General features: G+C 39.5%; 3 protein-coding genes across 5 annotated transcripts; all 3 read left to right on the plus strand.

Annotated features, from left to right (window-relative positions):
* The first annotated feature begins 22,627 nt into the window (after positions 1–22,627).
* Positions 22,628–57,176, plus strand: LVRN (laeverin). 2 transcript variants are annotated; one of them, XR_008842504.1, is made up of 21 exons: positions 22,628–23,214; positions 28,463–28,605; positions 29,798–29,937; positions 32,037–32,163; positions 34,322–34,476; positions 35,838–35,951; positions 38,011–38,151; positions 38,812–38,877; positions 39,011–39,076; positions 40,095–40,264; positions 41,767–41,843; positions 43,641–43,780; positions 45,949–46,004; positions 47,253–47,406; positions 48,279–48,373; positions 49,049–49,156; positions 52,830–53,000; positions 54,496–54,636; positions 55,718–55,793; positions 56,193–56,318; positions 56,485–56,572. XR_008842504.1 is itself a non-coding variant. In XM_056513043.1 (20 exons), exons 1-20 carry the CDS (start codon positions 22,628–22,630, stop codon positions 56,629–56,631), a joined length of 2,874 nt encoding a protein of 957 aa, XP_056369018.1. In that variant the 3' UTR covers positions 56,632–57,176. The 2 variants fall into 2 exon arrangements, 1 of the variants encoding a protein (XP_056369018.1); XM_056513043.1 differs by lacking the exon at positions 56,193–56,318 and having other exon boundaries at positions 56,485–57,176.
* Positions 57,177–57,947: 771 nt separating this feature from the next.
* Positions 57,948–66,705, plus strand: ARL14EPL (ADP ribosylation factor like GTPase 14 effector protein like). The gene is made up of 4 exons (XM_056513044.1): positions 57,948–58,090; positions 64,393–64,512; positions 65,889–66,028; positions 66,383–66,705. Exons 1-4 carry the CDS (start codon positions 58,040–58,042, stop codon positions 66,603–66,605), a joined length of 534 nt encoding a protein of 177 aa, XP_056369019.1. The 5' UTR covers positions 57,948–58,039; the 3' UTR covers positions 66,606–66,705.
* Positions 66,706–78,047: 11,342 nt separating this feature from the next.
* On the plus strand, positions 78,048–178,502 carry COMMD10 (COMM domain containing 10). Of its 2 annotated transcripts, XM_056513045.1 has the most exons (7): positions 78,048–78,270; positions 78,424–78,514; positions 81,000–81,110; positions 82,861–83,016; positions 100,543–100,653; positions 177,254–177,313; positions 177,944–178,502. In XM_056513045.1, exons 1-7 carry the CDS (start codon positions 78,239–78,241, stop codon positions 177,980–177,982), a joined length of 600 nt encoding a protein of 199 aa, XP_056369020.1. In that variant the 5' UTR covers positions 78,048–78,238; the 3' UTR covers positions 177,983–178,502. The 2 variants fall into 2 exon arrangements, with proteins under 2 accessions (XP_056369020.1, XP_056369021.1); XM_056513046.1 differs by lacking the exons at positions 177,254–177,313; positions 177,944–178,502 and adding an exon at positions 102,130–103,853 and having other exon boundaries at positions 78,169–78,270.
* Positions 178,503–239,898: the final 61,396 nt, after the last annotated feature.

Genomic DNA, 239,898 nt, shown 5'->3' on the forward strand with positions numbered 1-239,898 from the left:
GTGAACACATAAAAATTGTGGTTTTTTCATTTGTGCATTGTTTTAGTATAAACTTAGAGTTAAATGGTACTGCATGCCACTTTCTGGTTATGGAATTTGTTGGGTCGAGGGACTGGAAGAGGGAATAATGTGAATCGAGGTAGGGCTCTAGGAGTTTGCCATGGAGGAAAGTAGGATCTGATATATACTGGAAATTCATTAACGTGACATTTCAAAGTTGTGTAGGAGTTGTCTCTAAGTGAGAGGGACAAGGCTTAAGGAGAAGATGAGATAGGTAGGTAGATAGTTACACAAATAAAAATACAGTAATTTATTATTTTACTACTTTTCAGAACTCCTTTTGTGACTGTGAAAGGTACTTTGTCCAAGATGCATAAATTGGAGCCTTACTTACATGGCAGTTTTATCAAGATGACTCTGCAGTGTACACAGTGACCAAGGAATAAGCACAACTGTCAAAATTAAACTTAATTTATCATTTCTCTGCAGTTTAAAACAAAAAACATTCTGCCACCAAAAACACAAATAAGTGCACAACATTTCTCTTTTAGGTAGCCACTCTTCTCCTTCCTCTTTTTATTGAACAGAATCAGACGAAAATAAAGCAGCCATGAAATTGGAGTTCTGGCTGTCTAAGATGCACTTCCAATCTGAAAAATCACATGCTCCTAATTAAGGAGTAATAGGATACCAAAAAAATAAATCTATGGGGGGTTGTGAAGACCAATATACTTAAATCCCTGGATTCTGTGTTTTGAAGTTTGGGTTGTGTTTGAATATATTCTTGTCTTCCCATTTGAGTATGAGAATAATCTTGAAAAGTAGATTTTTAAATGTCTTTGAGTTTGAGGTGGTCTGAGCAGGTATGAGTGGGATGTTGTCAGGTCTATTAATGTAGTAGAACACTTGCTGGGCTCTGCCACACTCAAGCAGTCATACTACTTGTCACAACCAGCAGCAAGCCTGTGGTACTTCCTTATGTAGAGCTTTGTGGCGACAGCATAAACATCCTCATAAATGAGATTGGTTATTGTGACCCAAACTGTTCCAGCTGTGATGATTAACTAGTGCTGCTAAGAAAGCAGCTGTGCTTGGGGAAAGGAAGAAGGACAAGTAGACTGTTTTTTGAAGAGGTTGTAGAACTTCAGGCACAAAACTACCCTATTAACCAGCACTCTGTTGTGACTTACTGGTGTAATTAGAAACACACCATGTTTATTTGTATCCCTAAAACTAATCAGTTAAACTTGCTCTTCCTCTAGGAATATTGAGATCCATCTCATGTTTCAGTGGATCACAAACAGAGTCTAGAATTTTTGTGCACAACATCATTGTTTATTTAGAAATGTCACAATTCTCTACCACATAGCAATTCCCAAATGCAATCACTTGTAAATCAATACAGAGCAGCTGTTTATCTGGAGAGAGAGGCATCAATTCAGCAGATGATGAATTTTGCAAAATTAAGAGTTTTGTAGGAGGTGCTTGGTTCTGACCACAGCTGTTAAGAGTGAATCTGAGCTGGCTGGAGTTTCTAATGACAGTTTTCACTGCATGCAATTTTTGCTTAAAACCAAACCATCTACCAAAGCAGCACTGGTGCATGGACAGCTAAAGCGCTGAAGTGAAACAGTAGTTCCAAATTATGAAAATGTTATTGTCTACTCTGAACTTCTCATTTCCAATTTCTTTGCAGGAAATCTTGGAGAATCTTGGGTTTCTCCCTAAATGGTGCAGGAATAATTTTCAAAGTCAGAAGACTTTCCAAGCACTCCTCCCGACTCCTTTTAAACCATAGTTGTCTTAAGATACCATCTTCCTTACTAGTTAGACTTGAAAAGTACCTGCCAAGTCCTATTCACTAAAGATGAATTACATTATTTATTTGTATCAGACATTTCCCTAGTGAAACACAAGTGGGGGAATTAAGGTAAAATGCAGCATCATGAAGACCTAGATTGTGAGGTTAGTGGAGTTTAGCAAGACAGGATGTTTCAAAGGTAGCCACTGTGAACCAGACTTGTGTAAAAAAGTTATATATAATAAACAGCTTTTAACAATTGGATCCTAATGATATGAAGGTTTGCTTCAGGCCTATAGGTTTTTTTTTTCCTCCTTTGTATGTCAGCATTTAGAAAACAAAGGTTTTTTTTACAAGGTTTGACTGTTCAGAATTGTTCCCAGTTTTTGTGGTTGAGACTGATTATGTTGACTGTGAGTACAATCCCTGTTATATAAATATGTGATTTTGAAATGCAATATATTACAGTGCTTGCTTTTGTGTAATATGACTACATAAAAACAGTTTGTTCCCCCAAGATCCAAACAAACAAAATATGTTCTGTATTTACTTCATGGGTTCAACCACAAGAAATTTGACCTTATTTGCATCGTTTTTTTCTGTTTGAAAACATGCAATATCCAACACATTCATCTACCTTGTATCAAGACCACTATAAAAGATGATTTTTTTTCTCAGTATTTGACATCTCAAACTAATAGAAGATGGAAATTTTTTTTTCTATCTGATGCAATAGAAAAAAATCTAATACTTTCAGAAGGTAAGAAAATTCTTTGTTTCAGGTAGCAGTTAATGTTATACGGAGGAATATGCCCATGTTTACAGTTACCAGTATTTGTTTATATGAAACATTATATCTTTATATAACTATTCATAGACCTCCCATTTAATTTGAGTTATGAAGGTTGTAGGGAGAGGTTAGAAGCCAGGCTTATACCAACTGGAGGGTTTTTTTTCCTTAATCTTAAGCACCAGGAAACAGGACCAGGAAATCCAGAGCTCTGACCATAGAGATTGTGTTTTTCAAAATGTCATGTTAGCTCTAACAGAGTTGAACTTTTCATTTGGGTCTCCACTCAGAATTAGTGGAAACAATCAGTGTGTATAGCTGCACACCAGGAAAGAAATCAATAAACCTACAATTTACATTTTTGAGACCAAGCAGTACTGATCAAACCAGCTTCCTTGATGCCCTTGCACCTCTGTGCATAGAGCTGTGACAGGAACAATGGAAGCTGAAGCTAAATCTTGCTTTGAGAACAGAGTAGCTTTATTTAACTGAGAATTTTTTAGTGTGACTAAGGGGTTAAACAAGTTTCATAAAGGGTCTTGAAAGTAGGAAGGGAGGCTGAACCCTTGTGATCAAATTTGCCGGTGTTGCTCCATGCATTTTTGTACTCCCTTGTATTCTTTTGGGACATCTGTAATTCTGGAAGCCTCTTTGATATTACAGTTTGCACAAACTCCTCTAAAGAGTGCAAAAATTAGCAAGGACCAGCAAAAAGTGATCTAAACAAGTCTGTCTCTCCAGGGTCAACCTCAATGACAAGGTCAGCATCATTTTGAAACCACATACCATATCAAACCACAAAATCCTAACATTCCCAAATGGTTCACAATATGGCTGTGTGTGCAAAGACAAAAAGGTCCATTAGGCTATATTTAAAAGGCATTTGACCACTTAACTACTACTGTCCTAAGCCAAAGTTCATGAAATTACTTTGGACCTCTGCATATAGTCTTCTATCTTCTAGTTAGAAATCTGTTTGCAAACAGAAAAGTTCTTAGAGAAGCAATCTAAATTAAAGTTCTTTCTTTACACAGTTAAAAATCCCTGCCTGTAATCTGCCCAGCAGATTATGATAAATGAACTAATGATAGGCTCTGCCTTAAGATAAGGAATTGCAGCTCTCTATCTACCAGTTAAAAAAAAAAAACAGTCAAACAATATTTGAAACAATGAAAGCAGATTGGAGTGTTTTTCTACCAGCTGGATTTCATGGTCTAGCTTCTTCTCCAGTGGATTTGGAGAACTAGGCTTCTGAGAATCTATCCACCCAAGCAACACAATGCATCAGAAGATAATCACTAGGGATGCTGAGAAAAGAAACTAGGATTAAATGCTTTAGAATAGCACAACAATCAGTGTCTGGGTAGATATGTCTTCCTGAGATATAGTGAAGTCCAGTTAACCTTGTTAACCACTCAGTGGAAAGGTGCTGATACCTGTGACACCAAAACAGGTGATTCCTGAAGGTTCTGCCTACTCTGAAGCTCCTACTGTCCTGGAGCTTTTTAGGGTTCACTTAACATCCTGACTTGGGGTTTGGTCCCTTGCCAAGCTGACTGACAGTTGTGAAGGCAAAACAAAACTCCAAACAGACATGGTTGGAGTGCCATATGAGTACATTATATTTTGAGAAGGATAAAGGTGTAATAAAATTTCTGGCCCTAAATTAATATGAGTAAATCTAAAACAAATTATTCCAATTGAAAAAGGAATGCAGACCAGGTGCATGATATTCTCAGTTTTCCTGTTAAATAGAAGTAAGTGAATGTCTGCGAAAGGGAGAATAAACTCTCTGGGGTTTTTTAGGAGAAGGGAAGGCAGCTACATGTTGCAATGTAGGGACTTCTTTCAGCTGAAGACTTCCACATTTGAGTTTTTAAAATGATTTTTTTTCCTACTTTCCATACAGCAGGACATGTATATCGTTTCCTGGAACTGTAATATCACCCATTTTTATCCAAACAGCTTTAGCCAAATATTACTTTCAAGCAGCAATATCCCAAGACAATTTAATTTCAGTAAAAAGAGAACCTGTATTGAAATGCAGTTCCTAAAAGATCAGAAAATTGCTATTAGAATAGCAGCATTCCATGTCCTTGCTGAGACATGGGAAATAAGCCTGAATGAAAGACAAGCTATTCCATGAGTAGCAGAACTAGGGAAGCCTGATTTCCTCCAAAGCCATGAGCTCTGTCACCCAACACCAAGGCAGTTTCCCTTCCTGTATCCCAGGAGATGTGGATCTCAGTAACTTGAGATCCTGCCGTGCTCGCAGTGTTTGCAGTTCACCACTTGCCTCTGTGTTCTCGTCTCTTTTCCCAGCCCCTGTGTTTCTGAGGTGAGGGGACAAACACTGGGTGCAGTTGAGAGCAAGCTGATGAGCCACGCGGTGCCAGGTGCCCAGGGATGGCCAAGGCACATGGGGTGGATGGCCTGCCATGCCTTGCCAAAGGGAATGGCATGATGTAGCAGCTCCCTCAGCAACCATGCTGCCCTTCTTCGTCTTTCTCTGTAGGTACAGAACACCTGGGTAGTTAAAAGTCTTTGTGATGTCTGGTTTTGTCACACAGACAAATGGATCAACAGATTCAGAGGTGAGAAGGAGAAACTGAGAAAGATTTCTTCCTTAGATACATTGATAATATTTGTGTAAATGCCATTTAGCATTGGTGGGCATAGCTTTAGTTGTTTGAGACATCTGGATGGCATGTAATGATTGTGGGATGGAAACTCAGATATATAAATAAACAATTAGTAATCTACTACAGCTGGGTAATTTAGTGGGTATGAAGTTTAGCATAAAAACCAAAAGGCTACTCTCTCATGTGGTAGAGCTGGAGGGTTCATTTATTAATTATGAAATGAACACAGTATCTGCTTTTATTTCCTAGTCCTAATTATGTGATGTATAAAGAACGAAAGTTGAGCTCTACAGATTCTCTTCTTGAAGTTTTTGCTCTGTTTAATAGGGCCACTAGATCTATCTCATTTCCCAAAAGACATATTATTTAGAATTGGATAAGTGTATTTAGGTTTGGGAAATTTTATTTGTTTTCTTCACACAGCCATTCCAACTGTGTTCTAACAAATAAACACAGATATAAGAAGTAATTAAAAAACATTTTTAATACATTGTATTTATGGGAGTTATGATGTCACAAGCACATTACGTATTATTAACATGATACCGTCTGCTGCTCATGGAAAAGAGTGCTTTAACCCTTACATGAATACTAATCCATCTTCTTTTATTAATTTATTTCCTTCCATTATATGTAATTTTTCTTTCACTATGGATTCTCACATAAGCCAGTGGTTTATTTTAAGTCCTTTCCAATATTTCTTACTAGGATTTATAACTTGACTCATTATATATTATATAATCCACATCACTGTCAGTGCTGTAACTTGATTACTCTTCAGAGGTCTTTTCATGTTGATCACATTGGGATAGCTTTCTTTACATGGCTACGGCAATTATATTAAAGTCTCAAGAACTAAGATTGTATGCTTTGGAAAGTGGCTGTTTTAACTGGATCTGAAAGTATAAGCTACTCATACAAGTAAATGCCATGTAGTGGAAACATAAAAATAACTAACTTGAAAGATTCAAAATTATATGTGCTTTTCTTGCAGCTCACAAAATAACTTTTACTAATTAGTTACTGATACAGCTGTTACAAATAAAATACGTTTCTGATTCATTTGCTTCCTTTTTTTGTATGACACAGTTGCTTAATAGACAGCCCCTTGCTTTCAAAGATATTAAAATTTCTGGAGAATTAAATACCTGTCTGCCTGTTTATTGTAAAGAGAATTAAGCATATATCTGTTTCAACTGAGATGCTTGATTCACTCTCTGAATGCTGACAGCAAAGTTTACTACTTTGTACAGGTGAAAAATTCTAATGTTTTTTCCTATTCCTCAGCTCCCCTGTATTACTCTCTTTCTACTTGTATGGAATACAAAAGGTCCCTTTGTCTTTAACAAATGAATGTACCTTCAATTGTGTGATGTATGTCCATTGTGCCTTTTCAGTAGCCTGTAGTTTCAGTAGACTCTAGCTGCTGCTTCTACTCACCATTTCCCAGAATTTCTAGCAGCCTTTAGTTATTGTTCCTACTCATTATTACCTTGCCTTACCTGCCTGGGGAAGGGCTCTGTGTCACAGAATGCTCTTCAGAGCTAGATAGACTTTATCAAATACGACATCACTCCTTTATAAAGCCTTGCGCTAGGTCTTGTCATTTGTGCGTGATGGATTGCAGGCTGCTCATCAATCTGAGACTCTGTGCTGACTGCTTGTGCCAAAGTGTGTCCTGCCTCCTTTCTCCTGGAAGTCTTGGGAGGACTCAGCCTTAGCAATCCTTAAAAAGTACAAGGCTAAGAGAGAGAAGTCACAAGACAAAGCGGAAGTGAAAAGGAGTTCCTGAGATGAGTTGCAGAGACAGATGCAGTGTAGAAAGTGTGAAAGTGTAATTCAAGACAACAACCTTGTGTTGCTTATCGGTTTTTTATAGGACCTGGAGTATGCCAATACATCCTCAAACAGTATCTGCTTTTCCCTGACCTCTGAGCATAGAAAAGCGTTGCTGGCCAGTGAAAATGGCAGCCCTACAATTGTATAGCTTAGCTGTGTTTTGATAGATTTGGCTTTATTGGTTATTGAATAACAAAAGAACGTAAATCTTGGTCTGTGCTTTTTCCCCAAGGCTTTCTATTACCATGATTCCTTATCTGCAAAGCCAAGATCATGGTCCTGCCCTCACTTGTCAAACCCAGATAAATTAACCACAGGATCACTGAACCCAAAGAGAGCTCATGTCTTTCCTGATATTAGAGCTGAATGAACCTGATGTAGTACATCAGTATTTTTACTGGACCAGTTTTCAGGTGTTTTCTAAATCTTCATCTGCCCTGTGGTGCTCATTGTAAGCAACAATTTAATATGTAGAGAGCCAGAGGACATGTCTTTTTGGATGCTCCTAGGCAGTATATACTATATAATCTTTCTGAGAGGTTTGGGCGTGCAGCCAGTTTAATTAAAGGCAATAAAGACTAGGGTAAAGGTTTCTCTGTTTAACAGCCTAACATGACAAATGCTAAAGTGGTAAAATGCTAAAATGAATAGGTCTGGGACCAAGTGTCTCCAAACATGTGGTAAAGTCAGCATTGTGCCTCCGCCAACTACGCTGTTTTTCTTGCCATGTGCTGGCAAGGAGTCTGTAGCTCTTGCAGTATATCCTGTCTCTTCATCAAAAACAAAAGCTTGTATAGCCTGTACATTGTGCAGAAGCCTTCCCAACCATTCCATAAATCCTTTACATTTTTTTCACATACAGATGGTTCACATTTTCCATTCTCTGTTGTATCTGCATTGGATAAAGTTTTTTATTTTGCGGTGACTTATTGAAAAATAAGCACCCATCCATCATACCATTATACTACCTTTCTTCGTTTGAGAAGGAGTCTAAGGAGAACTGTTCCAAGTTTATTACCAAATCTTAGGACTTTTTAAACCACTTTGACATGAAGTACTCATTGGAGGCTGTGTAAGAGTTAAGAATCAATAATTTATGTGAGATTCCTTTTGTACTTTCTAGCCAAAAACTTGAGAGCTGGAGGATAGTATTTTTTCTTGATTTTTCTGGGCTCAGGAGAAATTGTAATATTGATGTGGTTCAGAAAAAGATGATTTGGTACCCTTCCCATTTGCTCCTCCAAAAGTCCTTTCTTTGTTTTCATGCTGTAACAAGATGATTGCCTTCTTCAGCCAGTGCTGCCAAGAAGAGGGTGTAGCCCCCATAAAAGTCATTAGTTCATTAATTCAGCAGTCTAAACACAAAGTTTAGAAGGCAGTCATATCACTTGCAGTAATTTGGCTTTATCCCAGTATTCATGATAAGAAACAGTTTTGTTATGCTAACCCAGAGTTTGGTCTGGCTTGCCAGCCCTTGAAGATCTTGATTTTAACTGGAAAGAGTACCATACTAGATTGTCACTTAGAAAATGATACTGCACAGGCATTGACAATCTTTACATGGAATTTAGAGAAGCAAAATAATTTATTAAATATTAATAGCAAGGGGGCAGTTATCACCTCATCATTGCTTCTCTTTTTCCACTCTCCGTATTTCTTCTTCAGGAGCCTGGGGGAGGTTTATGTTCTTTTCCTGTGCACTCACAGGCTCAGTGCAGGAGGGGGTGAACAGCTGCATGAAGACAGGAATAAATAGTCAAGACTGAAGGAGGACAGGAAGTTTTAAAACCAGTTCTGTCACTAGAGATGTGTAAGATGAAATTGCACCTTCTGCAGAGCTGAAGGTTTTCTAACATACCAGAACTCTCACAGAGACATTCTGTGTATGTGTGTATATATCACATGCCCAGAAAGTGCAGAGCTGGCTGCAGCAAAAAATCCAACTGGTGAAAAGTTCCAGCATTTCTACAGATTTTTCTTTTCAATCTAGTTGAAGAGTCTTTGCTGAGTTCTAAATGCTTCCCTTCAAATTTAGAACTATTTAGATTTTTTTGTGCCTTTTTTTTGGTAGTATATATATTTTAAGTTACCGTTTTATTATATATCTGTCAATAATGGTTTTTTTTATTACTACTGTTAACATTTCAGTAATAAGTATATTAAGCTTTATTCTGTAAATGAATTACAGAAGATAGTAAGTTGTAGTCATTATTTAATTGTTCACTGTTTCCTAATGGAAGTTAAAAATGATAATATGACTATAAAGTTAAGATGTGAACAATTTAAAACACATTTCAAAATTTAAACATGGAAATTATACAGTCTGATACTTTTGAAGTGTTTTGCTTCACATTAACTCAAAAGTATCCCTTTAATATTTCTCACCAAAATAATGTTTCGTGCTTTTTGCTCAAGATACACACATATTCTACCTCTTGGCATGTAGCAAGATTTGCTTGGGTAGGTGTGTTAGCTAACAGCTATGAACTTCTCTGTCTTCAGTGGGCAAGAGTAAAGCTAAGGATGCAGCCTTGAGCACACGACCTCAGTTGTGAGAGACTTCTGAAGAATAAGTAAAGAAATAATAGAATTTTAAAAAAAGTCAGAGGAAAAGAAAAAACTGTGATAGCAGCATGCTGGATGAAAACCCCTAGTATTATTTTGCTACTTGCCATTTCTTCTGCTGGTCATCTGGTGCTTATCTGTTTTTCTGGACCTCAGCAAGATGTGCACTTGCACAGCTTTTATTCATTTCACTCGATGATTCCAGTAAATTTTATGGTCAAGATCTGATTCCCAGGGCTATTAGAGGGACTGGTCCTGGCTACTTACTTAGTTTACTTACCCATTTTCTGATGCTGCAGTAATTTTGTTGTGGTAATCAACTTTACACAGAAGAGGTTAGATACTTTTGGAAACAACCATAAAAACTTTTTAGGTTAACTAGAGAGAAGTATGTTTACACTAAGCATTCAGTGTAAAAGTTGTAACATTTGACCTCTAATAATTTCTCTTTTGGTGTTGAGGCAACAGTCTTTTTACAAACATAAAAACATGTAATGCAAATAAGGGAACAATCATTCAGAATTTCCTCTCTTTTTTTTTCCACCCCTCCTGTTGGAACTCTATTGTTCCAGTTCTCTGATTATTTGGATCATTCCTGGAATTGCTTTTAATTTAAAAATTCCAGAAATGTTGTTGTGCAGCTTGTCTTCATCTTTTTTATGTAATTGCAAATGAAATCATTGCTGAGAGAATTTACAATATAGAACAACAGGATCTCTAACCGTCCTAACCAGCTGTGTGTGTTTGCATTCAGTGTTTCTCTTTTTGAATAAAAAAGCGTGTACATAAGTTGTGGCATTTTATGAAGGTATCCTGAGATCTGTTTCAGTGTTAGACAGCAGAAAAGTAATAATGTGCATATACTTAGAGCAGCATGATGCCAAACTTTTTAGAAGGGGTTATAAGAAATTTATGCTCTTCTAATTGGCAATAGATGTGACATTCCTCAATTAGAGATACATAGACACCTTCCTTTTACCTTTAACTTATTTGCTTTTACATGCCTTCATCCCACAGTTCTTTCCAGTTCCAAGTCTGTCATTCAGTTCCTATCATATGGCTTCTTTCCCCTCCTGCTAATTTCAGGAAAGCTGCTTTTTTTGGCACAGCAGTCATGGCAGTGCCAGGTGTTGGTGTGGCAAACTGCTACACTGGCCATGCCCTCAGATTTCTGCATGAGGCATTCATGCCTGCCAGGTTAGATGGTAGATGAGGCAATTGGCTCATTTTGGTGTCTGTGACCCATTTTCTTCAGACTGCTGGTGAGTATCATTATTTCACAGCTGCTGGATAGATATGTGGATGATGAAAAATTTAAGTTCCTCTACAGTACTGGATATATAAGCAACATTCTAATGAGAGTTCAGACAAGGAAAACTGATGGCTGCAGAAGTGGAAGATGCCTCTCCTAGGAGTACTTTTAGCTTGGCCCTCCCTTCCCTAAGCAGTGGTTCATTGTCTCATTGAGCCATGAGCTGCTGGGGTAGTGGGGAACCTGCCTGAACTGACCCTCTCTGGTGGTACTAAGGGATACAGCATGGCAACAGAGATACCAATAAACAAAGCTGTTAGGCAAAAGTTAGCTTGTTTGCAGTTTTATGAGGACAGTCATGATGTAAAATAAAGTTACCATTCCCCATGGTAAAGTCTTTAGCTCTTGCCTACTATGATCACATCACTTTGTTTTAGGGTTGACACAATGAATCTGGGAAGAGTACTGAGATAATTCTTGGGATGCACTCCAAATGTCATTATTTCTGCTACATACCCACAGCAAGGAATCATTAAGATATTTGAAGCAATCCCTGATTCTATTTTATGATACAATAAAATATGTTTATGCAACTGAAGTGTCTATTATGTGAAAGAAGGAAAAGAATTATTAACTAGTGTAACAAAAGTGGTGTACTGCCAGGGCTTTGGCTCACTTGCACTTTTTATAAATACAACTGTGTCAACTAAACTTTGAAAATACTGTCAGTTTGAGACATAAAATCCACAAAAATGGCTGCATGCAGTAGTTCTGGTTTTGAGATGGAGTCCTAAATAGCTGCATTCAGTTCAAAAAAGTTTGTTTGGGATATTCCCCTTAATATTCTTTTGAAAAACTGCTACTTGTTGTAGAAGATTGTCTAGCAATGGGATTAACTCCATGATATACTGAATGTGATCAGGGGGAAGTAAAGAAACTGAGAATGGAGTAAGCCATTATGGTAATTGTAGCTTGGTGTGCATTACCATTCAAACAGTAATTATTTAAGGGAAGTTGATTACCAAGTGAAAAGAAGACATGTATCAGGAGAAGCAGCTACTGAAGAGGTAATGGAAGGGGTAGTGCTTTCTCTTTGGAAGGTGAATTGTCCACTGTGCTCTACATTGCTTTTCACAGTTGGCAATGCCTTCCTGGCCAGAGAAGTAGTGGTTAAATACTCTACACGCATATAACACCAAATAATTGCATTGCTGTCTATATAATTTCTGGACTAGTCAGCGCCCACTCTCTCTTTTATGACAGCATTGGCCAGGGATTGTGACCCAGAGACTTGCAGAAAGACATGAGATGAGATGAGATCTGTATTTTCCCTTTGTGTTTCCTGAATCTAAATGCAGGCAAGATGATAGGATTCAGTATTTGAGATTTCCATGTATTTTGAAATTAAATTGGGCAGATTGTTGTAAAGATTTGGGTTCTAAAGTACTCTTGCTTGTATCCAGCTTTAAAAAACTGCTCACAAGTGTCTCTTTGTTCAATACAGGTGAGGTGTCTTGGCCTTCACATTCACAATACTTAGGGGAACTCTTTGCTGAATATGTTTCAATGTAATCTATGCAATATAGAGGTGTCCCAATTACAATGTTGTGTATCGTGGGATGTCTTTACTTTGAAATGAGTTATCTCTGGACTAAGGCGCAGAACAGGCAAAAAGGGAATAAGTGAAATGTGTGTAATGTTACTCTGGAAACAGTGGTTTCCAAAAATTTGCTGCAGTAGAAGGCCAGCACTGGTGTCATTTTTGACAGCCCTGGAATTATTTTCTTGTCTTTCACAACTCATGCCAAAATCATTTTGTGTTTTAGTACTTTCACTTTTCTTGTTGCTCTTTCCTCTGCATTTTGAAGTGTCTTGATTTATGGAAGAATATCCTGCTAAGGCTCAGGGTAGTTATAAACTACCTTGAGATGAGTAGTTGTTGCTAATGTGTACTATCTATGCTGAGCTTCATCTTTGTCTATCATCCACAGCAGGAAAAATCTTTCCTGTGAAGTATCTGTTTATAACCTCTAAGGTGCCATCATCTTAAGCAGAGTATGGAACAGTAGTCAACTGAAGAGGAAAGAGAACACTTTGTTCTGTTACAGAAAGGAGCACTTCAGGGTTCACATTTTATTGGCACATGCATTATTTTGTGCACATGGTGAGGGAAGAAATCATGCAATGAGGGACAAAGGGAATATTAAAGGAGTCAACAGACTGAGGTGCTTGAAAAGGGTAATCAAAACCAGGAGGATTTGTTACTTCAGAAAAGGAAGAACTACAAAGAATAGACTGTTCATCCTGGACATCATTTGACATGTGCATGAAATGGGTGTGGGTTTGCTAATAAAAGCTGAGCTTGCTTGACAATTTTCCAATAGCTTCCCACGAATTCCCAGAACAAAAGTTATTTAAAACTTCTCATTTGTAAATGAGCCCATGACAATCCTGGTATAGCTATGCTGGACATCTGCTTGGGCTTTGAGGTTTATCTCTCCTGAAGTGTCAACTTCAGGGAGTGAGACATAGATCTTGTGGGGTTCAGTTCTAAATTCTGGTTAAAATTGCAGCTGGGATCCTACATCCTTCATTCTGGCCAGATGTGACCCCAGGTAAGAAAATTAAGACCCATTCGTAATGCAAGGGACAGGAACTGAAAATGTGTGCATGTCCTGTGATCTGTGATGGGTGCAGTGGTCCTTCCAGTGCCAGGGGGACTGATGTGAGGACAGAGGGTGCACAATGGCTGTGAGTGAGATTCGGTGATATGCTGGTATTAAAGATGACTCTGAGTCAGTATGATACCAGCGCAGTACAGGAATTATAGTGAGCCAAAGAGTTCCTTCAACATGTGAGTGATACCAGTTTGGGACCACTGTGAGGTAAGAGTCTTAGGGACTAAAGTTCTCTGAAAAGGCATCAAGAGTTTTTCTCTCCAAGTTAGTAAGTGTATTATAAATTTACCAGAAGTCACCAGCTAACACTTCAACAAATAATTCTGGTATGTGAAGTCCAGTCACCACAGCAGATCATCCTAAAGGCTTGCCAGGTGGTGAGAAGGGAAGAATCCTGGGGTCCCTCTTCTTTTGAGTGGCTAGCCCTACAAAACCACACTCTTTTGCAATGTCAGCATTCAGCTTCTAATGGCCTGAAGCTTTGAATTCTTTGCCAGGAAGTCCTTGCTTTTCCCATGGTATTTGTTTTGGTTTATCTGCCTGCTAGGCTCTCTTCTTCCCTCACCTCACAACTAGGTTTGCTAATTTCAGTGAAGAATGTGGCTAGCAGCCCATTTCTGTACTTTGTCCATGTCATTCTTTCTGTTTCCAGAACAAACTAATGACATATGTTGTATGAACCCGAACTTTCTCAGGTTGAACTTTTCTTAGTTTTCAGACATTTCTCAGTTTGTGGATTGGGATTTTTTGGCATGGGGACTGTGTTCCTGTCCCCCCCTCCAGACATGAAGAGTGGGATGTTCCTTTTTTTGACATATCCCTCTGTCCCTCATAGAGATTTGGTAATTTCATAGTTTAGATTGATCATAATGGCACAAGTTCCTCATCTTGACTTTATAATAAAGTTAACATTCCTGCAGCTTGGCTTCAATGATTCAGAAATTAACCCCTTTAATGAACTGTACACCTGCCAGGTGTAGCCTGCTGCCTTCTATGCCCTGTGCCCTCCTCCCATTTCTCATCACCTTGCCATCAGCTTGGAGTCTTCTCACTGATCTTCATGTCACTACTGCCATCTTCCTCAGAAGTGCATCCTGACTGTGCTCTCCTGAGACTTTTCCCATATAATCTCAAAAGCCACCACAGCACGCTTAGGAGTTGGTGGCATGGGTCAGCCTGCAGTCCCACACGTCTCTACCAAAAGAAAGATCAGAAATACTTCCTAACTCTGTTATTGTTACTGAGCCGTTCTCAAAGGCATCTACTGGATCATTAGACCTGAAAGAAAATCCTGCTTTTGTAGCTCAGCTTTTCCAACATAGACAAATACACAGAAGCCTTGTATTTGGTTTCTTCTTTGTTTGGTTTTTGGAGTTTTGGTTTGGGTTGTTTCATTGGTTTATTTGTTTGTTTGTTTAATATAAAGAGATATCCAAAGGCTCACCAGCATCTTTTATTCTATTGTGATCTTTTCTGTATCAAAGACAGGGTCTAGTATCTAGCAGCATTATTATCATACATACATTAATTTTAGATGAAAAATGTATTCCTATCCTATTGTGAGTGGGAGTGTTCTATTTCTGTGTGTTATATTATGTCACATTCTTTGTAGAAAACTGATTTGTACAAGAGCTCAGGGCACATTCCCTCCTCTGGTCCATCCATGCAAAAGATTTATGAACTGAATTCTGTAATTTATTTATTTATTTTGAGCCTCTTCCATGATACATGTTTTCTTGAGATAGGTCACATGTCACCAAGTGTAGAGATTTGCCAGAAATACTGAAACTCTTTGCCAGCCAATCACACAGGCTTCTGGAGACTTTTTTTTTTTTTATTGTCTCATTAGATCATTTGGAGCATTTGGAGATCAGATGAGATCAGATTTAGGGTTTGTCAGAGCAAACCTAGCAGGTAGAAATTAAGAACTGCAATGGGATTGCAAGCTGCACTGCGACAAGAATTCTTGTGCTCTGAGATGCTAAAAGAACATAGTAAGGGTTAAACTGGAGACCTGCTTTATTCCCTTTATAAATCAGGCTCAAACCTTAGTACATTTCCGCCAAAAGCCTGACAGAAAGAGGCCTTGGAAAACAGGCTCTCTAGGGTCTGTAGGGATATACAGAGCTCTGGCCAATTTGATCACCAGTTGGGATGTAGCCACATTCTTCAGTGAAGCACAGGTTTGTTGGACCAATAAAGCAGGGAGTGTTTTGTGAACTTCTTCAAGAAGTCTGTCTTTCAAAATATGATACCTGAAATCTGGGGATAAGGATGATGTGTAAGCTTTATATCTGTTGGAGTGGTGGGTGTTCAAGCCTCTGTCAGCATGGGAATTCCCACCAATAATCTTCAGGTCTGACAGGTTTAGTGAAGATTTTTATGGGGAGAAAAAAAGTGTGGGGGAATAACTGTAGCAATTTCTCAGTAATTTTTGAAAATCTAATACATCTCAAAATGTGGCAAACAGTTTCTAATCTTAGAGGACAGATTTCAAACAATATTTGGGAATGTGAAGTCTATCTACTTTTTTTGTTTGTTTTTTTGATGACTGTGAGCCAGCAGAGCTTGCTTTAGATGTGCAATAGTAAGGCTGTTCAAAGTTAACTCCCAGTACAGAAAAATCAAGCATGTTCTTAGGAAAATGGGCTAAGAAAGATTAAGTTGACATTTACAGATATGGTGACCCTAAAGAAGGAAAGCAGTCAGTACAGAGGACACAGTCCCCAAAGTATGTGCCTTTCCAGGGAGTTAACTTTGGATTAGCTGTGATGCTCTGGACCTCTCTGTTCTGTGGCTGGAGTGCACAGTGTGCCTCAGGAGAGACACTTCAAAGGTCCTGACAATGGCTGAGCACGTGTTCTGGACAGCTGGACTGGCTGGCACCAGCCTGGTGCAGATGAAAGAGGTGATTTCCAACAAGAACAGCCATGGCTTTCTCTTCTGTTATCCCCCTGTCCTAACAGGAAAGCAAGCTGGATACCCTAAGGTTCTGCTTATTTCCCTTCCAGCTCCCTCTGCAGCTCTAGGGCTGAGGTAAGCTTTGTGAAGCATTTCCTGTACTTGGCTGTTGCAGTCTTAGGCTTGCATACCATCCAAGAGCCCTCCTTGCAGCAAAAGCAGATGAAATGAGAGGAGACACATGGGTCCTTGATCCAAATCCACTGGTCCAACTCCATGGGTGAGAAAAAGTTTTGAGTATCCCAATACATAATTTTTTCAAAGTTTTACTTGATATTCCTCCTAGAGAGCTGATAAATTTCAGAATGACAAGCACTCAGGGGATAAGTACTACATTCCTGGTTGATTTCAGCTAAGCTCCCAGAAAAATAATGGGCATCTAAAAGCTTGTAAAACATACAATAAAAAGAGACAACGATTTAAAAATTACACCATTCATCATATTAAGCAATATCAATCTACTAACCACTTCCATGCAGCCTGACAGGATGCAAGCCTGAAAATGTTGGCATATTTGGAGAAAAGCTGTTACCTCTGCAAGTTGTTTTTAAGCACAGTAATAATCAGAAAACATTAAATTTCACAAGACAAGAGGTTAAATGGTGTCTGGAACAAAGTTTCATGAATACACTCATCCTTATTTTATTAAATCTGCAACAATTTTCTTTCAAAACTTCATTCCAGAGTGCATTGTTCCAAAGGGTATTTTTCTTACTAAGCAGACTGATGAAAATGTCATGTTTCTTTGCCATACAGCCCCAGTTGCAAGACTTAGTTTATCAAATGCCTGCCAAAACTTCAAGGCCAACTGATACTATCAGCAGCTATTTAAAAAAACCCCAAAAACTTATAAAAATGCAGCCTCCTTAATTGTCATCTTCTGCTCATATTCTGGATAGTGGTTTTCATGTCAGTGGTGCATACTTCTTTGTTGCTTTCCATACTGTTCTGTGGATCTCTTCATGTTTCCTAGAAATACTTTCCTGACCCTCCCTGAGGAGGAGATGCTTTTCCTACGTATCCTACCTTTAAACAGGGCTGCAGATCCTGCTGGCTTCTTTGAGCACCCTCAGCTCTTTGGAGGGAGTCTTCAGCACCATGACTCTGCTCACAGATTCATCATTATTCTATTTCACCCACACAATTTAGGGACTACTCTGTTGTCCTTCACAAGCAGAAGTACCCAAAGAAATAGCTTTGTTTTGCTCCAATGGTTGTTCTTTCTCCAGTGGTGAGACCTGTTGCTCCTACCCAGCATTTGCTGTGCAGATCCAAACCATCCCAGTAGTACACAGACATACAGAGACAGTCAGCAAGGCCCTGGTAAACAGCTCACAGCTGGTCCATCAAATGAGAATGGAATTTACAAATTTTTGCACGGTTTCATTGTCTGCAAGACAGAGGATTATTGGTGGCCTGTCAGTCTGAAACACCAAGGAACATATTTTAATCAAACCATGGGTTAAAAAAACCCTCCAGTTGTAGATTGTACATCATTACCAATGAATAAAAGCATTTCAAGCGAGCTTCCTTGCATACAACTATTTAATTAGAGGTATAGTTTGTGGTTATATGATGTATTAGGTGTGTAACTTGCTCATATGGTGGTCATTGCACAATGACATCTCACTCAAGATCATTAGCCTGAATTTTCAATTCCATGCTTTTTGATGACATTGCAATGCTTTGTCAAATGTGACCCTTTGAAATTTGAAATCTTCTCCACATTGCCCTTCTGTATTGCACTGTACTGGCCAGTTAAGGCAATCTTGTCAACACAAATGCAGATCTATGTTCAGTTGCTGCTGTGACAACTTCTAAACTTTATATCCACTCACAGTACCAGGACTGTACAATATGTCTTGAGGGCAGACACAGTGGAACAGAGTCTGGTGATGAGTCTGGTTTCTACTTGTTTGGGTTGCTTTTTTGTTTGCTTTGTGTTTTCGTTGACTTGTTTAGGTTTGTTGGGGTTTTTTTTCTTATTAGGGGAAGAAGCGTCATTCTTTCAAGTTTAGTTCTGTTACTTGGTAGCAATTATCATGTGTGTTGAGTTTGACATTGAAGATACATACTCCATAAAGAATAAAGTGTTATAAAGTTTATAAAGTGTTCATCCTGAGTCCATAGGAAAGCTGAGAACTTTTTAAACGTGTCCAGACAGAAGGTCCTCACCTGCTTATGCTTTGTTCATGTGTATAAAACTTTCTTGCAGCTATGCTAACTGTGCATGGTCACCTGTAGCTCACACCTTCTACTTTGGGTGTTTGTGAAACTTCCTGAAGTATCCACTCATTTGGACCTTCAGAGCAGTGGTAAAAGTGCAGCTTTTTCATGACAGCTTCAGCATCTTCCATGGCGTAGTTCCTGCCGCAGATGCTCCCAGGCATGACAACATTTTTGGCTGTGATACATTATTGTTAACAAAGGACAATAAATGATGAAGAGCAAATTACACTTTGTGAAATGAGCAGACCAAGTTTTTAAAAAAGGGAGGAGAGGGGGATTGCACTGTGCACATGGATTCCTCATGCCTAGAAGTTCTGATCTTGTAAATACAGAAGAAATCAGGCACTTCCCCAAAACCTGAAGGAGAAACATGATCAAATCTATTAAAAACAAAGTTTCAGGAGTGCTGATGACCCTCAACTGAATGCTGGAATTGCCATATAAGCCATCACTCATTCTCAAATTAGAATTAACAAATCACATTCTTATGTGATTGAGGGGATTATCTTTCAGCATAAAAATTATTTCACATTGCTTAAACATGTGATTATCCTTTTTCTTGGCATTCAATAGATATGATTTATGATGACATTACAGTATTTTTTATTAAAGCAATACTATTAACCTTAAAATCTTGAAAATCTTTAGGGGAGGGTCACAGTAACATTTTGCTACTTGAAATACATAAAATTTCCTGGCCAGCTGCCATAGGAACAGCTGCTTACCTTACTGCACCTTAATAGACAGCACATGCTATCAGATATGGCCTTTCTCTGTTGTTCAAAATTTTGGAGACACCAATGGTACTTTGAACAGCTGGTGAGCATGGCACAGACCCCATCACCTGAAACACAATAGTTAAGTTAGTCAGATGCTTTGGTCTTCTTCAAAGCAACAGAACTGTCTGACTTCTATTATAGCAGGTGATTTGTTTCTGCCTTCAGATATGTATTAAAAGCTTCTTCTGACTTAAACATAAGCCTCCTGTTTCTGTCCAAGGTCAGGAAATGATCTGTGCTGTGGCCTGAATAAAAAAACTCTGCCTCCCTTGCCAGGTCAGAGTGCCTGGGTCAGAGTGTCTAGGACCTCCTGTATCTTCAGCTCCAGGAGCATGTCATTCAGATGGCTTAACTTTGCAAAGTTCAGCAAAAGGGATAAACTGTAATATTTCCACCAGAAGGTCTTGTATTTTCCCACTTCTAGCATTCCCTGGTATGTATGTTCCCACCAGGAGGGAAATGTCCAGTTGTGGCCTTCACACATCAGTCACTTTGTGAGATTATAAATTGTTTGAGGGGAAAAGGTAGTTAAACAACACTTTTAAAAGCATTTATTCTAAATCATAGCTATTGTGGGTTTATTATGTGTTAATGGAGGAAAGTAGCATGTTTTAATTCTCCACTGAAAACGAGAAAATGAATGGTGTTTCACAGACATGAATGGTAAACTTGGAAACGTATCCCTGCACTGTTAATAGGGGCTACCTTCCCATGGAGTCTGCACTACTTATCACTGAGAAGTTCTGCTTCTTTTCACAGATGTGGAATTAAATGCCTCAGGTTTAATTTTGCCTGTGCATTGTTTTGAGGAGTCGAGTGGATTAGAATGGCTTTACTGAACAGTGTTGAGGATGAATTTAAAAAAATTTGGAAAACAGGACATGTAAATCCTCCTTAATTTTCTACAAAACCTGTGCTTCTCTTCCCATTATATCCTTCTCTACAGTGCTGTCTTTTCTATTCTGATCTTTCTGGGAGCACATTCTTCTTACCTAGTCTACCTAGTGTGTCAGTGCTTCTTCTATGGGATGGACCATAGAAGTCTTTGGACTGGCACAACAAACTGTTTCCCAAGCTTACAATGTTAACAAGAAGGAAAAGATATTTTCCTAAACACTTGAATACATTTTGAATACATTTTCTGTGAAATATTTAAGTGACATGCAGTAGGTCAGGTCATACTCTTTGGAGGGCAGTTAGTTCAGGGCTGCAGGTCTGGCAACCTCCAAGGGATGGCTGGAGATTATTGTAAAGTCTTAATAGGAGAGGAATATGATGGATGTTGCAAAACATGCTAGGAGAAAAGAGAGAGGCTGCTGATGTTGCAAGACAAAAAGCAGAGTTGTGTGAGGCATGTGCAAGGATGGCGGGTTGAGTGGAAAGAGTGCGAAGACTGGAACCAGGGAAACAAAAAGTCACAGGCTGTGGGTGGGGAGCACTGGGGTAAATGAAAAGCAAATGAGAAAAGAAGCATGGAAACAGAAACATACAAGTCAAGCTGTATGAAAAAAGAAAAGGAAGGTGGGTGAGCTAGCACCAGAAGATAACGTGTTGTGAACCTAATGGGCAGCAGCAGCAAAGGCATTGGGACAGGCAGCAGGTGAGGCAGGGAGAGTGGGAGAGATGCAACCTGTGGAGCAGGCTGTCAGAGGGTATTCCCTCTGACATCGGCCATTCCACCTGCCCATCCCTCAAGCAACAGGAAAACAGATCATGGTCTTCTGCTGGAACATGGAATTTTCACAGTGCAGTGGCTCAGAGCTGTTACCTAGACCTGGACCAGCCCACCCAGCTGTACCCCAGCAGGAAGAAAGCAATACCTGTATTCTGTACCGGACAACAGGAAAAGTTATTTCTCTCTAATTAACAGCTAAATTAGAAGAAGATACATCCTTTAGAGTGAGGTCATTGAGGTGACCTTGCTTTAACTCTGGTGACCAAACAGTGCCTCAATTTTGCAAACAAAGATGTTTGGTGGGGAAAGTGGCTCTTGTGCAGACTACAAGTCCCAGGAAATTATCTTGGGTTCAAGACAATGCTGGTGGTGTGTGTTGGTTGGAAGTAAATTAAAGGGGAAAAAAGGGGGGGAGAAAAATGGAAGGGGGAAACTGTACTTGTAATCCTATTTACAAAGTGTCTGAGGCAATGGCACCCAAGAGCCACTGTTCCTGTCTTCTGCTCCTGTTAATGCACGGCTCATCATGATTTTAAAAAGGAGCTGCAACAGAGAAAAAACACCAGGAAATTTTACAAGGTTTCATTTTTCAATCTTACTGGCAATCCAGCCCCAACTGGCAAACCCTTTAAGTACGTGTTTAAATGGGAACACGGGATTAATCCTATTGCTTGTAAGGAGGTTAACTATGTATGGACAGCACAGTGATGTTTATAGCCTCAGCTGAACTGCGCAGGAAATGAGACTCTAAACTATTTATTAGAAGCTCACTTTGATCGCGCCTTTATGAACCAAAGATTTTTCAGACTCAACCATCTAACACGTAGATTTCCCTGGAGAACAGATAACCACAGCACTCGCGCTCCTCAAATGGTGATCCTGGCATTATCTCGTATTTTCTCCTGCAGTCATAGGAATATTTGACCGGTTTGGGATTGTTTTTTGTTTTGTTTTGGGTTTTGTTTGTTTGTTTGTTTGTTTGTTTGTTTGTTTGTTTTTCTGGCCGGTACCTGGGGCCATCACCGGCCCGACGGTCGCCTCCGGTTCCAGAGCTTTCCGCAGCCCCGAGCTGCCGCCCTGCGCTGAGACGCGGCGGGACCACCGGGGGCCGTTCCGTCTGCCCGGGCAGCGCCGCTATCCCTCATTCCCGGGGGCTCCTCGGCATCCCGCATCTCCCGCCCTACGGCCACCCGCACGGACATAAGGAGCGGCCGCTCGGCCCCGCCGCGGCTGCCGAGGCGGACGGGACGGGGCAGCCGGCAGCTTCCCCCGGCTGAGGCTCCGCTCCGCCTCTGCCCGCTGCCCCTGCCGGGCAGGCTTTCCCGGGACGGGGGGAACCCGCCCGGCCCGCCCTCGCCGTCTCGCTCGCCCGCCCCGTAAGCAGCGCGGCGCGGCCGTCGGGCGCAGAGCGGCGGGATGCGGCCCCGCGGCGGGGGGCTCTACGTGGGGCGGCGGGCGGCGGCCGCGGGGGCCGCGCTGCTGCTGGCGCTGCTGGCCGCGCTCCTGGCGCTCGCCGCTCTCTACGGGCGCTGCCGGCAGGAGCCGCCGCCGCCCTCGCCCCGCGCCCCCGGCCCCGCCGCGCCCCCGCCGCCCGCGGCCGCCGCCGGCTCCGTGCGCCGCCTGCCCCGCCACCTCCTGCCGCTCCACTACGACCTGGAGCTGTGGCCGCGGGTGCGGCCGGGCCAGGCGGGGCCCTTCGCCTTCAGCGGGCAGGTGAACATCACGGTGCGCTGCCTGCGGGACACGGGCGCGGCGGTGCTGCACAGCTCCGGGCTAAGGAGCCGCGGCGCCGCCGCCGTGGCGGGGCCGCTGTCCGAGCCCGGCGCCGCCGTGCAGGTGGCGGGGCTGCGGCACGACGAGGCGGGCGAGGTGGCGGTGCTGCAGCTCCGCGGGCGGCTCCGCGCCGGGCGCCGCTACGTGCTGCAGCTGGGCTTCCAGGGCCGGCTGGAGGAGCGCCTCGACGGGCTCTTCCTCACCCGCTACACCGACCGCGGGCAGAGCAGGTAGGCGGCGGGACCCGAGCCCGGGAGGGGAGGCTGCTCCGCGCGGCGAGAGCTCCTCCAGGGACCGCGTCCCGAGGGAGCGAACTCCGGGCTGTGCTCTCGGCCAGGCTGCCCGGGATCCCCGGCGGGAGGTGGCTTCACCTGCAGCACCGCTGGGCGACTCCAGCTCTCAGTGCCTTTGGCTGCAGCGAGGGGGGCAGGCAGTGCCAGGGACACGGAGCCCGTCTCAGAATCTTCAGCCCGGCCCCAGCGTGTCCGCTGACAGCTCCCCACCGCCTCAACCTGCGAGCTGGGGAGCGCGTCTTTGTCAGGAACTTATTAAGTAGTAAATAATCTAAAATATTTTCAAATAATTTCAAAATAATATTTTCCTTTTCCTTTTCCTTTTCCTCTTCCCTTTCCTTTTCCTATTCCTATTCCTATTCCTATTCCTATTCCTATTCCTATTCCTATTCCTATTCCTATTCCTATTCCTATTCCTATTCCTATTCCTTTTCTTTTTTTCCTTTTATTTTTTCCTTTTCCTATTTTTTCTGGATGTGAAACTTGCTAAAGAGAAGTGAAATTTAAGATTAGAATTTAAGTACTTCCACGGGAAGATAAGTTTCTCAAAATAAGAGTTTGAAGAAAAGGCAGATGAATTGCTTGCTTTGAAGTTATCTCTTTTTTAATAATAAAAGATACGTGCTTTTCTGAGCAAAGACTGAGTCAAAAGGAAACCTGGAATTAAAATTCGAATATTGGCTTTTTTCTATCAATGAGCCCACTAAAATAAATTCTGTCTCAGCTGTTCATAGGCTTCCTGTTTGAGCAGGTAAAATGCAGTCACAAGATCCAGACAACCAAGCCTCTGCAGAGTAGTAGCACAAATGAAATCACAAAACATCACAAAATGAAGTTAATAGTTTTTATTGAAATAGGGGAGGACTGTGTGGCTCTTCTCAACACGTATACTGGTCCTTTTGTGTTTTTCTTTGTTTGGTTGGTTTTTTGGGTTTTTTGTGGTTTTGGGGTTTTTGTTTTTTGGGGTTTTTTGTTTCTTTTTTGCTTGGTTGGTTGGTTTTGAGGTTTTTTTGGGGTTTTTTGGGGGGTTTTTTTGTTTGTTTTTTTTGTTTGTTTGTTTTTTGTTTTGTTTTGTTTTGTTTTTTGTTTTTTGTTTTTTGTTTTTTGTTTTTTGTTTTGTTTTGTTTTGTTTTTTTTAAAGAAAAATATGTTAATTTGGTAAGCCTTAGAGAAAAGTGCAGTATGACAAAAAGTATTTTAGGGAGCACATTCCGTTTTTCTTGAATTGCTATTTCTTCATTCACTGATGGCTGTTCACAGGATTATTTGTGCAATTTAAGGTAAGAAAAATCTAGAATTTTTGTATTTGCGTAGTTCTATAAAAATTCAAATTAGAAAGTAACAAGTATTTAATTCTGTGTCAGTGTGCTTTCTGACATGGTATTAGTTCAATTAAGTCCTATCTAAGTGACACCTAAAGATTTTTACTTTTTAAGTATTTTTCATGTATGTGTAGTTTTTTAGACCATTTATACGTCGTTATACAGATACTGGTATTTTTCCTACCCTTTCTCTTACATTTTAGAGGAATAAGCTAACCTTCTAAAACATTCCTGATATTCTGTTTAGTCTTATTTTCAAGAAGAGGACCTACAAGAAGAACATTTTTTTTTGCAATCAGAATCTGAGAAGACATAACAAGAAGTAGAGCAAAAAAGCCCTGGACCAACCCCAATGGGACAGTACCAGGGGAAAAATTACCTAACAATTGCTCTTCTAATTGGACAATGTTTGTTAGATATGATAATTTGTTAAACTTGTAAAAATCCTGTAGAAATCCATTACAGCCCGTAACTGTGGAGGCACCTGGAAGCTTCCAATACAGAACTGCTTTTGTATCTTACCACTTTAATACTGTTACAATGGCTTTTGTCTTTTCATATAAGGCAACATAAGAAACACTGAATTAGATGATAGTTTTTTTGATTCAGACTGTATAAAATTCAGAGTTCGTGGCATTTTTCTGGGAAAAAAAAAAAGTTGTCATCAGCTTTGCTGTAACAATAGAAAATAAGAAAAAAGTTTTTAAATCATTCAAATAATGTGTATAACTAAAGTTTTAGTTGTTTAGAGGGTTTATGACAAATGTTCTTTTTCATTCTTAGCTCATCACAAAGCACTAATGAAATATGAGATTGCACTCTGGTTAAAAAGATGACAGTGGTATTTAGACAACGGAATAAATCAAAGAAAATCCACTGAGTGCAGATTTATGTAGTGTTTTCTTATTTGTTCCTGAACACATAACTGATATTAGTGAATGATTTTGCATATTTCTTCTGCTTTGAAAAAGGTTTTCTCTGAATCAAGGGTATGCAATAGTATGTTGTTATTTTTACTTCACTAAGATTTAGGCCATTCCTTTGCCAGCCATTTCCTAACCTGATGGGTTCCAATAACACTGAAAGGGTTTTGCATTCTTTTTTTTGAAGGAGATACATTTTGAATGATTTGTGAGGTCTGTCAAGGTATTAATGATGGAAAAAGTTGCATTCTAGTGGATTGCATAGATGAGGAGTAATATACAAACTTTCAGTGTCCTTCATCTGTCAGTACAAAGTCAGTTACTGTTCTGCAAGGAAACTTCCACCTCCAGCAGACTGCCCTGTAATTTTTCTGAAGTGGCTCATGTGAGTCTTCAGCAGACCCTTGGGTCAGAGTCCTGCAGAGGTTTTCAGCACCTGAGCTGGAAACACCTGACTGAAACCAGCAGCTGTGGTAGACAGTGTGACATCTGTCTATGGTCGTGCAGTCCTGTATTTTTTGCATGCACTAGAAACCTTAGTGGGTCTTGTGATTTCTGCTTGAGGAGCCCCTGGAGACCTCTCATTTCAGAAGGGTCTGAGCAAGGCAAGCTTTGAGAAGTGAAGTCCCTGCAATGTTTGTTCCATGTGAATTTTCTTTTCTGGTTTCTTGGTCAGCTAACCCCACTGCAGTTGCGCTGGGTGGGAAAGCAGTTCAGAGAGACAGCTGTTTTCAGAAGTCTTAACCTTACCTCTGTGGAAAAAGAATAAACAAAAGCTCCAGCTTCACTGAATATTCAACACAGAAATTTTTTTGTTGTCAGCTTGACCATTGATGACTGTATGAGTCTTTACTGTTGCTGACAATTCCTACTACCCATCTGATCATGTCTTACACATAAAAGAAAACACTGAAAAATGGGAGTGCTTGTTATGGATAAAGGATAGCCCATGTCTGCAGTGCTTGCAGGGGCAAAGGAAGGGAAAAGGGAGTAAGCTCACACTTCTCTAGCTTTAAGTGTCTCAAGGGTTTCTTCTTGAAATGGGGAATCAGTATTCTGCATGTAGCTGTGCTAGTCCATACCAGTACCTGGGTAGGCAGGAAGATACAAAAACCAGTTTTACTCTTCTTCTCTACCACTACTGGCTCAAAGATACACACTGCAGGGGTTTTGTTGTCCATCATTCTGCACAGAGATCTTCTTGTACTGCCATGAATGAGCTCATGTAGGCTACTTCAGGGTTAGAGGATCTGTTCTATGAAGAGCAGAGTTTATGCATGTCACTGTTCATGTCAATATTTCAAAATCCTTTTGGAATTTTGCTTGGAAGCCACTCTGCACATAAAATACCTGACTGGATCGAGATGAATAGGCATTCCAAAATGTAACTGAACACAGTATTTGCACTGATTTTTATTAGTTTCTTCTGCACCAATTACTAGAATGTAGTGCAGATCTAAGTTCTTGCACACTGGAGGTACAGATACTGATGGCTCCTGATGGCTCCTGGCTTCTTTGGGATGCCTCAGTGCTAAGAATGAGCATTTCTGACCCTGATGTGGGGAACAGCTCAAGTACAGCAGAAAAATATTTGCCCTGTTGTAGGGAGGTCACAGAAGCAGGAGATGATGCTGTTCTTGTGTGCCCAGCTGCTGGTACTGCTTGGCTGGCAGGTGTGGAGCTTTGAAGACCATTGTGTGTGTATTTTTTCTAATTCTTGATACAGATGCCCTCATGTGAACAGCTCAGATGTACAGATTGTTGAGAGTTCTGCCACAAGACGTTGATTTATCTTTTGCTTCCAGCAAGCGTATGTTGGAGGAGAAGAGTTAGTGATCACTCCAACAGTACATTTAAGGTTTTAACATTTAACAATTAATAAGTATTAAGTACAAATAGATATTTTAGTATTTAGTAAGTACAGATGGATTAGAAGTCAATGCTCTACACTTAGGGTTATGATGGAATACAAAGATTATTGAGTAAGTTCCCGATAAAAAAAAATCTTAAATGTTGCATGTAGGTAAAATTGTCACCAGCTCATCCATGTCTGGTGCCAGGTAAAGGGTCTCAAAACTTCAAGGGCTACCTTGAGAGGTGTACCTCCTTGAGGGGAGATCACTGCCCTGCTGCCAGGTGCTGTGGAGGCAGAGCTCAACAGACTGATAGCTACAGATATTATGGTGTAAAATGATTGATTTGTAGTCAGTTTTTCTGCTATTAATGCAGTTCCTGCCATTTACCAGTCCAGTCTCCAGTCTTGGTTTGCTGCTGAATTCTCAGTGACAGCCTCACACAGCAGGATTAACCTTGATTGGACCTGCTTGCTGAGCATCTGAGTGGCACAAGGCTCACTTGGTGGAGCAGGAGGAGTGCATCCATCACAGTGTGCCACAGAGATCTGCCTCACGGGAGGTGCAGCTCCTTGGCATAAAAAATCCTTTTGAATATTATTCTGGGCTTGCCAGTGCAGTGGGACAGCACTGGTGCTGTATGCTCAGGGGTTGTGCAAGTGCATGCATATGCAGTTAGTTAACAGTTATCACGATGTTTTATTAAAATGTATGATTAATTAATAGGAGTGCATGCATTAGGGTGAAGAGCAGGTGTGAAGAGACACGGTCTGCTGTGTGCAAAACTTCAATCGACTCTGTTTCAGCAAACAAAATATAAATGCCCAAATATTTAATCTGGAAAAGGTGAGGGAAAAACCCAGATGCAATTTGAAAAGGCTGCTTTTCTCTACAAACGTACAAATTGAACTGGCTGTTGGGTATGGGGATTTAGTCATGACTTTAAATAATAGCCAAATCTTTTCCAAATCTGCATATCTACATGCTTCACTTGCTGCTTTTTCTAATTTGTTGTCTCTGTGTGTTATATATGTATTTTGGTCAGCTGTAGCATGCTGGATTAATCTTATTTGCATTTTTAATGCAGCATGCTCATTGCCTCCCAAATGGAACCAACATATGCCAGGAGAGTTTACCCATGTTTTGATGAACCTGCCATGAAGGCCACATTTAATATCAGAATTATCCATGACCCAAGCTATGTGGCTCTTTCCAACATGCCTGCTATTGGTAGGTAAACAACAAGCTGATGTATGCTTTTTTTCTCCCCCTACATTACTTTTAAAAAGGGGTGCCATCCATCTGAGAAGTTTATGACATCCAAAAAAGTGTTCTGTTGTCCATTTGCTAATGTCTTCAAAAGACACAGAAACCGTGTGCCTGTGAACTTAAAAATTTGAGCACTGTTATTCATAATTAATGTCTCTGATGGTAACCATTCTGTCAAGTTATTTTATCCATTGTGGTGTGCTCTCCTCTGCCTGCTGGAGGCTGCACAGTATTTGATTTCTGGTATTTGCTGCTTAGTTAGTGTGTCTGTCTTACTGTGTGATAATATTTTAAAGCAAAATGGCAGCCCCAAGAATGCAAAGCCTGTATTTGTGACATCAAGGGATTACTTTAATTCTCAATAGATGCTAAGATATTTACACACATAAACAATTTTTTTTCCCGGCAGAGACATTCTAGCCTCCTCTGTATGTGCAGAATAAGAACAGAAGGACTATAGGGCATCTCTGGAGATGCTGCTTCTGTCCCTTGCTGGGATCTCATGTGGGATGTCTGTGGGATACAAGATCCCAAACAAATTTTCTAAATTAGTATTCCTAGGAAAATCCATTGGGTCTCTTGCCTCCTTCTTTTTTTGCAGTTCAATACCATGAATCTTTATTTTTCAACTAAATAATTTTCAGATATAAAAGTAATTTGCATGGAAATGGAGTCACTTAGGAATTTGGTATGAGAATCACTGGAAGCATTTTCTACCCCAAAGAATCTTGCCTATATCTTCCTTACTTAGAGGGAAGGTATCTGATTAAGTATTTAATAATTTTTAGGCAGACTTGACCAATATTTTGATCATAACAGGTTGTATGTTTTAGATAGGTATCATGGGATAAATTGTCCTCAGCTTGCCCACAACTTAAAATTGATGGAGTTTGATATCCTTCCAAGACTCCAGTTAAGAAGCCCAAGAATGGATTTTGGCTGTTTGCATGGCAGGTCACGACTCTGAATTTGTGTCAGTAGAAACAAATCTGGCTGCTTTCCTTCTACCAGAAACATATGAGTTAGTGCAGGAATACACCATATTGAAGAAAGGGGTAAAAAAAAAACCCAAAAAGCCTATGCAGAAAACACAAAATTGCTTGTTTATTAGGGAAGAACTTTGGTTTGAATATTTCTTTGACTTTTTTTCTAGATGTATCTGAAGTGAAGGATGAAAATGGAAGCCTGTGGACAGTTACCACATTTAACACCTCGTTGAAAATGTCAACTTACTTGACTGCTTTTGTGATTTGTGATTTCGGTTATGTCAGCAGAACTGAGCGGGGAAATGAGGTAAATATGAGGCTGCTGAGCACATCACAGGAATTCACAACAAAAGTTGGCCCTCTGGTGCATCATGTGATTTGAAGATATCACAGACATTAACTGTGCTAAATACCATTCCCAAACTATTTGTTACGTTGCAAAACTGCAAACATTTGTCCCATAGATATTTCTGCAGAAATCTTTCCTTTGGGACAATTAGTTTATTGTCTTGTCCTGTTAATTTCATACAACTGCACAAGTAGGTATGGCCTATGTATGTTAATATCTAGGAGCAGCTACTCTGCAGAAAGTACTGGTTGTAATTCACAATCTTCTTACTTTCTTAAGTGTCTTAGTTGGAAAACACACCCATTCCCACTGTGACAAACCACTGATGTTCAGTGGTTCACTGATGATGCCTTGTTCCTCAAGGTCCTTGGAGGAGCCGCATGGGGACATCAGTAGGGGTAACACTGTGCTCCAAACATTTTGTATACTAGTATATTAACTTTCTGTTCTACTGTCTGCACAGTTTTTAGCCTCCAAAAGTGACTGTTTTAGATTTGGAGTTTCTTCATCTGTGAGTGTTCAGTTTTGCTCTTAGACTCAAGTAGCCAAGGCTTGTTGAGAGAATAATAAAAAAAATATACTGCATGGGCAGCAGTTGCTTCAGTTTCTTTGCCTTTGCTCAAAGTCAACAGGGAAAAGATGTATCAAGTTTTCCCAAAATAAATAGTAAGGTCAAGCGTACAGCTATTAAAGATAGAATTTACTTTATTTCCTTATTAAATGAGAGCACTTTATGGTTAGTTCACTCTCACCGTACTGGGGAAAGGTGGGACAGTGTAAGTGGACAGTGCAGAGATTGTCTCAAAAGAAGAGTGTTGGATCTTTTTTAAAGGGAAGATTGGATTTGGTGTGTCAGACCTGCCATCTCCCCTGCTGACTTGTTGGATCCTTACAGCTATGGCTGTGGTGGCTTTTTCCTGGGCCTAGTTCTTGGGCTGACAGGACTCAGCAGAGCAGAGTATTCAAATGAGCTGTTTTTCAGAGGGAAAAGGCACCACCTGTGTTTGTGAGGTTGAGTGGAGAGCATAGTTCACCCCTTGGTTTTGGACAGAGATGTCAGTTTATGCCTCCACAGTATTTTGTGTGAGCATGCTATTGTGCCTGTTTTGATGTTTCTGGTAATCTGAAACACTCAAAGCTCATACTAGGATTAGGATTTTAAGATGCTAGTTGTGTTTAGATTTTACAAAATGAAGTGATCAGGTCTTTGAATCTCTTCTGAAGCCTTGGCTGAAAAGAGGGCCTCTGATGATTGAATATGCTTAAGTAGTTTTTTTTCTTTTCATTATGAATTAGGTAGTGATGGTTCCCAATTCTGCACTTAGGGTTGGCTCTGCAGCTCCTTGTGAAACCATGCATTGCATTTAGATGCAAGAAATGTGAAGGTTTTTAGCTGCTGGACACCTGGCAGGGGGTCTCTTGTTCAGAGATGGAGATATAAACCTTTTCTCAGGCTACTCCATCACTTCTGGGCAAGCAGCTGCTCTTTTCAGAATCAGGCACAGGAGAGGAAAGGTTTCTTGCTGCTATGGTCTTCATTACTCAGAGGCATGGTTGTCACCTGCTCAAATTTCACCTGCTCTCTCCAGCAAAGGGGAGGCCAGTGGTCTGGGAGAAAGTTCAGGAGGAGAAATGTGAGTGTTGAGACTGCAAAAGCTCTCTGGACATCTATTTCTTTCTCTTCAGGCGGGCTAAATGCAAGCTTACCACTCAGACACATTCACTGAATACCTTGGTTTAAGATGTGTAATTCAGAATAGTTTTACAGCATTTTTCACTTAAGAAAATAAAAGCTATGACTTCATTTGTTCCTGCAATGTATAGTTGTATTCAAATCCTTATCCTTTTAAGGTACTGAAGCTCTCCTAGATTTTAGCAGGATCAGGATCTGTGCTGCATTTTGTTAGGTCCAGTAAAACTTCAGCTGGATTTTTTCTAATTAAAAGCTTCATTGCATGGTCTGGTGTGGACAGACAGCATTTTTCCAACAATGAAAAGAAGCAAAGAAAATGAAATGTGAAGGTTGTTTAAAACAACTCTTCTTTGTTTTATTGCAGATACGTATTTGGGCTCGGAAGGAGGCAATTAAAAATGGGTATGTTGACTATGCTTTAAATATCACAGGCCAAATATTTTCATTTCTGGAAGACATACTGAATGTCAGCTACCCTCTGCCAAAGACAGGTGAGATGGCTTGCTTTCTGAAATGGGTCAGAAATGGCTGCTGGTGGTGTAATGTTCACAGAAACTATGGGTTTTTTCCTCAGGATTCTTCTTTTACAGCTTACCACATTCATGGAATAAAATCCCTAAACTTTAAATCACTGAGTTCTCCTTTCTGTCTTGTGGCTTTTATTAACCTCAATTCAACACTCTTACCTTTGCATTCCACTCATTCTTTTAAAGCCTATTTTCCTAATAAAAGGGGCAGGTGGGACAACAAAGTGGAGAGAAAGGAGTAGTTCAGTCACTTGGCTTTCTTTGGGGTCATAGACCTCAACATGCAAGGATGTTCCTCCTGTGTCCTCCTAGTGAATCCATGCTGCCTGTATGTAGCCTGTGTCCCCTCAAAGCATTCCTTGCTTTTTTTGGTGTCTTCTTGTCTTGCCTTGGGTGTATGTTCCTGCACATTCCTCCCCAGAAAAACAGGGAGGACTGCCCTACAGGAAAACATTGTTTCTACTTCAAATGGACATTGGATAAGTAGGTTCAGTCAAGCTTCAGTCAAGAAAAATTATGACACCATGTAGTTTTTTTGCTACTTGTTCTTGGATTCCCAGGGGTTTCAGCATTAGTTTTATGGGAAAATGGGTAGAATACTGAGAAAACAGAAAGCAGTTCTTATCTAAAATTAATTTTGGAGCTGCCAATGATTTTAACAGATTGCAGGATTGAGGGAAAAGAATTTCCCTCTTTTCTTGACTGTACAGTTTGTTGATTTGTCAAGTCTGTAATTTGGCACTTGAAATAAATAAAAAAATGTTAATCTGTGTAAATTTATTATCTCCCAGTATATTTCTAATAACTTGCAGAATGACTCACTGCACTTCTTTTGGAAAATGCAATATATGCATTCTTCACTCTTTAAATTTTCTTGTTTTAGTAATCTTACAAGCTAGTGAAGGGATGTAGATTATTCTCTTTCATGCTTGTATTCTTCTGTTTAGCAGCAGTGTTGATGCATTCATTCATTAACAGAAAACTATTACAGAAGCAGAGGAACTTCCTAACAGGAAGTTGTAGACTTCTGCTATGTAGGATTTCAGTTTCAGAGAAGGCTTTAATACCATTGCAATCCCCACTGTAATGCAGAACACACTGGATTTCCCACTGTCTTTCTTTGAAGTTTCACTTAAAAAATAGTAAAATTAGACCAATCAAGAGTGCCTCCTTGTAAATGCAAGAGATTTCTATTGCAAACTCAAAATTTGAAATGAAGAATAAACACATTTAAACCCGGGGTCTTTAAGGGTTTGTCTACACCTGATTTTAATGCAGTTGTAAGTGAAGTTTCTTGCCTTGAGGCTGGGTAAGGGCTGCCTCACCAAAAGTAGAATTCCTTTGTTGTAAGATGGAGACAATAATCCCAGTTGAGATGCAGCCTACCTGTGATGGGATTCAGCACCATGCTTGCATTAATTGCCTTGCTTTTGGACTGCAGCTTTCTTGTGGTCAGCTGCTCCTAAATGTTCTGCATACCTTTTTTTTTTTTCCAAATTTTTATCTTTGCTGCTGAGTTTAAAAAGTGTATCTTTCCTTGAGACCCTGATGTTTTTTCTGGGTCACATGTTTGGACTGGAAAACTAATTCCTGTGCATAATGCAGAAGGGGCAGCACAGAGATTACAGTCTTACTGTGTAAATAAAGAGATGATCTTTCTAAGGCACCTCTCAAACAAGAGTGGAAAAGATACCTCTACTCATGCAGCTGAAAGAGCAAGACTTCTCTTTTATCAGTAGCTGGGCTGAAGAGAAAGGTAATTATTATCTTACCCAAACACAGGAGAAGCTCACCGAGGAAGATTTCTGACAGCCAGCAGTGAATATATTCTCTTCTAACCTCCATTTGCATTCAGAACATTTGTATGTATAAGATACAGTACAGATCTGGGCTTTGTGGGAATTAATTATGTGGCTTCCTGAAAGAATGGCATCACAGGTAGAAAACATGACAAGAAGAAATTTCAGTGATCATTTGCAAGTGTTGCTGTATACCACAAAGGAGCACTGCAATGTGGCATCCTACAGAGGGGTGCTGAGCCAATGTGAGCATTAAAATCATCTGAGCATTTTATTATGAAAATGTTTAAGATAACTTTTTGTGTCTGTTTGAATCAATTTAGATCTGGTCGCCCTGCCTGATTTTGGAGCAGGTGGCATGGAAAACTGGGGGCTAATGATTTTCCAAGAAGCATCATTGATGAACCTCCCAAGTGATGAATTCACAAGCAGGAAGGCAATTATTGCCTTAATTGTGTCACATGAACTAGGACACCAGGCATGTGGTAAAAAATTCTGTACATGTATTTGCCTATGAGATTGTTCCCTCACGGTTGCTAATGATGCAGTTACTGCTTAGTATAAGCAAAATAATCATGTAACAGTAGAGGCTGGGAGAACTAGAGCACTGGAAGCCTATTTGATCATATGTTCTGCTGATAAAGCAATGCTAAAAGTAGGTTCTGTCAGCTTACAGACTGCATACTGATTGCACAGAACTCATTGATACAAAACTCTTTATGGGATACTTTTTTTTTCTTACACAGTACTTGAGTTTCATGAAAGAAGATACTCTAGGGATGCAGGGATGACAGTACTCTCTATACAATAAACTTAGTACTTTGTTAGGACAGTCATTCTGAGTCCATCAGGATTCCTTCGTGGTGGCAGTGCATGTACATACTGCAAAAGGTACTTGTTTTTCTGTAAGACACAGCCCACAGTACAATAGAACAAAACTAACGTGAACATACTTTGCACTGTAACTGGATCTTTCCCCAGCTTCCATAGAGATTTCCAAATTTTTTCTTACATAATTTGGAATGATAATACAGTTGCACTTCCTTATTGACAATGTTTAATTTCCTGTTGCCTGCCAGAGCAATAGCTATTTGCACTTAAAATTAGTAAATTTAGTAAAATTAGCAAAAAAGCTTAACATGGCTAGGGCACTTTTATGCCTTTCTGACAAGGTCTGTAACTTCACAGACCTTCAGCCAAGCAGAGTGTTTTTACTGCAGGCCAATGAAATAAATGTCAGTGGCTAAAATCGATTTAAAAATAGACTTGTAGTTCTGGTTTTTAAGAATTAGCAAATAAAATATAAATCCAGAAATTATCAGTATTTTGTTAATTAAATGCCAGATATGAGTACACAGCAGCTGTTTTGGAAGTTTTGTACTTGCCATGAGGGGGGTTTGCAGGTTTTGGAAGTGGTTATTTTACCAGTTGTGTGTATCATTCCTCTGACAATCTCATTTTGTTAAGAGCATGGAAAGATGATTTTTTAAAAATTGCTTGATAAATGCCCTACTTTTAAGCCTGATATGATATTTTAGAAATTTAACTTATATTGAGAAGTGTTTAAAATTAAATATTCTATAAAAATGACATAATACGCTGAGTTGGACACTCATGGTATGAAATCTTAGATGAAGCAATTTAAAAAATTACTGCTCTGACTTTTGCCAAAGTACTTATTTCTATACTGAATTTTCACTATCTGAAGGAACATTCAGCATTTTACTCAATTTACATGTAGATGTTAAATAGTTACTTCAGCCTGTGTATTTCACCTGCAAAAAACCATGAAAACAGCACTCCTAGGAGATTTTGAGATATTTTTTCTTCCAATTTAAGTGGTTTGGAAATCTGGTTACAATGAACTGGTGGAATGATCTGTGGCTTAACGAGGGCCTGGCATCTTACTTTGAATACCTGGGAGCTACCTTTGTGGAACCCAAGCTTTCTCTGGTAAGTATCAACACTTACTAGCAAAGTTCCATCATGTGCAAAGGAAAGGAAGGTGCAGGAGGTGGAAGTTAATTAAGCAGTGCTGTAATCTTCACTCCTGGGAAAAAGACCAGTAGGTCTTGATCCTTTCCTTGCAGCCTCCGTCTGGGAGAGCATCTGGAGGATATGTGATCATATCCAGCTTTCTACAGCTGGTGCAAGGAGTGGATGCTTTGCCCTAGATCTGCCACATAGCAAACCCAGATTTCTCTCCTGGGTCCTGTTGTAGATGATGGTTTTCCTCCTCACCTGCTGAGCTCTTTTCTAATTATCCCAGTCCTCAGGTATCTTTACCAGACAGAGATTAGGATGGATCATTTTAAGTCTGCTTACCCCACTGGGTCCCTGGATATCTGGCTGTAAATAAGACAAATATCATGCACATAGCTAATCCAACATCAGGGTAAAATTCCTTCCCATTTTGCCCAAATGAGAATAAGCATAAATCCCACACCATATCAGAAGACTCCATCCATTGTTAAACTCAGAGACAGACGGATAGGGCCTGTTAATTGCAGCCATGAGATGGAGTGCACTTGCCTGTGCAATCTTAAATATCTGTCTGTGGTGCCATCAGCTTCTGGAGGAAGGAAGGGCCTTAAGTCTGGGCATTGCTTTTTATTTGGCTGAGTTGGAACACCATTTGTCAATTTCCTTTTCACTTTTACCAAGGCTCTTAATTGCATGTTTGAATGGAAACTATAAAGGCATGCCAAACAAATTCTGTCAGGAGGATTTCTAGGTCATGGGATAGGCTTACCTTCATCTTCAAACTTCAACAATAGCTCACTTTATTCTCTAAAATGCAGCATCTTAATACCATTGAAAAGTGTAAAGGCCTCCAAATTTTAAATTGGAAATAAATCATTGAGTTCTTTTAAATTTAAAAATCTCATTTAGAAACTTGCCTTTCTAAAAACCAACAGTTGTCATTTGTGTCCATAAAGTAAATTTTAATACTGGGCAATAATTCTGTTTGATACATTGCAGCTAGGTAATGTGCCTTGGGAATGCAGAATTAATAACACAGGTGTAAGAATATAGGTCTTTCTTGCACAGTTTTGTGGGTCATAAATGTTCACAGAGTCACAGAATGGCTGTGAAGGTTAGAAGCCACATGTGGAGTTCATCTTGTCCAGCCTCCCTGCACCAGCAGGACCACACAGAGCCAATTGCCCAAGACTGTGCCCAGACAGCTTTTGAATGTCTCCAAGGACATGGGCTCCATAACCTCTTGGGGCAACCTGGAGAAATGCTCAGTCGCCTTCACAGTGAGAAAGGTTTTCCTGGTGTTCAGAGAGAACCTCCTGTGTCTCAGTGTTGCCTCTGGTCCTGTCACTGGGTACCACTGGAAAAGCCTGCCTCTGCCCTCTGCTCAGCTTTCCTGCAGCTGCACACACTGATGAGATCCCTCTGAGCCCTCTCTTCCCAGGCTGAGCAGTTCCAGCTCTCTTAGCCTATTCTTACAGGAGAGGTGCTCCAGTCCCTTCTCTGAGCTCATGGCAGGTGACGTTTATTCAGGAGACACTTTCTGAGGAGCTATTTTCCTTCCATATTTCTCTCTGGGTGACAGCAGAAGTGCCACATAGCTAAACCCTTGTACCCTCAGCAGCTTAGGTTTTGGGTTATTGCTCAGGGCTGCAGCAGAAAAATGGGGAAATTAGGAGAAAAATGCTGCCATATTCATGACAGAAGTAAATGAAATACAGGATTTCGGTTTTCAGTATTTGTTCATTTACTGTTTAATATAGTTGATTTTTTTTTGCTTGAGGATTATACTGTAATTGACTGTCAGAACCAAGTCCACAGTTTTCTGAAGATGTAATATTTTCACTGGTCACTGATGCTGCATGTAGAAAATGTTAGTACCAGGTCCCTTGTATGTAATGAGAAAGTTAGGGAGTGGGAGAGTTTGCTTATAGACAAATTATTCATAATAGTGCTAATTCCATATTCCTCATTCTCTCCAGAGGACTAGTATCCTCTGTTCAGCTCACTTAGATTTATCTTCTCCTTGCAGGATAAAATCTTTTATGCTCATGTTGTACAACCTGTCTTAAGGGAAGACAGTGAAATAGCTCGATCACTGTCGGAGAGTGAAGAAAAGATCAAAGGATCATTTTCTTTAATGTCTCTGTTTGACAACATCACATACAGCAAGGTAAAAAAATAGAAAATTCTTCCCATTTCTTACAGATTCTAAGCTAATGGTTCAAGATAAATTTGGGTGGAACTGTTGAATGAAACTGTTTCATCATTCAAAATGTGTTTCTGCTGCACACACAAATTTATTGAGTGTTGCAAATCTACTTGGCTATGAAGGAAGTGGTTAAAAAACATGAAATATGAAGTGTGGGTGTAAGTGACAACTATAGCTGGTCTATAGCTGCACAGGTATTTGGCTGGACAGACACCAACTCCACCAGCGTGGTTCGTTAGTGGTTCGTTGGACACTAGTAGTAAACATGTCCCCAGGTATGAAATGATAGGCTGAATTCAAGCTCAAACAAAAGGCACCCCAGCCAATCCCTTGGAAACATGGAAGCACCCATATCATTGGAGCTGGGCAGAGATAAGAGCCCAACCAATCACATCTGTCAGAGTGGGAAATTCGGAGCCCCCATAAAAGGGGGTGTAAAAGCCCTCAATATCAATAAACTGGCTGCTGCTGCCTGAACTCAGTGATTACATGTCACATTCCTGTCTCCAACATCAGCAACAGGTCTAGACCAACTAGCATCTCTGGAACATTTGAAAAATATTGCAACAGTAATTGCAATAGCAATTCATTTTTTCTCAGACTTTTTCTTTTGTACTCCAGGGGGCTTCTATAACCTGGATGCTTTCTGTTTTCCTGACTGAAAAGTTGTTTGTCAGAGCACTTACTGTAAGTTTGAAAAAACAACCCCCTTTATCTTCATTTATAAGCTTGAAAATGTCAGTTGTACAAATGGCTTGCCTTCCTAATGGTTTTCATTGAACCTCCATGAATTCTGATGCTTCTCTTTGTTTCCTCACAGTCGTATCTGAAAGAATTTTCCTTCTCAAATGCTAATCAAGATGATCTCTGGACCCACATCCAGATGGTACTCATTTTATGTCTCTAATATACTTTCTCTGATGTTTGGTACAGTCCAAATTTAAGGTGTAAAGTATTTCATTGGAATGTGGCCATCTGTAGTGCAGTCTTTCTACTACATAAAATTTGCTTTGCTGGTTCTTTCAGCTAATGTCTTCTCAAGAGGTTATTTGGCTGCTTTGCTGCACATAAGATCAGTGGGACTGAGTACAAGGAGTAAAGAGATGAGACAGGAAATCAGGACCAGGCAAAGTTTTGGGTTTCATGGTAATTACATAAGCCTACATGAAATTGCATAGCCTATTGTTCTGGAGCTTAGGTTTTGCTGGATGAGTGTGTGTGATGCCTTGGGCTTGATTAAAGATGCTGGTGTGTCATAGATCCAGCAAAGTCTATACCCAGGGCAGTAGCTCAACATTTCACCCTTCAATGGTTTTGGCAGAGATCTGACTAAGAAAACAGATGCTTATATTAGGTTATTTTTATAAAAACCCACCTTCCTGGTTGTGTTGCAGACTCTGTCTTAAGGATGGGAAGATACGCAAGGTTACCACATGTTTTAAGCCAATAAAGACTGTACCAATTCACACTAGCTGGGACTCCAGCTTAATCTCTTTTTCAATTTGTCTTCACTAATTCAGTTTGTTTATTATGTCACTTAAAAATGTTTGTGTTCCATCAGTTTTATTTGAATGAGATTAACTAATCGAGTCTGTCACAGCCATAGAGATGTGTAAATATATTAACACTAAAAAGGGAAAGGTTAGCAGCAGGTTGTAGAATGAAAAATATCATCTCAGTATTTCATAATTCCTGAAAAAGGCTTATGCCTGTCTTATGTCTTTGTTAGAATGTCAAAAAGGTTCCTTGAACTTTGCTACATTAATTTTTTTATGAGTCAAAGACCAGTAAGCTGCTAAGCTTTATTTTCTCTGTTACATTAGAAACACTCCCATAGATCCACTGAGGCAATATCAGTAAGCACCTGTCATCTTAAGTATTTCTAATTTCTCTTTCTCTTTCAGGTCGTAGATGCACAGGATGAAGTTCAGTTGCCAGCACCTGTAAAGCAAATAATGGATTCCTGGACTTGCCAAAATGGGTTTCCAGTCTTAACATTAAATCTGACCACTGGAACAATCAGACAGGAACAATTTTTTAATAAAAACAATAGAAAGAGTACTGATTCTTACAAGTAGGTTTAGCTTGTGCTTTTATTGTATGTTTTTTACATTTTATTTTATATATATATATACACACACATATATTTTATATTTTCTTGTATGTTTTATTAATGTTTTTTACAGGAAATGCTTGTTACAATATGTTTTGACCGTCTGATTTTTTAACTTGTGTTTTTTTCTTGTGATGAGCAGTCAAGTAAAATCTGTTTGACATTTTGCTGGAGTTTGCAACAGTTCTGCAAATTCTGCTTGTTTTGCCAAAAAGTTGCTTTCCTCTGGAATAGTGGCTTTTCCAGCCACATAATAATAAAGACAGATGTAGGTGATGAGTGTGTTGCAGGGAGGATTTTTGCCTGGAATTTTTTTTTCCTCATCCCTTAGGTGTACAGACTGGGGCCTGGATGAACCATGCTTAGCTTCTTTCCATTGCACATATTCTCAGTGTCTGCTGCCTGACAAGGATAAAAGGGATGCATTTAAATACTTAAATAAATGATCCCTTTCTCAGAGCAGAACAGTTTAAAGTTCTTGTCAGTGAGCATTGCTAAGTGCCTGGGGCTTTTGAAAACTTATTTAAATATCTGAAAATTATGATAGAAATAGCTGCCTTTTGTCACCCACTGTGGAAACTCCTGGCTAGGGTGTGAACATTTATGAAGGAGCAGTTGATATGAGTTTTGGGGTGCATGGGTGGAGCCCATGAGATGAGTTGTCATGTGAGGAAAAAGTGTAAAGGAGAGCAAAATGCAAAGCAGTTTTTTCTTAGCAATTATAAGGATTTATAATATAAAAATCCAAGTAATACAAACGGACAAAAGACATTTTGGCAAGACCCACAGGGTCTTGGTCCTGATCTCCAGGAACTGAAAAGTGTTAATTCATTCAATATTCTTGGTTAGCTCAGATAAGGAATTCCACATCACAAGTGTGAAGTCCTTTACAGTCAGCAAGCACAAATTACCATGTGGATATAAGAAAGCCCAGGACCTGTATCACAGAATTTTTCAACCATTTGAAGCTTTCATCTCTTTTACCGGAAAAGAGTTTTACATGTCCTCAGAAAAGAAATTACAGTTGTTGGAAAGACATTTCTATTGCTTTCCTGGGACTTTTTTTTCAGTAAATTTGCTTCTGAAAAGTAGCTTTAATGTCTCCAGAAAAAGGGTGAAGTGTAATAAGTGAGGAGAATAAAATTACTGCCTGGAGGAGGAAAGACAGCACAGAAAGACAATGGTGTTGAAATATCTAGTACTGAACAATAACCTTAATATGGAGGCCTTTATAAAGCCATGCTAAAACTCCTCCTTACTAAATGTGACTTTACATTTTAGAGAATGTAAATGCTGATCCAGTGGAAGTACCATTACCTGATGAGGTTGCATGCATCAGGGAGGACAGAAGGTAGATGGATACATACTCTTGTAAGATGGAACTAATCTGCACTGTGGTTTAGCAGCAACTAAGAGGGATATTTAAATATAAGACTTCTAATCATATCCTTTTATTTGTTAAGTAACACCTGGATTATTCCTATTTCTTGGATGAGAAATGGATCATCACAACCCTTAACCTGGCTAGATACAAGCAGCAGTAAGTAATGTATTTGTTTGCACATTCTAAAACCAAATGTATGGAACACTCCAAAATCTTTTAAAGAGAGAAGATATATTTGAATTGAATATGGAGATAAAGCTTTAATACAGAAATATCTCTCTTTATCCATTGTAATGATTTTATGTTACAATAGCAGTAGATTTTCACTTAGGTCAATATAATGTTCTTTTTGATGTGGCATCAAACTTCAGTGTTAGCTTGAGTTTTTGATAATATGGTGCAACACATATTATGAGTAGAGAAATTTCCACAGAAATTTTCATTTTATATTTTTTTACACAAATCTCAACCTTTAGATCCTCATGCTTCTGTAATATTCTTCCCCCAAGAGATCTTATTGATGTTAATACCAGCTTTTGAGTATAGACAGGATCTCAGCTGTGAAATACCAGAAAATTATCAGCTCAAGTAGTAGACAGAAGACTGAAAAGAATTAACACTGGCTGTGGGAAGTCCCAAATATTGTAACACATTAATGTCTGTAACAACAGAAAATCAATATTTTCACCAGCATTTAATTTAATTTGTTTATGCAAATTACATTTTAAAATTATCAAAATAATAGGATTTTAAAAGTCTTATAATAGAAAGTGATTATATGGGTAACTCCAACCAAATAAAAAATTCAGTTCTTTCTCAACTCAGTGCTTTCCAATAGCTTTGGGGGTTTTTTGAGAAAAGAAATATGATCATTAAAATGGGGTAATTATTTTGCTTTGGCAAGTCAGCCATGCATCAGGTTTTAGATGAGTCAAAAGAAGATGCACAGGCTAATGCTAATGAAGTAGAATGCTTAAGGGCAAATCTTCAATATGCTGTGTTTATTGCAGCTCTCCACCCTCTGCAGGGGTTAAAAGTTACTTCCTTTCTTTCTTTTCAAGATAGCTTGAGTGATCATTAATTCGACTATATATAGACAGAAAAAAATGCATGTATATTGCATTGCAAGGATGAATCTTGCAGTACTTGCTCTGTCTAAACACTGGAGTCTCAGTCCTCTGTTCAGAGTAAAGCTACACTGATGGGTGTAGAACAGTCACTGGTATTGACTTACTGTCTTAACAGAGTCTGCCTTCTCAAATCAGGACATGAAAAGAGAATACTCTTCTGATGAAGCAGCCTAGAGCCTCCAAGGCTGCACTGGCCCCTTCAATGCACAGTAGGCTCTCAGGAGCAGTCAATCAGGCAAGAACATATGAATAAGTGAGGGCTGCAGAAGGAAACTGTTAGGGAGTGATGTAACTCAGAAGGACTGTGGACTGTCATCTTTAAAATAAGCATTTTCAATTACTTGTCTCTTGGTTAAACTTACCAGTTTTCTTTTTTCTTGATCTGCATTTATCTGAATACTGGTAGGTGGTCAGTTCTTCTGTGATGTGCTGAGCACTGTGTTTTGGAGCTGGGAGCAGCAGGTGTACTGTGGGTCCGTGTCCTACAACAGCTGGGAGGGTATCACTCCTCATCCTGAGAGTTTACTCTTGGGTAAACTTTCTGAACTCCCATACCTTTGAGCTAAAGGACTGGAGCAAAGTGGGTTTTCAGCTACCCCTTAGAATCTCAAGGTGCTCAGTACCTGAGGAATCATTGGCTTGTTGAAGGCATTCTGCTGTGCCGAGCAGAGATCTCAAGTCCAATGAGCTTTTGGGGAATTTTTTTGAGTCCAGCCTCAAACTTGTGTCTCATATCTCAGAGGAACACCAAGTCCATTGTTCGTAACTGCAAAAGAAGCAATGCATGGAAAACAAAATTATGCACTCTAATGTCACTTTACAGGAATGTTTCCTGAAATGCAAGTGTCAGAATCAGAATATGACTGGATCTTGCTAAATGTAAATTTAAGTGGATACTACAGAGTGAACTATGACCAATTAAACTTGAAGAGATTAGCACGCTTGCTTGAAAATGATCCAAAGGTAAGATCATGTTTGTTTTCTCAAGCTTATGAGCAGACTCTTTCCATATATTTTTTCATGCAGTTTTTATCTGAAATCACATTGATGGAAACCTGGAATAATGATAAACTCACCATTTCACCACTAAAGTCACTGGCTTTTTGTAGTGATGATGACAGGCCTAAAGTGTTTCACATAAGCATGAAAAAGATTTTTGCATTACATTTTGTCTTCAAGTTTGTGTTAATAGCTTGTGGTTCTTCTGCTCTCCTTACATCTGTTTCAATGAATTTTCAGTATGAATGTGGGACTGAGCTTTAGCTGGTATAAAGTAACCATGAAGAAGGAAAATTACTGGAGTTATTTCTATGTTTTGTCAAACCACAATGTTTCTGCCTGTGGAATTAAAAAAAAAACCAAATAACCTGATGTTTTTAGGTGGGTTTTTCAGTTGATTGGTTGGTTGGATGGTTGGGGTTTTGTGGATTTTTTGGTATTTTTTTTAAATTTGTTTGTTTTGGATTTTTGTGGACAATTTTCCTAGAAGTTCTGATCAGTTCTATTTGAGCTCTTTCAGTTCTCTGTAGACACTGACTTAGAATAGATTTCATCCCACCTTTGACTTGCCATGGCCTGAACTGAAGGTGAAAGTGGTGCAGAACAAATGTGACTCTATATGGGGTTGCATGGTTTCAGTGTTGCCTAATCCCACAGTGAGCCAGAGGCTGAAGCAGTAGAGTCAGCTCAGTGGTTGTGGTAGCAAAAGTGAGAAAATTTAACCTTTCCATCTAGTAGTAATCAGTATGATCTCCCTCTAGAAAGTCTGGACACAAAGCTGATCAGAGCACATTAAACCTTCCTACAGCACAGTGGCTTTGCTTCTTGTAGGCTTCTTCCTTTCACAGCAAATCTGCATCATCAGGACATTGGGCGTGTCCTGACTTGGGGCCCTTTTTTGGCACCATGCAGTGTTGCAAAAACGTAACTATGGGCTGGACAGGGGTTGTAGGGATGGTCTATTAACTACAGATTTGGCTACACTAAAACAGGTTTAAGAGTAGTGTGGGTTATTAAAGACAACAAAGTAGTTATTTTGGATTGATGGTGACGAGTGCATTAACTACAGAGCAGTTTTGAGTAGTACAAACAATAGGGCCGCAATCACAAGCCTAATATCTTGAGTGAGAATATTTGGCATGGCCAAGGACACAAGCCTTACCATTAGGCATCCCTTCTGGAAAGGGTGAGGAGGGCAGACACATCAATCTGTGCCCACAATTTTGTGTTGAATTCTCACAATCCCCAGTCATATACAAAATCAGGGTTCATTCTACGCCTTATTAACCACAATTGTGCAAAGTGGCGTGGGTGGCACTGTGGTCAAACTGCCTGTCCTTTGTGGTAATGCTTCCTGGTAGGAAGTGCTCATGGTAGCAGTTGTGCAAAACCATCTGTTCCTTGTGGTCATGCTGTGTGTAACATTTCTTGGTATCAGGAGGCAGAACAAGAATATGCGGCTTCCACCCAGCTTCACATTCCTCCCCGGAGGGAGTCAGCCCAAACCACCGACCCCTGTGGGCTTTCAGCTTTTTGCCTTTCTGCCCTGCTTTATGCTTCCAGCTGTCAGGGAGAATGTTTGCTGGGGCAGTAACCAAACTGCAGGGGCGTGGAACAGGGAGGGGACAAGGAGGACAGCAGTCTTGCCACAAGAACATGAGCTGTAGGCAGAGGTACCCCCATGGCTGTGCCTCGGTCATTTATTTCACGGTAGTGCCAGACACTCTGCATTGAGTACAGATTCTGTATTTAAACCTTAAAAGGAAAAAATGTACCAAAATTTTGTAACCAGGATATTTTTAGGAAAGGTGGCATTACCGTGCTATAATTTTAATTACAGCATGAGAATAAGAGGGGTCTTGAAATTCTCTGGTTAATGTACTGTAGTTACATGTTTATATACAACATAATATATAATTATATTATGTAGCTCTTTGTGTATATATATAAAAAAATCTCTTAAAACACATAAATAATTTCAGTTTACAATTCAGGATCCATTTTGCAATGTTTTGTAGGCTGTTTTGGTATAGAAAACCTGTTAGGATCTTTCTGAAACATCGAAAAGCTTTTTGTAAACTCTTAATTACTCTTAATGAAATAAACTAACACTACATGAATGCTTTCTGCAGGCTATTCCCGCTGTCAGCAGGTTCCAACTGATAGATGATGTTTTTGCATTGACAGAGTAAGTATGTTTCCAATATGTTACAGAAATTGATTAAAAAACATGATTGCACTCAAGATTTCTACTTCTGCTTCCTTCATTCCTACCCATGTGTGCCTCATAAGAACTATTGCTCTGACAAAATGGTAGGGGTGTTATTTAATTCCTTCTTTTGTCAGTGCTGAGTGATTTACTTCAGAATTTTCTTTTGTTTCCATGGAAATTATTTTAAATAGTGGCACTGCCATGAGTTCTTTAGGGATTAATCTGCATTTGTTTTAATGGAAAAAAAATAGTCCTAATGTCCAAACCTCTTTAATTTCTCTTGATGAGTCACGATTTGGTTGTTCAGTTCTGTGGTGCTAGAGAAGCCAGCAGTGCTGTAGGGAGCTGAGAAGCATTACGTGTGTCTGTGCCTCACATGCACCAGGGGTACCAAAAGCACCAGACACCTATGATGAGGACGTCCCTGTGATGAGGGATCTCAGGGGCGAGCTGGCCCAAGCACACTGCCCTGCTTCAGGGCCTGTGGGAGTACCTCTGAGAGGAAGAAGTAAAAATTACTATTTTGTCTCCCATAAAAATGTCCTTTCTCATAAGAGAGCTCAAAACTAGCTAAGAAGAAATGTAACTGTGAAGTTCAGAGCTGTGCTGCTATGCAAGTACAGCAAAATGTTTTTTTCTGGAGGAAAGGGGCTTGAATTGGAATTTTGTTGTGAAAAAATGAATTCTGTGCTTATTCCACACTGAGGGATGGAAATGGCATGCTGAAGTTGCCAATTCCACAAACAGTGTGCACGTGAAATAAATTGTTTGTTTTTTACAATATTCCAGAAAAGAACATGTAATGAAAATAAGTTGTTTCACAATAAAAAAAAATGTTGTATTATAACTAAAACCATGCTTTTCTTCTTAATTTTGTTCCAGTGGGACAGACACATGGTGTCAATGTGTTTGTACCATATCCTGCAGCCACCAGCAGACACAGTGTGCATGCTGCCATGCTTACTGCCATGACTGGCCTATTGCTTTGATAGTGGCACAGTGCTCCTAAATTAGTGTTTTGAGAGTTCAGCTGCTAAAATCACCATTCATTTATATTTCTTTTATTTTTTCCAGGGCTTTTTCTAGGTTACTTGCCACATAGTATCCTGATGTTTTATTGCCTATTTCATAAATAAACAGATTTATGTGGGGTAGGCAATTAATGTGAATAATTATGCTAAAATATGTGGGGTTTTTTGTTTTGCTTTGTTGTTTTTTACATAGATTTGGATATGTTCCAATTGAAACAGCACTTGAGCTAACGAAATACCTTGCCAGAGAAGATGAACTCTTCATATGGAATATGGTATTGTTAAATCTAATACCTGATAATTTGGAAAGTACACTGAAGAACCATGAAGTATATCCACTTTTAAAGGTATGACCATTTTATTAGTTACCAAAGATATTAGGCTGTGCAAATACATTAGTCTAAAAGTAATGCTTTTTAAATTTAAAGGAATGTAGTGGTGACTATGATGAGTCAGAATGCTTGTGAGTCCTTTTGCATGACTTTTATCAAGTTGTTGTTTTGTTTTAAATAGGAGGAGGTACTTAATTATACATATTAGTCAATAATAAGTCTCATTGAATCTTGAGTTGATTCTTATTGAAAAGCAGAAATACATTCACAGTCTTTATATTAAGCTTCATCCTTGGTTTTTTGAAACTGCAAATCTGGAAAATAGAACTATCACTCAGTAGTAAGTGAAAAGACCAACACTGCTATGTATAAAAAGCATATAGTATATTTGTGCTTCATACTGCTTTCCATTAACCTTCATTGAGTGAAAGAAGGAATTGTGTTTACACACTTAATGAAATTATTCTTTCCCATATTTGACTTACCTGAAATAGTACTGGCACATTTATTTCCTTGACTTCTATTTGAAGATTTCTGCTTGAAGTACAATCCCACAGTTTTAGTTCTCTTAAGTTCTAAAAAATAAAGGCATGTTAAAATAAGTGAGAAGAGTAAAGTATTTCCTATTGGAAAGGGCTTTTCTTGTTTCTTTGAGAATTTGTTGTCTTCCATAATAAGTTCAGAGGTTCTAGTGATGTGAAATGGTATTGTGCCTGTTTGAATTGGAGTACAGGTATATTGCATTTTAGACCAAATTTATATTTATTTAATGCCCTGTGTTTTCAAGACATTAATAGTGGTAAACTTTCAGGATAATTCTGAGTAAATAAGGAAAATAAAAACTTGTATCTAAATGAAAGTAATTTTTCTTTCCCTTCTTTTAAAAGAAATACCTTTTAAAGAGAATGTTGCCAATATACAATTATTATGCAGGTTTTATCCGTCAAAATGTTGATGCTTTGGAAGATGATTATTTTGCTCAGTAAGTATTCTGCTTTTCTTAAGACTTTTTTTCTGGTGTAATTGGATCTGATACATTGCAGTTCGCTCATGTAAATTTAAATACAAGATACAGGAAAAATTCTCTACCTAGTGTGAATCAACTGAATTGTTTTTTTACTGTCCTGTGTGTATTCTTTATGATGACACCTCCAGTGAAACTGCACTGTCAGGACAGGAGCATAAGGGATGATAGTTTAAGGATCTTAGTGGTAGCTCTTGTTCGTTAAAGAACAGGCCCAACAGGCTGCTGCTAGATAAAGAAAGACTGACAGCAATGAACTTATGATTTTTGGACAAATTACTAAAACTTTAAAATAGTTCATTTTGCAAGGCCACTGCAGCCACAGTCTTAAATATCAGAGTGATTTGGACTAGACACAACCAGTATCTTAAAACTTCAGAGAGACATATAAACCACACAAAAAACTTACTGAAAATATAGTACATTGGTTGCCCTCACTAATACCCACTAATATTAATGTCTGGAGACCATTACTGTTTGTTTAATTATTTTATTAAAACTCAATTGTTTGTAGTGGAAGTTCTTGTGGGTTAATGGCATCATGTTCTGAAACTGTGGTGGTTAGGCACAGTTCAAATACTCCAAATGTGTTATGCATATGGTTTATTCTGACTGTTTTAACTTCTCTTCAAGAATGTATTTGGAAAAACTCATGGCAACAGCGTGCTGGCTGGGCCTCCAAGACTGTTTGGACCTGTCATCTGAACTGTTTGCTAAGTGGAGGGACAACCCTGAGTACAAGTAAGAGCGGTGATCTGCTTGTAGAGGTGTGCATGTCTAAGGGAGGTAGAAAGTTAAAAGGCTGCTACAAGGGAGAGTCAGAATGAGAAATGCCTCTGTGCACTGCTCTTATTTCTTGACAGAATTTAAGACAACTCTGTCTGCCCAACCTCCTCCTCTTCCCCAAATCCCAGCTTTATGATGATTTCACAATTGCTGCTTTTTACATAGACTTTAGAGGCTGAAGGATACAGATTTTGCCATGAAGACCAAAACCTGGTTAGCCATGTAGCAGGTGAACCTCCATTAGAGCTAATATCCCATATAGCCCAGCCCCTTTGCTGTCGTACAGCCTTGAGGTTGTCATGTACACCAACTCAGTTTTTAAGCTTTTCTTAACAATACTGAGTGATGTTTGTGTGATACAGGCATCTGCCCACAGTGTGCCCATCAAGGTGCCTTGCATGTTCTGTGTTCACATAAAGAGGTGTTGGGAACAGCTGTCATTCCTTATGCTGGTACTGGAGACCAGTGCTCAGGGGTCCGGTCTGTGAGAATGGACTCTGGACTCCCCCAGGAAGAGGCTTTCTGTACTCAAGTATTTAATCATTAAAAAAAAATAAAAAATTACCATGTATTGAAATTCTTACTCTTTTTTTCCTCCCTCTTTCTTTTGATGTCTTTCTATGCAATAATCAAATAGTGTTGGCACTGGTGAGTGAATATTTAAAGTTTATTTTTATTTGTTGTAGTTGTGATAAATATTTTGTTTTTATTTGATGTATGTTAATACATGTAGTTGGCTAAGGAAACTGAACTTGCACTAGTATATTTGAGTTTTCTAAAATAGCTTCATAGTGATCATCCTCATAAAAGCCAAACTTAGTTTTGTAGTTAGACTGAAAAATTTAAATAGCCTACATACACACATTTTGTTGCATTCTAGAAAGAATATTCTTGCAATTCCACACTAAAAGCAATAATGCTGTGCTGAACTGTCAGTCTGTTTTCAAAATAGTCATCTTTCCGTACTACTAACATTTGAATACCTTGTTTAACTTGAATAGCTGAAAAGTCAGTGAAATATGTTAGCTGATTTTGTTTAGAATTTGATGAAGAATATTAATTTTGCTGTCCTTCTTGGCACTGAGAAAAGTTCAAATGGATTTTACTGGGCTATATGTGTAAAAAAAAATGAAATTCTGGATTTGTTTAAGTGAGAAAATAATTATGTTTTAAGGAGAAAACTCCCTAGAAGATAGGACACTTCTTGGGTTTCAAGTGACAGATCACTGTTCCCATGCAGTTAACAAAGAAACTTTACATGTGCTGGGTAGGAAAGAAAACAGGCACAACACACTTTTGACCTATATTTCACAGCCAAATCCCTTTAGATGCTCTTATGTTCTCCATGCTGAGAGCAAATTCATAACAGCACACTGCAGCTGTTTTGCCACAGGTAGAGCCCAGAAGGATTCTCACATCTGTGGAACGAAGTAATGCATTTCTGTTTCAGATTTGGTGATCAACTTTCAGCTGACCATTTCCAAACTGTTCCTGGCAGAACACAACTGGACTTGATACAGTGTATTTTTATCTGTTTCATGGAAATAACTAGAGCTGTAATCCCCAGCCAATTTCTCAGTTTTACTATTTTTTCATTATTAGGAGTGTAGTGAAGCTTGCTAAATTAATGTATTCTCTTAGGTGCTGTTGCTGCCTTGCTTTTTGAAAGAAGGAAAATAGCTTAGCGGGAGGGGCAGCATTTCTGCCCGTTTTACTTTTTTACTAAAAGTTCACATATGCTGCTGCTACCCCCAAAAGTTAAGAAATGACCATATCATTTCTGGATTGGTTCCAAAAGAACAACATAAAACAACCTGCCGTGGTTTCCAGCAGTTTTTTGCATCTTCCTCGAGATGCAGAAATGAGGGATCCTGGCAGGCCAGTAAGGTCAGATCACACAGCTACTCCCAGGAAAAACTTCAAGATGAATAAGTCACACCCCTCACTTAATATAACTTCAAGCTCCGAAGTCCTTCTGGGAACTACACAACATAAACCACATCATGGCCACCACAGATGTTACAAGCCAGCAAACTACAGCCTCAGAGTAGGCTGCCCATCCAGCCTGCTTCAAATGTTGTACATCAGAGCCAAATGACACACAGAACTTGTCTGTTCACACACAACAACTTTACACTTATTAATGAATATTGTCTTGGAACTACTGGAACAGCTTCAGTAGCAAAATAAATGGCTGTACTTTGAGCAAAATAGCTTTACCCTGTTATCACCTCACTATGACCTCTTACTGCAACATTATGAAAAGATTATTAAATAAACCCTGTAACTCAGATGTGTCAGAGAGGGATTCCTCACAGGACAATACTTTTGCCTGACATAACTACTCTACATGCCATTCTTGATGGCAAATCCCTTATGTCCCAGCAAATATCTAGATAAATGAATCCAAATTATTTTTAAAAGTAAATATAAAACATGCTCATGCTTTCTGTTAGTATGACAGTGAAATCCCCCACCTGCAACAGAATTACCAAAATCCCTGCATCTTGCCTTTTCACTAACTGGTGTCTGTCATGTAAAACACCTCTGACTCTCTCCCTCTTTCCTACTAGTCCTTTGTCTCCAGTATTTGTAACTTCCTTTTCTCTACCTTGTACTCTTAATGATTGTTGTCATATAGCTTTCCTCCTGAATGAATAACTCTGTTGACATCATCCTCATTTTCTCTAGGATAGTCTGCTGAAACTCAGGAATTTTTCTCAAATTGCATTTAAATTTGAATTTGCTGTTCCCAGTTTTGGGCCTGAAGAATAGCTTTTCTGACCAGAGACTTATCTGTTTTTCCAAGGGTATCCCCTGATCACATGGAGGATAATTTTTACACCTCTACTTAAAATCTTGGCTAAATGTAATAATAAGCAGACTAACAGTATGACATAGGGAAGTCAAATGTTTTGCTTGCAGCAAAGGACCCATTCTTCTGTAGGGAATTAGCTCAAAATACCATTAGATCAAACTAATCTGTTTTCAGATAGACTACATAGTAGAATACTGCTATCACTGGAAAGTGTTTACAATGTCATAATGTCAGGGACACATCATTGCTACACGAGAAATTTCCTGTTCAGCCTTTGCATATGGAGCATTATATTAGTAATGCTTACATTTAGTTTCTGTTATGAAATTCATTGCCATGTTGAGGACTCTTCTCTGGGGTGGGAGTAATAGGAGGCTGCCAATTGCATGGAAAAATGTCCCTTCTGTTTCCTTCTGTGCTGCCAGTGGCTTTTCCTACTGGATGCATCCACTGAAAAAACTTAGAAAAGGCTTGTCTGGGATGATGCATACATGCATTAGTACACTCTCATGGTGTGATCCGTGTCCTAGGTTGTGGTGGGGAACAGTGGCATTGACACTGTATGTACACAAAATAGTCTGGTCCAACTGCTCAAAAAATATTGGGGCTTTTGGTTTCCTTTAAACTGCATGCTTTTTAACTGCTTAAATCATGACTAAAGCAACCAGATTTCCTATCATTATTTACACTACTATTTTCTATTTGCATTTCTGTGTATCTTTTAACTGTAAATAAACATCAGTTATGCATTAACAACAGGGTTTACCTCTACAACAGTGCAGTACCTTTAAATTGTATTTTGCCTTGCAGAATTCCCTTTTTAGTTAGAAGAACAGTTTGCTGCTATGGTGTTGCAGTGGGAACTGATAAAGAATGGAATTTTGCCTGGGAAATGTACAACCATACTGACTCCATTGAGGAAGATGAAGACATTCTGCTCTATGCCTTGAGCTGTACCAAAGAGCCATGGTTACTTCACAGGTGACCTTGATCAAAGTGTATCTTTGTGTATGCAGAACTAAAGAACAGGAACAAAAATACTTTATTGTGCAAAGCTGGTGAAGGTTTGCCTCCACAGAAGTATGTCTTGTCAATCACTGGTAAAATTAAATAGAGTTTTGTTAGGGAGCAAGTATGAAAAATGGGACAAACACAAATAAACAATCCTTCTGCAAATACAACATGTGGGTCATCAAGTCTTAAGTCCCAACTCCATGTGAGCCAACCAAAAACTTAAGACATGTATCAAAGTCTTGTCCAAATGTTTTCAGAACACAGTTTGGAACACTGTGTTTATTTTCTTTTACTGGAATTTGTATCTTTGTCAGTAAAAATATGTTGAATTCTCTAATGGATCATGTTTGTATCACCTAAAGCATTTGTTAAAGGACGGAACTTTAGAAATGATGATCTAAAGAATTTTCATTCAAACATTCTCATAAACTCCATGGGTCTAAAGGTGTGGAAATAGCATTTTAGTCCTTCCAGCCACCTGCTCTAGTGTGGTGGTAATTTGGGAAGACAGAAAAATATGACTGAGAATAAGACAAGACGTTGCAAAGAGACACACAACCAGCTATACTAATTTCCCTCGTAAACTATGATCCTTCATTGCCTTTTTCTTGGAACCACCACCATTCCATGGTAAATCAGGGAGTTGTGATGAGCTTCTTCCTCCATGTACTTTAGTAGCTGATAAGCCAATCTGTTTTTTGCAATGCCACTCAGGGAGGGTTTGGGGTGAAGAATGTTAAGATGTGCTTTTCCTGGCCCTCACAATTCTTTGTTCATTATGTTAAGCATAGTGGTGGTATGCAGAGGGGAGAAACCCAGCTCAACTACTCTACCCATAAAGCAGCTGCCTGCAAGATCCTATGGGAAAATATCTCTTAAAGGGTTCATTTGGAAGTAGGAGAATGCAAGGTAAAACTTTGAGACAACAAAGAAAATAATTACTTTTCAAGATGTTCAGGCATTCACTGCCACTGACATCATTACAAGACACTTTCTGAAATACTTCTGAAATCCTGCATTAGTCCTCATGAAGATCTTCTTACTGAGTCTTGTCATAGGGGATCCTATAAACAGGTTCTTTTTGTATAAAAGTGTCTCACTGCTGGCATAGTCTGTAGGCTCCATCTGAGTCACAGTGAAGTGAATTGTCTGAAGGAGAGGAGCAGTCTGTCCTTCCACAAGCTAGTCTGGTAGGAACAGTTGTCTTTCTGATACAAAAATAAGAAACATATCCATGTCCATTTGATATTTTACACACTCGCTTTACTAAGAAGTGAAGAGTCAGTGTGAAAGAACAAATGTTAGGGACAAAATCTAAGCTGAATACACAGAGTGACACATGCTGATATTTGTTGAGATAGGAATTTTTGTGAACTGGATTATATTTCCAGATTGCAATATTTTATATTTTTGTTGTACAACAGCAACTGACAAGTTTATTTCTTTCCTGCTTTTCTAACAGATACTTGCAATATGGACTCAGTGACACATTATTTTCTTCCAATTGTACTTCAGTCATCATCTCACATGTAGTGACTAAGGATACTGGGCACCGTATAGCCTGGGAATTTGTTACGGAAAATTGGCCACTTTTAAGTCAAGGGTAAGCAACAAGTTTTGGCTTCCTTTGGTTTCTGTGGCTCTTTGGCTTCTTCCTCTATCTTTTATGTTTGAGCTGTAAAATTCAGGTGCAGATTTGGGTTAGGGTTATGTACTTTCAGAGATAGCTATTGTAATGATTGATTCAGTTAAGTATGCAGAGCAAAGTTTTCAGAGGATTTAATTCTGATCAGGGTTCAATGCCAAAGAATGGCTCATCAAACACAGAAGACTTTAAAAATTAGTCTGTTCATGACTGTTTCTGTGCTTTTAAGTACCCCGGGAATTCTGACTCTAGAGGGAGTTTATCCATAGGATTTTACAAGTGGGTGTAAATGCTGTAAACTGTGAGTGTAGCACAGGAAGTATTTTGATGTCTTTTTGAAGACTCCCTCTTTCCTTGGCAATTTTGAAAAGCAGCAGGGCTGTGACAGAGTACATTCCAGCTGCTTTTGATGGCAGAGGAGACCACTGTGATCCATTGGTGGCAGCAAAACCAAAATCAGGCATTTAGAAGCATTCCAATATGTAAATTATTGTTAACACTACAAAAGGCAAATTGTAGCACATTTGTGTCATATCAGCTTGTTCCCTTACAGAGCTTTTCTGTGTTCTAAATTGATGAGAAATTAGCTGGAAAAATGCTCCATTCTTTTCAAACTAAAACATAGTGCAAGTGTTTATTTATATGCCACCCTCAGGATATCCAGGATAACAGGATAACAGGAACACCAGCTTGTTAGACACATTACTAGTTAGCCTTTTTAGCTCAGTTTGGCTGCATGGGCTCACAGAGATTATCTGTTTCATGCAAAGAATTCACATTACCAAAGTACAAAATAACAGATCTTACTGGGAAATGAAGATGGAGGGTAATTATTGTATTTCATGTGGCTCAAATGACTGAATTGAATATTAATGGTAATTTTTTAAAAGAGGGAAAACGCCATAGTTGCAAACTTCAGCTTAGTTGGCATTTGCAGCATAGTAAGTAATCACTAAATAGTGCAAGTATTTTCAAATGAGATGAAATTTAGTATATTTGCTAATGTGCTATTTGAAGGAATTTTATCTCAATTTTACAGATATGGGCATGAATTATTGCATGATGTACTAAAAGTCATGGGAAGATTTGTCAAAACAGATGTACAGATCCAAGAGGTAAACCAGAGAAGCATTTAGTCTAAACTTCATTGCCAGTTTGTAAATACAAGTTTTTGTTCTTTAAAGAAATTATTGACCAAAATGTTGATGTCTTCTAAATCTTCACGTTTGGAGCACAGTCCCCACAAATTCTTTCACAACTGTCTCATTTTCTTCTATAAAATCTGTCTGTAGAGGCAATCTCTGCCTTGATATCTACTGAAAATGTACTAACATTTGGCCTGCTGGCCTGTTAGGTTGTCATACTGACATCTGTTTAATTTCTCATATTCTCATAATTTCTCATATTGCTTTCTCATCACTGCTTCCCCCAAATATTTATTTACTATTCTTCAGTCCTCTCTTGTCTTTTGCCTATTAGACTGATGAGAAAGATTTCTTGTTCTGTGATTGTAGAACAGGCAGCACACGAGGATTCTTCTACCCAGCTAGTCCTAGACAGTGTGGTACCACCAGTACCAGTGAAGTTGGCTGCATTTGAAAGGATTTTAGAGGAACAGCAAAAGGGCACATTCTTGATATGTAAGGAGCTTTCCCACATTAGTGTAAATCAGTAACCTTGCCCCACCCCATCTTTAGTCTCTGTCATCTGCCCTTTTCTGTGCACCTCTGTCTAAAGCATCTGTCAGGCACACAGTTGCTTGCTGCAAGTGATGTGTGAACTATGCTCATGTGTTTATTTCTTCAGCTGCAGGTTTTCTATAATGCCACTTTGGAAGAGGATGAGAGAGAGGCCATTACTACGCTACTGGAATCTGCAAAACTTGAAAATATTGAAAGGAGAAAACTACTAATCAAAGTTGCCAGCTGGTTAGAGAAAAATGTAGATGACTGACTTGGAAAACAATTTCCAGTATATCACATGTGATTCGCTGTCATACTGGTATTCACTGTAAGCTGTAATTAAAGGTAAAGCATATTTTTATGAGTCCTGTGGTTGTCTTCTGAAATTCTGGATAAAATAATTCACAAAGAAATTAGGATTTAGGAAAAGAAGTTATAAACTTATTTGCGTCTTATATCTAAAATAATTTCCTCCTGAATGAGGTCTTAGGAGCATTTTTAGCATTGCTAAAAATAATCTAACATATAAATACAGTCTTGAATCGTTTGGGGGTTTTCTTCTGAATATCCAAATGAAAGATGTGCTGCATGTTTGTGGCAAAACCACATTAGGAAATTGAAAAAGTTTGCACTTTGTTTCATTTGTAGAGTGATCTGTACCCAGTCCAGCAGGGTGCTTAGTTTCACAGCCACATTAATAGTTTGCTGATGTAGGAGCCGCCTGACCTGGCCCAAGCTCCTGCTTCGTTCCAGAGATATTCCACCTCCCATACTTGCCCCCACTGGTCTACTCACCCTCTAGGTGAGGTGCGAGCACTTTAAATTCCTGAGTTTCTCCCAGATCATTCCCTGGATCCTTTTCCCCGTCTCTTGCTGGCCGGTTCCTTGACCTAGTGGGAATTGCTACCGGAGCAGTCTGCTCACCTTGTGCTGCCGTGTCAGTCCCAGTTTGGGAGAGCCACTTGTAACATCGGGGAACTACGGTGAAAGAACAGAAAGTACAATGGGCATTGATACCTCAGGCCTTACGGAGCAGAAACCGTGGGAGAGACAGACACAAGATAAGCGCTCCCCGGGCAAGAGGTGACCAAGAAACACGTAGTGAAACTTTGTGATAAGGTTATATGAAGTCGTGAAGCATGTGTAACCAGTGGGAAACTGTTACCAAAATCAGAACCCCATATAAGCGCCATACAAGTAAAACCTTATAAAAGCCCCTGTATACTCAATAAATTTGGTTTCTGATCACAGCTCGGAATGCCCCTGTCTCTTCACCACCAATGGGGAACTCAGCGACACGGACCCCCTGATGCATCCAAAGGAGATCCCTTTACTGTAGAAATCACATCGTTTTTATAACTTTAAACTCCACCTGACATAACTGACACCAAGCCGAGGCCTAACAGAATTTAACAGAAGGAGGGCACCCAGTGGCTGACACAGCTGCCGTGCTGCTCTCCACGCGGCCTTCCCCCAATCAGCTTCGTGCTCCTTCGCTGTCCGCCTGCTCCGCCAGCCAATCAGCTTCGTGCTCCTTCGCTGTCCGCCTGCTCCGCCAGCCAATCAGCTTCGTGCTCATTCGCGGCGTGCCCGCTCCTCCAGCCAATCACAGTCTCGCTCCCGGCTGTCCCTCAGCTGACTCTCCCCTCATTCAGCTCGCAGCTCGTCGTGTCGGTTGGATGGACGAGAGTTTGCTAGAGAAGACAGAAGCCTCCCTCGGAATGGAGAATGTAAACCCCCTCCCTCTAACTATTATGATTTTGAAATTACGGGGCTCTCAGGCAAGGATATGGGGATACGTATAACAAGGCAAACAAAAACTATGGAATTAATAACAAGCAGAACCAGGAACATAGTAACAGTCTTCTCGGCTGCGGGCACTTTCCTCTTTGGTACAGTTACTGTCGCAGCCGGCAGGAAGGAGTAGGAAATCCCAGGGCGGATGGTGGTAGCTGCAGAAGGTCCCGGGCAGGAGGAGGGTGCGGGTACCGCGCGGAGAATCCCAGGGCAATAGCGGACAACCAGCGGTGCTGGGCCAGCCATGGCCTGGCTCTGAGCAGGACGGGGAGAGGCCAAGTTCAGGACTCCCGGGGCACACGAGCAGATGGTGATAGGCCCCTCAGGTGCCGGTGATTTCTCCCCACAGTGAGCGGCAGCCTGGCTGTCCTCCTCCGATGGCAAGGAGCGAGAGAAAAAAGATCCGCAGCTGCTCCAGTGCCGTCCGGTGTGTCTGTCCCTCCGAGAGAAAAACTCCCAAAAAACCAGGGGAGTTTCCCCTACCCCCTTCTTACGTACTTAGCCATTCAGTGCTTCTTGTAGCAAGTCAATAGGAAAAATTCGACGGGCAACAAGAAAGCGGGACCCCCAGCAGCCAACTTCCCAGCCTCACCGCGGTAACAATTGTAACCCCGCGCCCTCCCCGGGGGCCGCTCCCGCGAGGTGCGAGCGATGCCGGCGGGCGGGTGTGGGCGCAGCTGGGAGGGAGCGGGGGCAGGCCTGGGTCACCCTGCCGTGGGGCTCAGCGAGGCGGCAATGTGCCCCCAGTGCCGAGGCGATACGGTCACACCTCTGCCTTGGGCACAGGAGGCGTGGGTCGGTTTGCCTGTGGGAGACGTGGCCATGAGGGGTCTGTGCGCAGCTGCAGAGCTAGGCTCATCGCCTAGGAGGATTTGCGGCCTTCTCTGGACAAGGGGAGTTGGCTCTCCCCTTGTGCCTCACACAAGCCTTGCACGTTCTCTTCTGGCCAACTCGGCCACTAAAATAATTTCCTGGACTGTCGTGAGATTCCCTCCTGTCTGTTCCACCCCTTCCAGCCCACTCCATCCTTCCCAATGACTGTTGCCAATTTGAACGCGTAGAAAGAGGCAGAAAGACTTGATAAACCTGGTTGTTTGAAAAAAAAAAAAAAAATGAGAGGAGAAAGAAGAGGAGGGGAAAGTTAATTATAAAATAGGAGGAACAGCACTCTGGCAAAATTTTAATTAGTGAAATCACAGAGATCGAAAGGACTGTTTGCAATAGGACAAGAACATCACAGATTAATTATTTACACTCAGAAATTTGGTGTTTTTTTCTCTTCAGCTGCCCCATTTGTCTTGCTATAGGTGCTACTGAGCATAGTGCAGGCAGAGTGTGTTGTGGTGTTGGAGGAGCAATCAGCCTGACCAGGAAGCTCAAGAGAAATGTAACACATGCGTTTTCCTGCACCTCCTTCCACGCAGGAAGGGACATTTGTATTGTCAATCTACCCAGGTGTATTTGCAGTCCTGTGCTCATGGTGGGGAAGACTTGTCCCCGTAGAAACCCCTAGGAGTTTAATCTCTGAAATCAATCTCTCTCAATGTCACCTAAGATTTTAATCCTCCTATGTTTACATCCTTGTAGCCTGACACCCACCCAGTGTAAGTTTTTCTGACCAGATTGCAGGCTGTGTGTTATCACATATGCCATGGTAAACAAATACAACCAATGCAGAAGCAATTCAGAAAGAGTTCAGCTATACAAGTATAATTATGAAAGTGGAAAGAGATATTAAGCATAAGATGGTTTAATTACAATTTTTATACCAATAGAGTTAATTTCTGTTTTCTTCATCAAGTAGAGTATAGAGAAAGAAGAACCTTGAAAAAGATATGAGACTAAAATAGGTTGTAGGTTTTTTTGGTTTTGGCTTGTTGTTACATAAATACCCAGGAGACTGTGATTATTTTTTTCCCTTGAGTGGTTTCTAGTTTATTTTTCACAACAAAACCCCCAAAACTGCTCTGGGAGAAAAAAATGAAGATATATGTAGCAGCATTTGCATCACCCAGCTAAGGTCTGCTGCTTGAATGGTGTATCAGCTTTTGGGTTTAAAAAATATTTGGAGAGAAAGAAAAAGATGGTAAATAAAAAATCTACTTGCCTCTGTCTAGGTTATAAAAAACCTTAGTGGATGGGTGGATACAGCATATTAAGATAAAAAGACATGCTGAGCTATTTGTCTAAGCCACAAAAGGAGAATTTATAAGACTTGACAGTTTCAGATGCTTGTTAGGATTTATCTGTGTTCTAGAGAAGAATAATGAAGGCCATTAGTAATTATAGCATGTTGAAAATTGGCATCTGGAAGCGTCAGGAGAAGGCTGAGTTGTCTGCACTAGTGCAACAAATAAACTTGAAAGGCAGCAAGCTGAAACATGAGGTTGCACTTCAGTAACTAGGGAGCATTTTTTTTTTTTTGACTTCTGGAAACAGTTAATAGAATCAAAAACATTTTGCCTGAAATATTTCTTTACTACTTCTATGTCCTAAAAATACATAGCTTTTTAATTTTTTTTAAATAAAAAAAATGCAGTATTTATTACAGGATATTCTTCTTTACTTACCTTTATTAAAAAAAAAAAAAAAAAGCTCTAAGAAATAGATTTGCTCAGTTTTTCACTGATGCAAATGAGAAATTAGAACTGTTAGAACTCTCATCCCAGTTTATCCAATTTCTTTATTTCTACTCTTTGTGCTAAGTACCTTATAAAAGCCATAATTAATGAGACAGAAAGTGTGAGGTCCTTTAAGACAGTCACCTGGCGTTGTCTTCAGCCTGCATCTCTGGGGACCACTATTTTGATTATTTGTCTTCTGTTTCAGTCTCTCTGGGGCTGATGTCATACTTACAGTATCAGAGGAATTGTGCAGCAATAAACCCAGGGTTGTGCCATTCCCATCCTCTCTTTGATAAGTACAGTTTAAGGTTACAGAGACCATCCTTGCTCTCTTGCTGTCTGCTCTGTACTGAACATACACCTTTCAGAACCACAGGTTTTCAGAAGGTGGGTAAGTACCTGGCAGATCTCTTCTGCCTATTGCTTGACAACCAGAAGTTGCACATGATTTTATAATTGTTTCACTTCAGGTACAGGAGCCCTCACTTCCAGATATAGCAGAAAGTGTCTGGGTTTCAGAGGGAGAGCTCATGAGGATTTGTGTTATTTTACTTGCAGAGGGATGTATTTGCTTCTCCAGACCCCTGTTAAAGAATGGTCCATTGTGCTGTCACCATGTTTGTCAGAGTTCTGGTAAACAAGCTGAGTTACAAGAGAGGAGATATGTTTCTTCATCTGGTCTGTGTTGCCTACCTGCCTTCGAGGCTGTCCTCTGAACACACATGCACATTTGTGGCTGTGAGAGAAGGCGTAGAATAGATGCCAAGTGGTCTTTCCACAGCTTTACAGTTCAGTCCATAGTTGATCTGAGAAACATTAATCTATTCCCATTTTTAACTTGGCTGGCATCAGATGTCCTATAGAAATTCCAAGATGTGTACTTGAAAGTGCCACAAAACTGCCTGCTGGTTCCTGAGCCCACAGACATCTCTGCAGAGCTAGGCCCTGAGGAGCGTGGGACTATTGCAGTAGGTCTGTCTAATCTGTGTGTGCATAGGAGGGATTAAAGCCATAGGGACAGCATCTCATCTTGCCCTGGTGAGGGTGATGAACATGCCCACATATCTTGGCCAAAACTTTTCCAATGGCACAAACAAATGCCATTGTTTGAGATCAAACAGCCTGAAGTATCTGGAATGCTGGTCACCACATTTCACACCAGCTGAAACATTTAGCTGTGTAATCTGCTGGGATCATAAACAGAAATATTAAATTCTTGAAAAACCAGATACAGGAAAATATTTCTTTTATGATAATCATAAACAAATTCCTTCCAAATCCCAACAAATCCGGAAACTATTCTCTGAGCAGAAACATCTATGTCGTGGATAAGACTCTCAATATAACACAGACTCTGATTTACTTTCTCCCTTACTCTGCTTTTAGCCTGAGGTCCACTCTTTCAAGGCTCTAGGCTGAAATTGCCAGTTCTTAGCCATACAGTGTAGCCACAATGCAATGTTCAGCTGTGGGTGATCACCTCCTGAACAGTACTTGCTGTATTCAAAAAGCATGGGAGAACACAGGTTTTGGTGGAGGATTAGTGCAATTGGTGGTTACCCTCAGAGTTGAAATTTTTATGGAAAAGACGAGTGTTCAATGGATTGCCCCCAGATTGTCACTACAGTCAAACTAAAAATAGTAGAAGGAAAAAATCTGTTTCAGGACCAAGAATACTTTTCTTTGTATAATTAGGTTCTGCAGACTTCATAGTGGATGTCTGTCTCCCTCATTTCCATCTCTCCTCAGAACACACTGTGGAGGATAATCAGTCCTGCTCGCTTTCCTAGTCACATTTTGATTCATTTTTTTGTTATCTCTCCTGGAGATTAAAATTCGACATTATGTACTTAAAGTATTTGTATGTGGAGATAGAAATCTGCTGCATTCTCTGCATAAGATATTTTTGTTGAGGTGTAAGGGCATCTGGAACAAGATGCTTTTTCATTTCTGTTAATATTTAAAATGAGGTCTCTGATTTTGTTTATTTGGCTCCAGAAAGCTGTTAAGACTTTGTTGTCAAAGCAGTAAAATCTGGATTGCTGACTGTCAAAACAGGATATATGGAAACTCCGCATGCTTACACTGGTAGTTGCTGATAGCTTTTCTGCTCCTGAGCCTGGCGTATGGTGAAAAAAAGTCATGGATGACGGTCATGCATACTCAATGCTAGCTGTATGGTTGGACTCAGAAGGAAATGTAGGAAGCAAATCCTTACCAGGACTTCAACTTGAGTGTGAATGAAGAGCAATACTCACCCTTTTTAGAGTGCTGCCCTTCATTATTTATTCACTTGTGAACCCCTAACAAATGTCCAGTAGGGAAGCAGGCTCCCCCATCCAGTAAATATTAATTGCCTGGTAATAGAATTCCTTTTCTAACCCTATAATGATACTTAAGTCCCAGAACTAAACCTGTTGCTGTCGAGCCTCCCAAGGTGAACAGTGTCACATCTGTCATTCTTCAAGTTACTGAAGAGAACCAGAAAACCCCTATGAAACAGGCTGAAGGCTGTTTCACCTCTCTAAAAGACATCCTCTCCAGGTAATATACAGCCACTTCCTTCTGGTTCCTATTCTCACCTTGACTGTCGCCCTGCAGGAAGTGTCTGCAAGAGAAGAAACCTAAGGCTTGGACTCCTGCTTTTCTTAGAGAGGTGCTGGTCCTTCGGCAGATGTGAAATTAAAATCTTCTCTGGGACAAGGCTGGGGCAACAGTCCTAAAGCACAGGGTAAACTGATGGAGGGCACTGTGCTGCCTTTCAGAGGTGATGGGAGAGACTGGGCAGCATGTGGGGAAGGGTTGGAGGAACTCCAAAATCTTAAATTATTCCTGGTTCTGTTTGGGGTTAAAGTATGAGGCACTGTACTGTATATATATAACATAAAATTTTTAAACTAAGTATCTGCACACGGTTGGTAACAGGTAGCTAATATCCATCCTGAACCTATGTCGGTGGCAGAGAGGTGATGGATGGCATTTGTAGGATCGACTCACAGTACCCACAGATCTCTCTGGGTGCTGTGTTGGAAGAGTGAGTGATGCCGTTTTTTCTATTAAACCTAAAAGGTCCACGTTGTGTTTTATTTTAAAAAATCTTTCGCGAAGGAGTGGGATTCAAAAGCCAAGCAGCTTAGGTTTACTCCGTTGGTTGGAATCTCCGGGAAGAGCGCGGTGAATCCGCAGGGAATGTAGGCTGGGGCAGCAGCGTCACCTGCGGGCTGGCGCCGGGACTGCGTGCGCGCCGCGCCCCGCCGAGCCCGGCGCCGTTCGAACACCAGCGGCTCTCCGACTTGCGCTTGGCCAATCGTGCAGTGGCTTTGCGGATAACAGCTTTTGTATATTCTTGATATTCATATATATATTCTTTATATACATATATTATGTGTATATATGTGTATGCTTTATATGTATACATATATTTATATATTCTTATTTAATACAGTTTTAAAATCGAGACTGTTACTGAGCCACATTTTGTTCTGCATTTGCTGATGATTAAGAATACGTAAAACCTTGTGTCGATATCACCTGTTTATCCTTAAAACTTTAAATTACAAGTATGTTTATACCATTGTATACGTTTAACCAATATGTGCATATTTCACAAGGGTGGTGAAATGAGTGATCTCATGGAAGAAAACTGCAAGAAAAACTATTCTTCCCAGGAAACATCTGCAGAAAAAAGTGTGTCTCCTGCTAAGGACTGCTCAGTAAGACACAAAAAATTGGTATGACTTCTCCAGTACTATTGTTTTATGATGATACTTATAATTGCCTTCAATTTCTTCAGTCATTACAAAAATAAAGAGCTGGAATCAAGAGGGAAATTTCAGTAACAACAATAGTGAAACAGATCAAGCTTGCAGTGCAATGATTTAGAGGGCTAAAATCAATTCTAACTAAGTAGGGAAATAGAAGAATAGTCTTAGAGGAAGGACTATGCCATACCTTATTATTTTTTTGTAACTTAAAAATGCATTATATATGATCATGAAGGGTTATGATGCTGAAAATCTACCCCAGAGTCCAAAGCAGACATGTCTGAATAAGGCACATGAGAGTGCCCTGTATGTTTTCAGGAGGAAGCAGCTGAAGATCCACAGCAACAACCACCTTGCTAAAAAGTGCACTCAAGTGCATGCATATTTTGGAATCACTGTATCAGCAGGTTGGGCTGAACTGCCACTGCTTTCTCCTTAGAAACAGTGAAAGCACTGGATTGTTTATGGAAAATCACTGTGGTCTCTGAAGGGAATGACACCCTCCAGGGAAGTTAAGATATGGCAAGGCAGCTCCATTTACATAACAGGAGAAAAAGATAAATTTGTATGTATTTTTGTGCCTTTACATAATGAATAACAAGTATGGTCAAGGTTCACAGTCATTGTCCAAAGGGGAATTGTTTAACATGATGCTTATATTTGTTTGCAGTGACATTAGAATTATCTGTCAACATCTATGGACTATGTGGAATGGTAATACTTAGAGTTTTAGCTTCCAGAAGTATTCAGCAGTTTTAGCTAACCGCAGACATGAATTCCATAAAACTGGAAGAAAAATGCATCCTCTTGTTTCTCAGAAAACCATGCTTAGTTATTTGTTTTTGTCTATTTGTTAGGGGTTTTTTTCCTCATACTTCTCACTTGTGCAAATGCTGTCCTACTGTGTTAGTTGCTCCTTCAGACATTTTTCTTGCCCTCAGATTGTTTGAACAAAGATAATTCCTAGGCATCTGAGGGAACAGTGAAAATAAGAGTGAATCCATTTGAGATGCTTATAATCATAGCACTTGTTTTTACATTTTAGATTAAGCTAAAGAACAAAACCCATAATTCTGCCTCTTACATGGCATCTTGCAAACTCCATGCTGCTGTACCAGAGTCATGTGTTCAGAGTCATGATTGTTCCATCTCCAGTCAGGATGAACAGTCAGTATAAGGAATACTTGATTAGTAGTTAGACAAGAAAACATTTTAAATAATCAACAAGATCTTATAAGTTATCAGGAATATTAATTTTAATTTCATGCAAAAGCCGATGAAGACACTTGGCATCTATATTTTCCAGTTGTACTAATAACAAACTTTCTGTTGTTTATTTATAGCAAAAACTTGAGAAACAATTAAAGTGCTTAGCCTTTCAAAATCCAGGACCTCAGGTAGCTGACTTCAATCCTGAAACTAGACAGCAGAAAAAGAAAGCATGCATGTCACAGATGAAACAAAGTTTTTTTTATGAGTCCAAGTAAGACCTCTAATTTATTGTCTGATTTTGTTCAAAAATAGCTGGTAAGCTGTTCAGTGAATCTAAATGAAATTAATAAAAGCACTGTATTTAGCAGAGTGATTTCTTATTACCATTGAAAGCTATGTTGGGAAAACAAGATATTTCTGTGTGACTTTAAGGGAATTTTGATGTAGTATAGCATGCATTTATTTTTTAGTAGCAATGGCTGTTGCAATTAGGATATAATGCTGGTATTTTATTTTTCTGTGAGTTTGTTAAAGACTAAATACTTGTTATACAGATGTTTCCCACTTGTGTTTGGTTTAGTCTCTGAATGCGTTGAAGCATTATAATTTTTGTTCTTTTTCACAGATTTACGAAGAAGTATGACAAACATGGCAAGCTGCTTTGTAATGACATAGACTTATGTGATTGCCTGGAAATTGACTGCCTGGGTTGCTTCTATCCTTGCCCCAAATGCAACTCAAACAAATGTGGACCAGAATGCCGCTGCAATAGAAAATGGGTTTATGATGCGATTGAGACTGAAGCTGGAGATGTGATCAGTGCGCTACCATTTTTTGTCCCTGATTGATTATGTTCTGCTAGTTTTTGTGCCTGAACATTGTTCTTTTTTCTTCATGTTTTATTAAAATAAATCTAGGTTTTGTGAATTGTCTCTAGTGAAGAACCTGACAGTGGTGCTTGTGGTTTTTTATTGCTGCCTACTAGCAAACTTTAGCATTCTCCATAAAGTAAAAGTGTGTATTTCATTCTTCCTCATCCTTGTGAGTTTTGCTGAGGCACCTAGTCAATCCTTTCTAAATCTTGACTTTCTAAAATTGAAGGTATCTGAACTGTTACAGGAAGATAATTTTCTTACCCTGGGAAGCTGAACTACATGACTTGTAATATGGGGTTTTTTCTGATTCCTCTGCTTGTTCATTTACTCAGATGTGTTACACTGCTCTTTCTTTTGTGTTGGCTTGTCCAAGAGCCCTTTCATCCTAATGCATTCATTCCTCATATAGGTGAGGCAGCAGGCATTTAACATAACACTGTTCTCTGAAACTAGGTCACTACTTTCCAAAGGAGAGTGGAAACCACTGTCTCTCAGCAATTCTTTCTTGCTGCCCAGGTTGTAAAACTGAAACCAATGTGTTCAGTCAGCACTATTTTTTTACAGCATGTGGCACATTAAACATCCACTGGTCATTAATTATCTGGCTGGACAGAGTGGATATTTTTCCTTCTACAGAAAAGTCTCTTTAGTTGCAGAAGTTTCCTCTTCATGTAAGACATGACAGACTTAAAATACAATAACTTATGTCCAGTCTTCTTGTGTTAGATATTCTCGTTCGTGGTAGGCATCCACACCCTTTTTGAGGAGTGAGTGTCTCTCTAGGTCTTGAAGGCAAGAAAGCTGCAGATGGTTGCAGGTGATTTCCAGGAGCATGCTGCTAGTGGGGGATTCATACCTTGGGCCTAGTGCTTGTTTGTTTTTGAGGAGACTCTCCCAACTTTGAATGTGGCACCAGTTTTCTCCCTTACTACATGCCATTCTCTATGACAGAGATCTTCTGCTCCAAGACAAAGATATCTTACAATACAAGAAGCTTGAGAACAGATCCTAAGAATAACTTAACACCAAAATCTCCTTCTGACTTGCTACCTTGGAAAGATTTTTTTTTGTTCCTCTCAACTAATGACATCTTAAGCTTGTATCATGCAGGCAGCTTGGGCAAGTGTTGAGATTGCTATGGGTTTATGTCTTCAAAAGAGCAGAGCAATTGTTAGTTGCTGTAAAATTGTTTATTGTAAAGGCACATCAGACTCAAAAGAATAAGAGTCCCAAGTGTTAAAGTCCATGCTAAAAACTTTCTGGCATGCAGTCCCGAATAGAAGCAGCTGCCTGGTATGAAGTCCTGGGCAGAGGCAGGAGCAGCAGCTCACCAGCACAGAGCCCTGAGCAGAGGCAGAAGCTGTGGCCTGTACAGAGTCTCGAGAGGCAAAGGCTGCAGTCCGGTAGAGTCCTGAGCAAAGGCTGGTCTTTCTTCTTCTTTTCTTCTTGTTCTTCTTCTTTCATGTGGTGGTAGTGATGATGATGATGGTGGAAGAAGAGAATGAGTGAGAGAGCTGTCACTCTAATGCACAGATTTTTATTTGCAAATTACCCAATGAGCTACACACACAAACCTGAAGTATTTCTTCTAAACCTATTAGAATTCTAGTTCTAGAATACAAAAGTTTACGCATAATTTGCACATATAGCCTATCTATGTGAAGAACGTAAACAATATTCTTATATTTTTATTATGTCTAGAACTGTGGTTTTGAGCTCTCACTGAAGCTGTTTTTGGAGCTTGTTTTTTACACTAATGTCTAGATCTATGTTTTTGAGCTCTCATTGAAGCTTGCTTTTGAAGCTTGTTTCTTACCCTGATTCTAAGGCTTTTGCTCTTTAAGGCACTTAAAATATATTTTTACTTACTTAAACTTACTTACTTAAGCTTACACCTCTATTTCTGTGTGGTTTTATATTTTAATTTTTCTAAGAACTTTAATTCAATTCCTGCATACTGTTCTCCCTCTGAAGGACTCAGAGAGGCCTCTGTTTTCACACTCCAAGAGGCAGCAAGCTGGAGGAGCTGGAAGCCGTTGTGTGGGAATGTAGTGGGAATGCTGTGACACAGTCACCATCAGTGAAACGTGGTGCGACAACTTGCTCAACTGCAGTGCGGTGATAGGTGGCTGTAAAGTTTTCAGAAGGGATGGCCAAGGAAGGAGAAGTGGGGAGATAGCCATGTATGAAGAGTTTTGGTTGTCTTAAGCTTAGTAATTGTGACAATAGGGTTGAGTGTTTCTGGGCAAGAATCAGAGGGAAGGACAGGCAGATATCCTGGTCAGAATCTGTTGTGGACCACCAACCTGCATGGAGAGGAAGATGAAATAGTCTATAAGGAGTCTCACAATCACTTAGCCTTATTCTCTCAGGGGACTTCAGCTTTCGAGATACCTACTGTCAATACAATGTAGCAGAGAGGGAAAACAGTCTAGGAAGTTCCTGGAGTATATATAAGGCCATTTTCTGCAAGTCATTTCAGCAAGACAGACAAGGGGAGGTACCTGTTGGACCTGCTCTTTGTGAACAGAAAAGAACTAAAGGATGATATGATGGTATGAGGCAATCTTGGGCACAGTGATCATGAAATGATAGAGTTTTTGGTTCTCAGAGAGAAAAGGAAGGGGGTCAGCATAACTGCCCTCTTGGATTTAGGAAGGTCTGTCAAGGGGCCTGGTTGTCAAAATCTGTTGGGGTGCAAAGGAGTCCAGGTTTTTCAAGAAGGAATTCTTCAGGGTGCAGGCTGTCCTTATGTGCCAGAAGACATGATGTGGAGGAAAACCATCCTAGCTGAACAGACAGCTTTGTCTGGAATTCTAGGTAAAAAAGAGAATATATCACCCTTGGAGAAAGGGCAAGGCAACTTAGGAGGACTACAGGGATGTTGTGAGGTTATTCAGGGAAAGAGATAGAAGGGACAAAGCCCAGAAATTAATCTGGCTACTGCTGTAAAAGACAACATAAATGTTTTTATGTATACATCAAATGTTTTCATAAATATATAGAGAAGTGTTTGGACAATGTTCTCAAGTATAGATCTTGAGATGTCCTGTGCAGGACTAAAAGTTAGACTTCATGAGCCTTGTAGGTCCCTTCTGGCTCAGCACATTCTGTGATTCTGTGAAAAACAGGAGGGCTAAGGACGATCTCCTTACCTCATTGATGTGGGGGATGCATTATGACGAAGGATGAGGAAAAGCAGGGATACTTAGTGCCATCTTTACCTCTATCTTTAATAGCAAGAGGTTGTTCTTTGGGTACCCAGCCTCATGAACTGGAAGACAGGGATGGGGATCAGTAGGACGCCTGCGTATTAGAGGGGCCATGACCACTGACTTGTTACACCACTTAGACACACTCAAGTCCATGGGGCTGGATGGGATCCACTGAAAATCCCATTGTTGAATTCATTTGTGTTACCGTGTGGCTTTTAGAATGGACTGTGGCTCAGTCACAATCATAGCTAAATGCGAAGTTTAAGAGAACTCCATCACAAACACACGTATTGCAACCTTGGAAATAGAGCACAAACCACCCCCCACCCCCCCCCCCAAAAAAAAAAAAAAAAAAAAAAAAAGATAAAAACATGAGAGCCAAGATTAAGATATAACAGGGCATATGCAGTTCTGCTGTGGTTTGAAAATGACTCTACCATTTCAATGATCCTGCTAACTTTCCCCTAAATTCCAAATGAGCAGTTCAGAATGCCCAAGTATAGTTCTATTAGGGCAGATGTAAGTGGGGAAGAAGAAAACATGTTATTCATATTTTTGTATGGATTGTGAAAGTTAGTGGTAGATACAAATAGAAACAGTGCCCATATGTGATAGTTTTCTTAGGCAATTACATAATACCACACTACATGACATTATAGTTTTAAATCCCGTAAGGGAAATGGCAGAGAGCATTTTGTAGTCTCTTGTGAGATTGGTTATGCTCCAGATGACATCAGATCATCTTACACCTTATAAATCAGTCTAAACAGAAAATTATTTTCCCTACGGAGTAAGGAAAGCGGTTTTGCTCTAGAGAGCTGTTTAAAGGAAAGCAGATCAATGAACTCTTTCTCAAGGTCTGTGTGTCCTTCTTCTCTCTCTTCCCAATTCCTCTACTCCTCTCCAGATTATGCAGTTTAAACAACTTGTGACTCTGTGAATTTACTTTTCCTGTTTTTTCCTTGTCCATGTGACTGCTTTACTCATGGCTACCAGTGATCCCATTGTGGAAAGGGAAGGGAATAGATGGATAAGGAAAGGGAAAAGTATAGATAGATACATATTAAATGACACCCTAAATTAAGATGCTATCTCTCAATCTCTTGTCTAAAAGTGGATTCAATTTGTTTAATTGAAAATTATTGTGCCTTCCACTGTATTTCCCTTGCTTACAATCATTATCTATCTAGAAGGAGATATTCACCCTCTGCTTTATTACATGTTATTACTACAAAGAAGCCAATCTCAGGGAAATGAACAGTGTGTTCCCCTACAACTTCTGCATAAAGATGCTTCTTTTCCTTCCAGCCTCCTATGCACTTAGGCATTCTCTTACTGGAGTTGTTTTAATTCCAAAGACTACACTGTACATCTCCTGCCTTTTACAGACTTGAAAACTATGAAAATAAAGGAAGACCTGTGCATAGTATCTAGCTGTTTGCCTTCATTACATGGAGTTAGACAACAAGCTAGAAATCTATCCACCAAAGACATTCTCTATTTAATATTGTATCTACTTTTCTACATCTGAGGTTGTCACAGTTCTGAGGAAAAAAAGCCACAACAGTTGTCCTTTCCAATTTGCATTGGATACCTACAACTGCTTCTATAACAAAGGCCAAAAAAGGGAAGTATTCATAGAATTATTGCCATGTGGCTCAGAAGAGGCAAAGGCAAGAGCCATTCAATATTATGACTTTCAAGATGTGAAGGTACGCAAAAGACCATGAACACCTGAAGCTTTATCAGGTGAATGAAGACTTGGGAGTTTTGAATATGGTAGACCAAAGCTATACTGCGGCACAAGGCTGACTAGCTAGCCAGCTGTAGCAGGACCACCACTCTCTTGTCTACCGCTATCTGTGTGCTGCTAAAAGGGATGCACAATGATGGTTTTTCCCTTGCTCAGTATTTGCAAATCCTTCATGCAATGTTCCGCAGCAAAAACTTGTATAACATAGCACTTCTGAAGCACAGACTAGGAATACAATAGATTATAGCACTGTAAAACAACAGGTGGAAAATTGAGATCTTCTTTCCCAAAGTAAGCTCCCATTTTTATATAAAAATTGGCATGGGATTTCTGTCCAAGTGGGAACTTAACATTAGGTAACTTAAATAAACCACAAGGTATTCAGTTTACCTTCAGTGCTTCAAAAACCTTAAAGAATAGTCACTCCTGGGAAAAGTCAGATGTGTGGTTCCAGAAAGTCTACATATTTCAGTTACAAGACCATTAAACTGTTCCTCCTGGCTTAAAATGATCTTCTGCATATGGCAAAATGCCATTCAATCCCACTGCATCATTAAAGCATTAAAAAAATACACTTTTGAATTCTTTTCCAGACCATTTTCATTACCCTTTAAAATACCTCCTGTAAGAGCACAATTGAACTTTGTCTATATGCATCCATATTATAGGAGAATACAGATTTGACTCACTTCAGGCCAAAAACCAAAAGAACTAAAGAACTAAAGATCAGCTAAAGAAATATAGACTGATACTTTCTGAATAAATATTCAAATATCCTTAAATATATATTTGCATCAAATGTATTAATGCATTTCAGTTGCTGCAGCACTTTTGACTTAGCATGGCAGGATGAGGTGATGAGGGGAGAGCAGCGGATGTTATCTACCTCTGCTTCAGCAAGGTTTTGACATTGTCTCCCATAGCATCCTAAGGTAAGTGTCCTGTTTTAGGGCAAATTTGGAAGAAAACCTCCAAAGGGCACCCCCAGGAAGCAAACTCAAGCACCCCCTCCCCCATGCAGTTTGGGAAGAAATTTCCTCAGAGAGTAGTGGAAAAAACCTGTTTATTGTACAGGCGAAGCACTGCCCAGCACAAAAAAAGCCAAACCAAACCAACCAACCAACCAAAAAAAACTCCAATACCAAACAACAAAAGCCTCTCTTCACTCTGAAGAGATGACGAATTGAGAAAGTCTCTCTCCTGTGGGTGGTAGCTTGGCTCAGTCTGTTCCCAGTCCCTCCAATGCTGGAAAATGTCGCTTCCCAGGCCAGGCCCCTGTGGGCCACAGGTACAAGCTCCTGGTGCTCCCCCAGGTCCCCAGTCCAGAGTCCCAGGAAAAAAAAATTAAAAAAAAAATCTATCCGGGGGACTTCTTTGCTTCAGTTAGTCAAAAAGTAGCTAAAAGCAAAGGGGACATCCCTCCTGCTGTCCACCATGGTGACACCATCCAGGAGATGAAGCGATAAAACTACGATCTCTGTGTTTTGAAAGCCACAGCCTCACGCATTCCACTGCTTCTCCTTCCCCTCCTCTTCACTCTCAATTCCAGCCTTAAAGATACGAAATTTATTTCTGGGCTAAACAGAAAAATGGGGATACAATTCAACATCACAAAGTCACTCCAGGACAGTAAGCTCAGGAAATGTCGCTTAAATGAATGGTCAGTGAGATGGATCACAAACTGGCTGAATGGCAGAGCTCAGAGGATCATGATCAGCACAGCATAATCCAGGTGGGGGCCTGTGGTCAGTGGCATTCCCCAGGGATCAGTACTGGGTCCAGTTGTGTTCAGCTTCTTTGTCAATGGCCTGGGTGAAGGGATCAAATGCACCCACAGCAGGTTTTGCGATGATACAAAACTGGGGAGAGTGATTGATCCCCCAGAAGGCTGTGATGACATTCAGTGGGAGATTGATAGACTGGAAACCTGGGCACAGAGAAACCTGATGAGGTTCAATGAGGGCAAGTGTAGAGTGCTGCACCTGGGGACAAATAACCCCAGGTTCCAGTACAGGCTGGGGGCTGACCCCCTGGAGGGCACTTACTCTTTATGTTTGTGTGCATGCAAGTGGGCATGTGCTATACCAAATGTGGGAGAAGCGCTGCTCTCCTAGATTTTTAACTGCTTAAACTGTTTAACTTAAGTGATAAGTTAAGTTAAATGCTGTTAACTAGTGTTTCAAAAGCTATTAAGTTCTGTTGGGCATTTGGGCTCTATTCCCCTTTATCCTTCCCCTTTCTCTCCTCAGTCTGCCTTGACTGTCTAGTAAGTAGTAGAGAGGAACTATAGAAGCTTTTATATTAAACCTGTCTTTACTGATACTTTTGCCAGTTATTCTATAAGCAATCTTAAAACACTCATTCATTACACAGGTGCAAGTGCAAACCAAGAAGAGATGAATGGATGCTTGAGAAGCCACAACTTTTTAGAATTCTTTTTTTAGTAGCAGAAAGTGTATTAGGATAAAAAAACTGCATAACAGCGCGCTTGACAGCACCTTATCAGTTTAGCTTCATTATTTGTAGTTTCCAATCAGGTGCTTTCCTTCCTGTGTTTCTTCAGCACAAAATAATACAGTAGAAGAAGCCTTGAGGGCCCATAAGTCAAACCTCCTGTGTGAAGCAGTTCTCTCCTGGAGCAGGTTGCCCAGTTGAGTTCTTAATGTTCATTCTCCTGATTATTAATTTTAAATATTCATTTGATGCAGAAAAGTGTGAAGGAAAACACTTGAAAATAGCTCCAGGTTGTAAAACCAGGGAATTGGCAGCAAACCTGAGCAGAACATCCAACCTGTATCAACTGGAGCTTTATGAAATAAAGCAATTGTCTAGACTTCCAGTCGCCCTTGCTCATTTTGCCTGAACAAAGTTTCTAAAATTCTATTCTTGGGAGAGAACACAAAGATGTTGGGAGTTTTTTTCAGTGTGGAGCAAAGCACTCATTTTTCTTTTCCAACCAAATAAATTTCTGGCAAGAATATTTTTTTCTCATGTTTTATAAGAGCACAGAAAACCAGAGTTAATAGTTGAGTACAATTGTATTTCATTCCAGAACAATAGATTGAAAAATAATGGCCATTCATAACAGTAACTGTAGTTCCAACTTCGGTAAAAGTTTGTCTCGGTTTAAGACAATTTAACAGGTGGACATTCTGAACTGAATTTCCTCCCCTCAGAGTTTTAACCAGTCCCTTTTGTTATAGATGACAATATAATATTGGCTTTCGCATTCACCGATCAGCTTTTTGCATCACAACTATTTTGATATGGTACAATTTATATTTACTTTTAACTGCTTTTGAATAGTATAATCTGTCAGTCTATGTATGCACTGTACAGTTTATATGAATAGTAGAGTGATAAATACATTGAAGGCTTTAGCAAAATTTTAAAACAGAGACTAAAATGCCTCTATGTAACCAATTCAGAGAATGGTGTAAAGCAATTATTTTTCTCACATCTGCAGACTGGCCTACTCCAAGTGATAACAGTGACAGAAACCAGAGCATAAGCATCTGGGAAGGATTTATCAACGCCTCGCTATCAGGGAGTGTGGAACAACAGGATGGAGTTAGGGGAAGAATGTCCTGCAGACAAGTCAGAGGTTAAAAACCAAACAAGAGAGATCCTGGAACATAAAAAAACTCAAAGGAATGTTTGAATAATATATAAACTGATGAATATGCATGTACCCCCAGCAATGTAACTGTATATAGAGAACGATATTTTAAGTTGACCGTGTGCTCTTTGGCTAATCGCCAAAAACACCCCAGTGCTGGATATTTGTCTCTTATTAAACTTATAAAATTTTAAATTGTGAGTTTTGTTTTTCTCACTTTCCACCATAAGGAGAAACTAATATGAGTAGGTGTAAGTAGTAGATGTTAGAAAATATAAGAGTTTGCTAACATGAGAAACAGCAACAGGCAAAAAATAACAGTGAATAACCGGTAGATACAAAATTGCTAAATCACACCGGCCCTCCAGGAAGAAAAAGAACTTGAAACCGTGCAGTGTCCTCCCCTCGAGGATGGCTGGTCCCCCAGAGCCGGGTGACAAGCCGCTCCTGGGAAGGTAGGAGCGGACGAAGCAGTTCTGACGGCAGACAGAAATCACGGGCATCGCTGGGTGTGACTCTGGCCCCGTGGTGTCAGGATCGGGCTCGTTGTCTCCTGTCATCTGCTGCATTCCGCTGGCATTGGTGCTACTATTCCTGAGCCGTGGGAGCAGGAGGGAAGAAACAGTCTCTCAGCATTGTGACCCGACCCTGATTGGCTCAAGCTTTGCACAGTCGGCAGGTGCTGCAAAATTCACCCTGAGACAGGTTCTGGTATGAAAATGCAGTTTTTTGTGTTACTGCTGTTGGGAACCCAGAAAAGCCCACCCGAATCAGCATCTACTTTGAGCAATGCCACGAGGGAAAAGAGCGCTTGGCTTGGGCGCTCCAACATTTTAAAGGGATCTGCACCACCCCCAAATGCCCTGCAATTCCATGCCCTGGCTCTTACAGTGTCAGTAATTTTGGGCACAGGTAGATATGGAATCCAATAACATTTTGAGTTATGCGGGACAGAGTACAGCACAAATGGTTTTAAAATCTCAGGCAGGAATTCTCTATTTTCAAATTCCTGTTGGAGTATAGCCACATTTCTCACTTTTTTTTTTTTTTTTCCTTTTAAATTTTTTTTTTCTGCTAAAGTTGCTTCTTAAGGCCAAGTCTATTTAATCAGTCATTATATTTTCAGATGTTCTGGCTGCAACGATATTGAAGTTGACCCTACTGACTAAACTCCTTTCAGTTAACAGAGACAAGATTTCAGCATATGTGTATAAAGCATTTCTTCACAGTACCCTCAAAAATGTCCAACCTTTTCCCACCTGTCTCTTGAGCTTACCGTAATTTATTACAATTTATTTCCTCCATGACACATTTTACAAACCTTTGCAGCCACATTCAGAAGTCTTCAAAAGACTTTTAATATCTTTAGTTGACTTCCTAGGAAAGCAAGGCACATGTAGTTATGCTGTCTGTTCCTCTGTTTGCTCATCCCATTGTCTTTGATCCTGTTTTTCTATTTCAGCCAAATCTGATGGAAAATAGATGTTTCACAGACATTACATCCATTCAAGTGGAGTAGAAACACACAATCCAATGCCTGAAAGTGAATGGTTCTGCTCATGTAGCTTGAGAACCTTGCACTTGGCCTGAAACAAGGCGGGGTGTCATGCAGGACAGTTCAATGGTGTGGGACAGGGTGGGACTTTGGGAGCATTTCCTGGGCACAGGCTGTTTGGAGAAGGTGGGAATGCAGCCAGTTTAGATTCCAAGGCCTCCAGAACAATTTGCCGTTGCTGTAAGAGTGGCGGCTTGCTTTGGCAGGTTCACGGCCCACAAACAAGAATGGTGATGGCGGGTGTTTTAGGGCTGGCTGTGCTCTCCCACATTGGAACAAATGTGGAGCCTGAGGGGTTGAGGACTGCCGCGCAGTGAGGGCTCGGGGATGTGGCTCGGGGATGTGACTCGGGGATGTGGCTCAGGGATGTGGCTCAGGGATGTGGCTCGGAGATGTGGCTCGGGGATGTGGCTCGGAGATGTGGCTCGGGGATGTGGCTCGGGGATGTGGCTCGGGGATGTGGCTCGGGGATGTGGCTCAGGGATGTGGCTCGGGGATGTGGCTCAGGGAAGTGGCTCGGGGATGTGGCTCGGGGATGTGGCTCAGGGATGTGGCTCGGGGATGTGGCTCGGGGATGTGGCTCAGGGATGTGGCTCGGGGATGTGGCTCGGGGATGTGGCTCAGGGATGTGGCTCGGGGATGTGGCTCGGGGATGTGGCTCGGAGATGTGGCTCGGGGATGTGGCTCAGAGATGTGGCTCGGAGATGTGGTTCAGGGATGTGGCTCGGGGATGTGGTTCAGGGATATGGCTCGGGGATGTGGCTCGGGGATGTGGCTCGGGGATGTGACTCGGGGATGTGGCTCGGGGATGTGGCTCAGAGATGTGGCTCGGGGATGTGGCTCGGAGATGTGGCTCGGGGATGTGGCTCGGGGATGTGGCTCGGGGATGTGGCTCAGGGGATGTGGCTCAGGGGTGTGGCTCAGGGGTGTGGCTCGGGGATGTGGCTCGGGGATGTGGCTCGGGGATGTGGCTCGGGGTTGTGGCTCGGGGATGTGGCTCCAGGCCTCGTCCTGCTGCCCTCAGGCGGCCCCAGGGCGCTGGGCCCGGCCCGGCTCTCCCTCAGCCACCGCCTCTCTCAGGGCCAGGGTCCGCGCCTCCTGCCGGGCTGCGAGCGACGGGGCGAAAGGACACAGCCTCCAGCTGCGCCCGGCCAGGTTAAGGCTGGACCTAACGAGGAATTTATTTACAGGAAGTGTGATTAAACATTAGAATGGACTACCCGGGGAGGTACTAGAGCCACCGTCTCTGGGGGTGTTTAAGGAAAGACTGGCCGTGACACTCCAGTGCCGTACTATAACGGATGTGGGGGTGCCCGGTGATGGGCTGGAACACCATGATCCCAGGCGTCTTTCTCCGCCGAGTTAATTTCACGACTCCGCGGGTTCGCGCTGCTCTCGCTGCGAGCGGCGCGGCAGCGCTTGGCCCCGCCAGGCCGCCGTCGGGGGCGGGCCCAGGCCGCAGCCATGGCGGCGCCCGTCGTGCCGGAGAGCGACAGGTACGGGCACTCCGGCGGCGCCGCTCCCGCCGGGCCGCGCTGCCCTGCCGGGCCGGGCCGGGCCGGGCCGGGCTGGGGCGGAGCAGACCCCGCCGCGGTGCCGGGCGCGGTGGGGCCAGGGCCCCTCTGACCCCCCTCCCTCTTTCCTCCCAGCATCCGCAGGGCCGTGTCGCTGCTGAACGCCGTGGACCCGGGCCGGTTTCCGCGGCTCGTCTCCCGCCTTCTCCAGAAGCTGCACCTGAAGGTTGGCGGGGCCGGGGCGGCGGGGGTCGTGTGGCGCTGGGCGGGGCGGAGCGAGGGCTCGGCGGTGCTGGGAGGGCGGGCCGGGCCCGACCCGAGCTGGGGCGGCGCGGCTGCGGAGCGCGAACATCTCCCCGCGACCCTTCTCGAGGACTTTAGACCTTAATTTCATCCCGCACTAGTTCTTCAGAGCAATGTCGGGGAAATGAAATAAAAACCATAACGAATGGCTTGATACGGAGTGGTGCTTGCTGCCGCCCGCTGTCTCCAGGTGCCTCCGAGAGCGCTGCCAGGGAACACGCGAATTGCTTGGCCTTTTGCACAAACTCCTTCTCGACCCTCACGAATCTTGTTCGCCGGATTTGCTTTTCGCCTTGCAAAAAGCCAGTGGACACACACTCGAGCGAGACATTGGTTATTTATTTCAGAATTGTGCAGGCCCGATTTTCAGTGGTATTCCCCAAGCCAAGCACACCAATCATCAAAACTTTTTGCCATTTATACATTTTAGCAAACAAAGTCTCTAGTGTTCGTTGGTAACAAGTTACGTAGTTCTTATTAATTAACGATCTGGCCTTCTAGATGATTCTCTCCCTTCCCATGCTAATTAGTCTGCATGCTCATTCTTTCTCTTCTTTTGACTCAGTGGGTTTCTTGGGTTGCTGGTCTGTGGTCACAGATTCCCCTGCAGGAATTACCTTTCACCCAGTCGGAGCTGATTTCAGCACAGTTCCTGAGTTGGCTTTATCAGTTTCTCGCTTATCTTGGGAGTCCTGCCAAATGTCCTTGAGGCCCATAAATTCTGCATTCTTTGTGTTCAATCGGTGGTGCATCCTTCTTCCCAAGTTTTGTTAACCTCCCCCTATACATTTTACTATGCAATGGAAACGTTAAATAGGTGTTTTATTTATTTTTTTGCATTTGTGAATGTAATTGAGCTAAAGACACACGTGGAATTAAGGATAAATATTAAATCCAGAACTTTTAGTGAATATTTCTGTTGTCTTTGCAGAAGATGTTTTTGATTGCAGAGAGGAAAAAAAAAAAAAAAAAAAAAGATAAGTAAATCAGTAATCAGTTTCATTTTACAGTGCTCAAATGTCAAATGCCGGCTAACTCTAAACTTTGTACTAAATATTGCAGGGGAAACTGTAAAATGAATGTTACACTAGAAATAATTTTGTTAGTTTCATTATCTTACACTGCCAGATATTGTTTATTCCATTGTTCTGTGTTTAGAAAAAGTATAAAAAGAATTTGTTTTCTATATGCATATACCTATAGACTAAATGGTAAATTATAATAGGAACAGCATGGGAAAAATGAAAATACATTAAAGATTATAAGTGTGAAACTGTAAGGAATCATTTGATTCAACTGCTGGTTTGTTTGTTTGTTTGTTTTCTATTGACATCACTAGCTTGGATGCTGCTGTTATTGTAGAGAGTCTTCTCAGTTGTTTTTCATGGATAATAACTATTTGGTAACTGGAATGTGTCACCAAGTTTTTGTTTGTTTGATTTGTTCTTTTTTACTAGTCCTTAGCATTTTAGCAGCTCTTCACAGTTTTAATTGGCATTTACAGGAGTGAAAGTGGTTATTGTAATTCATCGCACTCAATCTCATGAATTGTTTTACTTTCTAAGGTACCTAAGTAACTAGTTAAATTGCTGGAAGCTTGAAATGAACTTCCTTGCCTTAACAAAGCAGACACTGGGAGCTCTGTGTTTCCTTTTAACAACTAATGATTCAAATAATGTTTCCATTTTGATAGTCTTATTATAAGCATTGTGATCATTCAAAGTTTTGTGTAATTGCCTCAGTTTTTAATTTGGACAGCTAAATTGTTTTGCTTGTCTAGCTTTGCAGTTTTGGATTACTAAGTGGTCTAAATGTGGTGTTTGTTCGTAATTGGGTTTTAAAAGGAGGCAATATCTGCATTTTAAATTACTTTTTAATTTGCTGTAGTATAATAAGTAAACTGCTGTTATTTTAAATGTAAAGCACATTCTCAATTGTCTTCAGTAACACAGTAGGCTATAGATTAAAATTTGACTTTTAAAATAAATATATATTAGGCCTTTATTTCCTTTGCAATAGCATGGGTGTTTTTTAGAAGGGTATCCAGAATGGAAGAAACATATATAACTAACTTAATTACAGTTGTATGTTCTGTTTTCTGGGGTGTGATTTAAGTAATGCACTTTGTACTTGCTTTTTTTTTATTTATAGAAGGTTGTTGAAGATGATTTGATAACTGAAAGAAGAATATTTCTGTAGTGTCTATGATGTATGAAGAGAAAGCTTTTTCTTCTGATGTATGTAATCCTGTGATACTGTGAGAGGAATTGCATTTGCGTTGTAGTTTCTGTTTAGAAACAACTGGATAGCTGCTGTGTTTATAATGATAAGGAGAAAGTCCTTTATTTTAATAAGTATGTTTTTGGTCCTTAAATGAAATGTCAGGAATAACCATTTTTGTGCTTCAGGCTGAAAGTACCTTCAGTGAAGAGGAGGAAGAAAAACTTCAAATAGCTTTTTCATTGGAAAAACAGGATCTTCATCTGGTTCTTGAAACAATATCATTCATTTTGGAACAGGTATTTTGTTTTCACCATGAGACATTGATAATTTTTTTTTTTATCTAGTTATAGATTTCAAAAATAGGACAGTGAAGTTAAAAAGGAATTAGTGAAAATATATCTGTAGTATATTTTATATGTTTTGGGGTTATGATTTAAGTGCTTTTTGTTTCATGCCTTTGTGGTTTGCATGGTACTAGGTGTGTTTGTGCAGTGGTTTTTCAGCTAATGTAAATATTAATAGTAGAGGTGAGGTCTGCATGACTCCAGGGGAACTCTTGATAGCTGTGAGATATAGTATACTCTCTTGTTCATTGTATCAAGCCAGCCATGCATTTTTAAGGTTCCTGTGAGGAAAATCCTAGGTAAGATTACTGAGCACAGCTTAAGTTACTTTAAGAGTCAGTTATGGAAAATTTCCATGCACAGAAGCAGTCTGTACTGAGGTGAACAGCCACAACTAATGTAGCTCGAGTATTTGGAGGAGTGGCTGACTGCATGGTATATCATGGTGCAGTCATCTTGTAAACAGAGAAGCTTTTCTGATTCTGTGGTCTGCTAGAGCTGGGAAGCTGTTGTATTACCTGGCGAATATGGTAACTGTTTTAAAAATTGTTAAGCACATGATGTTATCCATCCATTTCATGCAAATATAGAAAGTGGAATCTTGTGCAGAGAGCATGCATAGTTATGGTGGATATATATGGTGGTTATACATCTGGTCCTTTCTTACATGTCAGTTTATGATCAGGTCACTTAATTAACACATTCCACTGCATCAGGAATAAAACAAACAGTCTTCCTTGTAGCTCCCATCCACCAAAGAATCAAAATGAAGTGAGGTCACTTCCAGACTGGAATTTTAAATTTTCATCTCAGCAAAACAGCAGAATTACCTGTTTACTGCCTTGTCTTGATTTCCTCAGAGTGCTTAATTTATATTATAATTACTGAAGATAAACAGAAAAAGCAGGTAATTCTCTTCTTGCTTCATTTACATTAAAAAAAAAAAAAAAGGCATGAATATTAGTATGTGAAAAAAAAAAGAAAGAGTTGCAGATGGACTACATGTTGTATGAGAGCTCTTTGTTTTCCTGCTAATAGCTGTGCTTCTTGGAGCAGCTGCTTGTTGGGTCAGATAATGAAGAGTTTTAACAGTCATTTGGTCTATGGAGGCATTATAGGTAAAAAGACTGCCATACAGTCTTTGCCACCTACATTGTTTCTTTTTTTAATCTGGCCTGGAGGTGACACAGTCCTGTTTTGAAAGTGAAGAACCGTACAGAGTGTCTTCCACAAAAAAATTGTTGCTAGTGGGAAAGTAATATCTAACTGAATCAGTTTAGCAAACTGTTATTGTTTTTTTAGAATATTACCTTGTTCTTTAGGTTTGCTTGAGTAGTGTGAATTTGGAAAAGTTCCCCTTTCTTGATGGTCTCAATTGGCTTCAGAGCCTATCTTTTTTTCATTGTTAGCTGCTTTGCCATTAAGTACGGTGGGAACATGTACATATACTCAGATATGGGTTGTGTCTGCCTTTTTTTTGTAGTTTTTCTATCTTTAGAAGAGTAGTTTGTAACACTATATTTTGAGATTGTTACAGTTTTCAGTGTACCAAGAGGGTTAAGATGAACAGGATGCATATAGTTCCCCTAGTGGAGTTGCTAGTAAAAATCTTGTGTGAACACAGTGGCCATTTGTGCTTGAACATATCTGCTGTGACTTGTAGAACAGCACTTAGCAACAGCAGTTATTTTTCCTTTAACAGGCAGTCTATCACAATTTGAAGCCTGCTTCATTGCAACAGCAGCTACAGAGCATTCACCTGGATCAAGACAAAGCCGAAGCATTTGCTAGTGCATGGGCAGCTGCAGGTCAAGATACGATTGAAAAGTTCAGGCAGAGGGTTTTGACCCCTCAGAAGGTAATGTGTGCAGCTTTTCTTCTGAGAGAGAATAAAGTTGTATCAGTTTGGTTTAAAGCAAGGCGTTTAAGGTGCAAAGTTTGTGACAAGCCGGGTCACTTACAGGTGATCTGTAGAATTGATTCATGTGTCTCAATCAAATAAATTTGGTTGAGACAGTTGAAATCTGTTGTCATAATGAGATGTTACATGTTAGCTGAGCTGCTGTAACTGCTGGAACCTCGCTATATTGCAATATTAGCAACCTGTATACTGTTTGTGAGCAGGCTTTGCAACATGACTGGGGACAATGTGTTCATGAGCATTTGTGGTGATTGAGCTCATCAGCCTGGTCATTCTCTGTACTTGTATCTGAGCTCCTGCCATCTTTAATTTTGTAAGCTGGAGTGTAGTGGATTTTCCAAGATACTTAGTACAATTTTCTGTTGTTTTTCCATCATGGCAAGTAATTTTGTTTCCAGTATGCCTGTTGCTGCTTCAAACTTGCTACATGCTTTGGAAGTCTCATGTATCTTTAGACATAGACATCTATATCTATGACAAGGTATAATAACTTAATTTTGTTGATTCATAATAACTCTTCAAATGCATAAGGAATTGTATATAGAGCACACCAGTGTCAGCCACGATCAAATTTTTAGAAAGAATTTTGAAACAGGACTCAATTATTCTTGCTTTGTTTTTATCATTGCTTTATATCTTATTGGGATGTTAATTAATGATTTAGTGAGTAAGACAAACATAGAAAATAAATTGTATATATTAAGTATACGTGATGCACAGAGAGAACAATGTAATTTGTATCAGCCTGCTTGCTCCTAAATACATCTAAAATTTCACTTAGGGGTAAAATTCACATTTTTACAAAATGAAGTATATCTATGGAACAGACTAAAGATACTCTGAATTGCTTCACAGTGGATTTTTTTCAAAGTATTTAAACTTGATCTTTTGTAAAACTGGGTAATTTTAAACACAAAACTTACAGGATTCTGATATGCAAAATTATAATAACTCATTAATTTAATAGAGTAAATGACTGATAGTATAAGTATGCAGAAAAAATCAGCAAGATATTTTGAGTTTCTGTTTTTCATATTAAATAATGTCACTAATGCCAAGTATACAAGTCCCAAAGTTTAAATGGTTAGTAGTACAGTAGGTATAGAGGCAGGTTCATTTAACAAGGTAAGTAATTTGAAAACCAAGTGAAATAATGAAAGGTAAACTTTTCAACATACAGAGTATATGTGCAAAATGGAAGGCTGTTCTGAAGATAGCCTACAAAGCAGTCTTTAAAAATTTCTTCAGGCAGACTATGCATTTATGCATATTTTGCTCCTGCCTTCTCAGCATATGAGAAACTAATAAACTTTCATCCTCTTCCATTTCCAGCTTGTACCATACATACCTGTGATTCTTCTGTGACTTGGTTTTGGAATGACATTGCTTTTTTACTTACCTCAACTTTTGTAAGCCCTGCAACATACAATATTTCTGGTGTATGTTACGGTTTTGGAGGTTCTTTCTAACTTCAGCACCATCTGCTAATGCAGGGGTATTTTCCTCCTATATTGCATCCCATGTAAAGAAGTTTTAAACTGTTGTTTTTAATTGAGCTTGCAAGAAAGCAACTGCAAAAATATTGTAGTGCCATTTGCTTTTTAGTGAGAAAGCAGGTTTAAATACAGATGTGTGCCCCTTCGTATGCTTAAGCCATCATTTTCCCCCCTGCCTTTTTGCCCAGATAGCAGGTTGAGTATCAGTTTGAGTGTAATTTGAGTTGGCACTTGAATTTGCTTTCTCAGTTTATTTTGAAAGTCTCTGAAATATTACTCCTGTAGAGTTGAAGTTAATGAGATTTTTCCTTGAAGATTAAGTTCACAAAACTAGTTACTGAATAAATAACTTATTCTGTTAGCAAGAAGTAAAATATTTTTAAAATTGCATTTTCCTGGAAGAACCACTTGTCTTCTTCTATTCTTCTGAATCTCTTTGTAATATCTTACAAGTGCAGTAGCCAAGTGTTAAAGGAAACAAACTGCATTGTTTCCTTTAATATTGTGTAATTGCATATCTCATGTATTTTCTGTATTACCTTTCTGTACCTTGAAAAACAGTGGGCAAAATATTCTCTTACTTATGGTACATTGCTGTACTAGCCAATTTTTTGTAAATGTTCATCATCCTCTCTTCAACTGAAGTTAAAAAAAAGCTTTTATCCTGAAAAATACTTACAGAAGGGTGATTGCTTTTTTAGATTAGATATACAATTTAGGTATTTACATTGATTTAGAGATTATATTAACTTATTTCTTTGTAAAAAGAGAAATGTATTGATTTACTAATACCTTCTTCAACATGTAAATATGGGTGTAATGTATTAAACAATTGATCCTATAAATATCAGTATTTGTTTATATGCCTATGTATGAATTCCCTATTTACATTGTTCACTTCTCTTCTTTAACATTCTGTCCAGAAAAAGAATGACATTTATATTATCACAAGTTCCAGCAACACAATCACAGGATAGTTGAAGCTGGGAGGAACCTCTGGAGTGTATTTGATCCACCCTCTCTGCTCAAGCAGAGGTAGCTTGAGCTGCCTTTAAACCCAGTAGCTCAGGACCATGTCTGGACATCACCTGATCACCTGTGAGGATGCAGATTCTGCAACTTTCCTGGGCACCCTTTGTCAGTTCTTGGCCACCCGTGAAGTGCCTAAATGTTTCAGAGAGAGCCTGCCATGTTTTAGTTTGTGCCTGTTGCCACTTGTCCTGTTACTGGGGATCACTGTAAAGAGCTTGGATCAGTCTTAATAGCTTTCCTTCACATAAGGAGTTAAAAAGCTCTCTTGTGGCTTCTTCTCACATGTGAGGTGTTCCTATCCCTTCATCATCCTTTGATGACCAGCCTTTGCTGTCCTCTTTTCAGTACCTACATGACTCTTATACTGTGAAGCCCAGCACTGATTATGCTACTACAGGTGAGGCTTCACCGTTGTTGAGTGCAGGGCAAGGATCATTTTCCCCAGCCTGTGGGAAATATTCCTAGAGCAGCCCAGGATGGCTCATGATTGACTTGGCATTCATCAGGAACCTCAGGTTCTTTTTCAAAAGGCTTTTTTCTAGCTGGATAGCATCCAGTTTTTACTGGTGCTTGTCCTCTCCAGTGCAGGACATTTCACTTCCTCTTGTTGAATTTCATGAGGTTCCTGTCAGACCATTTCTCCAGCCTGTCCAAGTCCCTCTGGATGACAACATAACCCTTTGGTGTACCAACCACTCCTCTCAGCTCTTGTCAGACATCACCTGGAGTATTGCATGAGGGGCTGAGGGGCTCCCAGCACAAGACAGACTCAGATCTGTTGAAATGGGTCCACAGGAGGGCCACTTGAAGTAATACAAGGGCAGGAACACTTTTGCTGTGAAGGCAGATTGAGAGAGTAGGTGTTGTTCAGCCTGCAGAAGAGAAGGCTCCAGAGAAACATTATTGTAGCCATTCAGTACTTAAAGGGGTCTTACAAGAAAGATGGAGAGTTTTTGCTGGGTATGTTGTGGCAGAACAAGGGCCAATGGTTTTAAATGGAAGAATTATGGATTTAGACTGGATTTAAGGAAGAAATTCTTGATGAGGGTGGTGAAACACTGGAGTGGGGTTGCCCAGACATATTGTTGATGCCCTATCAAAAGTGTTGGAAGTGTTCAGAAGATTGGATGGGGCATTGATCAACATGTTCCCAGCCTGTGGTGGGGAAGTTGGACTAGATGGTTTTCAGAGGTCCCTTCCAATCCAAACCACTCTGTGAGTCTATGAATACTAGTTGTTGGTTGGTTTTTCTTTCCTCTTTCATATTCTTTTAAAAATACATACAAGCTTTTTAGCTATCATTGCATGTTTGGTAGGGTCTGTTGCTGACCTGTTGGGGTGGTGTGCAGCACTACACATGAATTCAAAATTTAGTTCATATGTGATTCTTTTGTGCTTTTGCTTACCTGTACATTAGTAACTTTGAATTTTCTTTAAAGCAGCTTTAGTAGATGTGTAAAGGGGTTGCTTGTGTGGATCCAAATACAGAATCAGGGTCATGGTTAACATTACTGAGGTCTTCCAACACATACGCAGTGTCCCTGCACACACTCAAAAGACAGAGTTTATGATGTTACTAAGAAAGATCCATTTGGAATTTTATATTGTGTTTTATTAAAATGTGTATGGCAAAATAATTCTGTCTTTCCTGACACATGGTACTTAGAGGTTGTCTGTTTCAAAAGTGTTGAAATGCTGACAGTACAGTATTTTCTGTCATATACACAAGAAGGACTGAGCAGTAATCTTCCATTTCTGTTTCAAAACAATAAAAAATGAGAGACAGGTTGTTTTTTTTCTAAATTCGGGTTATAGTTTATGCATTAAGAAAACATTGGAACCTGTGGGATTGATTGGTCAAAACTAGTGGGTAACTGAGTGTCTAAGTTAGTTATTTCATAATAAAGCTAAAAAATTTGACTTCTGCCGTTTTTGAGAGTAGGCCAGTGCATCTTTTTGCTTGCAGAAGTATTCAGGTTTGGACTCAAGACCACTAGTTATTATGAGAAATAATTTCTTACAGATAATTTGTCTGTATTCATGTGTTATTTCTCTTAAACTTGATTCTTCTCTCCCCTGCAAAGTACAAGTTGTTAAAAAGTAGTATTCTGAGTTCTCGGTCTGTCAGTTCTGTGCAAGAGGTGTAGGTGGCAATGTAATATGCTGGTTGATACCTTTATTAGAATGAACAAGTCAAACTGTGTTTGTTAGAGCAGCAAAACAAGTATTTCCTAGAATACTGGTTAGGTGAAGTTTTCTGTGGCATATTGAACACAATTTTTAATTGTTGAAGAAAAATGATTCTTTTTTGAACATAGGTTTTTGAAATGTTTTGTGCAGACTGCTTGGTAGATAGGGATGTTATTGACTTGAGATTAATAAAAACTGTGGTGTTAAAACAAAGCTGTGCTGTTTAATACTATTTCTTAATATTTTCATTTTTCTTTGCTGAATTGTTGGCAGTCTTCAGCTGTGCAGAGTTATTAATTATATATATTCTGCTGTTGCAGACTTGATTGTTGTTACTTGATTCTTTTGTCCTTACTCATATGGCAATGCCTTTATTATATTATTTCTGCTGATGATAATACAATCCTAGTCAATTAAAATGATGGTATTTTTATCATTTTTTCCTTTGAATGCATTTTTAATCTGACCTTTTAGAACGTTAGGCCAGTGATAATAGTTTGATATCAATCTGATCCAGTTTTTTAGTCTTTTCTTAGTAATGTATAAATTTAGAAATGAGGGCACACTGATCAGATTAAATGTGTTTTTTCCTGCAAAAAAGAGCTATATTTTTTATAGGATTCACTCTGAATTCTCATGGCAGTTTTACATCAGTTTTGTTGCTTTTCTCCACTTCTCCTCCCCCTAATATTATGTTCTCTCTATGTCTTTTAGTATTCTGCGCAAATCTCTGTTTTAAAGGCAGATCAAGCTACGTGCTTCATAGCTTTCTAGTTTTGGAAAACTATTCAGGGTATCCTTAAAATATATATAATGCAAAAGAAAAAAGTCCTATGTTGCCAAGCAGGAGAAGTTTTTTATAGCTTTCAGACAGCATTGCTTAATATAATGATGCGTGGGAATGCAACTAGTGCAGTTATGTACCTAAAATTCTTGACAGAGCTGTCAGTTCTGTATCTTGAGTGCCTATTTGAAGCCATATGGGAAAAACTCTGAAAGTGATTTTCTCAGAAGCTGGCCTTCTTGCTAATGGGTGTGTATGTAATGTTAATATGCTAAATTCCCTCTGCTAAATGCTGGCACATCTACAGAAATACTCTGAAACACATGCATCCTGTGGTTATGCAAAAAGAAAAAGAAAAGAATTGGTGTGCTCTGTGTGTATGTTGCAGCAGAATTTTTTTTTCTGATATCAGAAGAATGCAAAATAAGGAAGAATGCAGCTCAAGCTGTAAGAAAGAATTTTACAGTTTATTGTTTGTATCTGATCAACTAATTGTTCTTGCAGTGACAAGCTGAGGTCACAAAACCAGTGCAAAAACCTATGGGCATTATTACAGTGGGTTGTGACCAGCCTGCATTATGTGATGCCAATACACTCATAGAGACAAAGAGACTGCAAATGATGAAATATAAAGTAAAAACACAGTTTTATACCTAAAGAGATTATTTTAATCACCCGCTACAGCACACTCAGCTTTCACTCAGCTTTTCACCCACTTTCACTCACTCAGCTTTGTTAGTGGAATTTTAATTGTTTACAGTTTTTAGGTACTACTTCTTAAAGGATTTTTAATGAGTTGCTTTCTATCCTTGCCCTCTTCTGTCTTCTACCAAGAAAGTATAAGTTATGAAGGTTGGAAGAAGGTATATTTTGAGAATGTTTAGAAAGATCTGTAAGTTTTGTTCTGTTCCTACATGCAGAATAGCATTTTAAAAAGTTATGAAAATGAGTACTGTTGTTGTCTTATGTAACTTCCTGTGTAATACAAACCATAATTTTTCCTCAGTTTGTAGAAGAGCTTTTGGAATAGGGGTCTGCTTGTGATTTTAAGGCTTGAAATGACAGGTAACTTCCGGGTTGTTTTTTTTTTTTCTTTTACGATTACTAAAAATGTTTCCTTTATATCTAATTAAAAACTGTCCAACTTAATCTTTCCTCCATTGGATCTTGTTAGATTTTCTGCTAAATAAAAACACCAGTCAGCCATGACTTTAATAAAAGTGGTCATAGACTGCTGTGCATTTTTATTGCAACTCTGTGCCCACAAATTTGCTATAGATGGATCACAACAGCACATTTACCTTTTGCACAAAGCGAACCCCTAAATGCTATGGGCTTTGAAACTGGAATGCTGTTTCTAATGTTTGTCATAGAGTCTCCTTCTGTTCGCTTTCAAGTTAGGTGTTTATCAGTAAAAATCAGTTAAAGATGAAAACTTGCAGTAACTTCAGTTAGAGGAGTCTTTTGAAGTAGTTGCAGCTTAGCACTAGTCTTACTCTACCAATTTCATGTCGTATTATTTCTTTTGTATCCTTTCTTTTGAAGCATACTGGTTGTTTTTGTAGTGTGTCTTTTTCCTGATTTCCAAGGTTAAAGAGGTGAAGGAGTTTGATTTGAATATTTGAACAAAGAAGGCTGAAAATGCCACTTTTCTTGGTATACATATATATGTGAAGTAAAGTTTGCTGAAGAGAAAAATTATTTTATTCTTGATGACAAGGATGGGAAATCAATAGAAATTAACCTCCAGCTAGTTTTAGATGAAGAATCTAGTTAAATATTCACAATAAGGTGGATTTAGGTCCATAATTTGTGCATATTTTACTTTCAGAGTTAAATCCTAGTCTCTTCTATTTTTAATATGCTTTTAATATCTTCTCTGATAGGTAAGTGAGGTACTGGCTCTTTGTTTTGCTCCTGTTGCTTTTTCAAACATTAATTGCAAGCTGAAAATAACAGTTTACAGAGTTGAGAAACTCACTGCTTGTCATTTAAATTTTTTTGCTGCTTTCTTAAGTTACTGATGTTATTTGGGAAAGTTATGCCAAGGGGTCCAAGAGTTGCACAGTGAACATGATATGTTTGTTCACATTAGTGAAGATTCTTCACATTCTATCTCACTTGCTTGGTTTAATGACTTGACAGAATCTTTGACCTAATTTTCAATCTCGTGGTCATAACAGTGCCTTCTTTTGAGGCTAAGATACTTTTCTCCCACCCACTGGAAATTGTGCTCCATTTGATAACTATTTTACATGATTTTGTAAATTCACTGTCTGTCTGCCTAGCCCAATCTAAATCCTTCCTTGCCTTTATACTACAGCTACCTTTGTTTCTAGTTATTCTTGTCTACTGGTGAAAAATATAGTTCCTCTTTCCTTTTTTGTTTGCTTGTTTGCTGATGGTCTTATATTATCTATGCGATTAAGGCAGAAACTGGTTTGACATTGCATTATTATTATGCCTAGGTAGACAGGATTCATCCACTGATTTTTACTTTTTTTTGCCTTCGTGACTGAGAAACATTGCAAAAATATTATTGAAGTTTCAAAGTCCACTCTTAAGAATTTCGTGTGAGTCACTGTAGTTAACTATGCCACTTCTCCTAAATTTGGCTGTGCATATGTGTTATGACTGTCTGTAACTACAGACTTGTAGTTCATAAAAATCTTCAGCCTATTGTACTGAATTTGTTATGTGGGTGAGTGGTTGTACATACAGTTTTGTTGATAGTTACATGCTCTTTTTTATGGGGACTGCTCCAAATCTTGTGTTTAATTTGAAGATTTGCTTAATACTGTCAGCTGAAGATGCTAGTCACTCATTTTGTAATTCATATATACAGGTGAAATATGAATGTTATAAATTTTAAACCTGCCATTAAAGAGTACTTACCACTGAAACTGCAAAGTGCCTCAGGAACCCATTTATAAAATGGGGGTACTGAATTGCATTGAAGTTGAATATGTTTGTCCAGAGGGACAGATTTTTAACTACTGTATAATTTATTTTCTATTTTCTATTAAAAAATAGAAATGTTTTTCCACTGTTATGAAAAATGTGGTAAAGGACTGCAGTTAGAAATTTCATGCAATCATATGAAAATCCAGCTGTTTCGCTGCAGGATTGCTCCCCTATGGAGCGAGACCTGCTGAAAAGGAGCTGCAGCACCCAGAACTTCCTTCAAAGATATTCATGCCACCTGAGTTCAGCTTAAGTCAGTAGCAACAATGGAGAATAGAAATCAGTGTGTTTTTGCAGTCTTCTCCCATGCTAACAATGCTTAAGTTTCCTATCAGAAGAAAACTGGTATTTGATCTGGGGCTTATTTTGCACTCTTTTCCTGATTACAGATTATTTCTGTAATAAAGACCTCACCTGTGGTGATTGGCAAATTTTTCCTGTCAATCATTGCCTTCTTTTAAAAATGTGCCCCTTTTTTCTGCTTTAATGTTTGTTATATTGAGTACACTTTTAGCTGCATCCTGCTGCTGTCTCCTCTGCAGCAATACTCTTTTCTTGAGATGGAGAGAGTTTTTGGAGGAGTTCATAGTCAGGAATGTTTAGGAACCATTAAATGGTTCCTAAATAATTTTCTTCACCACAGCAGGCAAAATTGATGTTTTCGCGTCTAATTTTGATTTTTGGTTCTGGAGTGCTGAGTTTGCTGATGAAAAGTGGAATTGGTTGTAAATTTCAGAGAGAATAATTAACGGTTTCCTCTAGTTTAATGTTGGTATGATCACACAGTTATGAAGTTAGAGTAATGCATTGTAGACCCATGGTTTTTTAATATATAATACACATTTAGTCCTCTCTTATCATACAAAACTGATAGTTAATATATTGAAACTATCCATACATGTTACAATACTTTCTTTAAATTAAAATTTTTCATTTAACTGTGACTTAGTATATTTTGTCTAATTATTAATTAATTTTGTCTAGTTAATTATTGAAAGATGAGGAGAAGAGATCCCCAAACTTTAAAGAGGAGTATTTTGATTTTGTTTTCTATGATGAATTGAGGAATATTTTGTCCTCAATGCAGGAATTAAGTATGGCAGTTACACTTTCAAGAACTAAACTGAAAGGAAAACCATATTAATCTTCCTCTAGGTTATTTGCTTAGAACAACTGAAAAAAATATAAGAACTGTACTTGAAAATTTCTTACGTTGTGGGTTATTTATTTTCTTGAAATACCTTGTTGAGTGGAAATTTTTAAATGTTTGGTTGTCAGTCTGCTGTATACTACTGTAATAATATGAGAAAAAGATTTTTTGAAGGTGTCTTTCATATCCCATTATCTCTTCACTGTTTGTAACAGTTTCAGTTAGGATAGTATGGATGGCTTAAATTACATAAACAGCTCTCTTAATTATTCCACAAAATGTTTAGTTTTTGAAGTTGGACTATTCCTCTCAAGTTAGAGGGAAAAATAACTGAAATGAATGAGTTAATATCTGAGATAAAATGACAAAATTCTGATTTCATTTGTTAAGGTGTAATTTCTCTCCTTCTGTAATTGTTGTATTTGGGACATCAGAGGTACCTTTCTAAGGTACATGTGGGCAGAGACGTTGAATTGTTCATTTTCCCCATTACTGCAATTCTCATTATTTTCCAGTAATTTTCCCATTACTGTACATTATGTAGTGCACTTTGTCAGGCTTTGTTTTTAAGGTATTGTTTTTGCTCACACTGGGGCTATTCAAGGATAATTCCTTTTTTCTTCAGCTGTGAGAAATCTGCTTCCTCAAGAATAGGCTGAAGGTTGGGTTTTCAACCCCCTTTTATGCACTCTTTTACAGTGTTAGTTACTCATTCTTAACAGCAAAATAGTAGATGTTTAGACTTTGCAGTCTTAAGATGTCAATATTTACTTTTAACTATGAATTAAGGTAGCCTATTAAGTAGGGAGCACTCCAGCCTGGATGTAGTGAAACTGAATTTACCTCCAAGAGTAGCTGCTGTGTATGAACTGATGCATGCTCTTACAGATACACCATATTTAATAGAAATAGATGTGGAGACTGTAACTTTGAAAAATAGTGCTGGTGGACTTGTGCATTATTGTGGTGTTTTTAATACAAAGAGCTTCAAGCATGTCAATTTCTTTCTCAGGCTATGAAAAGCATAATCTGATGTTCAGTAACACCATTACGTTTGTTATCACAAACACCAGATCATTTTGACTAAATGGTCTCTTAAAGTAAGGATTAAATTATTTTAAAATTAAAGGGGTGGATCTGTATACCAGTGGAGCATGACATTAATTTCTGTACTGCTGTAACTGACCTACTTTATCTGCAATGGTTTTTTAGGCTTCGGTCTAATGGAAGATTGTTTTCTGTGGTAAAATATATATATATAAATATATATATATAAATTTATATATATATATAAAAAGAGCCAGTAAGAAGCTATTGGCATTCTGTTTCCTTTATGCAGTTTTTAAAAACCTCAGAAAAAATGAAGTCAATATCACTACTTCAGCATGTCCTCAAATTAATCGGACTGCCTCAGAATTGAAGTTGCTGTAGATGCACTTAAGCTATCCTGAAGTCAGTCTTTGAGTATGGACATAAAGTCAAGAGACTTGAACGTTATTTCCTAGCTATGCAAGTCTGCAGAAGCATCCTGTGCCATAGGAAGCTGCTGGCAACCAAGAGCAGGAGTGTCCATGTTAATCAAATTTTTCAGCAACCACCAGTGTCAGGAGTGGCCGGCCCCACAAGGGAGCCTGCAAGAGAGCTGGAGAACGTTTTACGAGGGCATGTAGTGATAGAATGAAGGGAAATGTCTAAAAACTGAGAAAGACTAGATTTAGTTTAGATGTTAGGAAGAAATTCTTTACTGTGAGGGTGGTGAGGCACAGCAACATGTGGCCCAGAGGAGCTGTGGATGTCCCATCCCTGGAAGCGTTTGAGGCCAGGCTGCATGTGGCTCTGCATAACCTGGTCTAGTGGGACGTATCCATGTGTGTGGAGGAGAGGGGAGTTGGAACTAGATCACTGTTGAGATTCCTTCCAACACAAATCATTCTATGATTAGAAGCACTTGGTTTTCTGCCAATATTTGAATTTTCAGAAGGAATGGTAGGATTTATTTTCATTTGTGCTCATGTTACTGGCTTTTAATTCTGACTGCGGGCCACAAGCTCAATTTGCTTTAAAATTCTCCTCAGTCATATTACAAGACAGTAGTAGTTCCTCAGCAATTTTGTGGCTGGGGAGTTTTGTTGCTTTAAATAAGTTCAAGCAGACAAAGTAAACCATAGCTCATCAACAGTGGAAGAGATACCAAATTGAAATAATACTGTTGAAAAAACTGTTATACAGCTAATTTTCAGCTGTGGTGGTAATATTGTCATTTATATTTACCAATTACCTTTAAGCTATACTGAAAACATTTGTTGTTGTACTAGTAATAGATTTCTACAAATTGGATATGTTAATTTGCCTATATTATATGTTCCTTTCCCATCCAGGACCTTCATAACCTTTTTTCCTTCATAAGCATAAAACTACAGGACACTTGCTGCCAGTTTAGAATTTCGTCTGCGTTCTCTGGCTTGTTAACCAGCTTAGCACAGAATTGTGTTTTTCTCCCTTTTTAGATTTCAAGATGAAACACTGGTTTTGAGCATTTTTCTTGCTCTTTGCTAATCAGCATTTATCGCTCTGCATGTAGAAATGCTCATAGTCATTTGCTTGCCAGTGAGGCTAGTACTGGATATGAGAGGATCTTCATACTCTTTCCTGTAGCCAGGTTATCTGTTAATTAATCTGTTGATTGTTAGGTAGCATTTAATGTAATGCTGATTAATTGTCCATATATTTTGGATCAAGTATGTTTTCTGAATATGACATTTTATTCTATTTAGTGAAAGTTAGGTGTTCTGAAAGCATCAGATCTTGCCAAGAAAATGGAGAGCAAGTACCTGAACAAAATAATTAGGTTAAATTTGATCTGTAAAGTAATTGGGTGTTTCGTAACTATCTAAATGCCTGGTCTTTATAAAAACCTCAGTGCTGTTGATTTTATATGAGCAGTATTTCTATAGTGTAGTTCTTGCAGATTCATTCCTGTGTTGAGCAACTCATTGTTGCTCTTACTTTCTGTGAGTCTATGCTTAAAGCACTTTCTAAGGGACAAACAGGTCCATGCCAGTTCATGGATGAGAAACAGTGGTTTGCATGGTATTTTGGCATCCTGATGGCACTGTGGTAACAAGTAAGCTGTAAGAAGTGAGATCTGAGAGCCATACAATTCTGTAGTTTCTGTCATGATTTTCTGTCATTGTTATTACACTTCTAGAATCAGGTAATTTACGTGAAAATTCCAGTTTTCTACTTTAAGATTAAAACAAACTTCTGGTCTTTATGGGTGTAGAGACAGACAGGAGGTGTGGTCTCAGTTTATCAGCCAAGACCAAGAAATATCCTCTTTGTCTCCTCTGGTACTGAGTATTTGAGCACCTTTTTTCTGTCATTCTTTGAAAGTAGTGGACCCTGCTCCAGAAGTTTGGCTGAAGTTGGACGTATTAGGTAAAAAATTTTAGGTGAATACATATTTTCTGAAATTCTATTCCAATTTATTGTCCCTATTTCACAATACTTCCCCTTATTTTGTTTCTTCAAGTTAGGTCCTTGCTAACCATTTTTTAGTGTTAGTTTCTTGTTCACTTGTGCTCTGTCCTTGCTCTTTCAGGTTGGAGCCCTGCAATGTGCCTATTATTGGCATTTGTTCTGCTTTCCTTCTCAGGGTTGTAGTCCTTCATTTTGAGTCTGACAGCCTGATTCTTGTATAGTTAAGATGAATAACCTTGATTTCTTTGCCAAGGAACGTTTATTTTATTTCTTATTGAAGTGTAAAATAAACATTTCTGTGTAGGTGAGAGAAGTATTTTTTGACAACTAATATAGAAACTTGTCCTGTTTGACAGACTTCCTGAATTTCTTCTCAATTTAGGTTTAATTTATAATAATGTTTATGAGCAGCAAAAAGTGGAAGTAAGGAACTGTGTTGGAGATATGCCAGAAAGAGACAAGAGAGTGTGTAAAACCACAATGGACTATAAGATTCTGTGGGTGTTGATTTTGACTGTGTGACCTTTGATTTAGCTGGCGATTGTACTTGAGTTTTATATCAGCTGTAAAGGCTGCCTTGACATTTAATGCTCTGGGCTTTTTCAAGAGAGTGACTTTCACCTAGATGTTTTCTTATAGTTATGTTAGATTGGTGATGATTTTCTCTTACTGTGTAAAATACTATATTCTACTATTTAGCATGGAAAATAGTCTGTTTCCCTGTTTTCGACAGAGCTTGAGTTGGAAAATCCAGTGTTTTACACTGGAAGAAAATAACTGTGGCCATCACAGACAGACCAGAGGTGTTATTTTTATGTACCCATAAAGATACTGCTCATCTTCAGTTGGAGGGTCAGGTCTTCCTATAGTAGGGGAGCTAGCTGCTTTCTGGTGTGGATCTGCCCTGGCTGGATCAGCTGTGGGAGGTGAGAGAGAGCAGAGCTGGTTCAGCAGGCAGTGACACCTTTCCTCTTCCACAGCTGGTACTGAGTGAGTGCTGGAAGGAAGAGCTGCTCAAGTTCTTCCATGTCTGTTAGTCCTGAGTGCCATGGTAATCTCTTCAGGAGCCTGAATGAAACAAAATGGACGCAGGAACTGAGGGTTTACAGGGGGTGTTGAAAGCTTCCTCATATCTTTGTTGCCCTGACTTATTTGCCATAGGGTTCATGGAGTAGATCTGAAGCATTTTCATATGTTCATATTCTTGGTTTTTTTAGTACCTATGTTTATTTCCCTTCCTTTTCTTCAGTTTGCACTTGTTTGCTTTTTGTTGAGTTTTTTTTCTAAACATAGCTTTGAAGGTAAATAAGTGCCAGAGATATCAGTGTGAATTTACAGCAATAAACTGTATATTTTCAACAGTGTTTAGTGTTGCAGTGACAAGGTAGCTTTCACATTTCTAACCTGCTGATAAGAAATTGTGAAAAGAAGCAAAAGGTCTACAGTAGCTAAATACATGGCTTTGTTTTCATGCTAGGCATGGAGAAATACTTCTCTTCGGCCCCAGTAAATGCTTTTCAGTTAGTATATCACAGATTCTGGCACTGTTCTTCCATCATTCTTTTTTCTGTAGCAAATTTTATACCAGAAGTAAAAATAATTTTATACTCCTTTCATATTTGAAAAAAATTGCCCCAAAGTATGTACCCCTTTGTGACTAACAAATTTTTTGCCTGGACACAAATGCCATCCAGAAACTACTATTCTCAAAAGGTTAATTGACATTGCAGGATGCCGAATGTCTTCTAAGTAAACAAACACAGCCATTGCCAGATTCATGCTGCATTTTTCTTTCAAGAAAATGGACCATTTTGATGCCTTGAGCAGCATGCTATTTATTAATTAAAACTTATACAACTATGTTGAAAATAGAAACCAGACATGAATTGCACAGGAAAACAGAGTAATTTTTAAGGTAAGGCCATATAAAACAAGAGTTACAGCTGCTCTTCAGTTATAAAACTCAGGCTAGTGTGCTGCCATATGTATTGTTCTGAGCCCTCTACAGTATTCTGGGATAGATGTGTATTAAAAGTAAAATAAAACCACAAATTTGAACTTCTTTAGTTTTGGTGGTTTGTTCTTCATGCTACACAGAGGACAGTATTTAACAGCTTCAGAAAAATCTTAAAAGTCAGGCTTCCTTGGATATTGTTTTTTGTCTCTAGTGGTATTGTTTTATGATCCTGGGTAAGCTGCTATCCTGTCTAAAGCTTGGTTTCCATACTACAGTAATAAACTATTTAAGTAGTTGTTAGAAAGTCGTTTCTAAACTGAGGAGCAGAGGGCTTCAACCAGAGTGACTGCAGTATAAGGAGCTGTCACATTCCACAGCTCAATGTCTCTGTGTTTATCCTTAGTGGTTAGATGTTTTATCAATAGCTGGTGCTGTTCCTAGTTGCCTACTTTGGGCTGCTTCCACCACTATAACCCATAACTTAGGATCTGAGTCCTTTTCTTGACCACTATAAATTTTCTTAAGTGAACTATACTTTTTTCTTGACAAAAAACCTAAAGTTTTTCTGGTGGTTTTTTTTTGTTTTTTTTTTTAATTGTTTTTTTTTTTTTTTTAAGGTACTATCTTTATGTTCTTGTGAGAATCAGAGTTAATTTCTTAATTTCATTGAAGTTTGTGGAGAGAAAAGTCTTTTCTACTTGTATCATTCTGGTATAATTTCCTGGAAAATACTGGCTAGCACAGGGACTTAGCAGAGTTATCCATTGGTGTGATTGACTTGAGCATATAGACAGAAAACACTCTAGGTTGTTCTGTGCTTTTGAGTGGGATAAGCTATGCATTATTATTTTCACTAATCAATATGTAATCAAGTTAGAGAAAATAAAAGCAGAATTATGATTGAAAATTCATCTGCTTTTTGAAGTTATGTAACTTTTCTTTAAAGCATATTCCTGTTCATAGGCTGTGGGCCTATTGTTATGCTCAAAATTAGGTGGACCAGACTTCAAACATCTTCACTATGTCCCTTTGTGGGAGCTGCATGCTTTCACAGATTTGATTAAATGTAAACTTCCTTATTTTTATAATTTATTACTTTCTTATTTTACAAATTTAAGTTTGAATGGTGCATTGATTGCAGAGCAGCTGACAGACTGCAGGCTGACCTGCTGAAGTTCTTCCTGCTGTCCTGCTCCTATAGCTGCACACAAAGACAATCTGAGATGGTGTCTTTTCCTTAAATGTGGACTTGACTAAACTCCCTAACCATCTTGTACTGGCCTTGGTGGTTCAGATATATCATGAAGCACAGTTTTCCTTCAGGTATGCTTAGTTATCTGGTGGCCAGTGTTTGTTGCATAGTTCTGCGATCGATCCGGGGTACAGATAAATGCAGTATGTATGTAGGTGTAAATCACAAGAAATTTGGGAGCTCTGTCTTTGACCTATCCTTTCCTGTCTTTCATCTAGAGATTACTGTCACTGTGGAAGCAGGACATGTATTGCTATTCACAATACAAAGCCTTTGGTGTGGCTTTATTCTGTTAATGATTTTAGCTGAATTTAGTTCTTAGATTGGTAAGAGAATAGCCAAGATGTGGCACACTTTCACTTTCACCAAGTCAGCCACAATATATACTAGAAGAGGGGAGACACTCGATTAAAAAGAATTGGTGTGTAAATTATCTTGTCAGACAGTAAGACTTTGTATTTCCACTTCTTTTTATTCAATGGGGCCAGGAAGATAATTCTGTGGAAGCCTTGCAGTTCTATTGTTGTGTACTTCATTTGTGCATGAGCTGGACCTTAATAATGTTTGAATATAACTTCAGATTAATGATAAAAAAAAGAATTTAAGAATGTCTTTTTCTGTAATTTTCTATTAGAAATTCTGTTGCTCACATGCTTACCTGGGTTTTATCCTTTCAGCATTAATGATTAAAAGAGCAGGATTATTTGTGTGGTTAAGATCTGCATATGGTACAACACACATGAGTAGATCTGTGGATTAAGAAATCACCATTTTTTAGGAGATTTACTATTTATTGGATTTTTTTTCTTTTTCCTGAAAGTAAAATAAATATGAAATGAAATTGAATCTTTAACTTTGTTGATAAACTTCCACAAGAAGAGGAAGCTTCCGTATTCTGGATCCATTGTTTTGTTCTTTGGATTGGGTCCATCAGACCTAAGACATAGGAAGTTGCTTTATTTGAGTGGTCGTAGGCAGCTTGAATGGTAACTTTGACAAGAGAAAAGCGAATCTGTCATGGATAACTTGAGAGAAATGCATTATATAGATGTGCTTAACATTTGTAGTGTGACAATGAACACAGACCACTGGCAGTTTTGAAAGTTGACTTCGGTACTTTTATACTATCTGATTGTCATCTACACTTATGTTTTATAGCTGGAAACAATTGGATGGCAACTTAATCTTCAAATGGCAGAGTCCATGCAAGCAAAGCTGAAGTCTCCTCAAGCTGTGCTAGAGCTGGGAGTGAGCAATGAGGATTCAAAGGTAAGAAATGCTGGTCAGCAGAGTTGGAATGAGTTGTGGTGATGGCCTTATGGTAAAGTTCTGTTAAGGGCATCCATTGCAACTCTTAATTGTTGTTGTTTTTGTCATTATTTTCATTTTATATTTCATAAAGGTTGTAGTAAACACTTGAAATTGTGAAATACTGATGCAGTAGCATAAATATTCAGTAGACTGAGAGCTGTATTACCAACTCTTTGGGCTGTAACAGGAGAAATAGGGAATATGATTATTTTAGGTCTCTAAAATGCTTTTACTGTAGATAGTTTATTTTTATCACATAGCATATGATTGTAGTTCTTATGCTTTTAATACATAGTAGGTTGCAGCCTTCTACCATGTGTGTAGTTATGTAAGATGTTGCTCATCACTAGCAACTTTTCTGTGCTAATGAACGATGACACTGTGTGAGGCCACAGAAACCCAGTATTTGGAGGTTTTAAGGTAGAGTCTTAAGTTCAAGGATTTTAGTGACTTGTTGGCATATCAGAACTGAAACTCACTAAAGAAGATAATTTCTTATTCATAAAATCTGTGTTTTTTGTTAGCCAGCATGTTTCAAATGAGACATACGATTTGCTTTTCACCTTATCTTGCTAATGGAAATTGGAGTCTTTAGTTCTGTGGTGTCTGTCAGAATGTTTATCCATGAAAAATTCAGTGTAAGGAGTTTGAGGGGAGAAATCAGAACTCAGTGCTGTTTTAGCATTGCATTTAATTCACAGTAATTTTACTAATGTGAGTGGAATTTCTGATTTATGGTGAAATAATAGAGAATACAGAGCTTATGTTTGTGCTTCTCACTGTGACTTGCAGCAGTTGTATATTTTTCAGCATTTCATTGCTGCAGATATGGGAACTGGACAAAATTTTATGCCCAAGCTAAATTGGCGAGCATTGGATACAGATTCAGTTCTTATGGCAAAACTATTTAAAAAATATAGAGGGAAAAATGTCACTTTCGTGTAAGACAGAAAGTTCTTCTGTTCCTTGTATAAACAGAATTCAGATAGTGGACTTTTTCTGTTGTTTCCTCTCTTACTTCTTTTTGTGTATATGTTTAAATACCAAGATCAGAATTACTTTGTGATAATTACAAGCCTAGAATAGACTTGTGATCGGCATTTAGATAGAACAGCGAACAAGAAAACTAATGCTCTCACAGTACAGACATTAAAATTTAAAAATCTCGATCACTACTAGGACTGCAGCCTAGCACATAAGATTGCTGATATTTGCTTCATGTGAATGATTCTTCTGGTGAATCTTGCATCTTTGTGATTTCTTCGTGCATTAAGTATTGTATCTGAAAATCATAGCTACTTTTGCTCTACAGAATTATGTATGTGCTTTTGTTCAGAAATGTGGCGTAAATTTAAAGTATATTTTCTTAATGATTGTATTATTTTTTCACTTTTTACATAGTTCATGGCTATAATTGCTTGATTTTTTTTTTAGGGAAGACACAAAATGCTGTTACAGAGAAGCTTTTATGGTCTGGCTCATTAGGGGGCAGTAGTGCTCTTTGTCGCCCTGGTTCTTCGCTTATCTTTGAGATAATACTCAGAATCAATTCTGAAGTCAGTCATTGTGGGAAGTGTTTAAGTGTTTTCATTTCTAATCTGTATATGACAATAGAAGTTTCACTTGTGTATATAAAAAAATAAAGCCTATTATGAAGAAATACTGAGGAAGGTAAATGAAATTGGATATTATTTTCACGTTTGCTAACTAAAATTAATTATACAATACATTAGTGTTTACTACAAATCACACTATTTAAATAACGTTTAAACAGTTCTTATTCACAAGATGACATTTAAAATTAGTATTTAAATTATCTCTTCAGGAGAGGCAATCATAAAACCTGTGGCTATATGGATGTTACTTATGTGTTGAGAAATAAAAAGAAATCTGCTCTATGCTGTATAAATATTTATCAACTACATTTTGTCAGCTTCAGGTGAAATGCAGAGTCCCAGAGGAATAAATCCATCGAAATGCAAAAGTAAGGTGTTCTTTAGTTCTTTCAGGTGGCTCAAGCTGTTAGTGACATTTGCATTTCCCAGGAAATACACTGCTTGTGACTAGCAAGAATCTGTGATCAGAGCCCATCATTACTGTAAAACTGGTTTTTACTGGGTTTTGTTACAGATTTGCTGTTTGCTTATATTGATGTGCATTATGCTTATGTTAGCCCCAGTGTGAACAGGGAGGTGGATCAGGTGGGCTGCCAGACTCGGCCTTCCAGCCAAAGTTATCCTGTGATTTAGGCTGCTTTAGTTGCTGCTGGTGTTTTGTATGAAAAAGAGAAAAAAGGAACTTTCAATTAAAAATCCATTTAACAGTGTTTTATTATAATGATTAACTTTTTCAAATGTTTAATTGAATGTCAGAATCTGAGGGGAGTGAAATTACTGTGAACTAGATGCACACAACAAACTGATAAAATATGAAACATATTTTTGATTTGCAAAATGCCTTAGCTTCCCTTATGACATTTTTGATTAGTTTAGGTGACATTTGAGAACTGATGTGTAACATATCAACTCTGTATAAGTGGTTTTTTAAATAGCAAATTTGATTTCAGATTTTTGGGCTGTTGATTGCGACATAACAATCTGGAGATTCTGTACAGAGTATAATTTTTTTTTTATGTCTATAGGTTTAATTGGCCAGTAGAAGGAGCACCAATTAACAGTCCTGACAATATATGTTTCTAATTTAGATTTTTGTTTTGCAGACAAAGTCTGGTCCCTGAAAGTGCAATGCTTATTAAATATTTCTTTCCTCCAGTAATCTATTTGATAACTGTACACATAGATACACACTCTCACATTCCTTCCCACTGTTAATAGCAGTAATTCCTTAGGCTATCTAATCCAGACGTTTTAAAAGAACTGTGATAATTTTCTGTAAGCATAGGAGGAGCCATATAATAAATAAATAATTAATGTCAAAGTGTGTAGAAAGATTGAAGGGCTTCAGAAATGTCATTTTCGCAGAGGCATGTGAGAAGTAGGAGTGTGTTCTTAAAGACTTGTTGCTATTACTCATCATTAAGAAGATCCAGTAAGGCACATTACTATATAAGGTATTTGTTACTGTATATTTTCACACATGATCTGTAGTTACCATTTATGCTTGCAAATCGTTAGGATAAATAAATTATTCTTGCCCAGTGTTGTCTCTCCGATTTTCTTCTGTAAATCCACTCCACAGATTTTATTAGATTCAGTTATCTAATTGCAATTTGTCCTGTGGAAGGCTTTGCTCTTTTCTTAGTTTTTCTTTTCCTTATTTAATCTGTGAATTTGTTCTTAACCATAAAGAACTTCTTGGGGGAGCTCTATTTTTCAGTATACATACTATGTAGAAATTCCCAGTGAAAAAAATCAATATTTTGCCTCTTTTTTTCCTTCTTTGTAGATGTATTTGAAGAATTTTTACAGGATGTCTTCTGCTTATGCAAGACAAAAAGTAACTGATAATTGTGCTGGTTTGTTGAACCTGCTAGTGTAATACTTTTGGCAAAAACCAGATAATATTAGAATTCTGTTATCCTGATTTACTTTTATTTCCTTTTAAATAATTTCCCCTAACATTAAGGTGCTTTAACATGAGAGACTGCGACAAATTAAGAGAGATGGGCAATCTCTAACCAAATGAATTTTAATCAGGACAAATGCCAGATTCAGCACCTGGGAGGGGCAACCCTGGATATATGGACAGACTGGGAACGAGATGCTGGATAGCAGTGCTGTGGCAAGTGGTGTGGGGGTTGATGGCAAGTTGAGTATGAGCCAGCAGTGCCCTGGCAGCCAGGATGGCCAGCTGAGTCCTGGGGGCATCACAGCTGGGCTAGGGAGGGGATTGTCCCGCTCTGCTCTGCTCTGGGGGGCTTCACCTCGAGTGCTGGGGGCAGTTTTGAGAGCCTCGATATAAAATGGATACTAAGTTATTGAAGAGTGTCCACAGGAGGGCCGTAAAGGTGGTGAAGGGTCTAGAGTTGAAGTGTCATGAACTGCAGCTGAGGTCACTTGGTCTATTCAGCCTGGAGAAGAGACTGAGTAGACACCTCATAGCAATCCAGAGCTTCCTTGTGAGGGGAGGAAGAGGGACAGACACTGATCTCTTCTCTGTGGTCATCAGTGACAGAACCTGAGAGAACATCATGAAGCTGTGTCAAAGGAGGTTTTGGTTGGATATTAGTAAAAAGTTGTTCACCCAGGAGGTGGTTGGGCACTGGAACAGGCTCCCAAGGGAAGTGGTCACAGCACCAAGCCTGATAGAGTTCAAGAAGCATTTGGACAATGTTCTCAGGCACATGGTTTGACTCTTGGGGCTCTGAAGGGCCAGGAGTTGGGGTTGGATTTTGATGATCCTTGTAGGTCGCTTCCAGCTCAGAATATTCTATGATTCCCTGAAAATCAGATTGCGATCTAATTGCATTTGAAACTCAGCTGACACTACATATTCTTCATTCTACGGAGTAAGTAGGAATCTAGAAATCTGGAATTTTACTTGTTAAAATAACAGCATATGTGTTGTTTTGTTTTGTTTTTTTTTTTTCCTCCTGATTTTTACAGACTTTCTATATATTTGTGGACAGTGAACAAAATTTTTACCTTTTTGTTTTGTTTACTTCGATAAGTACACCATTTTGCTTTCTCAGTTTGCCATTGCGATTAGTTTTCCCATATTTTACAAAAAATCCCATAGCAAAGTAATTGAGAAATAAATCTTCTATCAGAGCTACATCAGTTACTTGATTTACCCTATAGATTCACTGCAGGCTGTAAGGCATGCAGGCAGGACCTGCACATTGACCAATGTTTAAGGAAATATGGTGATACTTCCCCTTCCACCTCAATTTAGCCCTTTGTTTTTCTCTGAAAAGAATTTGTGTTTGTGGAATGGTACAACAATCAGAGTTGGTGGATGCTAGTAGTATCATCCCACTTCTGAGATGTAGGAGGTGGCAGAATTGAGCATGTACTCCTTCCATTTGTCATTTCAGTCCTTGCCTTTGGGGATAATGCATTTTTGTAGCTAATTTTTTTTTTTTTTTTTTTTTAAATAGAGGAGTAATTTTTATCTGTAGGGCCTTCCAAAAAGAGGACACTTGAAAGTAATAACGCTGAAAAAACTATGATGAGGTCCAAAGATGAAACAATTGTAAAGTGCTTCTCACATTCATCAGCTCCCTCTCAACCACTTTCTTTTGTGATGAGGACATCACCCTTTTCCTTCTTAGAGCACAAACAACCTTGTTATGTACACCCTGGAACTGAGCTTAGTTTTCTCATCAAGCTTATTTGTAAGTCTCTAACAATTGCAAAAAAAAAAAAAAAAAAGGTAGGACAGACTTTGGATAAATGCGAAAATGTTTAAGGATTAGATTGAGAGAAAAAGGTTTCTTCATTCCTATTTGGAGGAGTTAATTGGAGACCTGGATAGCCTCAGACAGCACAGTCCTGGTTCAAGATTTTTCTGTGCTTCTGAATAAGCAATGTTGCTGCTTTTGGCAAGGTGTACATCATGAAATGAGTTTTGTTCTGAGAATTAAACCCTAATAAATAGTGCTGCTGTTAAGAAAGAAGAATGTTCCCTAAGAGGAGGTTTCAGAATATGAGAAAGGTCCTTATATTTGTAGGAGTGGTAATAAGAATGACAGTATAATTTTGAGTTTATGGAACAAGTCAGAAAAATGAGCCTGAAATTTATAAATTGATTCCAGCAGTAACATCACTACAGAAAGATGACAGAAATTTAATTGCTCTTCCATGAAATTCTGCACTTACAATGAAGAGCAAATCTTGCATTAGACTGTTTGGTTTTGATCTATCGTAGATATTACCTCTGATTAAGTCCATTTAATTAGAGAAAAAAATGAATCTGTGGTTCAGAATTTTTAAAATGCTGAGAGGACTTTTTTGTTTTCTTACCAGAAATGGATGCCTGTGTAACTTGTTATGTGAGTTGGAAGTAGTTTGACATTTTTCGTAGCAACCATTTACCCAGTGGTATGGCACCATCACCTTTGGCAATTGTATTGCAGTATGTACTTAATTATATGACTTAATTTGTGCTTTTACATTATTTAATTCCAAGTTATAGTAAGAATCTTTACAGTATGCTTTCTTTCATCTGGCTATACTCACAATTTATGAATACAGACTATATCACATAAATTTACAAACCCTGTAACTGGTTACAGCCTCTACACATGCTCTGTTCATGGCAGAACATTCTTAGGACTTTCTGTGTCTTGAAACTAAAGAAGAAGATAGTGCCAGTTGACCATTTATAGTTGGTTTCAGCCTTGGGCAACCTCAGCCTACAGTTAGAAATTAAACTCTTGTTTTATGAAGAGGTAAATTTGTCTGTAATATGTAGTTGTAATGTGTAACTATACTATTGTCACTCCCAATAAACAGCAGAAAAATAGTTCACATACTTAGGTTTCAACTTGCTGACCCATTTCATTGCCAGGCAGAGTTAAACTTTAGGGCCTTTGGGAATTCAAAAAAACAGAAAGATCTGTTGAGCTTTTCTTATTTAATGCAGTTGTTCATGACATCTTCTTTCTTAGAAAACTTGTTTCCTGTTTGCCCCAAACTGGTTTTGTAGGCTTGGTACTTCAGTCTTTTCAGATGAAGAAAACACATCCCTGAGATTCACGGCAAATTTTCAGGCATTTATATTTTTTCTTGCCTATTATTCTCAGAAATTATGCAGCACCTTAACAGATGAACTGTTGCTTTTATTTGTGTGTAGCGATGGAAGATAACCCTGTTTGTTCAGTATTTTTGCTATGCTTTTGCAGAACTTCTGGACATTGTTTTTCTCTCTGCTTTTACTGAGGCAGTAAGCTCTGTGGTACCTTCACAAATATGTTAAAAACCATCATCTCTCCCATGTCTGTTTCTTACTAACTCTATGGGAGAAAGATAAGGTAGCCTAAGAAATGAGTGAGGTTAGGGAGAGATGAATGTGAAAGTTGGACTTGCTCTAACAGCAAACTCAGGTTACCAATATTGCTTTTCCGCCTTTTCCTCTGTCACACTGATGTTGACTGCTGCCTCTGAGGATTGGAGGCAGCGGCAGGAGTGGATAAGGTAAAACGAAAAGAAGGGTGACAGAACTGGTGAAGTGTCTGGAGTCTGATGACGAGGGGCTGAGGGAGCTAAGGGATGTTCAGCCTGGAAAAAGGAAGCCAAGGGGATACCAGATGGCTCCCTACAACTGCATGAAGGAAGGTCACAGCCAGGTGGGGTTCTCCCAGGCAGTAAGTGATAGGACAAGAAGACATGGTCTCAGTTTGCACCAGGGGAGGTTTAGAGTGGATATTAGGAAAATCATCTTGAAAAGTACCCTTAAGTACCTACATAAAGGGTAGTCAGGCATTGCATATGAAACTGGTTGATTTAGGTTAAGAAATTACAGATTCTGTTACTGTAGAAATAAATAAATTAAAAATACTGTGCAGCCCAAAGGAGAAAAACTGATCTGTGTTAGAGTATTTGCATCTTGCCAGGGTCAGGCCCCACAGCTCACTTTGGGACGACTTGGGCTGTGCATCCTGTACCTAGTCATGTTTGCTCCTCCATACACAATCTGTCACATGTCTTGTGGAAAGATATGTGCTTATCTTTTCCTCCTGATAATGTCAATACTCATATCAGAAGAGGCTGTGTAAACAGTTGAATGGGTGACAAGGAGTGGCTGCCAAACCAATTAAATACCATGCAGATCACACCTTGCTTTTTGTATCATATACCTTTCAAAATCATTATGGTGAGAAGGACCATTTCCAATTACTGTGTTGGTTCATACCTTACCAGCAGTTCTTAGGCTTAGGCTATTACAAACTCATTAATTTTTTATGTGACAGGCATCTCACCAGGTCTGCTCAGAGCAGTATAGAAGGAGCCCACACTTCTTCATTTTCATTCCCACGCTTCTTTGTTTGCATTCAGTTTACATTTGTGTTCACCATTGTAGTTCCTGTGCTTTACTTTTTCTTTGTGAGTTCTTTAAATTCATTGTTTTGTGAGTTTTGGTACAAAATGATACTGTCAAGGGAAAGTAATCTTGTGGTAAGGAGTTTCAAACCAAGCATCTTCAGGGGTTAATAGCATGGTTTTGAATTTAAAAGCAATTTGATTGCCCACTTTGTGGAATTGCTGGACTTGCTTTCCTGCTACTTTTGCTAATTTTTTTATCAGTTTGCTACTGATATAATTGCCAAATCTGGCTTTCTGGAGAAATAGTTTTGTCTGTTTTGAAGAAGTAGAAGGTTAGCATCAGCTGCGTTGCTAACATCTGTCCTGCTCAAGACAATAAAAGCACAGTACATGCTGTCAGACAGTTTCAATGCTGAGCATTTGACATAGAACAGGTGCCTAACAATGCTGTGACACCCTTTTCAGTCCCTCTTCAGGTAGAATAAGGTAATTTATCAACTCAATCATATGCAGAGGAGGCAATTTTCACTTATTTGTTGTTGTTTACCAATGACAGGACTCTGGTATCTGAAACTGTGTGGCATCTCGGTTTGTGCCACTTGGCTTTGTGTGAATGTTTAACAAACTTTAAAAGCTGCTGTGACAAGCAACCTTTTTTACTGGTTAAAATACATGAAATATGACCTCTTTTGCAGGAAAACCACAACCCACAATGTGGCCTCCAGCCTCTGAGAAAATCTTGTTCAGTATGATCGTATAAAATCACTACTAATGAAATAAAACATATTTCTAGAAATGCATACTCAGTGGCAAGACAGTAATAGAAAGAGATTTCAAGGGAGAGAGGAAAAAACATTTTTTTCCATATTGAGACAGATCCAGTTACTAAGAATACATTTTGAAGCCTAGAAGTAATGAAATGATAATACAAAAGGCAAAAGAGAACCAAAGCTACTGAAAATGCTTGTCTCTCTTTCTCTCTTTTTTAGTAATGCCTGATTTTCAACTTTTTATATTACCTCTGGTTCATAGAGGCAGGCAGCAGACCTTTAAAAAGGTTAAAAATACTAGATTATTTCTCTGTCCTCTTGCAATGTCAACAGAAACAAGAATTTGGGAGATGTCTGTGCTTGGAAATAGGTCATGTTATGAGACTGGGAATTTGACAGCTAAACTAGTTGCCAATAGCTAGATTACTATGGATCTCTACTGCTACTACTACTCTACTTCTGGTGTACAGTTCTTTGATTAGGTACTTCAGCAGTAAAGGGTTGACTTGTCTGCTTCATGAATTGGAGAAATGTATTAAAGAATAATAGAATATTTAAGGCAGGAAAAGACCTTCATAATCATCAAAATCTACCGTGATAGCATTGCTAACCCTTATCCCCCATGCCACATCCATGTGCTGTTCCACATGCTGTTTGAACACTTAGGGGATGGTGGTTCCACCGTTTCTGCAGACAGCTCATTCCAATGTCTGATCATGTCAGTGAAGACATTTTTCCTGATATTTTTACGAGAATCACAGGCTTAAGCTTTCTGGAAGGTGGACACTGTACCTTAGGGGGCTGCCAACAGGTAATTTAGATGTGCCAGCATACCTAGTAGTTCTGAAAGTTTGCAGCCTGGAAGGTTTCCTTAACTGCACGGAGGAGTTTGAATTCATGTCATCTTTACTCCTCTGTTCTGAATCCTAAATAAAGAAATTTCAAAATCTAACCATACACATGTGAAAACAAATACTTGTTTTGTTCAGGAGCAACTGAATTTCAGGCAAACACTGCCTGAAAATACCTGCTAGGAACTTACTGCTTTTATTAGAAGATCTTAAGAATAGTCAGGAGGTGAAGGTTTATTTGAAGATGCAGTTAGAGGCAGAAAGAAAGCCTTCTCTAGTTTCAGGAAAGTCCATTTGATTACAGAGAAACAATTCCTGAACTGTTTTTTTTTTTCCTTGTTGTCATTTCTAGATTGTTTTGCCTCTTGACATTCCCATTCCTTCTTACTTTTTATTATCTCATCTTCATAGGAACAGATGCATTGTTCTCCTATTGAAGAAATGCAACAGATTCCAAAACATTTTTTTAATTCCTCAAATATCAGTTGCCATTCAAGTGGGACAGAATTCCTCAGTTTGATGCTATGTCTGATAAATTCAATACAAGCTCTTGACTGCTGCCACATATAACTAGTAGTTTTTTAAATGGTTGTTTCTTTTATTGTTGAACAATGGTTGATTAAGTAATATATCATTATTGTCCTTTGTTAGATAGGTTTCCTTTGTTGTTGAGGCCTTAGAGCCCTTCTTATGCTGTAGGGTATCTTTTACTCCAAAAGGATGTGAAGCACAGTGTTATATAAATGCGAGATGTTCAGGCAGTTTTACACAGTTTCAGAGTTCCTGGGTGGCAGGATATTCCTGTCTGTACTTTTGAATGCTAGAATTTACTATGTTCTTGAGTGAGCATTTTAGTTTCCTCTTTCTATCCCGTTTAGTGAAAATAAAAGTCTTTCTTGTGAGGACCAAAATTGGTTGGTAATAACACTGATGAAATGAAGAACAGCCAGGCTTTAGTATTGAAATTGATTTCTTTGATTTCTTCCAAGTACAGTTGTATTTGATACACCATACAGGAGAAGAAGGTAAACCTTTTCAGGAGAGCTACTCTGCTGTAGCAGCAAGGAGCTGCTCTGTTGGAGTTCTTTAATTTGCTCAGGGTACTGTAGCCAGGCAGATTCAGGTAAGCTGGCACAGTGATGTTTGAAAAGGTATAAAACAGACCAGAAGTGCATGAAGCAGATGTGGGGAGGTAGAGGCAGTAAGGGCAGTAAAGAGCACAGAAATGCAAGAAAGTAATGTTCATTGTGAGCTACCTGAAGTTGAGTTGAGCCTGAAGAAGTTTTTTGGAGTGAAACTAAGGATTATTATCATGCAGGAAAGTGATACACTCTGAGAAGGGTTATGCAGCATGATGCAGTGCTCAGTGCTTTGTTCTCAAGCACTGAACAGTCATTCTGAAAAGCTCTTGAAAATTCAAGTCAATCGTAATTTGATTTAATTTTTTTAGTGGAATTACTTTAAATTCACATTACCATTTCAAACTGCAATTGTATACTTCTGTGGCCTTCAGGGAGTCACAAAACACTTGAAACCATTCTTGACTTTGACATTGAGGCCTGTGATGCTTGTGTAGGATGATGCATAAGTAAGTTGTGTTTGCTACTTTCATAAGAGAAGAACCTGACACATTTTTATCTGAAGGACTGCATTCCAAGGGTAAGCCACAGACCAACAGTAGATCTTTTGAGGAAGTGTGGGAATAGTAAGGCAGAAGAGGGATTTGGGAACAAAAAACTCCAATAAACCCCCAAAATTACCCAAAAAAGGCATCTAATATCTCTGTACTTTATGAATACATAGATGAAACATATTTGTCAGTGCAGAGCATGCAATGTGCAGTGCTTTAACTTAAGCACCACACAGAGGCATCAGGTTGTGGATACTTGTTCTAAACCCCTTCTTTCCTTCTTTGCAATAAAACAATTTGTTTTCAAAACATTCCAATCCAGCTTGACAGACTGCTGGCTATTTATGGTGATGTGGCTTTAGGTGCTGGAAAAATAAATTAAAAAAAAAGAAATCTTCCCACTGTTTTATGATGCAGTTCAGTAATGTACTTTCATGGTTAGCCCCTTCCCCTTCCCCTTCCCCTTCCCCTTCCCCTTCCCCTTCCCCTTCCCCTTCCCCTTCCCCTTCCCCTTCCCCTTCCCCTTCCCCTTCCCCTTCCCCTTCCCCTTCCCCTTCCCCTTCCCCTTCCCCTTCCCCTTCCCCTTCCCCTTCCCCTTCCCCTTCCCCTTCCCCTTCCCCTTCCCCTTCCCCTTCCCCTTCCCCTTCCCCTTCCCCTTCCCCTTCCCCTTCCCTTTTTTTTAAGAAAATTGCCTATTTACATGGAATCTGTGTTTCCTTATTTACACCTAAGCTTCCAGTAGAATATTCTCTTCAGTTTTGGGTTTGAAGTTTTTAGTTTGTGTGTTTTTTTGGCATTTCATTTGTATGTTGTTGTTTGTTTGTTTTTAGATTTTTTTTGTGGGGGGAGGTTTTTTTTTTGTTTGTTTGTTTGTTTTTGTTAGAGAGTGCTAGTATCTTTACTGAATGTAAAAGTGTTGAGAAGAAAGCCTTTGTAGCTAGAAAAGTGTCTTGTACTTAGTGCCACAAAATGCCTTTCAAGTTGAATTGACCTAAACTGTAAAAAAATTACAGTTCCATTTCTGCCAATGGTTTCTCATGCAACTCCTGGATTTTTGCCCAAACACTAGATCATTATGAGAGTTCTGAGTTAAAGTCAGGCTTTGATGTCATTGAACACTGCACTCTTGGGCACTGTGGGGAGTACATAGTCCAGGTGCTGAAAATAATGCACCTTGCAGCAGAAGAGGGCTTGGCACTGCTTCCTTCCTCCCCTGAATCTTCGTACAGGGAGTCAGCTGCAATCTCTCCACTTGCTGAAGTTGTTAGATAAAATAGTGTAGATGATATTCCCACAGGTAGGTGAATGCTCTACAGAAAGTAAAAAACCCCAACGTTCCCAGGGAGTATAAAATAGGACAGACTTATACTAGTAGCAAGATGGATTTTCCCAGTAACTTTTTTTAATGTAATAAAATAATTTCTTAACAAAAGTTATATATATATATTTATGTGTCTATGTATATGACAATAAAAATCTGTGTTGCTCTCAATTATCTTCCTCTGTGGCCTGCATTGTTCTTGGAAACTAGTTCAAAATGAAGCAGGAAATTCTAGACCAAGGAGGAGAAGATTACCTCTGGAATAGGCATCAAGGACAATAGCCCACCATGGGGGCCTCACTTTCCTTGACTGTTCTTGTTAGAATGTTGAAGATGTTTTTAATCCTTAATAATGCTTAAGTAGTATTTTTTTGTGTGCAAAAGTAGATACCTTTGTCAGCAGTTGTCAAGTATCCTTCAAGGCTAACACAAAAGCAGTAGAACAAACTATGATTGTAGATAGAAACCTTGGAAATAAAAACAAAGCCAACCCCCTTTTTCCTTCTGGCAGTTGAGAATTGTGTTGATTCTCCCTCTAAATACATCAAACCCCCAAGTGTGTGTTTTCTTCTCTGGAGGGTGAGTGAAGTTCACATTCTTACAGTTGTGCCTGTATGTTTGTAAAGCTGTGCTGCTAAATGGAGTGCTGAAATGAATTAGAAAATGAAACAAAACTGATGACCTGAAAATTTTTAGAGATTATGAAATCTTATGTTTCTGGTGGAATCTAAAGGAAAATTGTACTGGCACTGGAAGGAATAGACTGATTTGCAGGTGGTTGTGAGTTATTAGCATGACAAGCGGTGTGATATAGCAAAGAAAATGAAACATTAAGCCATGCCCTGTTTTTAACTATTAACATTTCTTTTTCACGAAATAGGAGTCATCTTCCAGATTTTAGCAGGCAAAGACTCATTCTGCTTTACAGATGTAGATAAAAGTGAAGCTCTTAAATATGTGTGCTGGTCTCTTTAGTATTGCTACTAATGCAAAGATAAGGATAATTAAAACTTATTCTTTTCAGAGGCAGGAAAGATAAATTATTTGCATGGAATTTGTTAAAATTGATGCATTGGCATTTCTTTCTAATGAAATCAGAGAGAATGGAGAGAAGACAAAATATTTTAAAAATTCCCACAAATTAAAACACCAGGAAATTATTTAGCACTTTTTTTGGGTAATCATGTTTGTCCATGTTTCTCTGAAGTGCTATTTGATTAGATTGTTCTTCTCTTATTAGTAGTATTGCTCATATGCTTAACCTTAAAATGACATAATTTTTACCCCAAACAATTCAGTTTAAAAGAGCTGTCTGTATAAAGTTTGCATATCAAGTTTTAGAGAGGAACATATCCTGTGCTATCATAGCTGTTTTAAAATAATTTTCCATTTTGTCCAAACATAAGCCAATACAAGAGTACAATAAGAAGAATCTGATATTTAAGTGAAGTACATAGAACTAAGAGGTACAGCTTTGAAATAGCAATGATAAGAAAGAAAAGCTTACGAGGTTGTAATCGGCATGTATTATGAAGGAGAAAACAGGAGAGGAAGAAGAACGGGAATTATGGAAATGTCAGTGTGAACCACAGTTAGAGTAAATACTGGGCAAATTAGTAATAGATAAAACGAAGCCAAAATACTTTTGGTTAAAGGATCAAGAGTGACATGAAATGTATGAAATTGATCGAGGCAGGAAATGAATAGCTGAGAATCAAATTCCTCTTTGAGCTGCAGGAATTACCTACCACTTCATTTTCACATCTAATAGTTGGTGAGTATCTAAGGGAGCTAAGGAAATCATGTATGAGAGGGATATTGCTTGTAATATATCCAGGGATTAAAAAAAAAATAAAAAGAAATTGTAAAAGTGTCTGTGAAAAGACAAAAAAGGGTTGCAGTGATCAAGACAACTGCAACTAAAATGCAGAGATTCTTGTTTACGATTATAGTGATTATTGTCAAAAGGATTTCAATGTATTTGGTACTTAACATTTCCAAGGAGGGGAAAAACTGAGAACATTACTGGAAATGGCTAAATATGGTTTGGAAGAAACTGTTTCAAGCTTTGAAAAGTTTGAAATTTTCACACTGTGAAAGTGCTGTCCTCACATAAGATGTGAGAAGTAGGCATTTGTGGGGTATATGCTAAAAATTCTCTGTAAAGCAGAATACTTGGGATTGCAGAGGTATCCGTGCTTTGAGCAGGGAATATGGGGATCATTGGGCCAGATGGCCTCCTGAGGCCTATTTTCAAGGTAAATTATTCCACAGTAATGCAGACATTTAATTTATGAAAATATAAATAGACTCTTCTAAAGGGCCCAGAAAAAGACGCTGAAGAGATTAACATGTTTAATCTCTGTTTTGCTTAAACAAGAAGAGTGAGATAGTGTGTGAGTTCCAAAGATAAACCTTTTGTGGAAGGTTCCTAATTTGTTTTGACTCTTTCTAAAAGCCATGCTGTTCTAGTCAGTTGGTCACCTTTTCCATTTTGAGTTTTATGTTAAGATGTCCAACTGAATTTTCATTAGAAATGCTGCTTAATGGGAGATGCAAAAAGCCCCCAAAACTTATAGCATTGCAGATGAGTTCTTCAATGAAATTGATTCTCGTTAAAAATCACTCGGTCTCTATTAGATCATGGAAAATAACAAGTAGCTCATAACCTGGCAGATTTGGGACCTATGTCAAACATTAATCAGTAGTGTGATAGTTAGCATAGCCTGGCATTATGGTAATTATGTGAAACATGCACAGTAGGGGACAGTTTGTCAAGAACGAGCATCAAAATGAGGTAAAAGCTATTTACAGGATAAAGGACCAAAGGCAATACTTGTTCTGTGCCTAGAGTACAGATTCTGTGGTATCCCATTTTTAGTGTTACGTGACAATAACATTTGGGCCTGTGTTTTTGGTTGCAGTTACTCTGGGCATGTAGTTTATAGTTTAAAAAACGAACAGTTTGAAACCTGGATCCTGATCTCTTGTGACTCTTTATGATTATTGACTTAGTTTATTTTTATTAGAGTAATACTAGAGATTTAAGTTTGTTTAGTACCAATAAGCAGAATAGAATTTCAAGGAAACTTTTTTCTACTTCTTCTATAAGCTGGTAATCTGATTCTGCATTTTACAGTGTAGAATTTGGTGAGAGAGGCATGAAGATTAATTGTTAAACTAATTAATTTTTTATCTCTGCAAAGCTTCAACATTTGAAATGTTACTCTTTATTTTTCTGCATATTCCTTTCCAAACTCTGCAGTGTCCTTCGTGGAGAAAATACATTGTTGTAATAGGTAACTTATATGATTAACTTCCCTTGGAAGGTCTGAAATTTGTGGTAGGTTTGTTTTAACTTGTTACTTTGTGTGTAAATAAGAGAAGCATTTGCAAATTCCTTGCAGCCATGATAGCAGATTTTTGCCACAATTGGAAAATGTTCCTTCAGAAGGAGGAATTGAGGTATAATTTTTTTTTCTCTCTTAATGCTCTTGTGGTTTAAGAATGGGATCACTTTTTTCTGAGAATATATTTTAATATAAAGTCATAGATTCTGATGTTAAATTTTCTATATTATTCCTATTTTTAAATTGTTAAAAGTTAAAAAAACCAACAAAACAACAAAGCTCAAACCAGAACAATCAACCTGAATTTTGTAATCTGAAAGAGACTAATGCACACAGAGGTAAAATATTAGCAAAAGGTCATGCTGCACTTTGGTGGTAGATTCAGAAATAGAAGCCAAGTCTTCTGGGAAGCAGGATATCTTAATTCTGCTTCTTGTGAACTGAAGGGACCAAGGATATTTGTGATGTGTTTTGTAACAGTTGATGGACTCTGAACTGTCCTTACACTGTCAGATTCTCAGAAGTAATATGTCTGAAGCATGATCATTTAAAATAAAAAAATCACACATGCTTTTATTGTCTTTAATCCTGTGCTGTAACCATTCTGGACTGTATTATTGGAGCTTATTCATTTGTTTTACTTTCAGCAATGTAAATATGGCATGCAGAACAACATGGTGGGGAAATAAACAAGTGGATTTTGACAGTCATAATGTTTGTGGCACAGTTAAAACAGTGTAAATGGAACTTTAGATTTGCATCTCACTGGAGCTATATGTTGTAAGTAAGATTTTATAGAAGATGGATAATTCGAAGAAATCTTAAAATGCCTGCTGTGTTTTGCCTTGCTTTCTCTAAGATTTGTGTTTACAGTGGTCATTTGTGCTATGTCAGAGCAGGAACTTTTTTACAGCTTTTTGTGGCATGTGAGTTGGGGTAACTTCTGAAAACTAGTGAAAAAGTGAAAACTAGGCAAAATTTTTAGACTAGATTTAACCTAGTAGTCTTGTCTTTCAGGTCTTTGGATTGTAGACATATTCATTATTATTTGAATAATTTATTACAGCCCAGGATGTGTTATGTATTATTCTAGTAATTTTTTTGACATCATAATTTGATGGATGGCTTGCTTGTTGACAGTAAAAAGCTTCTGTATGTTATTTACTTTTTCTTGATTAATTTTTTTATGGGCAAAGGATTAGTTAATTCCTTGTGCTTTATCAGTCCAACGGATCAAGTTTATTACATTGTGTCCATAATATCCATGACCTTGGAAAAGCCATAAAAATTTCAAATGACTGCTCTGGTCACCCATGTCACTTTAAAGGACAGTCCTTATAGGGTAAATGGCAGCAAACAGAAAGAAACATGCTACATAGAAAACAAATATCTTTTTCCTTCTTGCTTCCATATTTAGATTGGGATACTTAATTTTTATTTTCAGGGGCCAGGTTTATATAATCCAAATAAGCTAAGTAACCTGAATTATACATTTGGAACATCAGTTTTAATAATTGGCATTTATATTGATTTCTGGATCCCATTTTGGCCTATTTGCAGGAATCAGAGAACCACGATTTCCTCAGTGCAACAGTTACTATGAGCGTGGTACATAATCTAAGTACATTTGTGGAGGTGGAGTTATAGCTGACTGTTGAGGAACACTGTTTTACTTTGTCCTGAAAATACTTTTTAGTTGTTGTTTAGAAGGCATAAGCCCTTGTTTCCCAAATTTCAATATTTGTAAACAGGACATTGTGATTTAGTGGAACTGTGAATAATGTGGCAGGCAGTAATTTAAATTCTGGTTTAGTGGGTATTTTTGCCTAAAGGACTTTTTTTTTTTTTTTTTTTAAATACAGTGTGATAATCCATGAATCATAAAACATGGATAGAAGTTGGAGAAGAATTTTTGTGCACTGTGGAGATACCCAAATGTAATGTTACTGCTGTTCACAATCATAGGAGTAATCTATTGAACAGAATAATTGTATGCAGCACTGACTCAAGACAGTTGTCTTTTGTTTATCCTTTAGCTGTGGCCTCTTTTTTTTCAGTAGCAATTAGAGAATGTGTTAAAATCAAGTGAAGTGTATCACTGTAGGGCACATGTGGAGACTTTCTTTCCTATAAAATGCTTAGCAACAAGGCTTACATAAAATATTTTTTCATTACACTGTATCAGAGGTTTTAGTTTTTTCTATTATATGAGTGCAGGACCCTACACCTTGGTTTTGGTTGTTTTGTTTTTTTTTTTTTTGTGGTAATAGTGGTAATGTAAAAGATTAAGGAACATTTTACATCAAAAATTGTGTTTCTGATGAACTCCCATGTTCCCATAGCAATTTTAGTAACCATGTGCTGTTTAACTGGAAGAGTTTCTTGAGGATATTGCCTGGTTTCTCTCTGCCTCCCATGGTAAACCTTCTGTTTGTTTTGTGAATTTAGTAGTTGGAGGTGTGTGGATAAAACTTGCTATCTCCTACTTAATGACGTTTCACAGCCAGCAAGACTGCCAAACTGCTATACAACTTTCCTTTTTACTTCATTAAGCAACATAGAGGAACAGATCACAACAATTATTTTCTACCATAATGCCTCATTTGACTGAAACATTTTAAGTCTTAAAAATAGAGCAGGACCATAAAATAAAAAGCTTAAACGGGAGATGGATCTCTTCACAACTCCAAATATGTCTAAAGGGAGAAAAAATGAAGAGACCCAAGTTAAGAAAACTGAGCTTTTTCAAATGAGCGAAACGTGAATTGAAAATGGTGAGAAAGGTTAAGCTATGCTTATCATAGTATATTATATTAGAGATAAAATTTAAAATTCCTTTTTTTTTTTAGCAAAACCACACTGAAGGAACAAAATGAAGCTAAATGTTTCTGATTTCCCTAGTGGCAGCACTTGAACTGTAATGACAGTTAAAATAATCTGTATGCTGTTTTGCAAAGAACATGACTGTATCAAAAGTTTCTTAATAACCATCTGACCAACCTGCATCTGTGATGCTGTAAGAGTAGGGTGACAGTAGTCTGGTAATCCTCTTCAGATACCAAAATGGCTTGCAGTATAAATTGCTTGCTTGTGATAATGGAGTTTGTGATTTCATATATGTTTTTTAATTTTCAAGAACTGTAATTTTTAAAAAAAAAAAAACAAAACAAAACATATTGTCCTTCTTTCTACCTGTCTTCTTTCCAACAACAAAAAACTGGCCCCTCCATTCATCTGTAATAGTGGTTTTGGCACTTGTGTTTTGTTTGTTAAAAGGCAAATAGATTCAGTGCTTGTGTTAGCCTGGCTTCAGGGGATTTTTTCTCGAAGCAGCAGATCAGACAAAATGTTCAAGAAGAAAAGGTTAACAGTGGACAGTAAAAAAGTGTTCTGTGTCCTAACCACTGTATCCATGGAAAACTCTTCTGTGGCCTTGGAGGAAGCTTGCAAGTCAGTTAGAATAAAGTTTGATCTCCACAGTATGTGATAGCAAATTGTTAGTACATATATGTGTCTTGAAAGTGTTTTTTCTGTTGGGGGTGGGCATAGATCACAATTATTAGCTAGACTGTGGTGGTGGTAGTGTTAACTGAGCTTGTATCTTGCTGAGAGCTTACTTAGCTTGTGAGTTCAGATTTCACTGGAAATTGAACAATCATTGTGATGATGCACTGGCATAAGAAAAATTGCCACTTCAATAGGCCTACAGTGTGACAAATTGTGGGCAGCACTTGGGGAGGGCTGGGAGATGCCGTGCTGTTGTTTAATGCTTTTACTTTGTGTTGAGGATAGATAGGATACATGGATTGTTACAGCAGAGAGTAGCTTTGTAATTTTTCATTGATAGAAGACCTGTGTTTAATTTACATATTGATGGAACCTCCCATTGACTGCCTTCAGGGTTAAATCAGTGGCATGCAGATTACTTTGATAATACCACCTGAAAATACTCCTGAACACACTGCTATGGGATAGAACACACTGAATTAATTTTGCACTCAAAAATTAGAGCTCTACAATTCTGGTTGTCTCTGTCCATCGTACATAGCAGGACAGAGATAAAATAGGAGAACTGACTCTTACAGAAAGCAATTTTGAATTTTTGTCCCAAATTTCTGCTATTTCTTTATTTGTGTTTATTATTTTAACCTGCTTATCCCTTTAAATTTAAGTGATGATTTCTAAAGCAGTGTCTATGCTGTCAGATTCAATTATGGCCTTTTGATAAAATAATTTTAACTCTGAAAATTTGCCATTTTCTTGTCTGAGATTTTGTTACTTGTTCTGGCTTCATAAATTTTACTCTGAACCTCTGGCCATTTCAGCTTATTTTTCCAAGACAAACCTTAAACAATGAAAATGCTGAATTGTTTGGATTGAAAATGATAAAATTGGGCTTTGTGCAGCAAGGGGAGCCATGACTTGATAAGTAATCAATTTTGCTAATTCAGTATTGAATTAATTGTTGAGGAAACCACTGGGAATTCTCTTCTGCTATATTTTAGGATTTTCCCTGCTTGATTTTCTGTAAGGAATCCGCAGAGATCACTTTGTTGAGTAATGGGTTAATGTAATTAGTTGAGTAGACAAATTTACCTTCTGCGTTTAAACTAATGAAACTGCAAAGAGTTACTAAACTGATTGTGTTCCCCTGCTGCAGCAAGCAAAACCAGGAGATTTTTTGATGTGATTTTGAAGAAAATGAGTGCAAAATCTTGTTTCTGTTACTAAAATAAAGGCATTACAGATGCCAAATCCTCATTAGGATGATACTCTATAAAGCGTACAGGTATGTCTATGATGTGTGCTGGCCGGACAAGTGATGGTAACTTGGAGTTCTCATGCAGTGTCCCAGAGCTGGTGGATAGAGTGGAAAAAGACAAAAACAATGGAGAGCAAAAGGGAGCAAGTTCGAGTTCTTTGAACATATGACCTGCAAAGCTTCTCCTGTAAAAATACTGGGTGTCATTTGCCTACTGTGTAACTTATTCCACTGCAAAATACTCAGTCATGCTTCTTAAGAAAGCTAAAAGATGCCAAACCGGAACCAGACCTACCACTGAGCTTCTGGATTATTTTTATTTTCTTGCTTCAGGAGGTTAAAAAAAAATCAGCTACTCCTACTTCTGCAAGAGGAAAGGAACTTACAGAAACAAGTATGCAGGAGCCAATAATAAGGCTTGGCAGTGCAGTCTGTTAAGTGACATGAGAGTTCAGACTGAAAACGTTAAGCTTTTTAAATAGAACTTTTGTTATCCCATTATCTTGTTTCCTAATTAGACTCTAAATCAGGAGTTGTTTTAATTACCACTAGGGTTTTTAAAGAAATAGTATGAGCTGATACCTTATTAGTGTTACTGTAGTGGTTGGCAAATCTGGCAGCACGAAGCACAAGTTGTGGACCCCCATTCATTATTGAAAACAAACTTAGTAGATCATAGGGTATTATAAACACACTACGAGTTAGTTTCCTTTGTCATAAAATTTAAATGTATCCCCTGTGCATGTTTAGAAGTGTCTTAGCTTTTTAATGTTTGATAACTCAGTCTGTAGAGTGGAAGGAACTGTAAGGTAAGAGGAGCAAGTATACACGTGGTTCCTCACAGTTGTGAAGTTTTTCTCTAAGTGATACAGCTTGTTTTTGTATAAACTCACTGAATGATTTTAAAGCAAAGCCTAAAAATGAAGGAGCAAAGGGTGTCTTCATGCTTAGACTTAGTGTTTGTTATGAATTTGTTATGCTGAGCTTGAAGTACTTCATGTTTTTACTAGATAAAAGTGGGTTGGTTTTTTTCCACATTTGCTGGAATATTGCTTTATTGAAGTACTTCTAAAAAAACCCAAGCCAGTCCTAGGAAAGGTCATTGGGCATTGAGGACTAATGTAGCGTTCGCTTCACTGGTCTTCTACTTCTTTTACTACATTTGGGTTTGGGGACATTTCTGAAAAACACCGTACCTGAGAATCCTGTAATGTTTTGCCCTAATTTGATATTTGTTCAATGCTTGCACTGTACAGCTCAGTGTGAGAAGACATGATTTTGGGAGACCATGCAACACTCACATCAAGTGCTTATAGTGCTGCAAGCTTTGGTGTTTTCAACATGAATTTTTCAATTTGCCTTTATTCTCACAGGTTTCATGTGAGAATCTTCGATTTCATTTCCCCTGAAAAGGGATGAGCTCTTTTTGAACTGAAACCTAAGTGCCTTTTCTTGTTCTTTACCATGGTTGCCAGCTAGAGAGATGACAACCTGCATATTCGTTTGTAGTGTTTCTTTTAATGTTGACATCCATGTAGCTATAACTAGGTTACTCATAAGGAGTAATTATTTTCTGGAAAATACAGGACTTTTTTTATGAAGAAAATGATGGGTGAAAAATGGTAAAATTCAGATGAGGGTATATTCCAGCTTTTTAAAATGTTGAAACTTTCAGATCGGAGATTCTGTGTGTATGTTACCTCTGAGTTGGTTCAAAAAAGAAAAAATGTGTTTATAAAGTATGTCAATAAATGTTTGATCAGTTGAGCATTGTAATGCCTGGAAGCTGGATAAAATACTGAAACACGGCTGGATAGCTATGCAAGCATTCTTTCGTTTTTATTTACAATTTTAAGTGATGGTATTTTTAAGTGCAAATAATCTACATGTAAATATCTGTTCTTGTGGAATAATAGTAGTCTTTTAAAAATAAATAAATTTATAGTACTATATCAAGGCAATATTGAGAAAATAGACCTCAGCCACCTTCCTTGAAAAATAAATAATAAACAATAAACCACTCAGTATTACCATGTTTTAAAACAAATCTTAAACAATGCTCAAGTTCAGATCAAAGTGGGAATTCACGGCACATGTGGCCTTCATAAACCCAACAAGCATCCATTGTCTGATTTCTTCTACTTTCTTGTATTTGCATTTAATTATGTTTAGCCTGGTGAAGTGTAAAACTGGTTTAGGTATGAGTGACTTCTTACATACTGTAATTTTGAATTTTACGTGGGAAGTACTGAACAATACATAAGGAAAGCTGCATGTACAACCCATTTACTTTGGTGCACCTAATTACTTGCAGGTAAAAGGGGCAGTTTTAGTCTGGAAAACTGGTATTCATGCTTTCACCTCTGTGCAGTGAAAAACTGCCTGTTTCAGACAAATGTTTTTTTCTCCTTGTTTTAGCCGTAACTGTCACTACCCCACAGGTGGTAAAGCAGTAGAAAGTGAACTTTTATCATCTAGACCCACAAAATACAGGAAAGAGAGAGAAGGATGCATTTAAAATGCTCTTGTTTATGATATGTAAAGCAGAATTAAAATTTGGTTTCTTATCAAAGTGTGAGGCTTCAGCGCCTGCACTGACTCCAGAAGCAAAGCAGCAGTATATGAAGCAATGCCACTTTCAGGCAGGTTTAGCAGCATACACCTAAGCTTCTTGTCTTGGTGTCTGCCTTACACAAATGCATACAGTGGCCTACTTAGTTCTTCCAATTATTCTAACAAATTTCTAAATGCCTGTATACAGTGGCTGCTATGTGGGAAAAAATATTCCCCCACAGCAAACCCAGCTGAAATGCACTTATGGATTCATCTGCTTTTTCCTATTCTAGCATCTTTTACAGTATTTCAGCTTAATTAGTTTCAGAACTCTGTTTGAAAGAACACAGCTTCAATATCCATTGAAGCTTTTGCATTTCTTTGAAGCTTTCACAGTGCCTATGAAGAGTGGGAAAGGAAATGCTTCATGAAATTTTGCAACGAGAATAAGATATTAAAAATACTTCATAAGCCTCATAATCGTAGGAAAAGGGATTTTTTTCTGGGAGTTTTTTTCAGTTTCATATGTACATTTTAGAACTATACCTTTAACTTTCACAATGCTGCTACTAACAGTGCTATTAAGAATGTACAATTAACTATTAAACAGATTTCTGTTTAAAATTTATAATCTATTAAAATACACCAAGGATATCCAATGTTCGATACAATACTGACTTTAATTGTGTAGTGTTCTTATGCATCTTACTCCAGCTTAGCTTCTTATTAATGATGTATTTGTTGGAATTTTATACCATGGTACATTTTATTAGGGAACAAGCTTTTGATTTTAGAAGCTTTTTTGTTTAGTTAGTTTTTCTTTCTCTCTAAGGAATGGTATGGTGCTCCCAGTCAAATTTCATGGCTTCCAAGTTAAATTTCATACGAACTGTAGGGAAGAAAGATCACTATGATGCTTATGTTTTCAAAAGGAAGAATCCTAGGAGGGAAGCCTTTCGTAGAAGCATCCACAAAGCAGAAGGTATTGAATGCACTTGATTTGTATTGTGCAGTATACCTTTATTAGTTATCACACAGCAATAATCTAGATCAAGGGCTGTGATTTAGGGTTAGTGGTCTGGATGCTGTTTGCAGCATGTTGTTCACTCCATTCTCTGCTGTCTCAAAAGTGTTACATCAGAGGGATAGTCCTGGTCAGTCACTGTAGGAGGCGTCAGTGCTGTCTGCACAGCTGCCTCATCCCGGTGAGGAAGTTGTACTGGTGCTTCCTCTGCTTCCAGCTGATGTCTTGCAGACCTACTCTGCCTAGTGGCTTTCTGTGCTTTAACCCAGTTCTGTTTGGAGCAGCCTTCCTGCTTTTGAAATGAGATTTTTTTTCCTTTTATATTCCAGCTTGAAGAAAAAGACTATTGCAAAGGAAGAGTGGAATTAATATATGGTTTACTTCAGGCTAAATATTGAACCATGATCTATTTAGTAATTGTGAGTTGAACTCTACCAGAGGTAGTCATGTTGGTCTTGCAGAAGAAGGACATGAATTTTTTCTGGTTGTGGGCTTGTGCTAAGTTATTGAACAATTGCTTTGGGTAGAATAGCAGTAGACCAGGGCACTTTCATGTGTGTTTCTACTGTTTGTAATAAATTGTCATTTTATCTGTGCCATAAGTTCATCTGAAAGTGATAGATTTTATTTAAGCTGAGTATTGAAGTGGTATACATGAGGTTGTACATACTCAGGTACCTTGAGGAAAGCAGTGGAACTTGAAAATTGCAGTGGAGATTGTAGACAGTTTCTCAGAACATTTTGCTGGAGTGTTTCAAGCATGATTTTTGGACGGAACAAATTACACTTAGAAAGGAGAACAAAAAAAGGCAGTCTGTTATAAGGCTGTCATCTTGGGGTGCAGATACATATTTTTAGGCAGCTGGTTTGAGATTGTTCTATATGTAGCCACAAGTAGCTAGTGGATATTAATAATTTGGACAGTTTTAACAGATGCTGCGTTCAGATAAAGCTGTCTTGAAGTTGTATTACACAGTTCTTATGTCACTGAGAAATTGAAGCACATGGAAGAAAAAAACAGAGGGTGAATGTCACAGCTCCTGATACCCTACAGATCCAGACTGTGATTTAAATAATTGTAAGTGCCTAGTTAGATTTCCATATTGTGGCTCTTGGTCTTGTGTAAATACTAATTTTTTTAGTTGTATTCTCTCATATTGGTATTTTCATGTTTTCTGTGCACAAATGCATTATGTCCTTTAGGAATTTAGGGGAAGAGCTACAGAAATAATTACTAGATTTTCAATGTCACATTTGATTTAGAAGTCTGCTGTATTATTTTAACCATTTCCCTCAATCTTCATCTCTTTTCAAAGACTGTACCATTAAAATAAAATCCGTCTCCTTGATCTTTTTCAAAACTGATGGACAAACTATGCAATAGGAAAATCACATGTTGTCTTTTTGAGCTCTTACACTAACAGAAATGTCTTCCTCAGGTTTGCAGCAGAAGGAAAAATGACAATGAAACAGAAAATTAGTCATGGTATTACTTTTGAAAGGTAATTTAAAAGTGACAATTTCTAAGAATAACATTTTCATTTAAATTATTATTATATCTTCTTTGTTGTCATGGAATCCATGAATCCCAATGTCTTGTTTGTTGTCATGGAATCCTTCATAATGTTAATGAATTAAGTAACTTCAGTAATCAAATATTTCTTGTCAAATGAATGATTTTAAGAGAATCAGTGGAAATGCTGGTGTCTGCTGAGATTATTGTATACTTCCAAATATGTTTAAGCAGAGAATGCTGTTTAGCCTGAAAGGACAAATCTCACATTGAAAGGTCATTGCCAAAGATACCTAATATTCTGGTTATAGGTGAAGGGCTGCATACTGGCAGAGTTGAAAAGGAATCCAGCATGTATGCTGCTCAGTCTTATAATGTTACAGATGGCCATTACATAGGGAATGCCTCCAAATCAATATCATCCACGCAGAGAGGCTTCCAAGTGTATATCTAATCCTGAAAGAGCAGCAGCTTGCTATTTTTCCCCAGGAATGTAGCTCTTGAAGCAGCAAGGAGCACCTTCCCTTCAAGTTACCTTCTTGGTTGTGGTGACTTGGTATTTACATTCGATTTTCCCTCCCTGATCACCATGCTACATTTCTTAATATGATTTTCTTTTTGTTGCATGCATGCATCAGGCTGAACCACATGGCAGATGGAGACGGGTATGCTTTACTAGAAATGAATGATGTATACACTGGTTTGGATTTTTTCATTAGAAGTAAAAGTATGGTGACACAGACTGAATTCAGCTGAAAGGGACTAAACCAAGCTAACAGTGGAATAATGTTATTCTAGGTTATAAGGTTATAAGAAACCATGATTTCCCAAGCTAAATTTGTCTTCAAGTTCCTACAGAAACTGGCAGTGGGCTTTCAATAACAGCAGTAATTAAAATTATCTGTATTATCTGCAAGCACAATCACTAGTGAAGTGGAAGGAAAAGAACTGTTGGTATGAGTAATATAACAGTGGTGGGACTTTGGAAACAAGTTGCACAATTTAAGTGACGTTTAGGTCTAATGTAGGATTAGACATTATGTAGTCTATCCTATTTTCATACTGAATGAAAACACCTCCCCATCCCTAGGTAAAGAGCTCATCGCCTTTCCTGCCAGCCCTGAACAGCACATAAAGAGGATTGTTTTTGTATCAGTGAATCATATAGTTCACATTTGTAACTAAGCATACACTTCTGTGTTTGGTTATGTTCAGTTCCATTGCCATCCACTTCTAAAATGCAAAAATACATGCCAAGGCGGTGCAGTCTTTTGAGTCTTCCACCTGTGCCTGCACAGCTCTAGGATATATTTCTACAGCTGACTGGGTAGAGAATTTTGAAGGGTCTGAACACCAGGGATTTGGGATTTGTCTACGCATCTGTCTTGCTGGATGCACATTCATAAACTAGCCAGACTAGTGCAAATAACTAATGTGCTAATTGAATCAAGGGTCATATTTGAGAAAGACCCTTGCTAGTCTGCTTGGATTTCTGGACATGTCTTATCATAGGAGAATACTCTTTGTTAGGATAATATGCAACTTTTGGGTAGAACAAGCAGTGTTTTTACAGTCTTCTGCCCCACTGTTCAAAAATAATAAGTGCCCTGCTGGGTTGCTATGTGTAGGTTCAAATAAGTGTTACAGATCCAGTATATGGACTAAATTGAACATACTTAGGCATGATACAGGTAGCAACAGCATAAATCAAGCTTTTGTCAGGTACCTGTAGTTGTTGGATTGCATGATCTCAACTGCTTCTATTTGTGAAAAGTTACTAAACAGCTAGTTACTAAACACTCTTTTCAACTTTTATGAACCCTCATTTATTTATTTATCTTTAATTTGGGACCTTATTTTAAAAATGCATTATCTTTTTAGCATTTAAATAATTACATTTATTATCAGTATGATACAGTTTTTGTATGTAATGACAAATTGCATGACAAAGTTATGTTTCTTGAAAGATTGAAATCCTTACATAAGGTGTTTACAATGCCAGAAGCTTGCTTATATTCAATAGTTTGATCAGAATGCTTGGCTGGTTGATTTAGTTTGTTCTACATTGCAGTACAGAACAGCTGTTAGTTCATTGCTGGCTTTCTTTGGGATTACAATATAAGGATGGGGGAAGAAGCTGGAATTGGTGAATTGGTTAATTATGCAAAACAGCACGAGCTGTAAAGTTGTTGTCTGATGCTGCTGCATTGGAATGTCTTGCAGATATCAAAAATACCCCAAGTTTTTGTTTACAGGAGAATCTGACCAAACCACCTCTGCTCCTTTAGGTGCTGTAGTGGTTGCGTCAGAAAAGGTTGGTGTTTTAGCCTTTCAGCTAAAGACTTCAAGCTGAGGAATTCCTCCAAGTGAGGAGATTTTGTAGGGAAGTGTGTGCAAATGGTTTTCCCCACAGTATGTGCAAAAAGAGAAGATGTGAAAGAAATGACAATCAGAAAAGTGGTGTGTGAGCTTGGAATATGAGTAAGTCACAGACCTGTAGGAAAAAAGAGGACTACTGAGATCTTTTGCCTTTCAGCAACAGTAGTATTTTTTATAACCAAACAAACAAAGCATTTTGCTCCTGTGATGTTCCTTGCCTTGATTACTACTGGCAAAAGCCATTCAGCATATTGTTTACCTGATGATGAAGGCTTCCAGTTCCCAGCACTGCTTGTTAATACCCATTCTTGTGGGCCATTGTTGCATAAGCTCAGCAGTTTTTTTCCTTCATTTTCCTTACATCTGTGGTTTGTTTATAGAGAGTGGTTACTGCCTCTCAGCTTTCATTTTATTAGTCTAATTAAACAAGCCTCTATTGGTATCCTCTTTGTACTGTCCTCTCCTCACTTCTGTCATTATTCTTGTAGCTTTCCCCTGCACATGCTGGAGCTTAAATCCAGCAATGAATTTTCTATGACAGGTGAGCAGAACTATTTACTGATGAAATTTTACCAGTTTCTTGTAAAACATCTCCATCTCTACTGAAAATTCATCCCTTGATATAGCCAGATTGCACATGCCTTTTTGTCAACTGTAGCTCTTTTGGGTTGTATTCATCCCAATTGATTAATACATCCATGTCACATTCTCCTGCTCTATTATTTTGACTTGATGATTCTCTAGTAGAATTACAGTCAAATTTTGTCCTGTTCCCAGAATGTTTGAATTTGTCTTTGTGCTATTGTATTTTGGCATTGCTATCATTATGTCCTCGAAGGCTATTTAGTTCATGCAATATGATATTCTGATTTTACTCTGTATTGATACTAATTCAAATTTAATTCTTTTTTTAACCATAATCAAGTATTGTATTTATGAGCCGGGGCTTTTTGTTAATTTTTGCTACAAGGTAATTTCTTTTTAAATTTGTTTTTAAAGAACTCCACTCTTAATCTCATTTTTAGTTTAATAGTTTCCTTTCACATTATAGCCTCACTTTTTGTAGTAAAATCCTTTGCATTCAGTTTGTTTTTTTGTATCTTACTTACTAGTGTCCCTACAATTTGGTATTATAAACACTTAATGAAGTACCTGTTTTTGTAAGTCACATTGATTTATTTTGTCTAAAGTATTAGTTACCTCCACAACAAGAAGTTATCCTGGGCTATTTTGCTTCTGTATGTGAACATAACTAAGTACAGCCATTTTTTGTTTGGGTGAGAATCTGTTCATTAAAATGCAATATGAAGTTGATGAAAATGCCAGATGAAGAAAATGAGGTTCTTCAGTGTCAGAAGGACCATTAGTGACTCTTAGCACTCTTCTCTGAATTTTTTATGAAGTTTTCTGAATGTAAAACGTGTTTATTTATAATAAGTCTATGCGTTTTTATGAAACCTTTATTTATAGGTCTGTCTAGTCATACTTTTCATGAGTGTATTAGGTAATTGGTAACCCGGGTGACACATTTCATTTTTGGATTATAAAATTAATATGTAGACTCAGAAATACATTGAGTTCCTGCTTGCTTGATGCTGTGAGAAAGAGTCAGAGCATTTTACAAAACCTTTTGTAAGATACTAAATTTTCATTTTTATGATGAGAAAGAATACCGAGGATATTAAAAATCTGGCAATATTCCTTTAGCAAGCTACAGAACATCTTAATGAAATACATTATTCAAGCCTGTCTTTCTTGAACAGAAACATACTATGCAAATCTGCTGGAAAAGACCTATATTGGTGTATATGTCTGTCTTAACCAACATGACTGTTAGACATGATTGTTAGATCCTAACTGTGTCAATCTTGCTAGCCTTCATCTTGATAGTACCTGACTGTCTCCTTTGTATTTAAAAATAGAAATGACAATTTCTCTCCCTCTGCCTTTTTAGTTTGATTAGTTCATAGTTGAAAGTGTGAGACACTTGAGGGAAAAGCTAAATTGAAGGGTTGAGGCTCCCATTCTGCATGTGGTTAAGATGCATTGTTCCAGGAGCAATTGCTGCCATCTTGTCTTTTGACACAGTCATATGAAAGTCTTAATTTCAGTGCTTTCTATTGTTTGTCATTTGTGCTGGTGTGGAAGATTATGGCTTGTGTGCTGACAGAGTAGGGAATGGAGAGGGAACCCAGCCTTTCTGCAGCCAGTGCCATAACAAACATTGGGAAATGCTTAAGGCTGTGCTCAGAACACAACATAAGCTGCCCAAGAGCAGTGGGTGCTCACCTTCCTGTCATTTAGGCTTTCTAAACTCATTTTATGTGAACTGTATTTCTGTTAATGTGCTTGCAGTGTTTTTTCACCACAATGATTTAAATAATTCAACGTGGAGGTCAGGTATATATGGTACAGTTTGTTTTTTCTCTATCATGGGCAATTATGGAAGGAAAAGTTACTGTCTGTCAATGACTGTGAGTGATTTTTCTTCTATTTTTATATTAGTGTTTAGTAACACTGACACCATCAACAATGTGTGATGCTAAGCAAGGAGCAAAGAAAACTTTACTGTATATGCATCTATGAAAAAGCTGTTTCAGTGGCTATACAACAGAAATTGTGGGTGGACTTTGTGTTAGGTAAACAGACAGTGTTGGCACTGAATACTGTTTAATGGGAAAAGGAATGGAACTTCCTTAGGGGTATGAAAATATCTCTTCCTTCCCTCTACTGTATAGATCCTATCCAAAGAAAATGAAGTGTGTGCTTAGTTCTTTCTCATGATTCCTTAAAATTATTGTAACACTAGAAATGACACTTCTTATTACTCTCTATCTGGCTCTAGTCAATATTATTGTAATTACTTGATGCAATTCACATTTTTTATGATTCCGTGATTTTGTGCTAGAAGAGTCCTGTTATTTACATAATACTAGTAATAGCTTATGAATGAAGAGAAAAACCAGATAAATTTATTGATAAATCTCATTAATATATTTTAAGTTCTCTATATTGCAAAAATGTAGTTCAGGGTTTTGTATTTTTGGAAACTGAAGCTGTTTAAGAATATGTGTTTTCAACTTGATAGCATCAGATGAGCTCAAATGCACTAGGGTGAGTCTGGGGTTTTTGGGCAGCTTGGAGGATGTGGGGGTCAGTGTTTAAAAACAAGTCAGTTATGATAAAGAAACACTAAGAAAATGTGTATGTGTTACTTCATTGTATGTATATAAATACAATCTATAGATATTCATCTCCTCCTTCAACCAAATATGCTTTTTTTTTCTTTAGCCAACAGAGCCTAAAAGTAGTTGTGTGTTGCTACATCTCTGTGTTGAAAATTATCCTACCCAGAGGCAGGTTATGATCCTTCAGTGCTGTCTTGGCAATTATGAAATGCAGGCCAAAGAAAGAGAAGATAATAGAAAAGAACTTGGTACATTTTCTCATGGGAGGCAGGACCCAGGGCACAATGAAAGAGGCATTACAGTGATGCCAAACAAACTTCTGGAGCATTCAAGCTCAATTTATCTCCTCTAGTAACCCTGCTTCTGTGAAAGTACTCCCAGGTGTCACAGAGAGGGAGCATGGCCAACTTTCTCTTCAGGCAAGTTTAGTTTAGCCAATGGAATTGAATGTTAATGGATTAATTTGGAAACCTACTCAACCTGAAACTTCATCTAACAGAAATATGCAGAACTATAATATGGCTGAAAATATTTATTCTGATAAATCTTTGCTGATGCTGAAGCTTAATAACCCTCTGAAGGTGATGTACTTAAGCTCTGTATATCTAGGTTTCAGACTGTCATAAATGCTTAAATAATAAGGCAGTCCTGCCCTATAGAAATATCCCTGTATTGTCAGAAACACAATATAAAAAAGGTAATTGCTTGAAGCCTTAGCAATGGGTTGCCTCTGTCTTGTATAAATTAGAGGACTTTTTTGTAAAAGGGTTTCAGAAGGCATAGGAAATTGATGCACAAAGATAAATATGGGGTTCTGTTTGTTTTTAATTTAATTTGGGCTTCTGGGCTTCTGGGTATTTTTCTTAAAATGTGAAACTTGATGTTTGTCTCTTTACTCTTTTTTTCCACCTGAAAAAAAGTAATCTTTAACCCAATTGCTCAAAGATCTCTTATATTAAGAAAGTCTTTCTGTTGTGTTGTGATGTGCTTGAAGGCTGTTATTTTTATTATTAATAATTATTACTGTTATTATTCACATATGCTTCACCAACTAAAGCTTAGTTCATCCCATTTCACAGTTGCCACTGTCTGCAGTCAAAACCCGAAGTGACTGTATATCCCTTACTGTTTAATACAGTAGCATCTTGAATCCTTCTGCGTTGCACCTAGGTCATAAAATGAAACTTGTGAGAATCACACATAATGAAGAAAAAAAGGAAATTCCAAAAAAAAGAGATCTCAGGAATGAAAGAGGTGCATTGAGGACAAGTCTGATTAGCAGGAAGGATATAGGTGTGCTAGAACTCCAAGATTTACTTCTCAAAGCCTATGTGCTTTGGAAGAATCTATCTCAATGAGAGTAGCCTGCAAAATTCAGGAAGTTAGTGTGGACATCTAAGAAATGAGAAAAGTATTTTAATTTTCCAAAATCTTCTCATTGTAGAGTACAGATAACATAGTAGAGTTACTGTTGTGAGATGGCTGTAGCTCAGAAGAGGCCAATTGTATGTCTGTGAAATGAAGGGCTGGCTAGGAACTCTGAGATGCTGTCACTCTTCATGTATCTAGGGAAGATAGAATTATGTTTCTGTCTAATCCTATACACATAGCAGAGTATAGCATTTAAAATACATATCCGTATTCATTAAATCTACTTTTAAAAGCAGTACAGCATGTACTTATATTTTTATTCCTCTTTTGGTGGGTCCCAGGATCAGTATTGTCCTTGGTCTTGTTGTCCAGTCATCCTTGCAGTTGGTATTTGGGGTATTTTTTTCAGAAGTATTTGAGAACTAGAAATACATTTCAGTGAAATTGCAGAAATATAACATTTGGAGTTAAAAAGATGTAAAAATAGGTTATAATTGGAGGTTTGCTTGGTTTTGGCTTAATCTAAATGTAATGCATTGTAAATCTAATATGCACATAAAAGAAGTCCTTACTCATACAGAAAATCTAATTAATCTAGCAGCAATATATTAATTTTCCGATAAGTGTTACAGGTATACTGGTGTATGCATTCTGGACTGACCATATGGTTAAAGTATTCATCAGTATTTTATATATTTAAACACTTACTACTTGTAGGCACTGTTAAACATTTCTATATAAACATCCTTGGTGTAAATGTAGATGGAAAAAAAATACTAGCTTCCAAGTTGCTCACTAAATTATTGATATTAATCTAGCTATGTGCTTCTTGCTGATCTTGCATTGTACTCTAAAGTACGTGTCATGATTACTGCCTGCCATTAGGTTGGAGCTGCTAGCAGTGATGTAATTTCATCTTTGTGTCATGGAATTGGATGCAACTACTTACTTTAATTGAAGGTGTTTTTTTCTCATTATGGCTGAGAAAAAATACTTTTTAACAGTTCATTTTAATTTGAGAATTGAGAATTTGAGAATTGAGAAATTGAGAATTTCTGTGTTAGTTAATTGAATCTGACCACAATGATGTGGTTTCTTCATGAACCTTGTGTCACCTAACCCATGATTTGCAGAAGACAGAAGTACTGCTCCATTCTTGCTGCCTGGCTTTTTAAAGTATTCCTTTAAAAAATCAATGTGAAGGTTTTGCTTTAAACCTTCAAGGCTTTAAGAACTGCTTCCAGGTTATTAAAGTTGTCTCTGTGTTATTCATTAATTAGCCAAATAACTTTGTTCAATGCCTGTATTTGACATTGGAAGAAGAGAAACAGTAGGGAATTTTATGATTATAATTTATTTTTCTTTCCTTTTTTTCACTTCTCTGTACAAAAATATTGGTAAATTATCTCTGTAAGAGCACCAGCAGGCTTTTATTCTTGAGAAATAGATGTACAGCAAAAATGGAGTCAAGGTTTAAGCACAGTAGACTGACTATCAGCAGATGGTGTGACTGGTCTAATGGTGAAAGACAGAAGGTGTGACTGGTCTAATGGTGAAAGGACACTTCCATCTTTAAGTGAAAGAGTGTACACCAATTTGTCCTGTATTTTGTGGTTTTGTCTGTGACATTTGTCACAGTGCTTTGTGTATTTTTTATAGCATAACATCAAATATTCAATAACCTGATCTGTGGTGTGTAGGCTCCCTGCTACCAATTTTCAGTTCAGAAAAATCGGCTTTTAGTTTTGCAATAGTGAATTTCTTTGCTGCTATACCTTCATCCACATCACATACACAGAAGAAGTAAAGCTTGGTGTGTTATAATCCAGATTCATCATTATTGGCAAACCAGTAGGAACCAGACACTGTGCTTGGCCAAAATCACTTATGAAACTCAAGGTCCTTTTTCACCATTCTAATTTGATATTCTGTAAATGTCACCAGAACAAATGACAAAGTAAAATGCCACATGCAAGATGCACATACATGAAAAACTGCTGCAGATAACAGTGTCTGCAGTTTTTTCACCACAGATGCTCAGCCTGGAGAGTCAGTGCACTTGTTTGAAGTGTTGCTGTTTGTGAGAAGGAAGATTGAGCTGTCATTTCATTGAATATCTAATTGTGGATTGATGGGGGAGCAGTCTGTAGAATTGAAGCATGTTTTGTAAATGATCCTGTGTTAATTACTTGTATAGCATTATGGAGTTTAATGCTGCAGATTCAGGCACAGACGGTAGAGGGTACGTCTGTGTAACATTCTTTGACTATAGGACAATGTGCTTTTTTTTCATAGTGTTTCTCTCTGTTGTTGAAGGTGTATTATGATGTAGGCAAAGATATGAGGAAGAAGAATAACAGTCTTGGGACTTAACAGTCCCAAGAATTCCCAAGAATAACAGTCTTGGGATATTACGTAAGAATTCTTGGAAAAACTAAATCAGTATTTGCCAAAAATGAAATAATTTAAAAGCAAAGTCTGAAGCAGAACAACTCTATGGAAGATTTTAGCTCAAGAATCGTTTTGGCAATATTGCCAAAACTGTCCTTAAAAATCCCGCTATTTCTACATATATTCTTAGGAAAACAGGGATTGTATGAAGTGGTGTATTGTATATGAAGACATTAGATAGCTTGAATGTATGTATATAGTCTTAACGACAGTTGACTTATTTCTTTCAAGGGTCAGTAGATCTGTAGAAATTTTTTATTAATTCCTCATACCTTGGAAGTTTATTTTATGAGACAGTGAATCTTAGTTAAAATGAAAATATTTTACATGCTAATCCACTTCTCCTAAGTTTACTGTTGCACGTGTACGTGTTACTCTGACCATTTTTGTGTCAGTTAATATCTCAATACATCTTCTGTAAGGAATTACCTCTGCATAGATGGAAGTAAGTGGTTATCTGAAAATCAAACTAATTTTTCTCTCTTTCTTTCTATCTTAAACGTATAAATCTGACTTTAAGTACAGCTGTCTTTTTGGAAGCCATACTTTTATTTATTTATTTTTAATTTATACCTTTTTCAAAATTTACCAGTAAAGTGAAATCCATAATTCTAATAAACTACATTTCTAGACAAAAGATCAAGTTTTTGAGCCCCCAAACCCTAGAAACAAATGCAGAGAAATATGAAAAATTAAATTAACTTTCTCTGTTCTCAGTGCGAACTCAGCAAGCTTCCTGCTCCTTAACTGATACTGATCTGTGTACACCACACGGCAAAAGCTTTCTTGCAGAATGATTTGGATACTTCTCCAGGGTTTACTGTGATTTGACAGCAGCGTTGGAGAGAGAAACTGTCACTTTTTGGAGACAATGCATCATAATCTGCTGAGATTTGGTCCCTTATACTAGTGACTAAATTTAAGGCACTAATACATTTGTTCACAAAAAGTTTCAGAAATATTTATATCCTGTTTTTATTACTCCAGACATGTTTAAAAAAAAGGCACAAGATACTTAGTTTGAAACTATGATCATGTTTTGTTTTACCTTATTTTTGGGAAGCTAGGATTTTGAAAAAAATCTAATTGGATTTTTTCTTGCCTGCACAAAAGAGTGCTAAACACTAAACAGCCTCAAGTTTTGTAAATTTGACTTAGTTGACAAGAGATTTTATTTTGCATTGTGATTTATGGAATTTGGGATTTTAATGTGGTAGTTGGGGACTAAGCATTTTAGATACAAGTCTGGAAAGGATTTGAAGCTGATAGTGATAAAATACTGCCTGTTATTAAAACACTTCTTAATAGACGCTTCTTAATAGATATGCACCTATAAATATAGTTGCCTTTCATTTTTTATTTCATAACTATTGCATCATTCATTTTTATGACTTTTATGGGACAATAAATTGCAAAAAGTTTATCATTGAGGGCAAATCTTCCTCTAAAACTCTCTCTGCACACTTTAAGGTAATTTAATCTTTGTTCTTGTCGTGTGCGTTTTGAAATACTTTTTTGACTGCACCATTTGTTACATTATTTTGAAAAATACTAAATTTAATAAAAAATTAAAGTCTCTCCCTGCAGAATTGAAAACTCAAATAAATTATAGGTAGTATTTTATATGGAACAGAATTAGTGATTCTTTTATAATCTGTGCATTGGCATTTTCTGACATTGCCCTTTATTTTGGATTTGAGACTTGTGCTTAGACTTAAATTGCAAGACATTACTTATCATAATTTGTCAATTATATTGAACGGATAGAGGTACCTAAAATATAAGTTGGCTAACCAAATACAATACAAGTTTATACTGTTGGATAAAAACCCCCTCAGGCTTTCTTAAATGCCTGATGGAATTTCTGGTGATTCCTGAGTGCTGTGGTCTCATTGATGTGACTGGACAGCTCTTACATGTCTAGATGTTTAAATTGCAACAGAATGTGTAAATTCCATGGTAATTTAGAGTAAAAATTTCATAATTTCAGCAGCTAGACACTGAGATATAGAAAGACATGTTTAGGAGAGAAAGTAAATTATGTAGTGACATCTCTAGGTAGAGGAGTATTACAGGAGAGCAAAAAATAGAAGCTAAGTGAATTAAAGAAACAGCTCAGCTCTGTTGCAAATTGTATGGTGATTTGATAGAAATCCAAATTATATTTTTGATAACTAAATTCTGATTGATGCAGTCCATTGTGCTTGCAGTATCTTGGTCCTGAGTAGATTTACAAAACACAGTCTTTAGCCTTCCTTCATTATTCAGTTGTAACCAGTAGTTACAACAGTATAGCTTGTTTTTCTTTCTTTTAGCTACTGGGCATTCATTTAACCAAATGGAGCCTGAAATTATGGTACATATGAAAATGCATACTGATTTGTGGTAGATAAATTTCTTGTAATGACTCAATTCTTCATAAGGCATATTAATAAATAATTTCCAATTTAATAACTAAATCCTTAATTTATTCAGCAAACTTTTATTTACTGTCCCATTATGGCAGATCCAGACTTTCAGTCAGTTTGAGAGTGATGGAACTTGTTGAACACCCTGATCAAGCCATTTTTGACAGTGTAAATCCTTGAGCAGGGAATTTGAACTGTATGTTTTCCAAAATCCCTTTCATCTTCACCCACTCTCTGAACCTGGATAGGCTTCTTGTATTGCCCGCTTAAATGGAGAAGTGTAAGGAAGGAGGTGCAAAACAGGATCCTGCACAATGTTGCTGGATTTGCATTAATTCTGCATTTCTGCAGAAAGTTAACTGATAATTGTTTCTCTAGATACAAGAATAGCTGGCTGCACATGTCTTGGGCGTAACACATAGTGCTCTGGCACGAAGTGATGCAAACAGAAGAGAGTCTTTGGGCTCCATGTAAAAATATGATAACTGTCCCGGTTGTTCTGGAAGCTACCCTACATTTGCACATGTCTCTCAGTGAAATAGATGAAGTGGCAAGTAGGAAGTCGTCACTGGCCTCAGTGTTTGTGTTTGTGTTTTTGAATTTAGGGTGGAAGTGACGAGCTGGAGAGTGAAAGCAAATTAATGGAAATTCATGCTTAAGCCTTTTTCAGAAAATAACTCTTGTTTGCATTTCCAAATGGCAGAGATTCTAAAGTTCCTTCTATACATTCTACTGGGCCAAATTTTCTTTCCAATTATGTGAATATTAACACTAAATCTCTCTGACTGCAATTTGGTCTGTTTAGTAGTTTTACCATGAAAAAGGCTACAGAGCACAGATATCTCTTGTAGCAGTCTTCTGAATGTATCAAATTGTGAAATATATGCCCTTGATCAATTATTTTATTATAAACAGGTTATTGTTTCAGTTTTTTAGTTCATGTTCTCTGAATGTTACTTCATACTGCTGCTTTTCCCTGAATTCCTTTCAGTTTGTGTACATTTGAAGTAACTGAAGTACAAAGAAAAAACCTTAAATAAAAAAACCTCTGTGTCTTGTATGCAACACTTCTGTTACTGCACTAGAGAGGGCAGCATCATCCCACTGTTGATTCAGTTTGTGGTCTGAAGTAGGTTCAGGATCCTTTTCTACAAGAAGGGGTCACCTCTGAACATTTCAGCATTAAATTTCTTTCAGTACTGGTAACATGGTTCTTTTATTGGCAATGGCTTTGTTTCTTGTTTCCTCCAAATCTGGAACAATTTTTCATTCTGTAGCAAAATAAAAAGAAGGGGAGCTATCTGCATTTGAAATGCTTGATACCAGAGTTCTGAGAGTTTGATTGCTTCTTTTATTTTTTTCCCTGTTTCCGCTCTTCTCCTGCTCCTCACCCCTGCCTCCCAAAATCTGTGACACTAAAAAAGAGATTAAAGAACAGCATTAAAGACTCTGCAGCGTCTGACTGCAGAGGTCACTCTTCTATAGAGGAAAAAAAATCTAAGACTTTTTTTTTTTTCCCAAGGAGAAAATGAAAAAGTTTGTGGAAAGAAGGCCATAATGCAAATCTTTCCATTGGAGAGTCTCTGAAAAGAACAAAAGCTGGCTTAGGAAGATCAGAGAATTCTTCATTCATTTTTATGGGAGCAAGGATGGCTCTTCAGTCTTGGGGCCAGAGCTTATGGAGAAGAATACTTTTTTTTTTTTCTCTACAGACAGTTGAATCTGTTCCTTGGGTTCTGTTTCAGATTCCATTTCCCAAAGAAAAATTAGAAAAAGGATGAATACTTCTACATGTAAATCTACCATTCTTGTAACATTTTTGTCATTAGGAATAATAAACAGAGCCAACCCAACAGTTTGCAGAGCATCTAGTATTTTCTGCATCCTGTGCAGGTCTTGTCTGCTGTGACTAAATGCTGCTCTATGGCAGGAAACCATGGAAAAATAAAAGTGATGAAATGTTTGCATTATATGGATACTGCATGAAGGAGGGAGAAAGTGGGGAGGGTGGAAATTGCTTGTGTAAGTATCTTATGTGGATTGCACTTCAAATATATTGTAAGTCTAAAGCAAAAACAGTGATACAGATTTGTTAGTCATAGTAAAATTAATATGCAATTGACTTCACTTGTGTGCAGCATTGTATTGACAGTGCAAGATGTTTTTCCGTGGAGAAGTGATATTTATGAAACAGTGGTTACAAGGCAAATCAATTTTTAGCCACTCATGTTTGTACCAGTCAAATGTCTGAAATGTCCGTGTAAGTATTATTCTGTCTGAGTCCTCATCAGAAACTTCTGTTGAAAAAAATCACTTCAGCACCCTGTGTGGGTGGGTAAGGCACACTGTTAAGTACGGGTTAACTTAGTCTGCATAAAAACAAAACATAATTGTATTTGGATCCAGTTTTCATTGCAATTACTATAAGAAGCTACACTGCCTCATAGCTATCTTGTTGCCTTGTCTGTGGCCATGAGCACAGGATTGTGTGAGGATACAAACAAAATTGCTCAATTTTTTACATGGAAAAAATGTCTGAATAGCACCCTTTTACTGAAATCCAAATAACCTTATTTTTCTTCCCCTCTTACAAACTCTTTGAATTTCCTATCCTTTAAAGCTTGTTATCTAACTATAATCACTTTAGAGACTAATATTGAGGGAAGGATAAAGAAACAATGGCATTGTTGTATGAGTAAAATGGTGTTAAGAATAAAGATGGTATTTATTGAAAAAATAAACTCAGTTACTGGAAATTCTTCCGCCATCCCTCAAGCTTTGTTGACATGCAAAATAGATTTTATGTAAGTAAATGAATTAAAATATAAAGCAAGCAAACAAACTGACATACGCGTCTTGCCCATGTTTAGTTTCAAATGCGTTCTGAAATTTGAGATTAAATACACTTTCTTTCCCAGAAAATACCTAGGTATGCTCATTTATAACTTAGAATTTATCATTTGTAACAGCTGCTAGGTTCAGAATTTTTATAAGCCCTGAATGCCGTGAACGGTGCAATTCTGGTTTTGTGAAGGTTAATAAGAGGTATTATTCTCTTCAATCTTCATATTCTTTCATTAAAGGCAATGAAAACACTAGCCTGAAAGGCCATATGAAACATTTAGAACAAGGTGAACAGACTTATCCTCATGCTACTATTTCACATGTTTAATCTGCAAAATGGAGTCACACTAGTCTGTCTCTCAGAGCAATATCTGTTTTAAAATCAGATCTTTGTCTTTTTAATTCTTGACTCTCTTTTGTTACACATTGCTGTTGGACATCCCATCAGGATGGAGTTAAACACTCTCCTGACAAAGCTAAAGACAAGTACTATCTTTCTTTTCTTAAGAATACTTAATGATAACTACTTATGGACCAATCTTATTCAACAGTGAAGGCTAATTCTGAAGCAGACTGGAATTTTCACTTTTGGAGTAATCAGTGCTCTGTTGTTTTTGGCTTTTTTTTCTTACTCTGTTTTCCATGGGTCTTGAAATTCTACATATATGTCTTCAAAATAACTGAAGAACAGCATTTTTCTGAATTCCTCTTTTTCAAGCTGAGTACATTGCCAGATCTTAAACTGTGATTCTGCTGTCACAAGAGCTTTTATTACTGTTTCTGAAAACACGGAACTCTTGTAGTAAATCAGTAAAGCACAGCCTGGTGCCTGGGGAGGGGCTGTCACACCTGGTGCTGCTACCTGGTGCTGCAGGCACGGGGGTCATCATGACCTTGCTGCATACTGTGCCGAGGCCAGCCAGCTGAGTGCTGCTGCTGGACGAGGAGCTGGCTTCTGTGGGCAAGTAGGAATGCTTGCTCTCATCTAGAGGTTGCTGTTACAGTCCTTTGCATCTCTTCCAGTAGCAGCATGTAGGTTAAAGACTCTACCAGTAATAAACTCCCACAGAAGCTGCATGGGTTTCCATTGTTTATTATTAATTTTGTTGCAAAGATTTTTTACCTCTTTCAGAAGCAAGTTAAAAAATGCTCCTTTTTAGAATTGCCGAATTTTACAATTTAGAGCATGTATGATAGTTCTGATAATGGAATGATTCAGTGATGGCTCAAACCTTGGGTTTATGGAAATTATTTGCATTACTAGCTACTATGCGCACAAGTGTGAGAGAAAGAGCAATACCATTGTTACAGAGCAGGGAAATATACACAGGAATTGATGAGACAGGAATGGCTAAAAGGGCCCACAAGGTTATTATCCAAATCTTGGTCTTGAAAGTTTGTATTTCTTCACAGAAACTGACAGAAAAGAGATTTCATATGAGTTTCTATTATGACACTTCTGGTTTCATTTTGTGAAGCCTTGCTATTTTGAACAATGCTTTATATTTTAGTTCTAAAAGTTTTACTCAACAGTGGATATTTAAGGAGTTGTTCAGCTTTTTGTATGAACTGTGTCATTCCCAGAGGAGAAGTGTTGGCTGGTATATGTGTACAATGTATGTATTTCTCCTGCTGATTCAGATGTTGGAATAACACTTCTCATTTCTAATGGATATCTGTTCTGACACTTGTCTGAAAGGGTATATTCTGGAGACTTTGGCATATATTTAGGGGTTACTTAGTAGATCTCTGTAATTTTTCCCATTTTCCATGTTTAAAATATTAACATCTCACATTTAAAAATCATTAGCAAAGTCATGTTTTTCCCTCCTGCCCCCAGATATTCAAGACCTGTAGTTTTTGTTGCTGCTGTTCTGGTTTTGTAATCAGATTCAAGAGTTAGTAAATTATATAGTGAAATAAATTATTTTCATCTTAGAGACTACTAGCATAGCACTTGGTTATTTTCATAGCAAAATAATATACTGTCATATTTAAGGCCATGGTACTTTAGCATACTGACTTCTGCAACTGGTTTGACTGTGTGTTTGAATGTTTATGCTGATTACATGACCCTATTTTGGCATATAAATACTTTGACATATAGATACCTCAGCACAAATAAAGGCTGGGCAGAGGATGGGTTGAGAGCAGCCCAGAGATGAAGGATTTGGGAGTGCTGGTGGACGAGAAGCTGGATGCAGTCCAGAAAACCAATCCTGGGCTGCGTCCAAGGCAGCGTGGCCAGCAGGGTGAGGGAGGGATTCTGTCCCTCTGCTCTGTTCTGGTGAGACCCCACTGCAGGGCTGTGTCCAACTCTGGTGGCCCCAGCACAGGAAGGACATGGACCTGCTGGAGCGAGTGCAGGGGATGGTCACAGAAATTATCATAGGATTGGAGCACTTTTCCTATGAAGAGGGGCTGAGAAAGCTGAGGCTGTTCAGCCTGGAAGGGAGCAGGCTGCAGGGAGACTTCATTGGAGTCTTCCAGTACCCAAACAAGGCCTCAGAAAGCCAGAGAGGGACTTTTGACAAAGGCATGTATGACAGGATAAGTGGGGGCGGTTTTAAATGGAATGAGGGTAGATTTATATAAGATATTATCAAGAAATTCTTTACTGTGAGGGTGATGAGGCACTGGCACAGGTGGATGCCCCATCTCTGGAAATTTTCATGGTCATGTTGGATGGAGCTTTGAGCAGTCTGGCCTAGTGGGAGGTTCCTTCCCATGGAAGGGGACTTGGAACCAGATAATCTTTAGGGTCCCTTCCAAACCATACCATTTTAGGATTCAATATTGAAAACAAAGTGTCATCAAGGAGAAAAATTAATAGGTGTGTAATGAAACTGAAAGACATCTTGAGCTGTGTGATTGTTATATCCAGCTTTTTTGTACTTGAGTGGTTTACCTCCCAACTATTGCAAATAAGTTCTTGACCAGTATCTGTGCTCTGCGAATAGTGAATTTTTTTTATTTGGTCTCTTTTCAAAGTCTTCCCTTCTTTTTTTTGTGTGTGTGTAAGAGTTATCTTTCATCCTAAGACTTTTCTGTAATGCTTCCTCTGACATTTAAAGACCAATTTTATTCCCTAATTGCCATTGTATTGCAATCCTATGCAAGCTAGGCTACTTTTGTTGCTAATGTAAATAGGCTTTTCATTCCCAGAAATTCCTAGCATCCTTTTCCTGTTCTTCTGCCAACTTGAATCATATTTTTTGCAAATAGATCACCGGATTTGCCTGTCTCAGTTCTGATGAGGTCTTACTGGTACCCTGTGCTGTGGTTTGCAGAGTGTTCCAGCAATTTAATGGCTTGGTTCCTGCTCTTGTCCTGTACTTTACAAGATAGTAAACCTTGTGTCATCTGTGTAGTCAGTGTTTGTGTTCTCATCCCCTAGCAATCTGAACCTCTTATTTGTTTACTTCCAACTTTGGAAAAAAAAGAACAAAGGTATCAAAGATAATTTCTTCCCTGCTAATCTTGGGAGCAGGATGTAAAGCATTCTGTAAATCCTTGACTAGGTGAAAAGCTACAGAATGAGTTTACATACCATCTGGCCAAGAGAGTCCATGCAAGAAAGAGGAGTTATAAATGCTTATCTTACCTGGACCACACAAATATGTGCACACAGGTGCATAGCTTATTAAGGACTGTACTTAAATGTTATCAGTTCATTTGCTTTCCAAGTTCTGTTTTGTTTTCTTTACTTCTCCAAGAGAATTGCATGCTCACTCATCAGTAAGAAAGATCTGTTTCCTTTGATTACCATACAAGTTCTCAGATTTTTTTGTTATTTTTCTGCTGTGTTTTAAAAAAAGAGTCAAGGTCTTGTTTTTCAAGTCCTAAACTATTCAATAAGATTTCACTGTTATTCTTACATGGTGTCGGAGCTCTAATCCAACAGAACATTTGCATATGGTACAAATTGCACCTGTGATATTTCTGTTTTCTTTTGTGGAACTACTCATATTTGAAAATGATTGGATTTTTATATTCTGTTGAGTTGGAGCAACTAGGGTCGTAAGATAAAAATTGCTGCATCTGCCTCAGAATTGCATGGGGGATTTATGTTCATATTTTCTTGAGCAAAGTTCATCCATTCATCACTTCAGTGGAGAACTGAGAAAAATGGCTTATGCTCTCTGGATTGGTTTGGTTTGGTTTGGTTTGTTGGATGTTTTTTTTTTTTTTTTTTTTTTTTTTTTTTTTTTTTTTTTTTTTTTTGTACTCTTATTAGTTCATCTTGTTGGATGGTAAGATTACTTCCATGCCTGAAAGCAAGGGATTCTTGGAAGCTAAATGCATATACTTCAAAGCACTCTAGGGTCACTTGAATAATTAATTTAAACAAATTACAATATTAAATAAATACATACTTTGGTAAAAATGGTTTATTAGCTGTTAGAAGTGCTGGAGTACTGAAATCTGTGGTTAATATACAATAGTATTGCAGCAGCAGAAACTGCATCTGTTGATGCACATCTGTTCTTGCACTTTTTGTCACCTTTTAAAATGATATTCTGAAACGATGGATTTGCTATATTTTCAGAAAAAAATTGTTTTTAAGTAACCTCTCTCATTATAAAATTCTGTGAGTGAACCTGTATTGACTCATCAGAGACATAGAGAGACTCAGTTCTTCTCTCTGAAATTACTGAATAAATGAAAAGTAATAGGTGATTGTTGTTGTTTAGGGTTTTTTTTCATCTTTAGTAAATGAATCAGTATGTAAAGTCCACTTGAAATATATTGAAAAAGGAGCCTAAATAAAGAAGTTCAGAACTATTTAACTGAAATGTGATTGAAACTGTTTACTTCAAGTATAGACAAAAGTTATTTTTGGTCTTAGGAAAACCTAAGTATGTGAGGCTGGCAATTTTACAGAAGTGACATTTGTGAACAATAGTGTTACAAGAGCTCCTCTTACAAGATAAAGACACATTAGCACGAATCTTTTTCATGGATATCATAATGTTTAGGGAATGCTTAAGCATAAGTGTACAATCAGTGTTTCAGATTTGCCCTACCGTCTTACTGAGAGGAAAGTGGACAGAAAATATAGCCCAGTTATTTTAGTTTTAAATATATATCCAGTGTTGTCTGGATGGTTTCCTTTTTAATCTTAGCATTTCTTTGAATTCTTTATTCTTGGTGTTTTGTATATTGACATCATATTATGGATATTAAGAGCTGGATTGTTAAGAAATGCAAATCTACATTTATGAAGCTGTTATGTTCAGAAATAAAGCCTTTCTTTAATATCCATAAAACTGAAGATCATTTTTTCACCTAATTTCTAGGACTTAAATTATCTTTCACTGTGCATTTCAGCATGTTGTAAGTCCTGTGATTCTCATGACATATTTTGTTTTATTTAAATCTGAACGGGGGCTAGAGAGCAGAACTATAATTTAACTTTATGAGGTGACCTTAAAACAGCTGAAGCAGACTGAGTAGATGATGTACCATTGCTACTTGGTCTTGAAAAGGATGCCATTTCAGTTTTGAAGATACAAGATCAACAGGGTGCAAATACAAAAGAAATTTACCTGTGTGGACTGAATGATTGGTGTCTGTTATAATTTAACTTTTCCTTGGACACTGATCGACTTTCTAAGAATGTTTTATGAGAAAGGCTGTAAGTAAAGTGATAAAATGAAAACGGAGAGCCAAGTGTCTCTTGCCAAAGTGTGAAAAAATTTCTTTTTCTGAATTCCTTGGAATCCCCATTGTGGTTCCCCCAAGTAGCTGGAGAGTGCATGGCTGATGGCAGCAGCCTTTGGCTGCAATCTAGCTGCCCAGGAAAGCATCCAAGTTCATGGGATAAAGCAGTAGGAACAGTATTTCATAAATACAGTGCTGTTCCTGCCTCAGCAAGCCTAAGTATCCCCTTCTGTGTGATTCTTTACTCCTTCTTAGCCACTCAGCGGCTCTCAAGCCTCCACTGAGTAAATTCAGGCTCTGGGATTTTCATCTTCCTCCAAGGCATATGTTGTTTATGGTGCTATAATGATGAATCAAATCTTCCTAATGGAAGCTTTTTAATAAAGGTGAATTTTAGACTACTGTTGACATGCTGAAATGTAGTGACCAAATCTGAGAATCCGATAGTATTGAATGGTACAGAAGTGTAGCCAGGACAGCAGGGAGAGACCTAAATAGACTACTTAAGCAGTTGGTATTGTGAAGTAAAAGAAAAGTACTCTGGAAGCAGAAAAATTTCCCCAAATTGAATGAAAGAATAAGGGAGTAAGAAAAATAATGAGCATTTCCTTAATGAATTGCATTTTGAAGGAAGATTTTGCATTTTTGTAATGTGTCTCGTGTGACTTACATGAGGACAGTAATCTTCACAGGAGATGAGGTTCAGTAGGTGCCATTGCATGTAATCTTTTTCTAGAATTGTGCCCCTTATGCTGACCAAGTGGAATGCTGCCTTTCCTAGTGCCATTTTATAACGGTAATTATAATTTTTTTCTGGAAACTCCATAAAAGAAGTTACCGTTTGGATGAAAGTGCTATATTTTACAGGAATTATTCTTTCTTAACTATTCTCATTTGTAAGTTCAAGGATGCTGTATCCTGCTGAGCCACTGGTGTTTCTATTTTCAGTGCTTTGTGTGCTGCTTGAGTCATATTGATTTCTAAATACTTTTATAGTGTACAAAACAGGAAGAATGTAATAGCCTCATACGGCAACTGAGATGGTGGTGTTTTTTTTCCCTAATTAAGGTATTTATTAAAATTGCAACAGGAATTGCTCAATGTAACAAGAAGCTGCATTTTCTCTGTTTGCAACCCAAGCTACTGCTTGAACTGATTCCAGCTGTTTCTTGTTATTGTTCAAGTGCAAGCATTATCTGCTGTGGAAAAAAAGTAGGGGAAATACTTTCTTTTAATGTCTTTTCTAAATGTAGGAGCACACAATTTGTGCAGATCAGAAGTGGTGAAATCTAACAATACCAAATTACTGAAGAAATAATAATTTTCCTTGTGTCTGTGTTATCATTGTTTGACCTATTTATTTGAATGTCATTATAATAATTAATAGTATGGAACACCAACTTGCTGTAATTAGGATACTTTTTGTTTCACTTACCCTGAATATTCTAAAATACCCAACTTGGATAGAATTTTGGTTGTGAAATAGTGTTGGCAGTTCACATTTACCTGTGGTTTTGTTTTGTTTTGTTTTGTTTTGTTTTGTTTTGTTTTGTTTTGTTTTGTTTTGTTTTTTTAAGTGAGAATGACTGCAATATTTTTACATCTAAAGTAAGTTGCGAAATGCAGAAACAGTGTTTTCTGCATCTAATATGTATGGGTATCAAATACTTCCCCTTTTTTTAGGCAAAAACATCCCTAAAGCACCTGTTTGGTTCCTCTCAGGATGTTTTAAGTCCTGAGATTTGGTGGTTCCGTCTAGCTGGTCACATCCTAAGAGTGATCAACAGTCTGCCAGATTTCCTGCACAGACATTAGCAAGTCTGGTGGAAATCATCCGGTAGGATTTACTTTTGTGCCCTTAAGAGACTTGATTCATTTTTTCCCCTCGTACACGCCTGTGATTTCTCTAAAGGGCAGGGACAAATAAAAGGGCAGAAGCTGAAGCCATCACCATCAGTGTGCACCTTCCTCCTGGAATACAGAAAGCTTACCTTTTGCTGGATGTGTGATCCCCAGACTAGGAGGGAGAGGTGAGTTCACATGTGTTGTTCAGTGTTTTGGCTGACATCAGTTTGCAAATGTGCACTCAGCCTCTGGTTTTCACATACAACTCACACTGAGTCACATGTGGTTAGGCACACGTTAGGATCTGTTGCATCCAGAGAGGAGCATCTGAAGCCATTGCCTGTTAGATGCTTAGGTCCTGCAGAAGATATCCTTTATTGTTACTCGTGGAATTCATGGTTTAAAGAAGGAAGATTTCAGTGATAGAGTTATATTTGTCGATATAAAGGCTTTCCAAATCTGAGGAATGCAGGGTAGTTTGGACCATTTCTGTAGTTGTTTGTGAACTGTAACAGTAGCAGCTTAAACACATGCAAAGCATGCAACAATTTCAGGTATGGGTAAATTTTAAGCATTTGGCCCCAAACTTCATAATGGATTTGTAAGAGCAGAGTGCGAAATCCGAATTTCATAAGGCATAAGCCCTGTCTTTATCCATCTTCCTCTTGTACTGCTGATCTCTGCTCTTTCACAACCTTTTAAATACAGCCTTTTTTGCAACCTGGGCCTTTGCTATTCTTGCATCCTCTGCTTTTCAGTTCTCCATACCTTTACTAAGATCTCTCTTTTTTGGAGAATACCTCAAGAGTGTGAACCAGGCTGTGCTGAACAGCAGAGAAATGGAAGGATGATGTAAGGGCAAAGAAAAGAGTAATTAGAGCATTCTGTATGCAGAAGTATCTCCTCAAAGAATTCACATAAATGGAAAGAAGGATTAGGCCTCTGAATTAAGGGTCTGCCAGGAAATCTGTTGCTTTGAAGACCAAGGAAATAAATGAATAAAAGCTTCACTAACATGGGGTTAAGATTATTCAGTGGTGCTCTGTAGTTTTTGAAGATGTAGAGAATAGCTAATACAAAGACTCTAGAAACCAGAAAGTGCATGATTTAATGTGTTCAGCTTCCACTACAGGATTTTAATTCTGAATTTCTGAAATCTTGCCTTGCTCTATCTTCACATGCTCTACACGGCCTCTGCAGGTGCTCTAACAGCTCTGGGCACAGAACACCTAGGCTCTTTGCCTGGCAAAATTTGAATTTTTAAATAGGTATGTTAAGTAGGGGCTTTTCCCAGCACTGAGGTTACTCGTCACAAATTACACCCAGCTTGCCTGGGGTTTCATTCTGAGATGCTCCTTTCATTTACCCATTGCTATACTTTCAGGATTCATTGTCATATATGCCAGTAGGCTATTAGTAATTCCATGACACAGAGGCATTTTTGTTCATCTCTAGGGAACTTTTCCCACACAATCAATTCAGTTCAGCTGTGAAAGGAGGCATTCTTGATTCCTTGGGATAAATATATACTCTTTTCAAATCACAAGATGCAGTTCCTCCGGGCTACTCTCACTAACAACTCCTCTGGTTGCCACACTGAGTGTTAACATACTGAATGCAGCTGGAGTGTTTGCAAATATGTGCCGGAATGTAAATGTGTGAATACAGCATAAACAATAACACATTGTTCTAGTTCATTCACATATCTATTCATGTATCTTGTAGCAATTTTCAGGCCCCTGAGAACCATCATCTAGTCTGGCGTCTTGGCGATGCTTTCTGTATGGATTTCTCAGACAGTAGCTTTCTGCAGGAGTTCATCTTTGAGCGCCAAAGAAATCAAAAGATGGACAACCTCTACTAATTGCAGGGGTTTTCTTATCCATGGACACTTGTCACTGAACCATTCCAAGAGACTGTTGGCAGGTCCCTGACTTCATATCCAAGATCCCATTGCTGAGGTGATAAGTACATTATTTTTCATAGCATAAAGCACAGTCTAAAAACATTTGAGATACCAGTGGCACATTTGAACTGCACTAAGTTTTGTGAACATTCAAAACATACGGAGTAAAGAGTGTTTTTTGTCATATTTCTTTCCATCTTGACTTTTCCTAGGGAAGTGTGGAAGAGAGCACTAGGCTTCTTAAAATACACCTTTTAGGTCCAAGTGTAAGATTGCTGAGGTTCTCCTGCTTCATTCCTGTATGCATGGCTCAGCAAGTCCATACAGGCTGTAAGTCAGATGAAGAGGAGTTTAGCACATGAGTTGCCTCAAGGGGAGATCTTAAGAGGAGCCAGCTGAAGAAGAATACTTTTGTTGAACTTGTGTTTTGAGTACTCAATAATGCCAAAACATAACAAGGGTTTGCATATTAACTTATGGACGGTGTTTTTTCAGAGTCTTGGCTATGCCCTTCCTCTGTTAATTTTCTGTATGTGATTGAGCTGTGTTTTGGGAGAGCCATAGTCTCTAAAGCCTTAACACTTTGTATTAATTTATCCGTGGTACTTTGCCGGCTTATTATGAGAACAACGCTTGCCAATGCTCTCTATTAACTTTCGTAGTTATCCTTGCAAACAGTAATTGATCTTTTGGTGAATTTAAATATCTTTCTTCAAAGGCATGCTGGGAGTTTTTTTCCTGTGGCTGAGTGATAATCTTTATTATATTTACAACTTTTAACAAAGCTCTAGTTTCTCAGCTAATTAAATTGTGCATGGTTTCTTTCTTTTTTCTTTTAATAGAAATACTTTCATCTTCACTGCTTTTTTACCTCTTGAGATATTTTGAAAATTAAAATGATAATATGGAAAAGCCACAAGACATATGTTATCCAGTCTTGGTTTAGATATTTGTAATGGATTCTTGGGCCTCAAGTGAGAATATATCAAGAAAAGTTTAATTCACTTAACCAGAATGATGAAGGAAGTTTGTTCATTTTGGCCAAACAGTAGTCACATTTTAACAGAACTAACTCATGATCTGTTCATCATGAGTTAAGATTGTATTAATTTCCACTTCATCCATTTGCTGTATTTCAAATAAAACTTTAAAAAAGTAGCTGTTGAGGGGTGCTACATCATGCTCCTCTTGTTTTATCCTGCAAATATGATGCAATATAGATTGTATTTGTAGAACTTACTTTATTTGAAATAGTGTCTGAAAATCTATGGTAGCATATATGTGTTTCAGAATGCATGTTTTTATATATGTGTACATATATATTTAATTTATTTTTAAATCATTGCAATGATCCCCACTGTCAAACAAGGTTAAGTCAGTAAAAGTTTTTTCAAACTTCTTCTGGGAAGAGAAAGCATTTAATGTTATATTTTTTTCTGGACTGGAAACTATTTCTTAGTGCAAATGTGAGTTCTGTCGTACTAACGTCAATATTCTTATATCAGTTTTACTTGGATTCAGCAATCTAAATGCTTTCTTCAGCAAAACAAATCAAAGTCTTTTAATTAATAGTCTTTAGGGTTTTTTCAGTATTCTGTCCTCAGAGTTGTAAAGTGGAAGGTTTTTATTGGTTTTTTTAATTAAGAAAATTAATTTTGTCCTAATCTTACAACATATTTCACCCCTGGCATACTGAGCAATGCCATTTTGTTCTGCTGATAAGTGAAATATTCTACAATTTTCTTATGTGGAATCCTTTGGCTTTGTTAAACTAAACACTTTGAGCATGTCAGTATGTGCTTTGTTCTCCTTCATGTTCTGTATTTTGAGGAGAGATACAGCAACTAAGGCATCCATGGGATTCACAAAGTAGAAACAATTTTTCAAACTTTTCCATGCTGTGTAGGGCATCAATATTTTGGTTTAAGCATTTGGAATACATTAATTTCAAGGGTTAAATTTTGGGGTTTATTTTCCTAAGTGTTACATGAGCTGGATAAACAGTAAAAGGATGATGGTATTCCCTATCTGGAAGCTGCATTTGAGAAATATTGTGGAAAGATGGGAGCTTTAAAAATTTGAGGCAAGTCTGCTTATGTTGGGAATGGGGGAAGTTCTTTTTGGTGAGCTGCATTACTAAGGGATAGCAAAAGGTTGCATCTTACTAAAGAAAGGATGCCAGAAATTGGAGTTTTTTTATTTGGGTGAAAGCATATTTATGAGTGCTAAGCAGCAGATTGAAAAGATGTGACCCAATTTTGAAATGCTTGAAGTAAGTTGTTCTTTGCCATCATGTTCCAGGTAAGCACGCTTGCTGAGGACAATAACCCCTGTGGTGTAAATAAAAGGGTGGTGTAATTAGAGATGCAGTAGGGGCCTTGGACTCTACAGTTCATAGCAATAAATGTGCTTTTTCTGATCACAGGACAGTGATAAAGTGTAAAAGCTATTCACGCTTGTCTTACTGAGTTCTTTTATAACTAGCTAGAATTTATTGTTCTGCAGTGTTGGATGGGTCTTTGAGTAACCTGATCTAGCTGGAGATATCATGCTCATTTCCAGGGGGTTGGACTACAGGACACTTAAAACTCCCAACACAAACCATTTCATAATTCTGTGGTTTCTTCTCATCAGTAAGGCTAGAACTGGAAATATTTAACAATCAAACCCAACCAGTCTGACTACAGTATATTAATTTTATCCAAAAGAAGCTTGGAAATCCCTTTTCAGCATCTGTGGAGTGTAGGGAAGGAATGAAGAGACCACTGCTGCTGTTGTTTGATTGTTTTATTTTATTCTGGATGGTGAATACATGAAGATTGTGTTATGATACAGGCTGTGCATAGGCTCCTGAGGGCAGAATATACGAGTTGTGGGATAAGCAAGTGTCCTGATCTCAGGCCCTGGTTGTATTTTGCAGCATGTGTGGAGAGCATACTGTCTCAATGTGCGATGCTTTAGTAGTTGTATTTTGTGTTTGTTTTGTTTTCTCAGAGAAAGAAGAAAGCCTTTTACCATTTTTACAGTCTTTATTGAGGAATATTTTGAGGGAAAATGGCGTTTGTGATCAGCTGTCACCTAGGCAGTGTACCGGAATGTTCTCACTGATTTTATGGACTTAGAAGTAAAGGAACTCAAACTGAGGGAGATGTTGAATTGTATCACTGCAAAAATATTCAGTAGTTTTTAGCCAGTGTACTCTTTTGAGCTGCTTTACTCAATTTGATAAATTATTCACAGATGACTGCAAATTCTAGCCAAATTGCTTATTTAAATGCATCATTACTGGACACCTCACCAGCTTCTCATCCATTTTCCACACAGTGTACTTCTACTTCATTTCAAAGCTTATTTTGCTTAAGAAACCACTCTATTTTTCCTGATCTACTGGCTGTGCTCAGAAACTTACAATGTTCATGTGTTGCTCATATTGCAACAGATACAATGCTTGACTGTAAGACTTTTTTTCATGCATATTTGGGCCAGTTTATGTGATAATGTGTGAAGTGATCTGTTATTTAATGAACAGTTGTTTATTAGCTTTTACCCTTCAGATTTGGTTGGTAGATATTTCATAGAGAATGGGTCAGGATCCAAGATGTCATAGTATATGTAGTCTTTTGCTATTCAAATGTTTTAGCTGAAAAATAAGTAAAACCAGCCTGAACTTTATATCCAAATCCAAATTTTAAGGGGCAGACTGGTTCTCTTGGATGATACCACAAATGCGGTTAAATCAGCTTTACAGAGTACAAAATAAAGTCCAAGTGAAGGGGCAAGGGAAGGAAAAGATTAATTTATTGCATTTTATTTTATATTGTTTTTATATCATTAAAAAACCCTACCAGCAACACAAATGAAAACCAGAATTTTACTGTTTTGTCCTTTTCAACAAAAGGCCATTGCCTTTAGCAAGCAGGCTGAGGCTGTAATAACTACAAAGCCTTCCCAGCACCTACCATAGGTGTGGGAAAGTCACATAGAGATAGGGATCTTGATTTCTTACAAAGGAACTCGTCAGATGCTGAGATAACCCAGATAACTTTGTATGCTACCCAGTATGTCAGACTAGCAGGTGTTTGGCCAGCTGCCACCCAGGAGCACTGGTAGCCTTTGAGGATCCATCCAGTGGCCACCAGACACTCTGCTGGCCAGAGCTTCCAGCTGGCCTGGAGGTGCTGCCTTCAGGTCTGGAGCTCAGAACCCCCAGTGTCTTCCTTGTCCACAAGTCAGGGTTGGCACTGGTTTGGAAACCCCAACCTGCGGGAGTCTCAGTATATTTTGCTCAGCAGCAGACCTCTGGGCAGATTGGTGGAAAGCGTGGGAGCCCTTGTGTTCTTGACAGCCTTCAGGCCCAGGGAAGCAGGCAGAGAAGCAGACAGAAGAACAGGCATATTTCTAGCTATTCTTTTTGATAGAATTAATATCTTTTTCAGGGACACATCAAATTCAGCATTTTCTTCCTGCGAGTTACTATACTGAAACATTCTTAACTGGCTGTATTGAAAGCTTAAATTCTTTCAGCTTGAAAAAGAAAAAAAATTAGAAGATAGGAAGTTGGTGATATCTTGGCATCTCTGTGTCTGCAATACTGTTTATGAAGTCATGTCAGAAAATGAAAATATCCAGAAGAAACAAGGATTTGGATGTCTGGTTTCCAAGAAGGAGCTTGAAAAAGTATAAAATGTTTTGCCGTTCATTTAGATTTTTTTTTTTTCAAATTTGGTTGGGAAGAAAGATATTGAGCATAAGAAAGAGATTGTAAATACTTTCTTATTCTTCTCACATTTTGATCCTGATTTACCGTGTGACAGATCACAATCAACAGTTTGCAAGGCAGTATGCCACCCAAGTTTTCCTATATTTAATAGTTAAAACCTCAAAATATTTTTATGCTTATATTTCTATTCTTGAATATTTGTTCAACTTCTAAGGTCCTGGTTTAGTTTTTTAAAACTGCAGAGTTTAATAGAAAGCACTTGATCTCAATTTTTTTTTTTTTTTAAATTTTAATTACTAGCATACTAGAGAAGAGGAGAACAGTTTGTCCTGTTTCCAAGTACATTTTAAAGCTTGATGACACTTACTGGCAATCAGAGCATGATCAATGTTCGTGTTCCTGGCTGAATTTTTACAGACATTACCTTGAGCACAATTGTTATCTTTGTGTAATATTAATTAAACAATATATCCCAAAGCACATCAAGAGTGAACAAATAAAAACCCAGGTGGATTGCTACTCTCATTAGATTATCTTCCTTTCTTTATCTTCCCTTGTCTGCCTAGAATTGATATTTCTATTTGGAATTGCTAGATCTTAAAGTGGATGTTTTGGAAAGTTACTGCTGTTAATGTGGTAGAGCAGATTTGTTATTTAGAGAAGGAAAGATAGCTGAGAGGAGACAAGAAAAGCAGGTGGCCACAGGCTCCTTTTCTGTTGTGCTTCATTCTTGTGAATCTCTGTGCAAACCCAGTACTTTAATACTGAGACTGTAATACTACGTCATCCATTGTTCTGGGGTTATGGTAGTTATGCAAACATCCACATTTAACAATAGGGTAAATTTTGATTTAGAATGAAGGACAGTGTTGAAATATCAGTTATAGAAAAGTAAAAATAATAACAGAATAAAATCTTGTAAATCCTTCACCACCAACTGTTTGTAAAGACTGACCGTTTCAAGACATGATCAGATTTTTTAAACTCTGTGTTGTTCTCACATGCTGGAGCTGCTCCTTTCTTCTGTATCAAATCTATAATGTATATTTTACACATATTGCCTCTTTTTTATCTCCTGTTCTTAGCAGAGAGATCCTTGAAAGTAGCATGTAAAGAAAGATAGGCATTATGTTTAGTGGCTTTATATTGTGGTAGCTTTTGACTTGTGCTGAGTAACACTGTTCTTTTTTGAATATTTCAAATGAAAACCATAATGTCCCTTATCTTTTTCACCATCATAAAGTAAGTTATTCTGATATGATCCTACACTATGGCTTCTATGAACCACTTAGCTTGAATTTGCGTAAGCTTTTATTAAATGTTCTTAGTGCTTTTGGTCTCTGATGTGTGAATTTACTATTTACTCCATATTTGTTCATACAGACATGCTCCTGACAATGAATTTGTTTGCTTTGTCATTGTTTTGTTTATAGCTCTTCTTTCTTCTAAATAAAAAAACCCCTAGAGATGCAAACGATACTACTACATGTTACTTTTTTTACAAATTTGCTTTTAGAAATCAGAATGTGCATCACAGGTCCTCAGGAATGGGAAACTTTTCTTACTATTTGAAGGAAATTTCATTAAATACATTAAACTTATTTTCACTCAAGTGCAGATTGTTTAGTTATATACAATTACTGAAGCGTGACAGGATCTTTCCACAAAATCTCCTAAATTCGGCTTTGCAGTGTAAATGTTCATTTTATATCCATTAGCTGAATGAAAGCACAAGAAGAAAATTAAAATTAGTTTCTGTTGTGTATCTGGAAACAGCATCAGAAGACTGCATTTAAAGACAAATTTGAATAAAGAAAGCTTCAGGGTTTTTTGGTGCAGAAGCAATAGGCTGTAGGAGATGAGATGATATGGAAATAGAAAGATTGGAGATTTTCAATTTGGACAAGAGCTGACTGAGAATGTTTTTCTGTTGTGTGGAAATCAGTGCTATGATGGTAGCAAAATTAAATATTCTGCGTGTGTTCGTTTAGCTTCAGATTGGCCCTTTTGGGGCTCCTCTCAAATGCAGGAATAAAATAAACTACTTCTGAGAGTTTTGAAGACTTTCTTTCCTCGGTGCCCAAGAGAATTAAAGGGAAAAAGAAGTAAAACGTGGATCAATGAAATCCTTTCTCAATTATTTTACAAAACAATACAGATTGTAGGGAATGAATCATCTAATGATATTTCACTTCTTAAAATTTTAATGAAAGAGATTATTCTCTGAAGTAACCTGCTGTGCGTGTTTCACAGTGACAATACACAATATTCCCTGAAGCTATTTCTGACATCACTGAGTCTAACATGGTTTGGGATGTTTGATGAAAAATTAGTTGTGGGAGAGATGCTGGTTAGAGTACCCAGTATCTCGGGGATGGTACACAAAACTGAGGGTCCTGCCAGAGTGGATTTTTATCTTACAAGCTGTCACATATACTGAAGCAAAATCAACAAATGGACTGACAATCTGATATACTATTCTGTCATTTCACAGTAGTAGAAAGCTTGCTTCTGAGATTTTGTAGGTGTGATAAAGTTAAAGTACTTGTTTCTGCTGATGATGTGTTGGATGTAGAACTGAAGGCTTTATGTCCTCTTGGGTCATATTAGCAACAACATTGCAATCAATGGATAGCGGGTGTGGTATGTGGGTGGCTGCTTGTTTGTTTTGAGCTTCATCATTTTAAGGTCCAGTGGAGGCTTGTGGCACTAGCTGATCTGTGTTGTCTATATCCAGTGGATTTTTGGTTTGTTTGTAATGTGGCTTAATATTTAGCATGCTTTGAGAAACTAGTATTCTCCAATACTTCTGAATCTACTTTGTTCTAATATATTTAGTGATACAGCACTCAGAGATACCTTCTGATTTAGGGTGCATCACTCTTTAGATGAGAATTTAAGAATCTGGAGCTAAAAATCTGCTATTATTTCCTTGCTTTCATTCGATTGCTCTGTCATATAGAACCTTTGTAAGTTCTCTGATTTTCATTATAAAATCAATTCAGATTTTTTTCCCCATTGCTTTGATGGCAATATTCTTCCAGGCTTCTCTGTCAGTTTGAAGTGAATTTTTGGTTAATTTATGCCCGTTTGTTTTCATTCAAATGTTCTTTTACCCTCTTCTTTCCTCTCTCAGTCAAAGTTAAGCTCCTGCTGTATTTATGCTCTGCAATAAGCTTAAGGAATCCTGCATTGTTAAAGAATTTGGGAGAGCTGAGGTAAACCTCTTCGATGATCTCGATAATTAATTACTTCTAATTTTCTCCCTGCCTTTATAGTGGTTACTGTTTACATTTAGAGGAATGGCATTATACCACTGACACAGTGTTAAATGCGAAGTTTTCATTACTCCTTAGTATCTGTATTCCTTTTCTCTTTCTAGATGCTCTGTACACTTCATGCTTGATGATGTAGAATACTGTGTATAATATGTCCTGCATATATTGGCACTAGATTTGCTGAACATTCTAAATAGTCGAACTACCTATTGCAATGTAATTTTGACATGATATTCTGCTCAGCGTTACATTTTCCAGCTATGATTACGTCAATGTGATCAGCACAGATTGCTTTTGTTCAGTTCCTTTTATTTCAGCAGACCTCAGAAAAGTATCTATTATGTATGACCTCTGCAGATACACTGTGAAATCATAAGCTGTCCAAATCTTGAGCTGCTTTTTGTTTCACAAGTGCCAGTAAATTTGCAGAGTTATCAAATACTAAACTACTTCTGTACAGAAGGACCGAGGCAGTAATGTGGATTCAACAAGTTCTTTGTTTTTTTCTGTAAAGAGAAAAGTCAAAAAAACAAGTTGTTAACAAGGAAAACTGGGTAAATTAAGAACTGGGTAAAAGATTCTCTGCAGCCTGTGTTTGAGATTCTTACAAAGGGAGCTGAGGAGACACAGCATGATCTTCAGCTAGAACTGTACTGCTGTTGTGCTGAATTTTTTAAGCACAACAGACTTGAACTTAAATGAATCTAAATAACTTTATGCTAATGTTAACAATTGCTTAGGTGTAAATACTGTTCCTGAAAAATGCCGTGGCACAAACTCAGAGAGACAGAATAGCTTTCAGCATTTTTAAATATCTCCCTATATGTTGAGTACGTCTTGTAGACTTTTTTCCTCTTTTGTGTCTCATTTCTCTGCTTTCCCACAGAACACTAAACATTGAGTGTTATTTTATGACTCAAGATTCATCAAGTCATTACAGTAACTTATGGCATTAAAGTGTTCTTGTCTTTTTTTTTTTCCTGTATTAGGAGAATAATTAATTTTGTTTATTCCGGTAAAAAGCCGTGGACATAAGTATATGTGTCTATTAAAAACCTTTGTGTTAATTAGAGTTATGTTAATACAGTTGCCTACAAAAATCACCAAATTCTGCTAAAGATGATGAAAATATTTCTTTGCTCTAATTAGAAGTTTTGCATGATGAGCAGAAGCCTTGGTGGAAGACATCATACTGCTGTGGGTGGGGGAAAGATACAGCCTTAGAAAGTAAATAAATTGTTTCAATGTTGACATATGTGAATGCTACAATATTATTCATATTTACCTTACAGTAAACTCCAACCAAGAAATTTGAAGGGTCTACCTATATGTCTTTTAGATAAAATTTTAGCTGCTTAGGTCCTAAAAGAAAGAATCAAACAAACAAAAGGAACCCCAACAAACAAAACAACCCACAATCCAGTAATAAAGTGTTCTTGGTTATTGTGAAAACAAAAAGCAATCTAAAAAGTATTTAGTACGCTATAAAGGGTATTTGGGATTAACTTCTTTTACTTACTAAATTTAGACAATTCAACTTCATTATTGAAAAAACCTCTTTGAAATCTTGATAGGAGAAGGAAAATCTGCTGCACATTCAATTTTGGGGTGGCCTGTGCTTCTTGCCATGCAATTGCATACCAGCTTTGAAATGGCTTGAAAAGGCGAAGCTCTTATGAGAATGCAACATCTAACTTCATTCTTCTGCCCGAAAGTCTTTGTGGATTTGAAACGTTGACTCACATTACCCAGTTTGCTCCTTATGGATAAGAGTATGTCAGCTGAACTCTCCTGAACTGTGCTGCTTGAACCAGCTGCATATGCATAGAAATCAGCTGTCTTTTAACATAAGCTGATAAACAGTTGACAACTATAGCAAGTGATTATCAGATTTGTCTGGGTGGAAATCCTTTTTTACGTTAATATGCTGTCACCTAAAGCTGTATGAAATCTTGAAGCATATTTAGACATGTTTAGGCAGAGTCTAGTGTTTAGCAGCAGGCTGGGAATTTCTACAGTAGAGCAGTAGACTATATTTTAATGAAATAAAGGGAGTGAGTAGATGAGGAAAAATATTTTACCATACAGAGAAGCAGTAGGTGCTTTGACAGCAACAAAAATAATCAATTATATACTTTCTGTAGTCTGAATAAGATTTTTAGTATTTTTACTATAAATTTAATGTTCATTAATACTTAACACATTTTTTATCCAATATTTGATAGAAAAAAGGTCTCATTAGGTTCATAAATGTGAAAAGTGTGAATGCAGAAGAAACAATATGTACTAAATCTGCAGAAACAACAATTAAATCAATTGCTGTATGTTGCGTTTACTTAAAAATAATATAACACTCTGGAATTCCTAATTCTAAAGGAAAACAACCATTTTATAGAAAAGGGGGCTTTAGGTATGGGAATGCAATATTGAAGGAATTATCCGGGTGTGGAAAAAAATACGTGTTTGCAAGAGGGTTGATGGTGAGCAATAATTGTTTCATTACCAAGGTAAAATAATAGTAGTAGTAATAGTAATAGTAATAGTAATAGTAATAGTAATAGTAATAGTAATAGTAATAGTAATAGTAGTAGCAGTAGTAGTAATAATAATAATAATAATAATAATAATAATAATAATAATAATTTCAGAATCCACATGGATTCTTACTTTTAAAAATAGAACTAAAAGCTGGACATAACACTTTTCTAAAGTTTATTCACACTTCAAAGTCATATTTGGCCTATTACTGGAGTTAAGCATAGTTTTTATTTTCTTGGAAGGAAGTGAAGACCTCACAAACTGAGTTCTGTGTATAGAGAGAAATCTAGATCCTTCAGGAAAGAGAAACTGGAAAAAAGGTGGAAAAAATGGAACTGGGAGTTCAGGTGCTTTGGGATTTAAAGCAAATTCCTCCTTATTGCATTATAAAATATATCTTTCTAAAGCTGAGTGGATAAAATGCAATATAAACTTTAAGCAGCAACCTAGTATATTCCCCTCAGTTTGACAGTGGCATGACAATTAACAGATGGAGGGAAGGCATTTACAGAGATAAGCAATACAACTGTCATTGACTCATACTAAATTTATAAACTGAGCTGATATATCAGGAAGTGTTTTTGGTTGAAGCTAAAGTGTTGGTATGGTCATGGAAGTAATAATCCTTTGGAAAGCTGTGCTAAAAAATGTGTTTGCAAACTTTTTATGTGAGTTTAAGGAAGGATGGGACAGGTCTACAAATAAAGGTCTGTTGAAGGTTATTAGACAAATTAATTCACATGAAACTCAAGAAATGCAGACGAATTCTGAAAGGGTGTCTGATGGGAATGCACAGATACTGGCTTTAGTGCCATTGATTTCAGACTGTGCACAGTTAAACAGAAGAAATCTGAAAATATTATATATTTTTTAATCTGGGAAGCTGTATATTTTTTAAGGGAAGCTTTGCCTGCACATTTACACTTTATCTTTTTCATTCCAAATCTTTGTTCTGTAATTTCTAGCATTTTGATCTATGGAGTGACTTGCTTGACAATTTGTCAGGCTTTGTGTTCTGAGGCAGAATTAAACTGAAGTGGCAGTTTGGTCTAATTGTATAACACCAAACATAAATTGTAATGATCAGGAGTGTACTTACAAGTTTATTTTTGTCAATTAAACACATGCACAGAAGGTTTCTTTTGATAATGTAAGTAGATTTGTGGAAAATAAGTTAGCATTTGATTACTTTTGAGGGCCAGATACATTGTTTCAAAAAGTAGTTTCAAGGACCTTTGACATCAATACCAAAATGTTTGAAATACTTATCCTGCAAATGCATGAAGGGAGAAGAGAAAGTCTGAAGAGCGTTTACCAGCTGAAATTGGTGGAATTTAAATGGCGTTGCAGTTCTGGTTAACAGAGCATGACAAAAGGTGTTTCTTTCTGGACCATTGAGTTGATTTCAAGTTTGAAATGTTTGTAGAGGGCTTTAGGATAAACATGGATTAGGAATGGAGTCAAGCATCAAATATGCCTTTGTTTTTTAGAATTTTTTGCTTTTCTGATATTGTAATAAAATCTGTTGCACTTTCCATCCCTGGAAGTGTTCAAGGCCAGGTTGGATGGATTCCTGGATTCCTGATGTAGTGAATAGTCCACTGCAGGGAGGTTGGAACCAGATGATCCTTAACTCCCCTTTCAACACAAGTCAGTCTGTGATTCTATGAAGAAATTAGCTTCTTTCTCCAACATTGTATCTCTGGCTTCCATGGTATTACTAGATATCCCTGTAACATGCTTCAAAATCTCTTGTTGAAATTATTTCTAACACAGGAAAAAATGCATTTTCTATCTTAGTTTTTAGTTTTTTCTGTCTTAGTTTAATGGCAATTTTTCCCCATTTACTCTCTTTTTTCTGTCCTCTGCATGTTCTACTTGGGCAAAACAAATACAGCTATGTGTTTTAAAAATAATGACACTTACTTGTTTTATCCTGATTGTATAAAATGCACGTATCACAATTTTCAAAAAAAAGTAGTTTGCCACAAAAGGTTTGCATGTTGGGAAAATTTGTATTGTCTGTCTGCTTGCTCTACAGACATGTGACCTGCTCATGTTAAGACTGGCATTCTGATTCCATGCTAATAGGCCCATTGTTATTAATATATGCTGCCTGCTTCTGCTCTGCTTTGCTCAGAATGCATGTGGGTTTTTAGTCTGTGTGACATTTAGGGGTTATGGATTTAAAAAATTAAATTTTCCAAAACAAAAAATATCTCATACATTTTTAACAGAGTTTACAAAAGAGCTATTCTACATTTTCCCTCTAGCAAGATAGTTCAGTATTGAATTAAGTGTTGGTATTTCTATGGCCATGTAAGATTTAATGTTCTGGGCAAAGATATTAATTGTCTTTTGAAATGGACAGATGGTTTTGCCTAAAACCTGCATGTTAATTAATTGGATTTTTTGAAAAGCAAGTAATTTTCAAATGATGTTTCAGTCTCAATTTTTTGGCAGAGACTTTTTTGTATTGTAGGCATGAGGGTTTTTCTAAGAAGAACATCGCGTGATGTAACATTTTCTATTGGACTATGAAAGTAGAATCTAGGTAATATAGGAGTTCACATCAGCTGTTATGCAGAAGATATCCAAACCCAGATTGAAAGTAAATGAAAATAACTCAAGAATCAAGGTGTTATAGCTCTTCATTGCAACATGAGGAAACTGAATTTACTGATTTATACAGATCTGCACTTTACTCTTCGTAAAATATATAAACTGCTAGTATGAAATTGTGTATGAGGCAAGCTACCACTCTTAGAGTCTCCTAAGCTTTTTCAGAAGTGCCACTTTTAAAACTTCAGGTGTTAGTGTGGAGGATCAAGAGGAAAATGAAGTCAGCAGAAGCATTTGCAAGTCATTTAATCTTTCTGCAAAAGGGAGAACGGAACATTAGAGCTGTGGATAGGTAAACTTATCAAGAAAGCATTAGGCTGTATAGCCAATCTAATCTCAAGCTGTGCTGCAGATGAGACACAAACCTGTGAACAAATGTAGTATATCTTTGGTAAGTTCTCAGGGATGCTGGAAAGCTCACTTGTGTACATTTTTATACACTTATGGTACACTGTTGCAGTTCTTTTAGTCTACACTGTTGTAGTATTAATCAATGAATACAATAAAAGCCGGTACTTTTACCCTGTTCCATTCCCCGCTTTTGTCCACTGATGTTTATCTTAACCATAATAAAATTATTTCATGCTAAGCATTTACATAAAATCTGGATGCCCTTGAGCATATTTCATTTTTGTTAGAAGTTATCTCTAAAATGAGTTTATTTATTTCAGGTGCATTTTTTCTCCCTGTTATTCAAAAAAGCTTGAAGTGAAAAAAAAAAAAAAAAACATTACTACAGAAGAGAATACAAGATTTTATGTAGTGAATGTTGCATATATGCACCTAATACTTACCCACAGGTTTTAGGGCAAGATTTTTATACTAGATAATGGTAGTGCAGAAGAACCATTTCTGATCTAGCATGGATAGGCTTTGTGATAGGGGGGAGGGCCCAAAAAAAAATTAAAAAGCCCAAGTAACATGTTCACTAGAAAGCAGCTACAAAAAACCAAAACACAAACAAACAAATTAAATAAAGCAGCATTTACTACAGTTCACTGGGAGGTATCTATACTGGCAAAAATACTGGGCATACTTTGAGCCTTTAACATAAAATGAATGAGAGATTCTTAAAATTTGATTACTTAATTAAAGGCATTTTAAAAATTTATTGCACTGATGGAGCAGAAAGTTTTTATCACTGCAAAACCTAACATTTTTACTTGACTTCTAAAAAGATATATTAAAAAAAAATGTCTCCATTACTAGTGAGGCACTCTGGTCAAATCCTTATTCAATAGGAACAAGTTGCTTGTAGGCCCTTTTTTTTAATAGCTGGACTTTATATTGATCTGTAACTGTGGTCCACTGAAATTCCTTTTTGCCATGGAAATTCAGGAACAGGCTGTTACTGAAGCCCAGGTATCATCTAATTGGGTACTATGGGGATGGTAAAATAACAACTATCTTCTTCCTTGCCCCTAGAAAACAGTGAATGGAAAGGCAGGAGAGAAGCCACTCTTGCAGACTCTTGATCCTGAGGTCTGTCTTTTCCAAGGTCTTTGTTGATTTCTAGATTGATCTGTATGAACGATTTACTTTCTTTGTAATCCCCTGTCACAATTGATTTCATATATTTTATTGATTGTGAAGCTGTTTAAACCACTGTGGTCAGGGTGGAAAACATTATTAGTGACAATTTTAATATCTTTGCATTATTTTGTGCTTTCAACTGTAGTCGTTCAACTAGAGAAGATTTTGGAGCTTTTTGTAGTCAGCAACTAAAAGCAGTGGGATTCTGGGATTATGTGAAGTAACTAAAGTAAATTGCCTTAAAATTTCATTAATTTGTGTAGGTTTTGATTGTGAATCTCTGTCAGTGTTTCTTGGTTTCCATAAAACAGTGTTAGAAAAATGTATTATACAGGAAACTGTGAGACTAGGGAGATGATGCCATGTTGCATTAAAGAGTAGTGTAGAAAATATAGCATTTTCTAGTAACCATTATTATTATCATCTGAATAATGGTCTGTGAGATTTGTTCTGGTATGACTTCAGAGTAGTGAAATATTCCAGGCAGCTTTTGAGTAAGAGCATTCAGCGAGGTAATTTACAGTCCCATTTTAGATATCTATCTTCACCTCTTCAGTCTCTTGTTTGCTGGGAAGTATTGCCACATACTGGCCTGTAAATAGCATTTTCAATTCAATTCTTAGCCAGTCAGTACCCAGCTGTGAAATAAACGAAGTCTAATTTCACAATTAGGTTAACGCCATGGAGTCAAGGCATGATTTCACAATCATTAATACTATATCTCTGCACTGCTGGTAGCTCACAGAAGAATTGTAATGTTGGATACAAGATAGCCATTCTGTCACATTAACTAGAATATATGCAGGTAATACAGACTTTATGCCAGCCTTGTGTTTTTATGCTGTCTTAGATTCTGAGAGAATGGGCTATGCAAACACTAATGCAAAATCAACGTATTGACTTTCCATTAAGCACAGTTTAGTGGTTGAAGGTAATCTAGCTCCTGGTATTATCTGACCATAGCATTTTGCCTCTGCACCAAGAGATCTAGCTATTGTTAAATGGCTTGTAGCTTTTGTCCTCCATTATGTTTATTTTCACATTTGAATATTTTCAACACACAGAAAATATGAACAACTACTGAAGAAACATTTTAGATTAAAGACAGAACCTCCCTTTGAATATTTATCAGTATTCTTACTGCATCTTGCTGATGCAGTTTATTCAGCTGGCCCTTTCTCTGATAGTATCAGGCTTTGTTACTGCATTCTAGAATTTCATGTCTCTGTAGGTTTCAGCATTAGAAGAACATTATATAGAAGGATTTAGAAGATATTATCAATACCACAAAATCCCAAGTGTGTTTATCAGATTGAGAAGTAGATTGCCAGTTAGCAAATCAACTGTTGGATCTATGTATTACTTAGGTGGCCTTTAGTCCCACAGAGCCATTGCCTGACCATAGAGTCCTGCCTAGTTTATGGTTGTAAACCAGTCAAAATGGTTATCTCCAAAAGAAACAAAACTATCCAAATAGCATTACTTCTCTTTCCAAACAGTGTTTTAATCCTTTAAAAATAGTGCTCTCATGTATGTTGGACTTTTGGTCTCGTTAAAGAAACTGGTTTGTAATTCGGGCAATTCAGTCTTCTGTGCAGGGTTTTGGAATCGCTTTCTTCAACAGATGCAAAAGATTTCTCATGCCTGGCATCCAGTGACATCTCCCTTTAGTGTGCGTTCAACTGTTAATTCTGTCACACCAGTAAGAAAACATAGATACTCTTTTTTTTTTTTTTAGATAGTCTTTTCTAAAGACTGCTGTCGCCCTGATCTTCTCTTTCTGGTTCACCAGTTCAGCTGTCACCCATTCATTCCTCTAGTTCATTTTTCTGCTGCTCAGTGATCAGATTTACACCTCAAATGCAACTGGTCACTGCCTTAGTACTAACAGCTGCCTCAAAAGAGGTTGTAGAAAGGTTGGCAACAGGGTTCATGTTGGACATCAGATAGCAATTCTTCCTGGAATGGGCTGCTAAACATTGGAATGGACTACCCAGGAAGGTGGTAGAGAAAGTTTAAGAAATGGCTGGGTGTGGCATTCAGTGCTGGGGTTTAGTTGGCAAGGTGGTGTTTGGTCAAAGGTTGGATGGGCTCATTGATCTTGCAGGGTCTTTTCTAATCTTAATGATGTGTGATTCTAAGAAAAGGGTATTTGCAAACTGACCTGTAACGTCTTACTTACCATTCCATTTTCCCTTTGAAGAACTCATATGTTAAAAAGATAAAAAAGGCATTAAGTTTAGTTTAAATATTAATTTCGTGTCTATTTTTGTGAAAAGATTACACCACATACACTTTTTATTGCTTGCCTCTACCATTTTAGTTTTGCATCATGCAGTGCTGTCTTGAAAGAGAAAAATGTAATTAATTGGAAGCTAAATGGATTCGTTTTGGGAGAGAAGCATGAGAAGTATCTTGGGTTTGATAATTATTGAAACCATTGCAGCCAGCCTGAGTACTGGATTGTGCTCCTGGCATCCGTAAAATAATCTGTACTATATTCCTTCATGTTCCTTAATGTCTTTTAAAGCAAATTCTATGAACTGTAATTCAATAGCGCACAGACTTGAATAAAATAAAAAAAGGATTTGATACCCTCTTTCAAGTTTCTTATGTTAGCCAAAAAATTATTTTTTTTTCTTTCCTGGGTGGATATTACTTACACACTTATGTTCATAGTCTGGCTTTGAAGGAAACTGTGGGTGAGAAATCTCATTTCATCTTTGATGTATGTGAAAACACACAGAACTTGTACTTTCTGTCTTTAGCACTTTGTCCAGTTTTCAGTAAGCAGTGAGAATTCACACTACTCCACTGCATCAAGCTTTAAATAGCGTCATCAGAAGTAGTAAAGCAAAATCACTGAAATTCCATTGTCTTAAAATCAAACTACCTAATTTTGTGTCATTAGAATGTGTGCAACCTTCAGTGACAAATTAAAAAGTTGTTGCTTGATTGCGTTGTTGGTAAGTGTTGTTTCTACATTCTTATTAATTTTGTAGAATGATAATGAGAGAAGACAAAATAATCTATTTGTAATTCTTGTGAAAAGGTGAAGTATTTTGTCTAATTTGAGAAACTTTGCTTTTAATGATCTCTTCCGGTTTTGCACTGTGCCTGTTGCCTGAGAAATGCTGGTGTTTACTTGGTCAAGCTAGTGATGAAATGTAATTTTGTTCGCACTCTGACATCAGTGTGTCCTTGATATGAGCAGATAACTCTGCTTCAGGGCTTTGCTGGGTTGCTTATGGCAAGGAAAAGATACCACCACTTATTTGTTGATTGAGAGTATTGTAGCAAAAGCTGTAGATATATTACAGCCCTTAAAATACAGTAAAAATAGTAAGTAGGTGACTTCCTCATAAAAATAAGTAAATTTTAAAAATTGATAAAATATGCATTACTTTACAAACAACCTTATTCCCTGAGAGTTCTTTCTTTGATCCTGCTGGGGACTAGACTGCTAGTTAACATCCCTGATTCCTGCATGACTTCCCTGTCTTTCAGTAGCTGAGATTTGTGTGCAAGCCCCCAGTTGCTAGCTGCTGGAATGATTTGCCTACTAGAGATCAAAAACATACTTGCTGACAGCCACTAGCATCCCTTTAGCACAGAAAAAAAAAGCCCCAAACATTTTATCTTTTCTGATCTGCCTAACAAAATCCAAATTTGTGGTACTCCGAGTGACCCATTTCAAACAAAAGTAACTAATTTACAAATTATCTAATCTTGACATTTTGTAAATATTTAAGCAGATTTTTGAAAGGGTGTTTTCACATCAGTTACATTGATTTCATGTGGATCTGAGCTTCCTTAGATCTTTCCTCTCACTGCTGGCATCTTTTATCCAGCTGCTTTTCTTGTGCCTCAGTAGAAACAATAGATACTTTCAGGTATTCCAGTGATGAAGAAAGAATGGCTCTTTGTGGTAAAACAATAGAGCAATGGAGTTTCTTACTGAAGCAGGTAGGGTGAGAAGGTAGTAATTCAAAAAGATTCCAGCTTCCTCCATTCTTAAATGGACATATAAATCCTTCTTAAAATGTTAATCAACAGCATGACTTCACCATATAATATTTTTGTCAGATCGGTAGCTTTAGACATGGATGCAGATGATAGCAACCCAGGTTTCTCCTCTGGACAGAGGAGGTTTCATCTGTCTTTTAGACAAGAATAAAGGGGTGGTTTCCTGAGTGGTTTGGATAACAATTTGGGCTTCCTCTAAATCCAGCTTCAGACCCAACATTAGATGTGTAACTGACTAGAACATAAAGTATTTGTAACTCCAGGTTAATTATATCTGCTGCAAGCAAGCTGTGCGAAAAGCTCTTTGAAACACTCTGTGCATGCTGTTGAGCTGCTCTTCTTGCTAATAGGAGGTTTTGACCATTGTATGTCTAGATGCAAAGAGTTCTCAGTGTGCCTTTGATGCTGTAGACTGAGCTTTGCTGTTCCAAGACACTTACTCAAGGTGCATTGTTTGCCATTTAAGCTCATAATCTTGAATTGGTGGATGACAATACTAGACTAATATTGCACTTAGTATTTATACTCAGTTCTGCTGTTTCCTAGAATTTGATTGTTTTCTGATAGCAATAATGAAAATATCTCGCAACTGTGGCTATGTGACATCTTTTTGATATGTAGATAGTAAAATTTAACGTGTCATCAAATCAAAATGGAATCAGCTGTGATCAAATCTGGTGCACATGTGAGGTCAGAAAAGCTTGAAAGCATTTCTGGTGCCAGCATGCCTAGGTTTTCCATTTCTTCAGCAGAGGTTGTCTGTGAACACAGTTACAAGAAGAAAAGTGAATTCCTTATCATTAGAGGTGAATGTAAGACTGTTGTGTCAGTTTTGATGTGAGCTATCTTTAGAATGGAAATGTGAACTCACTGGTCTTAATGACTTTGAAGACTTATACATGCTAGCCACAATGGAAATAAAAGAAACACACAACTGCCTGCAGTGTTCCTGAACTTAATTTTTTAAATATCATAAGTTCTTATGTTCTTAATATCATAAGTGACAAATGACCAAAATGTAAAACATAAGAATTTAATTTCTTCTGGGGATTAAAACCAGTTATCATGGTATAGCTCTGACAAAAGAAGAAAGTATTTTGGTAGTTACAGGCAGTATAAGCAGTATGCAACAATTAGGGTGTATGCGATTTCCCTTGAATTCTTTTTTCCAAACCTGATACAGCGAAATTTAATATGAAGAAAGAGTGTTAGGTTTTTTTTAAAAAAAGTTTTTAGTAAGATTGCTTTTTCAGAGAGCTTTCTGCAGTATTTGGAGTACAGTACAATTTTCAAAATTAGGTGAGAAATGAAACAGGAAAATAATAATTATTAGGACCTGTGTTCCTCAGATTAATCTGCAGCATTCTTAGTAATTGTGACAGCCTTTCAGTGAATTAACCGATTTTTAAATATAGACTTTGTTGGATACATTGTTTTTGGAAGTTATGCATGTTTTGCTTTTGAAACCTGAAAATACAGCAACATTCATGTACGTGGATGCTTGTTGCTCTTAGTGACTGAACCCGCGTGGAATCAAGTGAGGAATCAATCAGGAGCTTGTGCAATGTGTATAGTTATCTTCAAAAAAGGAAAGGGCATGTGAAGGTAAATACAAAATACAGAACTGACAAAGCAAGTCTTTCAATAGATCTTCTCTGAGCCATTTTCTGTACTTGCAACATAGAGGGAAGTATCAATATAAAAGACATGCTTTTAAGTGATAGGCATACACTGATACACATCTACCCCTCATTTCTCCAAAAAACGATGTTTGTTCACTGTGATGTTTTTCTAAAAATGTATTTAACATAGTCTACACAGAAGTGTTAACCTTCATTTCTAGATTTCTAGTTTTGAGAGATTTTCCATGCAAAAGTATCATTAAAAGGGCAACCAATATAATGATGGTACTTATAGGAATGTAAATTCCTAGGAACACTTCTTGGATACAGCTGTAGGAAAAAAAAGGCTTTTCTATCTCTCTTTTCTTTTAACAAGATGGTATTTACTCTGACACGCTGTACTGAGGTGAAAACTGTAGTTTTGGGGGTTTTTTTCCAGATAATTCTCCCAGTTTTAAAAGCATTTTTCTTGCCTACTGTGAAAAAAGGCACCTACATACCTCTAATGCTCTATGGGCTTCCCAACCTATGTGGTCTTTTTAGTAGTTGTGTCCCATTTCCTGTCTATAGTTAGATCTTAGGAATCAACAGACCTTTTTTTGGGATGCTTACATACAGATTTCCAAGAGAGGGAAAGACGTCTTTAGTATGATGCAGATCTTGATGTACCTGAATCCACAAGGGATTTTAATTTCTTAAGTTTATATGAAAAAGAACTGCAACTTTGAAAGGTGGAATGCAGTATGTTTACAAACTTGATGTTAATATGTTGGTCAGGAAAAGAGTGTGTAGTTGTTACACTGAAACTTGAAATGCATGTAATTCAGTCATAAAACATGATTTTTTTTTCTCTACAAAAATAATAATTTGGTGTTTCAAGTGGGGATAAGCTTGGAAAAAGGTTTGAAGGGCATATTTTTTGATGATGTGAAAAAAAGTTTAATTCGGAGTATATTAGTCTATCTTAAACTCCCTGTGTTTTGCTGGATCTCTGAGCTGAATTACATCCATCTACAGCTATAAGAATATAAAGAAATTTTAATTACTGTCTCTTATATGCCGAGAGTTAAGAAGCAGGTGTGCTTCTAAGAGATCCTAAGAGGTCTGCTTTAATGCATATGCTCTTCTTAAAATTGATCTTCCTGACCAAGCAGCTCAAAATTTTGATAAATTCTGTGAGATACAAATAGAAAAAGGGCTGTAAGTTGTAAGTGCCTAGATGAATGCACAGTTCTCCAGGGTCCAAGCAAGTTTAAAGGAAGTCTGAATTAATGTTGCACAAAAATTGATAGGTCCAGAGGGAAATGTAGGCTAGTAAGAATCAACTGGAGTCTGTTTAGGAATGGATCTTAATTGGTCCATAAATTGATTATCTTAGTTATCCATATAATTCTGTTATAGCTGAGATTTTAAGGATATCTAATAGGAATAAATTGGAGAATGGGTAGCAAATGTGAAAATATTCTTCTCTCAAGCCTAATGGAAATGTAGCTCAAGATAATATTAAAGGTAATATTAGAATATGGAGACTGGGATGTATATTATTCCCCTGACTTGCTGTTAAAAAGCTTTGATGAATATACTGTATTTTCTACATGTACTCAGTCATAGAACATTATCATTATCAGTAGACATTTAGCTTATAAATGTATAATTCAGCTTATCCCTCCATTTGCTTCAAAATACTTGATGTTTATTTTTCAACATTTTTGAAGTAGTTATAGCTTTGCAGTTGAGAACAGCAGTATCAGTTTTTTGTGTTCCAAATTAGCTTTAAACCAGAAGTTTAGCTCTTATTTATAACTTGTAGTGCATTACTCTGTGCTTACGCATGGGGTTGGGGACCTAAATGTGTGGAATAGCTGTGTGGTATGTAAGGCTGCAAAACTCCATCATTAGTAATAAGGCTTTTTGCAGTAGTACATTAAAATAAGACTATCTAGAGCACTGTATTAGAAAAACCCAACAAACCACTACAAACAGATAAACATCCCCACTGTACAACCAACTAACCAGCCCCCTAAAAGCAAAACCCAATCCTTTGGTTATAACCAGAAATTTGCCTCTGCTTTCTGACGTATTTTAAGGAGACAATTTTTGCTCGGTTTCCACAGAAACATTTTGCAGCGAGAAGGTATTAATGTTTAAAATAGTTAGCCAAGATAAGGGGGAATTGGAGACTCTTACATATCTTGTATACTTGTATCTTCATGTATAATTTTATGTTGATGATCACGTTCAGCTAAAAATTTGTTTAGCTGTTTGGTGGTGATTATAAGCTAAGTGTACATTAAAACATTGTGGCTATTTTGTAGACTTAGCCAGACATTCAGAATGGTTGTTTTGGTTAGGATAACATATTGATAATGACTGTGAATACAAAGGTTTTATATTAATTTTCCTCTCATTTCTCTTTCCTCTTCCCTGCTTCCCTTCCATCCCCAAAGGAAAGTTAGTTTTGGAGACTGATGAAGATGTTATGTTTTTTAGAATAATAGCAGACAGTAAGTGAGAAGATACTTAAGGGAAGAAAACAACTCTAATCAGTTAAACTTATTAGAATTTCACAGTTCTCAGGAGGCTGTAAGTTGTAAATTGATACAACCCTGGGGTGAGAGTGGAATGAAATCAGATTTCGTCTAGATGTATGAAGGCAAAATGACACTAAAATCTAATTTTTACATTTAAAATATATTCACTAGTGATACAAGGCCAAACATGTTAAACCACACATTTCAGAAAGCTTATTACCTTATTCCTTGCAGTGAATTCAGAGTGATATAAAGATTTTTCTTGGTGACACCTGCAATTCACACAGACCTTTCTGGTAGTAAATGCAATGCTTTGTCATGTTTTACAGTAGATGAACACATTGAACTTAACAGCAACTTTATTTAGCTAATGTGCTGCACATACTCTTTAGCTATGCTCATCGAACAAATTGCTCCCTGCCACACTTCATGGATATTGTATCAGACAAAAAGCCTGTCTCCGTGTTCTCAAAGCAGCCCAAAGAATGAGTGTTTGGTACTTAAGAGATTTCTTTGTCTTCATAAGAATAGCATGTTCAGATATGTGCCTGTGATGCTATGAATCTGTCACACTCACAGCTAAAACTCTTAAAAGTAGGAGCTAGGAGTTAGCACTGGTACAGCAACAAAATTTGGAATGTAATTAGAAAACCTGTTGGAGTGACAAAGTGTGACAATGGGAATAAATTTAGTTTCGTTTTCTGGTTGCTCAGTTTAGTTTTCTTTCACATGAAGATGATAAAAAGAAAGACAAAATGAGATGCCAAAAATGAGGGAGAGAGTAGTGTGAAGATGAGGGATGGGAAGATATAAGGAAAGAGGAAAAAAGAATTATGCATTTGATAAAAAGCAGAAAGAAGTTAGACATCCAGCAAATTGCTGTTTTCTTATTTACGTCTGGGAAACACATACTAGATCAGAGGCAACATCTGGAAACTTGTATGTGCAGATAAAAGAAGTCAGCTTAGCTGTACTTGTCGTAAATAGGTTGAGGCTTTGTCTCACAATGACATTTAATTAAGTAAGTAAGCTGAGAGTGATTCTTTTCACCCTGTGTTTTAGTTACGGTTGAAATATTTTTGGGGTTTGTAATTTTCTATGCTTATCTGAGTAAAATTCCATTAAATATATTAGGAATTTGCCTGCTCTGGGGGGTTAACCAGGATTCTATCTATACAGTCATTTTAAAGACAATTTTACTGAGTAATTGAAGAATTGGATGGTAACCTAGTCCTGTGGCACATAATTTTAATTGCACTTGTTTATATTCACACAGAATCAAGCAAATAATGGATATCTCAGCTAAAAATGGGGGGCCATGAGCCCCCCATTAGGTAGGCATCTAGTTATGATACAATGTTTTTGTAATATCACCTTGCTGAATGAAGTCATGTTAGTGAGAAATTTAATACAGTAAAAAACATATTTAATTGTGCCATTCTTCTGCATGGGTCTTTTTGTGACACTACTCTCTGCTGCAGTGGTGTAGTAGATGTACCAGGTTTTTACACATACAAACACATGTGTTTTAACAGACCATTAAATGCAGATAAACAACATATTTCATACAAGATTGTTACACGTCTCCCATTGACACTCCTACTCCCACCCCAGACCAGAAACATAGCTTAGCATGGCATGCTTTCTTTTAGATCTCCACAGACATTTGACTGTCACAATCCAACATAAATGTTGTCCTAGTTTTCAGAGTATGATTGTTAAATAATAATGGGAAGAGAGATCTCATCCTGTTCATAAAGCATAGTGGGTTTTTTAGTACATGTAAAGAGAATCTGAATTGAAATGTCTGCACTTTTTTCATTTGCATGTTCTGTCTTCTGACTAGCACTAACTAATGTAGTTAGAAAATATGAAAGAAAAGCAGTGAGAGGGAAAGAGAGGGAGAATTGCTTGTGCTTGCTGAAGTAGTACCAGAAGATGCCTATCTTGAATGAGACACAGAGATAGGAGAAACGAGATCTTCTGGTCAGAGGTCTTTCTCTGCCACTCTCTGGAGGCATTGCACAGCTGCCATATCAAAATCCAGCAGACTCCCCTTCCAGCAATCATTCAAGAAATGATCCTAGCTATAAACTGTGACTGATAAACTTTTAAGATACATTATATGTTCCTTTAGTTGAACCTCCTCTTTGCAGTTCTGATTCCTTTCATTCAGTTGCCAAAATCCTACGAAGGCAAATGCCAAGCAAACATCCCAGTTAAAATGGTAGTTCCCTTTGCTATTAGTGTATCTTTCTTCTTTCCTCAACTCTTCTTCTCGTCTGAAAAAAACCCTTGTTTGCTTTCTTTTTTGTTTCTTAACTGTTCGAAAGCCTTTAAAAATGCTTTTACTTCCCTGTCATGGCATTATGCTCTTTGGATGGAGAATCAGCTGGAGTCATGGCAGAGAAAACTGCTGTCCTGGTACTTTTATTTTGCATTCACCATACGATTCACAGTATTGCATTGTTCCTTCCCAGAGGGGGAAGATTGGTCTCTCATGCAAATCACTGGTCCTTTTCTAGGCTTTTGTGGCCGTCCTGAAATTGTTGGAAGGGATCCTTCTTTCTGCAGAGCGAGAAGGAGGAATTGCACCAGACAGGCTGGCCCCAGTTATTTTATCTCTTTCCTGTGTCTCTTACAGCTCCTTTTGAGGAGCAGGCACCAGGCAGTACCTATACTGTGTTCCCAGGGCTTCTACTGGTCTTGTGCATTTGGTGCGCCAAATTCAGTGACATTATTTGGCATAACTTCAGACTTGCATTGCTTTGAGTACATAGAATCTGGCCCACAGCCTTGTCTGTATGCAAGAGTGTCCTTACTCATTTAAGCCGAGAGGATAAACAAGTGTTTTTCTATTGACCCAAGTGGTACATGAAGTTGGTACCAGTTAAAGAAACGTGGTGCATATATGTTATTTCAGCTATTTTATGAGTAGAGGTGTGCAGAGATTCACCTTTCACAGAGCCTCCTTAGTGTTCATGGAAGTGTGCAGCTTTTTTCCTCCGGAATGCCTCCAAGCCTTGAAAAATCAAAGAAAAACAAAGGGAATGTGCAGAAAAAGAAATTTACTTTTAAAAATAAAAGTCGCAATAAAGTCTTAAAGACTTAAATAAAATACTTAAATAAAGTCTCAAAGTGAAGTTGAGGGAATAAGGCTAGGAACTGTGTGGATAGATCTGCACTGTGATTGCAGGTAGCAGGCTGCAAGTTAAGCAGGACAGAAGTTTTAATTTAACCCTCATCTCCACAGACATCAGCACATGCATGCAGAGGATTATTACCACCATCTGTTTTATCTACAGTAGTTTTCATCAGTTGTGTTATTTTGTGGGTTTTTTAAGTGCTTAAGCGCTGCTTTGAAGCTGTTGTGTTAATTGTTAGCTTGGGCTGAATCTGCATGGATGCCTATAGCTTTGTCAGCATGCTAAGATTGGAACTGTTAGATTAGTGAATGGAAGTATCAGCTCTGTGCCTGTGCAGTCCTTTAATAGCTGTGCCAGTTCAATCAAATACATTACTGATTTTGTCACTGTGAAATGATATTTACCAGATCTTAGATGGACTGCTAAGAAAGATGAATGTATTCTTTCATTTTAGTCTGACTTAAAAATAAGGTAACTAAATTCTTTACATAGATTATTGTATTACCATTCTTCACAGGAGGAGAATAGATATACTGGTAGATTTGAATTCCTGACTTAAATGAGATATACATGTATGAGGAACATTGTAGTGAATGGAAGGAAACTAACCATTATCTTTCATAAAGCTTAATCTCATATTCTGATTTACTGGAGTTAATGTCGAAAAGTGAAATGAAGAAAAGAGAAATGAAGAGAGAAAAAAAAGAAAAGGAGTATGTTTATTCCTTTTTTTTTTTTTAATTTGTTTTTTCTTTCTTGTTTACAGAACCTGAAGAAAGTGTTTGTAGAATTTAGCCATCAGGAGCTATTTGAGTTCTACAATAAGGTCTGTAGATTTTACAATACTATAGTTTCTTTGTAAACACCTTATGCTGCTCAGCAGGAATTGTTGCCTTTATTAATTAAATCTAGTAAAACTGGAAAAAAGGGATCCAACTTAATTTAAGGCTGTTGAATTTCTTTGATCTTTGATGGTAAACCATTTTCAGGAAGAGCCTGTGCATTCAGCTTTGGAATAGGCAGGGCTTGGGTCACTGTAAGCATACCTGGCAGTTAGATCAGGAGGAGTAGCTGATGATTGACAGTGGAGTTCTCTCTGGAAACAGCATCTTCATGTTACATCTTCAGTCAAGATGCTAGGCTCATAATCCAGTCAAAATGAACTCTATTATTTTTTTTCCTTGTTATTATGCATTGGAAATTCACAGGAAAACATCTGTGCATGCTAAAGAGGCAGTATTTAGACAACTGTTTCTTTAAAATTTGAATATTTAAACTGCAGCAATGAATTCTAATAGCTTCATGTAAAAACAAATATTCATGAGTACAGGATTTTTATATTGGTATGCAAATATATTTGGTATGCATAGTAGAAGATATTGGATATTTCTGTTTGCATGTTTCTAAACAACATTTTATAAGTGGAGGTTTTTTTCTCTTTTTTTCCTTTAAATAGCTGGAAACTATACAAGCACAGCTGGATTCCCTTACGTGATGTTTTTGAAGACTTATTTCTCCATCACGCTCCTGCCACCTCATTATTTTGAATTGAAGATAGATTGCCAAGCTGTGTTTCCTGAAGGATTCAGCGGGTTGCTTCTTGTAAAATTATATGGCTTATCTGCTTTTTAGACCAGTGCTATTAGCCAAGAGTCTTTGTTGAGGGTCTGAAGATTCTAATGGACTTTCTCTTGTTTGCTTAGCAGTTGTGAAAAATTTGCTGAAGTCTTCTTTGCTTGCAGTGGGGAAACACTGCCCAAATCCTCCCCCCCTAAAAGAATTCTACCCTGCTTCAGAAATATTTTGTTCATCCTATAAGCATGTTACTTGATTCTGGTAGAAATTTGCATATTAGTGAGAGACCAGGAAAAAACCCCTTTTTCCAGACATAAATGTAGAAATTGTAAGAAAATACGCAGCTAATAAAATCTCTATACTTTTCCAGTATTATTCACACACAACTGATAATGATTCTTGCAGATTTGTCAAAATAAATTCAGAATTTTAAAAGCTTATTTTGGGGCTCTTCAAACTTCATTTCGTTATCTTTGTTCTATTTTAGTTATGTGTGGTATTTTTCATTGAAATAATCAACAGTGACTCTGATTTCAGTATTTACTCTTGGCACTGAAAATAAACATGGCTTCTTAGCACTGCAGGCCCACTAGTGAATCTAAGAAGTGTGGTGTATTAATGAGGGGCAGAATTTCAGAGTATGAAACAAAAAATACTATAACGACCTGACAGGTTTCTGAAATCTATGTTGATCCTTACTCATGCTGTTTTTACCACCAGTGTTTTCACACTGAACAGGAAAAATTGAAGTATAGTTATTAAAGGCCAAGTTAGTCATACTTTCACCCATTAGTTCCAGATGATTCATGAGCAGCAGGAGAAAGGTAAAAGTCATCTTAGTTCTTGTTTGTTGCTGTTTGTTGACAGGCAACTTCATTTCTGCGCAGTATATGACTCTGGGCTTTGGGCTTATAGAAGGTGAGAGGAAATTTGCCTGTTCAGAGATTTAAGATTTTTTCTTCATGATGCCCACATCCTGATACCTACATCCTGATGCCAACCAGACCATTTCCTTCTGTAGCTTGTTTGCTCATGACTGTAGATATAAGTACAATCAAAATGTATGTTTTGAATAGCTGGTTCTCCTGAATAGTTTAGGTCCTCCTGTGCCAGATTTCCTGCTTTGTTGCTTTTGGAGAGCCTTTTTGTTGCCTTTGTTGTTAAGGATTGTGCTGTCAACTCTAGAATACTGTGAGGTTTGAAAATTAATAGATTCAGATGGTAAAGCCATTAACAGCCTATGTGTGAGTAAAGGGCACTGAAGAGAAAACACACATTTAGCATACTTAGCTCTCAAAGGAGATGCCAGATGATATTCTGCCACTCTGGTACAGTAACACTGTTACCCTGGAAGAAGAAACGAGTCACCATTGCACAGCAGAATATGCTCAGCTATATCCACCATAGCTTGTGAGGCTGGCTGCCGAAACCACATCTTGTCATAAGCCCCTGGCAAACATGCCATATCTTCTGGAGATACAGGGCTCCCACCCACGGATGTCACATCCTTGGTCTGGCTGTTCAACAAGAGCTTGCATCTCGTCATCTCACACTGCATCTCACACTGCACAGACTGGTGCATGTCTGCAGGTGGACACATCCCCACCATCCCCCCTGCTTGCTGACAGCAGCAGTGCTTTGCAGTTAGTGCAGCTGAGGGAATCCTCTTCTGCATGACATGTCTTCTCTACCAGTCCACTGGCACACTGTGCTTTGTGCAAGAACACTGCTCTTGAGCCTTTTCACTTATATTCTGGAAGTCAGGTACGAAGAGAATTCAGTCTTTCCTTTGTGGATACAGGAGTTGTGTGAGGGGTTCAAGTTACCTTTGTGAATGTAGGCAGTGATTGATGAATCCTGGAGGAGGAGGTGAAGGCTGGACTAGTTTGGAGAGCAAGAGCCATTGGACAAATCAGCAGCCACATCTGAAAAAAAGGAAGTCAGAGTAGTTAAAAATGGGGCATAAGAAAAAGGAAGGAGAGAGCAGAGATACGGATATTCCCAAGGATAGAATCTGGATATTGGAAAATACCAGGAAGATAGTAGAAACACTGGAAAAGATGACAGACGTATATATACAAAGAAAATATTAAGCAGAGCGGGAGAAAACCTTATAGAAGAGTGAGAGGGAAAATGGGGAATCAAAGTAAACCAGAATTAACTATGGAAACTAGCCAGTTGTAAAATTGCATCTAGTATTTCAAACTACCCCAGAAGTGTCAACCTTGGTGCAAAGTTGACCAAGATCAAAGTGTGGGATAATGAAAAACAGATTTTAAATCTAGCCTTAATAGGAAATATTTTAAAAATTATAAAATGATGTTGAAAGGGAAGAAAAAACCTCAGATTGAAATAATTCTGTATTTTTCTTTTATTTTTATCCTTCTTTGCAGATGACTAAAAAGATTTATGATTTCTTTACAGAGGCAACTTTTTATTTTTTACTAACTGTACTGATTTCTTATTGTCAAAAGCTTTATTGTAAGAAGTACAGTGGTTACCTTTAGTCAAGGGCTGCTGAGAAATAAACATTTAGTTTAAAAAGACTTTTCTGTGTGTAATGGGGAGCTTTGGGATTGTACATTGTTAAGTAGCAAGGGCATAACCTGTACCATCTTAGAGAAGTACATTGTCACTTAAATTTTAAGTGCTCCTGACGAAGGACAGAAAATTGGCTAACTGAGGAAGAGCAGAAGAATTTGGGGGGAGTTTGTTAGGCCTTGCAGAAAAGAAGGCTTTTATCCTGGTCACTTCTCTCTGGGCCTGAGTGGACCTGAAAAGGGGAAGCTTAATCTTCCCCTGAGAGAAGCTGCCTCTGCTTGGTTTGTATAAGGTCCTGGTGTCTCAGAAGTGTCAGTGAACACGAGGTAAAACAAGCACTGGCACAGACTAGATGATGCCTGGGTAGATCTGCCAGGGGGACAGTCTAAACTGCCTTAGGGGTGGCAGAAAGAAAAGCCCTTCCTGGGAGAAAGGCAGCGTGTAGACTGCACAGAACTGAGCACACCAGGTTGGTGTGGGAGCCTAGACGTGTGTGCATTCTGAAGGTGCTCCAGCTTTGGGTATGAGTACTGATAAAAAAACAGAACAGTGAGTCTCGGTGGTTTTTGAAGGTTTTATTGCAGAAAACAAAAGGGATGCATCCCATGCTCTTTCCAGTTCAGGATCCTAGCATACTAGCCTGTAATATCTCTTGGACATGATCCAGATTTGAAATTGAAGGAAGATACCTGCAAAGATTTATTGAACTCTAAAACTGGAAATTGGAATGAGTAAGAATTACTAAATCTTCTTTTAGATCTTTCAGTGCATTTAAAAAACATTTGATTCATCTTTGTTCAGACATTAAAGACAGTATTTTCTGTAACTGTGCTTCTTACAAAACTATAATGTCAAAATCTGCCTCAAATGGACTGTTGGCAAAAGAAGGAATTCTCTTGATTCAGGTGTGATAAGCATCAGTAATATTTTGACGTGAAGATTTGGAGTTCTGGACCTAAGGAAAAGCCAGTGTGAGCACTGCCTCAAAAGCACCACATTACTGGTGGAGAGAAGCCACTTGTACATCACTGAGCAAAACCAACACTAACGATGCATTAATGCTTGTTGAGTACAAATGCATTAAATTATCTCGGCCCAGTTCAGACTTGGACATGTAATTCCTGTTTTTTAAGCAAATATGAAATGTCTGTAAGTTTTTGCATTTTATTTTTGTTGAAATAAAATATACAGTTAGACATATATAGCTTTGCTGTCTCAAATTTTGATTACCTGCCAAGCCTGTTTTGGTTCTCCAGAGGAGGCTTTCAAATTCTCCTTTAATTCCTGGGTTTGCTGACATATAAATTTTAAGTAATGACCTGCAGTTTAATTTCTACAGGCTGATTTTATAGACTCTGAAGTCTTGTTCTTTCAAAGCATAAAGAATTTACTGACGTGCTAATTCTTACCTTGGTCAAAGGAAGAAAAGTGGTTATTGTTACAAAATAGGATAAGCTCCCCTTCACACTTTTTCACTTTTTCATATTCTCATATTGTTTTCAACATCATCAATATAATTTCATTGCTTGGCTGTATTGGCATATCATATCTTCAAAGATTAAGAATTCTCTCACATTATGGCATAATAATGACAACGCTTAATCATGCCTGCTGACCAGTGAGTAAGTATCATAGCATTTTGTGTTAAAAGCTTTCATAGCTTATTTGACCAATGAAAATGAGTAGTGTTTTGAGCTACTGTGTGGAAGTTCCTTTTCTATGCAGCAAATAAACTGACCTGAGTAACAGTGATTTTGAGTAGGTGTGTGAACCACAGTGCTGCTGACTGATACACTGTTGAGGGTGTCTCATTAAAATAAACTAATAAGATGCTTTTATCTGCAATTGCGTAAGTTGATTTCTAATTTCCATAGAAATTAATCAGTTTTGTTGGATCTTCCCTCAGCCTCCTTCATTGTTCATCAAACCAAATTATATGCTGTGATTTTAACTGAAATAAAGGGTTTAGACCATCCCTTCATCCCTTCATTATTTTGTTTCTGAAGAGATGAAAACTACTGGTCTGTCACAAATCAGGTACTGTTCATCTGTGTTCAGCTATGCATCCAGGAAGCACTTAGTCCCTCTCACTTAGAGGGATTATTCTTTTTTCTACTGAGGTCAAAATATATTTCATGGTTGCCTAATGTTTCCTCTGATTATTGAAATCATACAGAGGCAATTTGGAGTCCTGCAGAGGCTGGAAGTGTGACTGTCTTGACCAGCTGTTCTAATGAGGTGATCACATTTTTAGAGCACTTTTAACTTCTTGTCATCGGTGTTAAACGTTAATTGCCACTTCATGGTAATGTAAAACATATATTCAAGAAAATGTGGATGAATGTAGTGCCTGTCTCTGAGATGGCTGTGCAGATCCACAGAGGCCAGCATGGGCAGCTGTAGAGTACTAGTTCTGGGGCTGGACACAGATTAGCTCCTTGGAATTCACCGTCTGGTCATTCAGGACAGGGAAAGGGAGGAGGAAGCAGCACTCCCTGCACAGTGCTAACAAGATCCCTCACATCTGCACTGTGTTGGAAGGGTCATCCCACCAGGCTTTACGTGAAGAGCTCCACATACAGGTGAGCTGCCTTTATTTCATTTAATTCCCACCCATGGTTTCAGTAGGTAGGGCAGCTCTTTAATAAATTGCATTTCATGGGCAACTGCGCTTTTCCTGTCATTCACTTGTCTGTATTTCTGCTTCCAGGGTTAAGAAATGCTTCTTTATTAGAAAAAGAAAAAGAAAAAGAAAAAGAAAAAGAAAAAGAAAAAGAAAAAGAAAAAGAAAAAGAAAAAGAAAAAGAAAAAGAAAAAGAAAAAGAAAAAGAAAAAGAAAAAGAAAAAGAAAAAGAAAAAGAAAATCGGTTTGATTTCAGAAATTACGCAGTAAATGTATGTAGTAAGCATTTTAAATAATGTTTGCATTCTTGTGTTTGTTTCTAATTTCAAAGTGTTTTTCATAGCCAGTATCCTTGCAGGCAGCAGATAATGAATCTCAGTGAGGTCAGTGAAGCCGTGGGAAAGGATCATGTCTCGTGTTCCATGCACTCCTCCATGTTGAGCCCTGTGGGGCAGCTCAGGCTGTGAGCCTTTGCTTGCACCTGAGGCTGCCAGTTAGTTGAGCAGTCACTACCTCTTCCCTGGTTAACAATGCATCAGGATAAGGTCAGAGATGCTGACTGCATTGGAAGCAAGTCAGACTAAGTGTTGTTAGCTTGGCTGTTCACTTTGGAATGGATGAGAATATTTTTTTCATGCAAGCTGCAGTTCTGCCCAGGTCTCCTACATGTAAGGAATGAGGTCAGAGCAGTGCTTTGCACTTCAGAGGAATCCCTGATACCTCTGTCAGTGACGGTGCCTTGTGACGGTGAATCTCCACTGTCTTCTGCTCTTCTAATTCCTAGCAAATTCCTGCCACTAGTAGCTGATACAGCCTGGAGAGAGGCACCATAGGCCTCAAGAACAGAATAGGATTTTTCTCTTGCTTCTTCTCTGCTCCTAAGAGGATCCCTTCTCCTCTCTCAGGCTAGTGTTCAGTAGAGTTCCAGATAGTACCCTACCTACAAGCTTTTGTTGGGGTTTTCTCATCACCCCAAGTTTGAAACTCACTTTGAGAAAGGCCCGGAAAACTCTGTATGAGATGAGAAGACCAGCCTTTCAGGATATTCTTTTTCATGGGTATTATTCACTATTTGGACATTTCTGGAGCAAACTCTCTGTTCAACTAATCAATGATACAATTTATTCTTTGCAGCCAAATTGCCTACATGAATAAAATTATCATTGTTTCCCTACATCATCCTTATGGATTGCAGCAAGCTAAAATATCATTGGAATCAGATTTAGGGCAACAGAAGCGAAGTACATCAGATAAATGTAGAAGAAACGAAGCCTGTAAGTGTGAACTGATACCTTTGGAGCTGTGTTCACTCACTGTCTGACAGGATGAATGGCAGTGATCCCAGATTCTTAGGTAATCTGATACTAGAACATAATAAAACAACCACCCTAGTTAAAATATATATAAAGAGCCAAAAAGGACACGAATAAGCAAGACAGAGTCTTCTTTAAGCAAGAGAGCATAGTATGTCACTGATGATGCTTGATGTGAGCAGTTTCCTCAGGTCTTACTTGGGGCAGCACAGACTGTGTGTAATCCTCATTGCAGTACCCAGGAAATTATTTGGAGTGCTTTTAATGTCCTCCTGCAACTGAGCTGCATCTCCCCATATCCTGTCAGATGTCACCCCTGCATCTACCCATTAACATCTGTTTGGCAGCCTACTGATTGATTCCTTTGGGTCTGTAGTCAGAAGAAGGACAGTCTTCTGTATGTCAAGACAGAAGATACAAGGTCGTGAATGAGCTCAAGCTGGGCAGTGCTGCTCTTAACTGCTTCTGCAAACAGCACCCAGATGGGAATGCAAAGCATCTCAAGTAATTTTACTGTCTTTCTGTCTGAAGAGGCTGTGTTTGCTAGGGTTGGTAGACCAGGTTTTGGGTGGGTGTCTCTCTCAACACTGAAGTTGGTAAGTTTTAAGATCCTTCTTCTGTCAGAGAACAGAGAAGTTTTAAATTAATATTTAGTTAAAATACTCAGTATGAAAGAGAAGCCAAAGGTGGAGCTTATTCTGGTGCCTGGATCAAAGTTCATGCTTTAACTCTATGTTAGATGAATAAAATGTACCCTTGAGTTCCTTCCAGATGGGCCTGGATATGAATGTATAAAAGTATATGAGCAGGAGGTCATATCCCTGTGGCATAATGATTTCAGCATGTTGGAAGAAAGGAAATCTCCTATTAATCAACCTTATTCCAGTGTGCAAGGCCACAAGGCATGAACTGGTACCTTATTGTGATTTCATTGCCCTGCCTAAATCAAACCCAGGCTGCAGATATGACTGTACTTGCCAGAGTAGCCCCGTTGTCATAACTATCTTCAGTCAAGTGATTTCAGTGGTTTCAAATCAGGACAGAGCCTTCAGCTGCCACATTAGCCCACTTCTGCATCCAAGATATTAGTCCTTGAAAATTCAGCCCTTGAGAGTTCTGTCAGCCTCCAGATAAAGCAACCATATCTCTTGTGTAAAAAGAGAAGGAATCTTCTTATCACTTGTATTAGGATCTACTCTACCTCTTGACTATAAATATATATGTGTGTGTATATATATATATATCCAAAGATGCTACAGCTTTCTTTGCATAATCTTTTCTCCTTGTTTCTCCCTTTCTCCTTGTATTTCTCCTGTATTTAAAAGCTGATTTTTTTGCCCAGTCTGGGAATATGGTGTGGCAGTAATCCCCTTGTACATGGACATAAGGATGAAAAAGAACAGGAAAACACAAGTGTTCCAACCTGTAAGAGGCTTCATCAGGAGTTGATTTCCCCAGATTTAGATTAGCTTGTTTGAAATGGAATGCCTGTCTGTGCCTCTCCCCAGGTACAAGTTAGCTGAAATCCTGCTGTTATGGATCATGCTAACAGCACATTATCCATAAATGCAGATACTTATCTGTAGTCTCTAGTCTTTAATCCATCAGATTTAATGAACATTGTCTCTGAGGACAGTTATAAGCCCTAGTAATAAAAATGATGCATCCCTCTAAATCATGAACTGGAGTTCTGGTTCTCCCTTGGATTTTGTAAAAACCTTCCTCCAAACTCACCAGTTTCTTCTTTGCCCTCTTTGCTGATAAATTCTATCTTTTACTGATTTTACCTTAACTCACTGAGCTAACTGGCTTTGCTCACAACTTTCCCTATACTCTTTAAGTTTAAATTAATGTTTTGCCATGTTCTTTCCCTATTTCTTATATGTGTACTCTGTTGACTTTTCAAAAGAAGGGTCAGGAGTTGCTATTTTTCTGTCAAGTTCTCTGTTGGCGTGCACTTTTGAAGGACACAGTACAAATCCTGAAGTCAGTAAAAAAGTCATTCACAAATAGATTATACTGTATAAAATTGCACTATTCATCACAATGACACCCAAGGTCACTACTGATGATCTGAAGAAGTGGCAAAATAAACCAGCTGAACAACTGAGAAGGTCAGAAAACAGTAAAATACAGAATGGGAAAGGGAAGGGAAGGGAAGGGAAGGGAAGGGAAGGGAAGGGAAGGGAAGGGAAGGGAAGGGAAGGGAAGGGAAGGGAAGGGAAGGGAAGGGAAGGGAAGGGAAGGGAAGGGAAGGGAAGGGAAGGGAAGGGAAGGGAAGGGAAGGGAAGGGAAGGGAAGGGAAGGGAAGGGAAGGGAAGGGAAGGGAAGGGAAGGGAAGGGAAGGGAAGGGAAGGGAAGGGAAGGGAAGGGAAGGGAAGGGAAGGGAAGGGAAGGGAAGGGAAGGGAGGGAAGGGAAGGGAAGGGAAGGGAAGGGAAGGGAAGGGAAGGGAGGGAAGGGAAGGGAAGGGAAGGGAAGTTTCAGGGAAGGGAAGGGAAGTTTCAGGGAAGGGAAGGGAAGTTTCAGGGAAGGGAAGGGAAGGGAAGGGAAGGGAAGGGAAGGGAAGGGAAGGGAAGGGAAGGGAAGGGAAGGGAAGGGAAGGGAAGGGAAGGGAAGGGAAGGGAAGGGAAGGGAAGGGAAGGGAAGGGAAGGGAAGTTTCAGGGAAGGGAAGTTTCAGGGAAGGGAAGTTTCAGGGAAGGGAAGGGAAGGGAAGTTTCAGGGAAGGGAAGGGAAGGGAAGTTTCAGGGAAGGGAAGGGAAGGGAAGGGAAGGGAAGGGAAGGGAAGGGAAGGGAAGGGAAGGGAAGGGAAGGGAAGGGAAGGGAAGGGAAGGGAAGGGAAGGGAAGGGAAGGGAAGGGAAGGGAAGGGAAGGGAAGGGAAGGGAAGGGAAGGGAAGGGAAGGGAAGGGAAGGGAAGGGAAGTTTCAGGGAAGGGAAGGGAAGGGAAGGGAAGGGAAGGGAAGGGAAGGGAAGGGAAGGGAAGGGAAGGGAAGGGAAGGGAAGGGAAGGGAAGGGAAGGGAAGGGAAGGGAAGGGAAGGGAAGGGAAGGGAAGGGAAGGGAAGTTTCAGGGAAGTTTCAGGGAAGGGAAGGGAAGGGAAGGGAAGGGAAGGGAAGGGAAGGGAAGGGAAGGGAAGGGAAGGGAAGGGAAGGGAAGGGAAGGGAAGGGAAGGGAAGGGAAGGGAAGGGAAGGGAAGGGAAGGGAAGGGAAGGGAAGGGAAGGGAAGTTTCAGGGAAGTTTCAGGGAAGGGAAGGGAAGGGAAGGGAAGGGAAGGGAAGGGAAGGGAAGGGAAGGGAAGGGAAGGGAAGGGAAGGGAAGGGAAGGGAAGGGAAGGGAAGGGAAGGGAAGGGAAGGGAAGGGAAGGGAAGGGAAGGGAAGTTTCAGGGAAGGGAAGGGAAGGGAAGGGAAGGGAAGGGAAGGGAAGGGAAGTTTCAGGGAAGTTTCAGGGAAGGGAAGGGAAGGGAAGGGAAGGGAAGGGAAGGGAAGGGAAGGGAAGGGAAGGGAAGGGAAGGGAAGGGAAGGGAAGGGAAGGGAAGGGAAGGGAAGGGAAGGGAAGGGAAGGGAAGGGAAGGGAAGGGAAGGGAAGGGAAGGGAAGTTTCAGGGAAGGGAAGGGAAGGGAAGGGAAGGGAAGGGAAGGGAAGGGAAGGGAAGGGAAGGGAAGGGAAGGGAAGGGAAGGGAAGGGAAGGGAAGGGAAGGGAAGGGAAGGGAAGGGAAGGGAAGGGAAGGGAAGGGAAGGGAAGGGAAGGGAAGGGGGAAAAGGGAAAAAAGGGAAAAGGGAAAAAAGGGAAAAGGGATTGGAGGAAAACATCCCTGGAACTTTGGACGCATGAGATGCATATCTAATCCACCTTTATTAGATAATCAGTCCTGCTATGAAATGAATGTTTCCCTTGCTTCTTCAAGTGATCATGTCAACTTTTACTCTACAGATGTTCTGCTGCATTAGCAAGAAGACCTCTCTGTTATCTATAACTACAGTCTGTTTATTTGAGTACACAGTAGTTTTCAGTCACTTCATTGAAAAGCAAAGAGGTCTGAGAATGTTCCAGACAATGAGGAACAGCCTTATAAATTCACTTTACTATCTATAAGGAATCATGGGAGCATCATGTTCAAGAGTACAGAAGGTTGAAAACATTGATGCTTCAGAAACACCAATATTTGAGACAGATTTTTATTATCGGAAGAGAAAGGCCAGCATGAAACAGAGCATGGCAAAAACCACTCAGAGTCTTGTCTACAAGTCTGATGAGATTTATGATCCATGGTCCTGGCCCATGCATTTTTGCAATGCTGAAAAAGCAAACACAAGGTAATGGAAAACAATTATGAGTCATTCCTTTGCTTCTGAGGTGATTAATGTGACACGGTCAAGTTAAATCCTCCGAAGAGACATCAGCTGTGTTTTGCACTGATGGGTTTTGTAAGCATGGGTTTGATACTCTTCCACAGGAGATTTTAATTTCCTGCTAAAAGATATGGTTCATGATCAAAACCAAGGTATACATAAATAATAGCTGCTCAGCTTGTAAGACTGATGGTTTCTTATCAGCTAATGATCAGAACACAGAACATCTTTAGTTTTATGATACCAATACCTCTGGACTACCACAAGCATGTGGAAGTGTATTGAAATGTTCTAATGGGCTATGCTACAAAGGATCTAATAGCATCTCATCAGACTGCCATAGTCCTGGTCTGAATTTAAAATCTGAAAATATTTGTTGCTTTAAGTGGCACTCAGAAACACAGGCAACAAAAAGGACGAGCTTAAAAATACAGAGGTTCTTGGAAATGATGCCAAGCAAAACTGTCTAAATAGGCCCACATCCACACACCTGGATTGCCACTTTGTCACTGTGCTTGCAAGCATTATTGAACCCTGATCTGGCTCCCTGTGCAAACTTACTGGTGTGACTGCAGACAGCACAAAGTTACATTTAATCCCTCAGTAGTTTCCCTTGATGTGTGTCATTGAGGTGCTAATCCAAGAGCTCAGGACTGTCTTTCACCCAGTTCATCTTCAATTTCTAATGGGAAATATGTCCTAGGGATGCTTTGCCGCTACCCCCAGCACTTCATGCCTAAAACACCTCCATTCAGACCTTTGATTCCAGTTTTGTGTGTGCCAAGTTAGCCCAGCTCTGCTATTGCCTTCCTCAGTTTCAGGAAATCCTTGGTCAGAGCAGCCTCTCCTCTGAATAGCAGCTGAGCCCAGAGGTTCCCTCCAGTGTAACTGAGCCTAGTTTTGTATCTAGGCTGGAGGGAAGTGTTTTGCAGAAGTTATTTCAAATTTTGTCTTCTCTTACCTGTCATCAGGATGTCAACTCTCAACTTAACTCACATCCCATTTCTGTGCTCAGAAAGGCAGAAGACTGGTTATACGAAACTCATTTTTGATGTATTGAGTGCAGTTGTATTTTAAGGTCACAAAATCAGGTACTGTCCTACCACTCAAAGCTTGAAGTGAATGTGTTCTTGGGATATGCATTCCACAGGCAAAGTCTGTTCATTCCTTGTTTCCCCTCATTTCCTTAATATCAGAGGCAAGTGAACTCAGGGCTGTGTACATCCACATACACAGATGTGTCTTGGTTCATCATCCTGCTGCAGAGGGATACATCTGTATTGAATGAACCATTGGCAGAAGTATTTAGCACTTTCATGGTCAGATTTTTCCAAGGGAAATATGGAAAAAGTTCAGCTGTCTCAATGTTTGCCTGACACTTAATGAACAGATTTTTGGACACAGCAATTTTGGCATTTGGAAATGGATGAGTCATTTAATAATAAACTTTTAAGGGCACTTTAGCAGCTTGTTCCCACCCCATCACCTCTGACTGTATCATTCTTTGCATCTTTACCCCCTCCACTTTTCACAGTTTGTCTTGTTTTTCTTCCCCCCCTCCAAGATTTTACCCATAGTTACCTATGTCCATATTCACCATATAGATATGTGTAATGGCTGCTTGGGTTTCAAAGGGTTCAGTTCTGCTCCCTTCTGACCTTTTGGTGGCTTCAGGAGCTGGATTTAGGGTTTGGTGGCCCTGGAAAGGAGAGAGCTGAGCAAGCAGGTGGGGCTCAGCTCCTTCTGGCACCATTCTGTCATGGACTGCAGTACTGTGACTCCTGCTTAAACTCCTGCTAAAAGCCTTTGTTTATCTTGTAGGTAAATTCCCTTTCCAAGTCACCATTTCTCAGATTGCTCTGACACCTACTTGTTGTTCTTCTCCATGGAGAACTTCTGATACTAAATTTCTCTCAGTCAAGGCATTTCATTTAGTACATTCTTTATGCCAGCCCTGAGTTTACTGTGTCTTCACCTTGTCTTGTTCTCACATTACTCACTCACAGAGATAGTTCTTATTTCCTATCAGAATTATTTTTCAGGAACATATAGTGTGACAGATCTCCAGGGATTAAATGCCTAGGTAGTCCATATTAATCTCAGCTCTTGGGCACTGATTTCTTTCTTTGTTGGGAAAATGTGAGGTGGTTGAGTACATCCTCCTTTATTCACCCAACTATTTTTCTTATCTGTTGTTTATAGCATCCAGACAACATAACTAGAGCTTTTTCCTGTCCTCATTTCTCTTTGTTATGTTTTTGTTTGTTCTGTGGTGTGGGTTCTTGTTTCTGTGTGTGGCTTTTTTTCTCCCCTGTTTGTTTATTTGTGACTTTTTTACCAGATTTTGATATTGCTATTTATACAATCTATATTCTTAACTTTGATCTGATTGTTAAGAAGTTTGCTCTATTTTTACAGGATCCCAAGTATAAGATGTTACACTGTACTTATTCCTCTAGTATTGCTCTGTTACAGTGACAATCCATAAAAGAAGAATTGCCTTAAATGTGCTGCCCACTAAAGATAAAGATAGCTCTTAATTCACCTTTTTCCCAAGAGACATCTTCAGGCTGTGAAAACTTTTACAGAGATATAAAGTGATAGGGAGTTTCTCATAAAAGAAAGGCCAAAGGCTGCTTGAACTAAAGCAAAGTGACATGGAATTTCAGTCCTGAAGATTTTTACCTCTCCTTGCAAAGACCTGAAATAAAGGATGAAGCTGAATCTTGAATTTATAGAGACAGGGTTACTCACAACTTGCAGCAGAGCTTTAGAATATGGCCTTGTTGATGAAGTGTGAAGATGGCCAAGGAGCATCCCACTGATGGGATGTCCAAGAGGGATGGCTTTTATGCTTAAGGAGTGTTTGAAAGTTCTTTGGTGCTTCTGTCTTTTTTTGAAGGGCAGGTCATTTCTTATGCTCATTTAACTAGCTTTTTTATATCTTTGCAAATTGATATGAATTCATAACCTTAGTCCTTGGGGTCTGTTGCTGACTGGGAGTAGGGTCAGAGGTGGGAGGATAGAGGAATTTTATTTGAGTGGAGTTCATTTCACCACCAAGTGCTATCAAATTATTTATCAAGTGTCACATATTTGAAGTGAAGAGAAAAGAACTGTAGTGCTTCAGGGTCTGGCAATATCTACAAGGGTGACAGAAAGGTAATAAATTGGACAGGGAGCTAAACTATTACAGAATTCTGTCTACTGCCTCTGTTAAGATCCATTCTAAAGGCATTACATCAGCTTAAATAGAGGGAGTACTCACTCACATCCCCTGTTGGGTCCTAGAAAGTTAAATGGCCAGCAGAGGCAGAAGGCAGATGAAAAATTATTTGCTGCTTTGAATTCCACCAACCTTCATCTTTGGAGTTATCTTAACTCATTGTAAAAATCTTAAAAAGTCAGTATGTGACAGTGGTGTCTAGCAATATAAGGTAAAAAGGAGAGGATCTATTCTCTGACAGTAATAAAATCCACATGCCAGGCAGTTTTTATTCTTTGATCCATAAAAGCCAGGTATTCAAAGTACAGCCTCAGTGTCTGCCTCATTAGCTAAAATGGAGCCTAAATTGAAAGGGAAACAAAGTGTTTTTGTGTTTTGGTACATCTTTTAATACAGATAATCTATTCAAGGGAAATCAACCAAACAGGCTGGCTTTTGGAGGTAGATGCCTGCCTGAAAGTAATATCACTTACTTCCCAAGACCTCTGTTTTAGAATCATACCTCTCCTTGAATATTATAAATGTAGATAAATGTGATAGTAAAAAGAAATAATTGTGTAAGGATTTACATTGTTACATTGTTACAATATGAATAATAAGATTATGGCCCTTAAATTCAGTTGAGATACAGATTTGTTATGTAGAATCTATTTTTAATGCTGTTTGTTATGTCTTTTGAATCCAATTTTTGTCCTCTTTAGGGAACCTGGGGAGCTGCCACATAGGATTTCTTGAGAAAGAAATACCCAATGTCAGTTCCACAGCAAATGAAAATACAAAATGGGAACACAGGCAGGTCAAAGCAGTGTATGCAGAGATACCTGGGCTAGATGGGCTGCTGACATAGCCACAGAAGATCAACCCAGTACACAGGATAATATATTTGCTTCTCAGCAGAGTTGTGTAGACAGAAGCTAAAATAATGGTTTAGGAACACAAATTTTTGAAGACCAGTGGTGGCAAATGGTTCGCTTAAAACTTTGAAAGAATAATTTGTATTCTTCTCCCTCTCATCTATTGGCCTCATTTTTTAGTACTTTTTAAGTAATTTTAAAACAATTTCCATTTTCTTTTCTTATGTAACTGGTCACTCATTCAGGATTCTGTGTGGAGCAGTTTTTATTTGCACTCACTTGTATCTGACTTTTTATACTTTCTTTAACTTCTGGGATAGGATTGCTTGTACAATGACAGAGTAAGGCAGCCCAGATCCTGAAAGGGGCCTGTGGGTAGTACTCTCCTGTGGACTGAAATAATTCTGGTTTGCACTGAGACTGCTTACTTATTTGTCAGGCTTCCAGGAGGGAAGTGGCAGAAGCAAATGTTCTGACTGTTAACTTCAGCTGGGTGCTATTCATCAGGATCATGTCATGCTAAGAACTGCTGCAGAGCTCACTCTTTAAGGTGACTCCTATGCCAAATATTTCCAAAAGTAGCACTGTCATCATTTCTGTCATGACCATACACAAGGCAAAGAATAACTAAGGTGTGTGTCAGCTGTAAGAAGATTTTTATGTCTCCAAAATGTACTTAATGAAGAGAACTTTCAGATATTTCAGACTTCCACTGGCTGTGTTTGTATATCTGCATGCCAGACTTTGCCCCCACTGGACAGCAACTTATAAACCACCTATCTGAAGCCTGTAAGGCAAAAGAGAAATAAATCTCCAGCAGCAGTGATTGGAGTCCCCACCAGGCTTTACTTCCAGGTGCCTGGACATGCTCTTCCTCAGAGGGAATCTGAAAGGCAGTTATCTGTTTTATAGACCAGTATTAGGTAAGTCTGCAGTGTTCAGCAGATGTGGTGTCTGGAAGTAAAGTCTGGTTAGTCACTGTACATTTAACCAACAATCTGTAGGGTGCTGGCATGCTTATCTTTAATGGGAGGAATAACAGTTCTCTTTCTTCTCACTCTTACCTGTTACCTCTGTGTAAATCTAATATGTGGAAAGAAGCTAAGTTAGGAATACAGGTGAAAAAGTGCAGGAGTTCTTCCAAAAGGCTTTTCTTTCCCTCTCAATCTATTTTTTTGAAAACTCTTCTTTCCTGGAGAGAGGCTGATGTGCATTGTCAGTAAAACTGCACCTCTCAGCATTGAACAGGAACATGAAGGAGGCTCATCTGTCATGTCCCTCAAGCATCACAGTGAAAAGATGATGTACAGTTGCCTTGGCCATCAAAGGGAAGGGATGCTTTTCATGCTGTGTAACTCATGGGCAGCTGACAAGGTTAAAAACATGGTTTCAAATCTGCCAAGTTAGATTACAGATTCAATACTCACTTTTAACTTTTAATCCAGAGTTTTCAGGGAACTTTCTTCAGTAACTTTGCTGTGAGCATCCTTCAGACTTGTTACACAGTCTGGCAGCATGAGTGAGACACTACCCTGTCACTTGAGGTCATGAGCACAATAGGTAGAGCAGTGAAGAAGTATATGTATATATATTTTTGGCCTAATTTACTCTGTTGGGATATTTGCTTTCTGTTCTATAAACATTATTTTGATCTGTCTCAGCTGCATTTTCTTGTAAAATATAAAGATCCAGAAAGCTGACTCGTACTCAGATTCTTTGTTGGAATGAGACTACCCAGGTTGTTTCAGAATTTCCAGAAATTAGACAGATTCCATTTGTTTCTTCTCAGAACAGATGGTGGAGTAGAATTTGAATCACTGAAGTGATAGTGGGAGAGAAGTTACAGTGGGGGAAAAAAAGGGAATTTAAGTGAAACTTTTCACACTTTTTTTTTTTTTTTTTTTTTTTTTTTTTTTTTTTTTTTTTTTTTTTTTTCTGATTCCCAGCTTTTGTTTTTATATGAAGAGTTTAATAGATCCAGCTTTCAGATTTTTCTCCGTTATTCGGAGAACTATAAAATCAGATGGATGCAATCTAGAATATTCTGTACTTTTACTAGATACTAAATGGATACTCATAAAGAGTTAGACTTTCACCTCATTACTTGAGTTCAGATCTATTTTAGTGGGCTGTTTCCTCCTTCATTCCCTGAAGTGACAGAGCTAAAATCAGGATTAATTCTCCCACTCTTTAAAACGAGATGGATGTATGAATTTAGCATGGAGTCTGAAGAAGGCACATCAAAGCCGCCATCACCACCAAAACTGAAGCCCTGGGTGAGAACTCAGTCTATTTCTAGATCATCCCTTTAAATTATTTCTGTGGAGATATTTTTTATTTATGCTTCTGCATTGTCTGCAGTTGTAGGATCACAGACTAGGCTAACCCAAGGAAACAGCTGGCACAGGGCAGCCACAGAGATGGGGGACTGAGCTCTGGATACCAGCAGAAAAGGCAAAACTGAACCCTAAGCTGCTCTCTGTTGGGTTTGACTCCTTTTTAGCAGTGGCTCTTGTACATGGCACAGATGATCCTGAGAGAATACATGAATTAGTGTGCTTTGAGCCTCTGTGCCTGCAGCTCTCTCACTGCCATCAACAAAAACCCAGAAATGCCTTGGCTGAATGAGATGAACGAGAGATTTCCCCGCTCCCCACACCATAAACCCGTAAATGCGGTGAGGGTTTTATTGTTGGCTTCTGTCATTTCTGTTGTACTGAATCTCTCCTCTTAATGTACCCTGCACAGAGCTGCAGAGGGCTGGGAACTCCTGTGTCCTGTGCTGGGGGCTACAAGCTCCTGCCTTTCACAGCTTCCCTCAGACCCATTGTGGGCAGGCTGACCAGACATTCCCTGCATGTTTATTGTTTCTTCCTTTTCTGTTCATATCTCAGTCTGCTCTCTCTGCTGTTATGTGCCCAACCTCAGTACCTTGGGCTCTTGCTGAATGTCTCCTCACCCCTGAAAGGGTCTCCAAGAAGCTGGCTGGGATACCTGTGGCACAGGCACTTCATACAAGGTTAGAGTTTCACCCTATAGGAGATTTTTATCGTTCTTCACTTGATCTGTCTTGACTTCCATCTGTGCTTGAAATTGTGCTTCTGGGTCACTTAAGTGGCACTCAGGTTCTTAATTAAACTTGTCAAACTAATGTGTGAGGTAAGAGGTCTACACATGGTTAAAAAAAACAGCCTGTAAGCTTCCATGGACCGGTTCAGGAAAGTGCTTACAGAAAGTGCCTAAATGGAGACGTGTGAATAGCCCTGCAGACTTCAGTGGGATCATGGATGCAATTAAAGTGATACCTGTGATAAAATGGCTGGCTGCAGTGAAGTCTAGTGAGGGTTTCTCAGAGCTTCACCCTGCTGTCTGCAGCCCAAAGCCCTGGGTGGTTTCCAGGGGGCTCATCTGCAGCCCCAGCGTGGTGCAAGTGCTGGTGGCCATGCTGTGCCACTGGCCTCCCCTGCAGCCAAATCTCATTTCAGAGCCGCAGAGCTAGGCTGGGGAGCAGGCAGAGGTGAGAGCACGGCTTTGCAGGTGTCTCTTCTCCTTTTCTGGTGGATGAGCAGCACTGCCAGAGCTGCTGGCTCTGTGACCTGTGATGTGCTGGCAGGGGCAGCCTCAGGGCTGCAGATCTGAGTTAGCCACACTCCTCCCTTGCCACTCTTCCCAGTGATTTTCTGGCAGGGAAGAAAAGAGAGTTAGATTGATAAGCTTTTAGGCAGCATTGGCTGTAGCTTCAGGAAACACGGCTGTGGTCAGTTTTATCCCAGTGCCATCCAGAACATGAAACAGCATGAGGAAAGAAGGGCAAAAATGCAGAATTGTAAGAGGGAAATGTAACAGAAAAAAGGGCAGAATTCAGAGAAGGACTGTAATAGTAATATAGGAACATGAAAACAAAGATGTCAGAGTTCATCACTGTGAAGGTGAAAAGGTGAAGTTATTTATTTTAACCCATTGCATACTGCTCACATGATTTTTTACCTCTCAGATTCTGCAAATTGTTTTTTAACTTCTTTTCAAGCACTTCTAATGATAAAACATCAATTACTAGGCTGTTGTCACATTGCCCTTATAGCTAAGCTTTCTGACTGCATTATTGAAATGCTTCAGCATCTCACTGTCACCTAAAATACCCACAGTGCATTAAACTGTGGGTGTTCGTGGGTTACTGTAAATGTCTCTGTACATACAGGCTCAAACACCTCTCTGTTGATTCCCTAATTTAGTTATCAGAAACCACTGCCTCCTCCTCCCCCCATCTCTGATCTCTCTGATTCCACACAGCCTCATTACTTCCCAACCTTTAAATGCTCCCTCTCCCCCTACAGGTCCAGGCCTCTCTCCACTAAAAGAGACAGAGCATACAATTGGAAGATTTTTGCAAGAGATGGAAATTATACCCTCAACTCCCCTAGGTTTCATTTCCACTTGAGAGAAAAAGCAGCCTGAAGACCCTGGGGTCACCAGGGATCTTGCTGTGAGCAGTGATGGCATCTCAGGTTCCTGTTGGACTCTTGCTGGCAATCCCAGATGGACACTGAGGAGACCCAGGGCTTGGCTTTTCCACTGAGCAGCTCAGTGCTTCTGAGTACCCTGTCTGCTCTGTTCAGTGCCATGAATCATCTCTGAGGAGACTGATCTGAGACCCCCTTTCACAGGCGTTTCCTCAACATCTAAGGCGAGGACTTAGCCCTACTTGATATTTTTTAAATCAATATTTCATTAAGCAGTGCTTTTATGGCATTTCAGTATTCATCTATAGTAATTAATATAAGCCTTTTATCTGTGTAAATCAAAACACTTCAGGAAAGTTGAAGTGCACGAAAACTCTGTATTAAAGATGAAGAAATATGAATCATGCAGAGGGATTATGTACTTTGCCCAATTGCCCGGCCAATTAACAGATTAATTCTTAATCCAGTTCCATATCCATAGGGCCACGCTGCCAGATTTTATCTCCTAAATATAAAACATTCTACATCTGAAAAAAAGCTAATCAAGTTAATGACACAGTCACTTTGCAATTCCAGTAATACTCTATTTTTAATGAACTTAATGAAAAAAAGTATTTGATAAGGATGTTTTTCTAAAATATCTGTATTTCAACCCAGTGTAAGATTTTCAGTTAATGACATGTTTAGCACTCAGCTGTTTGGCAACAGGTTTAATTTTCCTTATTTTAATGTTTCACTCTGGTTGTCTGCACATGCAACTGGGAGAGAAGTCTGTGTCACAGACAAGCCTTATTTCTAAGGTGTTTCATCACCAAGACTTCGGTGAAGAATGCAAGTGGAAAGCACTGTTTACACAAACTTGATGTTCTCTGATTTCCCTGTGCTTTTATTTCCAAGGGGCTAGCAGCTTTCCATTTCATAGCAGGAAAACAACTAAACCAGAGGGACCTCACCTACACAAATGCATTTTGTGAGATAATTATTCGACTGGCATTACAGAGCTTAAAAACTCTCAGACTTCATGGTCTCTGAAGACTGAATTCATTATATCTTAAACAAGACAAGATTTTCCTTTGGGAATTTTCTGTCTGTCTGTTTTTCTTATATATATAGTTTATCTGCTTAGGAATGAGGCAAGGAGAATAGATCAGTTCAAATTTGTTGATGCTTTTGACATTTTATTTTTTTTCATAAAAAAAAAAAGAAGAAAAAAGTTGCTTGTTATTAGAAACATAACCTACTTCTCCCTGTGTAGGCAGGCACATGCTTCTCTCCTCAGCTGAGACACAAGGCCCTATTCTTAGCTCCACTTTCATTTACGTTGTGCCTTAAGGCAAGATGCACAGGATATAACAGCTCTGCAGCTATGACTGGTTTAAACTATGCAAAATTAGAGTTCTCTCTAGCATTACAGGCAATTTTAAGGGTATGTGAAAGGATGTTAGGAACTTGTTATAGAAAGCCTATCCAAGGGTATGTAACCCTGACAAGCAAGAAAGGAACATTAAAAATATTTGGAAATATTTGAATGCTGTCACTCAGATGGGTATAGATCCAGCCTGCTGTTTCATCCTCATGGCAGCTGAGAATCAGAAAATGTCTGCAGTAAAGGGTCAGCTCCCCAGTGGATGGATCTTACTCGGTTTCACTGATGTTGATTTGCACAAATTGACACACTAGACAGGTCTGACAAATTGACAGACTCGGAGCATTCACCTGTGATGGATGCACTCAACATCCTCAATCAAACTGGCAGTAGTCTGGTACAAACTCCAAAGAAGGTAAAGACCTGGGCCATAGGCAAGACAAAATCTCCCAGGTAAGCCACAAAGGGGCAGAGTGACCCAGGGAGCATCAATGCACGTGGACCTGGAGCACGTGGACTCTGTTAATGCAAGGAGAGCAGCAGGTTTTGCCAAGACTCGTATGTGTGGCTAAAGGAGTCTCATCCTTACCTTTCCCTCTGTATGCACTTGAACTGTGAGCCAACTGCTTTATCCCATAAATATGACAGCCTAATTGAGCTCTCCCTGCTAGACAGTGTGGCTGCATAAGTGTGATCTCCCCTGGAGCTGGGATGCCTCTTGAAATTTGAGATTCTTTACCTGAGATCAAGACATCCTTCCTTACCCTAGACAGAGAGATTCCTTCTTGCCAACAGATCCTTGGTAACTGGCTAATAGCATGCTAAATTAATACTAATGAGATAATGTAATTGATTCCTTTACAAACAAATTGATTCCTGTGATACAAACAATTGTCCAAGTCTGAGACTAAGATTGGTCCTAGGGGCAGGCTAGGCTTCATCAGGAGTTTAGACAGCAAGGGGGTTCACTCTGAGCCTCATGACTAAGGGGAGAGCCTCCCATAACCTGTTGCACCTCTGGTCTCTGTCACTCTAAATGGATTTTAACTTGATTTGCCTTTGTATGCTTCATCCATGTGGTAGGTAATAGAATGAACCTTGCCACTGAACTTTGTTAATGCACATTTTTATAAAGATGTATTAAACCCATTTTTGGTGGTATCTTTGATGGTGATTCCTTGGGTGACCCTAAAGTATTCATTTGTGACATCACCACTTGTTACTTCTTTACTGTTGCTTCAGCACTACCTATTTAAGATCTACCTTTTAAGAACTACCTTTCTTTAAGACGTGCACCTTACCTTCCCCTCCCGTCTCCGCACCTGGATGGAAGGAAAGCAGACTAAAAACCATCCTTGGAATATGGCCTTCATTATCCCAAAACACCCCCAACTTAGTTCACAAGCATACCAGTGTATTTGGCTCTTGCTAAAAGAGTCAGTCTTCCCAATAAAAATTCAACCCACAAGGTATTGAGCAGAAGATCAGTATGGAGACAGTTCTTATTCAAATCCTGAGGTGTCAGCTTGGCTGGTCATGGCTTTGCAGTCCATCCCACAATATCCAAACCAGGGATTTGCTCCTGCAGAAACATAGCTAGTGACTGGTCATGTCTGGGAAGTGCTCTTGGGAGGTAATGTCCAGGGTGCTTTGGCCTGGGATATGAGCAGGAGACACATCACCCTGCTGGGGGCGAGGCCAGGCTGCACTGTGGAGGTGCAATCTGTTCCACCTAGCACCACAGGGGACAGCCATCGGCTTTGGAAGCTGTATATTTCTTCCTAGACCAAAATGAGTGGCAAGATCCCTCTCCTTCCTCAAGAACTTCTTCCCTTGAAGCCCCTGACAGAGGAGCAGCTCCTCCAGATGCCTCAAGGGTGCCTCACCCCATTTTGAGGGGAAGACATGAAGTGAGAGGAAATTATTTATTTCTCTTTCTCCCTCACCCCCTCTCCAAGTATGCTGGGGAGGGAATGGATGGACTGGCATCACTCCCCTCAGGCACAGCTGCTGCAGAGTTTGGCACAAGGCTGAGAGCAGTGGCCATGGCTTGGAATACTGACTGGTTCAGCACTGGTGCCAGCAGCAGCTATTCTGGTTCCTATCTTAGGGATCTGGAAATAATTTCCCCCAGGTGAGGTATCTGGCAAAAGTGTTTTTAGGCCTTCAAATGATGGGCATCTGCATTTTGAGTGTTGGATGAGCGAAGAGTTGGATGGGACTTGATCCGTGCCCATGTATATCAGAGGGCTGATTAAGCCAGTTACTGCAGTAGCATGTGTGTCCGTGAGGAAAGACTCTGGCTTCAGATCAGTATTCCTGGCTGTTACTGAGAGTGAAGATGAAGTGTTGATTTCATCACCACAACGAGGTTTTCAGCAATTAGAGCTATTGGCATGTCTTGCAGCTGGTGCTGCAGCAAAACTGCCAGAGATCTGGACATTTCCCTCCTCTGGGTAACAATGACAGATAAAGATGTAACTTCATAATTGACCAGGTGGGGATTTATATGCTCACTGGTCTTTGTTCACCATGTTTCCTTGCATGGCACAAGATTTTTGTCTGTAGTCTGGTTGCTCTTTCCCTTGTTACACCTGGAGATCTGTCAATGCCTTACAAATACCCTGCACTAAAACTGGTACAGAACCAGCACCATTTCTGCTGCCAGGGTGTGTACACAGAGCCTGGAGCCTCTGCTTGGGCCAAGCAGGTGACTTGACAGGGCTGTGTGATGACAAAGACATGGTCAGACCTTCCTTCCCCTGGACTTCATTCCCTCATCTTTTATTAAAGCACTTAAGGAAAACCTGTCTGCTGTAGCTCTCCTTTTCTATGTTAGCTCAGTGTCAAGACTGCTGAATGCTATTGGAGGAACCATTCCACTAGTAATTAATTGTTTGGGATATTTTCTGACAGATCAGAAAAACTGAAAGAGCCTTTGGTAGCATAGGTGCAGAGTCAAAGTTGAGGATGCCAGGTGATTGATGTGCCTCACAGCTTTTTTTTTTTTAGCTTAACAGAGTCTGTTTTGGTTGCTAAAAATAGCTGTGCTGCTGCAAAAATGCAGTCTTCAGGAAGTAATTTTATAAAGCATTAAAGTGGCTCTGCTGTAAAAAATAACCCAGGGAAAAGTGTAGTGTAGGTGTCTATATTTATTGTTTTTCATAACTGGTTGGGATCTGTACGTGAAGCCGTGTCTTCTGCATCATTCTACCTGGTAAAGGAAATGTGAAAGCTGATGAAATAGAGAAAACCTTTTTCTCTTTCTCTTGCTCTCAATGGTATCAGTTTTATGCAACTAGAAAGCAGAAGGTAGTAAAAATCTATTTCAGTCACCTGAAATCAGCAACAGTGACAATTCACAGGCTGAGCAGGTTGGTTATGTGAGAAGGTGCTGCATTTGCAGTCAGTTTTCAGTGTGGAGTTTCACCATGATTTCTCACCCATGGGAACACATGGCAATTTGGAACAAAGACATGCATTTTCTCCCCCAGGAGTAACAGCTGTCCAGCCACAGGAAGGTTACTGCCAGGACCTGGCTGCTGGTCTCTGGTGGTTTCTTGGTGAGGATCCTTTACTGCTTGCTAGCCCTCCCAAACTGGGACTCAGTCCCCATACTTGTCTGGCCAGATGCTGTCTCTGGCTTGAGCATTCCCTGAAAGCTCTAAGTGAGATGCCACCAGAATGGTGCAACATCTTCCCCATCGTGGCCCATCCCTGCATGTCTCTGACCAGAAAGGAGACCCTCCACCTTCCTTGCATGTTTTGTCTCAAATATGAATTTGCTTGCATGATGGAACTCCTGAATTTTCAAAGAGGGGAAGTGCAAGACAGTCTTTATTAATTTGGGGCAGCCAGAAAGAGTGGAAGGGGTCAGTCTCGGGTAAGAGCAGTTGCAATTAGCCTGAATCAGAAGTTGAAACAAAACATAGTAATACGTTTAACTGCAAACTTTGTTTCTCAGTGGTTACTCTGCCTCCCAAATGCTCGGGATCCACAGGCAGAGGGGGAAATGTCACACCAGTGCTGGGCTCAGGCCCTGCCCTCTGACCCACCAACACCCAGTTCAGCCCTCGGGGACCCCAGCCTGGATTCAGCAGTGTGGGCTCCCTCCCCTCTCCTGCTCACAACTGAGGTGTCATTTCCCCTGCTCCCATCCATTCTGCATCAGTGGTGGTCACTGGGGAGCACAAATGTGTCATTGTTTCCATGGAGCCATGGGATGCTCCGGGAAAAAAGAAATCACAGGCTGGTGCCCTGGGAAAAATTTCTAAATTAGACTTCAAAGCTGCATTGGGTAGGGCTGCTGGCAACGATAACTGGAAAAAAAAAAAAATGTGTTCTGTCTCCCTATATGTGTAGCTCAAAGTGCAGCCTCTTGGATAGTAATTATATTCATCCAGGTTATTTTACTATTCCTCAAGAAAAAAAGTTCCTTAAAAATATGTTTTGTGTGCTAATCTGGCACTGTGGCTTTCCTGAAAAGAGGCAGTTAGCTCCAATTTATTTTCAGTAATGAACTGTAAAACATTTGTGAGGTTCTTTCCCCCTGGCAACCAAACAAAGTGGTCAAGAAATAAGTAAGTCCTTGGAATTAGTTATTGGAATTAGTCTTTACTTTACATTTTATTAGGCCTAATTAAATATTCATTTTAGGTTTTTCTTAATTGTCATTTTTGTCATTATTAAAAATGTTAAGGTTTAGTAAGTGATTTTTTTATTAACTATTCTATGCAAATACTTGTGTCAAAACTTACTTGTAATTTTTATTTAAGGCATCTCTATAGTGCTGAATGTTACACCTGAATTGACCAGTCTTTATATTTGTTCCTACCATTCTTCATAGAATCACTGAATTGTGGGATGGTTGGGAGGGACCTTAAAGATCACTTTGTTCCAACCCCTCTGCCATGGACAGGAGCACCTCACACTAGACCAGGCAGCTCAAAGCCCTATCCAGCCTGGCCTTGGACACTTTCAGGGATGGGGCATTCCCAGCTTCTCTGGGTGACCTGTACCAGTTCCCTACCACCCTCACAGTAAAGAATTGCTTAATATCTAACCTAAACTCTCCCTCTTTCAGTTTGTACCCATTACTCCTTGTCCTGTCACTGCAGCTCCTGATGAAGATTCCCTCTCCAGCTTCCCTACAGCCCCTTCAGATCCTGCAAGGTTGCCAAGAGGTCTCCACACAACCTTCCCTTCTCCAGGCTGAACAGCCCCAGCTGGCTTTGTAGGGGACGTGCTCCAGTCCCTTTATTGACTTCACGACTCTCCTCTGGACTTGTTCCAACAGTTCCATGTCCTTCTCGGGCTGGGGACCCCAGAGCTGGACACAGCCCTGCAGTGGGGTCTCACCTGCTGGCCACACTGCTTTTGGAGCAGCCCAGAGCACTTTTGGTTTTCTGGGCTTTCTGGGCTGCCCCCAGGCCTTCACCCACCAGCAACCCCAAGCCCTTGTCCATGGGGCTGCTCTCAATTACTTCTCCACCCAACACACCCAGGTGTGCCTGGGACTGCCAGATGCTATTTCAGCGTGATTATGAGCCTGGTGAGAAAGCCTGGCAAATATGAGATAAACAGGTCATGTACATATTGTCAAGACTGAAGCTGAGAATAACTGTTTATACTTTTCCTCCTTTGCCAAAAAATACTGTAAATTTGTTGCTTTATCCTGGACAATAGTTGGTATTCTTCTTAAAAACAATGCTAGCTGAACTCAGTGTGGGATGACTCTGTGAAGAAAGAGTATAGAGTATAGAGTATAATGTGTTAGAGCTTGAAGCATCCTTCAGCTTGATAGAAAAGTGAAAGGCTGCACCTTTTATAGTACTATATTGACCATGTTCCACTGCTGCTTCATTCATAACTACCTGTATTCAATGTGGTTTTCAAGCAGAAAAAACCTTTGCATGAGTGAGATCTCATTGGAAGAGCAGCCAAATTAAGTTTAGAGCTCTCAGACAAAAAGCAATTACTTTTTTGAAGGAAGCTGAGGAAAATGCACCACTTATTGCCATTGAGCATCTTGACACCAGTTCAGATTTCAAGCTGACTATCCACTCAGCAGGAGATATATTTGTTTAAAATTAAACATGCCAAGAATCAGTCTTCAAGGGGAACAAGGCGAGTTTGTTGTTTCCACACTGGAAATCTCTATGTCTGCATCAGTGAATTCTGGCTCCCTATTTTTCCTACTTGAATTAATTGCTACCCATGCTAAAATAGAGCAATTAGGGCCTGAAAGCTCTGATGCAGTGGTTCTCGGAGAGGGAGCTGGGGAGTGGAAGGGTAACAAGCGGCAAACCAGCCTTTATCAGGGTAGAAAAATAACAGGAATGCAAGAGAGCTTGGGAAAATGAGGTCTGGTCTTTTAGTGAGCAGGCTGCTGGGCTCAGACACAAAAGTTCACTGTGTGAAAACCCGGGATTGTGCAGTGGGATGAGGGAGACGCGGCTTGCCCCAGCACGTCTCTCGCAGCTGCGACGGGCGCTGCTGCTCGGGAGGATCTGCCATGTCTGTGTCTACAGCAGCACCAGAAACACCCACTTGGAGGGGTCTGCAAATCAACTGGAAAAATTGGCTCAGACCAGGAGCCTGGCTGACAAAGCTATGGTCTTAAAGCAATTGTAAAAAAAAGCCAGATCATCTGCTTTTCAAATCACAGCAGGAGAGCAAACAAATGGGCCTATTTTCTGCTCAGGTTTTTTTATTTCCCTAGGTTGTGGTTGCATAACACAGGATATTTTTTATATTTTAAATTAAACCATTGGTTGTTGTTAACTAAAATTTGAGATGTGTGAGAAAGAAGTGTGAATGTATTTAGTAAAAAAATAAACTGATTGATACTACAGTGTAAGCTTTTATAAATGCGGAGCTATATTTTGATGTTGTAGCCAGATTGAGATATAGTATCAAGATCAACATAATTTGAAAACATCCAAATAGATTTGGAGCAGGAATTGGTGGGTGAAGCAGTACTCCCAGGGTATTTGGAAGATCATGCTATATTTAATGATGGTCTCTCTGGCCTTAAAATGCACATTCTCTGCACATTCTCTTCCCTTGCAGCCCCAGAGGGCTGGCTGGCTCTGTGGCAGAGAGACATGTCGTGCAGAACAGCTCCCCCCTGCCCTGCTGGGGATGCTGAACCCACAGCATGTGTATCAGGAGCCCTCTGAGCCCCACCCAGGCACAGGGCTGCCCTGCTCCTGTAGCATCCTGCAGGGCACACGGGCTGGAGCAGATGCTGATCCTGGAGAAGCCAGCTCCCAGTGCCCATGTGCCAGTGCCCAGCCCTGGGGCTGCACCTGGACTCTGCCAGCCCAACATCCCCCCAGAGGGGCTGGATGTGCCCCCCAGGAGATCCCTGTCACTAGTGTTGATGTCTATCCCTGCCTTTCCCTGAGCATGCACTGGGCTGGGCAGTGAGGTGGGATCAGCATGGAGTGCTGCCCAGTTGGCATTACAGCTCCTGCTGCAGCTGCACCTGGGGCAAACACCCCTATCAACATGCACTTGTTTCCCCAGCACAACAGAAATCTGTAACTGGGCTGTTTGTGAGTGAGTAATCTCTTTGCCCATTTAAATTCTCTGTGTGAGACCTCAGGCGTGCTCGGGTGGGGTGCCTGAATTCAAGCAGGGTGTCATGGCTCAAGCAGAGTGCCTGCAGAAGGATTTACTCATGAGCAGTCTCCCAGCAGTGTGGCAGGTCACTCAGCTCTTGGTTTGTCTTGGTTTGGTTTGGTTTGTCTTGGTTTGGTTTGGTTTGGCTTGGTTTTGGTTTGGTTTGGTTTGGTTTGGTTTGGTTTGGTTTGGTTTGGTTTGGTTTGGCTTGGCTTGGCTTGGTTTGGTTTGGTTTGGTTTGGTTTGGCTTGGTTTGGTTTGGCTTGGCTTGGTTTGGTTTGGTTTGGTTTGGTTTGGTTCGGTTTGGCTTGGTTTGGTTTGGTTGCCTTTGGCAGTGGAAGTCCAGGAGGCTGCAGCTCTGCAGTTTGCAGCTCCAGAGGGACACTCATCTGTGAACTCAGCATAACTTGTGGCATTACCAACAGCATTGAAACTGAGCCAGCTGTTTCTCCCCGTTGTTGGCTGGGGCCTGTTTGTACAGGGAGAAGAATGGCAGCATCAAATGAGCAGGATTATTGAGGGAAAAAAGCATAGCAACAGCACAGCCTTGTCACTTAGTAACAACACAGAATTACGACGAAGAAGGAGGGAACATACACAAATAAAATATTCAAGAATATACATATTCATTAAAATGATACCCAGGAAACAGAAAGAAGAAGGGCAATAGCAAAGCACCTAAAAATGTTCTTTAATGAAAAAGAATTTTAAATATCTGTCTCTGCTGCTCAGAGCTCTGTGATATTACCTTCCCACATGACACTATGCTATTTCAGGTTCCTCTGGTTGCCTTCCCCCATCTCCTCACCTCTAGTACATGAGAAGTCTGACAGATGAGCTTGAAAGTGTTGCTTTTTGTTCCCAGACATGAGTTGCTGGTTTATTATCCTTACTGTGTCTATGTGAGTAATGTTCTCTATGTGTCGCTGTGTCCAATGCTGGTAAATACACAGTGATATATTTCAGCCCTGAGTGGCATCCCCATTAATTAGCCTGCTACAAGAGGCAAATTTGCTGTGGGACCAAGAGCATGTTCCTCATTGTTTTGATTGCTTTCCTTACCTCCTGGTTCAGGTGAAGAGAAGAAGATTAAAAAACAGTGCTAGTAATAAAATAAAACTCTTGCTGTCCTTTCCATGCCTCTACACTTTATGTATATGTATTTATGCCATCTTTAATTCAGGAAAAATAAGAAAAACCAACAAAAGAAAACCAAACTCAAAATCAAAGCCTCAGTAATCTAAAATTCAAACCACTTTCACAGAAGAGAAAGTGAGAGCTTGGAAGCTGTTGCAAAACAAGATTTTGTGTTATTAGATGCTGTACTTCTACCTTGAATATTTAATCAAATGCCCAAGTCTGTTCCCACAGAAAGTGAAAGATTAATCATTGCCCTTATAAATCATTCTCCTCATCTCCCTTTCCTTTGCTCTGAAGGTGCTGTCTTGTCTTTCAGTGCTGTGGAAGCTATACCCCTTATCGACAGCTTCACTTTTTGTAAGGGCTTCAGCTGGGATTGTAAGTAAATGTTAGACAGTCACCTTTATTGCTCATTTTATGTATGGTAAACTGATCACAGGGCTTTTGTCTTCAATCCACTGTTTTTCATAAATATTTTACCTTCCACTGCTGAAACACTAGTTATGAATTTTCATGAGCAGCTTCACATAAATCTTCTTAACAACTCTCCACATGAACAGGGGCTTCAAAAGCACTGCGCTGGCCAGGCAAGGGTCATCTTGTATTTGGTTTCTCTCTCTCCAGTAGAGTACTTTCAGGGATTCAATGGAACATTTAACACAAAGAAAGGTGTTGTTCCAGGCTTCATTCATCTTTGTTGATGACAAATGTTTGACATGACTGGAGGCTACACAGTGTGCTTGTGTAGCAGTTAGTTTTGGTAGATCCCTAAGATAAAAATTGTTCCTCTTTGGGAAATACTCAAAAGAATTCACATTTATATTTGGATGTGTACCAAGATCACATTTGGTGTTTTCCATCTGAAATTTTCATAGTAAACTTAGCAGCATGTATTTGAAGTATAGATGCATTTAAAGTTTGTCTGATGTATAAATACTAACGTGATCAGTTTGTCTGTGCAGCACCTGTACATGGTTCATAGAGATGATAAGGAGCTACTGGGGCCAATAAATGGTCCCTGTGTGCAAAGATCCACTGGCAGACAGCAATGGCATTGCCAAAAAGCTGTACAAATTCTTTGCATGCATTGGCATTCACTGTGATGGAGATGCCGTGAATGGGGAGGGAGTCTGAGGAGCCACCTCAAATGGAGGTGTTGGGAAAAGGCATGTTAGGACAAATTGATAAACTAAACATTAACAAATTCTCAGCACCAGATGGTGTTTACACAGGAGTCCTGAAAAAACACACATCACAAATAAGAATTTTCTGAATTGCTAACTATGTGTAATCTGGCGCTACTATCAGCTCTGGGTTTAGAGGGATGAAGTGGGAACGTGATGCCAGGTTTAGAACAGGGCTTCAGGAGTGATCCTGGGAAGTAATGGTCAGTCAAAGATTTCATTTGCAGTAGTCAGATTTGGTTTGAGGTTTGGGAAGAAACACGGGTGTGGAGAGGAAGATCAGGCTTGAAAGCCACAAGAACTCTCGGAAGGATACCATGGACATACCTACTGTGCTTGCTCAGGCTATGTAGCCTTCAACAGAACCTTAGGCAAGCAAGAATGCCTCATAACAAATGACACTTACTATGGAACAGGAGAAGTTACTTATGGACTAAACCCCAGAAAAGTGAGGGCTGGAAGAACAGGCACCTCCTACATAAGGAGGGGGTCCTCAGACACAAGATCTGAGTCTGGTGTTCAGCACCTTCCTAAGAGGCCTGGAGAAGGTGGTACAAGCAAATAGTGATGTTTACAATGTTTACATTGATGAAATATTATTCAGGCTAAAAAAATTAGTCTTGACTCTGAAAAACTGCTGCAATAGTTCACTGCACTAAAACAAAATTCTGTTAGGGCTGTCGGGGGAAAACTGACTACTTTTATAAAATCATGATATTTTAGCTCAGGAAAAAGTGAAAGACAGCTTGAGTCATTGTGGAATGTTTGCTAAAAGCATCCAAGCACTGCTCAGTGGGCAAGGTGTCTGTTGGATTTGGAGCTGAGGAAGAGAAGTGCCTTTTCCTGCGGTGCAGAATTGCACTTTTGCTTCTGCATTTTGGGGGTGCCAGAATACCAGTGAGGTGGGGGTCGAGAAAACTGAATGAAGAGAACTGTGGGGAGCAAGTTAAACTGGGCAGCATGGCTACACCTTCTGGCACAGCCACATCCCAGGCTGGCAGCAGCACAGGAGCAAGGCAGGGGCACTTGCCCTGTTTCACACAGCCCCTCTGAAACCTTGGCTGCAAGCCTTGGATGGCTCTGTTTTTTGGGTAAATGGGACTTTGCTATGACATTTCTCAAGGCTTTCAAGGGTTTGGGATGGGTTATTACACCCATAAGAACATAAGCACGTTGGTGGTGGGTAGCAGGATGTCTGTCACAGCTTGCTTTTGTAGCTGGGCAGTTATGGTTGAGACACACCTAACCAGCTGCTAGTCAGAGGTTGTTTTTTTGCCAGAACTTGTTTTATGTGCTGATATTTGAACCTTGAGTGGTATACTCGAAGTTGTCCTGTCTCATCTTACTCACTTCCCTGTCAGAAAGTAACATTGGTGGCTTTTTTCCCTGGAGAAGTAGGACTTGGCTCTCTGCTGTCCTAGAATTGCCCATAAGAAGGAAAAATAAAGACCAAAATGAACAACAAATGTAGCTGTTTTTTCCCCAGTTATTCTATATATGATTTACTGCTTTATTTTTCAAGACAGGAAGAATGCTGTTAATGCGAATATATTGAATGGAACACCTTATTGTCTTTATCACTGTGACTTTCTCTTTTTATCATGTGGGAGAGCAGTGGATTTGCATCTATTTGACATTTGAAATGTTCTGCCTTTGGCTGATCTGCAGCTCTGTGCAGCATGATCTAGACTAAGAAAAACCCATTTCAGTTCTTAGGACAGGTGCAAGATTAAGCATCAAGCATCTCACTTCTGAAATTGCTTGTGATTGTTTTTTCCTCTGCAAATGTCTGCATAGCGAGCAATTAACTGCATCCAGAGATCAAAAGCTAAATTGTCTCAGACAGAAATTGCTATATCAGAGCTTAGTGCTACTTGTACTGTACTTTGACAATCAGGCACTTTCACTGCTCTTTCTCTGTGTGGAGGTGAAACAGGCAGGCTGGGCTCGCTCTGCAGCCAGGGAGAGCAGAAAGGGAAAGAAAGGACTACATGAAGAGCTGGGGAGAAGCACAGGTTTTAGGGTCCTGGGACTGTAACACCACTGGAAAGCATTGCTGTTTCCTCTGTGGGGCTAGAAGAGTGAGAGAGAGCTCCTCTCTGGACTTGCAGACCGAGTGCCCCAGACGCCTCCTGGCATGGCATGGCATGGAGCCTGGGGCTGGCCACCTCCTTGCAAGACAGGTGACAGCTCCATCCACCCGGCGGGGGGAGATGAGACCCAGCTGGGGGAGAAGGGCTGAGTGTGGTCCCCATCACGCTGCGGGCAACGTGGGCTGGTCAAGCAGAGGGCTCGCTGCCTTGAACACTTTTTTTCCTGTGATTTGTAGGAAGCTCCTGATGCCTTCACCCTTAATTGCCTTAATTAGTCCATTATCCTCCTCTAGGGGAATTTTCCACAGAAAGAGAAGATGTCACTCCTTGAAATGTTTGACTGGTAGACCAAAAATTCCACTGTCAGCCTTTTTCTTTTATTTTTACTATATTCTAAATTGAGCTATTGTATTGACAATTTAGCATCTAATCCTATTGCTCTAATTCAGTCATTTGCCTGTGCATTAGTATAAGAATGATTTGCATAACAGCCTTCTGTGTTCTGTTTAGCAACAAAATATTCTGATTTTTGCTTGAGTTAAGTGGGATCAAACTGCGAACAGGCTGGAGAGTGATCCCAGGGGACCTGCACTGATTCTGGCACTGCTGGGGAAGATGTGGCTGCTCCATTTTCCTGCAGACTGCCTTGCAGGGAGCTGTGGCCTGTTGGAAAATGTTCCTTCTTTGGAAATTTGAAAAAAGAATGGGAAAATATCTTGCTTGCCCCAGCCATGAGCGGTTAGATTCCACTTGCTTGTATTTATCACTTTCTGCACCACTGATAAGGATTGTTTTAGCAAGCTGGCCTTTCTGTGCTGTTTTCCTTCCTTGGAGCAGAAAAGGTTTGTAAATGAGTTGTAAACCTTCCACTGGACTGGCAGGACTGATAGATTTTGCTTTCAGGGAGACAGTCCCCAAAGAGATATCTACATCAGATTTTCCTGGTGAGACCTGGAAGTGTTCATTCCCTGTTTGAAGAGGGTTTGGCATGGTCAGAGTTTCTGCAGGTGTCCCCCACAGCCTGTTATTGAGCTGTGGATACCCCTGCCCCACTGCCCAAACAATCCTGCTCCCTCATGCTAAAGCACAGCCCTCACCCCACATTCCCTGCACAGCGCTTCGGAATTCTGAGATGTCGTTCTTCCAATTCACCCAAGTTTTCAGTTTCTTCTGCTAGGCATCTTTATTTTGTTTAGCAGTTAGATTTTATACATGGGCTGCTTTTTAGAAATTTTACATTCATTTTCTGTGGCTGGCAGATAACATTTTCCCAACTGATTAAGTATCCAGGCTCACAAAGGTAGAGCTGCAGTATGTGTCTGTAGGCACCTGAAAAGTTGTAACCCCCTGTGGCAGATCATTAATTTCAGATCAATAGGAAAAACACTTTTTTCCCTGCCTTTTTTGTAATACCTTTTTTTTTTTTTTTTTTTTCTTTTTTTTTTCTTTTTTTTTTCTTTTTTTTCCCAGTGTCCAGATGCTTCTCAGGGAGGTGTTTTCAGAGAGAGCTGTCATTCCTCTAACAAAAATTGCTTTATCAAAGAAATTCTGCTGGTGCTACAAAAATGCTGAAATGAAATGCAAATCTAGACATTAAACACAACTTCCTTAATAACTGAGGTAGATTTCTTCAAGCTTTCCACTTTGAAATTGTACTTCTTTTCCTAGGAAAGAATATGAACATAAAAGAATGTTTCTACAAAGATCCTGTTTTTACAACCCTCCCTCAACTTTAGTGCATATCCCCCTGATGAGGCCTGTGGGGTCATACGATTTGCAGATGTCCATGTCATGTGATATTCTCCACTGTATTTTATTTTTATTAATTTTTTAAAATTTCTTTTTATTAGGATGTGATCTATCTAATTAATTAAAATTACTACTCTGTGAGGGGAAAGACTGTGGACATTTTAATTTTCCAGAGGCTGTTGATAGCCTGGGATTTGCTCGTTGGAAGACTGTATTTCAACATTTTTTCCTCTTTCCTGCTAAATTATATGCAAACACTCCTTCTGAAGCTAAGCAAAGTCCACTTTCCATTTTGAAGACCTCTTCCACAGACTCCCCATGGTCCTGTTTTAGCATCTCCCCATGCTGTGAGGTGGAAGGAGGTGGGAGCAGCTACCAGGGTGGCTGGACACACTGGAGAAGGCTCAGGGGCTCAGGGTCTGCCCAAACCTGGCCTGGTGTGGGGGGTCTGGAGCTTCACCCCACTGCTGGCTGCTCCTGAGTGAGGGCAGGCACAGAGAAAGTGGTGGGTCTCTTATGAACCACTGGGGCTTTAGGATGAGTTTCGTAGCATTTAATGCCTCTGTCTCTCATTTTTTGCCTCTGGTGCTTTCAGACTAAGGAGCTGGCATGCTCAGACAGTGGGGAAGCCACATCTGGAGCAGGTTTGGGTCACTGTGGCACTGATCCAATTCATAGCACAGCTGCCCCCAATGGCAGTGTTAACACATCTCACCATCCTGGCTGGGAAGCAGCCAGGTCCCCACCATGTCCCAGCTCAGGCCTTTGGCTGCATTATGTAAATTAATTCCCCTTAATGGATCAGGTTGTTTTTCTTCTGCACTAGAACCTACTCAGGAAGAAAAAGTGGTGCCCCTGGTTCATAAAGGGTTAATATTTTTAGTCCCCAGGCCCTTTATTTTTATTTTATTTTCATGGCTTTAGTCAACACCATAAAGCCCCCAAATCCCTGGCAGTCCTTACCACAGAGATAACCACACAATGAACCTATCTGCACATCACAAAGAGCCGACAGTAAATTTACAAGTACTCTGTGGGATACGGGGCCTCGTTGCTGATAACCAGCCTTGGCACTGAATAGGAGCTGTACACTTATGCCTGCTTTGTTGTGCTGAGTTTTTCCCTGCAGATAGCAGCTCATTGTGGGAAAAGGCAAGGACTGCTGCTGAAGCACACTCAGCGCCCTTGAAAACACATCTCAGCTCTCCTGCCCAGTTTAGTCAGCACAGATGTTTGCTCCTCTTTCTCTTTTTGTCCCTCCTTTCCCTTGTCTCTGCTAATAATTTCACAAATTCTCTCTATCCTATGGGCCAGAGACAATTTCTATTGAAGCTGGCTGAGTTGCACAAATTTTTTCCGTGGTACTCTGGTTTTAATCTGTGTTGATGTTACGATCCTCTTCTCTGCTGAATGCTTGCTGGAGTGTGAAGCATCTGCTTAGCTGTTATGTAAAGAAATACATTTATTAGGCAGTTAGTGTAATCACATAATCTTGACAGACACCAGTGGCTGCAGTCACAGTTCCATATTTTATGAAGTGGGAGGGTATATAAGCAGGCAGGCAGCAAAGCAAAAGTAGGCTTTCTGCTGCTGAGGGACACCTTTTGGGATTATGTTTCCACTGTCAGTTTTCTGGAAAAAACACGTGGGGTCATTAGCTCTCTATGAGTGCAGCAGCTGAGGCAGGGGTGGAGTGACCGCTGTGTGCCCAGAGTTTCCCAGCTGGAGGGGCACAGGGCAGGGCTGCAGGTGATGCAGTGCTCAGGAACAGGGGAAGGTGACAGCCCTCAGCCGTCTTAGCTGGTGGAGGTGGTGAGGTCCGTACGGGAGGTGGGGATGGAGCAGGGCCAGGAATCATTCCACAGCACGGCCGAGCCTGGATAGAGGGGAGGGGTGGTCAGGAGCAGTGTTGGAGCACCCTTGTTGAGTTGCTCATCAATGAGGGGCTTCTTTAGGCACAGCTGGTGACCAACAGGCCAGATGAATTTGCTATTGCCCTTGAATGGAGAGGAAATGCTTCAATCCCTTGTGCTGCTCAACCTGCAGCAGAGCTGATTTCAAATGTACACAATTTTTAGCAGGAAGGGGATGAATGTACATGGAGAGATCCCTGCACATGCATTATTGGCAGGATTCCCTCTGCATGCACTGCCCAGCCCTGATGAGTGGTGGGGCCTATTGGGAATCAATTCCACTGGAACAAATCCCAGAGATTCCGAGCTATTGTGCACAATTGCCCCCAGGGGAGGAATTTCCTCAAATCATTTCAGTGCAGAGAGCTGATGGAGGCCACAGGCTTGCTTTGCTTCCCCCTTTCAGGCAGGAGCCAGAGGCTGTCACCCACACACCTCTGGGTTCACCTTGCCCACAAGACTCCAGTCCAGCAATTGGAATAGTCTGCATCTGTGGGAGAGTGCGGGCTGGAAATCTCTCTAAGCATTTCAGTCATGCAAAACTGTCACCTTTGATTTTCAGAAAGCTGCTACCCCCTTACCATCTGCTCCTGGTGCCACTTCCCTCCCTGGAGACACCCAACAAAATAATGATATGGATTTTTGCATGTGAGCTGGAGATGATCAATAGCAATCCTCCCCACAGCAGCTGCACAGTACATGAAGCACAGCCTGTAACATTAGAGTACAGGAGGTTCAAGAGACACAGAAACAATGCCCTGCACTTGCTTGTTGCCCGGCTTGTCCTCCCAGTGCTCCAGCAACCAGAAATTCTTGCTACTGTGCTTGTGGTCTGTTTCCCCAAAGTAAAATGAAAGCAGGAAAGGCTGAGCTACCTGCCTGCTCGGAGAAAAGTGGTTGCTTATGGTGGACAAGCTAGAAAATAGTTTTCTTTCTGTTTCTTCTGTTTGTTAATGACCTCTGTTATGCTGTCAAGACCTGCAGTGATTTGCTGTTTCAGTGCCAGTCAGGCCACCAAAATCTTTTGGCTGCTTTGTTATACATATCCACGGTGTTATCCACCCACAAAGGATGCAGACAATTTGTTTAAAGAAAGTAAGAACGACTTCTTTGTGCCAATTCCTTTGTTTAAATATTTCTGCATCACCTGAACTCCCAGTATGCATTGCCAACATTTCTGAGATTTCTGGAAGGGATAACATCAACACAGAGAAAAGCAAATGTGTCTATGTATTTTTTCTAAATTATTTAAGGATATAAGAGTATTTCATGCAGCATGGGTGAGCTCTGAAACTATGCATATGTGAGTCTACCAACATGATGGAGTAATGGTGTCCAGAGCTTTTGGAGAATTGCTCCTCTTTTCCTTAAACTGTCACTGTTGATGATGAGAAGGCAAACATATTTCTAATTTATTTTTCACTTTGCTGGTGGTATAAAACAAGACAACCCACCACCCCATGATACTTTTTCTGTGCTCCCCTGTCACAACAGAGGAATGAAACTGGAATACCTCAAATGGATATATTAAATAGTCTCTCTCACGTCACATGGCAGTCAGACATGGCATCCAACTCTTTCCTCACACACCATATCAATCTCTTTCTGAATTTGGAATTCATCTTAATAACATGACAGGGCTCTAGAGTTTTCTGAAAAATAAATCAAATGTTGCCAGTTGGCTCTGAATTTTCCACATCTCTAATGCATGTTGGAGCAAAAACCATTTAAGTATGTTGTAATCTGTATCAGACATTTTTCAAATTAGCAATTTCTGTATCATCACAGATGAATTAGAGTTCTGTTGATACTTCTTTTAGGTGTATGCCATTGTGTCCATTAGCAGGATTAATCTTCAACAAGAGAAATCTATGCAGTTTAAAGGATTTTGCTAGCTGGTGAGGTTCACTTTGGTATGCATGGATGGGTAATGAAGAAGATGTCTTTTCATTTAAATGTATTACCCTTTGGATATGTCTTAATTTGCTTTACTCTGTTTACAGGGTGTAAATACACCTCCTAGTAATTCTTTTGCCTATCAAATCCTCAGCACAAAACCACATAATGAAATAATGTCAGTTTCAGTAAATTATGTTAAAATTAACACCGTAATTTCTAGCATATCTTAATATTTTTGTGATTTTTAGGTGTCACACTTCATGCCCTTTTTTTCCACACTCCCACTTCTACCATCCCAATAACATGTGCTATTGTACTAGAGAATGCTACAAATACATCACAGGAGGATCTGTACTCTCAGTTCACCTGCCACATGCTGAGTAATAACATCAAAACAGACTAATCTTGTGGAAGTAAACTGATTTTCTGTTTAGAGCAATATTTACAGGGGTGTGAGAACTGCAGCCAGTGCTCTCACCATGTGTGCAAAGGATGATCTTTCTGCTGCCTCTAGTTCCTCCCCTCCAGCAATTTTGGCTCTGTCCTCCAAGTTTTGGCCATTGAAGCTGCAAGAAAGGGGCTTTCCAGCTCTTTCAGCCTGGTGCATGTTTGTGCTGTGCTGCAGAGAAAACTGCTGTGGGAAGGTAAGCTCACACTGTCAAGTGGCCAACAGCCACTGTGGGTGGCTACAAGCCAACAATGGGCTATATGTGTCTATCCCACACAGATACTGAAGTCTGGGTGCATCAGTGGACACATGGACTAGTTCCAAATTTTAGGTACAAGTGGGGAGAGGCACTGCCTTTGGAGAGGTGGATGCTTTGGGGGTCAGGATGTGCCCTCCTCTTTAACTAAAGGAGTAGCTGATTAACTGACCAAGTCCACAAGACAGTGTTTGACCTTGCAAAACCTGGTTTGCTCCTCTGAGGAGCTGAAAAATATTTGTTTTGATTAGAGGGTGGCAGGACTACCTCATCACAGGGAGGAGGAAAAGAGGCATAGCTGTATCAAAGGGAAGGTCAGACTCCCTTGGAAGAGATTGCCTGTAGGGGTTCCTGTGTTTTACCAAGCTTGGGTGCTCTCCAGCCAGCTCTGGAGAAAGGCCAGAAGGGAAGGAGAAAGAGAAACTTTACGTATTTTTACTAGCTGAATCTTTTCCTTTGTGTCTTTACCTATGTCTTCAAAAGAGTGAGCTATCCCATCTATTCTGAAGGTTGTGATCGAATGTTTCTCTGCTCATGCAACTTGATTTAAGGATGGTGTGAAAGTAATTGGACAGTGAGGTGTCTTCCAGCAAAGTGCTGCCAAATCCATACTGTGATGCAGCAGCAAGTGTCCATCTCCTCTCTCTGTGACTTTTGCTTGCTGCTCTCCTCATGATCAGCTTTCAGGAGGGAGGAATGTCTCTCCCCGGGTGTGGTACCCAGGAAGGCTTTGGCAGCTCCCTGTGTATGTGTGTGTGTGTGTGTGTGTGTGTGTATGTGAGGATGCATGCCCTGTCATGTCATTGACCTCAGGAGCTCTCCCAAGGGCAGAAACAGTGAGTTTCCTGGGTGGGCAGCCTCAGAAAAACCAAGCCTGGCAGGAATCTCTGCTTGTGCCTGTGCCTTGCACCAACTCCTGCACAGGAGACCCTTGCTGTAGGAATGTCTACCCTCTCATTTGGCTGGCTGTCCCTGGGAATGTGTGTGGGCTCACATGAGGCTGCAGTCAGTATGAGCAGCTGATGAGTAGATGTTGTTTATCATGAGGTAAAGGTCAAAACTGCACTGGCTTTGGCAGAGCAGTGCTCATAGTTTGCTCTGTATAATGTATCTGTATAATTTCCCTTCCAGAAGAATCTCTCTGTGCATATGTTATCTGCTAGTGCACCTAGCAGTTGTCATTGGCAAGCCAAAATCGTGGTCTGCTGTGGAGTGGGTGAAATGATAGTCATAAAAATAAGTGGTGGACCAAGACTACAAGGTGAGATCCTGTGGAGTAGGTGGAAGAAGATTCCTGCAGCACTCAACAGCCTTTAGGAGTCACTGCCCAGAGCTGATGGAATGCTGGGATTTGGCACCTAGAGACTGTACAGCACCTGCTCTGGGATGTTCATAGGGTGTCTGTGAGGACAGGGATGACAAGTGTACTTTTCACAGTTGATTGACTCTTTTGCCTGTGTGTGCATGTGTGTGCTTGCCATGCCAGCTGTGGGAGTCAGCCCATGGACAAGGGGCCACCTGCCCAACCAGGGTCCTGGCACCTGGCAAGGACACACTGCGTGCAGTTTTCCTTGGGGATTTGTGTTTGTCTGTGTGTGTTTGTGCACAAGAAGCTCTGAGTAGGAGCTGGAGGAGGGCTGGGTCTAGTGAGGCAGCCAGGGAGGCTGGGCATGCAGGACCAGCTGCAGCAGAGACTGCCTAAGGCCACTCACTGCAGGCCATATGCATGCTTCCCATTTGGATGAGCACCCTGTGTGTTTTGGGAATAGCAGCTCAGCCTCGCTGCTGGGTGGATCCTGGGACACAGAGCAGCAGCAGCAGCAGCAGCCTCACATCTGTCAAGTCACCTCTTCAGCAGCTCTGAGCACTGGGATTATTCAGTAATTCACTGATTACCTGAATATTGGTAGGGATCATGCTTATCAGTGCTGCTGCAAGGAGGTTGAAAGTCTGGATTAACATTCCACATAATGTTGACAGCAGAGATATGGACCAAAAAAGAAAAAATATAACTCAATCATGGTGAATCTAAGGTAGGTGAAATTATAGACAGCAGTGCACAGACACAGTATTAAGTGACAGTCCACCTGTCTACAGCACATGAATGGGACTGTAAGGTGACAAGAAGACATGATACACATTTTCTGCTTCACACAAAAAAAAAACCTTCTGAAACTACTGGGTCCTTTTTGGACACTGCGTCTCAAAAAGAGAGTATCTTACTTGATTAAAGCCAAGAGGACAGTGGGAGTAGCACAGTAGATTAGAAAATATGAAAAAAATTTTGACAAATTGCTTCTTTAGCCAGAGAAGAAAATTCCAGCTGGAGATAGGATGACCTTGAATCCAAAACAAGTTGTGGTAAAGGGGCTGTTTGCATGTGATGTTCTTGGACAGGCAACAAATGTTTGGTTGGTGCCAAGAGTGACATGGAGATCCTGGAGCAGGTCCAGCAGAGGTCTGCTATGTTGGTCAAGGCTCTAGAAAGCTCTAGAAGGAAAGGCTAAGAGAGTTGAGCCCATTCAGGCTCAAGATGTGAGAGGGGACCTCATCAGTGTCCTAAGTATCTGCAGGAGGGTGCCATGAGGATGCACCAGGCTCTGCTTGATGGTGTCCAGAAGCAGGAAAGAAACAAGGGGCAGAAACTGATGCAGAGGAAGTTCCACCTGAATATGAGGAAGAATTCACTGTGCAAGTGACCCCACACTGGAACACACTGCCCAGAGAGTCTGTGGAATTTCCCTCACTGTAAATCCTTGAGAGCTGTCTGAACACAGTCCTGTGCCATGTGCTCTGGGGATGACCCTACTCGAGCAGAGAGGCTGGACCAGGTGACCCTCTGTGGTCCCTTCCAACCTGACCTGTCCTGTGATTCTGTAAACCACTGTCTTAGGTTGCTATTCAGGACATGACCAAAAGTCATGTCACCATCTGTTGAAGCCGGGTGGGGCAGTGACCCTTATCTCTGTGGCACATATTATCTGCTAATGGGCCATCTTTAAGACAAAATGGGGCAATCATCTTTATCTTTTCCACAACCCATCCTCTCTCCAGGAAGATATCATCTGCTAATGGGCCATTAAGTCCCACGGTATGACTGATAAAATTACATTATTCCATTGAGAGATGTTCCAGCTAGAGGGAGGAGCCAAGACTTTCCTACCCAGATAAAAACTGAGATTTGGCACACTAAAGTAGCCTTCTTTCCACAGGATTCCAGAGAAAATCGGACCTTTCCACATCATCCCTGCACCTTCACAGGAAAACTACACCATTCTACAGGAGCACTGCTTCAGCTGAATCACATCTGCCACTGCAGGAGGATGCAGCCACCATTTAATGGGACTGCTACCAACACCCTGACTGACTGACGGGGTGTCAGGTTGTATTCTGACTCTGTCAGTGTTTCTGGGATTGTTCTTTGTAATTAATTTTCCTAGTAAAGAACTGTTACTCCTATTCCCATATCTTTGCCTGAGAGCCCCTTAATTTCAAAATTATGATAATTTAGAGAAAGGGGGTTTACATTCTCCATTTCAAAAAGAGGCTCCTGCCTTTATTGGCAGACACCTTTCTCTCAAACTGGGACAACCACACAGGGAATGGAAGAGCAGCACAGAGCCACGGAGGAGGACAGGTGGGGCAGTGGGGCCAGCTGCCAGCTTGCAGGGCTGGGGTCTCCAGTGCCCCAGCGTTGGTGCCATCAGGCAGGCAGGTACCAGAGGTGCCCTGGTCACATTCCCCAGTCTGTGCATGGGAGCACAGGCCATGGTTTCCTGTCTCCACTGGCAGGGATGCACAGAGCACAGTGAGATCAGTCAGAAAGCAGCCGGCCTCCCAGGCTCTGGGCTCTGTCTACTGAAAGCCATGCTTCCCTCTCAAACTCTGCCGACCTGATGCTTTGTGGGAGACAAAGGGCTATTGAAAGTTGCTTCTAGCAAGAGATGAATGCAGAAAAGTGTCTGTTGCCTCCAGGCTTAGTATATAGGTCAGGTAAAAAGTACAGCGTTACTAACCCTTTGTAAATAAGTAATTAGGGCACTTAATGTAATTGAGCAGCATAATGAATAGTAGCAATAGGAATGAATTGCAAAACGTTTCTGTCCTTCAGAGAAATGCATAGGTATGCAAAAAGCATTTGCTGGTATGTTACTGTGTTTGAGTGAGAGTAGCTATCAGAGACACAGAAAGAAATCTCAGGCTTTCCACTGCAGTGTCCTGCTGGGGCAGATTTGGTTCCAGCAATGCACTTTACAGTATTTTGTTACCAGAACTATCAAAGGTGGGTGAAATATATACTTTTCAGACTCAGGTCCAAGAGGCTCAGTGGGTGTAGCTGACGGAGCGCTGCTGAGGGCAGCAGAGTTGTTCCAAATTTCGCTGTCTGAATTAGCTAATGCACACTCAGGGCAGCACATCCTGCTGGGCCCCGCCAGCCTCTGAGAGCTCAGCAGATTTTGTCATCAGCTGGGAAAGACTGTGGCAGGTTTTGGCTGTGTCCTGCCTCCAGCTCCCCCTCCACCACCACCCTGCCTTTCAGTTTCTTCCTGGCTCTGTCCCTGGCCCTGTAATGGGGTAGCATCTCCCTGGCTCAAAAGCTGTTGTTATGAGTCAGCCTGTTGAAAGGATCCTGAAGTGACTGGGTGTCACAAGGAGAGAAACCCTTTAATTATCTAATGCTAGGCTATTGGAAGCTGTGGCAGTGTATCAGAGTTAGATATATCTGAACTTCTAGGCTGAATTGTGAAGATATTGTTTCTGGCAAATAATAAATGCTTATAGAAGTTTCATAAACGCAGCTCCTGAATTACTGGAAAATGCTCCAGTAGCTCCTGAATGAGACTGGAATATCCATGAAGTAAAACCCTAAGGGAAGCAGAGTATCCGGATATTTAGCCACTCCACCTTTTTATTTAATTAAAACCCACTTTTTTTTCCAAATAATATTTCACCTCCTGGGCTTGCTGAAGGTCTAATTCAGCTGCTGTTTAACTGTATAGCACATGCTTCATGCTTAGCTGTGGTCAGTCCTGCATAAGGATGAATGGGGAGTATGGTCCCAGCAGACTCCTTCTGGTGGAAAACCAGAAGATGGTCCTTCCACCTGCAGACAGGGCATAGCTGGTCTACCTCTCAAACCTGGGCCCAGCCTTTTGCACCCCTGTGATGTGCTCACCAAGCCCAAGATGTTGCTCCTGACAAGGATCAAGGATACCCCAGCAGAGTGGCAGTTTAGTACATTTGGGACTGTATTTTATGTGCTCATCTTTAATATAGTCCCCCAGGGTGACTTATATATTTCTAATACATTTTATGCATAATCTTCTGTGCAAACTACAATTACAGATTCCTGTACGGTCCAGCAGTGCAGTTGTAAAGCACATTGGCAAATAACATCTGGGTGAGTGAGAACATGTGTTTGCAGTTGAGATGTGAAAAGAGATGGGGAGTCAATCAGGCATGTAAATGTATTTAATCTTCATAAGGGAACTTGTGCTACAGTAGGACTTAACCAGTTACTAGGGTTTGTCCTTTAGGCCATAGAGGTTCAAAACTGCCTGGAGCCCTGGGCTGCAGCCAGATTGCAAGCAGTCAACCCACACCACCAGGGGAAAGAGCAGAGGAGACTTCAGTGCAGAGCAGGATATAAAAAAGGTGCAATATGGGGAGAGAACCTTCCCCTGCTGTCTCTCCTTCCTCCAAGATGCAGTCATTGCTGGGAGTGGTTTGCAAAAGGACATTGCTTACTCTGGCCTCTCTGCTCTGGTTTCTAACAGCTTATCAGGTGACTGACTGCAGCAGCTCAAGTTGCAAAGACAGGGAAACACTCAAGCCAGTGTTAGGAGCAGCTATGCATGCACATAAATCATGCACGTGAGTTCTGAACCATATATGGAACTGCAAAAGACCCAAGAAAGCAATTTCTGCAGTTCAAACTGCGACTATTCTATTTCTAAAAAAATATCTGGGTTACCTAAGACTTATTTGAACCAATCTGAAAGGACAGATAAAATCATATGACGAAATAAAATTAAGCCTGCTAAATGGAACAGCATTTGGCAAGTAGCCTGTTTTATAAAACAAAAGGGTGGATAATTCCTCTCTGATGCATAATATTGGTCTAACAGGAAAGACTCTCTCAGTTTAACAAAGAGCTAATTCAAGATATTTGTGAATACAAGTAGGGCTGTTTCATAGAAGTTTGCAAAGGATTAGTACTTTTTTCTTTCTTGAAAAGAACTGAATGTGGGCTGAAATATTTCAAGACTAGGTTAAACATTGTTTAAAATGTACCTTTTTAAAGCTCTCCATCCCCCAGGTTTTTGCTGTTATGTCTTTCTACTTCTAAGTAAATGAGAAATCTTTGAACTGCTCTTGTGGTGTGTTTTGTTTATGTGCTTTTATAGGTTAAAACCTTCTGCATTCACATTTAACTGTGCAGGAAATGTATGATTTTCCCTGAAATAAGCTTAGACAAAAGCTTTCTGTTCTCCCAAGAGAGAGTCTGGAGTCCCTCAGGTATTTTATGCCTTAAATAATTCCTTTGAATGGATGAAAAATGCCTTGTAACTTCCCAGCCAGCAGGGCGGGTGAGATAGTCTGCTGGGATTTAGGCACAGTAGTTTTCTCTTGACCTGTGCCCTGTTCTTGGGTTCCCAAGGACAGGATGGTATCCTGGCACTTTGTAAGTGGCACTGCTGATGCCAAGGGACTTTGAGCCCTGCCACCACATGTGTTTAGACATCTTGTTCCTGGCCATCTTCTGCTTTGTTCTTCCTCCTCACACCACGAGCCTCCCCACAGCCCCAGCTGCTCTGCAGCCCCTGCCTTCTGCCATCCCCTCAGTGCTCTCAGTGAGCAGCCAAACAAAGTGTTTCCCTGCTGCGAGGAGAGCACAGGCTCCAGACCTGTCTGGGCAGGTGGCAAAACGCACACAGGGAAATGCATTCGGACCCTCTGGGGGCCAGGGACCTGGTCACAAGGGCCAGGAAAATACTGATTTTCCTATCAGTCTGGCCACAGCTGCCTGTGCCTGCTCTCTGCCTCGCCTGGGCCTTGGGATGGAGATGGGGGGATGTGAGGTGGGAGGTGGGGGGCAGTGCAGGGATGCACCCATCAGCAGCACGGCTGCTGTGAGCTGGGCTTTGCTTTTCCAGCGGTTCAGCCCAGCAGAGGGATTTGATGCAGACAGCTGCGCCTCACCTGCCCCAGCTTTAGAGCTGTGCATGGTTAAACAGACTTTGAACCCTATTATGTGACCTTTTGGGTCCTTGCTTGTCAATTGAATTGCTTCCCACACGCTGCTCTCCCCATTTAGAGCCAGCAGCAGACCTTGCCCTCTCCATAAAGCATCGTGTGAGTGTGACCTGCTGCCTTTGCAAGTGGAGCTTGGCTGTTACCAGCTATTCCCACCCATATTCCTCCTTTACTGAGATAGCAGGAAAAACCAGATTTTGTGTTCTCTACTTGTTTTTTGTGTTCCTTCCCCAAAAACAGCACAAACCCAAAGCTTGGATTTTTCTCCTCAACTATAGACATACTGAAAAAGAGAGATTATTGTTTGCAAATTGGTCCTACTGTGCTTAATTTGCCTTGCACCAGTGTATAGCACTGTCTAAATTCAAGACAATGTCTTCGGGCTGGCTCGGGGCAAAAAGCCATAGGGCCTTATGCTCCTCATATCTGTCCCTGAAATAATCAGATTATAGGTATTTGCTCCCAATGTGCAAAGGCATGGAAAGAAAGAAAGGAACCAGCTAGAAGATTGCTAGGGCCCCATCCTCCTCTTCCTGGGTAGCCTCCACTTCACTGTGGCATTCCCTAGGGTTCATATGCTGGAAATCATCCATTTGCTTTGCATTTCTTAAGGGCTGAGGTTTGTGTTACAAGGTCCTTCTTGCCCTACTGCAATTTACATGTTAAGGATAATTATTTGGTGATGCTTAATCTTCCTAGTACATGTGTTGAGGTTTAACCCCAGACAAGCCCCACACAGCTGGTCATTCACTCCCCCACCAGCAGGATCAGGAAGAGAATCAGAAGGCTAAAAGCTTAGAAAACTCGTGGGTTGAGATAAAACCAGTTTAATAGGGAAAGCAAAATCTGTGCCCAAAGACAAAGCAAAACAAGGAATTAACTGAGTGCTTCCCAAAGGGCAGGGAAATGTTCAGCCAGCTCCAGGACAGCAGTGCCCCATCAGAGTAACAGTGACATGGGAAGACAAACACCATCACTTCAAATGTTCTCCCCCTTCCTCCTTCTACCCCCCTCTTTATGCACAGAGCAGGATGTCAGATGGTCTGGAATATCCCTTTGGTCAGCTGGGGTCACCTGTCCCAGCTGTGTCTCCTCCCAGGCACCCCCAGCTCCCTCACCAGCATGGAAATACAAAAGCAGAAAAGGCCTTGGCTCTGTGCAAGCCTGCTCAGCAATAACAAAAACACCTCTGTATCATCAACCCTGTGTTCAGCACAAACACAAAACATGGGCCTGCACCAGCCACTTGTGAAGAAAATTGCCTCTACCCCAGACACAGCCAGCACAGCATGAACACAATCATTCAAAAAGACCTAAGCAAACAAAGTCCTTTAATGTGAGAAAATTATATAAAAACTGACATCAATTGTAATGTTTTCAGTGAGTCTGGAAAAGGAACCAAAGTATATTTTAGATATTTATGGGTTTTGCCTCTGAAAAATAAAAGGAACAAGGCCCATAGTCAAGTTTATAGTTTGTTGGTTTTTTTTGCATATCTAAAAGACGTTAATGGTAAGTGAAAATGCTGTTGACTTGAGAACAAGTAGGAATGCTTTTTCTGTTCTGATAACTGGTTTATTTGAGATGCACAATAAATGTCAAAAGAAAGCTATTTTTCATGAGGAAAATTCCTGTTGAGAGATCTGCAGTATTTATTCTTTTCAACATAATCACTCCTTGTACTCATGCCTGTTACAAGATGAAGTCAAGAGCACTTTTGCTTACTGCTCTGACATATACCGGTGCTTGTCCACCCCGCAAAATGTTTGGTGCTGCTGAAGGGCAGGTCTGTCCCACTCTGGGATCCTCTTGGCATGGCTTACTGTGGAGGAAACAATTTTTCTGTGTGATGACAGCAGGGCAAACTAGTTTTTGCATTAGTGTGCCACTAATGCTTTGTTTTCTTGTGATGAAACAAGTCCAAGGTAGACCTGTTAGTCAGTGCTGTCAAAAAGCCTTTTAAAGGGTGATTTATTTTTTTTTTTTTTTTTTTTTCCCTGCTGCATGTTTTGGGAAGGGGGAGCATGAATAACATGATTCCTTTGGGTCTGAAGGTACCTGATCCACTCCCAGCCCTTCTGGCAGGAGCTGCTGATGCAGCTGAGGACTGGAGCTGCAGCTGTCTGATTTTTGAGGAGCTCTCCTGTCCAAACAAGAAGGCTGAGCCTCTGCCTTGTTTTACATGAGCTGATACCATTAGTCTGTGTGGTTGAAGAAACTTCAAATGTAAAGTTTTCCGTAAATAAATAATAGTAAAAAAATAAAATATCAACAACAAGCCTTTTAATGACAAAGGCAATTATGAAGAATTGCTTTACAAGTTGCTGAAAACTACCACCGTATTTAAAAAAACAACTTAATTGCATAAACTTCATTAAAAGCTGTTTTTCTGCTCGGTGCCCCAGCTGCAAAGACTCAGCTTGGGGGCAAGGCTGGTGGCAAAAGCAGGTGCTGCTTTTGACTTGGCTGCTAATGGAATAGCATTGAACTAAATCACTTATCTCTGTTTTGCCTTCCACCTCCTCAGATTTCTGACCTTGGTGGGTGCAGCTTTGCTATAAGCTACAGCATCTCAGCAGAGCCCTGCACATTTTAATTCCTGATTGTTAGGTGATCTCAGCGTGGCCCCTGATAAATCACAGGCTGTTAAGTTGTCTGGTGGCCTCCCTGCTCATGCTGCAGATGAAGGAAGGTGCCAGGGAGGCTGAGCCACCTCACACCCCTAAGGCCACATCCCAGCAGCCAAATAGCAGCCCAGGGTGCTGGGACACTGCTGTGACATCCCTGGTAGCTGGATTGTGTTCTTCAACAAGGTCAAAAACCACCCCACTTCCTCTTCTGCATGCACTGACCACGACCACCAGCTTACAGAGACACAGCCCTCACTGTCTCCCCTCTTGGTGTGGTGCAGACTGAGCCCATAAGGCGTGTGGAGCCAACCTTTCCCTGCATTACCCAAAAACCTGAATTGCCCAGTTAGGCTGCTAGCTCCCTGCAAACCCAAAAAATTGCTGAGGTGTGGCATTCAGCTCAGTTCATTTGGAAGCCACAAGCATGTTCTGCTCACTGTTCAGGGCTGGGTGACCCGTACATCTTCAGGCTTTTTATTGAAGATTTGATATCATCTTTTGGAATATTGATTGAAAACATATCAAACAAGGTTGGCCCAAGATTGAGAACTCTGCTGGATCTAGCCTCATTACTAAGCATGCTTTAGGATATACCAGTTTGTAATTTGTCTTCATGCACAGTTAATGTAGTATTGTTTTGGAACCAAAACATCTGTGTCTAGAATTTACCAGTGTTTGAAAATCATTGAATGGTAGAATGGCCTGGGTTGGAAGAACCTTAAAGGTGGGAGCCTTATCATAAACCACAACTTGGTCTCAAGGCAAGACTTCTTTCCATGCTGTTAAGACTCTCAGAAAGACATGTGAACAGAAATATGGCAAGTGGTTGCATTGGGTCTGCTAGAAGTCCCAATGGTCTGCACTGGGATCCTGCAGACGGTGTGAGAGCAGTGCAGGAAGAGCAGTGTGAGCCCTCCTTGTCTGTCTCATACTTACAGCATAATTAGGATCACATAAATGCCACTGCTGTTAACAACCATGGTGATGACTGTTGTATCAGAAAAATCCCCCTGCCGTCTGCCTTCCAGGTGTTTGCACTTACAGATCACTTCCCATTAAAATGGTCTGCAGCGAGCGCCGGGGGTGTCAGAGCTGGGTGATGAAATTGAATTAGTTTGAATAACTGAATAAGTTTTAGATCTTGGACTGACAGCTTGTTCATATAGATCTTAGATGCCCAGCAGCAGCAGCATAATTTGCATTACCCAGGCACGGCTGTTGAGACTGGCAGGGCAGGGCTGGTGCTTGCTCTTACCCCCACGAGCCCTGCCTTGCAGGGAGAGACACAGACTCAATGGAGTAGTTGCAAATCCTCTCCTCTCCTCTCCTCTCCTCTCCTCTCCTCTCCTCTCCTCTCCTCTCCTCTCCTCTCCTCTCCTCTCCTCTCCTCTCCTCTCCTCTCCTCTCCTCTCCTCTCCTCTCCTCTCCTCTCCTCTCCTCTCCTCTCCTCTCCTCTCCTCTCCTCTCCTCTCCTCTCCTCTCCTCTCCTCTCCTCTCCTCTCCTCTCCTCTCCTCTCCTCTCCTCTCCTCTCCTCTCCTCTCCTCTCCTCTCCTCTCCTCTCCTCTCCTCTCCTCTCCTCTCCTCTCCTCTCCTCTCCTCTCCTCTCCTCTCCTTTCCTTTCCTTTCCTTTCCTTTCCTTTCCTTTCCTTTCCTTTCCTTTCCTTTCCTTTCCTTTCCTTTCCTTTCCTTTCCTTTCCTTTCCTTTCCGAAAACAGAATATATTCTGATTCATTCTGACTCTGCCTGATCCTGTACAAGCAGGATGCTGAGGAGGGCAAGGTTTCATAAAGGCCTTCTGTATAGCTCATTCTGAAATCTGGCATCAGCAGATGAAATGCAGACTGAGCAAGCAGATTTTGAAGAAATATTTAATAATTTATGATGTACTTGGCACTTGCATAGCACCTTTCATCCATGGTTCTTAAAAGACTTCAGAGATGTCAATAGATGATACAAACAGAATAATGTCTTATTATAATAAAGCCATTTTGCATGGTTATAAAGAGCCAGAAACTGCATTCCTAAAAGAATGAATTGTTTTATCTATAATAAAAAAAAATAAAAGTCTGTAAGAAAGTGGGACATAAAACTAGAAATCTTAGTTTCCATCTCTTCCTTGAAAACTTTTTTAGGAAATAGAAAGCTTTAGGCAGACTAATTATTTTACACTTTTTAAAAAGTACCAGCTTGACTGGCATTTATTATCCACAGTGCTTTTAAGGCCTGGATATTTCCCCTCCTGCTCAGTACCCTGCCAGCTGAAGGGGTTTTACCTCTGTATAAAGCAGATACCCAAAGCTTCTGTGATTAAACTCACCTGAAAATATTTTCCTTTTATATGTTACCAATAAATAAGAAATTGTCTGTAAAGCCTTTCCCCCCCAAATCTAACACAAGTAATGGATGACCATGAAAATCAGAGCCACCATAACCTCAGTCTTCCCTGGAGTTTCATTTTGTTTTATAGATTACATTATTTCCCTCCATCATCCAAAGTATACGCAGACATATTAGATTATGGGAGGTAAGTGTATGAGGTATGGCAGCCAAAATTTCCAGAAGCCCTTTCAACTTATGACAGTTTAGGCTTTAATAAGGCATAAAGAACCACTGAGGGGAGAAGTCTGAGACTCAGAGCGTGGTACTGTCCAGCAGTGTCCACCACACTGAAGGACTAGTCACACTTGATGTTGCTGTATCCTGTAAAAATGTCCTTTAGCTGGTGGTAAATACCCCAGAAGTTCACCAAATGGTACCAAATGGTGGTGGATGTAGCTATGAAGGTGGGTTCAAAAAAGGTCCAAAACATTCCAAATGGCATTCAGTGAGATTTTGTGATTATTTTACTGCAATCCTTTACCCAGAGGATAATAAAAACACCTAATTCTGGTTTGTGCATACTACTACTTCACATTGAATTAAATGAAAACTTAGAAATTAAATTGAACTATTCAGAAGGAAAATTGCTTAATCTACAAAGCCTTTCAGCATAGAATTCTGCATTACCATTCAAAACATTGTTATTCACCAGTACTTACCACATAGATGTTATTCTGATATGTTATTCTAAACAGTTGGGTTAGCTGTGGTTTCTGGAAAAATGCATGGTTTTTAATTGCAGTAACATTACCTGCCTTAATGGCATGGTAGGATGTGGGTAGATGTGCACTTGTGCTTAGGGCTGCCCAATATTTTCCACTGCAAGAGGCTGTTTGCTGCAGTTTTTGTGTCACCAGGCTCTGTCCAGCAGGAGCACAGTGGCCTTAGCCAGGTGGGTGTTTTGGGCTGATGCTGCAGGGCAAGGGCCATGAGCAGGATGCTGAGCAGCCACTGTGAGGCAGCTCCTCTCTTCCCCACCTGAAATCCTCTAGCACCTTCCCATTCTGAAATTCCAGCTGTGCCTTGCAGCAGTGCATGATTTTGGAATGTAGTGGGGGATTAAGGTGGTGCTAGGCCAACAAAAGTCCTTTTCACCTTACTGAAACACACATTTTAGGACACGTGCAAATACGTGATCTAAGTAAGTTTTGTAGCATCTGATAACAAATCTTGGTGCTTTTATATGCAGACAGACAAGCTTACTGTGTATTTTGCTGTGTCGTTTTGCATTCCACTTTTGCTTTCCTGGCAGTTTGCCTCTCTTGCTTTATGTGTTATTTGGCTCAATTCTTGCTTCAGTTACAGAAGTCTGCTTCATTTTTCCTTTAAACACATAGGGTATTGAAAAAACCACATAAAAATATACAAATACCTGATGGTGGGGAGCCAGGCTCTTTTCAATGCTATGCAGTGACAGGACAAGCACACACTGAAATACAAGAAATTCAGCTTAAACATAAGAAAAACTATTTTTTACTGTGTAGGCAGTCTAATGCTGGAATAGGCTGCTGAAACAGTCTGTGCTGTCTCCACCCATGGAAATACTTAAAACACAAGTGGATGTGGTCCTGGGTAGCCAGCTCTAGCTGACACTGCTTGAGGAGGGGAATTGGGTGGGATGGCATCTGCAGGTTCCTTCCATCCCCAGGTGTCCTGTGACCCTGTGAATATACCCGGGTTCTGTAACATGCACAAATATATGTTAAAAAAAATGAAGAATTAATAATGTGGCCTGAGTTTATCTTGGGCAGTCCGTGCTGCTGCTCAGAAGAGTTTGGCTAACCTGTGTTTGAGGATATTTCAGCTCTCCAGTGCTTCCTCTCTGGCACAGCCACGGTCACAGAAGGGGCTGAAAACATCCTGAGACAAGCGGAAGGAGGAAAAGGATGTGGTTCAACTCCAAGCTGCTGGGATTGAAGACCTTCCAGGCCTCCTTGGCAGAGCAGCTGCTCAGGGATGGCAAACACCCTCCTCCCCTTGCAGAGCAGCTCACATGACAGGAAAAGAGAGCAGGAAAAGAAAGGCATTGCCATATGCACCATGCCAGTCGTGCTGTCCACTTCAGGGTCCCATTCTGCTGGACCTTCCCTCCTCTCTCTGGCCAGGAGCACAGAACAGACCTGGGAAAGGGACAGCAGCTGAAAAAGCTTTAGGTAGTAGCCCTGGCACCAGCTTCCACTTAAAATAAAAGTAAACATGTACAAACTCTCCACAAATAAGGGAGAGGAAGGCTAAGTGAAGAACATCATGCTGCTTTGACAGCCACAGTACAGCTGATGAATGATTAGAGATGTATCTTCACCAAGGCCCAATTAAAATCGAGTGTTTAATTGCTTCTGGCCAGCATCAGCCCCCTGGGCAAGAGGCAGCTGGTTGCCTGCAGTCCTCATTCCCTAGAGGACTAGGGGAAAAAACTTTTCTGGCTCTGTGGATTGTTTGTCTTTGGCACAATTTGGAAACAAATCAGTCATCATTTTTATTGCTCTAAATATTACACTATTATTTTTCCTTTAAGTGAGGTAACCTTTAATTAGCTGCATGAGTGAAACACACCTTCTCTCTTAAATTATTTAAATGTAATCTCATAAGGCTTTTTTTTTTTTTTTTTTTTTTTTTTTTTTTTTTTTTTTTTTTTTTTGTGGGAAGGTAGCAGATTTTCTAACATCATCTATTCCTACCGTACTCATTGAAGAGCCAAGTCCTCCAACCCCTGACATTGCTTCCTCCCATGATTGTGCCCTTCACATTTCATTGCTGAGGGACAGGTGAGGTCTCTGACACTACTGGGCACCTTGCTGTGCCTCACCCCAGCAGCAGTGCTTCTTCTTGGCTAGGGGGTTCCCTCCTTGCACCCACCACAGCCAGGATGCAGTGTGCTGGGGTAGCTTTGCAAGCCCCCACTGCACTGAATAAGTTACAAGTACCAAGAACTGAATATTAGCAGTTAATTAGGCACATAATCTCAAGAGTATTCTTTTTAATAGACATAAAATACATTTAATATAACTTTAACGTATCTTGTCTATAATATTTGTCAACCATGTGAATATTTATTTCTATATTTTTGTGTGTATTTATATAAATAAATCAACTAGTAAAGTTTAAGTTTTATGATCAATTTGCCACAGGAGGGTTTCTGATAGCAGAAGTTGCTTGATGGTGGACATCCCATTTGCCTGCCTGTGCCTTGGCAGCAGGATGTCCTGTGAGCATCCAGGCAGTGCCAAGGGCAGGGCAGGAGTGTGGGGCAAGTGGGGCTGGTGTAAGGTGGTGGTTCAGCCTGTGCCCAGCCTGTAGCTGCAGGTGGAAACACACCTCACCAGAAAAGGCTTTGGGGAACTCTGTGAACCCCTCCCTGGAAACAGGTGACCTGTGGCCCTCACCCCCTGGGGCAGCAGTCTGCTTTTCTTCCTCCTCTCACAGCAGCAGCTCCTCTTCTTATTCTTCTTTCATGCTATGGGAAGGTTCAGTTTTGTTCCTGTCTCTTTTTGCTTGAAACAGGAATATCCATTTCTTCACAAAAGAGAATTCTTTTCCATTCAGCCCCTTTCCTTTGATTCTCTATTTCTGCTACCAGACTCTCCAGGCTTTTGGAGCTGTGCCTTTCCTCAAGCCTGCCAGTTGCACTGGGCTATTCAGAGGAGAATGTCTGTGACAGTGACCTGGGACCTTGTGGCTGCCCTTGCCCCTGCTGCTGGTTTGCAGGTAGCCTGGGACAAAACAGCCTCAGTCCTCACTTTGCCTGCTCACAAAATGTGTCATCCAGCCTGTTCTCCTGCATCAAAGTACTCCCAGTAGGGCAGGGAGGAGATAAGAGGGAAAGGAGAGAGAAAAGAAGGGTTTAAAAAGGAAGAGCCTGAATCAAACCCTTGTTGAAATACATGGAGGTTCCCCGTGTTCTCCAAATCAGGTTGAATGATCTGTGGTTGCAGGTAGACTTCTGGGCTGGAAGGGAGCAAAGACCACTTTTGTGCAGCACCACAGATGCCTGGGAGCATCCTTGCCAGAGGCTGGTGCTTGTAAGCCATACCCCTTCCTGCAGTGCCAGCCACAGGAACGGCAGGGACCCTCAGGTAGCTCCCATTCTCGTGTGGTGGAAGTCACACAGACGTGCCAAATCCATCCAAAGAACTGCCTTGATGATCTGAGCTAAAAGGGCAGCTTTTGATTTCCACCATTAAGGCAGTGGGGAAAGGCCATATACATCTCTAGGTCAGAGGAGAGTCTGTCCTTTCTCTTACATGACAGAATACAAAGATGAAAAATTAGTTTTTATTGGTTTTAGACCAATTCTAAGTAAAGTCCTTTCCAGCATTAGAGCTAGTAGTTCAATCTTCAGGTAGACTTGTTTTTTGTACTTTCATTTAAAAATTTAGATGAACAAACAAATTGAGTGGCATTTGTTATACAAAATGGCATGTGCATTTAAAAGCAAATACTCTGGAGACTATTTAGTTTTCTGTCAGTCTGCCTAATGCATTTCATATTCTGTGTGTCAAGTGAGATCCAGTATCAGCTGTAATTATGGGTGAGACTATCTAAACAGTCTCTATGTTGAGCTGGTTACAATGGGGATAGAACCAAAACTGCAACCTGTTCAGCTTAAGACCCCTCCATTTCAGAAAGCTGAAAGTCAGATTTCCCTTCACTGACTAATATTTGATACGACTTACATCAATAAGTGTGTTTGTCTGCATAGGGTTTTAAACTCTAAATACAGGTGTACTGCAGTTAGGAGGTATTTAAACACACAAGTTACACTAAAGGAGAGCTACTCAAATGTAGATGTGAATTATTTAAATCTTTAGTAACTGAGTAAAGTGTTTAGGACAGTAAGTAAGTGGGATGCATTTCTATTCCAAAAGTGTTTATATAACTGCAGTGCATCAATGTGGGCTTAATTACCTGCTGATCTCAAACATGAGATCTCAGTTAAATGCTTTTTAATCCTATTAGTACAAGAGAGCCAGTACAGCAGAGGATGAACAATACAGTGTTCCAGGCTGCATCAGCCAAGCCTTATTCCTTTGTCCTTGATGTTTCCAACACGCTTCTGGGTGCCACGTGGAGCAAACAATACACCACACACTTAGTGGGACATGAACAAGGAGAGAGGAAGCAGGTCCTGAGTCTGCAATTCACCTTCATAGGCATGGCATGGCCTTATGCCTGCTCAGCTCTGTTGGTTGGCATTGTGGTTTCTTCAGGAGGGGCCCTGTGGACCTGCCCAGAAAATCTGTCATTCTGTCCCAGTTTTAAAACAGGGAGCTCGTTGGGTGAAATTGTGTTTCAAGGCAAGTGTTTCCCTGGGTCTGCACCTGTGTTGCCAGCAGTAATGCACTCCAACTCTTCCAGAGTGCACATCTGGATCCAGATGAATTCAGTAGCTCACCAAAGTTCACATTTCTGCACCAACAGTAAATGTCAGCTCTTAGCTCTCCTGCTGCTTGGATTATCCTGTGCTGATAAACATGAACTAAACTCTCTGGACTCTCTTCTGTGAGTTTTCCCACATTTGTTAGTTACCTGCAGAACAGAAATTCTCCAGGGAACTTTCCCAGGACCAGAGACAAATACATCACCATACAAACTCCAGCTTGCCTCTGTCCCAGACTCTACTTGAGGAACAAAGGACCATCCTCTGCAACAAGACATAAAACCAAGCGACTGGAGTGTGGAGGCAGCAGTAAGGAGCAGTGCCCTGGGTGTGTGCTTTCCAAAGAGGAAGTCTAGTTAACTTGGGGAGGTTTGCTGGCTGAGGTTGGCAGGGACAACCACTGCTGCCCCTGGCACCTATCAATGAAAACCTGCTTGAAATCAGTGCAACTATTTCTGAAATATTGCCCCTTCTCCAAACTAGGCAAAAGGAGTCCTAGGACCTAAATCATATCCCTAGCCCTGCTTAAAAGTTTTATTTAGTGATAGTCTGTTGCCAAGCAGCTGCTTGTAAAATATCCTGCAAGAAATGGGGTGTTCTTGCTTTGAGCCATGCTGGAGCTCTGGCCCTGCATGTCTGCCTCTGCTGCCTTGTGTGTGTCTGCTCTTGGGCCAGTATGCTTTTGAAACTGGACATAGTTGTGGGCAGAATTGCATGGATCTGAGTGCCCAGGCTGCAGCTGAGAGGGATCAGCCAGGTAAATCCAGTTACCTCCTGTATGGATAAACAGCTCTGTTGTCTCAGTCAGGAACTTTGCATTTCTGGGGACACACTCCTTGCAGATAGGGAAGAGCAAAGTGCTTGTCTCAGATGGGTGGATTAATTAGCCTTTAATTAAGGAAGATCAGACACATGTCCAGATCTCTGAATAGCTTTGGAAAGCTTTGCAGGCTGTTGATGTCTGCTTTAATCCCATAAGTTTATGTTGTGTACTGTAGGCTCCACACAGATGAGAAAATACACTGGGTCAGCCATGAGGACTATCTGAAACCTGAAATCTAGCTCTGAGCATTTTCAGGCTTTGTTTTTTCCTTATTGTGAAACCACAGTGCTACAGATGAAAAGACTTAGTTTCTATCAACATTTTTCCTTTCTGTTTAGAGAAGAGATTTGATTATCAAAGAGGAAAATGTCCTTCAGATTGTGGGTTGCTGTGGTACAGGCCTATTCTGTTCTTGTGCTACCATCAAAAGGTAAAATTGGCCGGCAATACCATACACCACAGCAAGAAAGGAAGGAAAAAAAAAAAAAAGAGGGTCAGGAGAAACACACACTGGCGCACACAAGTCCTTGAACTTCCACAAAGAGATATCATGTTACATTTTGCAGTGTTTCCTAGGAAACCATTTTAGTGTAAAAGGAACTCTTTGTCTCCTGCTCTTTGTAAAATTGTTTGAACCACCATATCTCGTAAAAGGTTGCTTCACAGAAAATTTATGCAGCATTTAATAAAAGCTCAAATCTGCAATTTGCTGCACCATCAGAGGCAATATTTCTATCAGCAGTCTGAATGCTTTAGATTGTATTTGTTGAGAATTGATAAGATTATGTAATAATTTCGAGAAGTCAGGGAAACAAAATATTCTAGTTGTCTTTTTCTTTTTTTTCCTGATATGGATTGCCTTTCTCTAGCAGCAAGGCTGTATAGATATATTTAAAAAACCAAAAAACTTAAGGAAAACCCCCCAAAAGGCAGAAATTGCTTTAGGAGGTTCTTAGCACCTTTTTGTCAGCACCTTTTTACTGGCACGTTCGCCAAAGCAGAATTGTTTTGGTTTCTTCCCTTTTGAGCAGTGCAGAGGCTCGGACAGGATTTCCACTGCTGATGTGCTGATGTGAGCCCCCTGCTAGCCCAGACAGCAGGAACAAAGGGCTCATCTGCCATCCCTGAGCCCCCTGAGCCTGTCCCTCCTGCAGGCTGGGCAAGGGGCTTCCCCAGACAGGGCATTCCCAGTCCTGCTCGTCTGGAGGGTGCAGCCATCCCAGTCCTGCTCTGCAGAGAGGCTGAAAGCCCTCAGTGCTAAGGCAGGGCTCAGAGGCCAGGGAAAGAGGCAGGTTTCCACTGAGGTCTTTGCCAGCTATCTTCTGTTATTTATCATCTTCCTTTAAATCCAGCACTCGACATCTGCTATTTCATTTTAAGGAGGATAAATGTGAGGGCTCACAGGACCTCCATGGCTGCCAGCAGGCTGTCCTGTGCTTCCCCAGCACTTTGCTTAAAGAGCTGACCTAATGAGTTTTGCTCCCTCCTGTAGTCCCTGTCATTTACAGTTGCAATAATTTCCTGTCATAGCTGCTTTTCTTTCCTCCCCCACCTCCTTGTGATATTGCAGGATTCATCTATAAGGCTGATGTGCTCTGACTGCAGCATGCTAGATTTGTCTTCGTCTTAATATATTATTTATGATGCTATTACTCCTTGCAGTGGACTGCCTGCCACGCTCTGCATACAGTTGCTGGTCTTCCAAATGCATCATGGCCAGCAAAGGAAAACACTGATCTAATTGAATTAACAGTGGTTCTGTTAGCCTTAATAGAGTTTGTCATGAAACACTAAGCAGATGTGACAATGATCTTGGTTAGTCATATTTTCGTCCCTACTCCTGGACACGGTTACTGCTAGCCAGATCAGTGGGGAGGATAATTCTCCTCTGCTGATCAGTAATTGTGCTTACCCAGACATGTGGCATTCACTTTGGACTGATGGCTGAAATAAGCCAGGGACTTGAATAGCAGAAAGTTTTATATTCTGACAATAAACTTGGCTAATTACAACAAGATGCAGATGGTACTGCCACCTAGCAATTTTCACCTCACTTACTCTGACTCCAATTATAGCCTTTCCCTACTGACTTACACTGTTTAAATTACAGTCAGGGGATATACGACTATTTACCTGCTTCTATTCATACAAAGATGTCTAACACATCATTGTTCTGCACAAGGCATGTGAAGATGGACTTAGTACTTATTTTGAAAAGTATCTCCACTTTTTAAAAGGGAAAAAAGTAATAAAAAGGCTACTTAGAGACTCATTAGCAGATACATGCATCAGCAGGAAGTATATGAATTTTACACACACAATGTGTCTCTTTAACACTTGTTCATTGGAGCAGGTGCCATACTTCTGGGAAATTAACTTTAATTGGATAAATAGAAAACTGGCCTTAACTAAGCCAGTCCAACTCACTTTCTTTGCTTATTATTTTCTTTAGGCACTCTGAAATGCTTGGTGTTGATCCCTTGGGTGACTTCCACTGCTCAGAGTAAAATATGTTTACAAGGAAAGGGCAAGACAATCAGTCATCAAGAATGGGTTAGGTTTGCTTTATCCTGCCTCAGTGCAGTGGGGTGGATAAGATTACCACTTGAGGTCCTCCACATTGCTTTAAACAAGCTTTATAAACAAGCTTAATAAACAAGCTTTAGGAGCAAAAATCCATGCCTAATCCAGGAAGAGAACATCCTGCTAATTCTGTGGCTGAAGAATTATCGGAATTGCATCCCTGAAATTAGTCTGGCCGTCATCTGGACCGTGTGTTACTGTTGGTGCTGAAGCATTACTGTTATGGCACTTTACTCTGGCAACCCCTTCCATGCAAACCAGCTTTGTGTACGGCCATCCTGCTGGCAGCAAAGTGCACTGAGCTGCACGTACTTGACCCAATTGCCTCATCTTTTTTCACATGGGGAGCTTTCAGGTGCAAAATATTCCCTGATGTAGAAGCTACAGCAGGGCAGGACTTGCAGCTATCTTTGAAACAACACTCTTGTGTAGTTTGAAATGTATGTCTTGGAGGGAGAGGGGAAGAACCAGGCAGGGGACCAGGATTTATTTACAGAGACCTATTGTTTTGAGTTGTTCAGCTGGGTTCCATTTTGAGCAAAAATACGTATGCAAATTAATGCTGACTGGAAGGGAACTTCCATGCATCCTCGGTGACAGGCTAAATGAGGTCAACGTGGGTACCATTAACGCGATGAGTAAGATGACACTCACTCCAGTGAAGTGCTCAGAGCGTCCTTGCTTTCTCTTGGCTTTCCTGTTTGTCCTGCTCAGCCCCAGGGAGCTTCTGCTGTGCGGCACCAGCAGCCCCTGTAGGGGACAGATCCCATCATCCAAACACACACTGAGTAGCTCAGTGGTCTCCTCCCCTGTCAAAAGCCACCACGGTGTCACTGCCTCTTCTGGCTGGGCAGCTGTGTGTCCTCAGTGGAGACACCATTCCTTGGCAGGGAATGCTGTGGGTGCCTGCCCTCTGCTTGGCTGGCCAAGACCCCCTGGGACAATGTGCTCCCTTCAGCTCCTCCCCTGACCCTTCCTGCCCAGCAGAAGGCAAGGCAGGGCTCTGCCGGAGGATCTGTACGTGCCATCCTGAGGTGCACCTTTGGCTGCAGGATTGTAAACAACACAGGTCCCCAAGCACCTGGAGAGCTTTTGCTTTCCCATTTGCTGCAGCTCTGGGAGCGTGCAGGTCAAATGCAGCAGAGTGGAGCAGTGTCACTGTGCAGTGCTCTCAGTCCCCAAGCCGCAGAGTCCTCAGCATTGCCCGGGGCATGTCCCAGTCCTGGCAGACACCCTCCCTGTGTGCACACCACACCTCTGCATGCCAGTGTGCCCAGATTGAAGGGACTCTGCACTGAGAAAACACCAGGCAAGTGTGTGGGCAAGGCACTGAAAAATGATGTCTGCAATGCTCTGCATTTGTGTGTCACAAACGAAGGCAATAGGTCCTGAACAGAGCATACTGGCAGGGCAGAAAAGCCCAAATATGATCTGAGCAAGGGTAAACAGCTGGATTAGATCCCTTGTAGCTATGGGTCACATTCCACAATGCCTACTCCTCTCACAAAAAAATGGACATAACCAGTGTTTATTTGTACCACAGTTAATGGCTATGCATAAGAGATCCCATTTACACAAAATCAAGGTATAAAACTCAGGTATGTTTTAATGACCCTCAGGACTAGGAAGTCATTACTTTTACACTCTTTTGTTATTATCTGTTCACAACTATTTTTTTGCAGAATAAGTGTCAGACAACATCCTCTAAATCAGGGTGGTGAAGCACAACAGATTTGTGCCCGCTAA

This window comes from Oenanthe melanoleuca, chromosome Z (genome assembly GCF_029582105.1).
Source record: "Oenanthe melanoleuca isolate GR-GAL-2019-014 chromosome Z, OMel1.0, whole genome shotgun sequence".
Taxonomy (NCBI): Eukaryota; Metazoa; Chordata; class Aves; order Passeriformes; family Muscicapidae; genus Oenanthe; species Oenanthe melanoleuca.

Coding starts and splice junctions, on each gene's coding strand:
- LVRN (XM_056513043.1), top strand. CDS start 22,628: ATGCGGCCCCGCGGCGGGGGGCTCTACGTGGGGCGGCGGGCGGCGGCC. Junction 35,952..38,010: donor TGGAACCCAAGCTTTCTCTG/GTAAGTATCAAC, acceptor TTCTCCTTGCAG/GATAAAATCTTTTATGCTCA. Junction 38,152..38,811: donor ACAACATCACATACAGCAAG/GTAAAAAAATAG, acceptor TTTGTACTCCAG/GGGGCTTCTATAACCTGGAT.
- ARL14EPL (XM_056513044.1), top strand. CDS start 58,040: ATGGACGAGAGTTTGCTAGAGAAGACAGAAGCCTCCCTCGGAATGGAG. Junction 58,091..64,392: donor CCTCCCTCGGAATGGAGAAT/GTAAACCCCCTC, acceptor ATATTTCACAAG/GGTGGTGAAATGAGTGATCT. Junction 66,029..66,382: donor AGTTTTTTTTATGAGTCCAA/GTAAGACCTCTA, acceptor TCTTTTTCACAG/ATTTACGAAGAAGTATGACA.
- COMMD10 (XM_056513045.1), top strand. CDS start 78,239: ATGGCGGCGCCCGTCGTGCCGGAGAGCGACAG. Junction 78,515..80,999: donor TCCAGAAGCTGCACCTGAAG/GTTGGCGGGGCC, acceptor TTTGTGCTTCAG/GCTGAAAGTACCTTCAGTGA. Junction 177,314..177,943: donor TATTTGAGTTCTACAATAAG/GTCTGTAGATTT, acceptor TCCTTTAAATAG/CTGGAAACTATACAAGCACA.